We start from the raw sequence: 233792 nt of genomic DNA, 5'->3' as shown, positions 1-233792 counted from the left end.
GAGGCTTCAAGTCATTTTGTACCATTTATTAAAAGGTGGCATCGCTTCAGTCTCCGTGACATCCTGCAGCACTATATGTGTTCCTAGAGTGGTCATCTTCTTACTGTCATGTCTATGGTTTGATCTCAGGACCCTCCAAATGTGTAAGTGTCTGTGATGGAAAATCTAGCCTTTGCCACTTGGATTAAAACAAAACTGTTGCGAAGAGCAAATTTAGCCTTTTACAGAGTGTGCAGACTGACACTCTACCTCCCCTAAAAGATTAGTTCTGACATTATAATGATTTCTCTACCAGAATCGTAGGGATGAATCATCATTTATGCCTTGAAATCAATATGCTTCCTGTGTTCTGTGTCATTTCTGCACTGACATGCCTCATGTATGTTCTGACCCATTTGCATGCAGATGCTTAATTAAATCTACTCAAGTATTATTCTTGGTAACTTAGATGCACTCGGTTCAGTCCAGAGATTCAGACATTAGTTTCCACAACAGTGTCCACTGGCCCAAAAAAGCTGCCTGTGAAGATAGAAGCTTGGAGTTCTGTATCCAAAGAGACCACATACTGTATATATGCAGTATATGACAACATGTGGCCCATTTGTTTCATTTCCCATTTGGGCCCATTTTTTTTCCCATTTTCATTTCCCATTTGTGGCCCATTTGTTTCATTTCCCATTTGGCCCATTTGTTTCATTTCGCCCATTGGCCCTGCTTTTTTGCACTGTTTCTTTTTTATTTTCATTGTGTTAAGTGTACTGCTGCAAACAAAGTGAGTTTCCCCACTGAGGGAGAAAATAAAGGATTATCTTATCTTATCTTATCTTTACATAATACCTGCCTGCACAGAGAAAGGAAACGTCTTAGTCAAGTAATGCCACGCTGTGTCTGTGATTAACAGAAGATAAATAAAGATCAAGTATCTGCGAAACCAAAGAAAGCTTGAGGAATGTTTATCATTAACAGTGAGACGACATTTATGAGATTCTTTCAGCTTTATCCTGTGATGGTGGTGGATGTGGGAGGACCTGCTTCAGGAGCTTGCTTAAAAACAGACCACAGAAACCACAACAGGTTTGACCACAGACGGCTGACATTCAGGCAGGGAAGAGACTTTATCTTCTGCTGAGAGGATGATACTTGGCCTCGTGTTCCTCTTCCTCCTCGTTTCTCCAGGTCTGTGAGTTAACCTCAACATATTCACTTTTAGCAACTGTTAATGGAGTTTGATGGACAGGTGGAACAAAACGGTGTGTATTTAAAGTATTGGAGTTGCAACAAAAATCTATACTCGAGAATAATGACTGTTATTGATGAAGTGCTCTGATTTCCAGCTTTTACCAAAATAAGAAATTTAGTTAAAAATACAACTGTTTCCTGCCACTTGCTGTTTGTTTCTGGGAGATTTTTACTGAAAAACATATCTCTACAACAGATCCAAAGATAATCATAGAATAAACAAAGACATATTTGAATTTCTTTCAAGCTTGTATGCAGTAAGTAAACATAAGTAAAAGTAAACAACTTATTCAACAGGACATTTTGTTCTGTGATACTTGACTATTTTCTCAAAGTTGATGAATATTTAACTCCAAAGTTTAGATGCTTGAAAACCAGTTGTATAATTTGTTTTTAAGGTTAATGTGTGCACAGGAAAAAAAAAAAAAAAAAAGTTTAACAGTTTGTGGTAGCATTTCACTGGATGCCACGTTTCATACCTGTTATATAAAAAAGCACATCAAATATACTCATTTGGCTGATGAAAAGAGAACTTCACATGTGATATAAAGTGTCAGTTTGGAAAAGAGTTTATCTACTGGATGGGATTTAAGACCACTGGCTCGCTTCACTCATACAGTTACTTATTCATGAAAAAATATACTTCTTAAGGAAACTGACTCATCTCTCATTTTACTATTTATTCATTCATTTTTGCAAAAGCACCCTGCAAAAACTAATTTCTGAGAAAGAATCTTTTTTTCAAGAAAATTTTGCTAGTTTTAAGATTCTAGTCAAGAACAGTGTTTCATAGGTAAAAATATATATTTTTGCTTAAAATAAGAAAATTTCTGACATTTCATGTCCCGGTGGTGTCTTGGCATGGCCATAGGAGGATTCTTAAGATTGCAACCTGGAAAACACGCAAACGTAGGACCTCTGGATGAGGCCTTTATCCAATAAACACGCAGAAAATAAAAATGTGCGCAAAAGACAAAACCAGTAGATTATTTCATTCCATTCAAGTATTTGTTGAAATATTCTTCATTTCTAGACTTGTTTTTATCAAGAATCAAATAAAGATATAGTTGGTAGTTAAACAGGGCCAGCATCTTACCACATCCGACAGATCTGAAGCCATCACAACTCTCAAGCTATTACTTTTCTGTTCAATACTGCTATTTCGATATTTCTGCATCATTTATATATTATAAGAAGTATTAACAGTTTTGTGAATCTTGTGAACAATAATATAATCTATGTATCAACACAGAGCCCCCTACGGCAGGTTGTGTATTAGCAAGACCTCATGAATATTCACCAATCAGAAGAGTGTCCTCTCACAGCAAGAAGGTCCTGGGTTCAATTCTCGCCGGGGACGCTGTGGGCGCTGAAGTGCGTGTTAGTTCCCCCATGACTTCAGCGCCCACACCCTGGGTGGGGTAGGCGAAAGGGCCTTTCTGTGTGGAGTTTGCATGTTCTCCCCTTGGGTAGCAATGTGAGCTACCCTCACAAAAACATGCAACAGTCCTGGGCTATACTGCCCCCTCTGGCCAACCGGGGCCCCACCCTGCCTGTTGAAAAGAAGCGGCCCGTCACTCCTCAGGTTAAGGAGGAGACCTGAGCTCAGTGTAGGGCCCTCCCTGGGTTGGTAGAGGATGGCAATGCCCAGGACTGTCACTTAGGTATGAGCACTGGGTGATAAAATGGGAAAAAATCAGGGATAAAAAATATTAGATAAAAAAAAAAAAAGACAAGAAATCTAAACCTTAAAAGAGCCATAATCTCACCACACTATTTTTATGCTCCACTGCAATATTAGGACAAAATATTAATACATTCAGTTAATTCATCTATTTGTTCTGTATCCAAGACAAGTTTATCCTATTAAAATGTAATAAATAATGTTGAACATAATTTCTCCATGTACATGACCAGTATTTTAGATGAATAATTTCAGAAAAAAAAGCCACAATAGAGCAGATGATTTGTACATATCACTTTCCCACCAATCGAGAATCACAGTATGATGGAAAGATTGATGAAAAAAAACTCTCGATTTTAACTCCTTTTATTTATTCTATAATAGGAATGGACTGATTTCTTGAAGTAAAAGTTAATAATGGGAGGAAACCACAGTAAGCCGGAGAAAACCCAAAACTTTTACTAAAAGTGAACATAAACCTCTGCGATGCTCTTCATCTAATTGGTAAAGCACTTTTCATAAAATGAGTGCTACAGATACCAGCAGACAAAATAAACAAAAGGAATAAAATGTAGATACATAAAAAAAACAGAAGTAAAAGCATAAAAGCACAGAGACAATAGAAACATCAATAAAAGACCAGGGAAAGACTTCCTGAACAGAAAAGTTTTCAGCCCCTTTTTAATGCAATAACGATTGTAATAACTTAAATAAAGCACAATCAAACTAAGTTTTGCTCTCGCTCTATGTTTAAATACGCACACTTGTATGCTTGTGTGTGTGTTGTTGCAAGGCGGCGCGCCATGTCTGTGTGTAGACGGCGCCTTTTCGTTCGGTGCGCCATATGTGTGTTTTAAATACAGAAATGACACACAAAACTGAGGCTGCACTTTTCCACACGGCGCGCCGTATGGTCGCGAAAATACGATAAATGGTATTTTTCATTTTTAACCAATAGAAGTCAGCAGGTAAGAACCAACAACACCCTCTCAGAGATCAAATCAATTAGCACAGGTGCCCCGCAGGGTTGTGTCAGTGCTCCTGTCCTTTTTACACTTTACACAAAGGAATGCACAGACCCGGGAACCTTGTTTTTAGCCTGGTATGGGAACCTTACTGTCCGTCTGAAAACCAAACTGGCCCGTTTGGTGCGTACAGCCGTGAAAGTGATGGGGAAAAGGGACCGTCATTTCTTGCAGTTCAGCTATGATCAAACAGTTGTCAGGCAGGCCCAGAGGACGGTGGCCGAGCCTTCCCACATCCTTTACTCGGAATACAAGCTACTGCCCTCTGGGGGACGATACAGGGTTTCCAAGTGCAAATTGAATCGCTTTAATTAGTGCCAACCTCCATCAAACTCCTGAACAATCCTGCATGAGGCCAAAAGACTTGCGATCCTTTTATTAATTAATATATTTTTTTATACTGTGTTTTATTATGGTGATTTTTAGCATGTTTCAATTGGTGTAATGTGTGTAATTGTTGCTGAAATGGTGTGCCCGCTTATGTATTTTTTTGTCACTGTAGCTGTCAAGACATTTGTGGCTCAGCTGTCGAGTCCAAGACAAATTTCCCCAAGTGGGACAATAAAGTATATTGAATTCAATTCAAAAATGGTTTAAAACGGTGTAATTCCATGTCAAGAGACTTGCCATAACACTTGTGTGCACATTTTTGGTCATTTACTCCATCTCCAGAACCTTAGAATGTTATTTTCTAATATGCTTATGATGATAAATTGACTTTGGTGTGGACCCCAAAGGCACTTTATAGTGATATTAACCCAGGAATGTGGGGGCACCTGGGGTGGGGGGCAGTGGCCATGAGTGCGAGGGGTCCGATCAACGCTGCCCGCAGCTTTAATTCTTCTTGTCATTCAATGAGTAACGTGACAGTATTAACAAGAAGGGGAGCTATTGGAATTTATTCGCTAAAAAAGAAAAGATGCAGCTCAGGAGGGGAGAAGTTTGCCAGTTCTAGCTGTTTCTTTTGGGCTTTCCTCAACATTGACATTGAGGATTCTGCATTGTGTCTGTGAAGTCATCGTTCCTGGGTGCCCACCTCCTCGAAAATTGGTCACAAATACTAAACTGGGTCCATTTTCAGATCATTTCTCTAGCTCTGCACTAACACATGACAAAAATACTAAGATGACCAGGTCAGCTACTCTCGCCTGTTGTCTTTGCACCTCAGCACTTCAGAAATAGACCGTCCAGCCATTTTTTAATACAGCATCACATTACTTTGTCATCTAGTACTACTGTGAGGAATTGTGAAAGTGATTTCTGACCAGGATTTGTCCTTCAAATCACACATAAAATACATTTCTAGAACTACTTTCTTCTACCTCTGTAGTATTATCAAAACTAAAGGAAACTAATATTTTCGTAGTCCGGAAAATTTAGTCCAGTCATTCATAATGTTGATTAAGTAAAAGTTAACTGGCTCCAGTAAACTTAAAACTGTTATTCAAGTTAAATTTAACTACAGTCAGCTGGTCCCAGTAAGCTTTTAATGTTAATCAAGTTAAAGTTAGCTGGTTCCAGTAAACATCTAGTTAATTAAGTTAAAGTTAGCCGTCTTCTGTAAGTTTGAAATGTCGATCAAGTGAAATTTAAGTTGGCTTAAGTTAAAGAAATTTAATTAGATGTAGCAGTTTTCTCCAACGATTTCAATGTTGTATTCCATTGAGGCCTCTGAGTTGCTCTTGTGTTTGAAAGGCAAGGCAGGTTTATCTGTGTAGCACATTTCAGCAACAAGGCAATTCAAGGTGTTAATAAAATAAAAATATGAATAGTGAAGAAGGGGAAAAAAGGTGCTTTATAAACAAAGCTGAGGTTAAAACAAGAAAACTATCAGGAAGTTCTGCCATGATCACTTTTTACACGCCCTCTAAAGGTAAACCTAAAATGATTGTCTCAGAAAACCCCGCGCTGGCTTTTGTAGTTCATGTGTTAATGTTTAGCTGACCGTGAATGGTGTTTGTGTGCAGCGCTGCCACTCAAGTGCTACGTGTGCAGCTCCTCAGCCACCAATGAAGAGTGCAACCTGACCACGCAGGAGTGCCAGCAGCCGCTCGACACGTGCATGACCACCGTCGACACTCTGGGTAACAACTGCGACCGAACATCTGGTCAAACACACACACACCCCTGGTACCACTAAATGAAAGTGTGGCTCTTTGCAGTATTGGAGCTGGTTGTATGATTGAAAGACTGCTGTTTGTGTTTGTGCCGTTGCTCAGGGGTCATGAAGGCCATCGTGAAGCAGTGCGCCAGCATGGCCACATGCAGCGGAGCTGCCTCCAGCGCCTCCGTGGACCAGGAGGGAAACGGGAACTCAATCAACTGCTGTCACGGCTACAACCTGTGCAACTTCAGCGCAGCAGAATCCACTCACACACCCACGCTCCTCCTCTTCACTGTGTGTGTTTTACTGCCTCTGCTGCGTTGAGCTCAGTCACACTCACCTGCGCTGCTGTCTGTCTAAACCAGGGGTCTGCAACTCTGGTCCTAAAGAGATTACAGTAGAGCTTTATTTATCACTGAGCCAGCGAAATTTCTGCCAGTACAACCCATCAAGACAACAGAAAAAAAGCAAAACAGATGACAACACATGACATGGGTACACTGGTGCAATTAGCTGAGAAAGGATGACACTGGGATGGAGGAGGGAAAAAAAGGCATCTTCACACTGTGTATAAATACAGTGTGAAAGTGCAAAAAAAAAAGCACAGAAAAGCAACATACTCATAACAAATTTAACAACATCATAACGAAGACTTGCATGTGTGTGTGTGTGTGTGTGTGTGTGTGTGTGTGGTATGTTTGTGTACTATGCACCAGATCTACTCCTCAACCATTGTACTTGATGTTATCAGCCGGTATAGTTAGTGGGAGCCGAGCGTCTTGTTTTCATTCATCCAGGGAGACTGTGACTGGAGCGGCCTGCCAAGCCGCTCTGTCAAGGTCAGGTTGTAGAATCAACTATTGAATTTGCAATTTCCAGCAGCAAACGTCCCGTCGGGGCAAGAGGGCTCCCCTCTGCCCGGTCAGAGAAGAGCCGCACTCCTGCATGTTTTAGATATCTGTTTGCATCACCACACCTAATTCTAATTAAAGGCCGTCATCAGCTTCTCATCCAGTTCTGTACAAGTCTGTTAATGACACAGTCCTTTGTATCAGGGTGTGTTGATGCATGGAAACATGGAAAACATGCAGGACTGCGGCTCCCTAGGACCAGGGTTGCCTTCCCCTGGTCTAAACTCTACTGTTGTGTAATATAATTCTTCCTGTAAATACCTTTGGAGAGAGGTTGGAGACACAAATTGTTATATATTTCCCATGTTTATAAGATTGAAGCTATGTGTGATATAAAAACGAAACAACTCGTAGATACTTAAATATGCCTTTGATTGTTCTAGCATTTTGATTTCCACATTTTTTAAAAAGCTTTTTGTAGTTTAACAATGTTATCTCCTCCATAAATCATGTTGGAAAACAATCAGTATCTTTTTTTTTCAGATACATTAAGAATGATTATAAGATTTCTTTAATTAATAAAGAGAAGACTATTTTGTCTTTTTGCACCTTAGTATAAAGCTACTATGTCTTATTGGTGCTTCTTAATCATTTATGTCACAATAAAAAATGCCTCATACCAACCATCATTATTATCATGGCAGTGTAAACAGGAAATAACAACTCAATACCTCTTCATATTCTCAACATAAAACCTGAAAGGTTTCCAATAAAACTCTCATGGATAACAGACTCATTTCCATTTCATAATTATTTTATTTCATTGTTTTTTTTACTCCTATTTGACAAGGTGGCTGATTGAGCCCAGAAGACAAAATAAAAACCAGTGTTTACTAGTACGAGTTCTGTACAATTCACCAGTGATACACACCAGTATAGCTTACAATATACCAACATGAGCAGATTTACGCAACAACACTGAGATAAAATAGATTGTATTTTTTTGTGTGCGTGTCATTTTTTTTTTTTCTACAACAATTTAATCCATAAAACACCCAGATGTTTGATAATTTCCTTGCGTGTTAAACACAGAAAATAACATCAGGGTAGAATAGGATTAAAAGTTGAGGATGTGGGATTTGTTTTTTCCGGTGCTGTGCAAATATGCTCTTCTCCTTACCGGTATATCATGCTATACCAGTAAAGTCACCAATATATTTCATATAGCAGTCTGTCAAACTCCATGTGGGGTCAGTACGAACAAAGACACACGTGATCCGCTGCATTTTCAGTTCAGTGTTTTTGTGACTCCACGGCGAGTTTCAGTCATGCGGCTCCGCATTTCAGGTGTGTGTTTGTTTCCTTGGAGACTGTTGTTGGGAGGGACTTCGTTAAAGTGTAACACGCCTGACAGAACCAGGGACTCAGAATGTTACAGGTGCAACGTGTTTGCCATGAAATGCAGTTTTTATGTCACTGCTTTGTGACTGGACACTTATAGGTGCGACACCAGTCATCTATGAGGAACATATGAACCGTACTGGGACTGCTTGGGAGCAAAAGAGGAGAAAAAGAGGAGGTGGTTGCCCCACAGAAGCAGTTCGGATTAGTGCAATCAACTCTTTGCTTAGTTGATCGCACTTCTTTGATCTTCAGTCATAATCAGAAATATATCCGTCTGTATTCCGAGTTACAAACAGTTTTTTAGTAAAGAGGAAGAAGATTGTGACCGCGAAAAGAACACAACAAAACATGGAGCCAGCCGATAAATAAAGAGTAAACTAAACTGAGAAGTTTCCTGTAGTGTTTACTCCGACAGATTTAATTCTTCACATTTGGAGTCTTTAGAACCTGCTCAGAGAGCAGCTGAGGAAGACCGCAAGAAGAGACGACCACGAGAGGGAAATGCTGAGTGAAACAGAAGAAAGAGAAAAGCGTGCTCTTTCTCAATACTGCCCTGAAGATTTTATCTGCTTTTTCTGTTCCTCCCTTCGCCTCCTCCCCTGTAATTTCAGTTTATAAATAAAAGCTGGTGGGAACAAGTGACCAGATTCAGGAGGGAGAAGGTGGAAGGTATGAAGGGTGGAAGCTGCTTCTCCGGGCTGACTGAGTGGTCTTGTGGAAGTGTCTGCTCGAAGCATCACGCATGATCGAAGCAGAATAGAAAAAACATTTAGTCTGACCTGCCTGTATTATGTTTCACAACCACAGATCAAAACATATGCTGGATAAGCACACTGACACGGCTGCTGGCTCAATTCCACTGTGAAAATTCATAGATATGTTTCCGACCAATCACAGCTCAATCAGGTTCTGATTGACTCCAGTGAGAAATCCTCCGCCAGCAACTGCAGCCCAAACCGCTCCCAGGACAGTGTCGGATGCAGTCAAAAGTTTTTACTTGCATTAGACCTCCACAGACGTGAAAAATGTCATCTTGTTTGCATTTCTCCTCCCATTGTCATAGTCCAGTCCTAAGAGAGTGAAGCTGCCAAGTCTCTGATTCAGGAAGTGCTGTTGCTTTGTTGTTGTTGTATTTGTTGTAGAAAAGTCACAGTGGTTGAGAATTTAATCCCAGGTTAATGCAGGATTAAACATGAAATGATTTTTCCTGGGATGTGATCAGAAGAGAGGAGCCATTGTTCACTCCAGCAGGGTAATGCAGTATCCTTTGTCAACGACTGACGCCACTAAACCAGGAGTCTTTTAGTTCTGCTCTACCAACAGAGACCACAGAGGGGCCGCGTCTCCCGCTGGTCGGCTCAGCCGGCGTGGGGCTAGTGTGGGCGAGAGTGGGCCATCATCTTGAGCCGTGATTGGTCGATGACGTCCAGGAGGTTCTTGGCATCAACAGCAAGAGCGTGAGCTGCTGTCAGCATCTGCTTCTTGTAGTCCTGCTGGAGACTACAAACAGGAACATTTGTTAAGCAGCAGCAGTAGTAGGTACAGTAGATGGAATTAACACTGTAATACTATGTGCTGAACTGTGGCGCCTCCTTTAGGTGACAAAAGGAATTACAATGAAGAGCAACAAACAAAATAAGTGAGAATGAGAACAGAGGATAGATACATAAAACGATTCTTTGATCATATGGGTATGATGTTGGTATCTACCTGGTCATCACATATTGTTGGGCTAACTTCATCTTCCCGATTAGTTCTGCCAAGTCAGAGTTCAACAGCTTTTGCGCCATCTCAATCTGCAAGCAAAGCAGAACCCGACACATCAAGCAGGGAAATATATGAAATGTAGATTGTGTTAGTATGAACGCTGGCAGCAGAGTGTGTTCCTACCTCTCTGTGTGTGCTGGCTGGAAGCTGAGGTAGAGTCTCATCTACTGTGGCCAATAACGTCCTCAGCGCCAGACCCACATCCTGAAACACAAAGACACATATTTCTTTTCAGAACAGAAAAATACATTTTAATAACATAGTGAGATTGTGACCAGCATAGTGATGTCAGCAGTTTCTGATACTGACGACAGAAACAAACACAACGAAATATTAGCCAACTGGCTGCAAAAGTGTCACCGCTGACTATCAAATTCTGTTTGTATAAAGTCTAATATCAGATACTGAAATTACATAATTAGGCTGTTGATTTTGGGGAAGTACAAAGTAAGCACACAACTTGGAATGACAAAGTCTGAATATAAACTATTTTTCCTGTTTTCCTGAGTATTCTACAACAGAACCACAAAACAGTATCTGTAAAATCCCTGAAGGGAACTAAAATACGTCAAATAAATAAGAACATATGGTGAAACTTGGGCAATAAGGGTGCTGAGGTTAAAGATGGAAAAACAGATAATGATCAATCGTTGCAGGTTTGTTGTTCGTCTGCATTGTGTAAGCTGCACATTCAAAGACATATTCAACTTCTAATCTTAATGATAATTACATATTCACACCATTACTTCCTTATTCTTTTTAAACTGTGTGCTTTCATAAAATACAAAAAAAGATCAGGTCAGTATCAGTGAAGCACGGTTTCCTCTCAATGTCAAAAAATAAGAAATATTCTGTCAGTGAATTAGTTTTAACTTTAAGTGTAAATTTGCAGTAAAGGATGGGGAAGTCCTCCCTTTGGTGAATAAAAGGTCAAAAATAAATGAATAAATGTTTGGTTACCCTGGTTTTCCACCACACATGTACGTATGCTTGTGTGTTAGGAGTTGGTGCTCAGTACTGTCAACTTCAGAATCACATGATGACTATTTAAAAAAAAGAACCATAAAAACAACTTAATTTCACCAAGAGCCACAATCTTCCTTTGTTGTATTAAATTCCCCTGAAAAAGGGTGTTGTCTCTTGAGCAAGATTAATGGTTTCACAATGCTTACTCACGCTGACTAGCCCACCATGGTAACTGATGCTTAACACACAACGGTCCGGCTCAGGAGGCGTCTATAGTTGCTGCTCACAATTTCAGACTATTCTGCAGATCTTTATTTGTATGTTGAGATAAAACGCTACTTCAGTGACACTGATCGTCCTCTCAACACACTGTGAATTAACAGCCCATCTGAATTATGTAATCTGCCTTTACAGGTACATGGTAGACTGCATGGGAAGGTGGCGTGATGTTTTATGCTTGGATGAAATTCAAGCACGAGATGAGCGGCAGATGGAACACAGGCCTTTACTTGTAAACTGCAGTAGAAGAGAATGAACTTACAGACTGATTATGCCCATTGAAGGCATAAATAGTCTATCAAAACAAACAGCATGGGCTCAAAACCACTACACATGACATACTCTTGTATACATTTCTTACTAAGTATATGATAAATGTAAGAATATTCATTCAACATGATCAACTCTGAATGCAGTTTAGTATGTGTGGCCTCCACAATGTAGACTGATTTACAAACCTCAATGGATCAGAGATAACTTCCATTAATGCCTCTGAAAAATGTGAACTTCTTCATTTTGAATTTGAACTCAAAATGGAAATATCAGAAATCAATGTGTTCTCTTTTTTTCCCAGTTTGATTTTAGAAGCAAATATTGGCAAAAACAAGTTTAGTTTTTTTCTTTTTGTTTCTTGAATAGACTGTTACCTTGACCATTGGTACATATTCCTCGGGTGGAGCTGGCTGAATCTTGCTTGACATCTCTATCACAGCTTTAACCAATCCCGTCACATTCTCGTACACTTTGTCGTTCGAGCGGTCCAGGTTGGCTGTGGGGGGCGGGCTTATTTCTTGAGGCTGCAGCTAAACAATGAGAGAACGAGAACATGTATGTAAGACAGATTTGTGGGACGAGATGGAGGAAAAAGGACCACCTGACTCCCTACACATCCAATGATAAAAACTAAGAAAACTTCTATCTGCAACCTCAGGAAAATACTGTGAGACATAGTTCAATATTCTGGCCACTAGGTGGCAGTGTCCACTGTTTACAGGCGAGAACCAGACTTTGATCTTCATGTGGACTATTTACTTCTTCTGTTCCACTCTGACATCTGTCCTCAAGTCTAAAGTTACTTTAACATCCCCAGACACAGCTACTGCTTCTATAACAATTCAACTGTATACACATGATGGTCAGCCTTTATCACTTTAACTGTTAATCTGCTATTCCAAAACAAAACAATGTATTCCGTACTAGAGTTGTTTTCGTAATAATCCCTAAATTGCTGCAAAGGTCTTTACATACTAATCAAAAATAACGCAGTGCCTCATTGCAATGAGGAAAAACTTTGAAACCCCTTTAAACTGTGACCAAACTATGAAAGAACTAAATTTATTTAAAAACAAAAAAAGTGATCAACAGGAATTTCACTCAAGCCTTAGAACAGTGTCAGTAGTGCTCAATTATCTGAAATCCAACGAGATTAGGATGTTAGTTTGGAGAAAAAAGGCGATTAAAAACCCATCTACACACCAGGGACAACTGCAGGAATGGAATCAGCATGTTATGTCAACTATGTAATAAGTTGGACAAGGAAATCAAGGAGCTGATGGACCACGAGGTGACAAAACACACTGTAAACACACACGGACAGTGTGCTGCTTACCCGCCAGGGCTATGGGTCAACAGTAAGGCAGAAGAGGAGGAGGAGGAGGAGGAGGAGGAGGAGGGAAGAGAGAGACGAAGCAGCCAAAGACAAGAAGATAAAAGGGAGAACATGAATGCAGTCAGCATTAAAAACATGCAATGTGTATTTCTGCTGTTGCATTATTGAAAAGTGTGAACACTGCTGTTTCAGATGCTCACAGAAGAGCGAGTGTGGACTTTTTTTTTTTTTTAGGTAAAGACTAATGCACATTATTTATGTCCTTGTGTACCTTGACTCCATCATTGTACCCGTCTCCAGTATTTAGACTTGCCAAACTACCCACTTGGCTCTGGGCTCCAGGTCGAGGGGGCTTCTTTGGGGGGGCTGGGTGTTCTGCAGAAAACACCACGTAAAAGGTAAAAATGACTTCATGCTCAGTTTTAACTTCTCCAGTTCCCCAGCAGCTGTCTTCTATTATGTTGTAATTATTAATTACCACTTTAATATGTGAACGATATAATAATCTATCAACATCTGTGAGTAGCAGATAGGAAACACGATAAAATAACTTAATTTAGCATTTAGGAATAAAATTAGATAAAAATAAATAAATAAATACCAATAGAAAACATTTTCAGTATCAATCTATATGGATTTTCCCTGTGTCGAGCATAGCTTGGTAAATTGCCACTCTGAGCCCTGACATGTCAGTGCAGATATACAGTGGTTGGCTAGTTCACTACCAGGACAAATGGCAGCAAAGTTCACAATCAGATCTAACATATTGAAGCAAGAAACTATAACCGGTGCAGGCACATGGTGCCACACACACGCTGTAACTCGACCTGCTGCAGTAAAGACAGAAAGGCTGCAGATACACAATCTGTACCGTGAGAGCGAATAACAGAGCTATGTAATAGATATGTGGGACCTACATATTTTGGAAGATTAAGGATGAGAGAGGAGACTAAAACAATAGTGGTTATGTGGCTCAATTATACAGTTATGTAAATTGTGGAAGCATATCTATTACCTGATTTGCCAACAGGCTGGTATATGTGCTGGTTTCCTGTCTGCACAAACAAACAAACAAAAACATTGGGTTAGCAAGTGCACAGCCGGAGACATAATCAGAGACTGCAGAAAATGAGAACTTCAGAGGCAAAAACCACCAGAAGAATCCAGTTTAATTTTGTCATACAACACAAAGTCTGTATTTGTGCACAGGAGCTCCACATTTTTCTCCAGCTTTCCCTGCTGTGTGGTCTGTTACTTTTGTTAGCAAATCATTCCTGTGATGATTAGGGATGATAAGGAGGTGTCTCCTTTCTTAGAGCTCCAGCTTCTGAACTGGAAGACAATCACGCAGCACGTCTTTATGATTTGATAACTATGGGCATAAAATGCTGCCATAAACTCTCCATCTACTTTGTTGTATTATTTCTGCATATTTGTTGTTTTAGTACTGTGGAAAAAAAAACCAACAACAAAAAACCCCCCAAAACAGCACAGAGGGCTCTGAAAGTCTTGGTACCATCAGTGTTGTGGTCTGACAACCAGCGACACCCAAAAATACTCCACGCTGCAATTTACACATACATGCATGCACAAACGAGGGAGATTTTCCCACCACAAGCCACAACCATTCAATGGGAGGAGGAGGAGGAGGACATGCAGAGAGATGAATTACAGAGATGGAAATATCTGGCCCGTGGCAACTTCAGGCTGCTAAGACAACTTCTGCTGGCATCAGGGAAACAACAGAGATTGCATGAAGCTCAAGGTTCAACTCTGCATTCTCCAAGTTTACAGTAATATGACCACCAACAGAAAAAAACTATAAAAGGATTTACAAATGAATATTCTGTACGAGAAACTATCGAAACTATCAATAGAAGAGGGAAAAAAAGTTTTCAAATTGTGTACTTTGTATAACTGAACATTTTGCAAAATAGTACAAGCACAGCTACAGACAGACTACGCTAGTAATTCCTTTTAATGCCAGTATGCGTCTATTAATACTTAGGGACGCTGTGAGAATGCATTGACCCCGCATAGCTGACCCCACCCCCCACGAGGTCACTTCCTGTCCCTGCGTCGTGGTCCGCAACTCAAATCATAACAAACACATGCCACAGTGAGTTCAAGCATAACACTGGCTTTGGCTAAGATTTGCCTTTATCAGACATCTTCTCTGCTTAGTAACACAAAAAGTTCAGAGAAAAGAATGCAAACGGTCACAACTCTAAGAGTGAAGATGGGAAGACGGCAGCTAAGACAGAACAGCCACTGACAAGCAAACAGTTAAATAAAGTAACGTACCGGCGGCTGGAGTCCACTTTCCTCTCGGTCCAGACTTCCTCGAGAACTTCTTGTGTCTGGTTTCTAAACAAGCAGAAACAATGATAAGTGGTCATTCTGACAGCAATAGTAACATGAACTAAAGTCACATTCAAGGATGGTCATTTCAAAGTGCAACTACTTGGAGATCCAATAAGACAGCTTTACTTATCATTACAGTAATTATATCAATAATCACAATTATGTTAAATGACTGGGTTGGTTTTCTTCCGTTTTCTAGCACACGGTGAACCACATTGCTTTTCCTGTGACCTTACAAGGAGAGTAAGATTGTCATTAGTGTTCTATTCTTTGAGACAAAACTGTTTTTATGGCTTTCGTCTGTCGCTCTGCAGCAGTATAACACTGTGTGAATATTGACTTAATCAGGTCTGGATTTAAAGATTCAATAACATTTTTGGGATAAAATTAGGTGCCTTGATCAAAGAGACTGTCCCACTCTAAATTCATGTCAATTGACTAAATGATTAAAACACAGCACACAAAAACCATCAACATATCCATTCAAACATGATACATAAGCCACATCCCTTCGAAGTCTAGGATTTTAGGAGCTTCTGTGCCTTTCTCTGACTTCATATTTTTTTATGGGTTTGTATGTATAAATACATGCAAACAAAGCCAAAACAATATTGCACATAGTTAATTATACACATGCATCCAAACCGGACCACCTCACCAGCCGGCCCTTCACACACCCATCCTCGCATACCAGTTTTCCAAGACAGGATTTGAAGACCAGCATTGCCACTGATTTCATTCAAGTTGCTTGATGAATCGTTTGTATCCAAAAAAGTCTGATGTGCTGTGTCTCAGTTATCTTCTGATCTTACAGAATCTCTATCGAAAGTCTAGCGGCTTGTCTGTTCCATGAAGAAAAAAAAATAATTCAGATTCAACGATAGCTTCCTGCCTCCAGCACTTTTCTATCTAACACAGAGAGAAAAGGAGGAGGAGAGATGAAGCACACTGCCAACGATCTGTCAGTAAGTGAGCATGTCAACTGTTCTTTCCCAAACCCTTCTCCTTGTCTCCTCCCTCTCCCACCGATGTACCAGTGGTATTAAACTCAGCCTACACTGCACACTTTCACATGTTTGTGCTCTCTCTCTTTCACACACACACACACACACACACACACACACACACACACACACACACACACACACACACACACACACACACACACACACACACACACACACACACACACACACACACACACACACACACACACACACACACACACACACACACACACACACACACTTCAGTAATGCTGTGTGTTCTCGGTTAGTGGTTATGAGTCAAAGACAGACTGTTGACTGGGCTGTCAGTGTCTGAAAGCCTATCATTATGCCTGGAATTCACACAGGCCACACCTGCTTACAAACTCACTCACACACACGCACGGGAAAGTTTCTTGAGTAAAACTCCACTCAGCTACTTCCGTCGCTGTGCACAGAAAAAAAAAAAAAAAGGAGCAGCCTGAAACTCCTCCCTCCTACCAACCTCTGGCAGGGTGAGTCTCCATCAAAAATAACACACAATGGTCTCTTACAGTGTTCCATGTAACCACCTCCCAAAACAGAAGGGTTAGGATGCAAAGATGAAAATGACTCGTGTGCATATTGTGTTCAATCATTTTCTTGAAGCATTAGTGATGATAGTTAAACTCCATTAACAAACGACTGCATGACTGAGGCTCTAATTGAGTTTAAGACAGGAGAAATTTAAATCACATAAATGCAGGAAATAAAACATGCGAGTTCATAACACACAGCTTTGCAGCACAGACATTCAAAGTGCTGCTTCTTAAAGAATCCCTAGTAGAAATCTGTATAATTGTTTTGGGGAGCCAGGAAGTTGTATGATGCATGTCGTGCCCTTCTCTGTAATTGTCCTCTGCCGATGTGAGTTTTTTTGCAAGTGCATATTTGCATTTATAGTTGAGACGGAAATACTGTGTCCAACAAACATAAACATTTATAATATTACCAACAGAGGTAAGCACTTTTGTGAAGCCATGGTGGACAGTATAGGGTTGATGGTGAAGTTGGTGAAGGTGCACAGCAGAAATATAAAAAGAGACAAATATTTCTGTACATTAATTAGGAGCTAAATCATCAAATTTGAGATATATAACAAAAGAAATCAGATTTGACAAGGGGAATGAAAATTGTTTGATTCATTGATTACTTGAAGTTATGTTTGTCCCATGATTCATTCAGGTAACAACCTGAAGTCAAAACATGGAGAAGAATCGAAAAGAATCGCCAAGAAAGTGAAACTCTTTCCATCCTCTCTATAGTATAGCTTTAAATAACGTCCTTTGATAATTGTGGCTTATTGCAGGAGATCAACCAGCAGTCCCAATGACAGCAGCACCATGACGTCAGTGTAGAGGTTTCATACGTTTTGTTGTCACTAACAACAGTAATTAGGCATCAATGACAACAAATTTATTTTGTTTTTATTCGCCATGATATTTTAGGACTGTGATTTCCTGAAGTGTTGATAATCCTTTTTATCTGCAAATACTCACCTCAAATAGCTGTTTTACAAGAACTTTAAAAAAGGTTGCTCGACACTGCCGCTGGTTTCAACCTAAAACCTGCCTCAATGTTAGCGTTTCTACAAAAATATTAAATTTTGCTCTGGTTAAGTGAACACAAATGTGTAATCATAAATTAATGTCTTTGCCTCTGTACAATTTATATTTTTTGCCACAGAGTACTTTCTAGGGATTCTAACTGTTGTCAAATCACTATTTATATTGTTAAAGAGAAAATGCATATTCTAATGTATTATTGTAACATACAAATCTTATAAAGCATTTTTCTTGAGATTGGTTTTCTATTGTATTGTCATGATCTGATATTTGCTCATCCAAAGTTCTCCTACAGTATGTATTCATTATGTCTTCCCTACTGTGTTGATCTGTTTGTTTTGTCTATCCAGGGACTCCAGACGCAAATTAGCTGCAACTAACTCCGGTGCAATTGTAAAAATTGTGCACAGTTCCTGTCAAATAAATAAATAAATAAATAAATAAAAAGCAATCAATTTTAATTAAGGCTTCAGTTTTGGAAAAAAAAAATCTCTTTAAACATAACAAAATGTGAATATGTCTAGAATAAGATCTGAAAGGTTTTATAACACCGGTGATGATTCAGCAACATCATCAGTTAAGGCTGTGACCGCTAACTTGTTTCATTGCTTTTTATTCTCTTTGTGCTTCTTGTAGCACTTTATAAATCTGCATTTATTTTAACTACAGTTAATACAAATGCTCCACAGACTCTGTCAAAACTTTATCGAATTAGTTGTAGAAAAGACAAGCATGACATCATCCAATTTACGTGAAATAGTTCATTGCAAGATTCCAAATCCATTTTTTAGTTTAATAATGAGTAACGGCTTAAGTATGCTGCACTGAAAAGGTGATTTTCAGAAAGATGACATAACATATTTACAAAAATAAGACAGCATGCAAGAAGAAACTAAGAAACAGCGTAACTGAATAAAACAAATAGCACAACAGCAAGTAAGCATGACATCTTTGATCTAACATGCCATGCAAAAACGATGCTGTAGTAAAAACAACAACAATACAGGAGATCCGTTAAAAATGGTTCTTGTAAAGAAAAAAACGATCACAATTATACAGATACATTTTTTTTTTGTTCAATCTTTATGCTTGAGGATGAAACATCCTAAAATTGCAGAAATACAAAAAGCTTGTTGTATTTTGTGAACAAAACTTTGTTAATCTGCTCATACACCTGCAGAACAGAAATAAGCAGTAGTGTGTTAAACTACTGCACACCTACAGTTACATGTTGTTGTGCATGTGTCACTTGTGAGTCCTGCTTCCATGTGTGTGCCGTGTGTGTTACCAGCAGCCTTTCCTCCTCTTCCAGCCACCTCTGATCCTCCTCCATCTGCTGCTGTTGTATCATCAGCTGTTCCTCCATTAACAGGCACTGCTGGCCTACACACTGCTGCATGTCTACTGCCAAGTCCTATGCACGCAGAGGCGCAAACAAAAGTACAACAAGCGTAGCACAACGGTCATGCACACAAACATGGTGTAACACAAACACGTAGACAAGAAGAGAAACATGCGCACAGTCAACAGACAACAAAACAAAGACAGACAGAACTGAGATGGTGGAAGCACACACACTAAAAAAAATAAATTCAAATAATAATGGAAGGCAATGGGGTGCTGATTTGTACCACAATACATATATGAGTAATCTGGGACCCAAACCTTTTCTTTCAAGTAAATCTGTATGGAGATGAAAAAAGATTTTGTGTACAATAGTTCTCACTATTTTAAAACTTTTAAATGCAAATTTGACGTCTTTTAAAGTCATGAAACAAAGAAAAGCTTTCAGAGAGATTCATGATGTACTGGCACTGCCCATGACAGTAAATGATAAAAACCAGCCTTACATGTGTGTGTGCGTGCGTGTGTGAGAGAGAGAGAATGTCAAAGTGCTCTCTTACCTCCATAGCAGAGCCCCATAATGCCATGTCTTGCGGATGTGGCTGGGGAAGGTGCTGTGCGTGCGAGTGAGTGTGGACATGGTGGCGGGGGTGTGTGTGTGCATGGTGCGTCTCCAGCATAGCAGCTTGTGGAGGGTACAGGGCGCTGGGCACGGAGGGGAGGGTGTGAGGGCCAGGATACCCCGCCATCTGACACAGGAAGGAAGACAGAAAACAAGACACTTGGTTACTGTGGTATCAGTTCTCTTTTAAGCTTTGAATTACGTAAGAAAAACGGTTCTGCAGAAAATACAAGAGCTTGTATACAAACCTGGTAGTGTCCAGGATGTTGGGGACTAGGATAAAAACCTTCACTCGAGCGAGGGCTGGGGTAACCTGGTCTACTCGGCTACAGAGAGAAAGAAGAGAGTAGAAGGAAGAAAAGCACAGGTATGATGCTTGTTCATCTTTTTCCCAAATTAAATGTTAGAGGATGGTACATTCAGACACTCAACACACAAACCCCTGGGAGCTGTTTGTGTGGCCGGGTTAGCTGTCAATCAAAACAGGGAACACCCACTGGGCTGCAAGTCCACCAAGCAGTTAGTTGAACTGGCACAAAATACTGCTCCTATGCTTCAAACACAACCACCCATGGACTACTTGGTAAAAAAACAAAACAAATAATAATTAAAAAAATAAAACAACAACATTTTTTATATTTCTGGACTATTGATCACTGGTTAGATGCAATGCAGGTGTGTACAAAGAGTGTTGCGTGTTCACCAAAGACCTCTCTTTGAAGCACAAACTGTACTGGTTGTCCTGCTGCTGAGCAGGATGAGTGAGGCAATCAGTGTAACAAATGGGGAGTTCAGTGTTGTATATCATTTAAAATACAATACATCTCAGGCTTCTGCTGGATTATGTTGACCACAGAAAGAGTTTATCGACTGATTTCCCCCTTTCTAGTACTTTCAGCTAAAAACAGAAGTGCTTGGTGAACCCACTATGTTGGTTCTTCTGTTGGCTTGTTGAGATGAAGTCACTGGAAGTTGATGAAAAGTTTTGTCTCTTTGAATGACTGGAAACATTTCTCCCAATGAGGCAACGCAGACATAAATGCTGTAACAACAGTGTTGCAACTGCTACCTTCCACAGTGTCTCACAGTAGCTTTCTCTGGACCACACCTCCGACAGCAAGACAGACACAGAGACACGCAGGGAGGGAGGAGGAAAGGGAATAGAAAAAAGTAGAAAATAAATAAAAAAGGCAAGAAAAGGAAAAAAGGAGGAAGGAAGGAGAAAGAACAAAGAGAAGTAGACAAGACAAAACATTGAAGACGAGACATACACGAGCTTTGAGTGTGCAGACGCGAGACCGACAGACGGGAACAAACATCACGATTGTGAACAAGCTCACACATAAGAAGAGAGACGGATCGTCATATTTGGAAGATAGTATCTGCACCAGCAGACTGGCTTTCTTGTGGCAGTCAATCACTAGGGAGAAAGATTTCCCAGGGAATGCCCAGTTTAAAAATGGAGAGACAAACGTGGGGTCAGAGTGACTGGAGTTAATCAACGGTTTTTCAAGAGTCAAGGTAAATGTAAATGCTGTTGGGCCTGGTGTGAAAAAATAAAACCGTCTGAAAAGCCAAGGCCCTTAAGTACTGTATTTTAAAAATGAAGAATTTTCAAGGAGCACACTTTTAAAAACAAAGTAAAGAGAAATCTTTTTAAATTAATATATATTTGTGAAACATATACAAATCAAACATTCAGTTCAATTTAAAGACTGAAAGAATGATGTGTAGCGCAGTGTAGTTAAAGCTCTTTTTTCCATCATGTATCACTCAGGGCTAAAGCTCACCGACTCCTCCACACACATCCATCACCACAGAGGGCAACAGTGTGGGGCAAATATACGGTAACAGCTCTGAAACTGGAATGTTTCATGTACGATTACAACCGCTGTGAGGATTTAGGTCTGTCTGCCAGACTGGAGCTGAGCAGAACAGAAGGCCAAATGAAAGCAACTCACTTTTACGACTCACCATTATCAGATATGAAAAATAGTCTGGAGGGGGTCCGATATTTTGACGGCTCAAGTTGAGTTATGAGTAGTACGACAGGCTTACAACTAAAACCTAGTTCAAGGTAACGCTGTAATAAAGAAGGTGAAGACAGACCTTTCAGCAAGCTCTGTGTATTTATGATTACTGTCTTAAAGAAACACTAAACATACATTCTTATTAAGATTCAGAAATAAATGTCTACATGTAAATTAATTCAACAAATAATAAGGAACAGATGAATTACTGTATGTGTTATCAAAGAAAGCTCTGCCCTTAAACACTGCTGAGACATAGACCTAGAGAGTGGGAAAGGTTTGTATTGTAAATGTTTTATCTCTTCAGTCAAAATCATTCCCATTTTGTGTAAGAATGGCTTTGATGTCATTTTAAAATGCAAATTAAAATCTGTGTGATATCTAAAAGGTGACCAACAGAGACAACAATGTGTTTCTCTATTTCTGCGTGTATGAAGACTAAATCCTGTCATCTGCAAGGGACCCCCACTTCCCACTGTGAGCCTGCATTTGTGAGTTTGCAACAGAGTAATCAGCTCAGCTGTGCTGCTGTAAAGAAGATTGACTCCATGCCCATGGACGGGAACCCTCAGTGCAGCCAGCCCGCGAGGTGCTATCAGCAGAACTACCAGGTCTGTTGTCCAAATCAGTTCGGACAACAGACCTATCATGGACATAGAAACCATGTAGGAGGCTCAACACATGTGCGACATGAGTAGAACTTAGTAGAAGAATGGATTTAGGATTTAACACAGCCATCCTGAACAACTTGAAATAAAGTGTGAGAATCTAAGGAGCCCTCCCCTGATACAGGCAAAACAAAGTCGACACATTCGGTCATAAAAGAAAGAACATTTTATCTACATATCTGAGATAGTTAAAGCATGTCACCGATGTAGTTAAAACATGCTCAGCTGATCCATGCAGATTTTACTGGGTTGAAAATCGATTATATAGTGAACGAGCAAAAGCCATATATTCCAGTAAAACACAAAAGATTGGTTTGATGGTGCTTGACCTGGAATATTGAAGCTAAATGTCAAGAGATGGTGCAACATCGCCGCTTGTTTTTGGGACATGGAGGTTTTGCTAAAGACTGACTGGTCAAAGGTTAAAAAATTGAAAGACCCAGAGATCATTATTTTGTCTGTTACTCGTCCAATAATACAACTCTTTCTACAGTGGGAAATGGTTTGTGTTATTTCAAGACATAAAAAAGATGTTTGGAAGTTTTGAGCATTAAACTCTTGAAAACCAAACCCAAAAACACTTTTACATTTCAAATCTGGCAAAAGATAGCGTTCACAAGTAGAGTGTTGCATCATAAAAAAACAACTAAATACAAATCTGTCCAATCATACATTCACCCCTTTATCAGTTATACCAAGTGTACCTAATAAAGTGGCAGGTGAGGGTATACACAGGTTTGGTTTGGTTCTTAGAAAAGGCTCCAGTGCTATCCAGCAGCTCAGCACCTGCCTTCAACACACTGGACAAGAGTCTTTCAGAATAGGGGATGGAAAACAATGTGTGGATATTTACAGGCAGTGTGGATGTTGGGATGGATGGAAGTTGCTTGTTAGAGGACAGATTGCAGGCTGTGAGCACTGAATGGACTTTCTCTGTGGGTGGATGGACCAGTGGGGGCCTCCCACATGACTGCACAGCAGGGTGTCGGGTCTCTGGGTCAAAGTCAGGTTGAAGGGAGGCACTGGGATTAGTCTGGCTGTCAGGGTGAACGCAGGGGAACAGCAGAGTTTCAGGATAAGAAGTTGACTTGGACTGGATCATTTGGAGAGTGTGGGGACGAGCACTTGACGCGGTGCTGGGCAGAGAGTCAAAGTTCAAACTAGATCGGGCCTGGAGTGAAGAAAAGTACAGAGGATAGGAGTGGGAGCTGTCTGATTGGGATGAGCTACGCATGTAGCCATTAGCTGGTAGATTTGTGTTGTGGGGGCAGCTGCTGTTGGACAGACTGTTCGAGCATATGTGAGGTGAAGCCTGGAGCAACAACGAGGGATACGGTTTACACTCAGGATTTAATTTGGCCTTATACTGAGACAAAGAGCAACTGTAGCAAGTGAAACTTTGAACACAAGGTGATGGAGACTGAAGAGCAGAATATGAAAAGCTATGGGGACATTTCTGAGGTAATGAGCAGAGTGGAGGTGGACAAGAGGAGGGGCAGGGGGGTGGTGGAGGCTTTCCAATGCAGAAGGAAAGCTGTGAGGCAAAGAGCTGGTTTTGTTGGCAATGAGGAGGGGTAGAAACGCAATCCTGACTGAAGGTGGGCTGCGGTGAGGGATGGTGGCTGGGCTGCAAACAGAGAGACAAAAGCAGAGGAGGGACACGTAGGAAAGAAAAAAAAAGTATCACACAAGGCAAAGATGTGTAGTATTCAGGTGGAAAAGACGGCTGAACCAAGGTAAGAAATGTATACGCCTTCATTCCAAGCCCTGTTGTAAATACTTTTGAAGAATATATCTAAATTAGTTACTAGATTGCTGCTTTGTTTTAATTACTTTTGTTGTCTATTAAATGAAAAGGTTATAATTTTCAATACCTTATAATAGCAACTAAATTCAGTTTTTAAACATGGACGGCTGAATAACGGAAAGCTTTAAAAACCACATCTCTCAGCCACCTGAACTGCTGTTCATGAAAAATGGCTTTAGTTGTAACCAAATGAAGCAGTTAAGAGATGCTGACAACAGAGAAGTGGCGGCAGTAATATGGGGTGTGAACCAGAAGCTGGGGCAACAAGCTGGGAGGTGGAGGTGGGGTTTTCAGATGTACAAAGAATTATTAACAAGCGATGCCATATCTAAACTGAGTTGTATTTTTTTTTTGCAAAGCAGGACATCAACCTTGACTACAGTTTAAAAGTCTTTTTTTTTTTCTTAAACAAGTTATTCATCTGAAGGACAACCTCATTTCTTTCTCTTCTTGGAAAAGGTTGCAGACTTTTTACCCATGTGTAACCCAGCAAGATAGACAAAAATTAAGCACATAAACACACACATAAACCTCTCTTCTGAAATGAGACATGCATGATTAACGGCTTCATCATCTATTAAAGCAACAGCATTCAGACATCAATCACTTGATGAGGAGAGCAAGTGTGCACATGAGATTGAAAAGAAAATCAGGTGAGGTACATTAATCATAGTTCTTTCACAACAAATCATATCATCAAAACAATTCACATGAGCGAGGAGTGGTGGTGTGAAAGATGCTGAAAGTGGATGGAAGCAGCTGAAAACAACTTCTTTGTGGTTAAGGTTATTGAACAACTCAAGGGCATTCACTCTGCTTTTACTGAAAGATGAAAATATGTGCAACCATCTAAGAGCTCAGTAAGTCTTTTGTAGTTAAATATTTCTTTCCTCACAAGTCATTCCACCGTAAAAACGATATATCAATGTAACAAGAAAACTGCACCGTGTCGAACAAACAAGTGCTGGATGAGCAAAGTTGAAAATATGATATTCCTTGCCTGGTCAAAAAAAGTCACAGCCTGGCTTTAGCTGAACCACCAGGCAAGATGATCCCACTGGAAAATTACTGCAGGGATTAATATTTTTCGGCCGACAACAGTTTATTTAACCCAAACTGATGCGGTGAGTAGCCTCTCATTAAACAACAATGTCAAAAGACACATCCTGTGGCCATGGAAAATATGTTACTCTGTTTCAGAAGGGTCAAATTATTGGTCGACATCAAACAAACAGAACAATGATGGACACTGTTGAAACTACAGAACCTGAGTGAAGAGCTGTCTAACGCATTATTAAAACCTGGAGGAACTGTGGTGAACCGTCATATTTGAGGAAGATAAGTGGTTGGGGAAAAAAAATCTCAACTTCTCGTAATCAGATATCATCTAAACATTTGGTAAAATCTAATTTAAGAAAATCTGCTTTAAAACTCATGGCAATGTTCAATAGTGAAAGCAAAATAATTTTGTACACACAGAGTGGAAAGAGAGCTCAAAGTACTGGGACTAAATGCCAGTGAGGCCTTAAGATATCAAGTTATCATTGAGGGTAATCAAAACACAAAACGCTTCAGAGATTGAGCGCCGAACAAAGGAAAAAGGCCATGAAATTTGATATGATGGTCACTTCAGATTAAGGAGGGTGCATGAAGTGATGCACCCATTATGTCTAGTGCCTACTGTACAAAACTGTGAGAGCTCTGTTTTGATCCGGTCTTACTTCGATTGGTTCAACAATGCTATGTGTCCAGAAACTGAGGTCAGCTGACCTGAATGTACTCGCCTTTCCAACAAGATAGTTTTCTGTACAAGATTACAGAACCCAACTCTTGAGTACAGGGGATGACTTACACAGCAGCCAAAATCTCCAAACATCTATACAAGATCTTGGAGAATCACTAATCAAACTTAGAATGGAGACTTAGGATGGTTTGGCCAAGTACTGTATAATCAGACAGGTAGAAGAAGATTCAATATACTTTTTCAGCCATTTTTACTCCTTTATTGAGATCAGACAGAAAAAAAAATGACCTTGTATCTGAAAGGTCTGAATAAAGACAGAGAAAAAAAAGAAAAGGAATGCTATTAACATAGCAAACTATTTTACACCCATACACACAGCAAGAGGCTAACAAAAATAGTGGTGTAGTGGTGTCTTACTTTTGGTGGTGCTTCATCAGACCCTCCAGAGTCCCAGGAAACAGTGACCTGTCTTCTCATCTCCATCCTGTTCCTCTCTTTCTGCTGGAGCTTCTCTTCCTCTAATATCGTGCTGACATGAAAGGAAAGAAAAACAAAAACAATGTTATTATTCATAGACATAAGGCATTATACTCCTTTGACCATCACACCCAGTACTATATACTGATTTGTTGTTCATCTTCTGCCAGGTGCCATTATCAGGAAGAAAACACTTACATCCCTTACATTTTCTGTTCATTATTATAGAACCCCATAAAAACCCATTTATTCTTGAAGAAAAATTATAGGGTGCAGAACCCAGATCAAGTGGACTATATATGTAAGGAACTTTTTAGGACATTTAAAGGCAGCGTGACACATTTGTCACCGTGGGTCCTACATTGTTCTCTGTGTTGCGGTTTTATTACACAGCGCTGTGAGTTTATCCAAACTTCTGCATATGGAGCATTCTTCACACACTGTACAAACTGATTATGTACATTCAAATGGAGCGAATTATTGCTGCCTCTGACCACAAGTGTTCATTGCTGAACACTCAAATAATTCCTAATAGCATCCTGCAAGCTACCAAGAGTAATTGAACCACTCAACAGTTCAGATGCCTGAAAAACTGAATTGCTTCATCCATCTGACAGGAGTTTTGGGATCTCTTTTTTTGTAAAGCATCATCTACTTTAACTTCAACATTTTTGTTTTTGACAATACTGAATTTGGGGGAAAATGCCTGTTTCAGTTTTACAATTCACTGTACATTCACACAAACTATCAATATGATGTGTGTGCTGCAGTTTCATGGAAATTCATGCAGACCCAACACAGTAAATCTTTGACTTACATTGCTCAAAAACATTGCTGAATCACTGACTAAATAAGCAATGCCCCACAACCGTTACCCAGCATTTTCAGAAAGTATATAGCAAAGCATAACACACTGAACTTGATAAAATACTTATACTGACCCACTTCCATGGAAAATTGAGGCGAGAGGAAACCAAACCCTATATCTCAGACGAAGGAGGCAATTCGGAGGAGCTGCTCTTCCGTAGGACTGTAGGACCGTACTGTCAAACCATCCAGCATTTACAAATTCAGCGCTGACACACGCTCAGTCTACTCGCCTTCCCTCAACACGGGTGTAAGAGCTATTTCTAGTAACATCACTGCCCTCCTGTTCTGTTGTCTCCTGCTGAGTACCCTTGCACCTGTCCATGTCAGTCTCTGCTCTTTTCTTCTGTCACAACACACAGTCACTTTCTCTACAACAAGATTAGCATATGAGGCAACCCTCCACTATGATAAAGACACACTAAATGCTGTCTTACAAAATCGTGTTGTGTACAACTGCTTAATGATATAAGTTATTCAAATTAGGACTTACAATTTATTATCTTCTTACATTAGACAGTTTAAAACATTAAATCGTAAATAATTTTTCCACATTCAGTCCACTAATTCCCCCCCCCCCCCCCTCATACATGTATTTTGCACCTTTATGCTAAAAGTTTTTGTATATAAGAGCAGTTTTGATTTCATATCTTATTTCATCGGTTTTCTCACATTGTTCGTTAGTAGTTAAACTAAGAAAAATGTAAATACAAATGAACTATAAACAGTTTTCTTCCTTGGGATTTGTATTTCATGTCTGTTGATGAAAGTGTTCAGTTCATTAGAAATTCAGATAGGATTAGACTAAATCTTGCTTAACATGGTAAATGGTAAATTACATCACCCATGAACATGATGATACAATCAGACCTTGCAACACGCATGTTTCCTCCCCCACAGCATCTGGAACAACAAGCCCCCCCTTTGTTTATTTACTCAGGATGGGATGACTGAGCAGTTTCATGATTTTCTGAGACAGGTTCTCCAACTACAAAGTGGCAAAGTATCCACTCATTCACTACATCACCTAAGTATCCCCAAAAGCGTACCGGTAAGTGTAATGCAGGGATGAAAAAATTAACTTGAGTAGTGTCTGGTGCATTTGTCAAAGAGAGAAGATTTGTCAACTGTCCCAAATGCTGTGAGTGTAAATGGGTGAATGAGAAATCCATCGCAAGGCAGGTTTGTAGAACTGAGACAAGGTTATAAAGATGCTATAAAAGTGCACACCAAAAAAAAAGGTCCTGGTATAATCTAGTCAGTACCTTTAAAATAAATCATCATGAAATCATTAGAAAATCATAAATAAAAGGATCCCCTTTGCAGAAACAGAGACAGCATGGAGGGCTCTCAATTCTTACTCAACATATTCAAAAAAATCAGGTTGTCTGAAAACTCCGGTCCTGGCTCCGATGGAACTTCTTGAAAAGGATAATCACCAGGGATTTCATATCAAACAAATCTGTCTCTGAGTCTGTTAGTTATTGTTTTTATTGCTCTGTACCGTTTACCTGAAGGCAACAGTGTAAAGAGTGTCCAGGGTGAGAAGTGTCTTTTGTGATACATCTTACTTTTTGAAGACAACGGCCGCTGTGCAAGTCCTCCAGTGAGGGGAGAGGGCAGCCCATGATTTTTTGGGCTGTATTCACAACTCTTAGTAGTCTTCCTTTGAGCCACCGTGCTACTGGTATACCATACACGGATACAATACGTCAGTATGCTCTCTATGGAGCACTTGTAGAAAACACCAGCAGTTTTTCCTTGATATTGTACTTCCTGAGAACCCTCAGGAAGTACAGTCTTTGCTGGGCCTTTTTTGGGGCCTCCTAGATCTGATGATGTATCATTTATCAAGCTGTCTTAGTTCTACAGGTTTCTGTAAAAATACAAACATTATGGATTATAAACTTTAGCCAAATCTTCATCAAGGAAATCTGACACCTTGATGGTGTTGTATTTTATTACTTTTTTACCCGATTACCCATTTGCTATAGAACACAACATCTCTCTTTACATATGCACTCTAAAATGGTATCTACCATTACAAAAAAACTAACTTACACTCATATGTGAAACCTATCCTATCCTAACAGTTCAAAGTGACCCCTAGAAGATAAAACATAATGCACAAATGGACCAACAGAAAAGCACGGGGCTATCAAAGCTACATGTGGTGTAGATGCTGTGATATCTGTGTCATTACCTCCAAAGCATGGGACAGCTCAATTAAGACCACCGGAAATTGTGTCAACTTCAAAAAACCCAACATCATATGTGTGCTCTAAACACCATAGAGGATTACCTTCATTCCACCTGGTCCAATTGCCTGTCCATTCAGGCGTTCTGGAAAAGCACTGCACATACACATTCCTCAGCCATGTGTCACAACAAATGTCTACGAGGAGGTTCCTCATCTTTTGAACCACCAATGAAAAGAAGCCAATCAATTATGTCTGCTACATCAATCACTAAAAATCTAAATCCTAAACTCAGAAGACTGAAATATGCTCTCTCAGTCATGTATTGCCTTCCACAGTGAAATAAAAGATGTACATGTATGAAAGCATTTAAAGTTTCTGATATACGTAAAACATCCAGTTCCAAGAGCTGGTGGATGATTTTACAAACAGAAAAAAAAAGGTTGAGCATTTAGTGAAGCTGAGGACTCAGAATTAACTTATAGGTACTGGAGGATCCACTAAGATAAGATAAGATAAGAAATCCTTTAATAGAGGACTACATCTCAAACACTACTCTCTACACGTTGGACGTCAATTATTAGTCCCTATAAAAGAATAAAAAAAACAAAAAAATCTGTGAAAGAACGGCTTGTTGATGAGAACATACTTTACCTTCGAAAAAGGCCAATCCAACTGCACCACAGTGTATCCTCTTACGCAGTTTCAGAAGAAAAAGCAGCCATTAGAATGATACAACTAGAAGCACTCAGCACTTACCAAGGGTCAACATAAACAACTGTTAACAATTCAAACATCCTTTTCCCTGGAAGTTTAATAAAACTATGCTCTGTTGCAGCTGAACATCCGCTAGACTACATGGCTCAATTATCTGAGCATCAGATGCATCGGTGGACTAGCTCTGACCGTGCGAGCACACCGCTGCAATAGTTCTGATTCGCTTTTTCCTTTCTTTAATCCTCTCTGCCCCCATCCTCCCTCTGTTCTTTGTAAAGTTATAGCTCCTGGCAGTTGTCCACTGTGTAAACACCCTCACAAACCCACTCATGTAGGTCCTGCATCTAGAAAAAAAACTCTAGTAGTAGCTGAAAGCTGCATATTTGGCAGGAGAGACCTATAATTGATATTATGATACAAAAGCCAGCCAGACCAAACTTTATAACCTTATATGGCAAGAGTTTCTCCCATTAATAGCCAGCAACCATAATGAATATGGTCAATACTGACTCTGTATCTGAGATATTCAATGAGGGCTATTAAGGGATCTCTAATTTTTCCAATATGCCAATCTGTTAGAGTCAATCTGAATAAATGTTCTTCATTTTGTCAACTTAGCACTCATGCAAAGCAACTTTTCTACTCATTTTCAGCCTGCAAAAACATGTAACCATAAACACATGGTTTGTGTGAAATTAATAGGAAAAGCTCAAGGAAAAGAGACTATGAAAGAGAAAGTGAAATCAGGAAAATACTATGAAAAGCTGAAAGATGTCAAAAGAATAGGAAGGGAAAAAAGCACAAATAGTTAAGTCGAAAGGAAAAAAAGGCCATAAAAAGGAGTGGAATTAGAAACAGCAACAAAAGCTGATGACGAGGCTATCAGAGGTGTGAGTTAGGCTACTTTTCAGCAAACTCGTAAAACCACATGAGTTAAAAATGCCCTCTTATTTCCTGTTTCTGTACGAGTAAGAAAGAGTTAACAGGTAGAGTAAATTCAGGAAACAATGACAACATCTGGCTGTGCTGCTGCTTTGCTGGACATGTCAACATGAATTTGAGTGAAAAATGTTTTATACTGGAAAAATGTTCTTAAAAAACAAACTGCATATCATGTTATTTTCATTACATTAATGTAGTTTTAAGTGTGAGCAAAAAGGTAGGGAAATATTGCATTTCAACTACCGGTACTTATGAAGTTATTGAACACTGTTTTCCAGCCAAAAAACAAACAAACGAGAAAAAAAAAAGAAAAAAAAGACAGTCGGCTTGGCCATATTTCACATATTACAGTACAATAACCTCACTTTTCAGGTCAAAATAGAAATAAATAAATAAATAAATAAATAAATGGTCAATTTAAAAAATATATCTCTGAAATTGCCCTCTCTAAATGGCAAGAGACTGACTGATCATGTCAGTTAAAAGAAGTGCAAAGTGCAAGTGTAAAAACTTTTACTTCACATATTTCAGGCTGCACTCAAAAGTTTAGCAACTGCATTTAAAAAAAAAAAAGAGGGTATTAAAAAATGTCTCCAATCTGCATTTTTATGAATTGGAAATTGGTTGAATTTCATCCATACAGTTGTGTTTTATACAAATGATGCAGGTAAAGAGAATATAATTAGTCATTTTAGTAAATAAAAGAAGATAAGAAAAAAAGGAAACCTTATACATGGTAAGAAGCCCTAGCTTCTCTCTAGCTCAAGTGTCTTATCTGATGAGCTGACCTTACTTAAATAAGCCTGAAGTGAAAACATGTACGGTCTGCAAATACGTTTGAGCTGCTTTTCACTTCCTGCTCATGCTTTACACTAGCCATCTTTGCTTTTTGATTACTCTTCAGGGTTAACACTGACACATCATTTCTCACAAAAAGGAAGAAAAAAATGCAGGTCTGTTCATGTCTTGGTGATATTGACTTGTTGAGTAATGATGGTGAGGAAAACTTCCAGCCTGGCTGAACCCAGACTGAACCCAACATGTATCCTTTACTGTTTACCAAGAAGAAGAAAAACATGAATGAAATTTGTAAAAAAGTTGTATTGAACAAAAGAAAAAAAGTTGCTTCACTCTTCTGACACAACAATATCACCTTTAAACTAATACTGTATCTGTCCTAACAGGTGCCCCTGGCCCCTTACAGAAAACTTTTTTTGCATTTTCAGAGCTGCCGATACCATTTCAGATTCTAGCATATAATTACCATGTCTGGCACAAATCACAAAACATCTCAACCTTTTGCTCTAAAATCAGTCTTTTTCTCTGTGCTTGAGGCAGTTTTTTTAAAGGATATTTTCTTTAAGTTTTTCTTGAGTCACCGATCATAAGTGCTGCATTCAATACCCGATTAAAAGCTTTCACAATCTGAACTGCACCCTCTTTTAGTATCATTATTATTTGACTCATGAAAAGATTGGGCCCTTCCTATTTTGTGTTTTACATCATTCTGGGGATTACCAAGTAGGTCTTAGAATGACCAATTTTGATGTCTAGCTCTGCTTTATCTGATAACAACATGCCCGGGAAGTTGTGGTTCATAGATATGGTCTCCTTCCAGGTAAGCACTAAGGCAGTGATGTATCATTTACATCATTGAGAGTCAAAGCTTGATCTAGACTTGTTTAATCTTTCTCCGTCATCATCACAACTCTGTTACCATCCCAACCAGAATGTCATCAGCTCAAACAAGAAGTTGAGTTGAGACTATGGAGTCCTGCTCAGTGGATAAATACATCCCCGGAGCTCATTGCTAGGATTCCTTTAGTAATATAAATACTCTTTAACAACAATAGGAATGAAAGTAAATTGTTCAAACTCTGTATTGGTTACCCGCCTTCATGTGGGGATTCCACACGCTAAAAAAAGATGATAAAAGGTGGCTCTATAACAGGAGACACAGGAAGTGCAGTGTTGAGATTGATGCCATTTCATTGACTGTGAAATGTTAAAAGGAGAGTATGTGACTGCAGTGGTTGCAGAGAATCATGGACTTCAATGGCACATCAATAAGATAACCACACCCAGGCAAAGCACAGATTCCTGTGGAGAGCAAGCTTAAACTTAAAAAAAGAAAAAAAAAAAAACCTTTACACAATCAACTAGAGCCCAGGAGGATTTTAGAAAGGGGCGACCTCTGTAGTGCACAGAGAGAACTGCAATGGCTTATCACACCACGACAACTTATGTATGAGCATTCAAAGTACTATCATCCTGCAGGACAGTCAGATCTCAGAAAAAGCCAAAATAGAAATCCAACTTAGTTTCTTTACACTCCTTAACATGTCATATCAACACTGTTCGATGGCAGCCACAAACTCAAAAGAAGCTGGGTGGAATGCTTTCCATTGTGTTACATTACCCTTCCCTTTAATTACATGTCTGTTTAGGAACTGAAGATACTAATTGTTGCAGCCTTGCAAGATGAATCTGTGCTAAAACAAGAGTTTAGCTGAACAGTGTGTGCTCGTCAGATGTGGTGTCCATCACCAGTCTGACTGAAAACACAGAAGCATGATATTTTGGCTACATCACCCAGTCCCATTTCACACATTTGAAAGTCAGCCATGTGATGGGCACTGATACATCCCTCAGATCCTCACAGATGTACTTTTCACTAAAAACAGCTTGGATGGTGGCTCATCTTTGGCACATAGAAGATGAAGTCTGTTTTCCAATAGCAAGTTCAAACATGGGCTGACAATTGAACACATGTCCACTATCTAACCATTTGAGATTAGCTCGTTGCCTGAGCTCTTGGATGTGTTTCAGGTCAGAGTTGATATATGGCTGCCTCCTTGCACAACAAAGTTTCAGGTTAAATGTCTGGATGCTGCAGTGGACGGTGCTGAGTGAGAATGCTTTTCCAAGGTACTCATGTGCCTATGTGGTTATAATGATCATGGTTAAATAACAGTTTCTCATACTGTGCTGCATGAGAGCTCAAAGGCCACATTCCTCCAACATGAGCTTCTAGACTTGAGGTTTACAGATTCGCATTTCCGCAGAGTCCCTGAATAACCTTGGCTGAATGATTTAAGTTCTTTGCAGTTTTGCAATTTTTTATTTTCTTATTTCAAAACTGTTGAGTAATGCTCTGTTGGAGAATACTGACATTAATCTGTCCTATAAAAAGACTGAAGATCATTTCCTTTGTACTTGTGTCTCTTAAATAAAGATTCAAAATTACATGTTCAGTTTTTTTGAATTTTAGAAAAGGTTTTAAGGAAATTGGGTTTGAAAATACGTAGAAAGCTCTTTGTAGTACATAAATGGGGCTGTTTCTTTAGCTTCATTGTTGCATTTCTCTAAGTTAACTGTTTCGGTGTATTATAGCAGCTTTTTAGACTCATTAGTAAATGTGGCACCACAGCAACATTTCAAAGGTCAGGACAACCCTCACGTTTCAAGAGAGGACAGGAAGAACACCTATCAGGGAGGCAACCAAGAGACCAACTGCAACACTGAAGCAACGATAGGAATGCCTAACAGGTACTTTAATCCTAAAAAGGTTTATCATTTTTGAAAAAGCCAATACAGACCATTATCCAAGGACTAATAAATCAATGGTATGTCAGGACTGTATACCATTGTATGGCGGGGGTCGCATTATAGTTTGGGAGTGTTTCTCTTCACTGAACCATGGCTATTATCAAGATAGATGGCAAATGAATAGGTCAAAATACCGAAAAACTTTGGCACAAAAACCTTCAGTGCTCCAATGAAAAGTTGAAAATAAAGAGGAATTCACATTCCAACATGAAAATGAGTCAAAGAGCAGCATATGCACTAGTCAAAAAAAGAAACATTCAGAACATGGCTTCAGGAAAGTAAAATCAAAGTCTTGGAACGCCCCAGTCATAGCCCAGACCTCAATCACGAAGACGCCGTAATACAAGGCAAAAGATGCTTCCAGAGAGTATTAGTTGGGAGGGGTGTTTAGATTTATGTTATCTGTGGTCTGTGTATCTGTTAGCTGTGGTAGTAATTTTTCTACATTTAAAATGTTTTTTAAATATTTCCTTTTCCTCTGAATTTTTGTTTGTTGGAATATCAAAAATTGAATGAGTCTGATATTTATTTTAGCTGTTGTTTGTGTCTCAACATTATCAGTCATCTGGCTGTGTTCTCAACTCAAGACATTGTGATTATATTATGCAGAGAGCGCCACCTGCTGTTGGAGATATAAAAGCTTAAAAAGCTTGAACTCATCAACGAAAACCACCTGGGATTTACGCCCCCCAAATGAAATTTAAACATTGTTGAGCTCAGTTAAAGAGTAAATGGACCATAATCATGCACAGCTTTCTGAGTCTTGCTGACTAGTCAAAGCCACTCCTCACCCATGTTCACAGCATTCATACGTCATTTCTTAGTCTAAAAAGACTACTGCTTTTCCTGCTATCACACAAACATTCACACTCCAATGAACGCATTAGTGTCATTATAGAAAACAAACAATCAGGTGGGGAAGATAGCAAATGAACTATGAATCTTCCAAGTGGTAAAATACATCTACCTCTTGTGCCAAAACCAGTAAAGTCGTAACCATATTTTTTGATGATCAAGATTTATAAAAGGACACACAGAATGGAAACCAAAGTACTCAACAATCCAACTTCATTCAGTACCTCAGTTGTGTTTTGAGCTCATTAAAACGTGGCCTCTTGCTGGGGTCGTAAGACCAACACTTCGTCATCAGGCTGTAGAGAGTAGGAGGGCACTGAGGGGGCATAGCCAGTCGCTCGCCGTTCTCTATCCTGCCAATCACGTCGTTGTTCTTCACACCCTGGAAAGGCTTGATGCCATACATCAGAATCTCCCACATGCAGACGCCTGTGAACAGTATATATAAATATATATATTTTAATTACCCCCCGAAAGAGATGGTACACAGGTTGTGAAAACACAGGCAGTGTGTAGAACTGAATAGAAACCTGATGTAAATGCTTGCTGCTATTAAACAACAAATCGGGACCAAAAGAAAAAACGGGACAAAGTTGGAAAAAAAGAAAAAAAAAAAAAAAAAAAGAAGACAACCAGGGATCCTTAAACTTACCAAACATCCAGACATCACTGGCTGTAGTGAATCGTCTGAAGTTTATGGATTCTGGAGCCATCCATTTAATAGGTAATTTACCTTTAGATGCTGGGAAACAGAAATAAAGAGAGAAGAGTTTTACTTCACTGATCATTCCAGTTCATAATCCTCCTACATATAACAAAGGAGCTCATTCCCGTCTGATCAAACAAAGAAACTTCCAAGTGCCTGTAGTGTTGATTTTATACCGCATTACCTTTATAATACGAGCTATCTTCCATGTATCGTGACAAACCAAAGTCTCCCAGCTTTACACAGTCGACCGTAGATACCAAGACATTTCGCGCTGCGATGTCCCTGGGGGGGGTGGGGGCAAACAGAGTTACAGGACAAGTGAGACCTGCTGACATTTACACTACATGACATTTTCATGTACTGTAGGCAGAGCAGTTTTTACCCAAGTAAAAATACGCTTGTTTTCAACAGAACATCAGTGTTTCACTGATTGACTTTGTCCAGTAGGTGGCAACAGTGGATCGTGGATATTTACAATAATGTCATGGTCACTGAAAAATGGCTGACCTATTTTATTACAAACAACTATTTAGAGTGATAACTACTTGGTATGAATTATCTGTTAAAATTGATGCACTATTATGATGGTAGCATGTTGTACTGTTTCAACATGTGCTCATTTATACCTGTGTACAAAGCGTTTGCTCTCCAGGTACGCCAAAGCTGTGCTGAGCTGGTAAGAGTACAAGATGAGGGTTGCCAGGTCTAGACTGTATTTCCTAACCTGGAGAAATGATCGTAGCTGTGGAGAAGAAAGGGGGGAGAATGCAGGAAAAACATGTGAGAGGGGGTGTAAGAAACACTTTGACTGAATATAAAAATATGCAAAAATAAAGAGAAAAAAAAACAAGAAAATTAATGTGAAAGAGTTTAAAATGAAATATGGGAAGTTGGAAATTGAAAAAGAAATGTAAATAAATTAGTAAATCAAGAAACGAAAAAGTGTGATAACAGATAAAAAGGTACAAAGTTGTATAAAATAAGCAACAAAGCAAAAACTATTTGATGAAAGTTGCATTAAACCAAACTAAATTTAATTCTGAGAAAAAAACTATGTCTTTAAAAGATGATTTTTACTTCCTATGAAACTAAATACCACAGTTCAAAAATGTCAAAATACATCACAAGTAAGACAAAAACCTGGAAAAGAAATGTGTTTAATTCACTTGAAAACATCTAAAAAGTACACAGTTTAACATTTCCCCCTGCAAGATGTTTTCCTTTCATAATTTGTCCTTTAAATTAGACTTTTGAATAAATGTGGCTTAAAATGAAACTTTTCTACTTCAACATGTAGCCCGTACATGTATTTCAAAGATGCTTCAAATGATCTTTTAAAATGCATGCACAACTTTGTGTAAGTTAACATCATGTCCTACCTCCCCGAGTGTGCAGAGCTCCATGATGATCCACACCGGATTCTCAGTGATGACTCCCATCAATTTCACAATGTGAGGATGGTCAAACTGACGCATGGTCACTGAAGGGAGAAGCACAGAGTGTTTCACTATTTACAAATTACATATAGAGTTGTTCTTATTGAGATCATTTATCATTATCCCCATCTACTGTACACTTAGCTAATGTCAGATCAGAATCTTACATGCTTCCTGGAGAAATTTTTCCCTGACACTGTCTGATGTGGAGTTCTTGCACGTCTTGACTGCCACAGATAGAGCTGGGTTCTCCTGCAAGAAACAAATGCATCCAAACAAAATCCGCAGTTGCATTACAGAGACATCCACGGGCAATATATTCATGTGTATTATTACATTTATTTATCCGCCAAACTGTCTTTGATTGTGAAACAAATAAACCTTTGTGTTCTACAAGAGGCAGACACTACAGTACATACCGGGCTGATGTAGACTCCTTGATGGACGTCTCCAAATTGACCTTCACCAATGCAGCGTCCCAACTCAATACAATCCCGCTGAATCTCATAGTCCCGTGCTAGATATAACATGCATCGTCATGAAAACACGCACAGATATGGATGGACAAACATATGAGAACAAACAGAATACACTTTCAGATCAACTGCAAAAATATGGTGATTTCATACACAGAGGTTTTGAACTTTCCAAGCTTGTTAGAGCGCTTAACAGTTTCCCCTTGACTATTCAGCTTAATCTTTTCTAAATAACTTATTTCAGTTTGTATGACAGTTCATTGATGTCAACAAAAAGCAACTCAATAATGTCATATGTGAAATTTGATGTCTTTTCTGGTAATATACAGTACAGACCAAAAGTTTGGACACACTTTCTCATTCAAACAAATGGGGAAATGTGTCCAAACCTTTGGTCTGTACTGTATGTTTAATAGTCTTGACATCGACTCTGACAAGCTTGGTTTTATTGCGATTGGCATAGCTTTTCAACAGCATGCAAAAATAGCATCAGCAAACCACAGCTAGACATGCCATGTAACACGGACGAACAACAGCCAATCAAACTCAATATACAAGTGAACATGAATTACCCCTGAACCTTGAGTTAAATATAACATGGATAAAGTCAGGTGGATTGTATAATAAAGAACATTATTTTTTTAAGAATTAAATGCACCCAGGCTGATTTAAAACGTGATTCATTCAGTATTTTCTTGAAGAAAAGAAAGAAAAGTCTAACCATGGTCATTCAAAGGGTCTGTGAAACATAGGCTGTTGAAAGCTGGTGGTTTGCTCTGCCTAACAGGCGTTACAATGTTGACCTGACTTTGTCCATTGTAATAAAAATATGAATATAACATGAAGCTATAAATGTCAAGTCACAGGAATCAAATTTATAATAACCTCTGATGTCCAAATCCAGTACGAGTGCGACTTTTAGAGACAATAACGTCAGGCAGTTAAAGCCTGCAGCGAGGCTGTTCTAAATGTGGAAATGGGCTGCAACATACAGTCACAAAAATGTACACTTGGCCATAATTGTTGTGCTCTTATTTGTGCTCTGCCTCTGAATGTCGCCCATGTAGGTTAGGAAAATCTACTGGCATGGTTAAATAATGAAGTTGGACTACCATGCTTGTTAGTGGTTTAGGTTTTAAATTTTTTACATTATATAATTATATGCATCTATTTAAAACGTTCCCTCATGCTGCACTTCCTTCTCCTGGCCAGAGTTGTAAAAAGGAACATGTTCTGAGTCAACTTGCCTGGTTCAATTATATATAGAGGATGTTTTTCTTTTTTTAAACTGCTCCTATGTTGTTAGTTTGCAGGAAACAGTTTTTAAAAGATGCTCACACTATCATTGATCTTTTTTATTATAATTGATACAATATATATATATATATATATTTTTTTTTTTTTCCTTTTTCCTTAGACATATTAAATACAACTAAGATTAATGTTCAACTGGTATTCAGCTCTTTAACTATCGCCAGTTTATCAAAAACTGACAGAACACCAAACATCAACAGAGGGAGGTCAAATCAACAGGGTGCAGAAAATATTCTGACTTTTAATTTAAGGTTGCAAGCAAACATAAAAAGGATCACAACAACCACCAAATCAAAGTTTCATCACAATGGCATGTTCCAATTTTTACCTTGATCTAGTCCATAGTATTCTGGGAAAATGGGTTAGTGATAAGAGACAGAGATAACTAGCTGTGAGTACAGAGAGCCATTAATTGTTGCTGCTGTCTTCATTAATCATGTCAATGTCAGTGACATAAATGGGTTTGGGGAGCTGTGTGTGAAAAACACTCTTTGAAGGAATTTCCCTTCACTAAAAATGTTAAACGTTTGTTTATTTGGGGGGGGGGGGGGGGGTCCATTTTCTAACACCAAAAGCTAATTTAGAAAAGAACTCAATATCTGGATTTTTCATTTGAATACCTAAAATAAAGATGCAACATTTTCAACAGACTAATGTAGAGATGAACACTGATAAATGGTCTTTCTACCAGTTTTTTACATTTTAAACTGTGTGTCATTTATTGACTGTCACGGTGATGGCATTTAAATGAGTTATAACTGTAAGTGTGTATGACTGTGGTAACAGCTGCAATACATGAAAGGTCAAAAAGCAAAGCTGAGTATTTGCTGCATGGAGCATGTGCTGCACAACATTTTGTGGCAGTTTAGGTGTGAAAATTATTTTAAAATAGGTGAAACATGTTTTCAAAATTCAGCTCCTTTTCCCGTATTAGGCTTAAGTGATATAACGTATATTTTCTGCCTCTCAATGTTGTAAATTTAGCTGTGAGAATAATAAGAACATCCCTCATATACCCGTTGAAACTGAACAGGCACTACCGAGAGGCCACAGCAGTCACCCTTCATGTACAATCACTTAAAATAAAGTTACAATCACAGCATCACATTGAACACTGAGATAAGAGTGATAAACCCAATACAAAACCATCTGTAAATGTTGACTATAATTCGGAGAATCCGTCAACATTACCTGAAGAAGCAGATATTTCCACCTAATTGTGTCAATTCCTCAAAATAAATGCTGATGGCAGCCACAATACACAGGGCATGGTTCAATCTACTTCCTCTTCTAGATACAAAAACCGCATGTGGTTAAAGAAAATGTAGTTTCATTCTTCTCAAAATCATTCTTCTATACAGTAATGTAAAAAGAACTCAAATCAATGTCTGAATTAAATACTTTTCCTCCTCAGCTTCAAAATGATGAGCCTCAGGTCTTTTTCAGTTGTGTGTGGTTTCGTTTGTGACTAATATTTTTCAAAAGATGATGAGCTGGTATTGAGACAGAAATATTAAGACCAACTAGATCAAAGTCAAATAACTCTAAGCAAAATTTGCTACTTTGCAGACTGCTTGAGATGATAATAGCCACTCAAGACACATAATCTATAGTACCAGCAAGCACATCCCCTGCAAACCCTGACATCTTTCACTGACGAGTAGAGAAGCACACGCTGACACGCGAGTGACCTGCACCAATTGACTGCATGTGTATCTGCATGCTTACTTGAAGGCATGGTGTAAGTATCCTCCTCGTCTATGATCTCAGCGTAGTCGTCTGTTTCTGCAGAGCCAGAATGAAGTCACAAAGGGACAAAGAATCAAGAAACATTAAAACAGAGTTGAAACAAGATCACATTGAAAACTCAGGAAGAAGATGAACATCGTTGACACAAGTTGCATCATCTTTTTGTCTCATCAACAATTCAACCCATCACTACCACCTCCCACAAACACAAACATTGCATGCAATTAAAGAAATCAAAGAGACGAAAAGTTGCAAACTTTAACAAACCCCCTCACCATTTGAGACAAGTACCTTTTTGAAAGACCGCCACCATAACAGACTCAAAGTATAATTACAACAGGTGAAATGCTCATGTACTATTGAATAGATGCACACATGGCAAGGGGCAGAGCAATGCAATGGTGAGAGAGAAAGAGCAAAGGGGAGGGACAGGAAGCTTCTCTCTTTCCAGAGAAACAAGCTGAAGAAAAAAAAAAAAATCAGCCTGAGTCATGGGTCACAATCAAACACTTGCATGCATATACTGACAGACACTGACATTGATTTCCACACATGCGGTCTAATACAATTGCAGAGAAGGAGCAGGTCGCTAATTATACAAATAGAAAGAATGAGGTTTACCATCGCCACTAATGTGACCTGTAAAAGCCACATGCAGCATGTAAGAAAAATGTGTTACAGGGAAAAAAGAAAAGGGAGAAAAGTATTAGTCTTAGTATGATGAAAAAAGGAAAGGTTTACTATATCATTAATAGTGCACTATCGCATTTAAAGTATCTTCATTTCAAACTATGTAAAAGTGAGTCAGAGGTCAGTAGGCAGTCAGAGCAGAGACAGAGTGACAGTGACTAAAGCTCTCCACCAGGACATCTGGCCAGACAAGGACTCTTCACTGCACACACAGATGAGGCTTTATCAGGGAGACTGGGGATGCACGCATATCTATGAACCCTTTATCTAACGCTTAGCACTTACTGTCATTCATGACATTTAGAGCAGAGACTAGGGAAGCGAAGAGTCAGCAGACCAAGTGGCTAAGAGAAAACAAGACTTATACCTGATATGCAAACGGCTCGTGTTCGTACTCCATCCATCCGTTTTTCCATCCGCTTCTCATGATTTGAAACTCTGTTTGAGAGAGGGAGGGGAAAAATTACTTAAGGGACCCTGCTCCTATTAACTTTACTTTGAATTCAGAATAAACCATTATTCGTAAATATTAACACAGCAGGGGAAGCAAGCACAAGGATATCCTGTCATTGTTAAAAATGATCAAATTAAGAACTCACATGAGTGCGTTTATATATTGCAAAAGTATTCAATTCATGTTATTAACAATTCAAGGACTACTTCAACTGGAAGCAAAAGCTAAAAAGTGACATTTCCACTTAATCAGCTTCTTCTCAGAACAAAATTTGTGAAATCACAAAATAAAATCCAATAAGGACAAGTTTCTCTGATAAAGTGAAGTAAATCAGACTAGTTTTCTTATCCATTACCAGACCACCGACAGAAAACTGTAAGTGAAAAAAAACTAACAACATTGTACACAAAAATGAATTAAATCACTTTACTTACTTTGGTATAGATGGAAGAGCTCTGTCACCCTCTGCAGACACAGAATATGCAAAATGATAAAAAAAAAAAAGAAACAAAAAAACAAAAAAAAACATATACGCTAGCCCTAACTAAGCTACAGTATTTCCATTTCTTTGCAGCCATAGCTATTTTTAGAGAAAACTAGTCACACACAGGATGATCATCATTCAAAATGACAAGCACAAAGCCTGACTAGCAACAGTAAGACCTCACAGTTTGAAATTTGAGTCAGGATGCTATTTTTACTATAAAGTAAATTCCCTCCTCTTTTTAAAAGTCACTGTTACCAGTGAAATAAAGACAAAAATGATCACAATGTTGCTCGCGGTACTACACACAAATCTGTGACTATGTATCCTACTGCAAAACCCTTAAAAGTATTGCAACTTGGGTGATTAAAAAACAACAACACAAGAGTATAATATGATAACAGAGTACTTGTACAACCTACCTTTATTGACTCTGACAATGAAGGAGTGCGTGACTGACGAGACGAGTCGACAGTATCCGTCAATCAAGTCAGCCATGTTTTCTGCAGTAGTCAGCAATGCTGTAGTAACAGTAAGTGGCTACACACACACACATAACACAGAGGGATTAGTGTAAGAGTGGGACAGGGAGTTACTTCACAATGGCACAATGAAAGCTTTATCGGGAACTGCATCCCATACCACTGGCCACGCACACGGCCCTCTGAGCACACTCCCCAACACTGATACAGTTGCAGTGATGCACACATCCTCTTCAATCACAAGCAGCTAGCTCCAAACACTTTTTGTACAACACAAGACTTACTCCACTTTAAATAAGTAATATTTCATAATAAGCTACCCTCCAATGAAAAAGGCCAGTGAATGAGTATGTTCTTACCTCTGGAGCCCCTGCCACGTTCAGCTGCAGCATCCCTTTCCTGTCCTTCTCTTCCAAAGCAGAGTACTGGATAGACTGTACTTGATTAAAATTAGCCAAGTGTGTAGGCTGCAGAGACAAATACGGATACATATATTTAAGAGAGAGAGAGAGAGAGAGCGAAAAAAAAAAATGATATACCATTCTCAGTATAAAGTGTATTTTTCTTTAACTTAATCATAAAGTTGGAATGTTCATAACAAACAAACATTATATAAAGCAGGGTGTTTTCACGCTTTTTTTAACAAGTAAACTGAAGAAATATTTTAGTCTATTTTTACCTGTCATGTCAGATAATGCGTTAATAATGCAATTCTGCACCATTGATCATGTTAAGATCTTCAAACAAAACAGATTTCATGAAATGTATCCATGAGTTGTATCCATTAAACAGATGTGTTTGAGTCAATTCACTTGCAGCCTTCAATGTAGAACACTACACTTCATGTTTTTCAGCATTGCGTCACGAGTCTACGAGTAGCACTGTGATAGTTGGAAACATGGTACTGACAGACAAACGTTCTCAGCAACAAATCATGGCTACACTGAACATCTCTAAAAGTGGGCATACGAAGAACCGAACATTTCAATTAGTAAAAGTGAAAAGGACATGGTCCATGAATGTTCTCAGAAGACAAGGAGTAGTCTCCAAACCATCCCTCACAAGATGAAACTAACAACAAATATTAAGATGTCTCATAATTTCCCTGCAGCAAAGTCCTATTCAGTGATGAATCCAAATTCCAAAATCAAAAGCACAGCAAAGCAGCATTACAACTAAAAAAAAAGTATAAATAATGGATTTTTCTACAGGAAAATTCTTAATCTTAAATATGATTACAATACTTAAGGGAATTGTTTTTTTTCCCCCACACCTCTACCATAAAGAGATTTCATTTTCATACAAATACGCATTTCTGAATTGAACTGCTGTCATTTGTGTAGCTTCTTAAGGAGAGATTCAGTCTAAGTATTTGGATTTACTAGTATGTACCTGCTTCCTTTGAGTCCTTACTGCAGTACCTGCTTAATCCAGTTGTTCAGTTTCACAATTATGTCGTAATCCAGTAATCACTACAGGTAGTCTGACTTTTTGTGGCTCATTACATCTGTTTTATAAAACCACATGACCTGTTTGGCATTTCAAAACTCATTAAAACAAGTGTGCAGATGAAAAGATCTGCCTGGGAGACAGTCTGAACATTAGAAGTCAGAATGGTGGGTGGCTAACGGCCTCCCAATTAAAATATACAGGATACAAAGATACTGAAAGCCTTTTTAAGATCTTCAAAATACTAATTACCACCTTGTGAACAACTGCACACATACTCACCGTCAAGCCCTTATCTGTGAGGTAGCTGATTCCTTCCTCTGGTCCGATTGCCAACTCTACTGATATAACCCAACTAGACTAGAAAGGAGAAATAGGAGAAATAGGGAATTCAAATATACAGTATTTCACATCTCGACACAATTCCAACTGATCTGTTCTCAACTGCACTTACTGTCCCCCCAAAAAAATAGTCACCACCTGGATTTAACGCAGCAGATAGGTATGAGCCTCCCATGGGACAATTACTACATGAATGATTATGTTTCAGCTGGCAACAAATTATTTAAACATAACCGATAGAGTGAGTAGCTTCTAATTTCTTAAACAACAGCATTGGAAGACACATATTGGGGTACTGGAAACGATGTTAAATATATTTCAGAAGGGTTTGATTATTAATGCAGCATGCATCTAGCAAAGAAAACATTTAAGGAGATGGGTGAAACCACTAAAACTGGATTAAGAACTGCCCAGCGCATTTTTAAAATCAGAAAGGATGGTGGGAGCACCATCATCTTTGAGAACCAAATGTGGTTTGAAAGAATATCTTGAATAATCATAATCAGGGATAACTTGAATGTTCTGTGAAATCTAAATCGTAACAAAAAAAAACAAACAAAAACAACAACAGTAGAACTTTAAAACTATATTTTATAGTGAAAGCAAGAGCATTTCCACACAATGCGAGGGGAAGTCAAGGGATCGGGACTAAACAGTTGTGCAGCTTTAAGAAAACCACTTATCAGTGAGGTTAACTGTATTAATAATTTAAAATAAAATAAAAAAGGCCTTAATTTGCTAGGTAGTATAAAGATTGGACTCTGGAGCAATGGAAGAAGGTAATGTGGTCTGATGATCATCAATACAAGATATTGGCTAAATAGATAAATAAAAAATGGTGCAGTTCTGGGTGGAAATAAATATTGTGACACTGCAAGAACTTATCAGAATCCACAGCGAATGCATGCCGTAATCAAAGCTAAAGGAGGTTCAATTAAATATCAGTGTGTGACTTTTTTTTCGGGGGTGGGGTAAACAAACTATTTTCACAATACACTAAATATATAGGGTTTGCTCTATAAGAACAGCATCACATCAACACAGATCCAGAATTAGACCAAAATAAATAAAATTACAAATGTTAACTGGCAAAAACACATTTTGCCATCAATCTTGTGTACACTAAAAGCTTTCACTTCCGCTTTATTGATCTTTGAATGCAACATTATCGCTGATACTTGTCAGTGAGCCTACCCCTAAAGCACATTTGAAGCACTCCTTGTCGAAGCGGTAGATGGGAGTGAGTATCTCAAAGAACTTGTGGATGCTTTGTTCATCATTGAGGTTGGCAAACTGCTTAAAGGTCTGCTGGATCTGCTTACGAAGAGTCTTTGCCTGATAGAGAGTGGCAAAGAGGAGAAAGAAAACCCATTACAGAGAGAGATGAGCATTGCTGGAAGGACGTTGGCTCAGAGCCATGAAAAGAACAACGAATAACTGATGGAGCGTGCTGCGAGTTGACGACGGGAAGTTAAACTTAATTCAACATAATCAGATAATCAGACATTGAGCAAGAAATCCTTTCAGTCATCGCATCTGTCATCCTGGCAGTCAACTGAACGACCTGCCAGCTGTAATTCAGCCAGCACGTGAACTGAGGTCTATAAGGCTATATATAATTTCTGATTTTGAGAGCTCTGTTATCAATTAGTGAGTGACATTAAAATAACCAAGTGTGTTCTTGTGTGTTTTACTGCGGTTTAACCTCACCTTCAGGGAGTCCAACAGGCTTTTGGGGAAGAATCTTCTCAAACCAACATCTTTCCTAAAAATATCAACAAAACAACTTTTATGTTTGGACAGTTACAAATTTACCAAAACAAACATTGATAAAATATTAAAAGCAACAAATATGACAATGTGGACTGAACACTACAAGTCTTACTCTAGTAGCTCATAGTTGGACTTCTTATCCAGCGCATTGCCTGGCATCTCTCTAAAGAACCTCCTGTATGAATCGCAAAGAAAAGAAGATTTTTATATGAACAGGTAAAAGAAATGAAAAATATTTTATTCTGTATATGATTTATGCAACAACTTACAAGCTCAAAGCATGAACATAGTTGTGGAAGTTAAGTTGATGTGGCACAAATAAGCAGACACCAGTTGTTATTAGTCGTGTTTCAATCGATTATTGATTATATGCATGCGGTACATTTAAAAAGAATTGATAAATCCTAAAGAAAAAGGTTAGGGTGACTTAGATTAGGCCTATTTTAAAGAGCTGATTGACATCAAGGTCTTTGAAAAAGCCACTGTGAAAATAAATAACAAATACAATTTTTTTTTAAATCTGGTGTTGCAATCAATTTACTTAAAATAACTAATCACATGAAAGATCATTTCTTTCCTTTGGCAAGTGCTCACTTGTGTGAAAGAACAACCATAACAAAGTCAGTTTCTGGGTTCCTTGTAAATTACCTTCTTAAACCTCTCAATTGTTCTCCTGTAAAATTTGCTCTCCTGAAACAAATCTTCAAGGATGTTGTTTCAAAATTGCTTGAAAGTTGAATGGAAACACAAGTAATGCGTGTGTTTGGGCGTTTTCTCACCTTATTTCCAAACAGCCTAGTTTCAGTGCAACATCTTGATCCACCTGGTCTGCTATATGCTGCATATAGTCACTCTTCACCTAAAGAGAGACAAAGACACACAAACTAACATGATTGCAGAAGATACAGCTAAACTTTATTAATGTAAAATGTGCAGTCACACATGACATGGTAGCCTAAGTCACCAATCAAGCAGATCTACACAGCTATAATGTAAAACAAAGTATGCAATAATATCAAACAAATGCTGAGTAGGTACTAGTTTAAAAGCGCCATCTGTTGCCCCTTTTCCACCAAACCGGTTCCAGGGCTGGTTCTGGGCCAGTGCTGGTGCTGGTTCACAAGTCAAACGAACTTGCGAACCAGCTGAGAACTGGTTTGCTTTTTCATAGCTCGGGTGCTAAGGGGAGCCACGTCATTACGTCACCGCAAACGTCAGTTACGTCCCTGCATTTGCATTGGGGCGAAAGTTGAAGAAACAACAACGTATTTGCTCTAATATGGACTTGATCCGCGTAGCACGCATGGAACATATCGCTAAAAGACAGGTTGTCTCCTCCACAGACCACTGCTGCTTTGCTGCATCCATATTAATTCATTGCTTATTTGAAATTGCCGCTGGTCTTAATAACTCCGTCCCACTCCGCTTATGTAAGCGGTTCTTTTCTCTAGCCCAGCAAAGAGTTGCTGCTACCTTGGAACCACTTTTCTGGCCCAAAGCCAGTTCTTTGTCAGTGGGAACAGAAAACCTGGTTCCAAACGCAGCACTGGCCCCGAAACAGCCCTGGAACCGGTTTGGTGGAAAAGGGGTATGTGATGCAGCTCTGTGTCCTCACCTGGTGATAGAGGTAGTTGAGAGAAGGTTTGTCTTCAGAGAAATGGCTGAGATAACCTTTAGGAAGGTACCGTATCCGTAGCTCGTACCTGCAAATGACAGGGAGAATGGGAAAGTGGGAAATTTCCCTTTAATGCAGTGTTTTTCCCCGCTGTTCCTTGAGTACCCCTGCCCTGCATGTTTTAGTTGTTTCCCTGTTTCAACACACCGGATTCTAATTCACGGCCCTCATTGGCTTGTCATCAAGGTCTGCACAAGTCTGTTTATGACACGGCTGTGTCTATCAGGTTTGTGTTAAAGCATGGAAACATTTAACACATTCAGGGCAGGGGTACTCGAGGAGCAGGATTGGGAAACACTGTTCTAATGGGTCAGGTTAAATTTCATATGTATAACTATGAGCATTTGCCAAAACAGGCACATGAAACACAGACTTGAAGGAGGAAGATGTAGCCCTTTCTACTCATTATATTAACAGTGAAATGTTCTGCAGTAATTTGCAGCTATGTGAATTAAATGAAAGTCATAAAGGATTAAATAATAAAATATAATAATAATAATAATCCAGCGATTACTCCTTCCCCACTGCTGTGTGAAAGAAAGATCCATGGGGCTGTTATTTCATTATTATTATGTTTTTTTTTCACTGACTTATTTGTTCATGAGTGACATTCTGCTGTGAGAAATGGGTTAGGAGTAGTGAGCGCAAAGCAAATGTGATGCTACCAGCCTGAGGTTAGATAACGAAGGCTGAGGACCAAATTAATAAAACATTCTTTTCTATTATGAATGAACCAAACAGATAGAAAATAATGTGTTTCAGGAAAAGGCAGGCACATAGAAGAAGCGACGGAGTGAAGGATCAAAGTGAAATAACTGAGATGCATAAGAAAGAATGAGAGAAAAGATGCAAGGGAAGGAGAAAGGAGTGGGACAGAGTCAGTCCATCCCCTGGGCTGCTGCTGCTGCTGTTCTAACAATAGCTTGGCAGCAGCAGAAACTCCTGTGGGCTTGCAGCTCTGCCGCCCTCTCAGGCACAAAGGCTGCAACAACTGGTAGAGCTCTTCTGCTCCATCTTAGTCATTCCTGTTGAATTCATTTCAATTTTAATGACTTCTGGTCTGACATCAAACGCCGGACAAAAGATTGAATTTTAAGGAGAACTGTTAACAATATCAGCTGAAAATGGCCAACTGGAGGAAGAGTTTGAATGTAGGCGGAAAGTGGACCGAGCATTATTCAAATATTGAACAATAAGGCCGCATTCAGACTGCAGGCAAATATCCGATTTTTAGCCCATCCAGATTGAAACTGGATGACTCTTTTGAAGTCTGAACAGTCCCAAACCACATGATATCCGATTTTTGCAAACCAGATGGAAACCACCTCCAGGAGGTAGTTTCATATCCGATCCATATCTCATTTGGGCAGATGCGTGTCAGTGTGAACAGCTCCAAACACTCAGATCGGATATGACTGTCCCAGACGCTCCAAACCACCCGGCCATTTCCAGTTGTGGAGCTACTCATCCTTTCACAGAGAGCATGTACAATCTCTGATGTCACGTCAAAAACTATTATTTGTAGTTTAAGTGTTGCAAATTCACATTACAAGTCATGTTTTAATAGCAGAAAAAAAGACCGCATTTCCACGTAGGTGCGGGTCGCCGCGTACCCTACGCCGTAGGCTCTGCGTTGGTGTAACGCGGAACCATAAATCAGCCTTCAGTCGCGCTGTGAGCCTGAACCTGCAGCCCGTCAGCCCCTCTCCTCCTAGGAGGACAGGTTATGGAGCGGGGCTGCCAGTTATTAATTGCTGGTTCGTTTTGTTAACTCTGAGCTTTGTTGGTTGGTTTGTTAGTTTGCTGGTGGTTTTGTTCTGAACACCTTTCTCTGTTTCTCATTTTGCTGGGACGCCGGGTCCCTCCGCCGATCACACAACTTCTGCGGTATGCGTTCATTTTTATGTCTAAAAATGATGCGCAGTGCCGACCCAATCAGAAACGGTAGGCTACAGATATTTTGGGATTTTTTATATATATAAAAGAAATACATGACTTCACACAATACACGCGCTGGGTGACGCCTGCGCTCCGACGTCGTTGCTACGGCAACCCGTCAGATCAGTCAGTGATGTGGCCCAGTCTGAACAGAGCCATATCCGATATGGACACTTGCTAAAAACAGTGTGGACAGTCAGCCCTGAAAATCGGATATGAGAAGGAATCAGATATATATCAGATTTGCCTGCAGTCTGAACGCGGCCTAAGAATGGTTGAGAAGGTGCATGTTGTATTTCTCATACGCTGATGTGTGGCCCTGGAATAGACCTGCTCTAATCCCCATTGGACAGATGGATGGAGACTTAATGAGAGGGATCTAGCAGTAGTTTGTAAGGTACAAATTATTAAATTATTAATTTCTCTCTGGGAATAAATAAAGTAGTTAGAACTGAATTGAAATAATAAAAGACTGTAAGTTATTATTTTTTTTACATTTAATTTGCCATATCAACCCAAAAGCACCAGAGAAACAGTCAAACAAAAATAAGCCGTGATTTTAACAACTGTGACATTTCGACTGTCTCGGGTCAGTTGGAGCAAACTTCAACAATACGCTCTACAACTCCAAATAGAGGAATGGGCAGAGATGACAGGTGGGAGCAGAAAAAGAGCAAAAACTGAGAATCCTGAGAGTTTTACCTCCACTCCTCCTGGGGATGCTTTTTCTCATATTTCTCTCTAACATGAGACACACCCAAATCAGGGTGTAACCAGTGCAGAGCGTCAGATTTCAAATGGGTTAAGCGGAGGCCCAAAGAGGACACACAGCGCAATTTGTGGATTTCTGCTATCTTCTGGATAACACCCTGTTGAAACAAATGAAAATTAAAGTCAGTTAGGAAACAACTTAGGATTTTACAGCCAAGTAATGTTTGTGCTTCTTACCCTGACATCTGTGGCATCTCCGTGCCTGATATTACTCGCCCAGGTGCATGGTTCGCTGTTAGTCTCAAAGTAATGGAAGATCTTGAGAACCTTGTCCATGGAGCCTGGGGGCCGCTCTAGACCTCCGGCAGAGCCGCTTGTGCTAGGACCACCAGGCATTCCAGGTCGAGACTTGACCCCACAACCACCCGCTGCAGAGTGATTGAGACTAGGTTCCAGGTAGGAAGACGATGCCATGCCTGACTCAGATGGTCCTGCTGGGGCTAGCTGGCCGTCATATTCTAAAAATAAGGCAGACAATTATTATAAAACACAGTAATCTGTGAAGAATGTGTCCTGTTTCTGTAAGAGAAAAGATATGTTTTTGTGAGAAAAGCATTCCACAGCTAATGCAATAAATCAAAAATCTTCTCAATCTTTTTTGAAAAATAAATCTGAAAGCCACAGCCTTTCAATTATGATCAAAACACGCAACAATCATGAACATATACAATGGAATAAATCACAAAATAAAGAGAAAAAAAGTCCAGGTAAAGAAGAAACTATATACCTGCATAAGGTAGTAACTGTAAGATAATTTCAGTGAGACAAATTGGAATAGATAGACATTTATACTAGAACTGAAATCAATAAACGAGCAAAAGACGGAGGAACCTGTTAGAAAAGGCTTAATGGACTGTAAGTCCATTTGGTTAAAGATATATATCAGGGGTTGTGATACATGTAAATAAATTCTCAAACACCAGGAAATACGGCAGTAAAAGCTGACAGCCAGTGACTAAATCAGCCAAGTCAACAATTTTGTTAATCCTTAGGTTCAAAAGCCTGTAAGTGAGGGAGTCAGTCAGTCCTTCCAGCAGTGTTATATGTAAACCTAACCTGAACTGGTATTCATATCACGTTTGGTCTATTTGTCAACAATGATTCCATGTCTGTGTCCCAGCACTCGTGTTTCCCTTAGACATATATACCTCAATGAGTTGACATCAATTAAATATATCTGTTTATTCATGGTAACATGGGGCAAGGGATTTCAGTGAAGCTCAAAGTTGAGAAAAAGATTCCCAAACAAAAGAAGTCTGTCACTTGTGACAAAAATATTTTTTCATATTCTGCATCCTGGAAGCAAAAGTGTTTTTTTCTTTTATCTTTAATATTTCTTATTCTTGAGAACACAATAAAAATGCAGCAGCACATAAGAGACACAAACAAACCAGAAATAAGCAAGAACAAGAACATTTTAATGTCTTTACCTCTGTCTCATCCATTCACACTTTCATAGCTTTGCATTTAGCCCTGGTTTGTTATTCTAAGCTTGTGAATGCATATCTATATATCCTGTATGGATTTGTTCAATCATCATCATTACAGGAACTGGGATCCCTTTCCCTTGCTTCTAAATTTGACCCTGTGTGTGTGTGTGTGTGTGTGTGTGTGTGTGTGTGTGTGTGTGTGTGTGTGTGTGATGTCAAAAGCTTAAATCATCATCATTGGCAATAAACATCTTACAAAGATTGCAACTGAGATAACTATATTACATTACAGTTGCAGTGCAAGGTCATTGCAGTGAATACTTCAGTTCTCAGTATTGCAAGTTAGACGAGACACAGCCCGTGTCATGTTAAATTAATAAATAAATATGAATAGGCTTAACCATAAAACTGTAGTATCCCTCTTTGGTTCTCCTTAATGGACAGATTGCAGAATAAGTAGAATCAAGACTTTCAACTACTTGATCAGCTACTGTACCTCCTAAAGAAAGAAAATGGTCAGACCAGGTTTCATCCCTGGTCCAGGGTGATCTCTTACTGTTAAGTGAACATTAAATTCATTCACACGTTTGATAACACCTGCCATAAAATACGAGCCCATGAGCATCCTGAGTGGTCACTTGGGATTGGTTCTCAGTAACCTGCTCTCTGGGCAAAACATGAAACTAACAGTCAGCTGTGAGTTTAGCAACAAATAAGATATCCAATTAAGGTTTCTATAAAATCCCAAATACATTCTGTGATGTAAACTACATCATTATTCAGACATCAACACACTTCAGATTTGCCAGATTCTTCACTACGAATGTTGGGAAAAATAAATAAATAAACCAATACACTCCATTATGTAACAGACTGGATATAAGAATCGTAAAAAGAAAGTGAAACAGTTGATTTGTGATCTCATACAGCTCAGTGTCAGTGCATCTCTGCGACTAAAGACACACAACCTGCAGCTTTTATACTCTACAGCTTACATCTGAAATCAGTCTCTGGGGAAAAACCTAAGAACTTGCTCACAATCAAGAGCAACTTGAATGCATCCATACCCTTTGTGGACCTAGGAATTAGGGCTGCACGATTCTGGACAAAATGAGAATCACGATTTTTTTGCTTAGAATTGAGATCACGATTCTCTCACGATTTTTTTCCAATATAAAATTTATTGCACTTATTACTTTAACTTTGCAACAGCTGAACAAAAATATAATAACAATAAACATCTCTTGTCTTCTTTACACAAACCTTTGAATAATTTAAACAATAATAACAATTTTGAACAATATTTGTTCCTCCCTGAGTTGAACACCCTTTCAGAAAGGGGACTTGTAACAGATCCTGTAGTTCTGAGGCAACAAATTATTCCTCTGGCTGCTTTTTGCTGTAACAGCTGACATTGAACATAAAAACAATAAACATCTCTCTTGTCTTTAAATAATTTTAACAATAAAAATTTTAACAATATCTATGTGCAATATGTGTCAGGTGATGAGAAAGGTAGATGTTTCTCCAAATGTAATCCACAATCATTAACAAAATATAACAAACATGACAACATGATAGTTGACCATGACAGGACTACAACAACCTAGAACATAGGCCTAGTCCTTTTTTTATGCAGCCATCTTTAAATTTTTTTTTTTTTTTTTTTTTTTTTTTTTTTAAATCGTCGTCATTTGGAAATGAGATTGCGTTCAAGCATGAATCGAGATCGCGATTTTTTTTAACGATTAATCGTGCAGCCCTACTAGGAATTCACACAAACATCTTCTCTTCTCACTGTGACACTCTTGACTTCAGTTGTGCACTGTTACACTATGAATGAAGTTGTGGGAAACAGAAATATGCATGAGTCCCATCACACCTCTGCATGTGGCCTGAACAGCTGGATCTGGATACATCCACGGCTTATTTACAAATGTACTTCGTGTTATCCGCTTTTGAACAGTCAAGTATGTTAGAAAAAAGGTTTCCATTTGACATGAACATGTGCTTTATCATCACTGTGTCATAGTAGTAGCTGTGTGTGTTATTGTCAGACTATCTGTTTTGTATCAAGTGCCTGAAGTAAATGTTTTTGTTTTGTTTGTTCCCTTGCAATAGTATCTAAGCACAAAATGATTGACTACGGTAAAAAAAAAAAAAAAATCCTTGAAACAAAAGAAGTGGTCATATGCCATTTTTCCTGAGATATGAAACATTTGTGACAGGCTACAGTGAAAATACTACAAAGCACCCTTTCTAAAGATATCTGTAGCAGCCAGTTTTAGGGAGTGTAGAAAGCCACTAAACTGCACTCCAGTCCACTCTCATCTTCAACAGGGTGTTCCCCACTACCATAACACAGCAAAAGGACATTTCCTAATTAATACTTTCAATACAAAATCTACAAAATATGTTAAAATTACATTAACAAAATATTAATTAATGTTTGAAAAAAGTACACTACAAAATATCTAACAAATTAAACCTTCTTAATTAAACTAAGTACACACACACACACACACACACACACACACACACACACACACACACACACACACACACACACACACACACACACACACACACACACACACACACACACACACACACACACACACACACACACACACACACACACACACACACACACACACACACACACACACACACACACACACACACACACACACGCGCAGCCCACTCGCCACCACTCCCTCCGTGGCTCCAGAGTGACAGCCAGCCTGTTAAACCACAGCAGGCGACTGTTCAGCCCTGGCCACATCAGTGCACTGAGGATGGTTAACTGGTCCTTTTAACTTTATCATTGACTTTGTAAAGTCTCAGATGCTGATTCTTCCGTTTTCTTTTCATTTATTTCAGTCCTCACCTAGCAAATTACCTGCATTCTTCTCTTCTTCCATCTTCTTGGTTTTCATCTCCACCTCTTTTTTTCCCCTCTGAAACTGTTCTTGCCGCTTGTGTTATGCTTCCAGGCATAATAGTTACTGGCTTCTATCTCAATTTGATACTCCTGTCCTATTGAACCACTTCTCTTCCTTCCTGCCTCTCATCTTTCTCTGATCCTCCAATAATCCCCTCTGACCACCCCACACCCCTCTTCTCTTGCACTATTTATCCATCCTTTACCAAGGACACACATCATCTCTACACCAAATGACCAGTTATATACCTATAAACATCTATGAATAAGGGACCAGCTAAGTTTGGGAGTGTGGTTATATGAATGCTTGTACTTATTATGTATAGAGACATACATTACACAATCACACAGAGGGGGAAAGAAGATAACATAAATCCTTAAATCCTGTGTGAGTGGATGCTTTAAGTAAGGTTCCATGGTTACTCTTGTCCTTACCCTACATACAAATGTTGTTACAATTCAGAGTTCACCAAATTACACTGTCCTAAATTCATAACAAAACAAAAATACTGTTGTAAATAGTTACACAAGATACATTTCTAATTGTTGTGGTTAAGTGTCTTTCTTATTCCATTAAAACCAAACGCTGTGAGCCTGTCATGGACTGCTAAGCAATATTATGTTATAATGTATTTATTACATATACTTAGCAAGCAGTTATCCTGCAACGACAATCAGGAAACAATCTTTATCTTGATCAAGCACAATCAAAATAAAGTTAAGTCTGTAAATTGACAGCTGATCATGTAAAACTCCACTCCCTCTTTGGAAGCTATTGTATTCTCTAAATTGTAAAGTACTACAAGCTACATATTCTGAATTTAGATGGCTTGTTAGTACACTATATGCATTTCCATTACGCTTTTGTACAAAAGAAAATCGAATATCTGAAAGTTCAATAAAGGTAGCGCTGCAGGGGGTTAATGTTTCCACTGATCACTGTTTTTCAAATATAAGTAACGCTGTATCTCGTCCTGCGAGACTTCTCTTCAAAACAACGAAAAAGAAATTCTCAAAGACGAAGAAAATGGACTACAACATCATTAGTCTTTGATAAATTATTGCTATTACCACTACCGCTGTTGCAAAAATAGCCAGATGATGAAGGCAGCTGATGATCATTCAGATGATCACTCAGAGGCAAAGCCCTTATGTAATGTACGGTATAATGATTGAGTGGTGTTACAGGACAACTACATCGTTAACATATTAATGAGGCCAAAAACAGATGGAAATTAGATTTTGATTTCTTTAGATTGACTGGCTACGTCACATCCAGCACTGACAGAGACGCAAAAATTTTAAAAAGTGCTTCCATTAACTTTTACACATAAGTTGATCATCACCTGAAAAAAACAGCTCCTGGAAGAGTAAAAAGGTTATTTTTATATTCTGGAGTTTTTTCAAATTAGTGCCATTTCCATTACAGGATTTCTTTTTTCGATATTTGGTTTTGCGCAAATCTAGGGGTATTGGAAATACACCTTGTGATGGTGTTAGTATATGATGTTCTCCAAAATCAAAGGTAATCAAAAATACAATTTTATTTTTCGACTGTGTGATTTTTGTCATTATAAGGCAGCAAGTCTTTTACATCCATCTGAACATGGCACATAAAGGTATTTTGAATGATGGTAAAAATTAATTTCCCTTCTGGAATTAATAAAGTATTTTTGAATTGAATTTGAAAATAAGTGCATACTATTAAAAACACAGAATATTTGAGACTAATATTACTATAATTGTAATATGTGCAATTCATAAATATCAAACATTCACAGTGCTGCATGAGAGATTCTTTAGTACATACTTGGTAAGGGGTGCTGGGCATAGATGCAGGCCCCTTTGCTCCAGCAGAGAGGAATACAGCCGCTGTTCTCCATGTTTCATGTAGGGGGAGCAGTTCCAGGTTGGGCCACGGGGCCAAGACAAAACTGCTGGGCTCAAAAAAAAGCATAGAGCCAAAGAAAAGGACCACTTCCTAAACCAAACTGTTCAAACTATAAAATATATTTATCGACAAATCCAGATGAGCCAAGGAAGAGCAACTAGAGGGATGTCTAAAAATGCCTCCCAAAAGTTTGGAAATTGAGACTTGCTGCACTGGAAATTGGGTTTATTTTGGTGATTAGGTGTACATATTGCATTATTATTTATTTTTATTTTTTTTTTTAAATACAAAAACAATAGAAAAACAAAAAAGACATCAAAACCAGTATCCCATTGTAGTAGCTAACGCCAATAGAGAAAAGGATCCAATAAGAGAAACTGGGCAATGTCAAAATATGCTGTAAAATCTGAAGACACAAAGTGCAGGAGTGACCAGCCGTCGTTACGTCAGGGACCAGTTATCACGGTACAACTCCAAGTGATAGGGAGGATTAAAATGTGTTACTGAAATAATGGACTTCCTTCCACAGGAGCGCAAACAGCTGAATCTTTCCAAGGAAAAGCCCATTTGAAGGTGAATCCTTCATCTGTACGAATGGGATATCCCCAAATTGTAATGGGATATCCCAAATTGATATCCCCAAATTGCAACTCAGTCCTCAAGCTCGCTGAGACATTTTCCTTTCTTAAGTCACTTGTGCTTAAGGGTCCGAAAAGAGAATCCATCCATGTCATGTCATGACCCTTGACTCAGCAAAATACCTTTCCCATGACACAAGGTAATATGTAAAGATTCCCATCAGGAAATTCTTCTTCATAAGCTTGTTTACCTCAGGGATCAGTCTTGGAGGATGGAGATAATTAAGTTATGTGCTGAAGCAAGCTTAAACAGTGTAGCTGCTTTCCAATCAGATCCTCAAATTTTAGTCCTATAGTTGACAGGTATATCAAGTCACACTCTTACCTAAAACATCTCCACAAAGCATGAAATTCCAGTTATCAGCGTAGACTTAATAATTCAATTAATCAATCCTTTACATAGAACACAAAGACGGTCTCTTCCATCCAAGCAAAAATCCTAGGTAGTTCCACGTTGAACAAAATTCCCACGATACAGGGCACCAATTGATGCATGAGTAGGATCCATACGTCCGTGCATCTTCTATACCTGCATCCTCCTGTTCAAGCTTGTGGAGGGGCTGGAGTCTATCAAAGCTGTCAGAGAGGCAGGGTACACCCTGGACTAGTCAGGAGCCATATAATCACATCAAAGTCAAGATTCCCCCAAAAAAGACAAGTTTTGTTTTGTAAATCCACAATGCCGTCCAAAGGAGATGAAGGGGAAAAAAAAAGAAAATCCAAGAAAGTAGATAAGAAAAATGAGCATCGGTGGAAAAAAAAAAGGACTAAAAATGTAGGGCAGAGAGGGGCGCAGAGAACTGGAGCATAGAGAAGGAGAGGAAGATGAGAGTAGCCAATGCAGGAAGAAAAAAAGAGATCAAACACAACAAATGAAAGAGGAGGGGAAAAAGAGAGTAGGAGTCAAAAATGTGAAGAAAAGAAATATATGAAAAATGAAAGAAAATATTAATTGTAAAGACAAAGAAGAGGTAATAAAACAAGTTGGAAGCAGACAGAAAGCTCAGAAACCTGAAGGAAAAGATAAGCTTCACATCCTCCAAATTTTTCCAAACCTCAGAGCCTGCAGGAGGTAACCAGGTCAAAGCGGGTATCTGATCCAGGAGCGCAACATGACGTGACAGATACATTTATGAAGAGGCGGAGAACAAAAAAGGCAGCTCCAAAAAAGCCTTGATACAAAGCCAGAAGAGATAAGGGTCGGACTACGTTGAGAAAATGAGTTTACGGGAGTGGGTGAAATGCAGCAAATCCACTTCAAAGTCAATATGCTGCGTGTCAGTCAGTCTGGTTTTTTGAAGGGTTTCTTCCGTAGCATCGGAGAAGAGAAGCGAAATCACAACATCACTCCAGTCGCTCACACTCACTGCAGCAAAACACAAACAGCGTTCATCCGGCAAAATCCTTGAGTTAAGTGCCCCGAAAAGCCTCTAGAGGGTGAAAGTATGTGCATAAGCCTAATCGAAGGTGTAGACAAGTGTGTGTGCATGTTAGTAAGGAGGTAGATAGTTGTGTGTGTGAGAGAAACATAAATGTGAAATCGGGTGAGTGCATGTGTAGGTGTCAGCAAAAAGTGAGAGCAAGCCAAATGTTTCTCCTCTGCTGTGTCCACAATGTGAAAAGGCTGCTCTGATCACCTACGGGGAAGTGGTGTGTGTGTGTGTGTGTGTGTGTGTGTGTGTGTGTGTGTGTGTGTGTGTGTGTGTGTGTGTGTGTGTGTGTGTGTGTGTGTGTGGTAAGGAAAGAGACAAGATGAGGAAGAAGGAGAGATATTGTAATTGAGACGATGCAGTGGAAAGTCGACAAGCGGAGGCGCCACTATGCAACAGAAGACCACTCCTCATAAACACTTTCACAGACAGGCAGTCATATATTGTACACACTGGCAAGGTTTTTTCTAGGATCCATGTTTTATAAATGGTTTCTCATAAAACACACAAAATCCACCCCCTGACATCACACAAGACTCGATTCTGTCCAAATTTCTTTCCAACATCCTTCCCAACGGTCTGCATCTGCTGCTTTTAGCAGGTCTCTACTGCCCTCTTTCCTCAGTTCGTTTTTCTCTCCTCCTCCCCCAACACGTTTCACCTGCTCCTGCAGCACGCTACCCCTTCTCTGAAAGTACGGCACTCTGAAAACAAATCCCTTTTAAAGTGACAGAGCACAGTAAGATCTTAGCTATGATTCCACCGTTATAAACACTACGTTTGCACCACAACTTATCACCTTCGTCATGTTAAAAAAAGAGAAACGTTTTTAAAATGCAAATGTCCTGTTACTCTAGAACCAAAACTAAGTCATCTCTAAGAGGTTGGTATTGTAGGTCAGTGTTTGACATAGCTGTTTTGAGAAGTGTGATTCATCTTCAGACAAAACTACTTAAATTAGTGATTATCAAGCATGAAGTGTCCAAATGGACCAATGTTCCACAGAAAATGTTATTTAAAATGTTGTTTACCAAGTTAACTCTCTCAGAAGTGGAAGTAAAGACCTTGATGCAAAGTTACAATACTGTGTACCTACTTATTGCAGAGCTGGTCACAAGTCATCAGTCACAATCTAAAGCTAAGCCACAATACTATTCAGTGTTTCCCCTAGAATTTTTTTCAGGCCTGGTGGTACCCACCGAAAAAACCCTAAACAGACGAGGCGCGTGGGACGGCATATTGGACATGTGACATGCAGCAATATAACAAAGTTTTACATTAAAAATCATTCAAAAATCATTCAAAAGTCATCAAACTCTATACATCCCATAATGTATAATATTCCCGCGCTCTCAGCAGCGGTTCTCGCATCGTTACTAAGCAACGAAGCAGGTTGACTCCCGTTGCAGAACAGCGCTGCACAGAGGCGCTCCTAAACGTAAATGATCATTGATTTATGAATGAATGGATACGCCGCTTATTTTTGGCATATTACATTTTTTTTTAGGCCTGGCGGGGGGTCTCCTTGGCCTAGCGGCCCCGCCAGGCCTATACAATGGTAGGGGAAACACTGCTATTAGTTGGCTTGATTTATGAAATCATGATATCATGACACTTTACATGATCAGGTAATTCGAGCACTACTGCTGATTGGCTGAAGGTTGACATGTTGTTGTTTTTAATTGTGATCATATTCTGTTACACAATCCATTACTGGTAGGACTAGAAAGTAGCAGCAGCAAGTAGTGGCGATTCGGGTCACAGCTTTTCAAAGCCAGCTGCTGCTGTTTGTGGCTACAGCCAAAGCCTTAGTGTTTGTTATGTATTTGGCTTGCTTCTAATATTGTCAACTGAATGTGCTTTGATTTAACAAGTACAGAGCGAACTCTTTAAACTGATTTGTATTGCAGCATGTAGAGAAATCGGGAGTATATTTTCAGCATCATCTGGATCAGCTTCTTATTGTTAATTGACTAGCGTATTAGCAATAACTTTGACCGGGAATACAGTGAGAGTGCTTGAAAAGAGCAGTAGGTGGGACAATGCAAGTGATACTGTAATAGGTGGATACTTCCATGTTATCTTTTCTGTAGCTCCACCCATCAAACCATATGCAGTTACAGGGAGGAATTATTGTAATGCTGCTACATGTTTGAATTGAATGAAGTCAGATCTTTCTGATTTAATTCTTGTCAAGCCATATATATTAGGGCTGGGCGATTTTGGAAAAAAATAAAATCCCGATTTTTTTCTCTGAAAACCCGATTTTCGATTTCGATTTCGATTTTTTTGGTAAAACTACAAAAGACAATGGAAAAAATTGATTCAAATATTTTATCTTTATTTTTTAAAGAAAAATAGCAAACAAATTTCCCTATTGGGAATGAAGTGCAACTGAAAGATACTGTAAATCCCCCTTGAGTTTAGTAAAGTGACAACATTTACAATTTTCTTGACCAAACTAGACGAGCTCTGTCTGTAATGCAGCCAGCTGCAAAAAATCGATTTTCCGATTTCCTTTTTTTAACATCGATTTTGATTAAAAAATCCGATTTAGATTTAAAATCGATTAATCGCACAGCCCTAATATATATATATATATATATATATATATATATACACACACACACACACACACACATACACATACACATATATATACATATATACATACATACATACATACTCTGTGAACTTAATGTTCACAGAGATTCAGAGGCTTCATGTCATTCTCAGTGCTGCATTGGTGGCATCCTAGTCATACTCTGTTCATGTTGTGCTTCTGATTACAATATTTTTTTATTTATTGTATTTTTTCCTGTTAAATCTCTTTTTTTTAATTTTCTGTGCTGGTTTGGATGCTGTGGTGCTTACAGGTTATCTGCATGTAATTCAAGGACGATTTACCATCTGCTGTGATGAATAACCATGACAACGGGAAAGTTGTTTACATATGGAAGCATTTGACTAAGCTTTTTTAAAGCTCATGTAATTTGCAGATCCAGAGGGGTTAAAGAGGAGACACTTGGGAAGTTGAGCAGAGGAGAACAGAAAGAAAGGGCAAGTGAGTTTAAACCATTTCCTATTTGAATTATCAAAGAGAAGTTAAATAACTGTCACATCAAAATGAAACAACCTGGAGCAATGATGCAGACAAATTTGAGACTGTCTGGAATAATGTACTGTGCATTCCTATGTCTTTCACTGAGGTCACGTTTACACGTAGCCGGGTATTTACAAAAACGGATATTTCCCCCTCTACGTTTTGAAAAATATCCTCGTTTACACGAACCCGCATAAAAAACGCTGTTAAGGGTGCTATGAGCATCCAAACCTGCAGGGGGCAGTGTAACGAGAAGCGTAAAGTCATGCTAGCCAATCGGAATCCTGGAAAAAAACGTCAACAAATGACACGTGTGAAGCTTGAATAATAGAGTTCCGCGTTAAATCGACGGCGTAGGCTACGTACGGTGCGTGTCGCCGCGTACCCTACGCCGTAGGCTCTGCGTTGGTGTAACGCAGAACCATAAATCAGCCTTGACTGCCAGTTACTTCCAAGACGGAACGAGAGTCTTTCGTTTGGAGTGACAGAGAAGTGGAGTTACTTTGAAGTGTGACTTTAGAATATAAAACTATAAAAAAAATACAAGAAAATATTGACGGTGGCCAAACAAATTGTAAACACAGGTCGCACAAATGATGCTGGTGACGTTTCTGTTGCATAATGTGACGTTCTGAAGCCTAAATCTCTGTTTCCCTCCGTTTAGAAGCAAACGTGAAAACGACGTTTTTGAAAATCTCCACTTTGGCCGGAGTTTTCAGAAATGATCGTTTTTGGTGACTTTGAGCTTCGCTTTCGTGTAAACCAACGGCCAAAACGCATGAAAACGCCTCAGTTTTTGCTCCGTGTAAACGGGGCCTCACACATGTCAACAGAAGCATATTTTGGACTCCCATACCAGTCTACCCAGCTTTTATACAATAGAGACAGATGCACCAAAAAAGAGCAGAAAGACTCAAACAGGTAGGAACTGGAGTGTTTGTTGACAACAGAGGATGCAATTACGGACATGTTACAGTGAAGGACATCTTTGCACCCAGACACTGAACAGCTGGCTGTGAGATCCTATTGTTGTGATCTACTGACAGCTCACCTGTGTTGCCTGTTATACTGCGTGCAATATCCTCAACCAGGTTGTTGCCAGGCAACAAACAATAACTTAATTTATTTAAGTTAAGTTATTATTCAAGTCGATGTGTGTGGAAACAATACAAATCTGTAAAATGTTGTACTTACCAGTGTAGTAAGATATTCTGGAAATATCTGAAACAAACAAAAAGACAAGAAAAAAAATGTTTACTTTGATAATTGTAAAGCAAAATTCAATTACTTTGTTGACTATGATTTATCTTCTTCCATGAAAGAAATAAGATAAACTGTGTATAATTTTCTGTTTCTTTACAAGTACCGTTATTTTTTGGCATCACTCTGTAATCCAGTTTCCTGAGCCTCTATGCTTAGGAAAATAATAACAACAACAATAATAAATAATAATAATAATAATAATAATTATTATTATTATTATAATAATAATAATAATCAAATGAGAAAAAACAAGTTCAATGAAACATAAAATTAAAAAAAAATAAAAAATCACCAAACAGAGAAACTAAGAAGCTCATCAAAAAGGTTTTTGATCCATCAGAAAATTAAATTATACAACCAAAGTGGAAATGTATTTATTGGCATGAGATAATTTTCTAATGAGACTAAGCACTTACAGCTGTGTACGTGTCACTAAACACTGATTACTGAAGGCATGCAGCATCTCTAATGCACCAGGAGGTCATGATGTGCTGCATCCAAAACAGGTGGAGCAAGGCGAGAATCATGACAAAGCAGAATATATCTGCTCTGTCATCCTGCACGATAACTTTACATTGACTCTAAAATATACCTCATGACCTCGGTCAGTCTATACTTACCAGTCATATCCCCAATCCTTTTTCTAATGCTTAGTTACACTGTAGCAAAAATGACAACAAAATTTGCAAAACGATGAAATGTCCTACATGCTGAAACTATGCCGTGCTCTGTTACTAAGCAACAACCGGAAAGCAGGGCTGTGGTGCTAATAAGGATGCCAAGGCTTTGTTTCATAAATCATGTAGGATAAAAACTGTGTCCCAGTTCATTACATCTGCGAGTACTGTACAAACGCAGTGAATACCAAAGTTCAAAGGAAATGTTATGTAAGAAATTTAGACATCTGCAGTCATGTTCCAGGCTCATTTTATAATGCACTTGAAATAAAGAACTATAATTTATTTTTTCAAACTTATTAGTAAAAAAATGTTTTGCCCAGGTGTTCACAAGCAGAATACAAAGAAAAAAAAAGTGTAGAATCAGAATGAATTGTTTTCATGTACAATATGTACACTGCATAGACATTGCGTGAAAATCTATGTCAGTTCCTTTATGCAACGCAATACTTTACCCACTTTTTCAGGGAGCTTAGTGTGTTTTGCATACTCATAATTTTCTATAATCACATAATCCAATTTGTTTCTAGCAGTGTTGTATCCCAAACATTGGCTAAAAGTGGCAATTAACAAACAAGACATAAATCCTGACATTGTTCTCTTTCCTTAATTTTAATATTAACTAATGATAAATACAACATTGAGACACAGAAATTTTGAGGTTGGGTTAGTGGCACACGCAGGAAAAGAAAACAAAATTGATTAAATATTTTTTGAAATGTTACTCTTTGTTATTGATAAATAGTATTTTGAGGTACTATTGCTTACAAATCTGGTCCAGTAAATTCGATATGTATTCAAATGACTTTACATTACATAAAAGTGCAACTATAACATCACCATACATATGTTTCTTTCCAATAGACATGTTTTTCTAGTTTCAAACAAATATCTAGGCAGTTATACTATGCTAGTTTCACCAGAAATTGACTTAAACCTTTCAAGTCTATAATGATGTCACAAAACTAGAACCTTGAAGTGGTTGTGAAACATCAGTCACCACAATAGATATTTTCAGTTGCATGATTGCTTACAGAGCCTCTTTCCTCCTACTCTAGTTCATAGCCTCTCTCTCACTCCCACTTGAAGAGTTTATTTAAAAAAATAAATAAAATAAATGCGCGCACACACACACACACACACACAAAACTATTGCCTCAGGCTATAAACCACTACGGCTACGCCTGTTGACTTCAAGCTACAAGGAATTGCACAACTTCATCCTCATCAAGAAGACAACAATAACAGCTCCTCTCTACACTAATAAGCTTGTTAGAGTACTATCAAACCAATTCCAGGGCAATGCAATGTCAGGGCGTTTGCCAAGAAGTTATCATAATCTAAATAACAGCTTTAATGAGGTCACTTTCTCTGTAAGTAAAGTTGTACTACAAAAAAACCCAACTTATTGTAGAGGTGGAACTACTGCAGAGGTAGGAAGGTCAGACAGCGTGCAGTCTCATATATACCAGTACCCTTTTTCATATCTGCATTTTTCACGTTGGGGAAACACTATCCATTTACTGTATCAGGAACTTAATTTAAAGAAAATCCTGCAAGCAATCTGAAAAAAAGAATAGAGTGTACAGGAGCTAAAGCATAAGAGTTACTAGTTACTACTAGTTTATTTCAATTTGTAGCCCAGATTTTTAAAGCACTCTTTCATGTGAAATAATTAATGGTTATTAAAGTGATACTTCACAAATATTAGCACAAAATCTTGTTCATGTTCATGGTGTTCATTCTAGGATTTGCTTGTTCAAATAAAAAAGGTTTCATGCAAATACTTGCTTAAATATTCTATGAAATATTCATGTATGAGTCACATTTTTGAAGAGAAAATACATCAGGGTCTCAGAGATCCTATTTTATTTTTTCCTGCTCTGCAATTTTTTTCTCTGACTTGAGAGAATGATCACTTTCTGAGGGTGAAGAAGAAAAACATTTTTAACAAGCTTTTGGATGGTACAACAGCACTTCAGATAATATTGAGATAATAATGAATACATTCATCCAAACAAGCTTGCATTTGAAAACATCCAGAAGTAGGAAAACTTATTTTGGTTTAAGACACCTTACTTGCAAAACATGAATGTGTAGTGTAAATATATGCCTCTATATTAATCTGTCTTGTAATTTCATTTAGAAGTTTTTCTCAATAAATAAATCCAGTCATTAATGTATTAATCACAGCAAATGCAAGAGAAGATAGCTACAAATGATTTACTGTCAAGATTTTAGGGTGAAAGAAATAACAGCCATATATTTAAAAAAAAATGTGCTGTGTAAATGTGAAAAGGAGGTTTACTACTGTGTAGCATAGCTCTAAGTGTTTAGGACCTGAGAGTAGCAGCAAAAGCAAAACGTTTCCTCCTTGCATGATCTATAGATACGTTTCTGCTGAGATACTGCTGTAACTGTGATAAAACCTAACAAGCAAACCACACTATATATGTTTTCCAATCTCCATATCAGGCACAGAGTGCTGGCCACATGGAAAGACTTAGGCAAAACAGTGAGCTATGGATGCAAACAAGGACAAAGTGGTGATGGTGCATGGACAGGTTGGACTTTACAGGCAGTCTACTAATCGAAATATGACAACCATATATCCAGAGAAACAAGTCTAATGGTGTTCTCTGATCTTTTTTTTATGTTTATAATAAAGTATACTTTTAATTTATATTTTCTTATTCGATTATTTTCAAGTTAAAATGTTACATATATTTATGGATAGCCTCTGAAACTGAAGACTTGTATCTCTCAATGTCTTTTGTTTGTGATTGTTGTCTAAAGAATATGATACTAACCATCAGGTTTAATTATATATATTACTTCAGTGCAGAGAATATAGCTCAGGGCATGATGATATTTAATACTGTATATTAAAGTAATCCGATCTGTAGCAAGACATAAAACAACAACTTAACGGATATTTAAAGCCACTGTTTTATCTCCTTAATAGTTTAAGAGAGTGTGTGTGTTTATTTTCTGCTTATAAAAGACTATAAAAAAAATATTTTATTTCACAGGCCTGCAGATCATCTGTGCTCAGCTTCAAAATCAAAACAAGAAATATTTGTGGCTTTGACAAGTTTCAACATCATTACTTTATGAAAGTATCAATCATTATTTTACATTTAAATGTATTCAACAGTGCCTTATGAGCCATTTTCAGACATGAGACACATAATAGTAATGTATTCATTCAACCTTAAGAAGAAAAAGCATTGAAATTATTCAGACATTGGCCACATTAACTTTAATGTTGTGCATTTCATTTAGAAATTAGTGTCAAAGAGCAAGAAGGGAATGTAAATAAAGTTATGTAAATTAGGAAGTCTTCAGTTTTAACTTCATAGCACTAGAAAAATGTATATCAGTTTGCAAAATGTACAGTATGTATGTATAAAACATAGTAGCTGTGGATGAAAGAAGCAGAAAGGGCCATTTTTAGACACGCTCAAGCTCATTAATCAAAGTGTTATACTGGTGAGAGTTTTAATGCCACTACTACCAAAGTTATTACAGACTCAAAAAAAGTTTAGATGTTTTACTTGACCTATCAATGCCACTACTATTTAAACTCAGAGATAAAAAGTGTCTCATTGTTTTTCCATAAATTGTAAATATGCGGCACTATGTTAAATGGTGGAAGGAGTTGAAAGTCTTCATACATAATCATAAACAGAGCAGATGTTTCAGATGCAGTAACAACCTTTAAGCTGTTAATATCTGCTGTGATTGAATCGCCATCTACTTAATGGACAGCAGTGTATGCCTAAAAGGACCTAATTTGTGATGACAGTTGTACACCTACATTTTTGTCCTTTGAACAACAAAACGGACATTTAATACTGAGCGCTGTTGCTGTTAAACTGCATCTGTTAATTCTTTTCAACACAGGTATCAAGACGCAACTATCCAAATGGGTCGAACAGTAAAGAACGAAAAGATCACATTAGACCCACAACAAATACTTAACCCCTTTAGCAGGTCTTGCTGAAGAAGATTACCTATGCACACTAAAACACTGTGAAAGGTCCAGAGTTAAATGTGATCAATTGAAAACAGCTTTTATAAAGAATTAACAGGCAGTTTAAGTATAGCTGTTAAGCCATTCAGATCTGACCTTTCAAGCCTGATACTGAAATTAGTATAAAAAGCTGCATTTTCAAGACACACAAATAAATGCGTTTCTTTATATACTGGCAAACATAAAGTCAGGGTCAATAATTTACTGTAAAGACTGGAGGTTTAATCTCCTAGAAGCTTTTTAAATCATGTTTGTAGTTACTTCAAAAGCTCAGAAATAAAAGGTTGACAGTTTCGCCCCCAAAAAAACAAATTAATTTCTTGGAACTGTGTTTTAAATACAGCCATTGGAGTGAATGAGTTAATGTTTTGACTTTTATTGTCATTGAAGTTAGTGTCTGTGGAGTACTTGCAGGGATTATAATTAGTGGTAGACGTTGTTGTGGTAGTGACATCCCACCTTGAAGTCTGTAGATATTAAAAATGTTTCACCAGTAAAATATGAGTGAGCTTGTATTGACAAGACAACACACAATCATGCCATGCTTCCAAGAGGCAAGTCTGGCAACCAGGAGCTAAGGAACGTTCAGGGAAAGTAATGCAAAAACCCACCTTTGAACCAGTTAACTCATCTGTCAAAACTTTTGTTCACAGAAATCAACAAGTCTAATCATCAGAAAACGGAACTGGCTGTCACTGTGTCAGACAGTAATCCTTCTTTGTTTGTGGTCCTGCTTATCTGTAAGGTTTTCACATGCAACTGCTTGCAAAGCAGTGAGCAGCACAAATTCCTTTCCAGCCCTCAGCCTGCCAGATCTTCTCTACCTGCCTAATACACTCACCAACACATTCCCCAAACCATCAAAGTTACTAAACACCTCCATACCTCCATTGGTGCAGCCAAGAAAATCCCAGAAATGCATTTTAGCAGTCAGTACCCAGAGGGGGAAACCTCTGTAAAAATCACCAACGTCCGTATCTGTTCCCCTCCCTGTCTCTCCACTTCCTAGTTGTACTGTATGCTGTCACTTATAGGAGAGGAAAAACACGCCCACTGATTGTTGTGGACTGACGCACCTGGGGGCTGAGTTTCACCTAAAAACGCCTCCTTTTCCTACCTGACGTTCCCTGTTCTCACAGACTACTGCTTCCCCATCATCTTTCACCCACTTAAGAAAGGCAGCAGAGAAGATCAATCCAACATCCTCAATGCTGCCTGACATCAACATGTCTTCATTTTAATTGAGATAATAGGAGTGAAGCTGAGGAGAACAGACAGCAGGCGTAGAAAAAAAGGCCACTGAAAATTCTCCCACGCATCTCTTGCTAAATGTTTGTGTACAGCACACAAAAAGGACCATGAATGGCTTCATTTGTTGGATGTTCAAACAAACATGAGCTAGTATTTCAATGATATCTACACAGAAAGTAGCTTGTGTTCATCTGATTTATTCTAAATGCCAGAAAGTAAATTACTTTAATAAATCACTTTTTACAAGAAGCCTGGAATAAACTCTTTATCATTTATAATGTGTCATTAAATTTATGTCCTTAACATTCTTTGTTTAAATGTATAATACTATAATATGTTGACAACTAGTTGTGTCTCAGTAAAACCTATGGCCTTTTTGCCCCATTTATTGCATCTAAATACATATCCGATCATGCATTTTGGTGACTGAGAGTGGACGGGTGTAGGTAAAGATGTGATCTGGGTAAATAATCACATAAAGATGGTGGGGGAAAGGCAAACACAAGTCTTTTGAAGGGATGACAGGGCAGCTTTGAGATCCAAAAACTGAAAGATGCCAAAGGAGGGAAACTGCCAAAGCTGCTGGGTACCGAGGTGTATCTGACAAAAAAAAAAAAATTTTAAATCGGGAAACACTCGTTTCTATCATGCCTTACTGCTAAACTAATATCTCTGCTTTTAAATCAAAAACGCCATTATTTGAATATGAATATTTCAGCCGGCCTAAGACACAAATAGATGACGCTCATTATTGTGGTGGATGGTTGACAACACAGCAGCAAGCCGCCCAAAACAACACACACTCAGGTTAAGCAAAAGAAACTCACCCCCTTTTATCCCCCTCAAAAACAAAGCTCCCAAAAATAATCAGCTCCAATCTGGACAACTGGTTTCTCAACAAAAAACAGAGATGTTTCTTTCATCTTGCTCTTGATCTTGTTGACAGAAATCCTCCCTGTTGGTGTGGACCTTTTGCACCTAGAGAAGCAGGAGAGGTGGTTTCTGCCACTGCACCACAGTCTGTCTCTGAGGAATACAAATCACTGGCTGTTGTCAAAATAACCAGCAGAAACGCAGGTTGGGACACCGTTTTCCCCTACAACCATCCAAATCCCAATGCCAGCTCTTGGAAACACACCCACGCGTGTAGCTTAACCCCCATTGTCTGTGTGCTGTGTTGCCTTACCCCCCTTTAATGCTAAGCTAAGCGGCTACAGCCTGAATTATGGCTCTGCGTTAAAACGACGCAGAACCTACGCCGTAGGGTACGGCGTAGGGTACGTGGAACCATAAATCGCGGAACCATAAAAACGTACGGTGCGCGTCGCCGCGTTACCTACGCCGTAGGTTCTGCGTCGGTGTAACGCGGGACCATAAATGAGCCGGGCTTTCCCCCCTCAGTCCGCCCCGGAGAGGATCGATGCTCACCCGCCTCAGCCCTCCGCTCCGGCCGCGCCTTCCTCCCGAGACCATTCACCTTCCCCGGGCAGTAGGGGGGACTTTTACATGTACACCAGCTGATAACAGAGCCGGCTGGGCGCTGGGGTCCCTGTGCCTGTGTGTAGTTATCCAGAACAGCGCCGTGGCCGGTTGCAGGAGTCCACTGAGCTGCTCGCCCCGCCGCCGCCGCTGGAGCTGGAGCTGGGATTTTTTTTTTATTCCAACATGGCTGCAGCTGGCAGGACTCGAGCCTGAATTATGGTTCTGCGTTAAACCGACGCCGTAGCCTACGGCGTAGGGTACGCGGCGACGCGCACCGTAGGCTCTGTTATGGTGTAACGCGGAACCATAAATCAGCCTTCACTGACAGCCCTACGTGTCCACTAACACACGAAAGGGGGTCCCAAAATGATTTTATATGAAAGCTACCGGTTGCTGTAGTCATGTAAGGTGGTATAAGTTTTTGACATGATTAAAATTGACAGAATTAAACTGCCTCAGACTAGGGCTGGGTATTGATTCAAATGTCAAGAATCGATTCGATTCCGATTCTTGATATTCAGAATCGATTATCATGATTCGATTCGATCCGATTCGATATTGATTTGGCTTAGTGTTATTTAAAATGTTTTTTGAGCTGTTGCCTGAATTATATGACTGTAAAATAACTAGTGAAATAATAATTTCACAATAATTATTGTGAAATAACTAAGAAATAAATAACTCAAATAGGCCAATATCCATTTAAAGTGCAAAAAAGAAAGAAATTGCAACAGTTCATGCAGTAAACAAATCATTTTAGCTTATCTAATTTAATCGATCTTTAGACATAAGAATCGATTTTTAGGAATTAATATGAGAAACGATTTAGAATCGGAAAATCAATTTTTTTCAGCACAGGCCTACCTCAGACTATGTAGGAGGCTGTGTGATCATAGTGGTGGGTGTTAATATAGGACATTTCATGACAGCTCCCTTTTGACACACTGACTGACATAATGACTTTTTAAAAATTATTTAATTAAACAAAGATTTTCTTTTTATTGCATTTTCATAACTGTATTGGATAAAGGTAATATGCATTAGAAGTGAATTAGAAAATGATTGTGGCCCTGAGGTGCAAAACAACAACATTCCAGAAACTAATTAACGCCAAAGTAGAGAAAAGAAACACAATAGCGTTTTCAGCAAAAACATAAATAATTTAGTTTAGTTTTTCTTTTGTTTGCTCTCAGTGTCAAACAAGGTGGCCTGGTGGTTAGCACTGTTGCCTCAGAGGGAGAAGGTGGGGGGTCTTTCTGTGTGGGGTTTGTATCTTCTCTCTGTGTTTGTGTGGGTTTTCCCTGGCTTCATCAGTCCACACAAAAAAACCAACTATAAAACATACGTCAGGTCATTTGATGATTCTAAATTGCTCATAGGAGTGAGCGTAAGCATGTGTGGTTGTTCGTCTATATGTGGCCCTGCAATGGACTGGTGACCTGTCCACTGTGTACCATTGCCTTTCACCCAAAGAGAGCTGGGATATGCTCCAGCAGAGCCCCATGAGCCTGAATAGGAATGAGCAGGTATAGATGATGGATGGTTTGTTCTTTCTCAAATGGTGTTGTGTCTTTAGGATGTTGTCATTTTCTGCTTTGTTGTTCTGCTGTACATTGGAGCACCATGAAATTAAAGGACAATTAGCGTACTGTGAAAATGCAGTGCCAAGTGAGTGCTGAGGTCCCATGTTTAGATGAAATCTTAAGAGATTCCTGTCATAAATTATTCATTTCAATATTCTAATGCACACCACACAAAAGACGCTTTGAAATAAAGATGCAACCAAAACACACACTCATACATGCACACACAAACAAAATTGCTTTGAAGATCTATGTCATTATGGATGAGTATTGTGGCTTTCTGCCTCGCAGTCAAGCCTAAAACAATCCATCTACTAACGGGTCGACACAAGCGCTACCACCTACATGTCAGCTACATTCAGTCATGCAGATCATTTCCATACAAAAATAAATTTGTGCAGACACACACTCGATTCAGAAAATATTTTTGTACGCATGGCAGGGTGATGCAAATGAATGTGCGAGGGAGGGTTAGACTTTGGTGGATTAAAACTCATTATGTATGATTACATAATGTTGGGCCACCAGTGTAACCCTCATTTGCATGGCAGCCATATGGCTGCTGGGACAGGAGTACTATGTTTAGAGTAAAAATGTCTTATACATTACACTTTTTAATTAACATTTGATACATTGAGTCACATATCATTACAATTGGAAAGTTTGTGCCAGATATGAAAATAGAAACTCTGTTTATTGTAAAAGCTACTATAAAGCTACTCCCAGGTTTATGTGCAAAAGGATAGTATTGTCCTTTTCTCTCTCTCTCTCTCTCTCTCTCTCTCTCTCTCTCTCTCTCTCTCTCTCTCTCTCTCTCTCTCTCTCTTTCTGTTGCCCTTATATTTTCACATCAAACGTTTTTAAATCACTAAAACAGGACAGGAATTTGCAAACAACAGCAGATTTGAACAGTGTGGCCCAATGAATGGTATATAAGTGTGTCTTTGAGAGATGATTGGCAAAATGCAAAAATTAAAAAATTAAAAATCCAAACAAAGACAAGAAAAACAACCCTTAGTGTGCAGTTTGAGTAACATAAGCTTGAGCAAGATTATTATTTAAATGCATTTAAGAAAACAGTAACAAAACAATCTTTGTTACTTTTCCACATAATCTGCAGTTCAGCAGCTGGTGATGTTTTGAACAGAACAGATGGGAGTATTGCTCTATCTAGTGGTCATTTTGGAGAAGTACTATCTATCTATCTATCTATCTATCTATCTATCTATCTATCTATCTATCTATCTATCTATCTATCTATCTATCTATCTATCTATCTATCTATCTATCTATCTATCTATCTATCTATCTATCTATCTATCTATCTATCTATCTATCTATCTATCTATCTATCTATCTATCTATCTAAATGCTTTGGGAACCATGTCATCATTTTTAATCAGATGTCTTCTGTACTTCTTAAGGAGCACTGAACTAAAGTTAAGGGTGCTTTCTGACCTTAGTGTCAGATTCCTGATGGCAAATGAAAAACACTTGTCAGAGTGCTCCTGTTAAATCCTGGCACTCACGTTACCTGTAACACAAATTGACCACTCACCTTTTTTTCTTTTTCTTTTTTTTAATTCAAGTGTGTTATGTTAATAAAAGCTGAAAAGAGAGTCACACAGGGTTGATAGATGTAGATGAGACTTCCTGAAGTACACAACCACTCACACGGTCTCTGAGCTCCAGGTTGCTCTCACTGCATCACATCAGCACACGTTCAATCATCCTCCCAACCAGAGATGCATCCAACAATCGCAAATCTTTCTATCAATAAACTTTTGGCTTAATATCCAGCCAATGGTATTTCAAGAGACACATGGCACAAGAGCTTTAAACAGACAATGAGATCTGTGGAATTATCCGTAATCAGAGAGACAGGTGAATCCATGAATTAGCGGTCAACACAGAGTTAAAAGCAAGGTTTTCTCAGAAATGATGTACAGTGCTTTTAAACGTCTGTGGTATTGGTCAGTTTTGAAAGAAAGCTGTGATTCTAGTAATTATAGTAATGTATATTTGACGTGATTGGAAAAAATGTAATGATTAAATGAAAAGGAACAAACCTTACTTGAGTTATATACCTTTATTTTGCATATGAAAAAAACGCCTATTTCAAAGAAATTTGTGAACTACATTGGCTTGCCATAACACATTCCTGCAGTTAATAATGCATAGCTGTTAGAGCTGTACAATATCACACTCATTCCTACAGTTATGAACATGCACGTGTCACAGAAAGTAGTATAATAAAATGTACATCTTTCACAAAATCTCCTAATTTTACATAAAACAGGATAGGTTAAGATTCATTTTTCATCTTTCTTGTGTCCTCCTCTACTTTATTTAGCTAACAAAAGAAAAAGACAAAAGAATAAGGAAGCCTGTAGCTGAACCTATGTCGAAACATGATGGGAGGGAGGACATGAATGGATGAAAAAAGACACAGTGAAAATTAGAGGTAGAGGGGAACTATGAAAGAAAGTCTCATGACCTGGGGCTTTTCAGACCAGATCAAAGGGAATATAATCCATGAATTACTGGAAATTGGTTAGAGAAGGGAAAGTAAGGATAAAATGAGGCATAATTTGAATTAAGTGCAAGAAACAAACAGCTGTATGAGTTCTAACATGCAACTTCAGTATTCTTTGAGAGGCTCTGGTTGGCAACGGAAACGTTCTCCATGGAGACGTCGGTGTTTGTGCGGCCGCGCTTCTCCTCGGCGCCGTGCGACTGTGTTCGGCCGCGCTGCAGCTCGTTGGTGTGCGAGCGGCTCCGAGAGCCGTCAAAAGATGTGACGCTGGAGCCGGAGGCTGTCCGTGAGCGGAGTCTGGTCATACCGGCACTCGACACTGGGGGGACAAAGGGGATTTTTAAATTTTTAATTTTAAATTTTTACCACAATTCATCATCAAGCTTAATGGTCTTTTAAACCTGAATTATGGTTCCGCGTTAAATCGACGCAGAGCCTACGCCGTAGGGTACGCCGTAGGCTCTGCGTTGGTGTAACACGGAACCATAATCAGCTTTTATTCAGGATCACCCACAATGTTAGTGTTCTCATATATTGTATACAAATTTTCTTTTTGCGATTTTGTTGACTTGAGTTGTAGTAACCTTTTTGAGAATAAAGGCATTTTTAGTTTCAAACACTTCAGTGGGTTAGAGAATAATCCTTTTGTAAACATTAATTTGACGTTTAACAGTATTTTGTAACAAACGAGCAAATAGAGAGGGAACTGACAATTGATTTGAAATATAAAACTCCGAAATCATGATTCAAAAATGGAAGTTATAATTAAGTTGTATCGACTTACAGTATCCCAAACCCTGGATGAAGTATTTAAGGGCTTCGATCACCTTGGCTGGCTATGGAAGGAAAAATGAAATGCATTAAATACATTTCGAACCAGTCAAGAGCAGACTTTATCATCAGTATTTTTTGAGTTTCCCATCATACCTGATCTACCTGAGGAAGTCCTCCACAGTCTGCCATCTGTAAGAGAACAAAAGGACTGTAAGGGGCAATAACTGTTTGGGTTAAGTGCAATTTGATTTTATAAAATCACTGGTTAGTATTTAAAACATAATAGTCACAATGGTTTACATTTCCTAATACAATGATTTTACATGAAATATGTCTGTCATTCCACAACTCTTTGGACAGTCAAAAGTCACCTTGAGCAGTGTGGTCTTGTTGGGGTTGAGCTTAGAGTTGCAGTCAACCACAGCTTCCACAACTGGAGAATTATCTCCCACAACCAGGAGAGAGGAGCACCTGCAACACAAACCATCAGAGAGGTGAATTACGCAGAAGGGTTACATTGTTTGGATTTAACAAGCCCTTTCGCAAATGTGCAGGCCTATGAATTGCACAGCAGTAGTAGATTTACACACTTGAGGGTCCTGGCATTGATGTTGGCTCCAGGAACAGGTCTCTCCACCTCCAGAGCACCGCGGCTGTTGTAGGAGTGGAAGAACTGAATCACATTGTGCTGGTTCATTGTTGTTGTGATGTAGTGACGATATGTAGCCACAAGGTCATGGTTTGTCTGGATCTCATCCTGTGATTAAGGTAAAGCAGAGAGATTATATACTGCGCTAATTTACTTCATCCCCACTTTAGTTTTAATCTCCTCAAATCACTTGATCCTATTGAGAAGCAACATTTCCCCAGTCATGATAACGGAAGCCACTCCTTGTGGAGCTCCCCTGTTGACCTACCTTTCCAAACAAGTGTGTGATGACTTTATCTGGGAGTGTGTGGGTCCAATCAGTAATCTGTAAAACAAACAATTCCACGACATTAAGCTGTATTCAGGTAACATCCTGTAATGTACTAGCATAGGCTGATTATAAAATAACAGTGATGGACAATTAAAACACTGCCAAATTCATATGACCACAAAACCATGTGAATGATTCTTAATTTGAACATTGTTGTATCTATCTAAAGAGATAACTTCTTGAGCGGGATCGTTCTTTTTCCTTCAAGTCCATGAAAAAAGATGAGCAAAATTACCAAGTCCAAAGTCCACAAAAAGTAATTTGTAGTCTCCCAAAGCTAAAATTGCTTGTCAAACACATTAAAGTCTGGACTTTTCTTTCTTTTGTAAGATAAACTACTCTGTAAGACATCTGCGTTTTGCCATGAGCCTCTGCCCATCACTTATGGAAAAATTAGCTGAAAAGATTAAAAGGTAAGTATTTCGAACAGGGGCTGACAAAAGCAATATGTAAAATTAGTAAAATAATATATACCAAGTGAACCTTTACCCGTGGACTGTCGAAATGATATTAGCTTATCAATAAGCATCATGTGGGCTTTTTAAGTTTCATGGTCCTAAGTCAGTCCCAAATATTTGCATCAATAGAAATCCTCTTGTAGAGGAGTGGTGTATACACAAATATTGCTTTGTTTGTTACCTTGTTTGCAACTGCATCCATAATGCCATCAGCATTTGGGTTAATATTGATCAGGACCAATCCATCCACCAAATCAGGGTGATTCAGCTACATACACAAAGGATAGATAAGGAATTTGTTAGTTTTTTTTCCACATTTAAGACATTTTCTCTCGTTAGAATATTTTCTTTTCCCAGCAAGAAGTATAACAGTATCCATATCACACTGTTATACAGTATTTGCACTTTCTATTCACATCCACAAGTGAACTACCTATATGTAAGTAAGATGCCTCTTAGAAACCACTGAAATTTGTCATCAGTAGATTAGCGACCTTCTCTCCAAGAATGAAGTGAAGTCTAATTATATTTCTATAGCCGGATACACTGACAAGTGCCAACACCTAGTTAGCCTCTTTTTTTCACGTGCAAGTGCCAAGTAAGTGGATGCAGCTTCTTAACTTTTAATTGGATTTGGAAAAAAGATTTAAACTCACAGCAAATTTAGCCAAGATGTATGCCCCTGCTCCAACTCCCAGGCCGATCACGGTGCGCAGGCTGTAAAACACACAGTCAAACTCTTAGCTACTCAGACATTACTGTGAGATGTTTTCAGAAAAACTTGTGGAGTGACAGGTCCGCCTTACTTAAAGTGTTTGAGGACAGCAGGCAGCGCTTCAGAGAGCTGGTCCATGGAAGGATAGTTATACCTGAGGTGTCAGAAGACAAATGCATATGCAGCTGAAATGGGATCCATCAGTAAGTAGTTTTGTAGCTCTTGTTAAACTTGTTTACACTTAAAAAAATGACTTCTATAAGCATTATAAAGTGATATCATCTGTGGAAAAACAAACTGACAACAATTAGAATACTTCACTCACGAAGCAGGCAGATTCTTGGCTCCCTCATGTTGTCCCGGTGCTTCAACATGTAAGACGGGTAAATGTCTAATGATTTCCTGCACGTCCTCATGATTGAACAGAGTCTCAAAACAAGACTTGTCTGGTGAGAAAACACAGAAAAGACACCAGATTAGTATTCATTTTCAATGAATCTAGAAACTGCGTTATTCATTATGCAGAGGAGATTTGAATTAAACTATAAATTAAAAGCTCAGGTAAATGAATAGGAGCTTTGATTCAGCCATAGACTAATCTTAAGAACTAAAACACATGTTTTACACAATAAACCAATAAGCTGCCTCTCCTCAGGCAAACAAATATCTAAATGAGATTTATGTATCAAATCTGATTTTATCCAAAGAAATCAGATGCTTAGTTTAGTTTAAATTAATCTGATATTGTTGGTTTGGTATAACATGTATACTTGCAGGATGTAAACATTACAAATACTGCTTAGTTGGGATTAAGAGCTGGGACTTACGGTTTAGTCCAACATCATGGAAAGTCAGGATGGCAGGGCGATTTGCCCTCGCAGTCCCTGACATGATGCAGTGGACGTCCCCATAGTGAGTCTCCACATGCTCTTCCTGAAGCAAAAAAGACACCCCTTCTTTCAGACAACACATACCTGCATCACAGTTGCAGATATGCAACGCACAGAACAAAGTCTCTTATGTATGAGCTGCTATTCAGTAGAAGAACAACAAAATAATTAATGATTTGAAGCCAAAATACATGTTATTATGAACAGCTCATTCACTTGTGTTAAGTAAAATCTATCCTTTGAAAAAAAAATTAACTGGCAAAAATGATCCACTGTCACTAAAATGTCAGATATAACCATGGATCTAGTAACAGGTTAACTAAAATTTTCTGTCATACTTACAGTAACGTGGGTGTCAAAGACTGCGTCATAGTCGTCTTCCAGAACCATGGCTGCTGTTTGGGAGTTATAGATTTATAATAGATGTATTTCTGGCCTGCTTTTCAGTTAGACACAGCGTGGGAAAGCTGGTTGGTATGTATGTGACGGACTATATGTTTGAGCTGGTTTATATATCCTCAGACACTGATCTGTTTCTAAGCTTTTAACACCAGCCGGACTCAGGCGTGGCCAACTGGACTTTTCTTCTTTAATCTGACCTCGGGCTGCTCTGTTGGCCCAGAATTTTTTTTTCTTGGCAAGGAATTAACATAAACACTGCAAAATTAAAAATGCCATATGAAGTTAACGTTCATTTAACAGTTAAAAAAAAAACTAAATATTGGATGCATATCATTTCATCATTGACTTCCAAGTCTTCTTTCTTCTGCCTTGGACTTTTCTTTTTTCATTTCTGTTTTCTTAAAATTTGGCTATGATCACTACACCAGAAAACAATCAAAGATCTTGAAAAAATGCCTAGAGGAAATAAGATTTTTCAACAAAATTGTATATAGGCCATTTCTTATTTTTGTTGTGATCAGCAAAATCAGAACATGGTAAGATAGTGCCATGAGCAGGTCAGCTCTTTAATCCTATAGGACATCTGTTCTTCACAGAAAAGCAGGCTGCTCCATGTAGTTCATTAACTGTGAGGCTCATGTTAGTGTGAGATATTTGTGCCTTTGAATGTTTCTTTGAGCTTTGCGCTCACGTGTTGCTCACACAGAGCATACAGTTTAAAATGAACTCCAGTAGCTTATGACTCCACAAAAAAAAAGGTCAAAGTTACCTTGAAGATGCATTAGCCCATACTGCGAGGCATACTTTTCTTTTAATCTAAGCTCAATACATTTTATAGTAGTTTGAAAGTTATGTGGCGCATGAAAATCAGAATATAGCTTAAGTTTTTGAATATCTTTTGCAACTATTTTTATGAAGCCTAAAAGTGTACATTCATGAGACGCAAGAATTAAAAAAAAAAAAAAAAAAAAAGGTCTATATGTGCGATGGACTGGGAACCTTTTGCTGAAAGAGAGCTGGGATAGTATGGATATACTGTATAGTTATTGATAATGTCTATGTGTAGGTCTAGATAACAGATGGATGAATAGTTAATTATATAATAAAATAAATTAAATAAATGAATGCAGTAAATAATAGTATTTATTAAATAAATGATATGTATTATTGAGTTAAACTAAAAATGAATAAAGATTAATGATAAAGTATATGGAGAAGTCTTCTCTGTATGTTAATGATACGTTTTCTTCCTGGAAAGTTTCATTTACTCGGCTGAATGTTCCTCATGTCTTCCTCTGACATGGAAATGATTTTGACCATCATCTGCTGGTGTGGTATTCTGTTGATGTTTGAGTGTTTATCTAATATGACCCTACTGTATCATTTATATATTTTGTTTTTGTAGCCTCGGAGGGCATTTTTGAGATTTCCTTTGCCTACGTGTGGTGGGTCACAGCACCAGACATAAACATCATCATTTAAAATCAACTAAAAAATCTTTCCCTGCCAGAGTAATACTTGTTTTGATGATGGAGTAAAAAAAAGTGCTCACTCATATCTTTTAAATGACTTTTTGAGTAAATTGTCAAGTAAGATTTGACAAATATTTCAGTCATATACCCAGTCATATGGTATAACTCTAACTTTAATGATTTGGTAAGTAGAAATAAGCCCAACTGAATTCTGATCAAATCACTGCAAAATTGTTCAGCTATTACATATGTTTCAAGTAGATTTTGCTGAAAAAAAAGATTTTAGTTTCAATGATGACTCAAAACATGTCAACAGAGGAAGTAGAGCATAGCGGCTGGCCTAGAGGGCAGACAGTGGCAGCCGGCTGAGTGGAAACCCAACAGACTTAGTACTTTGATCAACTTAGTAGAGGCGTGATGCTACTGTCGCCTGGATCATGCACGCAGTGGTGGAAAAGAGCCGTGTGTGCAGCAGGTTTATCCACTTAGTGATAGCTGAAGAGCAGCCGGCAGCAGATGGGTCTTATTCAGCTTCACGTTATTCTGAGGCCGTTATAGCATCACGGGAACCCAGACTGAGCTCTGCCCTGCAAACCTATTTCGCAATCAAATCCTGTCCCATATTCCCGCCTCAAGTTCCAAACAAATTCATTTGATCATTTTCTCAAAACATTTTACTACAGCAACAACAGTCAAAGTGTTTTTTTCTTTAAAAAAAATGTTGTCTCATGAAATGTGTTTAATTTTAACATCTGTAGATATTATAATGTGGGAGCAATACAGCTTTAACAAACACTAGCAAAAAAAAAACAACTGTCACCTGAAAGTAAAGTTAATATGAAAATGTTTTTAAAGTATTCTTAATATTTATACTATTTATGTTCAAATATGTTCACCTTTATGGGTGATGATAGTAAAACCCATATGTTTAAGTGACTTTATTTTACAGTATGATGTTGTACTAAATAGTGGCTCGAAGCTGAAGCTTTATTTGGTAGCAATTATTGAAGACATGACAGTGACACATATCAAAGTTTAAAATCTAAATAATGAAGTGATTGTAAACAAATCAAGAGGTGAATAGATCTATTTAATAGCGTGCTATTATTATTATTATTATTATTGTTATTATTATTATTATTATTATTATTAATATTATTATCATTATTATTATCATTATTATTATTGGGTCCTGCTAATGCTGACTCGTAGCTTCACTTTGACATGGTTTGCAGAAGATGCCTAGTCAGGTACCAAACATCTTCCACAATGCACAAGACACTGATTTCCCAGTAGTCCACTAGATGGAGTTTTCTGACAACTTTCTCCATGTGGCTTGTCACGTGACTCCGTGAAGACTGTGTTTGTTGTATGTTGCTTGTTGCTTTGTTTTTTATTTTCCATAAGAAAAACCTGATAAATTATATAAAGTATAAAATATATACACGTATATATATTTATATATATATTTCCCATCAGGATATTTTGGGAAGTCATTTGGATTTGTACCTCTCTTGATAATCCCATGCGGGTGTGTCCGCTCCAAAACAGAAGTGATAAATAGTGAGATGGAAATTGATCTTGGGAAAGGAGAGAAGCATATGGTGAAGTGATTGTTGAGATGCCCGTCATGTTCTTACAGATTATTTTTTTTAATTGTATTTTTATGTTGTCACATTTATTTGCGTCAAAACACCAATGCCACATAGCCTACCTGGAATGTTAAGATATATTGGCAAATAAAATGTGTATTTTCAAGTTTATAACTGTTTTTATAATAAGTCCTGGGTGTGCAGGTGAAAGTCCTGCTGGCTGGCAGTGAGCTTTCAAAACACTAATTATAAACACAGCAGCTGCTGCTGCTTGCCACATGCTTGACTCTGTGTGTGTGTGTGTGTGTGTGTGTGTGTGTGTGTGTGTGTGTGTGTGTGTGTGTGTGTGTGTGTGTGTGTGTGTGTGTGTGTGTGTGTGTGTGTGTGTGTGTGTGTGTGTATTTGCTTTTGCTACATGTGTATGTGAGCCTGCTCGTGCTTCAGGTATTTCTTGCGTAGGACTGAAATCTGTTTACACAGTCACATTACGAGTATGTGTCTTCCTCACCAAAGATCATGTGACCTAAAGGATCAAATCTTGGGTGGTGGAAATGTTTTAAGGTCAGGGTGAGGGCTAAGATTTGCTTCATCCCATGATTTGGTCGAGACTAGTTAGAGTTTTCCAGGAAGAAAGTAAATGCATTGCCCTCTAAAAGTCATGGATACGTATCTGTTTGCCCCTGAGGAGGTGTGAAGGGGCCAATAACCTCTGTACCTCGTAATCTTTCAAAACAAACCATCTATATATTTATATTTCATGTGGTAAATCACCCCAACCACATTTTTTTTTCATCATTTTGTTGAATTATTTAAAGTAAAAGAGAAAAAAATAGTGTAAGACTCCAACGTAAACTGATATACACCAGAGAGTAATGTTTGCACACTTGATAATTTGTTTATCCATATAATCCAGTCAAATGTGAAAATATAGCTCATCAGAGGAAACCTCTGAAAGATGGATTCAGTCTGAAATCTGACGAGGTGTGGAACTCATTAACACTTGCTGTGTCTGATACAGCTTAGTTTAAAAGCTACAACTTACTGAGGAAACTATGCATCCTTTTCATATCTAGTTTCTTCCAAGTTGCTTCAGGAATTAGACAGTATTTCGCACAGCTGCACAAGTGGTGTTTGTTGACCAGAATTACAAACTTCTCCAGCACTATGTAATTTCATATCTTAAAATCGCTAATTGGTGTAAGAGGTGCTTGTCTGCACTCAGATCAGTCATTCCTCTTCGGAGAATGACTCTCAAACAAACATATCGAGCAGCAAGCAATAAGAAGGTCAATTTCTGAGAACTTTGCATATTCACATGGGTTATTTACTGCAAATTACAGATATAAATGCAGAGAGGTTATAGTCACATGAAATTGTGTTAAAAGACTACCTCAGCTCTAATTTTAATGGCTTTTTTTCATACAGTGAATGATTCTATTCATCTACCTTAAATACAAGCGTGAGTCCAGCAGCTCTTGAGCCAGATTAGAGCTACTATACAAAGGCAAAGGGAGGTTTAAATAGAGCTTCTCATTGCATAATACCAAGAATAGCCTACCGAGAAGGCTCCTGTACAACAACAACATTTACTCAAGAGTGTGAGGACTAATTAAGAAACACAACACTTACAAAACATTGAAATGAGCTTACTTTATCTGTGCACTGTCAGTCACTTTTTTTTGTCCTATACCTGTCATTGTAACTTTTTCAGCTGCTGCAGTGGCACTCTTTATGACAAAAAATAAAAAGGACATTCATCATGAACTAAATGTTTTGAATTTTAACATAAAGAGTCTCCACCAACAGTTACCATAATATATATTATTATTAATCCATGACGAAAAGAAACAGCAGGGTTTGGTTTGTGAAAACAAGGCTTGAAAGCTCGCCTGACATTCCCTTAACACTTAAAAAAAAAAGATCCAATGATTAAGTGTTTGCCTTTTTTTCAAAGTAAACTTGAAGAGAGGACATAGCCAGGGCTCATTAAAGTAATAATAGTAATAGAAAATAGTGATAAAAGACTGACAACTGAATAACCGGGTGTTAGCTTACATTTCTATAAATCATTGTATCAACCATGTTAATGTCAGCAGTTTGGGATATCACAACAAATATTTACAACGACGCTGATGTTCTTTTGGAGGACCAGACCAGAGATGAACAGCATGTAGTTTTTTTTTTTTTTTTTAACAAATCTACCGTAGCTCCAACCAACAGTCAAGAGTCATGGGTTCCTCCACACAACTGCTTTAGACTCTTGAAGCTAAAGTCAAACGTTTTACCTGCAGAGCAAGAGGATACTAAAAGAAGAAAGCAAAATATTGTGAAGTTTTTGCCTCCTTGGTTCATAATGAAATGATGAAACAGCATTTAACCTGAATGTGACAGGTGAACTTGTAGTCAGAAGTTAACAGTTGATAGGACTAATTTAAAAGCAAATGAAAACCTCTGTTTGCAACATATATTCTGGAAAATTCAACAGACTCTGGAGGGGATGGCGTACTATTTGACCATGCAACTGCACTGCATAACGCTTTCATGAAAGAGATGTTTGACGCAAACTTTACCTCAAACGTTGCACCATAAGTGTGCAAACTAACATCTAAACAAGCCTGATGCATTCTGTAAACGTGCTGTGGAGTAAAAAAGCTGAAATAGAACTTTTTGGCCGCAATGAGCAACGGTATGCATGGAGGAAAAAGTGCCTTATTTCATGAAAATAACATCTTTCAAGCATGAAAGGAGCTCAGCTGTACAGTCAACAGTGCAAGGTAACATCTAACTAGTTGAGAAATGATCAGATTAAAGTAAATATAATTTATAGCGCACTGAAAATATGATGCGATGATAGTGATCTTCAATACAACTCGAGATGTAATGGAAGCGTAACGCACCTGGAGAGGCCTTCATGAGGGATTTGCCACAGACCTCACAATATTTCATATTTTTTAGTAGAACCCATAAATGCATTGAATCTAAGACGTCATACACAACTGGAGGCATTTCGTAGGAACAAACAGGAAGAATCCCCCAAACAATGACTGAGGGAGTTTTACAGTTTTTCTTGATTGCCTAAGCATGATTTTCAAAACAGGGCCCGTGGTTTCAAAACACTACACACAATTAGCACAACAACACACCAAATTAGCAAAACACTACAGATCCTTTGCAAAATTAAACACGCTTGTAAAAACTATACACTTCTTTTTAAAAACCACACTTTGTTACCATATGAAACAAACACGTTTCACATTACTATACTCTGTTTGCACGAGTTACACTCTGCTGTGATAAACCTAAAACACTTTTAGCACTTCTACGCCCCTATGATTAGAGTAGGCTACTATCAACAAAGTACAAATATACAGTTTTTCTTGATCGTTTTGGCCCATTTTTCCATTCACAGTTTCCTTTTTCAAAACAGCTCACACAAAGCCCTTAACAGAAGCTGAAATAACCAAAACACTTTATGATGTTTGCAGAATGACACCACTTTCTCAAAACTTGTCACACATCCATCAAAACCAAACTTTTCCATCAAAACCTAGAATTTCTTCTCAATTGAACATGTGTGTTTTCTCATTTATTTACTGTAACGATGGATAACAAAATTGAAACCACAGCTATCAATATCAACTTTTGTTCAACACCCTCATGGTATTGACTATTTCACAACTGACAACATACTACAATTTGGGTTTTGTATTGAGCACTCTAACTTAGTTATATAACTTAGAAATATACTGTCACAGAGTATTTACAGTAAAATCAGAAAATGTGTATACAGTAAAATATTGTAGATCTGTTTTTGTATTGCTGAAGTTCCTGTCAACACCATTGATTTACATTTGTTCTACTGTGTACAACATGTCAAGATTCTGACAGAAAAATATTTATTGCAGTACTTGTCACATGCACATACTGTAAGCAATCAAAATGACAGGGTTCAATATGCAGTACAACAAAGGTCAATTCTCAAAGAAAGTACTGTAAATGAAACGCAATCAAATAAAACCCTGTAAATATGAAAAAAATAAAAATACAGGAAAATTACGCATTGTCGACACGGGCCTGACGATCAGGCCACATGCTTGGTGTCAACTTCAAGCTATTGACCTCTTTGATAGGTTGAGGACTACTTGCTTTGTTTTGCAAAGAGAGTTCACACAGGTGCTGATAATTTTTAGAATTGAGAGAGCAGTTCCAATTGGCTGCTACAAAGTGTCTGCAATGTGTTGCCATGGTTAATCAGTTATGTTTTGTGTCTCTTTGTGAGAAGTGTGTTAACTGTTTTGAAAAGTGTATTACAGTAAAAGTCAAAGAAAATTGTGTGAAAGCAATGAGAAATAGTTAACCGATTCGCCAGAGAGGACTCTTGCTGTGCAAAGAAGGTGTGAGCATTAGATAAAGTTGACCCATGATGTGCAAAATGTGTCAAAGCAATCGAGAAAAACTGTAGTCTTTCTCTGACTCTTGTGCTTGGAGACCAATGAGCTCACCTGCTGCTTTCTATAGTGTAGATACACCTGATTGGTGTGTCTACATTTAAGCAAACAAGTGTTTGCACACCTGATGACTGTGTTGAACCAACTGGTTGGACGGTGTGCTAATTTGACAGTCAGTGCTTTGGTATTGCAAAGAAGTGACTTTATGATAGATTTTTGTGTCTAATGTACGTTTAGTGTGTTTAGTGTTTTGAAAATCACTGTGTGTAGAGTTTTGCAACAAGTGTGAGGTTGACAATGTGCTTATAGTTGTGCAAATATGGGCTGATGTTTTGCTTCTTGAGTGTAAGGTTTTGCTAATAGTGTACTACTTTTAATTTTAGTGTGTAAGCAATCGAAAAAAACTGTAACTTATATGTTAATATCAATGGTTTTTGACACTGGTGATTTTCTGAAAATGTAATAAAAAATAGGCATCTCTCTAATTTTTCTGTTATGCAGCTGAGCAGTTGACCTCACATGCTGCACATACCACAACAATCAACAGTCACGAGAGAGATATAAAGGAGACAGTGGCAGTCCATGCTGTTGTTTACTTATGTTTTCCAACATTGAGGCAAAACTGTAAAATACTACAAATCACATCAATGTGCTGTATCAACATAATAACAATGGCCACAGTAGGCAGTACATTCAGTTCAGTTTCAAAGTTAACGAAAACCCCAAACTTTATCAATCCCTAATGGGGCATTAAATACATATTACATACATAAAACATATTGTTTAACATGTAAAGTATGCAGTTTGTGGTTACAAAAATGTCTCCTGCTTTGTGAAGTTGTCGATTATCAACATCATTTTAAATTTTAGAATTTTTTTTATCATATCACTACTGAAGGTGTTTAACAGCCATACTATCACTATGTGATTGGGGTTATCTACTCACTGCTCGAGGCTATATTTAAACATGTTATCTAGGATTGAAAAAGTGACTGGCCAAAGTAATGAATGTCAAAAGTGGCACAACAGCGGACCATCACACAGTAACCAAATACTTGTCACCATAGTCCATCAAAAACAGGTTGAGCTGTGACAAATCATTCACACCAAGAATTTCTTGAAGCAGAAGGCATGATCAGCAACATTTAGATATTAATGTGACTCACTGGAAAGACTTCCAGTTATTTGATATGGGTAGGGGTGTTTTCCAGTCCCCGTTACTAGGTGAACAGCCATGCTGGTATGTTAGCTTCCACTCAAAGCCATTGATAGCGAGGTGACACCCTATTATTTCAAAAGCCTCATGCCCGGTATGAATACTGCGTGACTCTCCATACACATAATCCATTAATTTATTAGACTAGCTAAACATTGACTTATATGTGGATGGTGACTTAACAGGTCCTTTAGTCCCTTATTAGACTGTTGTCTTAGTGAGAGAAAGTTAATGCCATTAACTGAGACTACGAGTACACTTGTCCAGTCTGTCTGGTGGCTCAAAGGACCGTATATTTTTAGATTCAGGGAAGGGAAGGGAGGGAGAGATAGGAAAACAAGAGCAGCTCCAGTCAATGTGTTACTGCAACAAATATTCATGAGACCAATTATTTTGCAAATTTGTTAAGTTATAGTTAAGAGGGACGTGAACTGAAAGCACCGCTCCTCATTTGTTCTAGGTTCTGTACTGTATGTAAGACCATGGAGCATGTAATCGTTGGCCTTTTCAAGGGTGAGGAGCAGAGAGGGGGAGAACAGCACCTTTTTTTACCGCAAGGCGAGGGGAGGCATAAAAGTGTAGAGTGGTTGAAGAGGCGGAAGGAGAAGAGGGGTAGGAGGAGGATGTGGAGTGGGAATGAGGCTTCTCTCTTTCTAAGAGCATTAACTCTAGAGTGTTCTGGTGGTGACAGGACTGTCAGGGTCAGATGGCCGCTCAGCCTGATTAGACCAGCTCACGGCAGATCCTCAGCCCAGCGCATTGCCCTGCTAGAGGACAGGAGCTACACATTGGCACATGCAGTTCATCGAAGTGATTACTAAACAGCCCGGGAAGAACACAGAGATGTGGATAGTTTAATGTTCGAGTAGGACAGATCCACAGGTTTCTGCAGAAAGATTCCCCTTTTCTGCTGTTGGACCAATACATCTTCCAGCAACTTGTTGCAAGAAAAACAACTAAAAGCAGGTGGATTTTTACTGCGGCAGAGAGCCAGAAGAAGTAAAAATCTATTCAAAGCCTGGAGGAGATACCAGAGAGCTAAGTGGTAAGGTCAAAACACTGAAAAGATACTGTTTGTTTTGTCAGTGTTGTCTTTTCCCCCTGATAACATCACAGTGCCAGAAGTGTGGTTCCCTTTGAGAACAAGTTCTGCAACTTTAACTTGATTTGAAAGATGAGGACTGTGGAGAATTACCGAGAATTTCAGTCAGCATTTAAAGTGTTGCCAGAGATTGTAATCAAGCTGGTCAAAGAACTTCTCTGGAATTGGCGGAGTGCAGGAAGACAAAGTGTGCGAGCTTACCACAAAAACGTGATGTGTCACAGAAAGAGCCACTGGTATAGATAGAGCTATAAATACAGCTGTAGGTATTTAGTGTCTATGGAGGTTTACTATAACAGGCAGTCAGCTGGTTGTGTATGAGCACCCAAACTCTTGTACGGCTCCTGCTCCTGCGGGACTTTGCTGTAATTGCCACTCAGTGCCTGTTGGATTTCCCTGTTCACCAGCCAAGAGGTAAGAGAGAACTTAGGCAGGCGGAAACAACTCAAAGTCAGGCGTTTAGCCTTGACTTCTTTTACAGAATAGCTCGAGTAACTGACTCCCTCATTAAAGCTCCCGTTGGATGTTTAACTGGTAGTCGGTAGAGTTTAATGTGCTGGGATTTATCCTATTTGAGGCTATTACTAAACTTGATGTTAAGCTCACTGTGTTTCATTCAGCCTTAAATTACAGGCATGGTACAAAATGTTTGACTCTATAAGAAGCCTCTAATATGATCCTGAAATCCATTTTCAACATCATGGTGTCCTGTGAGACCGTGACAAACTGTATTTTAAGATAAAAGTGAAAGGTGGCTTTACGCTCTTAACTGGAATGAGATTAAAGACTGTCGCGCTCTTTTTTTTTACGTGTTCTTAGGACCTTTGTGAGCTGCTCTTATTTGAAGTTGCTCTCCATTTAGACGTTTGACAACTGCATAATACGACTCTACCTAATGATGTGTTTCATGGTCTCATTTGTGACTGATCTGTCTGTGTTGCTTTAATTTAGTTTTTATCCTGAATTTTGTCATTTTTGTTTACGTGTGAAGATTCAAGTTAAATAGATGTTGTTGCTTTTTTAAAAAAAAGCATTTTGGACTACCAAAGTGTAAAATAAGGAAAGCCTATTCTGATTATTGGCAACACTGAGTTAAATCCTAATTATAGATTGTCAACAACCTGGTTCAGACTTTCAGTCTGTTGGAAGAGGGAAAGTGTATTGAAGGTTACCACAGATTAACTACAGGCTTTACCTGGTCATAAAGTCCCATGACTCCCTCGGCACATAAAGTCCTCAATCTCATTATGTGGCATTAGACATGAAAAATCTATACAATTAGTGGCAATCTGAGTGTTTATGAGACACTTTATTTAAAGATAAAAAGCATTAGCTATTCCTGCTATAATGCCTCATTGTGGTCCTTAAAAGCGCTGTGTACAGAGTGGGACATTAAACTAAAATAGGCTACATTGTAGTTTGTAGAGCCCATCCATCATGCACACTTTTATGAAATAAATGTCTCAGATTTATTAAATAATAGTCATTTTAAGAGGAAAAATGTCTTCCACCAATCCTCAGTTGTCAACATCTTGTTGTGTTATTCCAGTTGAGCTGCAGTAGATATTGAAGTTACATCGACTCAGTCCACAACACCACTACTGTTTCTGTTTATTTCTCAGTTTTCATTTGGACTAAATTTAATTGGTATTGAGTGGGTTTCTCAGATTGTTCCTGCTTACACACGTTTGTGTAAATAAATATCAATGATTTTGACTACTTACATTAGCTGAGAGCATGGTATATAGTAGCTTAAACCTTGTTCATTTAATGCAATATATAAATATGCAGGTTAATTATTCTGGTGAACAACCTTTCTTTTATGTCTCAAGCTTAATGTTTGTGGGTCACCGTGAATTTATTTAACAGTTTGATCACTTTTTGAAATTTTTGTGGTCAGTTATATGAAACTCTTATTTATTATCTTTTTTGATCATTTTCAAAGATGCAATCTTTTGTGTGTTTTGTAATGTGTTGCAGAACTGCTGGTTGATGGAGTTTGTGCGGCAGAGCGGTGACTACTGCCACGCTCAACACATTTAGAGCCGGTCTGGGAGGATGCTGCGCCTAGCCCTTCTCAGTCCATGAACCCTGAAAGACCACACAACCTTACCATCTAAACCTTCCAGCCCATGGGGTAACAAGTGGAGCCTCGAAATCAACCGCTAACAGGAAAGAAAAGGAAAGAGAAAGAGACTGAGAGAGACAAAGAAAGACAATCAAAGAGATAAAACCAGAGCTGACACATTTTAGCCTCTTGGACTATAGGGGCCAATCAGCAGGTGGGATAACAATCCAGAGAACACCTCAGAACTGCTAAAACACATTCAATCATTAGAAACTAACACGAAGTCCACACTCACCTGGAGCTCAAAATTAAACTGAAGACACAACAGCTATCTCCTACAGCTGGAGCTAAAGGTGAGGGGTGACTGGTCACCAGATCCGAACTAAATATAGTGATGCACCAACACTTAAACTGCACTTACTGTGTTGTTGCTTCTAACATGTGGCTTGATAGATGGTTCTCTAGTGCTTTTTAAAGGCTTCTGGATGTGAAGTATGTTTTTGTTTACCTTTTTCAAGTGGAATAAGAGAATTTTTACACCTTATGTTAAGATATACAGAATTATGTCTTTTGTGTATTGTTACAACCGAAATTTCCTTGAAAATGTTGCATAAAGTCTGTGATGCTGTGAGTGGTGACTTGTCCGGACTGTGTGTGCCTTCGATCTGGTGGCAGCTGGGATAGGCTCCAGCCAACTCTTGTGAACCTGAGTAGGTTACTAGCAGGTATAGACAATGACTTAATTGATCAATCAACGCTTCATAAAACACATATAAACTGAAATTAGCTAATTTTTCTATAAAAGTTTACGTAGAAGAAGGAAAAAGATAAGAAAATCCACGATCTATGACAATGCACATGAAAAGCATTGCAATGGCTTAAACCACTGGACCCAATGTCTCCCTTCGTACAGTACTCCTACCCTGACCTCCCGAAAACCATCATTATTGGTCAATACACTGTGACATGGTAGAAGATGGGCCTGATGTGCATTACATGTTGTTGGGAAGTGGGAACCTGTCACTTCAAAATTGTAGTCATACGAATGCACTGCAAAAACTCAAAATCTTACCAGGAATATTTGTCTTATTTCTAGTTAAAATGTCTAATTTTTTGTCAAAAAATCTCATTACACTTAAAACAAGAGTCATTACCAGAAAAATAACTTGTTATTTGACAATTTTCACCTGTTTCAAGTACATTTTCACTTGAAATAAGTAGAAAAATCTGCCAGTGGGACAAGATTTATCTTCTCATTACAAGCAAAAAAATCTTGTTCCACTGGCAGATTTTTCTACTTATTTTAAATGAAGATCTACTTGAAACAGGTGAAAATTGTTGTTTTTTCCAGTGATTTTTTTTTTAACCTTTATTTAACCAGGCAAGCAAATTAAGAACAAATTTCTTATTTACAAGTGCAGCCTAGCCCAGTGATGAGTCTTGTTTTAAGTGTAATGAGATTTTTTTGACTAAAAATGAGACATTTTAGCTAGAAATAATAATATTATATTATAATAATATTCTTGTTAAGATTTTGAGTTTTTGCAGTGTAAGCAGGATAATAGGTTCTTATATTCAGAAAGCTACACGTACTGCGATCTGTAGATTTGTTTATCAATGTTTACTTGATAAACATGACAAGCACTTCTCACCGTGCTTGTGGGGTTGCATCGGGAAGGGCATCCCGTGTAAAAACTTTGTCAAATCAATATGCGGACTGTAATGCTCTACTGTGGGCCCCCTTAGAAAAAAGAGGGTAGAAACCAAAATGTGAAACTACAACAACTTTGGGACATTTGTTGACTAGGTTGTGAGATCACTCAAATCACCCAAATTATTTTCATCTACACCTTGGGGAAGGTGTCTTTATTAGGATTGTGAAATGTAATGTTTTCTCAGTTTTATTGCAACCTGTTTTCAAGAAAAAATGCCCATGAGTAGGTTTTCTTGCTTTCACATTTCAATAATTGGGGTTTTACTATTTGATGGTTAGGCCATTTTTGATTATCCTATAAGCCGAGCGTAGGAGGTGTAAACTGTAAACAGACAAGAGTACATATACTGCTAATAATCACATCCTACCCTATACATGTTTAATCTGTGGAAACTAAGCAGATTAACAGGGAACTTTTTATGGTATAATAGTGAATTGCTATGGACACATTTGGAAATGGTTATTTAACACTGAACTAATAAAAAAAAAAGATGCTATAAATAAAGCAAAGATTATTAGTTTATCTACAGAACCTTTATCTCTGACAGTCGATTTTGACTAACAGATTTATGTCAACCTATAAAGGTCAAAGGGTTTCCTGTGGTGTCAAAGTGTACACTCGCCACCATGAACCGTCCAGCTCCAGTGGAACTGTGCCACAAGAATATGAGATTCCTCATAACACACAACCCTACAGACAGCACACTCAGTTCCTTCAAAGAGGTAAGAGTCTTCAGAGATCACTATGTCAAAGATCCTCGTGAAGTTAAGACATCAATGCTCATATGCACATACCGGTATTTGATACTCAGTGTATAGTTTCAGATGATCATCAGAATGGTTATTGATCAGTAGAAGATGATTAAAGTAAGATCTGTTGTTTAAATCATCTTTTGTCCCTATTGTACCTTCTAGGACTTAAACCAATATGGCGTCACAACTGTGGTGAGAGTTTGTGACATCACCTATGACAAAACTACACTCGAGAAAGATGGCATTACAGTACATGTAAGGACAGGATTCCTCTTTATTTACATAAAAACGCTGTTATAAAATATGTTATTGTTTGACTTTTTTGTTTTTATTTATTTATTCATTCTTAGGATTGGCCGTTTGACGATGGAGCGCCCCCACCCAGCAAGCTTGTTGAGGATTGGCTGAATCTTCTGAGGAAGAAGTTTCAGGAAGATCCAGGAAGTTGTGTGGCAGTTCACTGTGTGGCTGGACTGGGAAGGTAAGAGAAACTTCAGTACTGGTATTTACACTGTCATCTTAACGCCTGCACAATAAATAATGAGATGTTTAATTGCATATAGGGCCCCTGTGCTGGTTGCTTTGGCTCTAATAGAAAGCGGAATGAAGTATGAGGATGCCATTCAACTCATCAGACAGTAAGTTTTATACACAAATCTTGCATATTATAATAAATCATGTTAAAATAAAAAGCATTGTGGCATGAGCTTATATTAAAACGAAACTGGGATTTCTAAAAACCATGAAAAGAGGTATACATTAGTCTGTCAATGTATGACAATTAAACCCAAGCACCATGAATATAGTAAGAATTTACCAACAATGATAAGACAAGAGATTGTCAAATATATTGACTTATTTTATTCCCAAAATGCATGATGAAAAGTAGAAAAGTAAAAATTCACTAGCTTTTAGCAGCAGTTTTGGCTCATTAGCTGGTGGTGATCAGTTGCACATGTGCAATAGCAATGATGCAATCAATACCACAGTTAAAATACCATCAGAAGTATCTGTAAGTTCATTCTCCTGAGCTGACTTTATAATGCCATACGTGGAGCAGTGCACTTTATAGAGGAAACGGGGCATTTCCGACACAACCTTAGTTTTTAAGTTGACAGTATTTTATGTATTCCACCTTTTCATTAGATCCAACAGAAAAAAAAAGAGTTAAATGTTCTGCTGGAATGCCTTGCATCTTAGTACTCGTGAGTTTGTCTTTACATACATGAACATTACTAAAGACCATGTCCTTGGGATCAGGGCTCTTACTGTAGCTTCTCCCAGCAACACAATTCACCACCACATTTGAATAATGTCCTCGGGAGAAGCACGAGGGGAATCATAATTATAACCATCATGCAGAGGAAGAGATTAAAATGTGAAACTTACATGAAGGATGTCTGAAGGCATTTGAAGAATACTAACACTGATTTCCCACATACAATGTTTGTGTGTTTTTCAGGAAGCGGCGCGGAGCCATCAACAGTAAACAGCTAACTTACCTGGAGAAATATCGATCAAAGCAAAGACTCCGTTTCAAAGACTCTAATACACGCAAGAACAAGTGTTGCACTATGTGAAAATACTAAAGTTCACACAGATGACCTAAATCAGACATTTTCTACGCCCCAACAAGTGTCTTCTTGTTGTCACTAAACTGAAATGCAAGGACCTCTTTTTTTTAAATCAACTTAAACTTATCTTTCTTTACCTATGATAATAATTCCATTGGTATTGGGTTTATCACATAGGTTAGTGTGAACAGAGGTGGACAAAATAGGTAAAGATGAGAAAAAACTCATACTAAACTTTAGTCATAATGTAGTTGATTGTTGTTGCTGGTAGATAGTTTGAGAAAGGACACAAAGTTGGCTGAGGACAGTGTTGAGTTGTATCAGTCACATTCAGATGTGGGATCTGTGGATGTAATTTCTTATGGCTGCTGATTAGTCTTCAACACCTCTATCCGGATCTAACCTCATCATTTACCCTATTTAATGTATCAATGTAAGTATCTCCTTTTATGGCATGAAAACAGTTTTGACAGACTCAAGTTAAAGCAACTGCTAAGTTTAGATTTGAGACTATTTTGATTTGAAAAGTTTGAGTTTTGGGGCCGATTCTTATGAATATGCAGTCTGGGTCACACTTTCTGACACATTTTTGGGTGGAGTTTACGTCTTCCCTGAATGATGCATGTACACAACTGCTTCTTACTCTTCATTTATAAATGACAATTTCCTGCTGATGAGAGGACATGCACCTTTTGTATTTAAGTAGGCTGCTTACTCATCTCCTCTAGAAAAACATCCTGAACAACAAGTTGTGATGAAACATATAAGGGAAGCAGATTAAGTGAAGACAAACGAGACAGTTTGGCTATATCATGTGTATGCATGTGTTTGAGTGTGTCTGTGTGTATTGGTAGACTTTAGATACTGTTTAATATTGGCACTGGGCTTAACTGACACTTTTTTATGTAAAAAAAAAAAGCTGTTACAGTTTGTATGTCTGTACATTTCTGCATTGTCTAATAAAAGATTTTGTCTTCATTTCTGTAATGCAATAACGACACAAGCTCCTCAATAAGTTTTACACTGCCTTTTTCTGTTTCATACCCTTATTCATGCTTCAGCTAAATTTAGATTAAAATATACATGGGAGAGTGGCTCCAGCAGATTCTGGGAATAACAGATCTCGAAGAGCACAGTTCTTGGAACGACAAGGACACAGAAGCCTCAGGTCAAAAATGTAACCACAGAGCAGTGGCTGGACCTCAGTATTAGAGCACCCATCAAACATGATGCCTATGAATAATTTTGCATGTTGAAAATAAATAATATACAACTAATTTGCTGGTTGAGAAAGAAACATTGTGTAGATAGAAGAACTAAGGAATATTTCATAGATTCTGAAAAGCCATTAAAAAATATTTCCAAACTAAATTTTCAAATTTTTCTGTATTTAATGGTTTTGTAATTGAATTATAGCTTCTTCGAATCATTTTGAGCAGACAGTTATCAGCATTTCACTTTTGCTGACTGTCCTCTAGTCTGGTGCAATGAGTCTGCTTGATGGCAATAACAGCCAATTTCTGTAAGCCCTTTATTATAGGAAGAAAAAGTAATTCTGCACCATTTTAAGGCTTCTGTGTATTTTCATACCTCCAGTGGTTAAATTGCTAACTCCATTCAGTAACCATATTTAACTGAAATATATAGTTGCTCTGAATTTGCAAGTTGTAAATCATCATTTCTTTTAAAATTTAAAAATTGTGAATAAAAAGCTGTTAAACTTTGTTTGACTTTTTTTTTTCAATTAAAATAAAAAATACGTGTCGACCATCATGAAATTTCACATTCTCCCGGCTAGTAGTAGTACTGTTTATTTCGAATATGAATCATATTAAAAAAAGAAAGAAATAAGACAATCGTCTTAACATGAGACATAACATACAGTTAGTACATACACAGTGAGTACATATTCGAAAGGGAGTGAGAAGAAGTAAAACTTATAAACTCTCACCCCCTCTCCTTAAATATGACTAAAAGAAATTAAATTAAAAAATAAATAGTCGCTTTCGTCGGTTCAGCTGTAGCGCCGTCTTCCCGCCTATAGGTGTCGCTGTCTGTCGTCATCCAGTAAAGCTTATTCGTCTACTTCCGCTAAGTGGATGGTGTCGCAGATTCGACAGAAATGTGTGCCTTTGTAAAGTAAAATTACCCTTTAAACCTGGTTTATTGGCTATATTTAGTCATATGGTGGTGAACATACTTCGGAAATTAGTTTTCTTTTGATTTTTTTGTAGACGTGGGACAAAATGCATGGACAAAAAAAAGGTAAGGATTTTGCCCGGGTTTAATTCGAATATGTTGGTCAGGTCCTAAAGTTATCTTGGGCCCAACCAAACCAAAACAAACACAACTAACCAGCGTGCGCAGATTAAAAACACCCACAACTCACGCTGGCGTAGATATTAATATTTTAAGCGTGACTGTTCTCTATTTAAACTGTTGACTCCAATTCAGGATTTTTGCTTTACAAGTGTAAATACAGTACAGGTTGCAGTCACGTAGACTGACATGCCGCTTACTGGAGTCACTGTTCTGTAATATGATGAATAAAAAAATAAAAAGCGTCACGATGAAGGTTTTGGAACAGCAAACACTATCAAGTGAACGGATACAGACAGTTCGCTCAAAAAGGACGTATTCAAGGTCGGTTATTTGTATAATAATACAAATACTGACAATAAATATACATACTAGAATATAATGTGCATATTCACTGCAACGTGCAATTATGTAAATATCCATCTGTTATTTTATATACCAGTATTTTTTATTATTTATTTTTACCATTATTGTATATACCAGTACTGTTTATAGTGTGACATACTGATATTATTACTGTATTATTATTTCTATTGTTGCCTCTTGTTTTGCTCTATCCCCTTTGCTGCTGTACACTGCTAATTTCCCCGCTGTGGGACTAATAAAGGAATATCTTATCTTATCTTATCTTAATGCTCTCGTGTGTTGGACTCAACCACCGTTTGTGTCTCGGTCTCAGCAGCTGGTTCTGTGTTCATGTGTCGGATCTGCAACCTCTTCTCCCCGAGTCGCTCTCAGCTGCTGGACCATTGCTCCCAGCTGCACCCGCAGGAGGATCCTCCGGATAACATCATCATTGCACTGCAGCCCCTGGAAGCAGAGCCAGTGGAGCAGCTGCCAGGTGAGTAGGGAATATACCAGGCATCACCCGTGTTGGTGTGACATAAAGTGTTATCTTTAATCTACAACTAATGTCTACAGGACTGTCTCAGAAAATTTGAATATTGTGATTTTCTGTAATGCAATTATAAAAACAAAAATGTCATACATTCTGGATTCATTACAAATCAACTGAAATATTGCAAGCCTTTTATTATTTTAATATTGCTGATCATGGCTTACAGCTTAAGAAATCTCAAAAAATTAGAATATTCTGGGAATCTTAATCTTAAACTGTAAGCCATAATCAGCAATATTAAAATAATAAAAGGCTTGCAATATTTCAGTTGATTTGTAATGAATCCAGAATGTATGACTTTTTTTTTTAATTGCATTACAGAAAATAAAAAACTTTATCACAATATTCTAATTTTCTGAGACAGTCCTGTATACTGCACTGTAGTCTACAATTCATAATTTGTGTAGCAGTCAGTAAATTCAAAGATTTGGGGATGAATTATGGATATGCAGTTAGTATATTAAACTATTGATAGTATGGAGTTCAAGCTGCATCAAATTCAGTCTTATCTTACAAAGTTAGTTAAAACAGTGCTAACCTTTTTTTTTTTTAATCCAGACTGAAAACCTGGTTATTTAGACTGGCTTTTAATACACTGTATTGATGTGAAATATTCTTTATTTAATTTTAATGGTTTCATTATGTCGTTTTTAAATTGACTTGTTTTAATGTGGATTTTAATGGAAAGCACTTTGGTCACCCTGTGTGTTGTAAAGGGCTTTATAAATAAACTTTGATTGATTGATTGATTGAACTTCTTCTCAGCCATTAGCTCTTCTCTGTTAATTGCTCACAGAGGCTCCAGCAAAGCGGAAACGAGGACGACCAAAAGGTTCTACGAAGAAAAAGTGCACAGATTTGATACAAGGCCAGGATGACACTACCAATTCTCTAGGAGATGATTTTAAAAGAGAAGATGCAAGAAATCAGGAGGGAAACCAAACGGATAACTCAGTCCAAGGTACTTCTGCTGCGCCTATATGTAGCACAAACATTTCTTTTTTCCAGAATGTCTAACCCACATTTATTCTGTATGGTAAGAGATACAACTGCCTACACTACAGGCAGCAATACTTTTCTGGTTTACAGCCTGGTGACTTGCATCATTTTAATGACATTTACAAATCTGTATGAATGGTCCCATTTTCTTTCTTTTGCTGTGTTGCAGACAGGCGAGTAAAAGGTATTTTTACCTGAAAACAACTCTAGCATCACTAAATTTTCACTGAAATGTTATATTTGTATCATTGTTTCTTTGATATGCTACACTAAATTTCACTGTAGCAATTTTGACTGTTCGTTTTCCTCTGTTCAGGTGAAAGCAAGGATGGGAGCATAGGGCTTGAATGCAGAATCTGCCATCGCTCATTTAGCAACAAACGGCAAATCCTTAAACACATCTGCCTGAGAGAAGAGGATGAAGAAGAGGATGAACGGGAAAATGGTGAGGAGAGAAAGACAGGCATATGAAACTTAGAGGAAAATTAGACAACCTTTCAGGGTTAACTGAGTGGCTGTGTGGAAATTACACTCAGATTAGATATATCTGGATTAGCCAAACAAAGGATGATTATTCTGTATTTATTGCAGTTAGAATTTTGAATTATATCATTTAGCAGATCCAATCTTTTTTCAGGGAGCATCTGTAATGGAAAAGAAGGAGAGCGTTCTGATGGAGAAGATTCAAACCAGACAAGGAGAAACTCATCAAGACAAAGACTCCCGAAAGAAAAGAGTAAGTTTAAGATCTGTTTTTTTTTACCAAAGAGCACACCCACCGTTCTTTGTAAATATAATATTTTCTCTTGTGTAGGTGGGAGCAGTTTTAGACCCCCAGGAAACAACCGGAATTGCCTTTCCAATGGAAAAGGCCAAACAATGGGGCACAAAAAGCCTGTTGTCAATGTTGTCCTGACAGAAGATGAAACATTTCCAGGTCAATAAGAATTAGATATTGTGCAGGTTCATACCTTTTGCCTAAAAGCTTATGTATACATATAAAAATAAAGCATATGAAAAAAATCTATATCTGTAAAAAAAAATCTGTATCATTTCAATTCAACAGGGGTTTCTAAAATGGTTCCAGTTGAAGAAACTTCAGCTGAAACAGAGTCTTCAGGTGTCCCACCTCAACCCAAGGTAAACAAAGGAATGATGTGGGGCATTCAAGGCTCAGCTCGGCCAGATTTGATACACTTCTCCATACATTTAGTAATGCAAGCAGTTTAATTTTATAAGGTTTTGATTTCACCTTGACATTTATATCTCGACTATTATCATCTGTGGTGTCATTTATGTGACACATTTCCAGAAACTGTTCAATCGATCAATCAATAAATCAATCAAACTTTATTTATAAAGCACTTTTCATACATATATGTAGCACAAAGTGCTTTACATGTTTAAAAATGGTACAATTTAAAAAGTTAAAACAGGGCCTAACCCCAACCCCCCCACACACACACACACTTACACAAACTCAACTCCCCCACATACACACAATAGGCGCATCATATTCATTAAAATGTAGAGATTAAAAAATAAAAGAAAAAAGTTCCACTTTCTCAGGATAGTTGACATATTTAATTGCAAAATGCACATTTTATTTCAAAAGGGCACACAATTTGACAAATATGTTTTGATTTTGAATTTTGATTGTTCTTGTTGCTGATTTTAATCCTGATGGTATTTATTTGGTATTTATTTATCTTCTTTTTTTTAATTTTTACATTTTCTTTTCTTTTGGGTTTTTAGCACCATCCCAATGAAGTCAAAACCAGTGAAAATAACGATGCAACAGACCAGGAGCTAAGGTAGTTTTATGGAAAATGTCCTTCTTTCTGGATGCATTACATAACTCACACATAATGACTAACTGTCTGTAAGCTTGCTGAAGGAAGTTAAATGTCTAATTGCATAATTAAAAACTAAACCGCATGCTAAAGTTATGTTATTGAGTTCTTTTAATTTTCAGGTTTTTGCAGATTTGATTGTCTTATTTTTCTTCTTCCAGCTCTAATCTGTCCACCGCAACACCAGGAACCAGCAAAGGCTTCCAGGAATATTCTATCAAGCAAGATGCTACCAAGTACTAAATGAACACTTACAATCTTTTTGTTATTTATTGTTATGAAATTACATTTTACGTACCTGAGTTATTATAGTTAAACGTCATCATTGGACTTCAGCCCAATTTTTTTATTTATTTTTTATTAACTGAAATAAAAATACAAACTTCAAACTAACTGAAACGAAATAGAATTACAGGTGACACCAACTTTGTTTTCATTTTCCTCCTCAAAATAAACAATAAAGGTTGTTTGATCAATTTTAAGCAAACTAAACCAAAAAAATCAAACAAACTGAAAAACAAAATAAAAACTATTAAAACATCCAAAACTATTATAACTCTGGTCCTAATAGTGCCGGTTGAAGTTAATCTAGTTTAAGATCACCTTCCAATACCAGCAAAGCAGTAGTAATTAACCTGGCTAATTAATAAAGGCATCTGCTTGTATTCCAGTTTACCTCCGAGCCAGTTGAAGATCTTTGCTTGCGAGTTCTGTTATAAGATCTTTAAGTTCAGACACTCTCTGGTTGCCCACCTGAGGACCCACACCCAGGAAAAACCGTTTCAGTGTCCACACTGTGACTACGCATCAGCCATCAAAGGTAAATACTGGCTCAAGGGGACGAATCAGAAATGCTGTATTATGAGAGAATGTAAACATACATTTTTGGCAGGAAGCATGGGAACAGGAAGGGTAGTATTTCTTTTTTAACTAATTTTTTCCTTTAAAGCCAACTTAAATGTTCACTTGAGGAAGCACACAGGAGAGAAATTCAGCTGTCAGCACTGCTCCTTCAACTGCCTCAGCCCAGGACACCTCAAGGTCTGTTGTTTCTTCATTATTTGATTTGCAACCTCATTAATATTTAATGAATATTAACAAAAAAAAATTGCAGCATTTGGTGGTATTTATTTGTTTATTGATTGCATGTGATATATTTTTTGATAAGTCCTGCTTCTTTTTCTACCATTTTGTTTTGTTTCAACAAATTTGGAAACATTTTGGGTGTGAAGCTCAGGTGTTTTCCTGTTTACACGTGTTTTTGGTAATATAGGTCCACATTGAACGAGTCCATCTGAAGATGAAGCAACGCTGCAGTTTCTGTGATAAAAAGTACTCTGATGTGAAGAACTTGCTAAAGCACATGGAGAAGCGGCATGACCTGAAAGACTTGGCCGTCTCCCAGAAGTACCAGCAGCTGAGGTTAGATCCAGGGCAGAGGTTTTGGACTGAGAGGGGGACGGGACAGTTTAATGGGTTCATCTCACTATAATAATGTCTCACACCAACTTGTTGTTGGGTGGTGCTAGTGCTTATTTGATTCAGTGTTTGATCTTCCAAGAGTTACAGCATTGTCTGTTTTCTACGGGATAAAGAGACATCAGTGCACTCGTCTATTTTAACACTAGTTTAGTCATCTTAATGGACATCTCTTATTTTGAATATCCATCCAGGACTGCAGCTTCTTTCTTCCTTGGATCACATTATTATTATTATCACATTCCCCTATATCCCTTCATTTGGCTTTTAGTGCTGTCTAATAAAAGCTGTTTGCAGACTGTTTATTTAAAGTGCAGCCATTTATAACCTTTTCCTGGTTTAGTATCAGCAGCTGGCCTCTATAATCACCCCAGTTATAACTGCACTTGCGAGCACCATTTACTGTTTGTCTTAAAAGCATATGATTGATATCAAAACACCAGAGCTTTGGCTTCATATACTGCTCAGAAGGACTCTTTTTTTTGTCTTACTCTGCTTTTGCATGGCAGACTAGATGCTTCACTGTTCTTAAAGAAAATTACCAAAAAAACAAAAGCGTCAAACCTTAAGCAAGTTGTTGTTCATTCTAGACCTGTTTATTTTACTTTTGCTGTTTCAATACAAAGTAGTTGTCCAAGATAAACTACCATGACAGCAAAAAGAAAATCAGACATCTACTCTGAAAAATTGGCTTTAAAATTGATTTAAATATTATTGGGGAAAAAATGAAAACTTCAGTTGTATTTGCACTATTTTTTTCCTTCAGTATTTCAGTCCTGCAGTCACGCAGTCATGATTTTCTGTAAATCGCATGTAAGCGCTAATCCTTGGTTTCCGTGTCCATTAGTGTGCAAGACCTGTGTAATGTAAATTAAGTTATCTGCGCCAGTTCTCATGGGAACATCGGGTCCTTATGCTGCAGATCACGTGTAATCTAAAAAAAAAAAAAGAAGATTGCAGTAACATGGATTACACTTGTGCCTGGATTAAGCCCATATAAAGAAAAAAGACACGCTTGACAGAAAACACAAAGAGCAAAAGAAGAACATTGATATTTAGAGGAGACCTTTCAGAAGAATCACCTTGACTACATAGTACAAAGTAATATACTCTCATTACATGCATACAGCCTGTGCATAGGAGGTCTAAATGTAGTTGACACATAAAGCACGTGGAATTGACTCGACTCTATGTACCTTTACTGCATGCTGACTGGTTCACATATGAGGACACTGACACTATGTAGGAAGGTTAAGAATGGTTAATGGCTTCTTTTGCATGTTTAAAATTGTAGTAATTTGCCAAATTGTTAACCAATATTGACAAAAAGAAATATTGTAATCAGCCTTTAACCCATTTACTCGAGGGAAACAATATTTTTGTCAGAGGATGGAGGTGGATACAGGGTCTTTCTTTTTACTTTATTTAAATCATTTAACTGTAAGACTCTTGCCATTCTAATATATTTATCCACAATCCAGGTTAAAGACTCGTCAGGGCCTCAGAGAGCTTCTGTACCACTGTCCCACCTGCCACCGACGCTTCAAGAATGAGCTGGAGCGAGATCGCCACCTGTTGATCCACGGGCCCCAACGCCCCTTCGCCTGCCTACTCTGCGATCACGCTGCAACCAAGATGACTCTCCTCACTGCTCACGTCAGGAAGCACCTCTTCATATACATTTGCTGTGTGTGTGACGAGAAGCTGGTCAGCTCACAGAGACTGAGGAGTCACCTGGAAGAATCTCACCCTGAGCTGGACCAAGAGCAGGCTTTCACCAACTGCATCAACATCAGCTATTATCTGATTCCACCTGAAAATCACAAGATGGGAGAGGACGGTGGAGGACATGGTGCCGAAGGGGAGGAGAGGCAGGATAAAGAAGAAGAGCAGCTGAGGGAAGCAAGGTCGCATGAGAAGGAGGAAGAACAGACCGGTTCGCTGGAGAAAAATCTGAAAGTTGTGAGGGTGATAGAAAGGGAGGTGGAAAAAGAGGGAGGATTAAATGCGGGAGCTCAGGAAGCTTCCCAAGAGATATGCAAGGAGTCAACAGCTGTAGAGAAGTTAAACAATACAGCAGCAAGCACCTCTGCAGGTGAAAGGCCTGAAGATAACTTGCACGCCTCTTTATCAGCAGAGAGCCTTCACGTGCCAGTTACAGAGGACAGGACTCAAGAAAACGTAGGCGTAGAAATTAACACATCTGCAGCAAAACACACACATACATCTCCATCAGCAGGAAATACAAACATTGATTTGAAGAGAGACACACATTTGTCTTCAGGTCCTGAGGACAACAACGGTCAAACTCCAGCTCCAGACCAGGTACATTCACAGCTGGAATTGAACTATGTCGTTGATAAACTAGTGTTCTTCGGGGTAATCTGGTTTTACACTCATGTTTTCTCTCTCTTTTTTTTTTTTTTATAATGTAAAAACTAGGGCTGTCAAACGATTAATTTTTTTAATCGCGATTATTCGCATGTTGTCCATAGTTAACTCGTGATTAATTGCATATTAATTGCACATTTATTCACATATATTTACACATATTTTTGCTGTTCTAAATTACCTTAAGGTATTTTTTTAAATGTTTTTAGTACATTTAGCAAATGAGAAAGGGCAAATATGCTTGCTTTATGCCAATGTTTATTCAACTTTCCACAAAAAAAGCTTGCTGCGCTGCGCTCTCTGCATCGGTCGTGTTTGGATGCAAGTGAGACTCGACGTACTTCGATGGTAATTCATTTCAAATCGACAGTACATGCAAATAACTTTAGTCTTGTCCAGAGAACCATCTGGGCATGTTTTTGAAAGTGAACTAGCCGTTCAAAAGTCCCTTTTCATTCTCCATCTTTCAGTGCACCATACTTTTCCTCAAACTACGGGTGCCGTCGACGGCCAGAACTTATATAATGCGCTTTTTTTTTTTTAATCCTGCGCTTTAATCGCGCGTTAAAAAAATTGTCGGCGTTAAGAGGACGTTAAGTTAACGCGTTAACTTTGACAGCCCTAGTAAAAATGTATCACATCCATGACTGCCTATTATAATCTATTTGATAGTTTTTTAAGTTTACACATCGTGAATTATGTAATTAATACATGTTGCCTTGATTTAGATTTAAAGAAAAAAAAAAAGAATTTGTAAAAATTCTTCAAAAGATAGACCGGTCCTTGTGGTGGGTTTCAGGTACTCCATCAGAATGCCTTCCAGCAGGTGTTGTCATCTCTTCAGAAGACTCAACTTGATATGGAGACTTTCCTAAAACTCAGAAAGATTTACGGAGACCTGGAGTGTCAGTTCTGTGGTGAGATGAAGGCCCCTGCTGGTTACTCTGTTCTGTTTATATTTATTATTATTATCTGGTTTATTTTAAGAGCAGATATTATCACTTAAATTCTCTTCTCTCACAGGTAAACTGTTCTGGTACAAAGTCCATTTTAATGTCCATGTGCGCACACACACCAAGGAGCACTTGCATTACTGCTCAAAGTGCAGCTACTCTTCCATCACCAAAAGCTCTTTAAAGCGGCACCAGATCCAGAAGCACAGCGGCTTGCTGCTGCCCTGTTCCAGCCCCGGCTGTAAATACACCACACCTGACAAATACAAGCTTCAAGCTCACATGAGGACGCACCATGAACAGGTAACCAGCCAGACTGATCTTCCTCAGGTGAAAAAGCACCTTTGGTTTTCTTGTCGCTTCTGTAAGAGATCTGAATTTTACCGTTTCCCTTTCCTTTGTAATGTTAATCTTGACGTATTTTCCTTGTCACTGTTTTTAGGGGAGAAGTGTGACTTGTCCCGTCTGTCACTGCGGTTTCCCTGAACACAGACTGAAACGCCACATTAAATCATTCCACCCTGGTAAAGGACCCACAGATATATCCAGGGGAAAAGACAAAACACCCCCACTATCTGATAATTGTCTGTTCTTTAAACAGAGTTTCAGTTGGAATTAACATTTCCTTCTTTTTCACGCATGAACCAAACTGCGTGCTTCTTTTTTGTTGGTCTGTTATACCTTAATACAATTAGTTTTAGTTGTTTTCATATCTGATTCCACCTTGTGTGTGTGTGTTTTATTTTTGACAGATATGGTGCCTGTGCGAGGTAAAGGACTGATGGTGCAACGTGCAGAGAAGTGCCCTTACTGTGAATCCTACTTCCTGAAGAACAGTAGTGACTTCCAGCAGCACATCTGGGCCCACCAAGGTGCGACATCACTTTGTCTTTAACACAGACACAGACTTACAGATTTACAGCACAGCTCGGAAGCTTCACTAATGAATCTGCAGATTGTTTGTTCGTATCTGTCGTTATCTTGGTGAGCTGAGTTCCCATCTGTCTCTCCCTCATCCTGAGTGTTCTTCAGAGGGAGGCACCAGAATGAAAACACACATAAAAATGTCCAGGGAAACTGCTGCTCAGGATTCAAGGACAACTGCCCGGTTGCGGTCCTGATATGATGTGTTTATTATTATTTTTTTGTAATATGCACTCTCCAAAGTTTTCCCCACTGCAAAGTGATTCAGACTGTTTACTCACTTTGGGCTGCAGCAGATGTGTGCTTACACATTTGCTTTTAATTGTTATCCCCAAATGTCCTCCTCCCCATCTGTGCTGTACTCCCTCACCTTGATGAGCTGTTTACCTTGAAGTTGCAGCTGTCTTGAGGCTGAGATACTGCGGGCCAGAGTCAAATATCTAAAACAGGTGTTGTTGAATGCTCATGAGAATCAACAAGTTTGCAGCATCTCACGGTACTGCTTTCACATGTTAAAGTTCTGCAGACTGGACTGCTTATGGCTGTTGCCATACATCAACAAACAGTTGCCCCCTAATGTCACTTGAAAGATATAATTTGATTGCAGTCCCAAACAGACTTTCTATTTTTTTTTTATTCCTGTGAAGCATCAGTCTTTTTATTCTGCACAGTTCTGAAAGTAGTTTTAATCCAACAATGAATTGTCATTAAAAAGTGTCTGTTTCCTTTTCCAAACACGTTGATGAAACACAATGGTGGTTCATTTGTCTTTTCTAGGCTTCCAAATATTTTTTTTTTGACCTGAGCCCTTGCTTGTGTGTGCCGATTTCGCCAGGTTTGAAGCCATACGTCTGTAGTGTGTGCAACTACACGGGCCGCAGTCGCAGTAACCTGAAGACTCACATGAACCGACACAACTTGGAGAGACATCATCTTTGTGATCTGTGTGGTAAAAAGTTCAAGTCTAAACTTACGCTGAAAAGCCACAGACTGAGCCACACAGATGAAGGTAGGGAAAATGATGCCTGTGCCATGACTCCGGGCACGGTCACTGATTTAAAAAAAAGTAGAAATTTGACAGAGCATTGATAAACACAAGGACAATGATTCTGTGTCCATTCAGGGAAGCGGTTCCAGTGTTCGGAGTGTGACTTTACATCAGTCTTTAAACCTTCTTTGCTCAGACACATGGAGCAACATGCCAAATTTAAGGTCAGAATACACACATGTACACACACACACACACACACACACACACACACACACACACACACACACACACACACACACACACACACACACACACACACACACACACACACACACTGAATTAAATAAGTGATTCTCTCAAAGAAGATGTACTATAGTTATTAATTTGTGTTTGAAGGAATCAAGTTATTTCTTGGAAAAACAATAATGGAAATAAATGTTGCAACAGTGTAACGGCTTATAGAAACAATAATAGGCTGAATGGATGCAAACAAGGAAGGCTAAAGGTGACTCAAAATATTACTGCGTGACTTTTCTTGACCATACATTGTATGTAAAGACTAAACATCTGTCTGTGTTCGTACGAGAAATAGCTGACATCGTATTTGGCGGTATCACAGGGGTCAAATTTAAACACAGAAGATAAATCTGCTTTACACTGTAGATGGACACGACTCATAGCCCCATCTGCTATTCCGTTTAATCAATTAAACACTGCAAATAAATGATAATAGTTAGAATGCTAAACGAAAAGTGCATATTTTATCACAGGTATTTAATTTGCATTCTCTCCCCCCTCTCTGTTTGTAGCCGTTTCGTTGTGCTCACTGCCACTACTCATGTAACATTGCTGGTGCTCTGAAGCGACACTACAACATGAAGCACCCGGATCAGACCTACGAGAATGCCGGACCTGGACTGCCTAACTCAGACACTCTGAAACAGCAAGGTCTTAACGCCACATCTACGCTACTTTATAAACACAACTTTATATAAACACAATGTTGTTAAAAACAATATTAAGCAACTTTTTACTGCACCAGTAATTCTCTTTAATCCAGAGAGAGAGAGAGAGAGAGAAAGAGATATATCTGGATGTTTTGACATTTAACTATACATGGTTTGTATGATAACATTTCTGTTTAACCTAATCAAACATCACCTCGTGTGCCTTTTTCTTAAGGTGGTATGAAGTGTCCTGAGTGTGATTTTGTTTATGGAACGAAATGGGAGCTAAATCGTCACTTGAAGAGCAAACATAGTATGAAGGTGGTGGAAGCTACGTGGGAGGTAAATGGCATAAAAGACAGTTAACCATCAGGTAAACATTTGTCAAAGTCTGTACTTGTGATACAAGCTTTGTTCTGTGTGTGAAAATGCAGGTGGCTGAGGAAATGGAAACACACTTTGTGTCTGTGGATAACGAAGAGCACCTGACAGAAGCACCTCTAGCCGTCCTGGAGGAAAACGGTAAAAACAGCAACATGTGATTTCAAAAAGATGAAAATAACTGGCCTAAACTCTCCATACTGCAGAATCCTTTTCCAGATGTTGCCTGCATAGATTATTGGAAAAATACAGTATTGCATGGCAATACTATACTATTCTACTATACTACTCATTCCTGTTCATACCAAAATATGTAACACATTGCAGTTACTGTGTACCTTTTCTATTTAGTTAATATCCAGCAGATCACTGAATTCAGCTCAGAGGCCCAGGATGCAGTCACTTCCATGGTTGCCATGGCTCCAGGCACGGTTACTGTAGTGCAACAGGTAAACGGCATACCATAATTTTGTTTTTACAGAAGTGATGACATTTTGGTAAAATGTTGATGTTGAACTGTGGCTAAAGCTGCAGGTGGCTGAGGAGCAGGAAGTCGGCAGTTGCGGTGACCAGGTGATGGTGGTGAACACAGATGGAGAACTGGATGGCAACCAAGTGATGGTGGTGGAGGACGCGCACGGCCTGGAGGCTCTGACAGTCCTTACTCAGGGTGAAAACGCGCATCATTATATTGTCTATGTCCAGGAGCAAACTGTAGAGATTAACTAGTAATGTTACCATTTCCGCATCATATCGCAGTTAACAATAAAACCATGGTTTAGCAAACACTTACTTACCTTTTTCATTGCTTTTCTGTCAACTGGTAATTATGAAAAGTGCAATACATAGTTGTTTTTTTCCACATTTTGTATGGAGTATATTCAAATAAAGTCCCTGTACTACACTGCCTAATACAGTTGTGTGGCTTTCTTTTCTAAAAATTGAATACATTCTTTTTGTCATGAATTCTAACAGTTGGTAAAAGTGGAAAGTAAACTTCAAATTTTGATATGGTTTTGATATAGTAGAGGTCACAGTAAAGAGTGCAATCACATCTGCAGTTATTTGTTGGGGGAGCAGCATCAGATCCAGTGACTAAACAAATTGATAAAGAAGGCTGACTGTTCTGGAGCTGGTGAAACGTAGGATAGTTTATAAAATGAAGATCATTGAAAAAAACTGAGGATCTTCTTCACAACACAGTGAATCAGCAACAGAGTCTCCCCAGTCTGATGTTATAGCTGCTCACAGCTATGGCAATCTACAATGAATCTCTGAAGAGACTTAAATCATGAAAATTACTGCAATAATTCATTTTCCTTTTTTGGATTAATACAATATTTTTGAATTCAGTAACCAACAGTAATGTGGGCTTCTGGCATAAATGAAAGAGGAAGCTAAAAGCCCTAGGTTGCACCGATAGCATATATATCATACTGTACTACATTTTTATATTTGCCAAAAACCAAACTTTTTATCATGAAATTAGATAAAGATTAGTTTCTGTGTGTGTTTATATGAAAAGAGAAAAGTCTGTACCAGCAATTTGCAACAAATTGTCAAATTAATTCTTGATGAAAATACTTGTGTAACAAAAACAAGAGCAACATAGTGAAAGAGTAGACATACTGTATATGACAGACATATTTTACATGAGTATTCTGTAAAACCTGGTTGTGGTTCAACAGCTGCACCATGGCTGACAAAAAAGCACTGGACAAAGTCAAGGTATTAGCACCATTTATAATAAAAACATAGGTCCGTCCACTGTCTAACATATACAACAGCAAGAGCCTGCAATATACAAAGGACTCCCTCTGGGAGGCGCTATAGATCCTTGCAGGCCTGTGCTTCAAGTGTTAGGTTCAGTTTTTCTCAAAGAGCCATCAAACTCCAGAATTTTTTCCTTTTTTGATTGACTGTCCTGCACTTTATTCACATGTGACACCTTCAAAAAAAGTATGTATATCTTGATGGACGGTACAACTTATTTATCTTTTTATCTTCTCAGCGGTGCTACCACTGGGGAAGTGCATTTAATTGTGTTGTACTGCTTTGCAATGATAATAAAATGATTTTATTTTTCATTCTAATTTTAAATCTTAATTTTAATTATAGTTATTGAGATTTCCAGTTGTTCCGGCTCATGCCGGTAGGTGTCAGTGTCGCTCTTTGTGCTCTGTGGTTTTCTGCGTTACTCTGTATAGAAGAAGAACTGGTGGGAAATTTGACATTGCGGGAAGAGCTGCTGAAAACCTTATAACTAAATAATCGTTTTAATTTCTAATGTCTGCATGAGATGGACCGATACGTGTTGGTGATATCCTTTTCCCAAACTTCTGAGAACCAGGTGTACGATGATAAAGGTAGGTTTTTATTGAAACAGACCATACTGACCAGTTTGAGTCAACACGGTCTCACTGTTGTGTCTTTGTTTACAACGTAACGCTGCCCTTTTAAAGTTGTTTAAGCAACATTATTCGTTATTATTTTCATTATTCTTCAAATTTCTCTAAAAAAGGGCGGATTTATCTGCTTTATATATGTCGTTTAAACTGTTTGGATGAAACAAGTTTTGGTGTCACAGGATCAGACGTAAAAAACAAACAAAAAAATCTGAAAAGATAAAACAAATGCATCTCTAATCTCTGACATCTTAATCAGGACAAGGAATTTGGTGTTAACTCTGTAAAAAAACAAAAACATATCGCAGTTAAAAGGGAATGTGATTACTTCTTGTTCATAGTGTATAGCTGTCAGGAATACAGGATTTAAGCACCATGCATTTTTTTCCCTCCCCAGATAAACACTATCTTAATATCTTTTGCCATGCTAATGTAGGGGAAAAAAAGATGAATATACAGCATTTAAATGTCATTGGAGCAGTTGTTTGGTTGTGATGAGCCCTGACTGTGCAATGTCTTTACTTTCAGGTTTGGAGTTGGTAAAAAGTATATATAATAGACTTGTGGAAATCTCAGCTCAGGACTCTCAGAGAAGAATATCAGCATTTCCAGGTATGACACCTCTGCATGTTCTCTAATGTGCTATTTACACCATAACTTTGACTAACCCCTCTCCTGTCTGTTTTTTCCAGCTTGTTCTCTCAGTGGTAGCCCATTTCCTCAGAGGTGGTACTTTGCTGTTCAGGCGTGTAAAACAGCGGCACAGGTGAGAAATCTGGAGAATTTAAGACCATTTTTGCCTTAGATGCACTTTACTTTTAAAAATTTGATTTGATACAAGTCAAGTTTCTAGATAGAAAAATACTTTATAGTTCTGGAAATTTTGTTCAAGTTATGATTTAAGAAAAAAAAGACAAACATTTACCCAAGCGATGATTATAAGACACCGTTAATGTGCAGACATATTTTCTTTTGCATCATATAATTACTTTCACTTGTTTTCTAGTTCTGCAGCACTGATTGGGAAGAGTTGGGGACAAACCAGCTGACGACTGACAGTGAAGAGGAGAACGTGACTCCTGTGGAAGCATGTCTGACTTCACTGAGTAATCAGGAGGCAGCAGACCAAAAGGAAGATCAGCCTACAATGACAGAGTGAGTGCTGATAGTTTGATCCTGTAAAATTATCATCACCCCCACAATGTAATGATGAAATTAGCTGCTTTATTATCACTTTTTTTTTTACGGTTCAGCAAAGACGCAAATCTGGGGATCTATGTTTATGTATGAATTACGAAAAGACCACATTTTCACGAATATATTAAATGTTATGTGACATTTTCATCTTATCTGTTTTTTGGATGTGGGTCAACCAGGTTTTTAGAAGAAGCTGCAGAAGGACTTCATATGCTATCAGACAAGTTGCCACCTCCAGGTATGTTTTAGCGACTGACAGGCCAATTTCATGGCTTGCACATTCCTACAAAACCTTTATTTAGAAAGAAATGAGAACACTAATATCTCTATTCAAGACAGGCACGCATTTTATGTGTCTGTCTGTGCTTTTCCACAAATAATTTCTTTGATTTGTTAAGATGAACTCGATAGTCTGCTAAAAGGTTTTGGTTTGAGTCAACATGTGAAACACGCAACGCACAAATGGGGGCAATATATCATCAGTGAGGGTCTTAGCTGTTCCAAGGTTTTTTGTGATTGATGGCGCCCTATATGACCTTTTTCCTGTTTTCTTTGAAAGCACAATTTCCATCCATTCAAGTAACCAAAGAAGTAAAAAAAAAAGGGTTTTTAAGGACGATTAACCAAGTCTACTCTTCCACTTTCTTTCAGTCCTGTAACTCTGTACATGAGATACTATATAACTTCCACTCTAAAATTTCAGATATCATTGATTCCATTGCTCCCACTAAGTTGAAGGTTGTTGAATCTCTGTGGAGAAGTTCCCAACTTGTGAAAAAGCGAGTGTTGAGAAAAAAAAAAGAGAGACTTCACAGATATAATTTACAACTGGGGAATGCAAAGTGATCCTTTTTTTTCCTGAAATCTTCAAAAACATCAATAACAGTCATGCCTTGTTTGCTACTGTGGACTGGTTAACAAACCTTCCTGTGTCAGTAGCATCTGAACTCCACTCTGCTAAGGCTTCCAATGATTTTACCAACTTCTTTATTGAATAAGTCCAGAAGATTTGAAAAGCAGTCAGTGCAATATCAAGTCCAGGAACAGCACGGTGTCTAATCAGTCAGTCCAATCATTTGGACAAAATGACACAATTATAAAAACTATTATGGATCAATTTTGGACCCTGAAGACGGCAGCACTGTTGGAAAAGAATAATTTGGACAAGTTGCTAATGCAAAATTACAGACCCATCTCAAATCTTCCATTCATCAGTAAGGTGATTGAAAAATCTGTGTTTCAACAGTTAAATACCTTTTTGGTGTCGTCCAGTCTGGTTTTCATGCTCACAAAAGCACCTAGACTGTCCTTGTCAGGGTGTTCAACGAATACAGACTGGAAGAACCACAGTGTTTGTTCTTCTGGACCTCAGCGAAGCATTTGACACCGTTGACCATGGTATATTACTAGAGAGACTGGAGAATTGGCTCTGACTTTCTGGCATAGTATTTGACTGGTTTGAGTCTTACTTAAAGGACAGGGACTACTTTGTGTCAATAGGTAACTTATCATCAGAATTGACAAAAACTGCATGTGGGGTTCCCCAAGGTTCTATCCTAGGACCCTTCCTATTAAACATCTGCATGCTTCTGCTAGCTGAGATAATAATAAACTACAAGATAAGTTACCATAACTACACAGATGACACACAACTTTACATTACAATGTCACAAGTGACAATGAGCCAATACAAGCACTGAGTAGATGCATTGTTTTTGGACCTAAAGAAGAGCATTTATGAGTCAGCACACAGCTTCAGTTATTACAGCTACAGGTGTAGTCAGGGACTCGGAGCTCAACCTTTAGAGACACATTAAAACAATTACAAAGTAGGCCCTCTGTCACCTGGGGCCTGTACTACGAAGCAAGTTCAACATATCCAGGATATCTTTTCCTTATCCAGATTCACTAAGCGGGACAATTGCAATCACGCTAAGCGGTCACACGACGGCGGTTATCAACTCGGTATATCAACCCAGGTTTCTCCAATCTGGATATGAGCGCGTGCACATAAAAGGGGCAGTGTTTTCAGCGCATGACCAATCGCAAGCATGGAGAAGTCCGCTGTCAGAGCCGCTTATTTCAGTAGCGAAGAGCAAACAATAATTTTACGGAAATATGATGAGTATAGGCATATAATACAGGCAAAAAGCAACACAGTTGCAGCTGCAAAATGCAGGAAAGACAGCTGGCAAAAGATCGCTGACTGTATAAATGCGTAAATTCATAGGGATATAAACATATATTTGAATATTCTGGGAATCTTAATCTTAAACTGTAAACCATGATCAGCAATATTAAAATAATAAAAGGCTTGCAATATTTCAGTTGATTTGTAATGAATCCAGAATGTATGACATTTTTTTTGTTTTTGTGTTTGCATTACAGAAAATCACAATATTCTAATTTTCTGAGACAGTCTGTATATATTGGTTCTATAACTATTGTCGTTGACCGATAACTTGTGCTGATGCTGTACCAAAGAATTGGGTTTTTTTATTTATTTTATTTAATTTTTTATTTTTTCAGGAGGGGGGTATTTAGTATTTTAAAGTGACTTCTCAGAATGTTCGAGGGACGAAATTGAAAATCCCTTTTTTGCTATCCCCTTAAAAATGCATCTTCTTTTTCATTTCTTCTTGATTTATTTATTTAATTGGTATTAGTTTTGGATTGACTGTACATCGGATTTTGGGTGATGATTTGTTTTATTTATTCATTGATTGATTTATTTTTTTTATTTTCTCCTCCACCTCTTTTTTTCCTTTTTTTTTTGGATCGTTCATACACAGGTACTCATCAGGGAAAGCAAAGGGGTTTTGGTGGTCCCTGAATATGCGTTCTCGTCGGAGGGATCCTCTCACGATCCGCGCACCAAGCTCCACTGTTTCTCTTCGAAAGGGCATGTCATTTTCCAAGAGAGCTGATTGGTCAGTGGGCGGTGCTTTTACACCCGGCGATCTGTATCTCGAACATAACCTGCTCCGGAGCAGGTTAGCTGTTCAGCATAAGTTACCATGGCGATGTGCCCCGCTAAGAAGTGAACCACCGTCGTAGTCCTGAAAACCCAGGGTTAAACCTGAAGTTACCTCGCTAACCCCAAATCCCGCTTCGTAGTACAGGCCCCTGATGAACATCTCGTAGATCAAAACACTAATGTCTCAGCAGGGTCTTAAAAAAAACATCCATTCATATTCAGTCAACTTGATTAGTGCAACAGTGTCTTCACAGGTCTGCCTAAAAAGTCAATCAGACATCTACAGCTGATCCAGAATGCTTCCGCTCGAGTTCTAGAACTAAGAAAGTTCTGAGGTCTTTACACTGGCTTCCTGTACCTCAGAGAATAGACTTTAAAATACTTATGTTAGTTTATAAATCCATGAATGATTTAGGTCCAAAATACATCAGAGACTTGTTGTTGCCAAATCAACCATCTAAACCTCTCAGGTCTTCTGTTCGCGTCTCCTCTGTCTTCAGAATAAGAATGAAACATGGAGATGCAGCATTCAGATTTTATGCTCCACCGATCTGGAACAAATGTCCAGAAAACTGCAGGAATGCTAAAGCCGTCAGTTAAAACAAATTTGTTTACAGCTGCCTTTGACTGAAGTATTTCAACCATTCTGAATTTAAATCTAAACAATGTTAATTTCAGGTCTACACTGTAACTCTATTTTAAGTATAACTTGTCTTTATTATGCCACTGCAATGTACCTCATTTTTTCCTCTCCTTTTTCCCATTTTTTTTAAAATGTTTTCATTATGTAAAGCACCTTGAATTACCTTGTTGCTGAAATGTGCTATACAAATAAACGTGCCTTGCCTTGAATTGTTTAACAAATCACTAGGCTCACTAGTGATTTGTTCTAAAGCTCTTCAATTTCTGGTTTGAAAACTAGTATTTTTAAGTAGTTGTTAAACAAATGGTGTCAGAGTTGTGATTTAGCTTCTCACTTTTTAATTATTGTTGAAATCTTTTGTTAAAATTGTGGGAAGAAAAAGAGTTATGGGGAAAAGAACATTGTCATTCGCTCGTCTTGTTTCCCCATTTCAGGTAAAGTCTTGCTGGACGTTCTGTTGTTGGCGTCTGCTGAGCAGTCTCCCCCTATTAAAGACATGCTGCCTCTCCTGGGAGCCCTTAAACACATGTCCTGCTGGCATGCTGCGAAGATCAGTGTGGTCACTCAGCACACAACTGGGTGAGGAGCCAACAATTATACATGCATAATATTTCCTCAATGTTGCAGTAAAACAAGTGGAAAAAATGAATTACTTCACATCATATGCAGTAATCTTTTGCACTTCTATTTTGGATTTCCTCTTAGTCAGTTTGTAGCTTGTTATGATAGATCTTGTGTTTTTGTAAGAAAACCAGTATGAACTTTGTCAAAGTTGTTTCTGAAATTCTCTGCTTTGCCACTAGGGGGAGTTAAATGAATAAGAACAACACCAACTTTTATCGATGGACGAATTGCCTTGTGTTTAAAAAAAATACCAACTGAGTCTTTCATTAGATTAGTTTTCTTTTTTTTAACTTGTCTGTCAAATTAATATGAATCAGACCTCAATGAATAAAAGTTAAATGAGGCAATTGATTAAGCGCTGCTTTCTTCATTCAGGTGGCAGAAAGCTGCATCCTCGCTTAATGCTGGTTTGGTCAATCCTACTGAGTTGTTTAGCTGTATCGACCCCAGAGAAATGTGGAGGGGAGGCCTGGTTATCAGAGAGAAAAAGGTAAGGGTACTGAGATGTACAAATGAAAATGACAAAATCAGTTGGAGAGAGATGCTGGAATACTGGCTTCTTTCTAAGCAAAGCTTCAGACTGGTAGTTTCAAGAAAGTAGTCATACAGTTTGACATGGTGTGTTTTCAAATAAATGCTGCACGAGGAGCAGGTTTCTGAAGTTATTTCACCATTTCATATGCTTCACTGGAGTTTCAACTGGATAATGGGGTTAAAAACTATCTTTGAAACATTTACATTGACATACTTTTTTTTTTTTTGCTGGTTTTCCAACATGCAACAGTTAATGTTGTATTCAAATGAGCTTAAATCAGATTAAAAAAACTGGTTAGTTCATAATTGAAAAATATATACTGCTACTACTCTGTGAAAAGATAAATTATTGTTGGAAAAAAAATCTTCGCACTTTTCAGTACTTTAGAGACGAATAAAACAAAGCTATGTTTTTTTTTCTACGTGCGTAAAGACAGGGCATAGAGAAATAATGAGGATAGGACTCTTAGAAATGATCAAGTTCATTTTTTTCTTCTTTATTTTTTTGAAAGCTAGAAAGGGAGATGCATACAAGCATGAAACTTTACTATTACTTTCCCAGTAGTATTTGTTTTTGGTGTAAAGTAAGCATTGTACAGTATTTGTTAAAGGCACAAGAAAGCGGGTCATCATAGTACAGAACTCTGTGGGGAGCCAAAAGAAGAGCCAGCTCATTAAAAAGAACAGGAGGAGACTTTTCAAGACAGTTGTTCAGAGTGTGTGTGTGTGTGTGTATCAGCACTATCATGTTAGCAGTTTGTTAATTACAAGAAAACTAAATAAATAATAAATGGCTTTACAAGCAAAATAAATATCCTAGTCTTTCTGTGTGTAAATATGTACAGAACAGTTTAAGATGTAATGGGTATAATTTTTGAGAGCGAGAGACCCATTATTTTGTCATATCAGCTCTGTGTCACTTTGTGTGCAGGTTCTGGACAAAAAAATGCAGATTCACTGAAAACGAAAGAAAGAAAGAAAGAAAGAAAGAAAGAAAGAAAGAAAGAAAGAAAGAAAGAAAGAAAGAAAGAAAGAAAGAAAGAAAGAAAGAAAGAAAGAAAGAAAGAAAGAAAGAAAGAAAGAAAGAAAGAAAACGGTGTTTATTTTAACCGAGTACAAACAGCTCGCCAAAATCAGAGAGAGATGATGCTTAAAAAAAATAACAAAATAAGATTAAAAAAATAAATAAGAGTTCTGAGGCTGTTCAGACCTGAGCCGTCCTCTAGACAGGAACAGATATAGTCATCAGGTCTTAGCTGGTCAAGAAGCAGGGCTAATCACTTTGTAGACTTGATTATTGTCTTAGTTTTGTTATTGTCTCACTGGGGTTCTTTGAGAGGTTATGAGAAATGGCTCTGCATCTGAATCTGAATCTTTGTCACAGAATCACACTTAATCACATAATCTCACTGCGATTAAAGGACAACAGATGAAGAGATTAAAAAAATAAATAATAGTGTAAACATTCTTTAGTTGAAGGTATTCAATTTAAAATAAAAAAGGAAATAAATAATTCCTCAGGAATGTTGCATGCTTAACCAGTGTATAGATGTAGGTGTGTGACCAGAGTTCTGTATTTCAGATTTGTGCAGCATTTGGTGTATTGGCTGTGCTGGGGTTAAAACCGCTTTTTAGTCTGTCTGTCTTAGATTTGGTTGGCCCCATCCAGATGGCCACAGTTCAAAAAGGTGGAGACCAGTACCGGGTAAGGCTCTCTTTGGATGGCTGAGATCTCCTGAGGCTGTGTTGTTTTAAAAAAAACAACACAGTAACATTTAATTTTAGATACTCCCAATAGAGAGATTTGATCCAGTTACTTTTGTTTTGGTAGTGTTAATGACCCTATGGGGTGCGTTTCTTTCTGCTGCAGATCAACTGGCAAACTATAGCGACATGCTGTATCTCAGCACAGACTCTCAATGGTGTACTGATGAAACGACTCAGTGTCTGCCAAAATGTTTCTCTCAGAAATTACAAATTCTATCTTTTTCAGTACAGTTTAGGGAGCTGGAGTTTTAAGATCCTTTCCAAGCTGTCCACTTTCCTCAAGATGGTCTAAATATCTATTTTATCATTTTATTCCTCCTGAAATTGATAGAGCTTTTTGGTCTAGATCAGTGCTTCTCAATCCTGGTCCTCGGGGGACACCGTCCTGCATGTTTTAGATGTCTCCTTGCATCAACACACCTGATTCAAAATAACAGTCGTCACCAGCTTTTAATCAAGCTCTAGACAGCTCTGTTGATGACACAGCTCCTTGTATCACGGTGTGCTGAAGCAGGGTAGCATCTCAGACACGCAGGACAGCATTCCCCGAGGTCCAGGGTTGGGAAACACTGGTCTAAATGTCTTAAAGACCAGCTTGTTCTCTGCTCATCATGCAGCTTTTGTACTTTTTTTTTCCTCACATGTGGTCTCATCTCCTCCTGAGATGAGCTCTGCCATGGCTGAAAACGTATTTAATCATTACATTGCTCAGGTGGTGATCGGGGTTTAGCCATGTGTGGAGAGTATAGAGTAGGGGGCTCAGCATGCAGCTCTTGGGGGGAGATATTTGGTCTAGTAACAGTGAAGTTAATCCAAGAGTTTATTGATCAGTCTGCTTGGTATGATTGTACTGAAAGCAGGATTGAAGTCTATGAAGAACAGCTTAGTGTAGCTCCCCTAGGGTTGCACTGTTGTATGGAGAGCTGTGACTATGTCCTCTGTAGAACTGTAAGCTTTGTATGCAAACTGTTGGGAGTCAAATATGTGCATGATGCAGTGTGAGTCCAGATCAGCTTCTCAAAACTCCTTATGATTACTGGTCTAGGTGCTAGTCAGTAGGTCTGCTTACTTTCTCATCATGCCCTGGTCATATCCAGCTGCTTGTCCTGGCTTGACTTCCCATAGGGAGCACCGTTCCTTACGTGTCCGTACTGAGAGAATACAGCTGTTGGAGGCAGGTGCTAATAAAGTGGCTGCTTCTTATACAACCCTAATTTCAAAAAAGTGGGGACACTGTTTAAAATATGACTTAAACAGAATGCATTGATTTGCAAATAAACCCATATTTTAATCCCAGTAGAACAGAAGCAACATAGCAGATGTTGAAAGTATTAATATTAGAAAATATTAGCTCACTGTGAATTTAAGAATAAGAAAAAAAAACCTTTTATTTGTCCCGTAGTGGGGTAATTGCACTTTTTTGCAACAGCAAAAAACAAGAGCAGATGGGGTAAAATAAGAAACCAAAGATATTTAAGGTAGATATATTAAATAAACATGTATATCCAAATATTCAAATATGCTTAGACTATGTGGCCATGAGTCTGTACAGTATATAAACATCAATAAATATTCAATAAAGTGACTAATGTATATTGCACTTGATGATTCAGATTATAAATATGCACAGTGCTAACAGTGTTCATTGTAGAGCCAAACAGCAGCAGGCAGCATTTGATGGCAGTATTTGTTTCAATAAGCTGTAATGAGCATATTTAACATCACCCAGGCTTTTGCTGATCAGAAAATTTGAGTAAAGTTGTTATTTTCATAAAAAATGTCAAACTGTTTGTTTTTAATAGTAGAAAAGATGCACTGGAGGATGTATCTTTTTACTTGAGCTTCTGCGTTTTTTTATTTAAAAAAAATCACTGTATAAAATAATGCACCAGTTTTACAGTAATAGACTGTTGCCTGCTTAACACAAGTTTTTTTTCCCCATCATCCCTCCTCTGTTTTACTGAGTATGCAGAGGCATGCACGCAGCTTCTCCTTCACTAAAGTGACCTTTTCTGAGTTGTTGTTTTCAGAAGTGAATAAGCCCCAGCTGCCAGTTGGTTAAAGGTATACGGTACAGGAGAAGTGAAATGAAGGAGAATTCCCAAAAGAACAATTTCCTGAGATCAGACAGCATCACTTTATCACCATGTGTTAAAACTAAAATACACGCCCACATCAGACAGAGTTGGGAAGACAAAAAAGCATCACAGTCTTTCATTTGTGTACCTCGACTTCTGTTTTTTTTCTGAGATATTTTTTTTCTTTTCAAAGTCACTTTATTATTTGTTGTTAAGCCTCCAATTTTGAAGGCCGAAAAAAAAAAAAACTGGGATGATAACATTTTTACCAATATATCATTCAAATTCAAAATACCTTTAATAATTCCTGACTATACTTGAAAAGTGTTCTGAAATTGAGTACACTAAGTGATAATGAGTTTCAGTTATTTTGTCAGTCTTCCTGCAACTGTTTCAGAGTTTTCTACAGTATGGGCTTGTGTTTTTCATTTAAAAAATTCTTCACACGTCCTCCATTGGGCAGAGGTCAGAGCACCAGGCCATCCAGTTCAGTGCCCAAAACCTCCTTTTTTTTAAATCGCTCATGCCTTTGTTATATGTGTATAAGGTGGTTTTTCATTGTAATGTTGAAAAATCCATCGACATCCCTTCATTCTCTATATTATCCCAACCTGGGGTTATATGTAAACATGTATACATGGTGTTATGCAACCATGAGGGAAGTATGAAATAGTTATAATACACTTATATGTAAGCAAGTACTTCATGACCGTATGCTGTAATGTAATATCAGTAGCAATCTGCTGAGAAATTTTGTTTATAATCTATCATTTTCTTTCTTGTGTTTGCTTGCTTCAGCATGTATCAGAACTGCGCTTTGATGGGTTTTCACTGCGCTTTCCTGTGCATCAGATATCGGAGTCTAATTTCTTGCAAGGTCCATACACCAATACAGACCACACATTACACTCTGAGGTAAGTTCTGAGTTCATTACCATCTCTCAAAACCCACTTTTTCACTCACGGCTGCACTTACCGGTAACTTCAAAGTAAACCTAAAGGAAAACGTTTGTTCTAATCGGACTGAACCATCAGTTTTTTTCACTTTTTTGTTGAAGTAGTCGTAATATTCCTTGGTTTGTTATTTCTGATGGAGATTTGTTCCCTATGCCAGCAGCAGCTGCCCAACAGTAGCTAACAGTCTTCTGCCAGAGCGCTGCAGGGCCTGCACCTAATAGACGCGTCATCAGTGACGGCATCTTGTATTGAGAAATGTCACGCAGTTTAAAGTTTTGCAGCTTGGAGAAGCAAAAGCCTATAATGAAGTTATCTATCCATTAGATAGGGTTTGATTGACAGAATGAGCTGGATGAGTAGAGGTATTTTATGTTATTTTAAATTGAGTTGCCCTCAACTGGTTCCATCATATAATAATTTCTGGTCATTTGAAGGAGATGAGGTCATAAAGTGAACTTTTAGTTTGCAAAAAAAGGGCTGATCTGCAAAATATAAGGAATTGGCATTCAGTTATTCACAGGTTATGAAGTATTTTTTTTATTTTGTCAATAAGTATGTTGGACTACTAATTTATGACGAAGTCCCTCTAAAAAACGTTTGTGGTTTGGGGTGCATTATCTCGACAGGGGGGCGGGGGGGACTTCACTAATAAAACCAAGTTGAACTTAGTGATTTTCAACATCGTCATATTATATTGTTTAGCCAAAAATAGATGCATTACCTCTTCGCTATCCATCCTGCAAACGGCCACTGAAAACAGAAAAGTAGTTTTGAAAGTCCGTCCCGTCTTATTTCATTCACTATCAAAACAAATGCACGCGACGGGGACAGGAGTTTTCCGGCAGTACGCGCTGGTGCTCATGGGGAATGAAGTGTTCTTTCTGGTAAAGCACTACCGCTTTTGTCCAAAGGACCCGCCAAACTCAACAAAAGCTGAAAGTTACATTGTGCTGCTTTAAGTCAAAATACACACTTGTATTTTTTTAACAGATGAAAATGAAAAGTATCTGTTCAGTATTTGTTTTAGTATGTAGTTTTAGTAGGAGCTATCCTTATGTGAGCTTGGTAACTTGAGTATTTAGTTGAATTAGTGTTAGTCCAGATTCACCTTTATACCTGTATATACATATCACACTCAATCCCTCCACATCCTAATGGTGCCATCAGACATGTATCTTCATCTCTCACTGGAGTAGTTTGCAGCCAAGTGTGAAACCGTGAGAATGAGAATCAACACCTCCAAATCTGAGACCATGGGTGTTAGTCAAAAAAGGGTCGAACACCTCCTCTTGGTCAGGTGTGAGGCAATCCCTCAAGTGGAGGAGTGAGGAAAGAATGGAACATTGTCAGGTAGGTCTAAATAGTGTCTGCAGTTCTGCAAACTCTGGACCGATCTGTCGTTGTGATGAATTGATAGAAAACGCTACAGTGTCTGTCTCCTGGTCACTTTATGTCAGTCTAATGATCCAAATGAGTGATTTATATTTCTTGGCTGGTCCGGAAATGCATTTTTGTCCTCCTGGATCCGAGTGGATGCATGGATTGATGGATGGTTGTCTAGCAGTAGACTTGTTACTGTTGTTGAATCAAATGATCAGTTTATCAAGTTATTGGCTGATCCCTAAATGTAAATTTTGTAACATAAGTTACTTTTACACATTAGGTTAGGACAGTGTCTGGCAAATCATGTTCTGAGATTGTTGGGAACAGCCAGTTCAGAGTCTCTGTGTGAGTTGAGCAGTCACTACAGTCTGGAGTGGCGGATGTGGCCTGAGGCTATTTGGCACTGACTATTTTTGCTTTGATATCGGTACTAAATGTACCTGCAATATTGGCAAATGAGTTGAATGCAATAAAAAGGCAAGCAGAGCGGAGGATGAACCAGCAAACAGTCAGGAGTCACATCCATTTACAGTGATTACATGGGACAATTACCCGCTGCACTCACACATTGTCCATTGTACATTGCATGCATTTTAGACAAGGTAGCCTGTAGGTCTGCTCCATGTCTGTGGAAAATTGTGCCCTCACATACACCTCTTATGGGCAATCTTTAGGCTGCAGGGCATGTATTAAAATGGTTCTGTGTTTATTGTAGTTGTTATTTTGAGAACAGTTAGGGCTGTTTTTCCTGGAAAAAGGAATTATAATAGTTTTACTACTTCTTAAGTTTGTGTTTACCAACCTTTAATTTTACCACTACAACAGTCAACAGCTCAAAAACAAGTGGTTTCTGTTCCGTTAAGGCGTATTGATTTGAACCACTATTGTAATACAGTAGTTTTAATCTATATATGTGTGCTTTTCTTTGGAAAACATGAACTAAGGCTGTACGTGAGTTGGAAGTTGTCTTTTAACAATATTCAATCATGCAGAAATGCTACTTTGTGAATTACAGTTAATTTTTTCAGTTATTATATCGCATAATATACTGGTCTAACAGATTTTCTTATTTATAATAAACACAATTATAAAAGGTCACAGAAGCAGCTCTTAAGGATTTACAACCTGATATACACTGCATAGACACATGGGTGGCTGCTAAGAGTGTTAATCGGTTTGACAATAAAGACAGTTATTTAAAAATAGACATTAAGAACAAAAGGAATCGCGTGCGTGCGTGCGTGCGTGCGTGCGTGCGTGCGTGCGTGCGTGCGTGCGTGCGTGCGTGCGTGCGTGCCTGCGTGCGTGCGTGCGTGCGTAATCTCATCATACTCTTTTATAGAGAAGCAGATGGTGATGATTCTTTTGGCATATAAAAAGAAAAGCACAGAAAAACAAAACACAACAGCAAAACTATTACTCTCTGTAAGATGACTTGCACTCCAGCACACCCATACACAATACAATCTATTTTGAGGCAAAAATGATTCTGTCCTTACCGTCACGGGCAACTGACATAATGTTAATGAACTTCCACACACAGATATGGAGGTCATACTGAGGTGTGGAACACGGGGTGAAAGTAGAAATACACCTGTGAAAGTCGTTTCCTACATACAACTCACCCCATCTCAGATGACAAAACATATGTTGTCAGTAAACTTAAACCATATTAAAGGGAAGTGGAAAAAAAACTGGACAGGAAACGTAGTGATATTAGAGATGAACAAAATCGTGAAGTCACCAGCTTGTAAACCAGAAAATGTGCTGGAATGAGACTCCTGTCTGTAGCAGCTAAGCTTTTAAAACAAAATGTACATGTATAGTAAATACACAGGACATGTTTTAAACAGTTTGTGTAAACCTTGTGAATTTTCTGTGGTTTTTATGAAAGGTTACTCTGCGCAACACAAACTAACCATGAGCCGATGTCTATGCATGTGCATGCGCTTGTATGCTTCGATGAACATAGAATATATGTACATAAAAACCCAGAACAATCAGTCACATAGCTAGTAATTACAACTTGATTCTGTCATCCTCACATTTAATCATGCACAAGTGTTTTGATCAAAGGGACATGATGTTCAAATTTCATGCAAAGTGTTCTTTTAAGTGGTTGTAAGTAATGAGGACAGTAAAACGTTTGAAATCATAATGATCCCCGTGCATTAGCAAGAGTCTCCTGACATAGACGGAAAAGTAATGAATGTTCCTCACTTTCTCCACAAACTCAATTTTTTTATCATAAGCCCATCTTATCTGAATTTTTAATAGGTTGACACTAAATAAACTCTTTAAAAAATCATGGCATTTAATTAAATTATAATATTGGTAAATTATCTATTAAACTACATTGTGTGTTAGTTTTATTTCTGATTTATTTATGATCTATTTATTCTTTAGATAAAGAGGACATCTACAGAATGTAGATGTCTTCTTTGAATATGCAGAGAATATGCCTAACTTCAAACTAAATGACAGCAGTTTTCTCTGAATGTTTTGCCTTTTAAAGTATTTATTATATTATTTATTGGTTGAAAACTAACAAATGGATCATTTTAGCTTGCCAGCCAACATCAGTATTTAAGTATTGGAAAAGTTCACAATGCAGCCTGTGAAAGAAGAAGAAGAAGAAGGAAAAAAAAAACAATCTTCCAAATGATGAGTTTCTAAATGATTTTTTTTTTTTTTTATAATTCAGCCATCTGTATTTGATAATTGAAGCTATCACTGAAGCTTTTACATGTACATTGTAATCAATGGGTAATCTTGTCTTTGGTTCAGACATTTAGTGGAAAAGAAAAAAAACAACAAAAAAGCAGGTTAATTGTTTAAAAACCAATTGCTCGTTGTACTGCTTGAGGAACAAAAATATTTATCACGTCCTCATCTTTCCTCGCTTAGACTCTTGTGTGGGTCATTTTGCTGATACGTGCACTGATGGTCCAAATCCAGAGCAAGTGTTATATTGAATAACACCATTCCATCTCTCATCACGTATCTTGCTCAAGGAAGTCCATAAGCAGATGGATTTCCAAATCCTGCTGGTACATCACCAACTAATTAGATAAAAAAAAAAATGATTATCCTTTTTTTAAATGCAGTTCTGTGGGTTCATTTTTCCTATTCCTTTTATTGTCATCCATTCTATCTTTTTTTACTTCCCTAACTGTTCTGTTTTTTTTCCCAGGTATATCATTACTACTCATCAGTTTTAGACTTGGTTCAGGTGGTGAATCTGTCAGACCTCCCCAGCTTTCTGATGTCCAGCACCCAGTTTGAACTGTATCCTCATCTCGGTTTATGTCTATGGCACAAAAACTGATTTGTTTCTGTTTATCACTTACAACAGCTAAATCTGTGATTTGGTGAAAAATGTTCAGCTGTGGTGCTGATTGCTTGTTTCACTTATGCCATGTCTTTCACCACATAGAAAACGCATGATTAACATCTTAAATGGGTTAACATTTTAATTTTAACTGGGAGGGGTCTATTTTTGTGTGTTTTATATTGATACCATATTGTATAAAATCACGTGCAAAGTCCTTTGTTACAATAGTGCAATAAAACATGTACATTTTACCAAGTAATATAAACATTTCAGTTTTTAAATTCAGTTACTTTGGCAAACATTTTCTACCTCTAAGGACGATAACGCCCATTTATTAATATTGCATTGCTCCTTCACAACAAACAAACAGTGGCCTATCTGGGGAGTCGATGAGGTCTAAACTTCTCTTGGACCAGTTGAAGTCACTGCGTGGAAAGGTATTTGTCCTTGGCTTTGCCCTTACGCACACAAGTATCTCTTGGTTCCAATTAACTAAATGGATTAAATGCTTTCAAACATTTCAAGAGAATCTGTTACAGATTCTTGATGAGGTCAATCATGCATGTCATTTAAGGACCTGTGTGTTTCCAGGTTGGAGCTTTGTTCAGCCTTTCCTGCATAGTCACTCCCGTTGCCCAGCCTTCTGCCGGCCAACTCAGTTCACAGCGCTGGAAGGAATCCCTATCCAGAAATCCAAAGTGTTTACTTGGTAACAGTATGCATTTTCAAACTTTTGTCACTGTTGCTGTCGCTGGCAGCAACCGAGATGCGACATGTTGGTATAGCGAACTGTTTACAGCTACGCTGACGTGATGTGCAATTTTATTAGGAATGCAGACATAGTGGTATGAAATCAATGTGGGAAAGACAAACTATAAAGACAAACAAAAAGCAAAATGATGCAGATTAGTGGGTAATATTTAGATTTGGTCGGTGCAGCAAGAATTAAATACATTGCACGTTTCAATGCTCAAATAATAGGGGAGGTGAAATTACCTTTTCAACAAAATAGAATGAAAACCATTCTCAGAGCACTGTACAACCTTGTAAAACAACAAAATTGTTCGTCTAGTTTGGATTAACTCAATTTGCCATTTTTGTTCTCCCTGCATCATCCTGCAGTGCCTGATGTTGAGGTGAAAGGTGAGAGTGCTGTCTACCTCCTGTTGGTCCAGGGCTCAGACGATGATGAGTCTGGAGCCTGCAGGGTCCAGATGATTCACTCAACGAGTCAGATTAATGGAGCAGCTGCTATGGCAACCATCTCTAGCTTGCTAAGAGCAAAACCTCTGTCATCAGGTATATCATTTGCTAATGGCTGTATCTATTTCTGTATTTATTACTCTCACTGTAGAGAATTTGCCTCACTGTTGTTGTATAATATAGATGTTTTCAAAATCTAGTAGTGTTTTTCCCCCTTTAAACAAACTTTAATTTTTAAACATACATTTTGGCAAGCTTGAAGCATTAGAAGTGCATTGAATCAGCTGATAGCAGTTTGTTGTAGTCCCATGTGTTAATGTATCTTTTAGTGTAGCATACCTAGTAAAAAATGGCTTGTAATTTATTTAGATTAATTGAGAGAACTTTGTCATAGTGCCAGTAGAGAGTTTTGTATGTCAGCTGAATAAGTCCTTGGTATAATAAGTGACTTCCAGTTTCAGATGTTGCACCACAATGCACCTAACACAGCTTTGCCTCCCAGTGTGCCTTCCTCCTCAACTCTCCCATGTCCTAATTAATAGGGGTGTTTCATAATTTCAAAACCCCAGTTGCACTATGATTAAATTTAAAGATCATGTTGTCACTATTTGCAGCTTTGCGAATATCTTGTGGTAATTTGTTATCTTCCATGTCATGGAGAAAAGCCCCTTCGTTTCATAGCTCCTTTGGAATGGAAGTCCCTCTGGCTTCATTTACAGAGGTTGAGGGTTTCCAGTGCTCATCCTGCTTGCCTGTACTGCAAAAACTTAGTTTTCAATGCTGCTGGCAATTCTGACTCTATGGGGTTATATGACTGTCTTTAATCAAGGGGCTAGTTTTTGGGGATTTGAGAGCATCAGTCTGTGTTTTGATGTACAGATTCTGTACTGCTCTCTCAAAACACTTTGCTCAACTCAGAAAGTCCCTGCATGCGTGCGGAAACGTTATTTTCATCCACAGAACTGCTGCCCTGCTCTCAAATCCAGGGCTGCTCACACAAACCTCCCTCTTTGCAGTTTCAGCCCCTCCCCTTTGCTCTCAGGTGTTTTCCACTCACTTGCAAAACTTGTCCACACGGGTTTGACTCAACTCTCTTGGATTGTTGTGGAATAACAGTGTCAAAATTCCCCCAGCCAATAGAAAACCACATTTGATTCTGACTGATAAAATCGTCACATGTTTTTTCTAGTGTGCCGATGGTGCGCTTGTTTTATTCAGAGACTTCGCCCACAAAAGGCTTCAGTTATTTCATCCCAAAATTATTCATAATTTTGCATTCAACATTTTTTCTTTGACTTCATGAGTTGTTAAACTATTCATTCAATCAGTTTTTCTGGTAAAATAACAAATACTTTTTAATAAAATGAACATGGACCGATAGATTATTAAAGATTATTGGCTTCCTGTTGCACTGATGGAGGAGAAAATTACATCATCTCTGGGCGGGGCTCATTTTACTGTCTTGGATCGTATCGGTGAAGAACCTCAACTAGGTTTAAGATTTTAACAGTAGCATTGAGAACGTATTCAGCAATTCTGTTTAATTGTGTTGTAGTTTTGAGGAAGTTGAGGATGAACCTTAAAGTAGCATAAATTGGAAAAATGGAAAAAATGGAAACTGATTTTTCCTGATTTCTAAATCAACAGGGGTCTCATGTACAAAGAGTGCATGAATTTCATTGTGAATCCTTGCGTGGAAATCTTGCATACACACACAAAAAAAAAATTCAGTGTTCAAATGAATAGTGTGTGGACTTGGTCGTATGCACAGTTTTGAACATCACAACCAATGTGAAATTGAACGTAGATGCGGGAGCACGACACTCCTCCCTGTCTCCTCCCTCAAGTAGATCAATTTGAATATGATAATGAGGATATATTCCATGAAAAACCACACATCCAAACAAAGAATTTGCAAAAGCAACTGAAAAAATTAAGAAAACCTTGACCGTGAGCTGGAGACACTCCTGTCAGAAGTTGAGGACAGGAAAAATTATTTATTTGATGGCATTTCCTCCGATTTAAGCTGTAAAATGAAACAAAGAATTGCATTATTGGTATCGCTTTGTGCTGCATTCTCTGAAGAGTTGTGGATTTATTATGTTCCTATGGGTTTGTGAATGTTCAGTGTTCAATGTTATGTTCAGCGTTAGTGCATCATTACGCTCCTTTTTTTTCCTTGTTTGTATTTTTTTGCTTGAAAAACTTATACCAGTTATACTGTACATGTAAATTCTACCAGTTATACTGTAGATGTTTAAGACTTAAGTTAATATTTTTCTCACTTTATCTACATTAAATTCTAAGTGAACTGTCTCACGGTTCATATAAAAACAAACCCATAAATGGAGCGTACAATACCACTAATTGTATGTGTGATACTATAGTCTGTCTCATAACGGAGTTGTATTCATTCAACAGAGTCATTTTCAGACTCCGTGTGAATAATTTCAAGATGCATCATGAGCTGGTCAATGTTTGAAATTTCAAACAATACTAATTTACTTGTAATACCTTCAGGGTTTAACAAACACAAACTTCTATAATCCATATTTTACTACATTACAATGAAGTTTAGTTTAGTTGCTAAAAACACAAGCAGAAGATACCAATACAAACCTTTTCTTGAACCTGGGTCCTCCAAACCCAAACCCACCTTTGTAAGCTACCCCTCTCCTTGGTACCATTTGGTACCGCCACTGAGCTGTAGAGGGCTCAAGTTCTGCACTGTTGCTTTAAAGTCAAAGAAAAAACGTGGAATGCAAAATTATAAATGATTTCATTTGGGTGCAACGGGAAGCCAGTAATCTTTGATCAATGTTTGTTTAAATAAAATGTATTTATTTTACTAGAAAAATTTGACTTAATTAGTTGTTTAAGAACTCTTGAAGTCAAAAGAAAATGTTGAACGCAAAATTATAAATATGTTTTGGAAGAAATAACTGAAGCCTTCTATAGGAGGAATCTGTGAAATGATGGTACCCATGGCGCTCTAGAAAATAGATGTGATGATTTTATTGGTCAGGATCAAATGTTCTTTTCTATTGGCTGGAGGAATTTTGACACTGTTATTCCACAATAATCCAAGAGAATCCAAGTCAAACCCCTGAGGACAAGTTTTGCGAGCGAGCGGAAAAAAACCTGAGAGCAGAGGGGGGGGGGGGGGGGGGGGGGGGGGGGGCTGAGACTGCAGAGAGGGAGGTTTGTGTGAGTAGCTGTGGATTTGAGAGCAGGACAGCAGTTCTGAGGATGAAAATAACATTTCTTCTTGCAAGCAGGGACTTGGAGTTTGAGCAGAGTTTTGAGAGCAGTACAGGATCTGAAAGTGAAAATACAGACCGATGCTCTCAAATCTAAAAAGTATGCTCTTGAATAAAGACATTAATATACCCCCATATATTCCAGCCATTTAATTTTATTAAGCACAATTTTTCCTGTTTTTTGTTGTTTTTTTTGTCTTCCTCTGTTCCTCTTCTGTTTTTTTCTTTCCAGTCATCCTCTTTTCATTTACTGTTTTTTTTATTTATTTAATTTTAATTTCCATGTACTAAACAGTCATATTAGCACTGTTAGTAATGTCATTTTCATTGACATTAAAGTAAGAAAAAGATTTAAGAAATGCTGGATTGAAAGAGAGGTAGGAGGGTAGTGAGAAATGCAGTGAAAGCATAGATTGTTGATTGTGGTGTGGGCTTCTCTTGTTTATTTAGTTCCACAAACTAAAATAATTTTTCCTTTTTAAAATCCTTAGTTTCTCCTTGGCTTTTTATAATATTCAGAACCTGCTATGATGTTTGCTCCAAAAAGGACTTGTTGTCATTTAACATTTAATGCAACCTTCACAAGTCTTCTTTTACTTGAGATACTTTAAAAAGATGCCTTAACTTTCTCAATGACACTGCAGATTTTTTATTGAAATGAGTCTTAAAATATACATGAGGATTGTTGCACCTGAAACAAATTGTGAATCAAAGTGCCTATTTGCATCTTGTTCCGGACAGATGTTTCTGAGAAAAGTTTTTCTGTGAAGGATTCACAAATTGAATCCATCATATGTTGTACATGTGTTGTAATGGAGTGCTAATCTGGCTTTAGTTGTTTTGCTTGTTTTCTGAATCTTTTAACTTAAGATATTTTAAAATGAAATGTTGCATATGCTAAAGTTATAAAGTCATTACTTTGGGTCACACAAATATGATTTGTCCACTTTCATGTCCTGTTGATTGTTTTTTTAAGCTGTTGAGTTTGTCAAGATACTGTAGGTTCTTGATGGGACTTATTGAACAGGACCATCAAACAAATGTTCTTTCAAAATATTTCCAAAATCTGGTAACGTCTAAGCCACCCTTTTAGTCACCTTCTATAACTTACATCTAATCACATGTCCTTTTTTCATTCTCTGTTTATATCTCTTTGATCAGGAGTTGAATGCAAAATCCTCCGTCCTCTGCCATGTATCCAAGGAGACCACCTGCTGCAAAGAGAAAGAAAGGTGGCCCAGGTTCAGACACTGGTACTCAAAGAATATCTTAGTGAGTACAAGATTTGAATAGCTGTACACTGAACCCAGGAAAAAAACTATTTGACATTCACTTAATGACGTAATCTGTACTTTTTTTTTTTTTTTTTTTTTTTTTTTTTTTTTTAAAGTGGACCGTTTGCTACTCTATGATCCACTCCTGAATGCATGTCTGTTCTTAAATATGACTAAATGCTGTTTTGACTTGTCATATTGAATGTGAGAAATGAATGCTGTGTGAATTAGGGAGATTGTTTTTCACTGGCATTTTGGAAAGTGACCAGGGTTGTCAATCATGTATAAAGCCAACATGTTAATTTGCTGTCAAGTTATATAAAGTGGCTGTGAAGTTGAATTGTTAAATGGACTGCATTTATATTGTGCTTTTCTAGTCTTGTCATTTGCACAAGTCTTGACATGTACACAAATATCCATGCAGAACTTCTTGATCTAAACAGATATTTTTAACTTGTCCAGTGCTTTTTTGTTTTTTTATGTAACATGCAAACATACAGAACGATGAATGCATCATGGGAAATGTGGAGTTTCGTGTCACGTGTGGAGTAGCCAGGTCACGGATCGACAGATCGACCTTCTGATTGGCTGATTCATCCATAGCTACTTTTTTTTTACAGTAGCACACATAACTTCCCCTTGGAAGGCAAAGATACTGAAATAAGCTGAGCGGAACCATATCAAAGGAAGTTCAATGCAATTTTTGTTGCATTTGGGCAATAGCAGTGAGGGTATACTTTTGAAATAGTCATGACTAGAATGTAGAATCCTGACAGACAAAAAGCTTTACCTCACCTGACTTTATTCAGATTTAGTATTATATTGGGCCTGGGCTTGCCCAGGTTAGTTGGAAAAGTTTATAAGTACTTGGGAAAGTTTTTCTGGTTATTATTGTGTGTGAGAGAGTTGTGAACAATCACAGAGAGAGTTGTGAACAATCACAGGTCTCTTGCATTGCAATCACTCTATGTTTCTGCATGTGTTTGTCAACAACTTGATTTAAAATTCTCTTTCTATTTCACTGGATGTTTAACTCTCAACTGTTAAAGCTCAGAAGCCCAATTATGCCTCTGTTATTGTGTTTAACATGTCCAATAGTTTTCTGCGTGATGAACCTTTTTGATGAAGATACTTTTTGATCTGAACATTTTTCTTCTGGTAGAAGAGTTTCAGTTTAATTAAACTCTTTAAAATGTAAAGCTTAATGCTGTTTTATTGCAAAAATGTATAAAAGGCATTCACGTATCATTTGATCTGCCCACTAAAGCTTTTAATTTAAACCAATTTGGAATATGTAGCATCAAAACAAAAGCAAAATTCTTCCATCACTTTTAAGTTTGTCAGTGAGCTGTAAACAAAATCTAACACATTGCCAAAATGACTGCCTCTTTGTGTGTGTGCGGGCGCTACCAGGACTGAAAGAGGAAGCTTCAGCCTCAAATTCAACACTCACCAATGAGCTGAAGGCCGTTCTGAATCAGGCCAGGGAGCAGTATCTGAAGATGGTCAACTCCACTCTGCCCACTGCTGCCACCTGTCTGACAAAGGAGCAGGCTCCAAAACACACAGGTACTATGGACTACCGGTGGGGCAAGACTGAACAACATTCAGCATAGGTTGCTCTGATGTTCAGATTACACAACCTGCTGTCTTGTAATTGGGAATCGTAATGTCTTTTTGGCGTTTGTCCCATCACTGATCAACGACAGTAGATCATGCACCAATTCATCTAACAATAACTCCATCACTCTGTGACTCTCTTTGGTCTCCACACCGTGCGTTGTCCATAAACATTGTTATGGAAGAACCTCTTAATACCTCTGTATAAAATGTTTTTTCCACTAGGTGAATCCCTGGACTGAAACTGATTGCATTACCAAGTTAGCAAGAATAAGACTTGAGAGATGAGCCAGATTTCAGTAGATTTAATTAAGCAGTTGCATGCAAATGAGTCAGAAAATACATAAGCTGTCTCGATGCAGAAATGACACAGAACAAAGGATGCATAATGATTTTTAAAACACAAGTGATGATTCATCCTTACGATTCTGATAAACAGATCTTTGTAGAGTCAGAGCAAATCTTTAGGAACAAAGTATCAGTCTGCTTACTCTGTACCCAGGCCAAGACTAAATGCTCATCACTGTAGATTTGGTTTAATCAAACTGGCCAAGGCTAAATTACGGAAGAATATTAGGGGCAGGCAGGAGAAAAATAAAAATAATATTTTAGAGGAGGAAGATTTTTTTTTTCATTATGCACTATGAACATTTTTTCGAAACGTCGAGAAAAAAGTCGAAATGTCGAAATGTCGAGATAAATGTTGAAGTACAATTTCGACAAAAAAGTCGAAATGTGAGAAACAAGTCAAAATTTCATGAATATAGTTGAAGAACATGGTTCAGAATACAAGAATTGGCTTTACAAATAACAGATTGATTTGAAACACATATCACACATATGCAGTTGCATAACGTTAGTTAGTTAGTTAGTTAGTTAGTTAGTTAGTTAGTTAGTTAGTTAGTTACGGCTGCTGCCTGCATAGCTGTCAGTCGCTCTCCTAACTGGATTTGATGGACCAGAGGAGACATTTCGACTTTATTCACAAAATTGTATTTCAACTTTATTCTCGAAATTTCGACTTTATTCACGAAATTTCAACTTTATTTTTGAAATTGTATTTCAACATTAATCTCGACATTTCGACTTTTTTCTCGAAGTGCACAAAAAAAATCTTCCCCTCTCAAATATTTTTTCTCCTGCCCGGCCCTAATACTCTTCCGTACTAAATTTTCCATCACAATTATGTAAATAAAACATGTTTTTTTATTTTACAAGAAATCACTAGAGAAGAAATTAGCAAGGCCAGCTACAGCATTTTTGCCATGATCTCTTGTAAAAGCAAGTGAAATGGAAAAAGTCGCTTTTGCTGCTGTGTGTTTATTGAATGTTGTACGTCTCTCCCATCCTTTGTTGGTTTCCCATCCTCATGGTGACTTCAGACCACGCCCTCTCCTTGTGGCTATCTCAGATGTGGAATCACTGATGGATTAAATGTCCCTCAATGATGCAGTTTTAATCCCTATATGTATTCATATTAGAGGACCAATCTGTAGATTTGATTCATGCTTATGTGAGGAGCATTGGTTTTTAAGGAGAAAAAGCAATTGGTGTAAGTTCATGGTATGCCTGCTCTTTCAAAGATTTTATTTACAGTTCAGTTCTGCATTCTTTAAATTAAAGCTTGGCTGCCTGAAAACTGAGTATATTACAGTTTAAGTCAAATTCAACCTTTGAAGGTCAGGAAAAGCATGATATGGGACCTTATATTTTGCATGCTACATATCTGTGTGGCAGCAGAGAGGGCTGCTTCTGCTTCTGTTAAACTGGATTGGTACTTTTAGATTTGTGACGAAATAGGCAGCTTTTGCATTTGTTGACGGTGGTTTACGCAACATGAGTAGCTGACTTGTATGGACTGAGCTTCCTGTCCAATACTAGATAGTTGTCAATTATAGACGAGTAATTGTTTTAACTCCAGAATTCTCCTTTAAGACGGAGACTAAAAACATGTTTTCCCTCTCGTCGACTTTTTCCTCAGTCACAAAACACAACACACACACTTTGAACCTCTTTAAGTTTACCACATTAAATGCCATTGGGACATAACCATGGGACATGGTACATTTAATGACACAGATTATAAATATTCTACACAAAGTTTATCAAACAGTACCATTTGAATCTTGCTTATTCTTTATTAATCCCTGCTCCATGTGAGGAAAAATATATCTTTTTTACAAATTTTACCAACATGCCATAAATTATTGCACCGTAGCACATTATCATTCACAACATGTCCTCTGAAAGGATGACACTTGGCACAAACAGCTAATGATTTGCAAGTAAATTGTTAGCAATAAAACAAATGACAGCCCACAGCCACAGCAAAATGTGCACAATGAGGGCAGCACTTGTTCTAATAATATAGCTTTGGGGCTAATTGACCCACATGTCAAGCAGTTTTTAAGTCAGAAATGCTGTGACATTATTTGGAAATTATGTTTGGAGTGTCTGCACAACATTGTTCATCATTATGCTTATAATTATCTGGCATTGACTCAGCATGTGTGACAGCATTAACATAAACTGCAATGGACCGGCACCTTCATCCACAAAACTGCCTCTCGTTCAGTTGATCAAAACAGCCCCCAGCAGGTTTTTATGTTACTGTGTCTGTTATCAGTTTCCAATTTGGTATCATTTACATGCATTTAGCTGTCCCGCAAAGTAAGTGTTTGGATGGTGAACACATGCATAGACGAGCAGTCTGAAGTGCAGAGTGGCTTATTTCCCAGTCTGTAATCCTTGCTCAACCTCTCTTCTGAAGATGGCAATCTATCAGGTCTGTGTCTCAGTTGCTTGCAGGTGTGACCAGTTTTGTTTAAGATGACAAACCACTTCCTGAGTGTGTTTAGTCTCTTCATACACAAAATCATCCATCCTCAGGCAATAACTGCGCATGAAACACCCCTGTCACATGTAAATCTGTTCTGTTCAGACTTATCATATTTATGTCTTAATCGATGTTAACAAAGTCTCATCCGAACACGAGAAAACACGATTTTGTGATTTTTTTTTTTAGGTGCTTTGATTAATCTGCCCAGAGTGCTGTCTGCCATGGGTTCAGTGTGTTGATCTAGTGAAAGTGAAAGATCAGATATCTTTTCCAATCCATCATGCAAAGACCTGGTGCTTACATTATAGAGTGTTGTCCGTGTGTGCACGGTAGTTGGGTTTGTTTATGTTGCAACAGCTGTTGCTGCTTAAAAATGCGTTTGATCTGCAGGAGGAATTTCTCCCTTTCTAACATTTAATGCCAACTGTATAATGTCTTAGTCATTCTTTTGGGCAGAAGCAACTGTATTTCCTGTAATGACATGTGAATGCTCATCCATCAGGATATGAAAATGATGGATATCTCCCGCTGCTTTTCTCAAGTCATCTGCTTTTTGACTAAACACAAACACCACAGCAGCACCTGAAGTTGAGGTTTGATTTAGATTCAAGGCATGTTGCAGCCTAAAAACTGAAGTCCTATGCTCACACACAACTGTTGTCTTGAGATAAGAGTTTACTTATATCTTCAGTGTATTTTTTGCTTCTGTTGTTGAATTCAAATGTGATTCTTCTTCTGACTGCAGTTTTTGGGAATTTCCCTAATTAATGTTTTGACTGAGACAATACATATTTTTTTCCCCAACTTGCACATCTGACTCAACATATTGCATTTAAAATACTTCATGCTACCCTAAATGCCCTTAGTAAAAAACCTTGCCAAAGGGAATTGTAATTTAATTCTAAAGAAAACAATCTTGTCGAAGGGAATTGTAATTTAAAAGATACAACTTTGACATCCTTTTTGTTTCATTTCAGGTTTTCAGACCTTTACCCACCAAACATCTGAATGGCCTGAAAGAAGTGTCCTCCACAACATAGAAAATGTGCAGAGGAGACGACAGAAGAGAAGGTAAACAGGGTTGTTTTTCTTTGGCCAATTTCAATGTAATTGTATACCATGTTTCAGGTTTGTTTTGTCATTTGTTTACTATTCTTCTTTGTTTTTCCTTTGTGTGTCTCTGTGTGTATTAGAATTGGTATGTCAGGTCCAGGCTCTAGTGACAGCCTGCTGGGTCCCAAAGACAGCCAGAGGGGCTCCTCTGCTTTACTTGATGCTAAAGAACTTCTGAAACACTTCACATCTGATGGCTTGCCCTGCGGGGATTTGCAACCTCTGGCTGTCAACAGAGGGTAGGTTCAGTCATCAGTTTTCAGATAGCATCTTCCTGGCTTGATGAACTGTTTTCCAGAGAGAGTGACAGATGAAGCTTTTAAATCAGCCCCCTCTAAAGGCAGACAGATAATTTTTTTAGATTAACAAATGAGCACATATACTTTATCTCAGTAAATAGCACATCTGGGATGAATCTGAATGACAAAAATGTAACAACCTTGTAATTAGGAATTGATTATAATCACTAGCCATACACAGCATGCTTAGAAGCTAATAGAGCAAGACTTTTGAAAAAAACAGGGAATGACTCAATAAGTGCCTAAGCCAGTTCTGTCAGATGTAATTCTTTGTGTTTTTTATTTTGATCATGTTGTTTAATTAAGAAAATATGACATGAAGAAACAAGACACTATTCTTTATCATTGTCTCTCATCTCTGCTCTGTCTTCTTACATTCTTGTTCTGTCCAGTAATAATGTCTTTCAGTTGTCACCAAATCTGTCTCCTGGAAGAGTCAGCCGGATGCCCTTCAGCAAGGCTTCAGCCTCTCATTATCATGGCATAGAGTATGTTTCTAAAAAAATATATATGTAAACCTTTAAAGCAGCACAATGTAACTTTCAGCTTATGTTGAGTTTGGCGGCTCCTTTGGACAAAAGCTGTAGTGCTTTACCAGTAGTGTGGAAGGGTTCCTACCATCCACCTCCAAGTTACATAGTGCCAGTGAAGGCGATACAGACCCCTCAGACCATGACAGAGGTGTCATGAAACCTGTTGAAGGTTGATGTACCATCACAATGACTCTGGAAATATGATATTATGGTAGAAAAGTTACATAGTGCTGCTTTAATGTTCAATATTTTTTACCACAAGCAGCTATGAAATGCAGTCTGAACAAATTCATATTTATCCACCTTTTTTTTAAATACTTTTTCAACATTTCTTTATAATTTCTCCATATATTTGTTCACGCAGGTTCTGTCTGGATGACCAACGGTCACTAGAGCGGGACCAGGCTTTTGTACGGCTTCAGTCCCGTCTGATTCGCTATGAAACCCAGACCACTTGTTCCAAGGAGCCCTCTGCCCTCCCGTTTGCCCTCAGCCCTGCCCCTTCACCTGCTCTGGTGTCAGAACCAGGAAGTGTTCCTGATGGAGAGACTCTGCAGAACAATGACGTTGCACGGCTCAAACGTAGATCCAGGGAAACGGACATAGTTGGAGGTTTTCCTCGCAAGAGGTATCATCACACCTTTACCTCCATGTCAGCTGCATGAATGTGAATGAATGAAGAAAACACCCAGATGAGCCTGATCTTGGAAATGAAATATCTAAACTTTGGTGTTTGTGATTTTAACTGTGCGTTTTAATCTATTTTTTTCCAAATAATCCAGGTTGGTAAAGTCGGAGAGCAACGACTCCCTTTGTTCACAGAGCAGCGGCAGCAGCGGCACACATCCCACTATTAGGTCTTTACGGCAACAACCGAGCAGATCCCAGTCCACCTCGTCCTCCACAGGCTCCTCGTCAGCCACAAGACAGGCATCAGGTAGAATAAAACAAGTCACACTTTGAATGTAAACCTGGAGAAGAGACCAGTGACCTTGTAGTTTACTAGTTGTTTGGACCAGTTTCTTTATTATCTCCAATACAGTGGAACAAATCTGGTCATTACTGCGTAGATTTAATGAGTAAGCTGTAAGAAAACACAGCTCATTGAAATCCGCAGTCTAGTTGCTGGTTATGGAAAGCTCTACGAGGCATAGTTGGGGGAAAAAGCAAAAAAAAGAAAGAAGATTAAATCCTTTTCAGTAACATTGGTTCCTATTTACTCAAGAATAGACTTAACGGGGTGGATCTTAATACTCATGTGGATGTTTATTTATTTGGCTTTGAGTGATCACTAAATTGCAGACTTAATATTTGGTTAGGCTTTTAAGGAAGACATTCAAAAACAAACACAACATGAAATAAAAATGCAGGGGAAGTCAAAGGTATAACATATTGTGTGCTTTATAAATGGGTGTACAGTATACTTTAATACTTTTTAATATTAGTTCATAAATTTGTCAGTACGTTCACATGCACTTAAAGGAGCATGAGGCAGGATTTATGAAAAAAAATCGTATACGTTTTAAGTTTTCTAGTAATAATGTCAGATGAAGCGTTCCAAACCCAAAAGAATGAGCCCTCTAGTGTATCTCTCCGTTGCCTTGAACAGGCTGTGTGCTGCAAAATGTGCTGCAATTCGGGGTCCGAATTTCCCGCGCTGGGCTGCGGATGTGACGTCACATGACGCTGCATGCACGTTCTCCCCGTTCTCCCGTGCCGGCTTCACTGTTGGCTGCAGTACCCCCAACGGCCGTCGTGGTGAAGGGTGGCGCTAGAGAGTCTCATTTCTTTAAAGGAGCCTCATGCTCCTTTCAAGAAAGCCAAATTATTGCCATAGTCCGAATGATACCGAAGTTCTAAAAGCCATGTATACACCTTAGCCGGGCTGTAGTCGAACTGAACTGGAGTTCTTGAAATCGAGCTATTAGAGCCAGATAATGCAGTTCTAAATCAAAGTATTCTGGCATGTACAGTATACGCAAACCGTGGTTCACCGAGCTATTGACTGGCCTAGGACTCCCCTTTCTGGAAGTGACGAGACTGCGGAAGCGGGAATAACAGTCACAGAATCACAACAACACAGTGTCAGAAGAAGAGGAAGACTTCGTGTGCATTTTAAGTGCAACACGATCAGACTTAATATGTACGAAATGTACAGCGCTACTGCATCGTTGGCGTCCATATCTTCGTATGCTGTCCTCATCCTACGTCTCTTCAAATCTGCCACGTTTACTAAATGTTGTAACTAACCGGAAGAATGCAAACGCGAAAGGATGTGTAGCGCCACCTAGCGTTGCAGAGTCAAACACACCTTACTCAAAAATGTGATTCTCTTCCCGCGCATGTTTTCTCAGATTTCTCGGAAACTCCGGATAAATCCTTAGCTGGATTGTTGCCAATACCCTGATTTAGACGTGCATGTAACCATACTGCATGTTTCAACAAGGATCTAGAAGCTTTAACATTCAACATTTATCACATTCAGGTGTAACAAAGCTAAAAGGAGAGTCAAAGATGCCAGAAATGCAGCCTGCACACATTCACTTGCGGGAGATCTGTCTGAACTGTGTAGGTTGACTTTTAGAGCTTGTAACAAGTTAGAACCTGATTTAAGTGACTATTTCATCAGTTTTTGGATCTACATCTAAAACATCCACAACAGCGGTACTCTAGGACCAGGGTTGGGACACACTGTTCTACTGTTATTCTTTCACTTCTATGTTGAATGCAACACCTGTAGTAGTCCAGCTGTCTTGCCTCAATGCTAATGTCCTGACGTGACCTCCCAGGTTTGGTGGCTCTCTGTTCTGACAAACCTAAATCACAGCAGCAGAAGACACAGGAAGGAAACGCTGAGGACAAGCCTCCCAAAGAGTCACGATCACAGAAACACAACAGGGTGAGTGCTGTACACATCTTCGTCTTTTTGTTGCTGTTGTTAATATTTATGCAGATAGCACATTTATGCCTTAAAGATAAATACAACAACAAATCAAACTATAATAATTCTAACAGTGGTTTTCATCGCATCATGGCGAGTTTTATTGTTTGAGCACACTAAATTGTCTGCTGCTAGTGTGGTGATCTTTGAATTAAAATACTACTTTCTATAAGAATAAATTAGTAAATAAATAAGATGGAGAATAAAATGAAAAGCCAAAGAATATGAACAGCAACAACCACAACAACATTAGTAATGTGCTCAGTTTTTTGTCATGAAAAATTGATTGACACAGATTTAAAATGATGTTTCAGCTGCCATTAGCTGACCAGCTAAATCTTCACTATTTATGTCTAAACAGATTGGTCTACTGACCTATTGCAGTAACTTTATAAGAAACCATTGGTTCCCAGCATGCTATTTGTGTAGGCACTTCTCTGAATGAACACTTGAAAACAAATGTGATCCCGCCATTACATTTTTCATATTGACATTCCCCTCACCATCCACAGTGTCTCATCTTTTTGATGTTCAGACTTTGTTCAAAATTCTGGACCAGCAGTAGCCTTTTGATCTCATGTTGTTGCATTTACGATATGAGATGCCGTTCCACCCACCCAGACTTGGCTATGTAAAATAAAAAATAAAAAAAATGTATCAAGCCATTAATGAAAAAGCGGCACAAACATCCCAATAAACTCCACTTTGATGAATGAAACTGAGCACGTACAAGTCATATCCCTGTGTTAATATTGAACAGTAATAAATATAGTTCCTAGTTGCACTGAAACATTGTTTTTAGTTTGTTTAGTTTTCTGAAGACATACTCTTTTGGTCACCACCAACCCTATACACATAGTGGCAGATGGACACACACATACACACACACACACACACACACGCACACATACACACACAGTCTTTCCACTAAAGATGAGAGCTGTGCAAGAGCTCGAGCAGTGATAAATATTTTATATTTTGGATGTTCATTGTGAATGTGTGGGGTGCACTCTGAGGTTGTGGCAGATCCACTTTAACAGCTATTATATCACCTACTGCCTGCACCCGCAGCCAGTCAAGTTTTCTCCCTCATCTTTCACACACATGTAGGAACCCACATGCACACACACACACACACACACACACACACACACACACACACACACACACACACACACACACACACACACACACACACACACACACACACACACACACACACAGATCTGCATGCTTTCTTATTTCCCACATGCAGCGCACTATCTGCATTCTGGCCTTGATTTGTTGCGGTTTGAGATTACTGTGCAAGCACAGTTATCATTCAAACCCAAATATTCAGAAATAATGATAACACTTTATTCAAGACAGAGAATAAAATCATCCTCTTCTAGTCCTTCACAGTCTCAAAGGCACTAATGATTCCTGACAATTATTTATGACATTTTCTTAGAACTGTTGCCATGACGAGATTAAAGGCGGCTTTATTTATTTCAGGAATGTGTTTTCCCTGTTGACTCTACCGATGAAATACATGCAAGCTTGTGTTGTGAGTGTAAAGGCGTGCATTTACGTACAAGGACGTCCCCTAAAGTAAAGACTCTTTGACATTCATTCTCTTTTAAACAAGAAGCTGCGCTAAAATTAGTTTCTGTGAACCAGGTAAGCATTAGGTGGTTAGGGAATAAACAGAACTGCATTTTATGTTTTCACAGTGGATGTGTGCGTCTGTTTTTTTTTTTTTTGTGTCCTCAGATGCTGCAGGAGGTTGTAACTAAAACACTCAAACACCATGGGATCACTGTTGAGCATGAGTGCTTTGAGGCCTGCAGCAAAAGGCTGTTTGATATCTCCAAATTCTACCTTAAGGTTTGTCTTTTACTACCCTCTCACAGCCATTGCTTATCTTTTGACTTTTTATATATTCATTTTAAATTTGGTGTATGCTGTAACATGTCTGTATAAAATTGTATTACCGTAATTTATTTGGTGTAGATATGTAGATAACCCTGATATGTGAAGCTATTTGAGGGTGTTTTCACTTCTTCATCCATTTTCCATTGACTCTTGCAATTTTAAGTCAGATGTTAAAGCTGTTATTTTATGATGTAATTACAATATATAGGCAAAACTTAACTTACAAATGTATGGTCAGTATTTATATTGTTTACTTTATGTTTTTCTTACACAACTTATGTCCTAGTATGTGGCACATTTTTTTTCTTGAAAAATGATGAAAACATTGTATCCAATTAATTTTGAAAGACAGCTTTTTGATTTGATCTGCTGCTGGGAGGGCCAGATCTGCTGTGATTGGTTGCTTTACTGTCAGACAAACTGATGACACGTTTGGCAGTCAACAATCCAAATTGTCATGAGTCATAAGTGAACTGAGTTTGCTTGTTCTTGATTTTCTTTGCCAAAACAAGTTTCAAAAGTCTCAGACTTGTGATCTGCATACCCTTTGTTGAAAATGCGAGAGGGTACAGCAGCTCTTTTTACTCCCCCCAAAAAAACTTTGTTAGAAGCAACTAAAAATGGGGAAAAGCTGTAATTTTAAAGGAAATCAACTTCAACATTATCAAAGATGCCATAGAAAAGCTGCAAATATGCAGCAGTTTCTTTTCTTGCCAGCACTACTTCTGTATGGAGTATATTCAATGACAGAATATTATGTATTGTAAAACTTTATAAATTACCCCATAAGCTATTCACACTTTGTAGATAAAGCCACTGGACAAATATTATTTTTCTGAAATGCAGGGATGTTAAGTTACTATCAAAATAAAAGCTGGAGAAATTTGAGTTTTTTCTTTTAGCATAATTTATATGGAATGGTGTCTAATGTGTATTGTGTTGTAACATGACTATTGGTGGACATATAAAGACTGGAAGTCTCCATGACATCAGTTTTTAAAGAGAACATGCAGAAGCTTTGTTTAGCTTTGTGAGTTGCTTAATCCAACGGTAAAGCTTAAGCATTCTAGTAAAAGTGAACGTCTTAACAGAATTTCCGATGTTATCACACATCACCGCTATTTGTCATTGGCTTGAGTACTCTTTTGTTGTCAGTGCTGTTTTTAAGAGTTGGCCAGGACTACATGCAGCGGGAGTTGATATGGGTCCCACATGCACCTGTGCCAAGTGTAAATAAACTGAGCGGAAAAACAAATAAAAAATAAACCTATTCATAGGAAGGTTTTTTTTTCATTTTATTTTCGACTATGTGTAGTATGGTAGAGATACAAACAGAAAATACAGTCTTGAGTCTTGATATTTGCAGTATATCAATCAATCGGCTGGCGGATTATTGGCATTTTTTAATACTCAACATCAGTCACAGAAAAGCCAGGATTGATAGACCTAAAGGCCTGTTGATTTTTAGATTTGCGTTTGATGAATGATTTGGCTGGAACAAGTTCAGTTACGCCTCCGCAAATATTCAGGCTTTCATTTTTTTGTGTGAACTCAGGATTTGCAGACGTCCCGGGGTTTGCATGACGAGATGAAGAAGGCTGCCAACATCAACGTGAAGCAGGTAATTCCACCAAAGACCAGCTACTCTACTTGCTTTAGTTTTCATAAATCCCTTCTTGCTTTACTAATCATCTTTTCCACTGTAGGTCATTGACTGGGTGCTGGAGAAGACCTCAAAGAAAGGAAGATGATAATGAGCGGGTCTGCGTAGGTCTTTTGATATAATTGAAGAGGTTTTGCCTCAAAGAGCATCTCCAGTTATATTTTAACACATTCATGAGAGTGTTTGATGTTTTAAGCCTTTCTGATTGGTTTTAAATGGTTAGATTAAGCCCATTTTAATTAACTAAATCCTTTTTTTTTTCTTTTTTAATTTGTTTTCTTCTCTGGGAGATCATATGGCAACCTATGCTTGTTAAGCTGCGGTTTTGTGCTCATCCAACCTTACATATATCCATTGTTGTAGAGATTTGAAACACACAACTCGACATAGTACAAGCTGCTCCAGCTGCAGGTGCTGGAGGTCACAGAGGATTAGATTTTGTCATCAAGCTGCAGTCTTCTTTCTCTTTTTAGCAGTTTCATACATGATTTAAAATTTGGCTCTGTGTTTTTGTTTCTAAATTCATCCATGTTTAATTGCTTCATGTTTGTACATATTTTATCTTTGTGTTTTGTAGTTGTTTCCCCGTAAGATAATAAATGTATTGGATCGTATTTGTTGAACAGCTCAGTGTGTGCAAGGGCAGTGCGTCTGCATGAAAAAGATATGAATTCACGTGTGCAAGAAATATGCATTATATTATCACAGCTGACAGCTGACAACCCAGAACAACAAATTCATGCCAAATGCAAAGAACATTGATACGCTGTCACTCATACATGTCTTTGTGAAGATGGTTGTTCCAAGGTTGGTATTTGATACCAAAAAAATGAATAACCGAAATAGAAATAACTGAAGAACATTTGGTAAAAGGCAAATTTCAAAATAAACTAACAGTAAAGTTGCAGCACAAAGGAACTTTTGCAACTTGGAGTTCAGTAAGTCCCCCTGTAGATGCAGAGGTTGTCATTTTTACAAAACTATCCAAGGGTTTTTCTCTGGTTTGGTCACGGTATCGATTGCTCTCCTGTCATCACTTTTTTGAGTCATCATATTTTTTAGCTTCTGCTATGATGTTCATAGTGCAGTAAGCGATACACAGTTGTTGCGAGAGAAGACCATGGCCGAGGCGTAGTAGTGAAGTAGTGTAGGAGAGAAGAGTGAGATAACACTTCCTTCACATGAAACTGAACATTATTTTAATATGAAAAGGCCTGTTTGCTGCTTCAAAGTCTGTATAAATATATTATAACCTGCAGAAGAGTTCAGTTTTACTTCTGAAAATTGATTAAAATGCCTCCAGTAGCATTTATGTCAGATCCAGTGTATTTTACTGTTTTCCAGGATATATATATATTTAAATATATGTGTATGTGTGTTCTTTCTTCCTTTTTGTTCAAATTCTATTTAGTTGTATTTTTTGGGGTGTTCTGGTTTTGTTGCACATTGCTCCTCAGTGGACAACAGGCAGTCGTGCCATTTTATTTTACTAGTGGGACATGTTGAATAATAGTTTTAATTTTTTTTCTTTTACACTATCACAAGTAGAATTAATGTACTTGTGCTTGTCATTATTAATTTAAGAACTGATTCCATAATGTCTCAACGAAGGGGAACATCTTTAATAGTAAATAACTGTTAAAAGAGCCCTGTTTTTTTATATCCTTATGTGTTTATTCTAAAGTCCAGAATTTGCTGCATAGTTAGTTCCAGTTGTGAAACCTGTCAACAGTTTAAAGGTCAACCCTAAACAAAACTGCTGGCGAATGACTCTTTGTTAAATTTCTGCTGTTTCTTCCTGATCAGCTGATACCTGTGGATCAACATTAGCTGTGTCACCACAGGGATTCTGGGTTAAAGCAGCAAAGGGCGTGTAAATAGAGCCTGACCTGTTTAGCTGTTTAGTTTGTGGGAATGGCTCTGTGATGATAATACAAGCGTCTATCCGCACGTACTGCTTGTATTGCAGTATACCAACAAAACAAATAGAGCTGTTCACACTTTAACTCCTACATCTGCGTCAGACCAGATCCTTGAAAGAAAATGACCAGAAAAGGAAAACACTCTGCTGGTGAAGAGGAGGAGACACTTATCACCGGTCCTTGGCTGAAGGTGGTAAGAGAAAGAACCAGGATTATTAAAATGTATTTTAAAATGTATTTTTTTCCACCTTGTGCAAGCAAGATGTACTGTACACATTTAATTAAAATAAAGACACATTTTTGCAAGTTTAAAGAAGACAGAACAGACTACAGTTTAAGGATTTTTGCAGAACAACAAGCTACAAATCTACAGGATCTAATACCCAACTACTTTTGCCTTTTCAGTTTTTCATTCTTAATTTGGTTTTATGTCAGGTGGCTGAATGATTTACAGAAATGTTCTTTTGGCACCTTAAATGAGTGCACCAAAGATTAAGTGAGTTGCCCATCTGTTGCTGCAAGATGTAAAATGCATGTTATTAATGGCCCAGGGATGTACTTGTTCCAACAGCATGAAGATGAAAGCAAAGCGGAAGGATGCAAGAAACTTACTGGGGAAGATTTGGAGCTAGAGAGGGAGAAGGGAGGCCTTTTCCCTTCTAAGCTGTTTTAGTAGAGTGAATTATTAAAGTTTCCCTATATGTTAAGGTGTTTGATGTGTCCCTGATGGCTTTTCTTGAACTCAATCATAAAGGTGTGTCCCTTTTTAAAACAACAAAAAACAATATACTAGTGCATTTATCTTTAAATTCTATATTGCACACTTCAGTAGACTGTTATACAGGCCTGAACTGATGTAACTTTAGTGATGTCCACATATTAAATGCAGGCAAATCATGTTTATTAGAAAAGGTAAAGTTGAAAAAAAAAAAAAAAAAAAAGGTAAAGTTGAGATTTCGTGGCAAGGAATTCTGGAAATTTGTCAGGATGTTTCACGGCATAAAGGACCAAAGCTCTTGCAGAGCCTGCAGAGGCTCTGATGGCCTGGTGCGGCCTGTCAGATGGTAACAGAATTGAAGAGGCTCTTTTGCAATGATGAAGGCCTGTATGACGTGCTTCACATACACAGTATATATAAACGTGATGACTGACAACCATACTGACATATCCTTTCTCATTCACACTCACTGAATCCTTCAGTTGCTTAGGAGTTAGGGTATAAAATGGTTTTACATTTCACTTTGAAAATAGCCAGCTCTACTCTGGAAGAAACTCATTTGAATTCGGTCATCACCGCATTTAATGACATGCTTGGAGCTGGATGATTGTTTTTTTTCATGTCCACAGCATAAGCAGGAGTGGAGACACAGAACATAAATGGTGTGGTGATGCTACCTGTGAAGAATTGCTCTTGTTGATAAAGGAGATGTTGACAGTGTCTCAAGCATTCAGTCTGGCCCCGGTGCTTAGAAAAGCTTGACTGGGAAAGTCTTCCTCACACTGTCCGTAATCCCATACAGCATCTCTACGTCTGGGATGAAAGGGATTTTGTCACTTGCCTGGTGTTCAGAAGGTTTCCAGCACATGGCAGTTTCACTGTGCCACTAGACGGTGTTTGAGCACAAGTACAGTCGTTCTTGTTATACATAAAAATACCTCATGCCACATGTCTTTAGGTAATTTATTTCCTTACGATCACTTTCAATTATTTTGAAAATGTAGCAATTTTGGAACAAATAAGTCTGACTTGAAAAGTGTTATCAGCTGAAAATGCAACGTTAAAGGTATCCCAGTCTCTGCTCGGCTGTTGTGAATCCGAAACAGCCGAGTTCGTTTGGTATTATAAGCTCTTTGTACTGATGTGAGACTTGCAGGTCAACAATGACTCTCTTCCCTTTGCCCAGCGTTTTGTTGCAATATGTCAACGCATCCATCATATCGATGGGGAAGGACAGATCAGCAAGTAATCAGGGTAGCTGTGTAAAATAAGGTTTACATTTTATTAATTGGCTACAAGATGTAATGGTTCATTTTTAACCATAAAATAAACAGTTTTCATTTCCAATTACTTAAAACCTCAACAGTTAAGAGAGAGCTCATGAAAATAGTAATATGAGCTGAAATATATACAAAACCAACATCAATTTAGGATATTTTAGGAATAATATAAGTATACATTGATATACCTGTACACATGGTTGGGTGAATAGAAATATGTTAGGCTGTTATAGGGCATTATGGCAGACAAATGTCCCAAATGAAGGACTAGATGACTTTGGACTTAACAAATGACTGATACAGTTCAAAAGTCACTGTGACAGAATAACAATAGATTTTAAAGAGCAGGGATCAAGCATTGATTCAATCTGAAGGCAGGAGCATCACTGGACAGTGAGTGAATGCCAGAACTGAGAATGAGGTGGCTTTCACACCATCACAAGGCCCAGATATCTACAAATTAAAGACAACCAAAGAAGAACAGGTCTTTAATAAACTCACCAAAGATTCATATTTCATATAAATACTAGTGCAACTTCAAGTATCCTGTTAAATATTTTATAGTAATAACATCGCTATGCGGTGTACCCAGCCGGAAAGATCCAGTCCCCCACAACCTTGAACAGATTAGAGCTTTAAAACTTACAAACAGTAAATGGTGGTGGAATAGTGTTACAACATGATTAAGTGTATATAACAACTAAATTACACCAATGTGTCTTTTTCCACCTGATCTGACATTGTGCAGCACATACAAGCATCTCATTATGTATTTCACAGCGTCCCACCTCATCTTTTAAGGTTGTTTTTAATACCATTGGATCATTTGTTGTTAATCTGAAAATTCTGCACTTGATGTCTGGTTGTGTTCCAGCTTCCTTCAAACATGCTATGCTACAGCCCGTCATCAAAAGGAGCAATTTGGATTCCTCCAACCCTTCTAACTTCAGGCCTATTTCTAAACTACCTTTTCTATCTACCGTAAGCTCTTAGAAAAGGTAGTTTGTAATCAATTAAAGTCATACCTGGCTTTTCTGAGAAGTTCCAGTCTGGGTTTATGTTGTATCCCAGCACAGAAAGATCCTTGTTAAGAGTTTTAATCAAACTGCTTTAAACTGTTGATTCCTGCAGCTCTGCTGTCCTGGTGCTTTCTGTGGAGTAGTTGTGGACGTCTGTTCATCTGTCCATCCATTCATTTATAATGAATGTATTTATAATTTCAAGTGAGAGGTTGGGTAAATCCTGGACAAGTCACCTGTCTGATAGAGGGCACTACTTAGATACAGTTGTACTCCACCCAGCTGAAACAATGACCTGGTCAGAAAAAAAAAACAGTTTTGAGAAAAAGGCATTATATTGTGCAAGAGTTATTTTTTTTGCATAATTATGTATGGGAAGATTTCCAATGTGCAATCGATCACTCTAGCTGGCATACTATATCCCATAATGCAATCTGCTGCTGCAGTGGAAGTCTGTTGTCGCAATCACATGACTGATTTCTGGTTTTGCTGTGTAGGGTAATCGCTTTTGTGTTGGCATACTATGTATACATGACGACTGCCAGACCAGTATGCAGTACATACGGCAGTATGGAGTATGTGGTTTCTTAATTGGATAATGACTTCTCCTCCTTAGTTCCTATCCTTTCATTTCATAGATTATTATTCATAGCCTGTGGGACATTAGCTTTGAAGTCCCACCCCACAAGTAGTCAGGATTGGTTTCTTCATATCCATATTTATGTGGAACATACAGGTTGGCCTCAATTTTCTGAATCTGTAGGTTGTTCTCTGCAGATTCAGCACAGAAATATTCCCCAGTATTGTTGAAGACTGATTCTACTCATTCCATGTTTTATTTTAAGGAATGAAAAATGAACAAGTTTAAACAAGATAAAAACGGGATTTTCACTGAAAAAGGGGCTTTAACCTCAGATACATGCTGTATATAATGATGTATTCTTTATACCTGTGCTGGAACTGTAATGAGCTGAAATCTGAAGTAAATAGAATTCCCATGGGAAAAAGAGAAACTGCAAAACCCTGCATTTGTTCATTTTTATACAGCGGTAATTAGTGTGGAATAGACTACAAAGCCACTCTCGGAGCTGAAGTGTGTGGCACTCAATATGTGTGATCTTCATTTTGTGTCAGAATGGGCAGGAGGCAAATTTAGAGTGGGTGCATCAGTGTGTGACAATGCTCATTTTGATGGCAGGCACAGTAATGCAAAAAAAAAAATAAAATACAAGCCAGTAAATGTTTTATGAGACACGATGAAAGTGGAGACAGAGAAAGGGATGGGGTGAGTGGTAGGGTGGGGTAATTTATCTGTAACTACAGTCTTGATTGCTTTGTCCAGTCTGCAGAACAATAATCTGTGCCAGGAATCTTTTCAGACAAAACTGGACAGTACTGACCATTATAAGATTCTGCTTTTAAAAAAAACATTAAATAGATATTATTATTATTATTATCTGATCTGCATTTTGAATGAGCTTGAGATATGCAAGTATTTCAGTGCCAATGTGTAATTTTCCCTCATTCAGATGAAGAGCTTGTTGAGATCTAAAGCTCTCATGGCTCATCTGGCACCTTTCACATGTTGAGATCTAAAGGAACAAACCAGAATGGGAGTTGAATAATGTCACAGCAAGACAAGGAATAACAGTTGAAATATAATGCAAATGTCTTGCTGTAAGTTTGACACTGATAATTATTAAAGATTTATCTTTAAAAAACAAGCAGATTACAGTTAATCTTTTAAAGCTATGGTTTATTTTGAAGTAGGAAGTAAAATAACAGCATAACTCTTGGAGTAACTCCAGTGGAAGAAATGGAAATGGAAAAGTTAAATCCTAATAGCTGGCTTGTACAAAGGAGATACGTGATGTTGGAAAGCCAAACTGCTTCACTTATTGTTTAAGAAAAGGTGAGAGTGAATGTGAGTGTAAAGGTTAGAGTTTGTTGATAGAAGATCAATAAAAATGTCAAACCCTAAATATCGAGTCAGAGCATTATTTGTAAATGTAGAGCCACTGTTATATGGATGGATAAATGATCCAAAGTAAAAAATGTCCCACTCCTCACACACATGCAGCAGTCAAGATTAATCCCAGCAGACATTACATTATTTAAAAAAATAAAAATAAAAAATCAGTTTCATCATTTGTTAATTTTTGATTTTAAATCACCCAATTATTCAGGTGCTTCTTCTACAGTTAAATCCATAGCAAAGCATTTGACAATGTTATGCCACTGATTTTTTTATTTTGACACAGATATGTACTGTAGTTGAAATTAATAGTATTTAGATTTGGAAAATAGCATCCTCAGGTAATAAAAAAGTCTTAACTGCATTATCACTCAGAAAACTTGGTTTGAATGCAACTGTGATGCTTTGCTGGCCTAATCCGTCCAATCTGTACACTAACATTATTACATTCAGGTAATCCAGTTTATGCATTAAAAGTTGCTGTGAAGGCACACTGTCAGCGTAGCTTCTTATGGAGAAGAATATTATTTCAAATATCATATAGATGGTCTGATACACTGAAGGCAGAGTTACACTCAGAGGCTGAGATGTAAACATGATTTTAAGTAAGCCCACTGTCAATGATAATAGTGACATTCTCACATATTTTACTATAGTAAAGATTTATGTTCACTAGCCTGATGCATGCATGATTTCACTTTTCAAATTTGGTGTGTCAGATGTGACAAATATATTGGTACACCCTTCCATTAAAAAAAGAAAAACCCACAATGGTCACAGAAAACTGAAAAAACTGTAATGATAAATAATTTACTGAACATTTACTGTTAAAAATCTGAAATTGCTTTCGAATATTGGTTCACCAGAATCGTTAAAAAGAAAAAAAGTAATTAAACTGACCTGGACAGAGTAGCTTGTATCCCTAGAAAAGAAGGAAAATACTGTAATGTCTTGCAGTTGGTCAGTTAAAAAGATGTTGCATATTTAATCTAAAAGTTAATGGTCCACAGAACCCTTAACCTCCCTGGACATGACCACAAGAGGAAAATTGGTGACAAACAAAAGATATGGTTTACATGAATGGTAACCAAAGAGTTCATAACTTCCAAAAACATTCAAGCTGAACACCAAGGTCAAGGTACATCAGTGTCATATTACACCTTCCTTGACTGTTTGAACCGAAGTAGATGACCAAGCAGTGGCGATTTTGGGGGGTGGCCTGGGGTGGCCTGGGGTGGCCTGGGCCACCCCTGAAATCTCATTGGCCACCCTGTGGCCACCCCAGACCTGATTGGTAGTTCATGAAGTTCATCAACACAATAACCTAGTTTTTTTCTTCTCCTCCTTCACAAAACAAGAGGACACTCCTGTCAATCAATGATGACAGCTCAGGTGATTCGTTGATTTAGAGTGGAGTTACAGCTTAAGAAAAATCAAATATCCTATCTCAAAAAATTGGAATATTCTGGGAATCGTAATCTTAAACTGTAAGCCATAATCAGCAATATTAAAATGATAAAAGGCTTGCAATATTTCAGTTGATTTGTAATGAATCCAGAATGTATGACATTTTTGTTTTTTTAATTGCATTACAGAAAATAAAGAACTTTATCACAATATTCTAATTTTCTGAGACAGTCCTGTAGCCTACATTATACCTGATATTATCAGATTGATTTTGTTGAGGACTTTAATGTTCTACAATGAGAATGGCTCTGAAAATGTGTAACTACCATAATAGGTTGAAATGGAAGAGGAATAGAAAACTGTCAAATGTCAAAACAAAAGTCTGACAATTCAATGAATGCTAACATGAGTTCTAGAATTCAATTATTATACATATGTGTAGATGTTGATGCAAAGCAATGTGATATTTACACATTTTGATCACATGCCATTCATAAAGGTTCTCCCGGTATGGCCACCCCAGTCTGGCTCTGTGTCCCATCTTGGCCACTCCAGTAAAACTGTCCTGGATACGCCACTGTGACCAAGGAGGACTAATTCTAAAAAAGCCTGATGGAACTTTGTCAAAATTCTCATTGATAAGCCATAAAGCTTCTGGAAGAATGTCCTGTGGATAGATAAGGGGAAAAAATACTTTTTGGCCAGTCATCAGTCATCATCTATGTGCACAGAAAACAACAACAAAAAAGACAGCTACTGTGAAACATTGAGGAGGCTCGGTTATATTCTGGAGCTGCTTTGCTGCATCTGGTACAGGGTGTCTTGAATCCGTGGAGGTTACAATGAAATCTCAGTGAAACGCGCTGCACAGCTTCAGAAAGTCACAGGTCATGGGTCCTCTAAAAAGATAATGACCCAAACACACAGCTAAAAACAGCTAAGACTGACAAAGAACCAAACATTAGACTGTTCTGAAGTCACCTCCTATTAGCCCTGATTTAATATTATTGAAGAAATGTGGAAAGATCTGAAACATGCTGTCAACAGAGGAAACCATTCATATCTGAGCAGCTGGAACAGTTTGCTCATGAAGAGGGACCAAAATACCTGTGCAGACGTGTCAGTGAGGGTTACAGAAATTGCAGAATTGCAGCGATGGGCTAAAAATATCTGATATTTAGTACGCAATATCCAGCAAATTATTTACCTTTGTCAGTTCCAAGTTAATTAAGCAACCACTGTGGGGTTTACTGTATGTCTTTATTGGGTGGGCACCAACACATTTGTTCACATGTGTATATATTTTTAAAGACTACCATTATAAACTAGACACCATTTACAATAAAAGCAGAGAATTTAACTTTCCAACCGGCTTTAATTGTATGTCTGTAGTTTCTACAGCAACTGAGAAATGAAAGGTTTTATGGACAGTTTGACGATTTCCAGAAAACCCTACAGTTTGTAAAAGACTTTTTAAATTGAAGCCTTGGGTCTAAATGGGTTATTAAAACAGACAGTCTTATTCCTGTTTGATATAGTTCATGTTTGAAGGGACGAGCAAGATGAAAGGTAAGAGGACAAAAGAATGCAATTATACCTGTCTCACTCTCTTCCTTTTAATGGACTTGATTAATACTTAACTAGGATAAGTAGTCACCCCTGTTACAGTCAGCCTTTAATTTGATCAGTCACCATTCTGCTGATCAAGGTGGAAACTTATTCATTGTGATCAGTGCCAGAAAGTCAGCACAGATGTCTGCTGTAAAGTGCACAGGCCTGGAGGTAGTCACCCCTTCTGCATCTGTCCTTTTTACTGGGGGAACACCTGACCCAACTCCTTAATGCTTGCTAGCAGAAATGTCACTTCTAACACTTTTCAGATGCACAATCATTTCCCCGAACACTCAGGGGCAAAAAGGGACATTGTCCCACATCTTCATTATAACCAGTTTTCCAGAGACGTATACTTTGATAGGTTAGGCTATGAACAGTGACAGCGAGTACATAGTTTCATGCGTATAGGTTAAGTGTGGGCGGTTGTTTTCTAGTGTATCAGAGCGTGAAGTACAGCCCTTGTTATGTGGGAGAGACACAATGGTAAAACCAGCTGAAAAACATGCCTCTTTCTGTCCTCCTGTGCGTGTTTGCTGACAGCGTGTTCATGCTGCTGAGGAGGTTACTCATACTTCTGTCTATTAAAAGTTAATAACAGTGAGAAGATGACCTTTCTGCTACAGTGCTCACAGCAATGGCTTTTGTCTCAGAGATATATTGCTCACAGGCGACTTCCCTTAAAACACATATGAAGCTTCTTAACTTATCAGTCCTCAGCTGGTAATTGATTCTGAAAAAAAAAAACCTAAGAAATACAAGCTTGTAAATTGTAATGAACCTACCACTAACATACTTACATGGGTTGCATCTTCTAAAGTTCAAAATTACTTCTTTTGACTTGATTCTGCATAAAATCAGATTTTATGCATTTACTATGAAAACTACAAAACGCATGGCAAAGGGGTTAATGAAACGTTACTTTATTGGTTTTCTAAATACCAACATACTCTTTTTATGTGGCAGCACAGCTCTTTGTAAGAAGTCTTCCATCAAATGCAACATGCCAGTATTGTACCACCACGGTGCAGCACTGGGTGTTCATATACCCTAAGCATCTGTTGCTCACTTTTTAGTTGGCGGAAACACAGAAGAAATAGTTAAAACTAGCAAACAAAAATACATAAATCTGTAAAAAAAAAAAAAAAAAGATATCTTCTGTGCTTACAGTTGTAAAACATGGCTTTGAAAAAATGAAAAAGAAAAAAAATGTCACTCCAGGGTGAAGAAATGTAGTAGCAAATCCATCTACACACAGCATGCATACCCTAAAATCAAATTGTCTGTAGGGAATGACTTCAGACACCTTTTTGTCAATCTGGGAACCTTCAGCTCTGGGAAAAAAGACCAATGTTTTGAGGCTTGTGGTGTAACCATAGCAAGTGTATATTAAGATAACAGTTATCTGTACCAAAGCTTGTTGCTCATCCACCACTCACTGCTTCAATGCAGATAAATTCATTCATGCATTTATTCAAGACTGTATTTTTGCAAATGTGTTTACCTCTTTTCACCCCCTCACGGACTGTTTACCCACACGTAAGTGAAGCGTACAAAAATATGTTGGGTCGATGCCACTCTGACAACAGAGACTAAGACAGCTTTCAGGACCAACAATCTTGTCCCTTGTCCACACATTCTGCAAGCTTATACAAAAATATCCAAAGTTACAAAGCTTTCTGCTCTGTGAGCATTTTCCCTCGAGTTGACATTTTTTTTGGAGCATTTGTGTATAAGCCATTGTATCAAGATCACAAATGACATTGTTTTCTTAACGTTTTTTATTACATGATTATAGATATAATATTATAATTATTAAAAAAAAACTTGTTATATGGATATTAGCTTTGGTTACACACCAACTGATATGAACTGTTCACATCATCTTCAGGTGAGTTAGGGGTATAACTCTTTATTAATAAAAAAGAATACAAAACCAACATTTCTTTCTTTCCAAATAAGTTGAGCTCCAGATTGTTGCAACACTGCACAGTAGTGTAATTTAACATATATTTTCCAATTTTATTTCATCATTAATACCACTATGATTTACTGAAACTCTTCTAAAGATCTTTTTTTAATGACATAAATTAGAAACGGTGAAATGTGATTTGTCAGAAAGCCTGTTGCACCACTGTAAACTGTCAAACATGATCACCACACTGTAAAATAATTAAATATAAAATTAAAGGCGCAAGCAACGATGAACGGGCCCTCGCACCCTTGTGCACATGCAGGCGTGCTGCAGTGGAAGCTTGTATGACTTGCATGTAGATTCTTCAGGCCTGGACATTTAGCGGATGACACCACCCACGACTCTCTATATCAAACGATTCAAAAGTTATGGCAGAAAGTAGGAACTATCAAATATGCACCAATCAGATGAAGGGGGGGGCGCGCTTTTTGGCGTCTATCGTCTCCACAGTAACGCTTTTGACTGGGAAAAGTAATACGCGTCGTCGCAGGATGGAGACGCACATTTTGATGTATAACACACCTGGGTGCACGTTACGGTTCGTGCCGTATTAACAGCCGAAGACATGATATAAATTGAGTCAAAATTACACGATTAATTCAAAATGGCCGACTTCCTGTTCAGTTTCGGCCATGGCGCCAAGAGACTTTTCTTTAAGTTGCGACATGATACAGGTGTGTACCGATTTTCGTGCATGTACGTCAAACCGTATTGTGGGGCTTGAGGAACAAAGTTTTCTAGGGGGCGCTGTTGAGCCATTAGGCCACGCACATTAATGCAAACCATTAAATATCAAATTTATCGCCAGGCCTGGCTTGCGTGCAAAATTTGGTGACTTTTGGGGAACTATCAAATATGGACCAATCAGATGAAGGGGGGGCGCGCTTTTTGGCGTCTATCGTCGCCACGGTAACACTTTTGATAGAGAAAAGTAATGCGCGTCGTCGCAGGATGGAGACGCACATTTTGATGTATAACACACCTGGGTGCACGTTACGGTTCGGGCCGTATTAATTGCCGAAGGAATGGCATAAATTGCGCCAAAATTACACGATTAATTCAAAATGGCCGACTTCCTGTTCGGTTTCGGCCATGGCACCAAGAGACTTTTCTTTAAGTTGCGACATGATACAGGTGTGTACCGATTTTGGTGCATGTACGTCAAACCGTATTGTGGGGCTTGAGGCACTGTAAGTGCTCGGGCCCTAATAAGTAAAAGGAGTGTGTGTTGTCAAAGTATCCTTACAAAAGAAGGCGGTGATGGGGCAGCTTTGTTTACTTGCGCTGTGCCCCGTACACACACATGGTGTGGGAATCCAGTAGGAAGTAGTGAGTGCTGATGTTTATCACCGTTTCAAAGAACACTTAACCAAACCAACTCTTGATGATTAAATCAAAAAACAGCTTGAATATGTTTGGTCTCATGAGGACACCCTTGGAGAAATAACAAGTTTGACAGCATTCATGAGTGCTAATAAGCTTTCCTGAAACAAGTACCACAGTATACCTATCAACCCTACTAAGCAGTGCTCCTTATGAATACATCTGGCAAATGTATTAATATCCGGCATAGTTAGCTGGCCAACAGCCGGAATTTCAACCAGGCAAGATGAGTCAAGGATTTCTTTTGGGCTGTAGTCTAAAAGGGCTTCAGTGTACCAATTATACGCTCACCTCTTCCTATTAAAACAGTGTAGTCTGATATATTGTCTTATTAACCTGAGTCATTACTTTCTAACTTTCTTTAATCTATAAATTGCAGGGTAACGGGTTTTGTTGGTCTAAAGGGAAGATAATGAAGATGAAGGTGAACTGACCATGCTAATGACCACACGCCCTCACTTAACTCCTAAAAATAGACCTTTATGCACTGCAGGCGCTCTGTCCCAGTAATGGACGAAACAGACCAAAGAAACAGACCAAAAACTGCAAGAATTTAATATATCAGTATAACATGGTTTGAAAAATATGCTCTGCAAAATTGCAATCCGCAGTTCGACTCAGATTTGACTCCAACTTCGTCGAGTCTCTGCTCGTGCTTTGGCTCTTAAAATGAATCCAGCTCAGGCATTTCCCTTGGTCCTCTTTGTTGAGATGAGCCAAGATATCCAGCTGCTGCCTGTGACTGACTTTTACCAGACAGATGTAAGATTTATGATCATCTCCTAACTTTAATCCCAGTCAAAATAAATTCATCAAGCCTGTTCATTTTCTCAGTTTTCACTTACAGATTGTGCTTATTTGCACTTGTTTGGCTACTCTGTATAGAATCCTGCATTTGACCTTCACCTGATTGATTTGTCTTTTGTTATTTTTGTCTTGCTTATCTAAATATTACCATAAAGGCAACATGAATGCAAACAAAGATACCTGTCCTTCAATGCAACAATCATTGCCCCAAATACCATTAGCCATGACGTAGTTACTGTTTTTTGTGACTTAATGTCGACATCTGTAGTGTTGTGTCATGGTTAAAGTTGTTTGAATAGTAAATATCATGCAAAAAGATCCAGGAAAAGTGAGGAAAAACCTCTAATCTTTGGCACTAGTAAGTAGTCTCAGCACACAATATAGTTTAAAAACAGTGTATTATGTGTTGGGTATCCTTAACAAATAACATTCTGCAATAAAACAAGTATTTTTTAAATTAGTTTTCTCAAAACATTGCATTTTAAAAAAAGGAAGTTTTGCTTTTCAGGCATTGATATGAAAAAAAATGAATAAAACATAAGGTGAACTATTTCCTTGTGTGGGAATGTTTGAGAAAGACACGAGTCTTGCTTCTTCAAAAGGCGTCCTGTGGAGAAAACAATGCCAGAAGGAGCCACAAACGAAGTTAAGTGTTCTGTTGCTGGATAACAGGAACACCACACGTCTCAGTGGATGACAACATCTCAGCATTACAATCTGGAAATCAACATTACTGCTCCTGAGGGTTATTGTTTATACTCTGTCCTTCACAGCTTTACATAAGCACCAATTTAAAAGTAAATTTCAGCTTCCGTCTAGTTCTTCCTTCTGCTTGGGGGGAAAAAAGGGGGAGAAGAAAATCTAACTCAAATAAAAACCAAGTATTACTTTTTAACATTTCTTAAACCCAGAAAACAATCTTATTAGAGATTACATGTACCACCTTGAGAATAATGCAGGCAACTCACACCTGGAGATATTGACTTTTCTTCCCAACAAGTAAGTTTAAAATGCTGAATGCACATTCAAGCTGGCAAAAAAAGAGAAAACTAACTTGTTTTAAATTTTCATCTTCATTCTTCACTTTTACTTGTCTCACCTGCTCTGTTCTCCTCCTCCAACATTATAGAAACTTTGCTCTCAGCTCATACACAACTAGTAGTGACACAGTTGCATGGGACCAGGAACAACCAAGCCCTCCGGAGCCTGTGAGGACCTGTCACAGCCCAGGAATGCAACGAGTTCAAGCCAAGAGAAAAGCTATTCATTCAGAGCCCCTCCATGGCCCCTCCACCAACACACACCCACACTGAGAACGTATCTGCATGTGAGCGAGGCATCTACTGCATGCACATGAAGCAGCTTTGGGCAGCTCACACACACACAGTTTATGTTTGATTGATCATGGATCTGGCTTTTCTCCAGATCCACAAAGTGAAAAACGGACAGTTTTGGTTAACAGGGTCGGGTCTCTTACCAGCCCTCAGTGTGAATGTTTGTGTGCATGTGCGTAGGTGTTAATATACAAAAGATAAACATCCGTTCAAGTGGATCTTCAGGTCTTAAAATGTTGTTTGTCAGTGGGAAACCTGACCTGGAGAGAGATCCCAGTGTTTGACTTTCACATGATGCAACAGTTGTTATCTGGAGGCGATCAGTCTCCCACCGAGTGTCTGACAGGATGCAATAACAACCCAGGCAGAAGGGAAATGAGGATACCTACGAAGAGGTGGGAAAATCTGGCGGTAAGAAATGTCAGCGCGGTAAACAATGTCATGAGTTATCACCGTGTGAGGTTTGAACTCCTTAGCTTCATTAACATAAATGCATCCATCTATCCATCCATCCATCTGTTTGTGTGTGGAGGAGAGAGAAAGGATGCCAACTCATTACCTTTGAGGCGCGTAAACAATGTCAGAAGTTTCAGTCGTGTTAAGTGCTGCCTACAACTTAAATGCTCTGAATTCTTTCTGCTGAGCTGTTCATGGAAACTCCCACCCCAACTCCCCAAGCCAAGTTGAACTGCCACTAAAAGCCTGAAATTAACACATCTCTTCATTTTCTCAAAGGAAACTACTAGTTGTTTTTGCATCACCGTGGATAATGTGCATGTGTTGATAATGGGTCTGGCTCATTTTGATTATAGATGTGCAAGGAACTATTGTAGTTTTCTATAATTAATACTAAGTTAAAAATTAATTAAGAGGCAGTATCATGAACAAACAAAACGCAATTTACATTTTAATGTGACAGAAGAGGTGATTTGTTTTTGCTGTTGATGAGAAATGAATAAATCACAAGAGAAGACAATTAAAAAAAAACAACACTCATCACTCCACTGTTAAATACATGATTTATGTGCACTGTTTGAATTAAAAACTACATTTTATCATTCTGAGTGACAGTACAGTAGCTGCTGAAGGCATCAGAGTATTCTACATATCAACGCAGCCTTTACTTAGAGAGAACTTCTCCACTTTTATGTTATCAGTAACTGCTGGATTCTTGAGTGTTACAATGTCTTCACTATCTTTAAGCATCAACAAAAAACATCTGTTTCTTCTACAGCGTGGTCAGATTACAATACGAAAGTCATTGTTCACAGTGTGCGCGCGTGTATATGGCCTTCAGAAAAGTCTCAGTGATTTTATGATTTGAACATACAATTACTTCTAGCTGAGCACCTCTGAAGATGTACCCAAGCGAGTTATAGCCAAAACAGAAGTCTCGCTGCTTAACGCTCATGCAGTGATCCGATTCATTTCATGTACAATTCTAAAGTTTATTTTCTTTAGTCATCTGAAGGCACAAAGTAAAGACATGTTACCCCGACCATGTCACAGATCTGATCTGCTACAAGACATCAAAAAGAACAAGGATATCGGAGTTTCAGGTCAAACTGAAGACAGTGATGGCTACCTGGCTACCTGGCTACCTGGCTACCATGGCAACAGCTGATGGGATGTTTGGGTGGCAGCCTTTGATTGAGTCTCAGTATTCATTTCAGGGGCACAGTTTCACAGTTAGCCAGGCAAACCGGACCTAGAAAGAATCTTTCTGATCATCCGTCCACTCTGATATTCAATAAAAGAAGCAGTGAGCAGCATCATAATGTGTGAACTTAATGAATACCCTCAGATGAATATTTCAACATTTTGAAAATGTTTCCCTTGTGGGATTTCAGTGAGAAAATGAAGTTTGTTGTTGAAGAATCAGGGAAATAACTTGGCTAGATCTGTCCACAGGTTAAAATGTCCACCAAATCTCACTTTTCAAGCTAATTATCACACTCTCTCTGTCTCATTTCCTTATGTGCAAAACCCACAAATGTCAAGTTGTGATTTTCCAGGAGCTGCATGCCAAATTAAAGCTGCCAGATTTCTGAACTGAAAACCACTAACTCTTCCAATTTGGATTACAGGCTATCGTAAAACTATCCAACAGTATTATCCATGAAATAAACATTATATTCTCTATTATGCATCACTTTAGATGGAGAAATGTGGCTACATTAGAGTTAAATGCAGCAAATACTAAAATATACAAATATTTCAATTAAATTAACATGCCCATTAGTTTCCAGGATAAAGAAAGAAAGTTAAGTTTAAAGAAAGTGAAGCTACCATTTTTAGATTGATCACTATTCTCAGTCCCAATCAATCCTCTTTAGTAAAAACACATTCGTCTTGCCGTCTATTCATTGTTGCTTTGATCAACATTTATATGAATTTATTACCTCAATAAAAAAAAACAGCAATGGCAGTTATAGACAATTTGAGACAACCACAAACATATCCCTGGATGAAAAACTATGTCAAAATGACTACTTTTCATTTGTTTATAACTACTATGTTTTTTTCTCCTTTTTCAAGGAAATGTAAGGTCTCATTCAGTGGTTTGTCTTTGTCCTTTGCTGAAAAGTATGGATCATAATTTACTAAAAATGCTGCCATTTTTAGTAAATTATGATTCATACTTTTCAGCACAACGTGGGACTGACAATTCACCACTTTATAAACACATTAGTTTTGTTTTAGATCAAATATAGTGTGTGTGTATGTGTGTGTAGATACCAGTATATAAATTGTTGACTGCGTTCTTTGGATTACCCTCATCAACCAAATGTCCAGTGTTGGATATGTCACCTTAAATAATGAAATACCTTAACCACACTATGGCCACTGTGTCCAACCTGTTAAAGGAATACTATGACATATTAAATTTGAATGAGCCATCACGTTGTGGGAGAATGTGCCGCCCACTGTGGATGATGAATGCTGACGCTGCAAACGGAGCATCCCAGGGGACGCTAATAAAGACAAATACACAAAGTTTTTCCACAGTGTGTCAAGTGTCTGAGGAAGAAAAATGACGAGTGAAATTAAGAATGTCCCTTAGGAGCTAATGGCAAATAAATTATACAATTTGGTAAATGGAAGGCAATCTGCCATTACATTGTGATTGAATTAAAAGTCAATTCACCTCAGCCCTGCTACACATGGCCGGTCCTCCCCGTCCTGGACTTAACAGTAATGACCGATCCACTCCTGTCAGCGTGCCTGTATATTTCTGTGATCTTAAACAACAAGTCTGCGTAAAGTCCAACCCATGTTTTCATTTGTGGCTCTCCAGTCAACTTTTCAAACACTGCAGCCCTTACAGGGGTCATTTCCCCCTAAAACAATCTGTCAAAACCACGACCAGTCCCAGACACGGGAGTGCTATTGGATCTTCCACACAGAGACCCATACAAGCAAGATCTTCAAATAGAGGCTACATTCATTCAGCTTGGATTTCCAGATGAAGGAGTTTGAGGTGGTGTACTGCATGCGGGTTGCAGATAGATGAAGATGCCAGGTGGATTTCTGTTTTTAAAAAGGAGCTCAAATGTCCCTTTAGTACAATAGTCAGGCCACCAGACCTAGGCGGGAGATCTTTGCAGAGAGGAAGGAGTGGAGGATGAAGACGATTGGCTTCGGACATGAATGAAGGTCCAGTTGCTGAAAAGAGAAATGAAAAGACTAGAATTAAATAGTAGACTAAAACATAATAATCAAATAATCAAAAGGATTAGACTGCTGAAGAGATGAAAGATTTAGGAACACAAGAGCTTGTAATACACACAGCCATAGATAGATATTGGCACCCGTGACTAAATAGTGCAAGGTGCTAAAAGGCTGCAGAGCATTTGGCAATGATGACAACAGTAAAATGTTCCCTGTAGCAGTCCAAAAGCTTTTTGCACCGCTTTGCAATTGTCATTTTAGTGATGACATTTTTAGTTCTGTTTTATGTTTTCAAAAGGATTAAAGTCAGGAGTTAATTACTGACCAGTTCAAAGTAATAACATTTTCTCTTCAAAGAGTATTTTGTGCTTCTTGATGTGTAGTTTATTTCTGTAAGTCATAGAACATCACCTTAAAATTAATTTGTAATCTCCCGATTGCTTATTCCTTTGATAGATTTGGTGTTTTAGTTGCCAGAGGCAGTGAAGCAGCCTCACAGGATGGAGCCTCCACCCGGTAATGCTGCGGGTAAGGTGCTCGCTTACATAACGGCTTCATTCCCTGATACAGTAAAGTTATAATGACTTTTGTTTTATCTTGTCCGAGAACAAGTACCGTACTAATAATTTATATTCATGTGAAATCTATTTCAGCTTTTCATTATTGTGCCTTTCTTGGTCACCGATGAGGTCGGACCACCCCTCCAGATTGCTTCCCCTCAGCTCCAGCATCAGTGTCTGCTTGCAAACACCGAACCGGTGTTGTGGGGATTCAGCTGAGCGACAGCAGCCTTGTTGCAAAGAGTGGTGCATTTCGCCATGCTGGCTTGTCATTACACACACACACCTACACACACATACACGTACACAACGATTCAGCTTTTCTTTGGTTGCTCAGAGGTGTAAACGCAGCAACTCACCTTCGGTGTTTGGATCTAGCTCTGAATTGCACACAGAATACTATCAATCCTGCCTTGAGCAAAACTTTGATAGAAGGGATCGTGAAACTTCTAACCATCCCAAACTTTTTATGTGAGCTTCAATAGCTTCAGCACTGCCTTGCAAACATATTGCTTGAATAATAATAAGACTGTTATTATTCACTAATTGTCAGGAGAAAACTGAAAATTATCCACAGATAAATGCCTTTTGTCACAACTCAGTTGTGTCCGGGATAAATAATCTATTCAGCTATTTTTCTGAAGTTTATATTCATCGAAACATTTCATTTTTCAATAGCTGACGTTTCCATCCGAACATTGTGTTCATACAAACTTGGTTCCTTTGCATGTTTCCGAAGATATTTTAAAATCTTTACTGTTCAGGAATACCACATCTAACTACCACTGCACAAACCTATGAAAATATATTCAGAGCTAACTTTGCAGTCAACAGTTCCCCATGTGGCAAGGATTAGGCAGAGTTGGACTCTTAGATGGAGCCGAGCGCTGTGTAAACATAAACAGTAAATCACTGTGAACACAGCTCTGTTCATATCCTGAGTCAACAGTGGGGGATTTCACCAGTACTGACTCATTTCCTGCTTCTAAGGTCTATAGGGATATTCACATCATAAATGTACCCCCAAAACTACTGTTCTGTAGGCCAAACTTAAGACGGCCATGTCCAGCAAACATCATAAAAGTGAAACATGAGCAGCTCTACATATCAAGACAAGACCACAAATCTCAGGTTGCCATTATATATTTTTTTTTGTATGGTTCTCTGTATGGCTCAATGGGGACTAAATTAGAGACACATACTTCCGTCCAAGTTACTATAACTGGAAAACAGAAAAAAAAAAAATCTAGCTGATTTTCAAACGATTCAGGTAATGAGTCATTGGCTGCATCCATAAATACCTGGGGATTGTTTATAAAGCTCTGTCTTTAACTGTGCGAGAATTCAGAGATATTAAAGAAACTGAAAACCGTTCTGCTCGTGTAGCCAAGAGAGGGGTTTGAATCAAAGCTCAGAAGTCTTTGCTTATTTAGCTTCAGCATAAGTGGAGGCGCCAAACATGAATGTTTCTGTCTCTAAGATTAACACAAAGCTGGATGATGACTCTCATTACAGTTTGAGATGTTGACAAACAGTGAAATACACCAGCCTTTTTATTGCAGTGATCCTAGAGTGTACATTTTACTTCTCACAGTTTTCTGCACACTGAATACATGCTGGGTTGCATGATTTGCACCATAATTCTTTTTTTCCTGGTAAAATAGAGACTATATAGGACCAAAGACATATAAATATAAATATGCATATGTTTATTTTCATTGACTAGTGGCCAAAAAATAAGCCTTTGTACATAAAGGGTTTCAATTGCCTGGAGCCTGTTCACACCTTGATCAGGCTGCCTCCCTGCATGGATTGAGTTGAGTGGTGTGAACAGATTTACAGTCTTATGGTGCATACAGTGACTGACAGACCATTTCAAATACTTGAAATGCTTGTCCCCTGTAAGACCTGTAAAGTGCTTTGATGTATTTTCTGCTGTCTAACCTTCTTTCTTCTTGTCTCATACTCCTTTACTGCAGTTTGTGAGTGAGTTAACGTGAGCCGTGCATTAAAGTAAGCTTAAAATTGAATAGTCTTTTTTCCGTCACGACCATGAGCTTAAAAAAAAACAAAAACAACAAAAAACAAAATATAAACCCCAAAACACATTAACTAAAAGTGCTTTGCCAGATTTTCAATAGTTAATTATTTATAGAGGCATGTTTTTTTCCTCCAAAGGAAATCCTGGTTGCTGATATGTAAAAATTAACCTTATGATGAAAAAGTCCTTAGAGAGGATTTCATCAGACGAGACACTGATTGAGGTTTAGGTAGTTGAAGTCTTTTGTCCTTAAAGTTATGCTTTTTATTCACAGATTCACTGCAGTATCTGTCGTGTTAAAAAATTTAATTGCAATAGCTCATTTTTGTTGCAGTAATTTAGAGTTTTTACTTCAGACATAAGATGAGGTGAAGTAAGGTAAAGGGGAGAGCAACTTGCCAAAACTGTCAAGGTAAAATGATCATCTGTATTCAACTTATGTCTGAACAAAAGAACTAAAAACTTAATAAGACGACGTGATGAACATCTTGAGTCATTTGCGTTTTTGATCTACATTATTTGCTTTACTTTATAGCATAAATGTTATTGAACAGTGTCACCTTCATCATCAGAAGAAAAAGAGGCTCTAAGAAGGAAACGAGTGTGGTTATAATTAACATTTCTATGATCTTTCTTTAGAATCCGTGCTAAAAGAATCACAAGTAGCACTTAAATAATGTGCAATAAAGTTTGTGTCTAAACAGTCTTGAAAAATAAAATAAACAGCAAATAATACACCTATGCATTTTGCATTTTAGCAGTCGTATATAACTGAGCTCTATACTTGCAATGATAATACAAATATGTAAAAGATGATAAGCCTGTAGTCCTGATATAAGGTGGACAAGCAGAAACAGGTTCAGGGGGATGCAGATAAACTCTCATTCAGCTGAGAAAGTCTCACTTATTTTCTAATTAGAAAAAAGTATTTATGTTGTGAATTGAATACGTTTCACTACATAGCTATGACCCAGTTTGTGTGTCTGCATCTGAACCAAGGATCTGAATTTTAAAAGTTATTTTTGAACAAAAACTTTTGTTCTTTGAATCGGTATTTGCTAGATTTTCCCCCTCTGGAACAAATTCTCTCTTGTCCTAATTGCTATTAGTGGATCATAAGCGGCAATTAAAAACAGAACTCTAGTTACATTGTATATTAAAAAAATAATAATTCTTGAACACTTACAATCTCCCCCTGCTTCTCTCCAAAGTCGAGATAGAGCATCCGTATTCCGTCATCCGAGGACATCTTTAGTTTTTCAAAGGGGTAGGAGAGGAGTGCTTGGGGCTTGATAGAAGTATTAACTGCTCTCTCTTCACCATCCACCTCATCTCTGACTGTTGGGTCGGTCAACACAGAAAAGCCCTTCTCGTAATGGATCACCAGCCGGCACTCCTGACTGTGGTACAGGCAGCCTGGAAAACACATACATTATTTTATTTATTTACATTTCTTATTAACAAACCTTGTTCTAATACATGCTAAAGGCATGAATGATGTGACAATGGCAGAAACATAAGTATAATTATGAATGTCTAACCTCAACGAGAACACCAGCATAGCAAGACTGGAGGTTTGATGAAAATAAAGAAATTATTCAGTCAGGAGATGGAGAAAATTGTGCAGGGAAAGCCTTAGGCTTACTCAAATGATCAGTACATCATATAGATGAAGCAGATCAATCAGTGTCAGCAGACTGTGAATAAAGTCCAAAAAAGAAAAAAAACAACAACAAAGTAAAATGCAAAAAAGGCACATTTCCCCCACGTGACATGCATCATCTCTCCTGTTTTTCATGTATTCCATATATATGGTTTACTTAGAAAACAGAAAGGTTCAAACATTTCAGTGACACTGTTGTACAACCAAAGAGCTCACTGAAAGCAGAGAGTGCAATTTCTCTTTCTTACAACATTTCTTGTCAGTTTCTCTCTAGCTCCTCTCCTCTTTTCTCTGCAGGTGCCTGTCTGAAAAAAAAATTCTGATTTTTTTTTATCAGTGTTCCCAATTTAAACAAAACTTCTATCGGCTTTGTCTCACATCCACAGTGGTATTTCCCAACATTCAGTCCTATTTGTTGTAACGTTAACAGCAGGGAACCCTTACTATGCCTGGTAGACACTAACGCCAAATAATGAAACTTTGTTTGCAACGTAAACTCTTCTCTCTGTGACATCTAATCTTCCAGGCAGTGAGTTTGTTTGACAAAGAGACGACAAATGACAAGGGTTGTTATCTCTATATTAGTTAAAAACCCATATAATATATTGGTTTATATGTGTGCGTGTGTGTCTGTGTGCACATATCAATTGCAAAGAGTTGGATGTATTTGTTAAATAGAAGAAAAAATCAGATACTTATTAGTGTGGAGCCTCAATCACACAGCCACGTGTGTCCAACGCTGTAGTGCATTCACTTCACCTCACTGTGCTGTGTGAAATGCATGGAGGCTTGATGGGACAACACTGCGCTCCACCATTGTTCAACATCTGTCCTGCCTTGAGAGGTGAGACAAGTGCTGTGTGAAATGGCTAACTTTTTTTCTGTCACCATAAAATGTTTATTCTGCCCTTCTGTGCTGTGTGAATCACACTGACGCGTAGCTGCGTGACAGTAGGATGGCAGGAGATGATCTAGTCTAGTGGACAGTCGGGTTCAGGGGTGACTGGCTGGACTACCCACATTACTCATGAACTTTGGCCTCTAGCTACGCTGCAAACCCGGTCACCGGGCTCAGCAACCTGGAGGCTTCACCAACTGCTCAAGCCAACCCAAATTTTCCCTCCTACAGCTGCAGAAGTAATGTGAATGCCAGCAGTGATGGTGAAACTTAAAGCAGCACTACTGTGCGTATGCGTGTCCCCCAATGGAACAACCAGGCAGAAACTTTCATTTATGTAAGTGTTTAGTCAGTTTGGCTTTTCAGGCTGTAAGAAAGCTCTTCTTTCTGATGATGAGTGGGAGAGACACAGGGCAGGAAGGTGGAGCAGAGTGATAACGCAAAGAGACTGAGTGAAACAGGGAAAAACACAGATAATGATAGAGGAGGGGAGGGCCATCTCTGTTACCACAACAACATGGGAAAAATGCTGAAAGGTAATTATAGGTCAAAATATGTTTTGTTGTTGATTTCTTATAAAGAAGAGCTTCTCTTTGGAAAAAGTTCAAACAACTCTCCTTTTTTTCCATTTGACTTAAACATTTAACATGCTGAGACCTGTAAAGTGTGAGATATTGATCTTAGCTTATTTACAGTTTCTCTGTGCAGTGCATAAGTTACCCTGGGTTGATCTTGCTGGAACAATAATTTGTGTAAAAAAAGTGTCAGCTCACTTCAAACTTGAATACTTTATACCGACCAAATATGAAAACACCTTTTATAACGGTGCTCACACTTGCGGTTGATGCATTAATCAAATTAATTTGATTAGCAGCACTCAGCTCTACTTACACTCTTAAGTCATACGGTAGCATAAAGGGTGTACTTTGCTATACACACACGGATTCTGCATTTTGCCTTGGTCTTTTAATTAAATACACAATGACGGGCTAAGCAGGGAGACAAAACGGTAAGTATGCTCACTCTGAAATTACTTATTCACAATTACTGCCATTAGGCTGATTGCCACTTGGCAGCAGTTGTCGGCTGTAAAATTGTATGCTAATTAGCACCTGAATATAGGACTTCACGAAACTGCAGACAACCCTCACATAGCCAGAGCCCAAAGGTAAAACTGAGCTATAGGTTGTATGTTAACTTGTGTAAAGAGGGAGACATTTCTCGTCAAATTTGAGCAGCCCCCGGAGAAAAAAAAAATGCACTGAATGTACAGTATATTGAGTACGTGAGATGTGAATACTGAGTGTATATTCATGTTGCCCTAAAATAACTCAAGCCATCAAAGCCAAAATCACTTCTTTTTTTTTATGTCTTGCAGTATCTGTGGTTATCATCTTTTGGCTGATGTCATATTGGCATAATTTCTGCTGAGCCTCATTTAAGACCTTATGAAATTAGGAAATTGTTATTGATATTTAGTTCATACCGATGCAGGCGACTATGTGTCATCATAAAACATGAATTTTACATCCATCCATCATTGATAGATTATTTTTTGGATCGTCAATGAACACAGCTTTTAACAAACACTTTAACAATCCTTTACAAGATCGTAAGCATTTTATTCATCATTGTTTTCTCCCCATTGTAAAGAAATAAACATATATTGTCAATACCAGCAAGATTACCGGCTTGTTCACAGCCTTGTCTAATAGAGCAGGTGTTTTCTAGGACTAAGAGACTGGAGCAAACACAGACAATCTCATTCACACTATAATATCCTATTGATCCTGAGGATATTCAAATTCTGATTAAACATTAATTAATCCGTAGTCTTATTCTAAAGAGCAATGTAGTAGGATAAATGTACCTCTTGTGATATAAATGGAGTTGTAAACTGAGTAAAGAGTGCAGCTCTTTGCTTTGTTCAGGAGTGAATGTTAGACCTGAAACTGTACTCTTCTACAGGAGAACTTTGATGTAAGGGGGAAAGTAGGGTTTCCCACCAGAATACACTCCCAGAGAAAAGGGCTTTTCAGACTGCAACAAAGGCCCTTCTTTCTGCTTGATGATGAGTGGGAGAGACGGGGAAGGAAGGTGGATCAGAGAGTGATAATGTAGAGTGAAAGAATGAAACGGGGAAAGATGGGGAAAGTGAGGGAGGAGGGGAGTGCCACCTCTGTTACCAAAACAACATGGGAAAAATGCAGAAAGGTTACTATAGGTCAAAGATTTATTTCCCCTCTCCCCTGTGCTATTTGTCTTAGATGCACAAGTCATTAGGTGAGGAAATTATACTCTTAAAGTTTCAATCTGCCCAGTATTTCAAGTGTTGCAGTGGGTAATGGGTTTACTTTGCAGAGCTTGTTGTTATTAAGCCATTTATTTGTTCATTGACCAAATGCAGTTACAGCTACAGCTATCACTTCACACGTGACATCAGCATTAATGATGGGGGATTCATGACTTTAAATAGACAAAACACAAACTGATGATAAACTAATACTTTGTGTTTCACTTTGCTTTTAAAAACATAAAAAAAAATGCATTGCTTGTTTATTCAACAATAGAGACCCAAACCACGTTAAGAGACTGACAACGAGATTGAACTGCATTTTAAAGGTTTAAAGTTTTAAAGTTGCATTTCAACTTTCTGTTTAGGATTTCTAGGCCCACGACGTAAAGGCTTGGTGATTTATGGCTTTTATTTTACCTGGCTAGTGACTGAAAGTTAATCTGTCTTTAAACAAAAATCAACGTTATAAGCTGGCGATGAATCACGCATAACAATTTAGGATGTTACAAAAGATAAGAAGCTGGCAAGGTCAGTGTAATGACTCGTCAAGTAGAACCTGCTGGAAAATGAGTGAATGCACTTTGATTTGCAGCGGGCCACTTTTCAAGGAAATGTAAATTATTTTTTAACTTCTGTAACAGGAAACTGGGGAATCACTGCCAACAGCAACTCATCCATGAACCAGAAGATTGTGTAAAGTCACAGAGTTGGGTCAACGACTGCTAAGACGCAGGGTAAGTGAAAGCTGGCAACAGTCTGCTGATTTCATAGCTGAAAAGTCTGGACCTTCCAACGGCATCAAAGTGAGCACAAAACAGTTTGGCAGGAGAGTCACGAAATATGTTCCTGTGAATGAACTGCTGGATGCAAGTCTCAAATCACCAAGTCTAATACGAACCAGTGGATGGAGTGGTGGAAAGTGCAAAACACTGAAGCGATGGAAACGTAATGACTGGCGCTTCCCTGTTTGACAGTCAGATGTGACTTGGTGAATGGTGGGGGAATGATATACGCTTGAACATTTTGTGCAAACTGTGAGGTTTGGTGCCGGAGGGGTAATATTATGGGGATATTTTTCTTGGTTTGGTCGTGGCCTCTGATCTTAAGTGAAGGACGATCTTGAAGCTTCAGTGTACCAGGACATTTTGGAAAATACTATGGGTTCAACTTTGTGAGAACCGTTTGGAGAAAGCAAGGACAATAAAGGGTCTGATGAGTCTGGTGTGGGAGAACTTGACTGGCTTGCTCAGAGCCCTGACCTCAACCCCACCAAGCAACTTCAGAATGAGCTGCAGTAGATGTTATGAGACAGACGTTCTCATCCAACACGCTTGAACTGACAAAGGCTCTACAGAGAAACACCGTGTATAAACTAGCACAGAAACACTCCAAAATCTTGTGGAAACTTTCCAAGAAGCATGAAAACTGTTACAGCTGCAAAGGGGAAACCAGTTCCACATAAAAGCATATAGAATACAATACAACGTCCTAACGGTGTAATGGTCAGGTGTTTGACAATGTTTTTCAATAATGTATTTCCAAATAGTCTTTCTACTTAAAAAAAAGTTTTTAATAAAAGGTTAATGCCTGATAGAGCTCAAAGTTTTTTTGTGAAATCATATTGCTTTCCTCTGCTTGTAAACATGTCATAACTACAGTGGCTGTTGCTGAGAGGGTCAGTCATCTGTCAATCAGGTCAGTGGTTCAATTCCTGCTCTCTAAAGGCCACATGTTGTAGTGCCTTTGGGCAAGAGCCTCAAACACATACGGACACTCGAGTAACAAAAGAAGCTACATAGTCTTAATAAAACAAACAAACAAACACACACATTTTAGAATAGGTAAATGTTTTTATGAATCTGCACATGAATGAATGTGCCTTTTTGTATAAAAGAGCTTTTCAAAAAATGTCAACACAGCTAGAAAAGGGCTGTCTAAGTGCCATTCCTTCATCATTTATACCATCCGTTTGTCAACGTGTGCTGACCACAGCTGGCGTACTGGATAATATTTTTTCTTATTTAGAAAAAAAATATTTTATTTTACATTCTTGTATTCATGCTAAACAAATATTATCTTTTTAAACCTTAACCTACCTTGATTAAGACAAGAAAAAAAAAATCTTGATTATTTCATAATTTTGACAAGCTGTCTCAAGCAAATGTCTTACAAGCTACCTAGGAGCCACAAGCTGAGCAAGAAATGGACAGCAAATAAGTCACAGGCAGCTCTCTGCTGAGCTCAGGCCAGTGAGCAGCGCAGAACTGATGGGATCAAAATGATTTAAGACCATTAGTTAGACACTCAGAAAGATGTCTCCCAATAATATATAAATATTCATCGACTGCTGAATGTACAGTATACATACTTCCTACCATAATATGTCAATGTTGCATTGACAGCTTGCTTCCCTCGCCTTAAAATGGCCAAAGTAGACGGAGAAGTTTGTTAATCGGCTATATGCACACACCAAAACAAGAGGGGAAAATCTCCTGTGACCATGGCTCTGAGGGACATTTAAAGTTCAGCTGCTGCCATTGGTACAAGCCGAAGCATGCTGAGCTGCTTGTAACACCCAGTTTGCTTTTTATTTGGGGATTAAATAAGATTTACAGTCAGTCCAACATTTACATTTCACATTCAACTACCATGTCATCACAAAATCTGATTTTCACAACACATTTAAGAGTGTTTCAACCCAAACAGACTTCACACACCAAAATTAAGCCTTGTCAGTTGATTGATGCAGAAAATTTCTACCAGGATCAGTAGGTTCAGACAAGCTTTAAGATAAACGACGCAGAAACTAATCTGACAGCAACAACATAGTGCTGAGGTTATGTGTCACTTCCTGCTATTTCAAATATATCAGTGCAGAATCTTAGGTGATACTTAATTTGGCTCATGAGGAGAAGAGGAGAAAAGGAGGATGGGGGGGACAGCAACCGTTCCCAGGACACTTTGTACCTTGACAAAAAAAAAAAAAAAAAAAAAGGGGGAGGCCAAGTGGTGGATGGGTTGTAGTATTATGCTGGAATTCCCTAAACGGCCAATACTCAATGCCAAATAGTGCGCACACACGCACACCCAGACTCACACACACAAAAATATCATTTATTTCTATAAATAGCAAGTGCTTTGTCCACATCTTCCATATGGCTGTCAGATTATATCACAAACCCTCTTCTATCTCAGTGAATGTGGGAGTCTGCACTTGCATGTATACATACTGGTTTATGTAATGGTTATTGGCTTGTTTGACCTAAAGTAGTGCTTACATCTGCAGCCTCTTAAATCTGTTCTGTCGCATCATGCCAAAAACCACCTAAGGAGACATCACAAAATCCATTACAGTGACCTGTATACTATACCTGTACCTGTACAGTTCTCTCTCTGGTCCTTCCACACCTCCATCGCCACCTGATGTCCATGTGGTTTGAATGTGCATGTTTAATAGCATTTTCACCATTATTAAATGGGTCTGTGTTGCTAAAGTTGAATTTTAGATGCCGTGGCTAATAAACTCACTTGTCGTGACTTCCTTGATCATCTCAGCAGATGCATGGCATGCATTGACAATGTGTCTGGTCCAGAGGGATAGCTCCTTGGTGGTCTCAGCCCGGAAAAGGTGAGTCTCTATGCCAAGTCGTGTGCCAGTCCGAGTAGCAAAGAGCAGCTCTGTGCCGCAGCGAGGTGACCCTCGATCAGGGCCAGAGTGGACCAGACTACATCAAGGCACGGATATGTAATTTGGTATAGAGAAGAAGAATAAATATCTTCTTATTACAGATAATATTATTATTAAATCATTTTTTACTGATATAGAATATTTAATTATCTTAAAACAAAACATCTGGAACCTGGACAAGACAATTACTGTCTCCACACAATATTTATACTCTCTGTGAAGTATTTACTCATAGTCAACCTACCGTGTTGCTAAAAGTGGAAAAACATGTGCAGGGCTCTGCCAGGCCTCTCTGCCTCGTGGAAAACTGTCGTACAGCAACAGGTCCTTCTCTGTCATCACCACCAGCACCGGCTTCCAGCACTGCTTCTCACTCTCTGTCTGCAGCACAAACAGATAAACAATAAGAACAGCTGTTCCCATCCAACCACCTGCTTGCTAATATACAACTGAGCCATTTCATGGAAACAGACAAGGGGAGGGAAAAAAAAAAGGATCCTGGTTGTTAGTTCATATCAGGTCAGCTATCTTTTTAATTAAGTATTTCCCATTCAATGCTTGTTTACTTTAGTCTTAATCTTCCTGGTGTAAGAATGGTTTCTTGTGCTCAGATAAATACTGTCTCATAATAATTGCTACACTAATCAAAATCAAAAAAGATTATAATTTCAACAGAAGCTATTCAGCCAAATTGTTGCAGGTGTTTGTGTGTAAACGGCAGGCACTTGAATTCAATTCAATTTGATTCATTTTCTATTTATTATGACTAAGGGTAGATGAATAATTAAGCTAAAAAGTTAAATTGACAACAGATCAACGATCCCATTAATCTTGCCAGTTTGCTTTTTGTCATGCTGCGTGATGAATTTATTTGTGTATTGCTCACATTACTTCTCTTATTATTCATACAATTTCTAATGTGTCCATGTATTTAATATGTGAGACGCCGTGCTTTGTGCCCAACAGTATAAATATGTACCGTCACTTTGGTGCAGCCAGCAGGGAATATGCTAAAATAATAACCGGTATGCAAGCTCAGGTAAACAGGAGGTACACTTTTGATGCAGTTGCTTTGTTGTGCCTCTTCACCCACTCATTTATTTCTACAAACCTCTCACTTGCAGACACACACACACACACACAGATGCACACATACCATATTTCATGTGTATCTTATGTGACTGCGCTTCAGAACTATTCTCATTATGAGAGATTATCTGCAGCTGAGCCATGGAATCCTAAGCTGCTCTTTGAAGTTCTGCCTCAGCCAATCATACTCGGGGATTGAGAGGGCCAAAGGTCATCTCTTTAACATAATAAGAATATGTTGCTAAGTAACAGTAGTTTACTGGATTTAGAGGATCAAATACTGGAAAATTCACAGGACTAAATAAAACAGATATGGGTGTGTGCGTTTGCACAGGTGTTTGATTGTGTAGCAACGAGAGTGTGACGCTTGTTTGTGTGCATTTCATAGATATGGGTATGTATATTTGAAGATAAGACAAAATATGCATGCAGCCACAGGTACGTGCATGAGCACCTAAACACCTATTTTCTATGCATTTATCAAGTTTTTAAACATCTTCTAGACCTCATCTTACTTGGCACATGTTGCACATACGAAGAGGCAGTGCAAGGGACAAAATATGACAGATTTTCTATCAGGCAAATGGGTACACAAATATGCTTTATTGGACTGATACATTTATAGTAACGTTTTCATATGCAGCTATTTTAAAATACTTGAAAAATATCAAATGGTCAAATATCAAATGGTCAGTCTTCAACTGACCATTTCTCAACCAACGTAATACTTATCTGGAGGACATGCACTCCAAATTAATCCATCACAGTTCCCAAATATGAACAACTAAGTAAATGAACAAATAATAAAATATATATTTTTTATTTTGTTTTATAAGTTGCCCATATGTATATAATTCTAATTTTCATTTTATATTTCCACTTGTTTCTTTAAACTGATAACTCAACTCAATATATGCTGCTGAAACATTATAATTGCGCTTGCTGAATAAATAAAGTACTTATCTATACAAATAATGCAAAAAGAGAGAAAAAAAAAGTAGGTACAAGTAACATTTCAAATGAACTCCTTTTTCAATATTAGCAATGCAAATGAAAATGAGAAAACAGAGAAATTCAACCCACTCAAATCTGCACTCAGCTTACTCACTATGATATTAAAAAAATACTTTACTGGTAAATTTCATAAGTAGCACTTTGGGGACTTTGTATAATTAAATAAAAGTCCCAAAAGTGTAATTGAGTAAATACACAAGACCTATTTCTCCACTGCGTCAAGTACACTCACAATCCTACCTTGCCTGCCAGCCATCCCAGGTGTCGCATCTCTTTACTGGCAGCAATCCCCATCTTGGAAGTATTGTGGATGACCTCCACTAGTGCCCGCTGTGTCAGGTGACAGTTTTAAAGCCACATAACAACGGATAACATTCAAAGTATTTTTGAGGAACTTAATAATGGCCACTGACATGTCTAATTGTAGACTGATGACGACAGCTTCCTGTGTAATCAGTCACATTAAAGACAGACCTGAGCCAGTGTTGATGTGACCGAGTGCATGGCAGAGAACCAGGACAGGGCAGATGGTTGGTCTGGGCACCGGAGCACTAGGCTGTGTCTGGCATCAGGAGAGTGCAGCTCCAGTTGTCTGGAAGAGGAGATAAGAAAAGTTTTGGGAAAAGAAAAAGGCTTCCCCTTTCCATTCCAGTAACAAAATTCATGGACGGGAAATGAAGGAATCAAAATCTAAAATACATTTCCAACCTTAATGCGCAAACCCATGGGTTTAAACTAATAATTTGAATAATCAAGTGTTATTCAGTTAGGCTTCAGCTTCAACAGATGCTCCGTTTGTCCCATCTACCTCACAATGGACACTCAATCAGGACACTAAAATAAAGTGCCTTGAAATTTGAGTTAATTCAAGTCAACTGAAAACACGAAAAAGGGCATTGCTCATGCATTTTGTGTGGGCCAGCTGATACAATGTCTTCTTCCAGTAAATTTCCATAACTAATCTGCTCATATCATATGGGAATGTGCTTTGCCTCAAGGGAAAATGCATATGATTGGTCTGATTGTGTGCTCAGTGAATATGAATTTTAAAAAAAGGTTCATGCAGTTACAGACAAAGCATTAAGTCAATGCTTTATTGTGCAGCATAATGCAAAACAGACGTGGAAGGTAAGCTGCCTACTGCAGCGTTTGGAGGAAAAGAAAAAACACATTCAGAACTACAAAGAGATAACCTATCTTTTTCTTTCACACAAAAAGCATACATTATTTCTAAGTCAGATAATTATAGAACAAGACATGGTAAACATGTGCCTCCTGCTGAGATTTCTCCATGTTGAGGGAACTCAAGTAGTTTAAATGAGGATATTAAATAACTGAAAATGCACAAAACAGTGTAAACAACGTTCTAATAGAACAATACACCATTTAAGTGTTTATCTATCTGTGACCTCAATTCAGAAAAAGTAGGGACAGTATGAACGATGGAGAAAGGCAGCAATTTTTACATTACACGAACCAATACTTGCAGAGTAAAGTTTGAAAGTGACTTTGTGCATCCAACTCTACTTTGATAAAACCTGTGTAAAGAATGGAAATGCAATCATTTGCCCATGTGGTTGTTTTATCTGGTGATGAAGGATGGCTCTTGATGCAGAACAGAGGGATCGGAGGTGCCCAGTTTGCTCCCTTGCCCTTTATTCATGAAAAGGTGAGTGAACAGGAGAAGAGCTATTCTGATTTCTTGAGCCATTTAGTGATAATGTGCACTGTAGAGAAATAAATATGTCAGCTATTTCTGATCTTTCTTTAAGGAACATTGTTTTCAGTTCTACTCATTTTGATCTAACTAAACAAGAAGTGTGTCGGTAGAAATACATCATCCAGGTGCTCCTTGTTTTTAGAAAAAGGCAACAACTCCAAACCCTGGGTGGTTTAAAATTTGAAACACGCTGGCTTTGCAACTTTCTTTTTTTAGCTCTCTCGCTCTATCCCCTCTCTCTCTCTCACACTTCACACACCCACACATTTTCAGGTTCCCTGTGGATGTGATGAATTTACTTTTCTGTCACAACCTTGGAGGTAATAAAGACCATCTACAGTGGATCACCTCCAGTTGCTACTCTGGGTTAAATATAGAACTGGTTCGTGTGATTAAGGACAGGCTAGGGAAGAGCACTGGCGAAGGAAGGGGAAACTCCAGCTCCAGGGCCAGATGTGCATTTGGTAGCAGGAGCTCTTTAATGATGTTTATTTTGGAAACAATTTGACGGCTACGAGCTACACAAGACCCTGTTACTAGTTTTGTGGCTATGGTGTGGACTGACTTTAGACTGTTGCATGCATGACACGGACATGCAGGGCATTTTGTGAATCAGAGTGACAACAGCACATCCAGATGACTGATATGTGACAAATTAATACTGTAACAAAGTTTGTTTCTGTACATTAGTTGTACTTAGAGAGTAATAACTAAATACAGGAAGTACAAGAAAATGAGCCATGCCATGACTATACTAACACATTAACTGGCTAACTCTGTAGACAAAAGAGAACAGCCAAAATTAATGGAAACATTAACAGTACTGAGGACACCAATGATGAAATATTTCAGCTGTTATTTCGTCCCCTTCTTTCTGCAAACATGTTACGAGGTTTGCAACAATCTTATTTCTCATTGCAAAATTCCTCACATTCTCTGTTGGGGACAGGTTGGGACTGAAAACAGGCTAATCCAGTACCCCTAACCTTTTCCTCCTCAACCAGGCTTTTGTAATGCGTGCAGTATTTGGTTTTACATTCTGAAAAATGAATGAATGTTCCCAGAAAAAAATGTGATGGTAGCATTAATGCAGCATTTCTGCAGAGGTGTAAATGGCCTTTTCCATGGGCACTATAAAAAAGAAAAACCATCACAGACCTTGGCTTTTAGACCTGTTGCTGATAAAGTGCCGATGGGACCTTCTTGCTGTTGGTCACTGAGCACACAGTGGCAATTTCTTTCATATGAAAATACCAAAAATCCTGATTTGTCCGACCATAATACACATTTCTATTGTACGAGGGTCCTGTTCCGATGCCTCTGAGGCTTGAAACAGTGGAGCTGCGTTTGTACAAGCTTATCATAAAAAGGTATGTTGTGCTGTGATTGGAGATCATGGGGTCCAATCAAATAATGGCTCATGACCCCTCTCTTTACTTGAGGAAACTGGAGGTTGGTCCTCCAGTTTCCTTACCAGGTCCCTTGAAGTGCTGAAATTACTCCAGATTCCTTCAAATGTTTAATGATATTGCATAGTACAGAAAAATACAGCAGTCTTTCCTTGAGGAACCTTCAAGGATATTTTTTTTTTGAGACTGTCAACGATTTTTTGACACATTTGTTGACCAAGGGGTAATTATTAGCCTGTCTTTGCTCCTCAAAGACTCTCACGGATTGATTTTTTACACATCACCAGCTTGAAATAATTATTTTTCCTTTTACAATCTACCCAGCACTAAATTACCTCCGTACATTTCTTTGGAATGGGTTACAGGCGTGACATGTAAAAATGGAATTATACGAAGTGAAAATATTCTGATGAGGTAAAACCAACAAAACATATTTTGGGTTCATACTATGTGTAAATGAAACATAATAGATGTACTATATTTACATGTGCGATTTGTTAATTTGAGAGCACTCTTAGTTTTATAACTCACAATGCTATGGCACATGTATGAACAATACTACTTAAAAACCCCCTTTACCTACTGTATGTGTTACTGATATGTGATCTGTATCTGGATAGTGACATCTGGGGACAAAAACATTTTCAGCAAACTGCAAAATGCTTAAAAGTAAATATAAAGAATGTAGACAGACCCTCTCTTTAGTCAAGTTCTCTCTCTCACTACTTTAATATTGTTTTTATCGGGTCTTCATCACTGTATTTCCGCTGCCTTTCCTCAAATATACGACTCTTCTGTATCTCGTCTCTGGCTTAAACATGTGCTGAAATGAAGAGAAAAGCCTCAAAGGGATACAACCCTGCAATGAGGCTAGAAGAGACAGATAAGCCAGATTCTTGTGTCACTTAACATAAAGCCTCTTAAACCATTTTATCTCTGAAACCGAAATAAGAAAAACAGAGAATAAGTTTATTGGCCTGCCCTGCAATCTTTGACTTATTATCATAGAGCAAAAAGTCTGAGAAACCTCCAACTTTATAGTTAAAATGTGAACACCTTTTCATGGATTAAACGTAGCAGTGTCCTCCTATTTAAACATTAAACACTATGAATTTTTGGAATTTTCTCTGGCTGTGTGGATAAGGAAATTACTTAATAAAAGGATGCTAGTGAAGGTTAATATAGCCAAAGTCTTTATCTCTACTGGTGAATCTGCCCACAAACTTTATGAATCCACAAAACACAATGTTATCTGTATACAGCAAACCTTCCTGTGTCACTAAATGTAACTAGTTGAGAAGCTGACCTTGATTCCTGGGATAACTGGCAACAATAACACCAATGGTATGAGCAACTTAGTGAATGTTCAACTATATAGTGCTCTTGAAATGTTTAACACATCAACCAATATTTCACTGAACATTTCAAGGAACAGTATTTGGGCACTTCAAAGTGATTAGATGTTCAAGTAAAAACTCTATATGAAAGAGTCATTGATAGTGAGTTATTTCAGATATTTTCTAGTCCGTAAACTCCTACCCTGGAAAATGTGTGACTACCTCAGGGCCACAGACCCCAAAGTCAACCCAAAACCACAGTGAAAATCCCTCAGGAATGCCATTCAGGTGCCAAGAACGCAATCAGATAATACCACATTCGAAGAAGACTCTGTGGAATGAAACGGATGGATAATCCATACTGTAAAACAGAGGTAGAAACTTTATTGCTTTGTTTATCAGATCTACGTTGCTTTAAACATTATGATTTTCTTTCTGGAGGTTTCTTGTTCTTTGTCTCTGTTGTGGTTCTGTAGTTCCCCTGACCCCTGTTTTCTGCCTGTTTGGAGATCCCAAATATCAAATGTATAACAGAGGTTTATTTTTTCTTCACATGTTGGGTTGTAATGTAATGGATGACATTGTACATTGTGATTCAACTGCTGTTCGATTAAAAGTCAACACAGAGCAAGGTAATACCCCTGAGATGTGGAGTCATATTAAGGTGGTAGAGAACTGACTTTTCAACCTGGCAGCAGTTACTTTTGCCAGAGTCTGCAGGGTTCCTAAAAGTCTTTTTTTCTGCTTTACCAAATTGCTGGAGTACCATGAAAATTAAAGCCAATCTATGTAGGAATAAATACTCTGACCACATGGTGGCAGCATGTACAGAGAACATCCATGGCCTCTCTTTTCTGGTGTATGGAGCATTAGTCACCTGACTCATTGGTTTTTGAAGAGCGGTTTTGTAAGCCATGATGCCCAGTAAAGCCTGGATTATGGTTCTGCGTTAAACCAACGCAGAGCACACGCCGTTGCCGTGACGCCGTCGTGAATCCTTCAGACTTCTCCGTCACTCCATTTCACCGCGGTGCAATACCCCCTGAGAGTGCTAGGGGTGTGTGTTCTTTTCCTGAATGGTTTATCCGACTTTTTTCCGGTCACAGTGAATCAAAGAGATAAGGACAACTATTGTGCAAAAAAAAAAAAAAAAAATCCCACACACACGAATAAAAAGAGCGCTGAAAGTTCACAACTGCTTCACAAACCGGAACCGGAAATGCGCTGCTACCAAGCGAACCAATCACAGCCCTCTCGGTTTGCGTTGGGTGTGCGTCGCCTCGACGCGTATTGCGTTGATTTAACGCAGAACCATAATTCAGGCTTAAGCCAACAAAAACCCGCCCACCTACCAGTTCCTTCAGCCGATCCCCATTGAAATAGCTGCAGTGACCAGCCTACATTTACAGCTGAATATCCAGTTTCACATGTTGAGATTATGGCGAAATAAAACATTTCGGCTGCATTTAGCCAACGCTAGGTTAGCACAAACTGCTCATTGCTTTGGTAGCATGACAATTATTATTAAAAAGAAGTGATAATGGATAACCAATGGTTGACCCAACTGTCAGTCAGTCACATTAAAAATCAATGTATTGCTTTATATAAACCCCCATATTTATAAATAAAACTCTCGTAAGAGTTGTCATGAATGTGAATTCAAATGATTGAGACCAAAACAGTTAACGTAGCAAAGCTACATGCCCAAAAGTGGCCAGAAGTGGGGTTGCTATGTTATTAAATAAGCACTTTCTGGTCATTTAATCTGTAGTTCATTGATTGTTGAGCTTGCACATAAAAGGTTGCGCACAATGCAAATGGAATGAAAAACATGAAGGAATTTTATTTAATTAATTTATCAGTTCTTGGGATTTCTACAACTGTTTATATTGTGTATCTTTAACTTTGAACTTCAGACCATTTTCAAACAAACAAACTCAAATCATCTCAGAAGTCATAAACATGACTGTTTCCTGCATTAAAATGTGCAACGTGTTATAGAAAACCACTGGTGTTGCAAGAGCATAAAAACGTGCCAGTCCATTACTGAAAACAAAACCAGAGGTGAATGTGAAACTACAGAACCTATCCCTCTGTCTCAGGAAAACCTGTACAACAATGACTCCGAACTTATTCTCTTTGAAGAAAGCTTTTTATTTGAAGAATTTCTTGAAATTCGTTTGGAAGAGTTACCTGCTCGGACTGCACAGCAGATGCTCACATACACCAACGTGAATGTGCGACAGGAAAGACTGCGGCAACGCATGACACAGCAGCTCGATTTACAACATACACAGAGGGAGAGTGAACACACTGTCTAGTAAGGACCATTATACAAGCCTATACTCATCACAAACTCATGTTTGTGGTCATATCCTTCTTCAAATTGTTAAATATGTTATCTTCAAAAGGAACAGTGCGGGGGGGTTTAGTGACGTACAGAAGAACCAAAAGGAAGATTTAAACCAACTGAATACAGTTTGAAGGAAAAGTGTTTGTTCCATTGGCTGTTTACACACCACAATATTTTATAGACCAAGTGTTGAACGGTCTAAAAATATAGACTTTGGAAATGTAAGGTCACTGTTCAGTGCTGTCACTTCACTTCGATGTCTTCATCATCTGAAACTTTCATGTTTAGTAAGGTTCCAATCTATGCGGACGAAGGGACAATAATAGGGAAACACTCACAAGTGTGATGAGGCGAAAGAAAATTTAAACGAAGAGAGGGACTGAAAGGAAGACAGGCTTGCCTCTCTTTGGGAACAGAGAGGGATGATGAAAGAGAAAAAGGGGAGAGAGACAGCATAAGAGGCACAAAAACACAAACAAGTACAAAAGATAGAAAAACAGACTTGAGAGCAAGAAAGGGTTGAACATTGGAAGAGAAATAAGATAGAGACACTGAGGCGGAGACACCGACTGACAATTCTCTGACCACTGCTTCAAATGTTTGTCCTTAAGAAAATGAGTTTGATTAATCCATCATGGATGTCAGATGAAGGTTGCAAACTGAGGGGCAGATGTTGAGAAGCACTGAATGATTTTAACCCTGATTAATTGGGGAAAAAAGCAGTCATATATGACTCATTGTGTTACTAAAAAGGAAACCCAATCAAAGATAAGATCAGATTCATGTCAAACGTTTCTCACTCAGTTTTATTTGTCTAAGTGAAACATAACTCTAATGACAAAGTGCTTCCCCTTTAGTTGTGGCCTGATGACATTTTAGAGCCGACAATTTAAACAACCACAACATTCTCTTTTAAATGTGACATGCCACATTTCATTTCAATTCAAATTTGACTGATTTTTTTCAAAACTAATAAATTTCTCTCCATAATTTCAAATCTTCTCTATAGTAAGTCCATTTCCTAGAAAAGATACAAATCCTGGCCAAACTTTGTGAAATTTTAATCATATTTAGTCACAGGGCGAAGCAATATGAATAAATAACCTCTACAGATAATAAACTGAGAAAAATAAAAGATCATGGGATCTCTAGAGAGCTCTCTCAAGAATAAAGCATGTGCTTTGTAAACAGATTCATTTAAATGGCACCCCACACATGAACATCTGCATATAGATGATGGAATTCATAACTTACTCAGAGATACATTGTCATTTTGATTTTACGGGAAATTAGTGGAAATATTCATGAAAAAAAAAAAAAAAAAGCAAAACTGTATGCTATCCAGGTAAGGACTAGGGATGTAGTGGTATGGGATTTTATCGGACAGTGATCGTACAGTATACCGCGTTATTTCACAGTGACAGTATTTAATTTTTTTTAAAGATTTTTTGGGTACTAGGGGCCATGAAATGACCAACAAAACAGACAAGTATCAGAATCAAATTAATGTACATGCTTTATGTAAAGTATGGTAATACAACTTATATTTGTGTTGTACTTAAGTGTCAACTAAATGTAACTATTTTTATCCAGTCACTAAACTATATATATATATATATATATATATATATATATATATATATATATATATATATATATATATATATATATATAAAAAATACACATAAGATATACAGTATACAGCGGGGCAAAAAAAGTATTTAGTTAGCCACCAATTGTGCAAGTTGTCCCACATAAAAAGATGAGAGGCCTGTAATTTGAATGTTTGAGGTTGTGGAAAGGTGTCTTTAAACAGGTAATGAGTTAAAACAGTTGCCATTAATACAGGTATCGAGTGGAAGACAGATGAGCCTCTTAAAGAAGACCTTACAGGTCTGTGAGAGCCAGAAATCTTGCTTGTTTGTCACTGACCAAATATTTTTTTTCCCACCATAATTTACAAAGAGATTCGTTAAAAATCCTACAATGTGATTTCCTGGATTTTTTCCCCCTCAATGTGTCTTTCATAGTTGAAGTGTAACTGATGAAGATTACAGACCTCTCTCATCTTTTAAGTAGGAGAACTTGCACAATTAGTGATTGACTAAATACTTTTTTGCCCCACTGTATATACAGTATCTTATGTGAAGATGTATATACTGTAGTTATACTGCCTCTATAATGCATGTATCTATTATAGTCCATCTTTCTCTCTCTTTCTTTCTTTCATCTTTTTTTCTTTAGTCAAATTTAGGTTTCACTTTAGCATGACGTCACTGCCGTGTACCAAACAACCCGGGTAATATACAAGTGAACAAAACATTGCAGAGCGACGTAGTGATGTCTTGTAGATCTGCATCTTCTGCAGACAACAAGACTGCGCAGTTCCACGGTATATAAAAGTGACCTACAACAACAATGACCATGCTCTTTGAATGAAACATTCATTGAATGAGCTTGGAAATCTCAGGGTGTCACCACCCTGGCTTTACACCACTGCGGTATACCGAAATACGGTATACCGTTTCACCCCTAATAAGGACTATGATGAATCACATCTTGGACGGCTTGAATGTTACTGAGCTTTCCAGTTTGGTAGATTTCTGTTGGCAGTGTTGATATTAATTGTTGTAACAAAGAGATCCACTGACAGACTGTGATTAAGGCAAATGGGTGCATGTTCTGCTGAAAATTCATTCAGTACTTGTTCAGTTTCATCCTTGTTAAATAAATAAAGCGACAGTGAAAAAAAAGTTATATGCTGCCCACTACTAGAGGTATCTGCCTGACACCGAGATCCACCAAACATCATCATCAATTTCTTTTTCCACACATACAGCTGAAAGAAGAGGTACTAACTTTTACACAAGACTTGCAGATGGCTTTTTGGAGTATGTAGTATATTTTTAGACTCACATCTAAAACTGATGGGATTCTTGTCTGGGCTTTCAGGAAAGGTCATAAATCATTTGTGATTCTGATAACATTTGATTTCTTGTCATAGGAAGCCGAGATTATCCTGTTTCTTAAGCATGGCTTATTTTTTTTCCTCCACTATGGCACTTTTTTTTTGTTTTTAATCATTGTATCTGGAGATGTGAGGAGGGTAAGAAAAAATGTAATGCAGAAAAAAAAAAGAAAAGAGTAAAAGAACAAGGTGTACGTGTGTCTATGAAGCACATGTGAGCTTCCACCTACCTGTTCTCAGGATCTGGTGTGGTCATGGCTCGTGTTACATAACACATCTTCAGCGGTATGCATCTCCTGTCGCCGTTTAGTGACAGGGAGGGCTGGGTAGGAGGACTTGGGAGGTCAAAGGGTGTGGTGACGGGAGGGCTGCTGGGGCGTGGAGACTCGGGAGGCGGGGCCTCCCAGCTGATCTCCGACACAGGAGAGCCCTTTTTGACATATGGCGTGGCCTCACGCATGTACTTGACTGGAGAGGAAAGAAAAGTAGATTTTCAGTGTACATTTAGACAGGTTAAAGTCAGTTAAATAGCATATATTCTGGCTCAGTATTTGCATGAGCAATACGTAAAATCTTAAAATTTGCGGCACCAAGTTTTTTTTGTTTTTTTTTAAGCATTACTATATCATCTTGTGTCATTGAAAAGAATAAACTTGCCTAACTTGATGCATATGTTACACATATCTTACCAGATGAATTTAAATTATACAAACTCCAACTGCATGTCTGTCTTTTTTGTTTCTTTTTAAATTGGGGCCACTTACAGTAAATTGTTATGATAGATTATTTGACACTGAAACACTCATGACGTTTCTCAGAATTCAGAGGAAGGATGTGGGGCTACCACAGATGTTTAAACACCTAACAAAGAACTCACAAAGCCGAAACTGTTCAGTCACAATTCTACATCTGAGGCTATCAGCGAAGCAGAACCATGCTCCACAGCTATCTCTCTGTATCAATGATGCTTGGGTGGAAACACCTAAAAGGGCGAGGGTTCATGGAACACTGATAATTTCAAATTTACTTTGGTATGATGAAAAGTTGTGACCATGAGTTGGCCATGAATTTTCTATCTGAATCATCTGATGCTGATTAATGGACTGATTCAACTCATATTTCTGTATATGATGTCACAATCCCATCATCCCTTATTTCCCGTTATTGTTATTGTATTAATAAAAAGTATGCAAATTCAGGAGTTTCTGCTGCAGACAGAAGGCGGTTCAGTGAAAAGATTACAGGTTTTTTTCTTCTAATACAACGAGCTGGCACAGTTATTCCTCTCTAGTGCCAGTCTGAAAAGAAAGCAACAAATACCCAATAACATGCCAATAGCCCAAACACTTGGGTGTCTTTTCATCTTTCAATTAGTTTGTTATGATTTATATCATTTTTTTCTTCATGTTTTTATCTAGAAAATCCCACTGAGATCAAAATCTCTTTTATAAAAGGAAGACCTGGCCAGTGTAGCACCTTTACAGCATGTTAAAATGCAACATAGAAAAACAGACACACACAAATGATGAAATGGAAGAATCTATAGCTTGTTATGGAAACACATCGTCTCTGCGGCAGACAGATTCGTGGTGAACTGAAGTACCAAACACCAAAGCCCCTATAATGTTCACTGGTGGGACTTGAACAGCTGATGCTCCAAACCTGGGAAAGTTTGCAGGCAGCATAACAGAAAGCTTTACATGTAAAATTCACACTGGGAATCGCTGGAGGCTTGATAACTATTTTAAATTTGTCATGTCCCCATCTTTTGAGGGAAGTTGAAAAAAATAAAATAAATACATTTAAATTTTAAAAAAGGAGATAAGAAGGCACAGAAAAGAAGAGGCAGAAATAAAGTGGGTGTTCAGCATGCTCTCTGTGTCCTGAATGTTCTGGATGCCTAGTATGGCCTGGATGTTTAATTGGCATATCCCGAGCCATGAATAATTGGCATATGGCCGTTATCACATCAGTCTGTGAACCATTCTTGGTGAAAAAGAATAAAATAGAGCTCTGTGAGCTGGTATAACAAGCCTAATTGCCAACCTGGTAGAGGAGGGATGACAGGCTGACACATAACAGAGAGGAGGACACGGGGCCGATGGATGGGAACCCACAATGGACCTGCTGCACAATGTGATCCAGTTACACAAAAATCAACCACCACAGTCAGATTAGATTAAGGGACTTTAAGAAAAAAAAAAATCTACGCAAGTGAAGTCAATGGCCTGAAAAGATTGCATTTACTGCAGTAAAATGATGACAACCATGTCTGGTTTGGCTTGTAAAGACACATCCATTTATTAGACAATGTGGCACGCAGAAATGGGTAGGATTTTCAGAGTTTTCCGGCAGACTTCTACGCATGAACCCACACACATTTGTTGAAAACATGATGAAGCAAAAGAGGACCATGAGCAGACAAAGATTAAATCTCTGAGGATGAAATTTAGTTCTGATCATTCACAGTGTGAACATGTCAGCGTTGTGATTATATATTTAAGTTCTGGCCTGGTTTCAAGGATTATACTAGAATTGTCTACCATTCAATATCTTCTTGTTCATCACATGTGCTACATATTTTTAAATATATTTTTAAATAGAGCTGAATTATCATGCAGCTCTAAAATGGTGAAATTAAGGATTAGTTTATGTTTATTTATACATGTACTTTGTTAAAAAGGTACAATACTGTAGCTACAGCCTGGATGATATGCTGTTAGTGAGAACATACGTCCTCCAAAGTGAAAGTGCACAACGGAACATCAAGTTGAAAAACACCTCATAAAAACCACATGAACTGTCTTTGAACTGTTAGAACATGAACTGTTATTAGCATGAGCTGCGTGCGTTTTCTCTTTTTTCTGATGCTACTAAAAAGAAAAAAACTGTGAAGTTGACATGAACAAGCTGAAAAAGACCAAAAAGGCCAAATGATCTTACGTAGTTCCAGCTGCGCACACTCAGCAAACCCATCTCTATTGCAAATCCTCACCTAACTATTTTCTTTGAACTAAATTACATTTCAAATTAAAATGCAATTATACCGAGAAACAGCTAATTTATGGGAGATGATTTTGCAGTATGCTTCTCCACAAGACTTACAGTGTAACTGAACACAAATGGAAAATCTCATGCATGTTGAGGGGATGTTTCCAGCTAGCACAGACAGACTGGTAAAAGTAAATTCAACTCTAGTTTTGCTGTCCAGATATAGAAAAGAAAACAAGTGGGGCAGAAGGAGGCGTTGTGTTATGTGTACACAGCATGCGTTGTGTGCCCATGCACACGTGTGTACATCTGTGCATATTCCCTTGGATCCCGTTTCCATTTTGCACCAAACTCTGCACAACAACCTCAATGGAAAAAGAAATGAGGATACAGTTCAAGCTATTGAAATCATTATTTGAAAGCTAACAAGTTTTTTTTTATAGAAACCAAATGAAGAGACCCAAGTCGGTTTCTCACCTTCCCCATTTGTTAAGATTTTATTTCCCAGTTTTCTGGCTTAAGCATGATACCAACTCAGTGTGAGCACAACTAAATTACTTCTATTATGATTCCCAGTCTACATTTCATTTGAAAATGGCACCTTTTTCTGTTTGAATGCTTCAGTGCAGCCATTCAACTCCCCATCAAAACTCCTTTTTACTTGTTGATTACAGTGAAATGCCAGTCTCATTTTTTTTTACTATACTCACTTAAGCATTTAGCAAATAATGAAATTAATTTCATTGTGATGTTAGTGCTTGTTTTGTGTAGCCAAAAGTGACTGGATTCCAGTTGCATCTTTAGCACATATTCACAATGAATACACAAAAAAACTTGGACTTATTCACCGCAGTCCTCAGCAAACGGGCTTGCACTGTGCCATCAACAAATACATATATTTTCCTCTGTATAATAAAAAGGTGCAATTACTGGATCTGTCTCTTTGTGTTTCTTGTTTAATGGTGTTTTAATGTACCTAATGAGGTCTGAACTCAAGGGATTTTGAACCATATGCTCTTGATGTGATTCTGTCTTGAAGAAGAAAAAAAATGCAAGAGATCCCCCTCTTATTAAGCTTTTGGGAGAGAGGGCAGAGGGTGGAAAGAAAACTTAGCAGAGCAAAGATGTGGAAAAGAAGACATAGGCTCCAGTGACAGCAGAATGAAGCCCTTTACACCAGTATTAATATCCGGATGTTAGAGAAGCATAAGAAGACCTTTACAAATCCACCCTCAGGGCTTTTATTTTATTTTAAGATTCTGACCAACGTCTTAAAGATCACATTTACTGCCTTAACCATACAATATAACAAAGGCGAAGGCACCTTTAACAGCAGGAAAGGAACATAGACATCTTAAATATGCACTAACTGCATGACACTGAAGTTCAATCTTGGTGTCAGATAAAGATCAAAACCACAACTAACGACACACAACTTTCTAAAAGGCAGGGAGCAAAATTAATTGGGAACAAAGTTAATGGCTATTTTGACAGAATTTCCAAGATTAAATGTTCCCACTGCCAGCACTATTACTCCTTACTAAAAATGGAATAAAAATGTAGGAGTCTATTTAAATCAAAATTCAGTGCAATACATTTTTGTTTTCAGTAATGGTTTGACTGATAGATGTTTTGGTTATAAATGAGCAATCACAGATATAAAACGGGTGGATAAAAGTCATTTGTGAGGTTTAAAAACAATAGTTGCAAACCCATCCCCAAATTTAAATCGTATTATATCTGCTACTGTTTTTGTTTACATAAAAACAAAAAACAGTAGTAATTATCACAAAAGGACATCATGACCTTGTTTGACTTCACTATATCTGAATAAATATCACAATATTATTTTTGTCCATTGGTTTTATTCTTAAAGCCTTTACATATATAGCTACAGTACACCTCGAATAGAAAAGCATGAATGTTTTGCCATGCCTGGTGTAAATTATCTTCTAATTTTGTGTCTGTTTTTCTCCAATAACCAGAAGAGATGCACCAGTACGTGGGAGGAATTAGTTTGGTGGTTGAAAGCACCTATGACCAGCACTCATGCTGTGTTGTTTCTGCAGGTACCACTCAGTTATTTTTATTTATAACTCACTGGAATTTACTTCAAAGCTGATCTTCCATCACAGTGTCCAAGGTTGTAGTGCATTTTCTTGTAATTTCAGGTTCTTTTGCAAAGTGGTTCGCTTGACCATTGTTGTGGAAGAATTTATAAATTGGTTAAAGTTCATGGGCATTATCAGTTCTTGCACACTTCTTTTAAGACAGCATTTCATTCAGGTTGAGATACTTAGTTTTTCCACACACTGCTTTTGCACTTGGGTTTAGTTTTAGTTAAAGGAGCCATCTGTAAGAAATGGCAAAAACTGGTACTGCAGTCACTTTCAAAATATTGTTGAGCGGCGTGTACCCTCCCCCTCCTCCCCCCGACCAGAGGTTGCCAGGTAGGCTGCAGAATGCAGCAGGAACGTAGGCTGCCATGGCTGCGATAATTAGAGCCGAGCTGGCAACCCGGATGCCGAAACAATACTGACTTGGTGATTGGGAGATAGGTGGAGGGTGGAGCTTCAGAAACAATACTGACTTGGTGATTGGGAGATAGGTGGAGGGTGGAGCTTCAGGCCAAACCAAAAAATGACAACATAAACATCAGTTGAGGGCTGCAACTCCTCTTTTTAAACTGGAATATCCTGGCTTGAGTGCTGTTGTCAGTGACATAAGTATTTGAAATTAACATGATTTTTAAATGTCTGTTGACATATCGGGGTCATTTTATGATTCGTTTTATTATTGCTCTTACATACAGCTCCTTTAAATAATTACAAATAATGATGCTCATCTTAGCTTATATTTAGCTCATTTCAAGACTTGGGTCAAGATACATACAAAAAAAAAAAACCATGATTTAAAGGTTGTGACATAATTTTCAACATACACACAACCCATATTCTCCATTTCTCTTAACCACCTGAATTAAGCCTATCCCATCACAGATAGTAAAAACGTACTTAAGGCCAAAACAGATTATGTGTAATTATAAAGACGATGACCTATCATCATACCATCATTTTTCTCCTGTAATACATAGACAAAGACACGCACACACCTATTCTTGCTCCCTCGAGTCTATAACAATGCGTTTTAACCAAAAGGGGTAATGGAGGGCATATTTGTAAAAGATCCTCAGACAGCTATTAAAGTCCAGACAACAGAGGCCAGGAGTGTCACTGAAGAACAAGAGCTGCTGGACACAACATGTGAGGAAAGGGCTGGCACTACATCTTACTCCAGGATTGGACGAAAGCATAATTCAGGGAGGAGGGAAATAGGAGCATAGTTAGTTGGATGTGACCCTAGACTTAGTGATATCAAGCAATGGAAAACAAACTCTCATAATCCAAGCTTTGAAAGGCACAGCACCACTGCATTAAAGTAAAAGCCATGTATGCCATTCTCCCAACACCATCTAGCTTGTTCTGCTGAGGAAAGGCGACTACAAACACTGGTTGAAGAGAAGAACCTTGGAGTTTATTCCACTGAAAGCCCTGGTCAGGTGATACCACTGGAAGCACCAAGACAACTGAAAACATCAACTGAAAACTCTTCCAAACACTGAAGAAGGGCGTCACATTCGCAAGGCTGTTTAAAGAGGAAGACAATAAAAGGTGAATGTTAGTGGAAAAATGCAAAACCAAAGGTTTCTCAAGCCTCTCTGCAAGGTCTGAACCGTCACAGGGTCCAGCAGATCCATGAAAACTGCTATCAAGGCCAAAGAATCTGCTGAAAGTTGGCTGTGGCCAGAAAGAGGAATTCACTGTGAGGCATAACTCTACCTAGACACAATTCAGTGCTTCATTGCTTCAGTGCTAGATGGTGACAAAACATAAAAAACCCAAATAGATCAGTAATGATAAACATGAAGATGTTGAAAGATGAAGCAAAAATGATTGTGTAAAAGTGTTCTTTTTTTGTCATTGTAAAGTACACTTTGCTATACATTATAAAAACAGAGATTTCAAAGTGTCCAAGTTAATGCTATAGTTCCACACTTCATATAACACAAAAAGCTAAAGAAGCTAGAAGTTGGCTTCAAATCCAACCAACGTGATTAAGGTATTAATTCTGTTTGCTTATGAAGCCCTAAAAGAAAATATTAAAAAAATAAAAGAAAATGGGGCATCATTTTAATTATCATCTGCCTTTAAACCTGAGAGCTTGCCCTACTGCCATAAATTGCAACATTTGCTTCAAAACTTCCTAAAAACCTACTTTTGGACAGTGTGAACAGATGATGATTTCCACATGCTGTTTGATCAACACAGAATAGGCAGAAATAAATGATGGTGTAGTTGTGTGTGGCCCTGACTCACTTCCTGCCTGCTGTGGGCGTTCTTTATTTCAGATTTTTTCCACCCTTCATATCTACTGCTTCCATGTGTATGCTTACAAATTATATCAGTTTGTGTGGTAAATTACACTGAGTGGAATACTTGCTTCATTTACTGCCAGTTCCATTGGGTTTCAAGATTAACTAAGCACTTAAATGAAAATCCACCATAGCCCCTGGCAAAGGCCATTTAGTGTGGGGTTTTCATGTTGTCTCTGTGCTTCCATAGGTTTTTTTTTGTTGTTTTTCTCCAGGTACTCCAACTTCCTCCCACAGTCAATTATGCCAGGTTAACTGGTAATTCTGAATTGGGATAGGCTCCAGCAGATCCCAGGTATAAATAATGGATGGATGCCAAGCTAAGGCCTTATGAAATTTGGTCAACTCTTGAAAAAGAGGCATGGTATATCTCTTTTAAAATCCACCTTTAAATGCTAAACTAGCATGGCTCTCTGCTACATACAAGTTCAGTTTAACACAGGTGGCCAGGACAAACAAACAAACACAATGCACAGAAACACAATGATTAGATCTGAGGGGGAGATGGGAGCTGTGCCAGACAAAGCCAACAGGATAAACAAATGAGTCTTAGCTGCAGGTCTCTGCTTTTGTTTTGACTGTATAAACACTCATAGAAGACAGGAATGAGTGATTCAATCATCTTTACCACAACAATCACCAGTACAACGTCACAGCTGCTGCTACTACCGCTTTGAGTCAAACTACAAGCTGTGACAAAAGGAAGGAGATGATAGTTTCTTTAATGACAAACAGCCAGCTAGTAGACACAGCGACTACTCACCCTCTCACACACCCACGCCTGCACTGTAAAGCACACAAACTGTGACATCTGCCTACACCACGCTGCTGATGCCAAAACCCATTGACACACAAGAATATACACAAAAATGCACATGCTCACAGACACATGTACACTCACACATTCAGATTGATGACAGCAACACACACACACACACGCACGCACGCACGCACGCACGCACGCACGCACGCACGCACGCACGCACGCACGCACGCACGCACACACGCACACACGCAGCCTTCCAGATGTCAGGTGATGACAGGTTCCGCTTGTTAGGGGCTCAGCAGGAGCGCTTACAGGACACTGACTCATTTCCTGCCTGCTGGTGTGCTGTAGGTGTTCTTGATTGTATTCAGATTTTTATTCTTTACATCTACCCCTTACACTGAGTGGAAAACTCAGTTCATTTACTGCCAGTTGGTTCAAGAATAACTGAGCATTTAAGCTAAAATCCATCTTAGCTTCTGCAAACCACATGTCCAAGAAGAAAGAGATGCTTATCAAGAAAAACTGTTCAAATGAGCAGATAAAAAGGGTTTCACTTTACGTTAGATGTTAGGCTCAATTAATTAAAAGGCAGTAATGGCATAATTTGTTGAGTATATATTAAAAAAAGGAAAAAGAGATGTGAAAAAAAAACTAAAATATTTAGAGGGGCAGACTAATTGGTCCACTGTCCAAATTTCGTTTGGTGCTTTGATCTTCTAATAGTTTGTTTCATTTTTTTAAGTTAAAGTTTTATTTGCTTAGGATATTGTGGGATTTTTCAAATGCTTTATTTTAAGACAAAGCAGCTTTTAACATTAACCACATATTTTTAAATACATAAAGTTAAAATCAACAATGAGAAAAAAGACTATACTACCCTAAAAAAAATAAAAAATCTCACATAAAAGTCATAAGACACTTAAGCAGTGCTGGGTTACGGCTAAGATCTGTGTGTCATAGCTTACTGTGCAACTCCCATACTGTAAATGACAAGTTTTGTTACAGACTTGGATTATGGAGCAAAGTCCAAATGCAAAAATCTTAACACGAGTATGTGCGGGCATTATGGGAGTACGCCCTCACAAAGTCAATACAATGTAGAGTCTCTTTAGCTGCAATAGCCACACAGGCTTCTTAGTATATGCCTCTATAAACTTGGCACATCTAGATATGTGGATTTTCGTCTATTCCTCAAGTCAAAACTGCTCCAGACCCTTCAAGCTGGATGGGGTCTTCTTGTGTACAGCAATCTTTAAGACATAACATACATTCTTGGTCTCACTGAGGTTTGGACTTTGAAAGACCATTGCAGTTCTTGAAACACTCACGTGGTATGTTTAAGTTCATTCTCTTTTCAGTTGAGCAAAATGTATCCAAGTTGATTCATTTGGGTCATTTCAAAATTCAAATAGTTGAAATGATATTTCACTCAACAGTGAAGAAAAAAAAATCATCAAAAGTAAAATTCTGTTAAGACAGCAAACCGAGTGAGGCTTTCACATGAAAAGCAACTGAAAAATCCCCAAGGACAAAGGAAAAAAAAAAAAATGGTAAACATGACACGACATCCAACAATGTCTAAAGCAGCAGTGTTCTGGAGACAGAGAAGCTGGCAGTCATAGTCCCTTCCACATCTCCCTGTCTTTTATGCTTTTTGTAAATGAATAATGCAAATGGTACAAATGATATGTCTTCAGATGCATTCATACTGCTATTCTACAGTGATGAAAGCTTCAGTACAAAGATCCTAACCTGCCTTTTTCTTCCTCTCTGCACAGTTGGCCATTAAGTCGGTGTCACAGAAGACATTTTGACATGTCACAGTAAAAAAAGCACCGGAGCAAATAATACAGGACGGATGAATTACACATAGCCACTTCAATTTCAGGTCCTTCAATTGCTTATGCTCACAGTGACATGTCAAACTGTAACAAAGCTCAAACCACAGCCTTTATTATTATTATTATTATTATTATGGCTTCCTGTATGCCATCATTTAAAAGGTGACCTGATGAGACGGTGTGCTAAAGTGGACCTCATTAACAAACAATTTAGGGCAAAAACAAAGTTAAACTGCACTGTATGATAAAGCCAGCATGGCCAAATTTTCTGCAAACGAATTTCTATTTTTAATATTCAACACTCCTGTCATCAGTAACCTTCAGTATCTCAATGAGCTTGCTTTTTTTTTTTTTAAATATTCTGCACAGCCAGTTCTCAAACTGGACCAACAAACACGACTGGCTGTGAATGCTGGGAGGTCGGAGACACTGCAGCAGAACACTGATTGCTCCCCAGAGTACGTCCCCTTCAGACTGTCTGACCGCATGCTGAGAGAGTGAGACTCTTGCTCAGGGGGAACTTGAGCAAAACAGATGCTCCCTGTCATGGGGGACTTGAACCCGGGTGATTTAGCGATAACAGATATAAACCAGGGGGGGGTCAAACTTCTGCCCTCTCAGTCCGGCTCCAGTGCAGTCACTGCCTTGTTTACCCAAAACTACTCTTTGTATTCCAAATTAGTTTCCAAGGCAACTTGTCAGTGCTTTTAGGAAAATAAACAGATTACAAACATGAACATGCAAACTCTCATGCACAGACACAGAGAGGAAATGCACAGATATGCAGCAGCGCACACCATTCCCAAGAGACAGGTGTTCTCCCAAGAGATGTATCATACGTTTCCTCCAGATCTCTTTCCTTGTGCGATACACTCCACTAGAGTGGCTTCTATACACACCAAGAAAGAATATCAGGCAAATTTGGGCTTAACATGTCACGCTCTCATAAAACAGAAGTGTACATGCTTGGCTTGTGTCAGCACCTGCCCCCACAACCACCGAAAATACAGGTTATGCATTTTGTTCATGTTTTACTGCTTTCCAAAATGCGAATGATCCCTCTTAATTGCCTTTACGCAGAAGCGCTGTCTCTCTGTTATCTCTGAGTTAACCCTTGCAGGTCTTCTTTTGTATCAGCCTGTTAATCTCCCTTGGTAGTTCGCTCTCTGTTTCACACTATCCATCTCATTCCCTCTCAGCACTTTCCCCATTAAATTCACATTTCAGCTCCTCACACTCCCGTTCCTCCATTCCCCTCTCTCCCCCCTCCCTCTGTTCCTTTCCCCTCTCCCCTTCTTTCATATCTGGATAAGTTCTCAGCTGGGACCAGCTTCTCCCTCTGCAATGCAGCCAGTGTGCCCCCATGGGAAACCTCATCACCATGTTTGTGTGTTTCCCCTTTTTCCAGAATGGCATGCATGTGTGTGTGTGAGAGGAGCTGTGTTCTTCCCTTGAAAAGGGGGTAAAAACGACCCTTGCATGGAGTGGCTTCCAGTGAGTTTGTGTAGGTATGTGCAGGTGGATGATAATGAGGCAGATGATGTTTATATCTCACAGTGAATCTAGCCTGTCAGCGGCGTAATCTTCATTCAAAAAAGAAAAAAAAAAAGATCAACTGTAACTCCCAAAGCTGTCAGCACTCTTCAGGAACTGTTTGGATACTCCAAACTGCACGGTACTCTTGATGAAAGAGTCAGAGGCAAGGAGATGACACATTTTGATCTTATACATTTCTTTCATGGCATCCTTAGAAATATCAACTGTTCATTTCTGCAAAAGACAGCCTGTGACCTGTTTTCAAACTGTAGAAAAATCACATTTTGGAGTGACTGCAGGGTAGCTATAAACCAATTCAACTGCTGTAGGGCAGTTTAAAAACTATACTGGTCAATACATAAATAAATAACACTGAAGAAAACATTATAGCTTCATCTTTCTATCAGTGAAAACAGATAGGATTTCATTCAAATCCTTGCTGTTTTCCCCCTCAGGGAACTGCATATACCAGGGAAAGTAACTGGGGTGGTAGTGAAGGAAACCATCTGCCAGGTAAAACTGAAAACTTGCACTTCTTTGTATCTATATATCCACTAAATTCCTGCAAAAGATGAATAGCACATCCAAAAGGTCAGTGAGATATGAAGTCATGCATACATCGCCTATTAGGCTACTTATCCTTATGCACATGTTGACGAGCCTGTGCACAGGGACAAGCGCTAACCTGGGGTCCTACAGCATGACAATGTACATCCAAAGCTCTTGTGGCTGAATTTCACCGACACGAGATACAGTATAGACTAAATTATGGTTCCACGTTAAATCGATGCAGAGCCTACGGTGTAGCCTACGGCGTTGGTGTAACGCAGAACCATAAATCAGCCTTATCTGTGCAACCACAGGCACGCACACGTGGGCTCCCAAAAAACATGAACTCATCTCATGGGAGTTCATTCAAGAGGGATCCACGTGTGGGGAAGAAAAAACAACAACTTTTCCTGCAACAATCTCCGTGTGTAGTACAGTGGCGTCAATTCAGTGGAAGCTAAGGTATGGCAAGGTTACGAGTCACAGAACTTAACCAGAGTATCAATCAACACGTCCAGCAAATACTCATCACAGAAGTCTGCTATGTAGTTTATCTGTGTGGTCAAGAAAACTGGAACTTTTTCAAATGCAGTCTCGCTCACTGCAAAAACTCAAAATCTTACCAGGAATATTTGTCTTATTTCTAGTTCAAATGTCTCATTTTTAGTCATTTTTAGTCTCATTACACTTAAAACAAGAGACATCGCCAGAAAAATAACTTATTTGACCATTTTCACCTGTTTCAAGTAAATTTTCAATTGAAATAAGTAGAAAAATCTGCCAGTGGAACAAGATTTATCTTCTCATTACAAGCAAAACATTTTTTATTTTAAGTGAAAATCTACTTGAAACAGGTGAAAATTGTTGTTTTTTGAGTTTTTGGGTCTTGTCTTAAATTGTCTTAACTAAAAATTAGACATTTTAACTAGAAATAAGACAAATATTCTTGTTAAGATTTTGAGTTTTTGCAGTGTATAATAACTAGTGAAATCGATCATGTTGTTCTGATTTGCATTTGTAGTTATTCTATATGTATTAAGTAATAGAATAATCAATACAAATAGACAGAGTAATTCCATAAATGTATTTAAAAAACAAACATTTACATTTTCCCTTGAAGCCAAGGTGTGGCGGCTGCCATACCTTGCCATACCCAATTGACGCCCCTGGTGTAGTAGTGTGTAGTGTACCTTCCAGCGTCACCTCCCGGCCGGCTTGTTTCAGCGCCTGCACAGCCTCGTCGTGGGTCGCGTCGCGCAGGTTCACGCTGTTCACGGAGAGGATGGCGTCCCCGACATACAGAGCCTGGGTCTGGTCCGCTGCGAGCCCCTTAAATATCTTACTAATGAGGATGGGCATTTTGTTCTCCTTCCCCCCTTTAATGCTTATGCCGAGTCCTCCGACGTCCTGCTTGGTCACCTTAACGCAGCGCTTTCTGTTGGCGATGGCCTCGGGGACGCGCTCCGGCAGGTCGGTGAACGCGGTGCGCACAGCCTGAGCCTGCACAGGACCGTTGTTGGAGTTGGCGTTCCTGTTGTCCAGGTAAGACCCGTTGGTGACGCCGTTGGAGTGGACGTGGTCGTTATTATTCCCGGCGTCGTCCTCCTCCTCGCAGCTCAGCGTGAGCGCGTCCTCGCCCAAGTTCACCAAAACTTTGTGCCACCGCTCCCGCACCAAAACCTCCAAAAATCCACTTTTGCGCGCACCGGAGCCACCCGACACCCCCGCCGCTGCTACCACCGCCATTTTTGGAGCATTTCTGTACTAAAAAAAACGAAAACAAATCACATGTGATAAGTTCCCAACGCGCTCTCGCACTCCCGTCTCCTCGTATCGGAGCGCAGGCAGGACTTCGACCCCGGTGAAGTTTCTGCCGGGGTTTGTCAGCCAGCCAGATCTCCCCCCCTCTCAGCGCAAGCACTGCCTTCCACTCCGCCTGCCTAAAGATCCTATCTACTGGGTGGAGTTTTCCTCTCACCGCCGACAACCGATCCCATCTTCAGATTCTGCATGCAGAAAAATTGTTGTGGATTTTACAAGCGCGCCTGACGCACTGATTCAAGTCTGATTTATGGTTCCGCGTTAAATCTACGCCCAGCCTACGCCGTAGGGTACGCGGCGAGGCGCACCGTACGGTGCGCCTCGCCGCGTACCCTACGGCGTAGACTCTGCGTCGGTGTAACGCGGACCATAAATCAGCCTTTAGGGTTAATGCAAAAAAACTCTACCGTCAACATTTGGATAAATACGCCAGTTTAACACATGTGACATGGATCCAAGTTTTGATTGCAGGTTTAGGAATGTCATACGTATTATTTTTTTTACTATTTTGTGTCCCAAGTAAAAAGGCAAGATTGTTGTGTGTGTAATGCTTTTAACTCTAATTTTGTGTACGTTTGCTTGTGACAGATTTTTTTAAACATAGTTTTAAAGGTCCGGAAGTAAAAACATAACTGATCTTTCTGCAGCAATGAAGCCGTAACAACTCTTCCGATCAAGGAACATTTCAGTCATGCCAATGCTTCTTTTCCCACTCTTGCCAACCTGCCATCTGATTTAAATCTAATTGAAACTTTGGTTTAGTTCAGCAATGTGACTGCGACACCTACAGGCGACTTCCCCCAAAATTGTTTTAGTGTAAAAGCACGCTTGTATTCTGGGAATAATAGTAAAGTCACACACCCACTCAAGTAAGCAAAAAATAAAAATAAAAAGCCAGCTGCAGACCTACAACAGAAGACAACCCTGCAGTTGAGCCTGGCCGCCTCACTCGACCCGGAAACTCTGGCTCTCCGACACTGTAAGCCTTTTCAGTCTGTGTAATAATTGCTCCATTCAATGTTAATGTATGTATGCATTTATCAATTATTAAGGTTATATTGCTTTGTTTATTTTTGAAGACACTTGCTAGTTATCTGGAGCTGACACCTGTAAAACTCAGAATGACATTCAGAATGAACACCAGTGAAATGTGAAACTCTTAAAAAAAAGAGTTTGAATGCAATACAATTTTAAATATCTGAACAAATATTATTTGCTCTTAAAATCAACACTGAGGGGTTTGTCAGATATTAATTTGTATGATGAATTTTTACATTTTTTTTTTACTTTTCACCCATCTAAAATTGAGTCCCGGTTTGTTGTCCCACACAACATTAATTGATTTTTTTTTAAATTTTTAATCCATCCATTCATGAACAACCAAAACAAAAGGGACAAACCTTTTACTTCACATTTCAGTATACTGGAATGTAATCCACTACACAACAGCATTCATACACAGTTTCTATTGTCCTCTTGAAGTAATTTCCATACCACTCACACTTATCACGCTTGACAATGTACTCACCCTTTTTATAAAGAAGCCTTCATTTACCAATTTCAGGCATGCATGGGTGGAGATGATGTTTTCTAAAAATCTGCATTTTAGAACTCAACATGGCATGAACAGTGTTGATCTGCACGTACTACAGCAGAACAACATTTAAACACATTATTGAAACAAAAAACTTGTATGCATTTCCACTTGAATGACTTCAGTTTTTTTCTCCAAGAGGAAAGGCTGGTTCATTTAATATTTATGTGTCTTTTATAGTAAACGTGTTTTATTGTTTAAACATTTATCTTTGCTTCAGTGTGGTGTTTGTTTTCAGTTCTCCATACTTCTGCCTCAAGACATCAGTTTTGCAATGTGAGAGGGGCTAATGTATGTCCTTGTTCATGTTACAGCACATGTTGTCACTGAGTTGTTTAGCTAACTTAAAAAAATATGAATAATATATTAAACAAAAGACAGACAGTATTTAGTTTTATATCATATATCATAGTGAAAATACTGTCAAGAATGAATGCATTGTTTTATATCTTGACGCTTCACTGAGTTAGGCATAATTATTAAAATCCTGGGAATGTAGCAGGAATGCTGCACATACAGTATGTAGGACAAAAGCTTCACTCCATGCCCACCCTGTAAAGCAAATCAAATATTTATCATTGAGCTCCACTAAAGACAAGATTAACTTACTTATTCAAAGAAAGAAAAACAACGCCTGCAACAGAAATATTTTGGTTTAATGAGGTGTAGGGGTATAATTGATTTTTACTTTTATGTGGAAATGAGCTATCAGATGAAATGTGCATTCCTTGCTGGGTTAACGACCTTCAGAACAAACAAAGTGCAGTCTTATAGAAGAGGATGGTAATTAAAGGTTGCTAATTAATCTTTTTGAATCCTTTCTCAGCTCCCCATGTTGATCACACACTTTGTTTTCATTTCAACAGAGCATGGTTGCAAACAGGTAAGGAGATACCAAACACACATGGAGGTTGTTTTGTTGGTCCATGTGACGAGATTTTCTGGATGTTTTGTTTAACAAATTTTGACCTTGTGTCTTTTTTCCTATTTTCACACTGTCTTCAAATATTTTCTTTTTTTTTAATCATTCTTACAATTACTTCTCTTTTATTGTGTCATTTTCTTTGTTAGCTTTCTGATGATTTCTGAATCTGCTTCTATTATTGATTAACCCTGGTTCCCTAGTCTGTCTTTTCATCTGTGACTTTTAGCTTATGTTGGTATCGAGAACACGAAGGAAATTTTTTTAAAGTTTGCTACTGATGAAATGGGTTATATTTTTGTTTGTTATCTGTCAGAGAAAGGGAGAGAGACTGTTTTCCAGAATGCTACATCACCACTGTATTTGTCCTTCCAGGAAATAAAAATTCCTTAGGGGAGCTTTCTTTGGAAAAAATTGTTTTTTCAAAAAGTTATTTTTTCCTCACGGCCAAATATGCCCTTCGTCAAATAAAAGCCTTTACAAAGACATTTATTTACATATCTGGGCCCCTGCTGTTTACATCTGCATTTACTAGCTCACAATCCTCACTTTCTTCTTCTCTCACTCCCACTCTTTTTTTTCATTATAGATGTTTGCATATGAACTTATTTGACCAAGTGGTAATGAGAAGAATACCATGAAGCCTTAACAGTGTGGACTGTCTTTGTGCAAATCCTTTCATGTGGTAAAAATAATGTGGAACATCACCCCCCCTCCCAAAAAAATACAATAAAACAATTGCACCCCGCAAAGATGACATAGATAAAGCCAAGGGGTTCTAGAAATTGCTTTTGGTTGCACGGAAAATGATTCAAGGATTCAAGGATTCTTTATTGTCATAACAGCACACATTTACATATGAGATGGTATGAAATTTAGTATTACTCAAGGTCCTTAGTTTCAGCCCAATATAAGAGAAAAATGATATCAAATCACTTAAATTAGAAAAAGACAAATCTAGAAATATAGGTTATAAAGACAACAACAAAGCAATCAACAAAGAGCCCAGTTTAGTACACTAAAAACGTGCAAAAACGCAATTAAATGCGAAAGAGGTAGTTCAATTTGCCACTGGCCTATATTGCACAACCTTGACATTGCACCTGCGGTGGGGCGGGCGAGGGGGTGAAAGGGGGATAGGGGCGCTAGCGAGCACCATTGGCGTTCAGACTAACAGCTTCTGGAAAGAAGCTGTTTCTCAGCCTGGTTGTCTTACTCTGGATGCTCCGCAGCCTTCTGCCTGAGGGGAGGGGGTCAAAGAGGGGGTGTGCAGGGTGGTTAAAGTCCTTGATGATGCAGGGAGCCCTCTTTCTGCATCTGCTGGGGAAAATCTCTGTGGTGGTGGGCAGGCTGCCCCCCACAATCTTCCAAGCAGACTTCACCACCCCCTGCAGCGCCTTCTTCTCTGTATGCCGAGCAGCTGCTGTGCCACGCCGTGATGCTGGTACTGAGGACGCTTTCCACCACACATCGGTAGAAGCTCGTCAGTACAGAGCTCCCCAGTCCAGCACCGCAGCTTCCTCAGGAAGTAGATTCACTCCTGCGTCTTCTTGAGCAGGCTAGACGTGTTGCACCCCAAGTTGAAGTCCTCGGACAAATGCACTCCAAGGTACCTGAAACTGGAGACCACTTCCACAGCAAACACACAAGTGTGTAGTAAAATCTTAACATGCATATCTGAAGTATTATGAGTTAAATTGAGCATTTTTTTTGTAGCTTATAAATGCACTATTTGTCCATCCATCCATCTATCTTCGTCTTGTTCAGGGTTCCAGAGTAAAGATGGTTTTTGTCCCAAAGTTGAGTGTTTTATCCCAATAGTTTTGTCATTTTAATTAATTGAGTTTATTGTATAGGATTTTACAACCTCTAAATATTATTTAATCATGCGTAATGTGTTTTAGGACGTATAATGTGTTTTCAAATGTTTTATCTTTTGTTATGTGATGGTTTAACCTTCAATATAAATAGAACAGACTTGAAGCTCAGACCTCCCTCTTCTTCATCTCTTACAGGAGTATATTGATGTGTTTTCTGCCCAGAACAGAGGGGTAATCTGTCTAGCTTGTACTGGGATTTCCATGTCCCAGTTGAATATGCTGGTAACACCATCTCAGTTTTGACCTGCATTTAATGCGAGAAACAAACAAACCAGCATTTTTTTTAGAATACTTATTCCATTCACTGATTTATATTTATAAATCGAATGAAGAAAAAGAAAATGATATGAATCATATCTGCCTCTACAGCTAGAGAGACCTTTTGAAATAAAAGTTGGAGAGGTAAAGACCTCAAATAAATATTGCAAGTGACAGATCTTTTGGCCTGTCTCCTGCTGCTGCTCATGCGTTGAGATCACGGTGCCTTCTATCTGTCAATACACCCATCCCTCCCTTCTCATATCCCTACCATCTTCACATATTTACTCTCACTAGCAGATTGTTGTCTTGAAAGACACTTCAAGGTTCATATTTATTTTCCCTATGAGCTTATATATTGTTGATTATGTTCCCCGAGGGGCAAATAAAAAAAAATAATACCTTACATAAAATGGCATGAGGCCATTGGCAGTCACAAAATAAAAGAGAAAAATTTGCATTATTAAATCAAAATAGGTTTAGAGCTGCTTTATCTAAATTTGTTCAACTTTTTTTTATAAGAAATGCTTTGAAAAATGTCCAGCTAACCCCTATATTTTGTTTTATCAGTGCATGTGTCTCATTTGTCTGCAACATTGGTCCCTGATGAAAAGGATCCTAAAAAAAAAAAAAAAAGTGTAGACGGATGATGCTGCAGCAGAGTTGTACTGAGCACAGATGGGCACAGAGACAAAGTTATCCATGAGATACGTTATCTGTGGACAGCAGAGAAGAGACCACAGGACACAGCAGACAATCCCCTCCCAGCGACACACTGTTCACCGTGGTGCTGTCTGGAGGCAGTACAGACGTATCTGCTGCACCGCCACACTTTGAGGCAGTTTCCTGCCTCAGGGTCTGACATGCCTGAATTCACCCTGAGTACACAACCATTACAATAATTTTTGACTAATACATTATGTTATAACTTGTTTTAATTTGGAGAATAGAGTACTGCATCTATATTTTTACTACAGAATCTTGTATCATCAAAGATTCTTCACGTTTTAACTGGGTGAAAACTGAAGCAACTGCAGCTGCAGACATAAAACCTGTCGCATTTAAATTCCATATAGATGGGATATATGTATAGTCATTTATCTCAAAGGTCGAATCACTGAAAGCACATTTTTATTTTGAGGAACCAAGGACTTACATTTCAAATAAAATAGACCCTTTGAGGAAAAGCACATATGCCTGTTGTGGTTATAAGTAAGAAAGTTGAGTGACAGCAACTAATTAACAGTCTTATTTGTAAACGCTATGCTGCATTATGCTAAAATATAAATGAAACAAGAGACTGCATTTATGAGAGGCAGATCAAAGATACCAAACGCTGCTCATACCCTAACAACTGGGAAACAGTTAAGTTTACACACACAGACAGCAGAGAAGCAACTATTCTATAACATCAAATTCAGTCATATTTGTTTGATGATTATTTTCAAGCTATTTTTCCAATATCTTTTCCATTCTTTTTAAAACATTTTAATAGCATCACACCAATCTCTTGTTGTTTTACTGTTTACTACAACTACTGCAATGAGCTATCAGTGACGGTCTACAATTAAAAACATGTATTTTATATATGGCTTTGTGTAAAGATCAGCTCCTGTTGAGTCTTTCTGAATGTCTTCACTGAGCCTGTGGAGGACACAACTTCAGTAAGGCCCGTTTCATCAGGCACTGGGCAGGAAGGAGCGCTGCCAGTGTCCACTGTGCACAGAAATGCTCAGCAAAGAGGTCAAACTTGGCACCAAAAACACTGGATTCAGTGCTGGAAGTTGTGTAGAATTTGTGTTGAAGAGACATCTTGTGATAGCTGACAGCGCATCTTTAATAAATCTGGACAGGTGCAGCGCAACTGCGGCCTTGGCAGTGAGTTCAAAACCACTAAAGCCTGTTCGGTGTGTTTGGCTTATTTTTCTGATTGAGAGTCGCTGCCTTAAAAGCATACAAACTCATGAATCCTGTGGACACCCTGGAGGACAAATTTGCCCTAAAAAATAACTAAATGTTGGCATTGTTCAGGAACAAAGACATTTATGTTTGTGTCCTGTGCACAGAGCATAAGGATGGTGATGCAGTCCTTTTGGAAGAGTATGCAAAAGAGCTCATATGGGGGGAAAAGAAAAAAAGGATGTACAGGAAACTAAACATAAAAAAGTAAGCATGATAAGTGGCTGTCTGGGAATTGGGGACACAAGATAGTTTAATAGTAATTGCAAAGGGAGAGGATATTTGCACTGAAGGGTGGACAATGAATCATTAGGTTTGGGAATAATAAGAACACTGAGAGTTTGGCTTTTTGTAGATTATGAAAATATGCTGCTGTGCTTTGTTGCAAACTATGCCATTGTGAAATATAATTCTGCAGTGATGCGAATTCAACAAGAGATTCCTATAGAATTCTCTTACAAACATACAGAAGGTAAAGAAGTAAGGAATTTGTTGTAACAATGCTTCTTGGCAATAAGTCTTATACAGCTGGAAAGCTGTTTATTCCCCCTTTAAATGCTGCCACATTTGTAAGGAACATAGTTTTGTGGGTTGTGCCCATGAAAAATTAACCAAATCCTCTCTACCAATACCAAACAGCTTATTTTGCTGTTGACTCTTGTTTAGAGCTCCTGGTACCCCCAGTTGCTGCCCACCAGGTGCCAATCAGGAACTTAGGTACCATTGGCTGTCTTCTACAGATTTGCAGTCAAGGTTTGCAGGACGATATGGCTGACGGCTCTCTGCCCGGAAAATCAAGAACAGACTGAGCACAGCCAATCTCTGGTCTGAAAGGGCTGCCAGGAGGCCTGCCAAGACTGGCCTTCACTGTCAGGCCCGATTGTATTTGTGTCAGCAACACATGCACTGAAACCTGAACATGTGGAGGAATGTTACCTTCAGCAGTGAGTCCAGATTCCGCATACGGCAGTTGGGTCATAGGGTCAAAGTGTGGAAAACACTATGCTGAATACTGCACTGACAGAGTAACATCCTTAGGTGGAGGCAGTGTGATGGTGTAGGGTGGCAAATCCCTACCTGGAAAAACAAGGCTTGTCATCATTGGAGGCTATCTCAATCAGAATCAGAATCAGAATCAAAATCAGCTTTATTGGCCAGGTTCGAACATTGTCCAACAAGGAATTTGACTCCGGTTATTTCGCTCTTTGGTAGTAAAAAATAAACAATAAACAAATAAACAGTAAACAAATGTGGTCTTACTATGTACAGTATAAACATTTTAACATTTTAACATTTTAAGGTGCAGCAGTTTGAGGTAGTGATAAAAGAAGGACAGTTCTGAATAAAAATAAGAATAAGTATAAGTATAACCTATATACAATTTTAAAAGACAAATTATACAAAAAATACAAAAAATTATACAAAAGGAAGTACAAAAGTGAGAGGTACAGCAGAGTGAGGCAGACATGATTATTAAAGAGGGTGCTGGATGATTTTTATTGCACGTGTTTGGTTACTCTGAGACTTATTATTTGTGGGAGTTCATCAGAGCAACCGCTTGCAGGAAGAAACTGTCTTTGTGTCTGGAGGTTTTGGCGTACAGTGCTCTGTAGCGCCGTCCAGAGGGGAGGAGTTGGAACAGGCGGTGTCCCGGGTGTGAGGGGTCTGCAGAGATTCAACCTGCCTGTTTCCTGGTCCTGGACCGGTACAGGTCGTCGATAGGGAGGTTAGTCCCAACTATCCTCTCTGCAGTCCTGATGGTCCGTTGCAGTCTGTGCCTATCCAATGCAGAGAGATGTCAAGATTCTGCAACCAGTGGCGATCCCATATCTCCACAGTCTGAGACCGAACTCTATCCTCCAAGATGACAACGTTTGTCCCCACAGAGCTGGGTTTAACAGAGACAACCTCCTGAATGTGGGAGTGGAGAGGATGGAACGGCCTACCAGCAGGCCTGACCTCAACCCCATTTAACATTGTGGGATCAGCTTGTGTTGCTGTTCGTGCCAGAGTGACCAACCCAACCACGTTGGCTGACTTGCCACTGATGCTGGTTGAAGAACAATGCCATCCCACTGCAGTGTGAGCAGGCTGGTGTCCAGCATGAGGAGGAGGTGCCAGTCTGTTGTAGCTGTGTATCGTTGTTCCACACGATACTGATGTTCCTGTTTGTTAAATGGATACATTTTTAAATTGCCAATATTTGTTGTTTCTTCAAACTTCAATCACTCAATACACCAAACAAGTCAAAGTTGTTTGGCAGTGGCAGAGAAGATTTGGTAAATCTTTCAGTAGCAGTGTTTAATAATATTAAAATAAATTGATTAACATAGTCTCCTTATCTGGACTTACTAAACTCTACTCATTTAGACAGTCATTTAAATTTGAGGTAATAAGCAAGTTTAGGGTATTCTTCCTTAAATGTTGAATTTTTATTTTTATTTTTATTTTTAAAGCATTCTTACTGAAAGAAAATGGTGCCAGTGTCGCCACTAGAGGGGGACACACATTCATCCTTCAGACGCAGCTCTCGCACTACACTTAATGAAGACATTAATACTGGTCTGCCACATTTAAAAAAGTTGGCATTTGGTGTTGGTGTCTAGAGAACAGAGAAGCTGTACAGTAATGCAGACATACAGGGAATATTTGGCCTTTGTACCTCACAATTCTTACTGTAACCCATGTCAAATCTGAATTGTGAACTTTTAACAAAGTCCTGCCCACATGACCCTTACCAGTGCTGTATTTTAGCCAGAACCACCAAACCTAGTCACCAAGGTTGTGCTTCTATGTGTCTGATATCTGGGTTTGTTTCACAAATCAGATTTCATTTCAACAAATCTTCAGTTTCAAGTATGCAGTTTTGTTTATCTGTACTAACTACCGTAATAATAATGAAAAGAACTGTACTTTCTCTCGTAATTTTGACAGGAATGCCAAAATTATACATAAGCATTTCCCTGAGTAAATGTTGGTAATCTAGCCGACATACAGTACAGAGCAAAAGTTTGGACACACCTTCTCATTCATACAAATGGGGAAGTGTGTCCAAACCTTTGCTCTGTACTGTATAAGGGTGTGAAAAATCCCAGATCCACCAGCATAAAACTAACCTGTTCCCAGCAGAGACAAAGCTGGGACCAGATGTGTGGACCACAGTGTCAGCTCCCACTCATTCAGGTTCTGAACTTGGGTTTCCACTGAGAAGCTATTTCAGGGAAAACAAGCAGCCCCACGGGAGATATTAGGGTTCTCCTTTATGACCTTCCAGGATGAAGTCAGGGAGAGATGTCAACGGGTCACCACCCTCTGTCAGCAGGATTTGGGGGGTTTTGTAACTCCTCGGTCTAATGTCATGGAAATCCTGTAAAAAAAAAAGGAGAACTTTTTAAAGGGAATCTTGGGAAGAGGGTTTTTTCCACGGCAGATGTGCGAAACATACCGTACCATGCACACATTAGTTTCTAAGCAAAGTGATCTGGGCGTTTAAAACGTTCTAGAAAGGCAAATTAGTATTTGGTTTCTGTTGTCAGATATATGAGGAATTTATGAAATATCAAATGATGAAATTAAATTAGACCAAGCATACTGGATACTGAAGAAAGACATAAAAAAACACTACTGTTACCATTACACAGCACTTGACATACACACATCCAGGAAGATCATTTCTGTGAGGTCTAATGTTTCACCTTAATTCATTAGGTTTATTTTATTAGCCACCTGATGTAAAATGTTTTCAGCCACAAGAAATCTAAACAATCAGCGACCGGCTTCGTCACCCACGATGCACCACTGAGAGGCATCGCAGGTCCTTCCTCCCCGCTGCCATCAGACTATATAACCAGGCCTGCTCTCAGTAGCCAACAGACAATATGACAATAATATGTGCAATAACATAAGATGTGCAATATCTGCCAATCTACCTCACAACACTCCACCTGCTTTTCTGCACTGTTTAACTGTATATACTGTTCATATCCTGTTTATGCATATTTTATACGTATCTTTTGTATTTTTTATATATTTTTTATTTCTGACTTTTCAGTCTTTTTACCCCTCCCCTATATGTGTGCACTGCTGATAACAAATAAGTTTCCCCACTGAGGGAGAAAATAAAGGATATTCTATTCTATTCTATTTTATTCTATTCCAATAAATCTAAAATGTTATTATCAGGCAGTATGATATTGAGACAGAAATGACTTTTCTTCAACACACACATTTATTTCAAATATTCAAGTTTAAAATATTGTTCAGAATAATTGTGATATATAAGTGATACATAGCAAAGGTAAAGACAAAAAAAATTACATCACACATAAACATTATTCAATTTGATTTACTTTATTAACAGAGCATTTCAAACACAGTCAATTGTGCACTACTTTTAGGAAACGTAACAACACACATTTTGTATTTATTGAACATACACATTATGTGTTTAGCAATGAGGGTAAGATTTCAGACAGATGTTAGAAATTGCACAAATGCACCAAAGTAACCCCTCTTTTGGGGGTTGGGGAGCACGTCAAAGTACACAGTTCAGTCACTTCATAAATGTGTTTTGTAGTTGGAGACTACATGTCAGTTTGAGTACAGTGATTGCCTCGTTTACTAAGTTTCTTGCCTGGTTGCCCTTTTCATTTCATTTAAGTGAACAGAGGACAACGGGTCAAAGTTTTTCTCATAACTCGGGCTGAACAAAACGCTTTGCTTTCATGTTCTTTGTCATTTCATCATGGTGATCACATTCCTGCATGGACCCATCAAAGTAAATCTTTTAATACACTTTGACCTCTTTAAAAGAGGATTAAATTAACTTTCACAAGGTATAAACAACGTTTCAGTATTATTTGTTGTGAACAAACTGAAGGACACTTTTCCCAATTTCCAGAAGAGGGGCGGCTGCATATCACAAGCAGTAAGTGCTTTAACTGAACTTCGTTATATTTACAGTAAGGATAAATTGTCCACAGGATGTTACCCAGTTAAATCCCTCTCCAGGAGAGATACAGAGATATTTAATCCCCTGTGATTTCAAACTCACATGACACTGATTTCATGACTGCAAGCATTATAATGAGCAGATATTTAGCTGTGTATATGTTGTGAGTTATAATCCTCCAGACTGTACAGTATTTACTTCTGTATTGTAATAGTCCTTCTTGTTTTAATCTACAGTTCAGAGTTATAACAACTCATCTTTTAAAGAAATCCAAAAATTTGCAGACATCAGCCACAATCTGGACCTCACTGTTTTTGTACTACTAACTTTTTTATCATACTCTATACCCCGCCCTTATGGCACTATGTCCCGGATCTGATGGTTGCCAAGCAGCGTTGTCCCGAGGGCAGTGGCTGTGGCAGGCACAGGTCAGAATGCCCATGGCAGGCTTTCTGGTGGTTATGCCGTTGGGGCACTGGAACTCCACCACGACTGTTTTGGTCCTGTGGGGGGTACAGCAGTGGCCGTCTGTGCAGGAGCCACAGTAGCGAGGCTTGTATGTTTGGACACTGGTGCAGTTTTTATAGGAGAGGTGAACAGCTTCTTCACTCCTCACCATCCTCTGGCACCTACTCCCTTTCAACTGGAAGAAAAAGATGTAATTATACAATTAATCTGTGTATCTCTGCGGTATTCTGAATATAAATAATCTGACATTAAGAAACCTATGTACCTTTGGTGCAAGATGTTTCAGCTGTTCCTGATGGTTGTTGCAGGGTCTGATCATACACAGACGACTCTGCTTTACCATCTCACACTGACTGTTCTTGTTTGTGACTCTGGTGGACACCCCCATGCCACACGTCTGAGAGCATGCCCCCCACTCTGTGGTCTGCTCGATGCAGTTAAGGCTGGGGTTCCAACCGTCAAAGCTCACAGTTTCCTCTCGACGAAAGGCTGAAAACACATGAAGGATCAGACAGTTACAGTAGCTGGGCTGGCTGGGAGATGACCTCATATACGTTGACCTCTAAATATTCAAAGAAAGGCACCTTCAATCTTCTTGACATATAAATATACTCAGATTTTACAAAATGAGTTGATTTTAGAAAACAACATTGTTTGTTGTTTTTATTTAGTTTTTGCCATCTCTTCCTTCCTTTGTATGATTCCCTCTTTATTTTTCTCCCTGGGCTCCTGCTGCCTTAACAGGTCAGAGAAATGTACCTACAGGACTGTCTCAGAAAATTAGAATATTGTGATTTTCTGTAATGCAATTACAAAAACAAAAATGTTGTACATTCTGGATTAATTACAAATCAACTGAAATATTGCCAGCCTTTTATTATTTTAATATTGCTGATCATGGTTTACAGCTTAAGAAAACTCAAATATCCTATCTCAAAAAATTAGAATATTCTGGGAATCTGAAACTTAAACTGTAAACCATAATCAGCAATATTAAAATAATAAAAGGCTTGCAATATTTCAGTTGATTTGTAATGAATCCAGAATGTATGACATTTTTGTTTTTTTAATTGCATTACAGAAAATAAAGAACTTTATCACAAGATTCTAATTTTCTGAGACAGTCCTATAATCTTGTGCCCCGCACTGCAGTGACAGTAACGTCAAACAGGAAGTGACGTGTGTATTTGTAAACACAGTCCATCACAGTGCATCCACTCACCTGCCATTGCAAAGCCACCCAGTGTGCTGGCCTCAGCACGAGGGCGGCACACCCATTTCTCGCAGCACTCTCCGGGCACCTGGACCTTGCGTGGGACGGGGCAATCAGGACCAGGCAGCATCACGTCTAAGTTGCAGCGTGGCACACATAATATCTGGCCGTCGTTGCACGTACACTTGTACTTACAGCTGGGGAAGAAGGTCTGGCCACTTTGATAGACAGACTTGTCCAAAACGCACACATTACGCATGTTAACTGGAGGGAAGCCACAAAAAAAGGGAGAAGGCATTAAGATTTGAGTAGAAGCAAGAAATAGAAGTCTCAAATATGAATACGACAGCAGCCCACTCACCAGCGCAGATGCCCGTCCTCTTGTGGATGTTGGCTGAGTAGTCACACTCCAGGCCTTTCCGAGTGTCACAGGGATTCATCTCAGAGCAGACCTGTCCTTTCTGAGCGGCGCAAACCAGACAGCAGGCACAGTCGTCCAAGATCAAGGGAACTCCAGGATGGCACCTGGGGGGCTCTTGAGGGCATTGGCATCTCCGGGGGCACACCTGGGACCAAGCTGATGTAAAAACCTGTGCGGGAAAAAAAACGGCTTGTTTCACATGATGGAAGATTTAATAATCATACGTTTCAGGCTGTGAACAAGTGAGATTAAATATTTACACTGAATTACTAAATAAATCATGCTATAAATGCTGTTAGTTTACTTACAGTTACCTTCTTTATTAAGGTCATGTTTGCTGTGGTTAAATTGTGCGCAATTAAGTTTTTCACTTTATACATTTAAGCAAGAAATTAAGCTATAATTTAATTAGTGATTAACTTTTTGATTTAACTTGCAGAGAAAACACGCATGCACGCACGCACGCGCACGCACGCGCACGCACGCGCACGCACGCACGCACACACACACACACACACACACACACACTAGAGTACTGCAAGTGTTACCTGACATTACATTTTTTATGATTTTTTTTATGATTTTAATTTAATTAAAACAGAAAGTTTAGCAAGGACTGCAATGCTTACCTGTGCCGTGAAGAAGAAAAGAAATACACCTCTTTGTAAGAGATTTTCCATCTTTTTGTTAGTTCAGTAAAAAAACAAAACAAAACAAAAAATATATATAATATATCTATATATATAATATTTACATACAGTTTAAGACAAGTTAAATTGTCTATAGTTAAGAGGAGTTGATTTGAGTCCTGCAGTTCAGGGTCCCGTCTGTGGTGTAGCAGAAGGTTGTTCTCTCTTTGTCGTTCTGGCTGGACACTCAGGAGAGGAGGACCTTTATATAAAGCAGAGTTGCCTGCTGGCACCATGACAACAAAAAAGGAAGGAATGCTGGAGAAATCACACAGACCTGAATGAAGATGGGAGTCACATTTCATTGTGAGATCCTTTCAAAGAGGTTGCCACAAACATGACAGGCTTCTCTCTGTACATGTTTCCATGAAATGAAAGAAAAAAATCCTCTGATTATTAATACTGTACACTGTTGCCAATATGGTTGGGATATTTTTTTTGTACATCCTTTCATGAAAGGATTGCAAATGAAAAGAGGAGTGTTTCTGAAACAAGTATATTTCAACTTTATGGGCAGCCATGTGTATACATATACATTGTATTCAAGTCAAAATTAATCAAAGCAAATGATGTACTTGTTCAAACATATTAGTAAACAGTAAATCATTCACTTTAGACCTGTACCTCATTTTGAGGATTCCTTATTTTTTTTATTTTATGTATCCTGTTGAATCCCTCATTTTTAAACCCTCTGACCCTTCGTTATAAACCCTACCTGGGAGGCCACCGGGAGAAACCACTTTACTCCCTGTGGAATTGTTTGTACTTCCTTAAATAGCTGCAGTGTGGAAACTCTTGACCATCAGGAGCTCAAAACAGTGTCAACACATCTGGTCAGTGATGTCTGGGAGTGACTACAGGTTTTCTCTATTATACTCTTTTTGCATCAGTACTTATGTATTTATTAAGCTATGTTTAAAAAAAAAGTAGAGGGGGATACTCCATGAAAGCCAGTTTGAAAAGATTTTGGGGCTCAGATGACGAATAATTACAGACATTACTAATGTTTCCTTCAGACTGTCAAAATAAATGAATAAACAATAGCTTTATATGTCTCAGGCTGTGTTTTAAAATGATGATAACATTTCTATTCCTGCATTCATATTCAGGACCTGCAGTGTAGGAGCAGAATATGGTACTCATCTCAGTTTCCACAGCAGAGTCCAGTGTCTACAATGGAGGAAGGTAGAAGCTTCAGTTCTCAAGAGTAGATTATTGATGATCCAGGTCAGTAAAGGTGCCTCACTCTTTTGCCTAAAACGCAAAACTCTGATTCTGTGAAAGCCATAATATGTCGTAATTACAAAAAAGATATTTGTGTGCGTTTTAGGATTTGTATTCTTTGATACTTTTCTGCATAAACACCAAGACTCCGAGTGGCATACATATGACAGGTTGTGCAAACACTTCTACTGTAAGTAGAAATGTTGACAATCTGTTCTCAAAATGGATGGAAACAACATAATCTATGCTGGCCTCTTTCTCAGATTAGACTATTTGTTATTCTTGTTTTGTACAGTATGTTTACATGAGGTGTAATTTTGGTTAATGGAACAAAAAGTATTCTGAATATTTCTGCAGTACATTTTGGATCCAGTTAAACCAGCATTGCCATCATTTTTTATTTATTTTTTGCATCAATCTGTTATCCTTGTAGAAGAAAGCAGGCTAGATTTTGTAAAGTTCAAAGTAAACCTAACCAGCTAACATCAATTTTGTTAGGGCTGGCCAAGCTAGCACTACACCATACTGCGAGAAGGGGAAGCTAAACAGCAAAGGTGACAAATCAGGACTAGAATCCAAGGATTAAAGTCCATTTAACTGAGTTACGCAGAGCCCAGCTTCAAGGTTTTTGAAAAAAAAGTTAGTTTCTGACCTCAAAAATTGTAAACAAAAAAAATCAAAAACTGGCTCTGTTGTTAAATAAAAAGAGCAGAAACACATGACCAAACCAGGTAAGATTATTCAGAATTATTGTCACCTTACATTTCACAGACACCTTACACGTCGCTATAACAATGATTTAGGTTCAGTAGAGTGAAGTTTCTAACATATGTAACTCATGCTCCTCATCACACTCGTGTTCTGGATAGCATTTACATGTAGGCTCCAGCTCATGCTTCTTCCAACCATTCCTAATACTTCAAAAACTCAGTATGGTCTGGCTGTCCATTCACAATGTGCTGTCTTCTGTAGATGTGAGGTTCAGACACAGTCTCTGAAAACTGTAACCTGTGATTCCAGTGAACGATCCTTGATTCCTTGAAACCTTGATTCAGTGCTGTTCAAACACTTTTGCCAGTGGACGTTGAAGAATGTCAAACTTTACAAGTTGGTCGTATTTGCCTGGTATGTGTGGATTTAGGCTTCTGTACCTCAATATTTTCCTGCCTTTTTTCTGCTGTTGAGAGGGAGAAAAACTGTTTTTCAAGACATTGCATCATATATAATGTGGGTTGCTGATAAAGATGCTTTGACTATCCAATGTTTTATCTCCCATATCTACATTGTAGTGATTTTCTTGATTGGATTAGTAAGTAGGCAATTAAGATGGCAATGCTCAAGTAAATAGCCTATCAATCATTTCCAATTATCCTTCACTTCCATGAGAGCAGGATCCCATCTACAGTATCTCTAACAGCTTCCACTCTCTGAAACCAGTTGACTGACTGCAGGAAAACAACTCGTTCGTCACAGCATACCCCACTTCAACAGAGAACCAAGTGCGCCAATGTGTGATATGTTTCAGGAGTGAGGTGAGAAGTATGTGGATGTACATTCATGGTATCTGTGAAATATTTTTGCTGTACATGAAGGACGGAGAACCTGCGGAAGATTGAATATAGGAGGGGGCGCAGAGATGACATAAAAGAGGGAGCTGGGTTCTGAAAAAGGGTGGTGGGGGAACAGGTGAAAGAAAGCCAGAATGGACTTTTTATCTTCGGAGAGGACATTTCTCTCTGTCTGCCTGGTTTCCAGGTGTTCTCTGACTCAGCTGTAGCTGTTGGGGTTGTGCACTTTGTTTCATTTTCATTCAAAATTCTCTTCACCTCCTGAACACACATTGTCCTCATGTGGCAGGAAACATTACAGAATACCTTCAAAACAAGGTCTGACACAGTCTTACCTAAACAAAGAAAGATCACGCTGTCCAAACATTTTTCAGCTGGCCCTAGTAGCCGTGGATGTTGGCTTCTGGTGCGGTGCTTCACGACTCTTTCCATGTGGCCTCTGCTGACTTTACAATGACAATCCAGCATCATTCTGCAACAAAGACATATAGCTTTGCTTGTGGTCCTCAGTCTGAGTGGCACAGTGCGAGGAGGATTAGGTTTCTTTGTTCTGCTTCCTATGAAGGATCATTCTTTTCACATGTTTTACTGATTTGAGCTGTCTTGTTTTATGTTTGTTCTTGGTTAGTTTTTATGAGTTGAAGTTGGAGTCTGCATTCGTTTTTGGACTTTTACTTTGTAAAAAGAAAAACAAAACAACTTTTATAGTTTCTAAAGTTTTACAATATCATAAACACAGGCCTAAAAAGTCATTGTGGGTTGAAATGTAACAGCATTCACCACCTCAAAGTCTTATGGATCCAAAGATGAACCTCTGTAAAAAAGTTACATTTTTGCTATGAAAAACTATGAACAGATTCTCAGCCGGTGAATGATGTCATTATAGGCACAGACTGTTATTTGTAATAAATGAGTCTGGCTTGAAGCATTACATACACAACATGCTGTCTTCCAGTACGGTTTAGGTTTCCAGCATTGTGTGTGTGCTCACTGACGACACATCTGAGATCATTTGTCAAATATGTGGTGATAAATAAAACAAAGTTCCAGATTTTACTGGTCTGCACACCAGTCAGACATTCAAGATATGCCTAGTGCACCACATCCATCACTGTCTTCTGCCTTTGTCTTTCTATACTTCACTGTCAGTGATTTGAGTCTTCTGACAGAATCAGTCTCACGTCTCAATAGAGTTTGTTAGATCAGACTGGCAAGCAGGCTGGTGAAGGACACATTCGCTCTCATTCTCATACATGCTCAAGAAAACTTACATCTGCTGCAAGATCAAAATGCATTTAAAAAAAAGGGTTATTTTTGACAATCTGGGCACTGACCCACCATTTTTATGCAGACAGACAAAAATATATGCTAGAAAAACAAGCTATGACTTTAAATAAAAGTTGTAAAACGCCTTCCACATTTCAGATATGTAGCTATGCCAAAAAAATCACCACATCCTCTAAATCTTGAAAATCCTCTTGAAAAGTAAAAGAATTACAAAAGACTCAAATGACCTTGGTACATGCACTTGGATTTCCACAACCTTTTGAAGAAATCTTTTATTGCACCTGTAGATACCCTGATCATGTCTTCACTCCTACTGTAGATGTAACGCTGAATCGTAAGCCTTTACATGAAAACAGCTTTAGAAACATTGATTGATTATGTGAAAATGTGAGGAAAACTATGCTTAATGAAATGAGACTAAATGAAGTATTGTTCCAGTGCGCAAAATCCTGCAGGCTACCTAAGTAAATGTCATGGAACTGATCTGATTAACATACCGTACATCAATGTGACCATTTCTTCTGCTAAGTTCAGCTTACCCTGTAGGATATGTTGGTAAACTTTGAAACCATTATATCCTTGATGATGGCAGGTTTTTCAGGCCTTGAGGCAGCAAAGATAGCCAGAATAATGAAGCTCCCCCCAGTCTGCCAGTCCCAGTGGTGTCTTCAAGCATGTAGCTGTTACACGTGGATCTTCTTTGGATTTTGCTGTTGGGGTCATCTTATCTGGTGCCCTTATTCTAGGGACAGTATCAACAGTTCTAAATGGTCTATACGTAATTTGCCAAACTGTGGATTGATTGAGCCTAAACACCGTTAGATTACTTTGTATCCCTTTCCAGCCTTATCGTGACCAACTAGTCCTGATCATGTTTTCAGATCTACAATATATATCAAATTTTAGTTTGGCTTTTTATGAATTTCCTTTAACAGCGGAGCCCTTCTTAGTTCTCCACTTTGGATCTAACAGTGATGGATGGTGTGATCTGACACTGGGGTATGTTGAACTTGGAGTTTACTTTGAATCTCTTTGGAGGTTGTTCTGGTCTCTTTGGTTATTATTTGTATTATTCCTCGCTTCAATTTGTTGTCAATTTTCCTCTTTTGGTCATGTTCAGGGAGGTTGGCTACAGTTCTGTGGAACTAAACTTCTGAATTAAATTTCCAACTGAAGTCAGAGGGACATCGGGCTGCATGGAGATGGTCTTCTCGCTTATATCTTAAGCATTTCTTGTTTATAATTTTCTTTAAGATTTCCTACAGAAAACTCCATGTCCATGTTCAGTGTGGTGCACGCAACATTACCAAACAGAAGAGTGACAACTTTTCACCCTTTTTAAATAGTTTGACTGACTGCAAGACTAGAGACACCTGTGATGCTCAGGGCACACATTAGTTTAACATTTTGCTATGGTCAAAATATTTAAAAAATATATATATTCCACCTACCAACTAATGTGTCCAGACCAGTGTCATTAGTTGAGTTTTTCTTCTTTTCTCATAGTTTTTTTTGTCTTAAATGGAAGGGTATTAATACATTTGCCCACATATGTAAAATAATATGTTTCAAAAGATTTTAGCAACATTTCCTCAAAGTTTTTATTTCACATTCTATCTGTATGGATGAATTAATAAGTATTAAACAATACACACTGGAAACAGTAATCTGTATTCATGTATAATCCTATGTACACACATCAACAATCATTTTGTCTGTTTGTTTGAAATAAATGAAGGAATTTAAACACCAGGGACCAGTACGTTTGATCAGTAAAACTCCACTCAAACAGCTTGAATAACTGCATTTTTGCAATATTTAGAGATATTGTTCAAATGTTTTTGGTTTCAGGCCATTAAATATCGGTTTCTTCTCCTCTTTTTGAGGTATGCGACTCCACAGGATACTGTTACTAGATTACACATGGCATATACTACAAGGAATTTCAATCTTACTTGATTTGTGTGTTTTGCAAGTTTTAAAACATCAGCGTGGTCGTTACGACTCGGGAGTTAAAGCATTGCAGATGTTGCCTCGTCCCTTGAGATAGTTTGTATTTTACTGGGTTAGTATTTTGTGCTTTAGTGGGGTTCCAGTAGAACTAAAATGCCCTGATCAAAGTGACGCGTTGACCCTAGAGTTGGATAATTTGCTCAACATAATATAAAGTAGATACTGTAGGTATGTGTATGATAAATGTCCTTCTGCTAACATCTAGAAAAGTAGTTGTTTTTCTTTCACTCTAACTGTTTGAACCATTTCTCTATTCTTCTCTTCCCCATGCACACATGTCGGTATAAAATACAGCGACAAAATGCTCTGCAGCCACTTGTGTATTATGTTGAGTGGTCATTATTTCACTTTTTTTGCCAAATAGCAGTCAGTGGAAACAACAACTTGGGAGGCCACCGCAAATCTCTCACACAGGGTTTATTTGCTGTACGCCACTGTTCATGAGCTGAATCCCTGGGACAGAAGCAACTGTCTCTTCTGCTGGGTGGCAAAGGATGGACCTGTACGCAACATGGAGTTTTCCACTAATAAAACACGTAAAATGGGAAAACCTCAAGGTGCATTTCGACAGGACGTGAGAAGACTTTATGTTGAGCCAAAGAAGATGAAGAAGAGAGACCTCTGAGAAATAGGAGGGATTATCTGAGCAGCATGCAACACTGTAAGAGATTTTCCTGTGGCAGTAACAGAATGGGTAAACATTTGTTAATGTTTCTGAATGAAATCAGACTAGACCATTTTTGAGAGGTCAACAAACGTAAATACTCAGATGGCATCAATATTTTTCACATATAGTACAATATACACAAAAGTTCCTCAATTGTTAACAGGAGTCAAGTCATAGGATTACCTCAAATTTGTAATTAGTGGATTCAGTAATATTCCAGTGCATAAAAAGCTTGTAGAGTGGACCACTAGTAATAATCACTATAATGAAGTAAAAAAGGAGGTCATGGCCACCTAAGAGTTTTTCTTAGATTTTCAGATTATTATTTTGCTGTCCTGTTTTATTACAGTCCCGTCTTATCTCCTTGTGCTTTTTTGCTTTTGTTTAATTCTGCCTTATTTTTTTGAATATATAATTTTGTTTACATTTTTCCTCTCTGTCTACCATATCCATGAATCTGTATGAGTCTATTACATTTTGCATGTTTGCTCATGAGTTTATAATCAATAAGTCGCATTAGACTGTGTTTTTATCTCTGCAAAGATGCCTATATACTGGCTGTCCAAAGGTATTTTTTAATGCACTTTTTGGAAATTCAGCATTTTTTAAAACTGCACACCACAAATGAACTGAGCAAACCAAAATGCACCTGAGCTACTACAATTAGGAATAGGTGAAGGTCCTCCACCACCTGGAGCCAGTATAACACCTGAATCAGACCTGCAGCTCCTCTAATGCCAGAAAAAGGGGTATAATGAAAGTTCGAATAGCTCTCAAATTGGATAAAGTAATTCATCTGATCAATGACATTGAGATGCTACTTACAGTACCTTTTACTGCCCATGGAGATCATCATATTACTTCTCGGTCACCTGCTGCAGAGTTGGACAACATCTCTGCTCTACAGTATGACCAGTGACATAGAGCACATGTCACCAGGCACATGGACATACTTTATCAGTTTAGGATGAAAAATAATCTATATGATAATTACATGTTTTCAAAACATGACTTGAAAAGAAAGAAAATAAATAACATATGTTTAGTTATATGTTTTGGGTTTTTATGACTGATATTCACAATTAAATTTACAATAACCTGAACTTGAAAAGTGCTATATAAATAAAGTTTGATTTGATTTGATATGATATAGGTAATGAACATTCTAAATATCTACAAAAATATAAGATAAAAAAACCCCTGTTTTAGATATGTACAACCACATTGTTCCTTGTCTTGAGCTCCAGTTTTAACATTGAACCAGATACTGTGTACTTCATGGGATTGAAGAATTATTTACAATGTTAGTGCAAATTTCCAGGACTTTAACTGGTCCCATCAATCAACAGTATTAAAAGTAGAGATAAAACATGTGAAAAAATACAAAGTATATAGATTTTAAATATTATTATGCATTATGTATTTACTTTGAACATAAGAAAACACCTCAGCAATTTATTAAAATACAACATTGGCATTTCCTCATGAACTCCCCACCACCCACCCCAACCAACATAGTCACCAAGTTGGACTGAAAATAGATGGAAGAAAGTTAATGTAAAGATGTATTTCATGTTGAATGTCAAGTGTTTAATTAAGACGTGAAATCATTTCAGTGCATAAAAAAAAACACAGATTACAAATATAGTATAGTTCACAATTCCAGCTTGTGTCTTCTTGATATTATCCTGATCCTGTATCGGCGTCTACTTGCTGGAGTGAGGAATTTTTTCAACAGTCTCTATAAAGATGGCTTCTTTTCTGTTTTGAAGTTGTCACTTGAAGTGATGACATCTTCTAGGTTTGGGATCTCCAGTAGTAGAGCCCCCTCATCTGGAATAATGAGGTCCTTTTTGATGATCTCCTGAAGTTGATTATATTCTTTAACGTCCTCACATTTGTTATGATCTGAGATTGCATTGTCAGTGTTCTTGTTTTGTTGTTGTTTGGATAATGACTCTGTTTTGTTGATCTTTACTGGCTCAGAAATCCCATTTGGTGGTGAGACTAATGTTTCTTTCTATTTTGTTTTTTTAGTTTTTTTTTTAGTTTTCTGGAAATTACTTCCTCGGATTGAGTAACTTCTTCCAGGACTTCACATCGGTTGATATTCTCTGAGAGTTCTGATATCTTCTTCTCCTGATGTTTGCTCTTTTCTAGTTGTTTCTCAAAGACCTCTTTTACTTTGGAGACTGACTCTGTTTTGTTGATCTCCACCAGTTCAGAGATCACTTCTGGTTCTGACACTGACACGATTGCAGCGGACTCAACTGGAGTAATCAAGTCTTCTTTTGGATTACTCTCCTGCAGTCGAGGGCGTTCTTCCATAACCCCACAACTGAGGTTCGCTGTGAGTTCTGATGTCCTCTTCTTCTTTTTCTTTTTGTGCTTGATCTGTGTTGATTGTTCCTCAGAGCCCCCTTCTGGCAGTGAAGCTGGTGGTTGTTCAAGATATAATTCTCTGTACCTGACTTGAATGTACTCCTCTGCGTCAGGAAACCCATCAAGGACATCGAGTTGCAGGTTGGATTCTTGCCTTGGTGCAGAGATCTTTTCAGTTGCAAAATCCTCGGTTTGAGTGGAAAGTGTTGTCTTTGAAGCACTTATCTGTTTTTGAACTTGGTCTTTTGCAGAAGACTCAGGTGCACGTGTACTTCCATCAGGCTTTATTTTTTCACTCACCAAGGCAGACTTGAGCTTCAGACCGAGCTCTGCCACCTTCCACTCAAGACCTTCTGTCATCTCTTCCTGTGCTTTAAGTTTAGTGACCAATTCAAGATTAGCACTGGCCTTTTCTTTGAGCTGTTTTTTTAAGTTTTCCAGCTCAGTGAGGGCCGGCTTCTGGGTGTCTGCGTGTCTGGACTCAGCCTGTTGTTGAAGTGCTTTGGAAGCCTGCAAATGCTCAATTGTGTCTTTGCATTGGCGAATCTGGTTTTCAAAAGCTACTCTTTGCTGGCATTCATCCTCTAAAGTCAGTTCCACCTCTGACAGCTTTTCCCAGTACCGTTCACATTTATCTTCTGCAGCAATTCTCCTCTCTTTTTCTTGTGTAAGCAACACGTTCTTCTTCCACAGCTTGTTCCCCATGTCGTCTAATTGTCCAGTCATGTTGTTCATCTGCTTGTTTTTAGCTTGTTGTTTTGGGCCACTTGCAGATTCCTGGGTACTCAAATCCCTTTGGGTGTTCTCTAACGCGGGGGTTTCAGATGATTGCGAGGGCATGCACCCCCTCCTCACATCTCCTTCATGGTGATTCTTGTTAGGAACACGGGCCTGAAAGTGTTTCCTCTCCCTTTCAATGTCTTTTGAGGACAGCGTTGCATCAGTTTGGGATTGTGTATATTCATTCTGTATATTTCCAGAGTGTGTAGTCATAGTTGGACAACAGTCTTGGGCACTCTTTTCTAACTGTAAATCCTCTGAGTGAGGAGTTACAGAGGCTGCAGAGGCCAACAATTCCTTGTCATCCATCTGATTATTTTCTGAGCTGGAAGATGTGAGTTCTGATGTCCTCTTCTTCTTTTTCTTTTTGCGCTTGATCTGTGTTGATTGTTCCTCAGAGCCCCCTTCTGGCAGTGAAGCTTGTGGTTGTTCAAGATATAATTCTCTGTACCTGACTTGAATGTACTCCTCTGGGTCAGGAAACTCATCAAGGACATCGAGTTGCAGGTTGGATTCTTGCCTTGGTGCAGAGATCTTTTCAGTTGCAAAATCCTCGGTTTGAGTGGAAAGTGTTGTCCTTGAAGCATTTATCGTGATGTTTTCCGTTGGAGCTCTTTGATCAATGGATGGCTCCTCATCCTTTACTTCACTACCGCTACAATGATATGTCATTGTTATATCGTAGTCATCTCCCAGAAGTCCTGTTTCCAATGCGTCTTCTACCATGTCGCTCCACAGGAGTGGAGAAGATGGTTCAAAGTCACTCATTTCGCTTTTTGTTTTTTCAGGGCTTTTGAAAGCAACTCAAAACGTTGTTGTCTCAGGTGATATGATATACAGTGTTGATTCAAACAAGGCTGTTGAGTTGTGAAGAGGTTCTGATTGGTTACGGAATTTCTGATCTCCTGTGATGTCATAGTTCACTGTGATGCACATTATCTCTTATGTCAATATAGAACACTTGTCACATGACCAAGATAGAATTATGGGACATGAACAAAAGGCTAAAAACAAAAGTGACAAAATATTAAGGAAAACAAAATAAAACACTATTAAAACAAAACTCAGAAATCACAACTCAGATGATAAATATATATTAAAAAAAACATGCAGGACAAACAAGTCAGTCGTGTGTGTTCAATAGGGAAACTGTGTGTATGAAAGTGTATGAAATACACACTCATATATATATATATATATAGAGAGAGAGATATATATAAATATCAATAATTGCTAAATATATGTGTGTGTGTGTGTGTATATTTATGTGTGTATGTATATATATATATATATATATATATATATATATATATATATATATATATATATATATATATATATATATATATATACTGCTAATACTCTTCCAGGTATGCTATGCTACAATAATATACTTTGACTCCACTTTTAATGATGAATAAGAAAATGTTGAAGAAAGGAGACAAAATTACTCTTCGTTAAGTGAAGACATAGGGAGAAACAGATGTTTTAACATTGAGCGGTCTTATCTGTTATCTGGGTTGACACCTCAAGTAGGAAGCAATCAACAGAGATATAAAGCTGAAGGTGTGACATGTTTGGGTGTCTTTCCCCGCAGCTGGCTGCACCAATGGGGTTCAGGTACAAAGAACACCTCCCTTTTTAGTATAAATTGAACTGGATCGATGACCACCGTGTGCATTCCTCTCCTGCATATTTGGTTTGAGAGAAGTGTACCTCCGGCCGGAAAACATTGTGCATGATATAATAAAAGCTTGTATTAACTTTGATTCTATTTCACTGGTTTTCTTATGGTGCACCAGACAAACAAACACTAGGATCTTTCAACATAAATAGTAAATTGATAGTATACTTTCTTAATTTCTGGTCTAAAAGAAGTATATTGGAATCACACTTTTTATTCTTCTTCTTTTTTTTCTATTTTGTTTCTTTTTCAGGTTTTTTTTTTAAGTGATCCTAATGGTTTTTGAAAGTCTTAATGCTCCTGCCCCCTTTTTATCTTACTGATTTACCTTATGACCCACCGTGGACCATAAGGTCCCCGGTACCAACCTTTTAACCATTGCCATTGTTAATACAAGAAACCACGGGGAGGCAGCCTTCCAGCACTACACACTTCATGTTTATGGAACAGCCCACAAGAGAACATGAGGGCCACAGAGAATGTCTATGCTTTTTTCTTCTCTCTTTTTTCATAACTTACGTGCCAAAAATATATAGTAAAAAACATATACGTTGCATCGAATTGTGGCACATTTGTAAGTTTGGTTGCCCTTAACAAAACAGAAATCTTTACAGCTACTGTGTTGTTTGCTGGTAAATTTGAAACAGTCCTTTTGCTGCATCAGTGAGCTATGGGTTCCTACGAACAGCAGTCCCTCTTTGGACCACTATTGGTGCATGTCTGCATCCCAAGCATAGCCTAACAGGACCTGCTGTTTTAGCATCTCTCAAAATCCAGGTCTTACAATCACAACTTAGGCCAGATGGGTGTTGCTCAGATCCTGACAGTGGCCCGTTCTCTTAAAGGGGACCTATTATGAAAAACACGTTTTTTCTTGCTTTAACATACATAAAGTGGTCTCCCCTCAGCCTGCCAACTCAGAGAAGGATGAAAGCAACCAAATTCTGCAGTGTCTGTACAGCCGCCCGGATGAGCCATCCAGTGTGATGTGACTTCTACGAGCCGTTCAGCGAGCCGTTGCGAGCCGTTGCGAGCCGTTGCGAGCCGTTGCGAGCGTCCGACTATCGCTTCGCTCTGCGTGACATCGGACGCTCTCTGTCCATCTCCCTCCAGCCAGCTGCCACTTTATTGAGGTTTTTGTGGTGAAATGAGGAGGAATCATAGAGATAACTTCTCATTTCAACTAACTGGATCAGCCGTTCCCTATCCGTGACCGTTTCCTACAGCGCTTTCAACCGGCTTTCAACGCAAGCAACAGGAAGAAAATAGAATCCGGGCATCCGACAAATGTTCAGCTCAAAACGGCGCGGCGCTGCGGCCAGTTAGGACAGTCCAATAGAAAATAAAGCAATGGAATTGATTTTGTCGCTGACGCTTGCTCGCATCGCATAAAGCCCAAATTATGGTTCTGCGTTAAATCGAGGCAGAGCCTACGCCGTAGGGTACGCCTTAGCCAACGGTGCGCATCGCTGCGTACCGTTGGCTATGTTGGCCAATGAGCCTCCCCGCCCACTCAGAATCCCTCATAGAGAATGAGGTTAGAAACGGTAAAGATAAAGACATGGCCCAGAGGCTGAATTTCTAATTTATTTAGAAAAAACAATCAAAAGCTTGTTTTTAAGACATTCAAGGCCTGTTTAAAATAGACATTAAATGCCATAATAGGTCCCCTTTAAGACATCAACAAGGGGGTGTTGGCTTTATATACTTAATCCCCAAACAGGTCATTCACAGTCACTGGTTTTGAAGTGGTGGCTGTTTTTTGTCCACATCATAAAAACATGTGCTATAATTAATTACTTTTGATGTTTAAAAGGAGATTTGTATGCACTCCTTGGTACACACAGCTCCTGGTGATTGCTGGACAGCAGAAGAGACAGCCGTAACAATGACAAAAAGAAAGTTTTTGCAAGAAATGTTGCTTGTTGACATTCCCCTTAAAGTAGTAGTGTACACCTGCACAAAATAACCACTGACCGTGTCTGCTTGAGGCCAGCTTCTCAATTTACTTTTGACAGCTACTACTTTTCTTTGAGTATAAAATTTGACAATAAATGAAGGAAACTATAGGATTCATTGCTGAATGTATTTGCAGGCTTCAGTGTTACTACCGTGGTTTAAGTTCATAATGTCTCAAAGTCAATTTGTATTTCTAAATCTTTCAAGTGTACACCTCGTGACATTTTGCAGCAAAGGCCAAATGCATCTGTTCTAACATGGTTAACATATTGTTGGATGGAGATCTGAACACATGGCTGCCGCTTGGTGGAGCGCTAACATGGAAACAGGCAACACAAAAGAAAGAAAGCCAGAGAGAATAAAAGTCTAATTTATAGTCACATTTGCAAAGGTCTTATTTTTTTGTAGTGCACATAGAACTCCAGAAAACAGATGAGACCCCCGGATGTCTGAGTGGAAAAAATAAGGTACACCTTATAGGATTTGAAGAGGCCTGTTTTGTTTTTTTCTTCAATAATATTCATCCCTGATTTGTACATTTTCAGTATTAGACACATTTATTTGATTCAAACAAGGTATTTAGAGAATAATCATCAAGAAATGGCTACAAACAAAGCCTTTATTCTAAGACATATTTGAACTACAGTACATACTCAGCTGCAAATGTTTCAATGCTGGTATAAAACATTTATCCTCTAGCTAGTTTGAGTTTTCCCACTGCTGCTTTGGCTTTTACAAAGCTGATTTACATCTGCACTGCTTGGTGGCCACAGAATTGAGAGTAGTTTATAAAGGAACGTGACGCAAGTGAAGACATTTTACCAGGACAGCACAGTGAGCTCTGGCAGTGTTTCTCATTTACACAGTTAACAAGTTGACTTAATACTGACAAACACTTAACTCTATAATCATTTATGCTGCTTGAAAATACCACTAAGCATCACAATAACCCTCAGTTTTTTGTATTCTTCATTGTAGCAGAACAGATTAGACCACATTGGACTTTAAATTGTGTCAAGTTGTGCTGTAACACACTTTTCTTTTGTTGAGGTCCAAGGTAAAGTCCCTGGCAACCAGTGACCTCACACCTCTATACATTGTGAATTATATTTACGATTGCCCTTGTTGGTGTCATGAGCCATATTTAGCAGTGACATTTTGAATGTTTGGTTTCACCAAGGAGAGGGACAGAAACGCAGCCTTGAAGAATCATAGAGTGAAACTTAAGTGTTACAATTTACAGCACCTTTTTTATTTGGTGTTTACTCAGAGAGAATGCCCAAGAGGCAGAAAAGAAGTATAAAAGAAGAAAAAGACTTGAAACAAAAAACTTTTTTTTCCATTTAAGGATCTTGGTGCCATTTATTTTTCCTCAATGTAAAATAAATTAATACAGTAATATTTTCTTAATTAAAGCATATAAATAACACATATAGCTCACAGCTCACTCATGTGGCAGGATATTCTGCAACAGCAGCTGGAAGCTGCTTACATAATGTAATGGCTGTTCACTGTTATCGGACAAAATGTGGGGACATGAGTGTTTTTTGGTTGAGTCAAAGTGCTTCTGTTTGTATAGTCACACTGCAAAAAACACAAAGGTTGTCATTGGCTAGTATTGGCTGTATGTGTTTAGCATGAATGCACAGCCAAAATCCACACACACTCGCACGCACGCACGCACGCACGCGCGCGCGCACACACACACACACACACACACACACACACACACACACACACACACACACACACACACACACACACAGACAATATCAAACATATACTAGTAAATATACTATATAAACTGAAGGTTTTTGCAGCAAAATGTTTATTTTAATTTAATTCAGTAGCCTGTAGATGAAAGGACACACATTTATTTTATGGTTCATTTGTTTATCTTTTTAAAATAATGAATTTATTTATTTTCAAAACCTTTTCTTTGAGGCTGCACAACCGTAGTCGGGCCACGAGGGGGCAGCATTTCACGATATAAAAAAATATAATCTGCTTGAAAGGGGCAGAGAATCCTTTTGGCTCTTTGTCTCCATCGCATACAGACGCGCGCACATGAGATGATTTGTTGCACCTAACGTTTATTTCCAAAGACTTAGCCTTTTCTTACAATCACCGGTTCACTTTAAGACTTTTAGAATAACACAATTGTAGCAGTATTTCACTCCATTATCAGCCCAATTTTAACCCCTTAATGCCTGATGTATCATACCACCAACCAACAGAATAAAACACATATATAGCTTAATACAATTAAAATTAATTAAAAGAAAAACAAATAAAACATTCCCAATGTATTTCATATAGAGCTAAAACATATACTTATTAGAAAACAGTTTAACACAAATTGTGTATTATTTCCTATATCAGGCATCAAGGAGTTAAAAAAAAAACCTATTTCAGAAAGTGTCACAGTTCTGAAATGCAAAAGCAGATTCATTATCTTGGATTTTACACAAACTACAACTATATAAACAAACCATACAAGTAACCAGAAAACCTGTCACTTTATTGCTACTGATGAAACCGATCCAATGCATTTTTAAATATCTAAATCTACATGCTCTCAGTTGAATATTTACTCAAATATGATGCACATGTTAACCATCACAAAAGGGAGCAGAAGAATTTTCTTTTCATTTACCTTTTTTCTTGTTTTTTCCTGTTGCATGCATATCTGATCGTTAGATCACATACAAGAGGTAAAAAAAAGCCTCAAGGGAAGCATTTAATGGGACACCAGTGAAACATCCTTAAACGTCTCCTCGTGGCTCATTACTTAAGAATTAAGTCTCTTTTTACTGGTTGGTAACATCTTTAGAAGCTTAGCACCATACAGCCTCAAGGCTGATTCACCATAAGGTCACAAGTCACAAGGCAACACGTTTGTGGTTTTGGAAACTACTAAACAAAGAACACTGAGATGGTGTCACAGCTTTTATCAGTGAATTTTTGTGTAATCAGAAATAGCTGTCTCTGCACAGTAATCACATCTTTGCAAGATGATGCTTTAGAAAAAGCTAAAAAGCATCTCCAACCAGGCCTGCTGTTTGTAACTCATGATATCTGCTTGGCTGGCGGACAGCAGCTTGTAAGAGATTTAAGAAAATAAATAAATAAGCAAGATCCACTGTTTAGTCTAGAATTGAGTTTCCAGTAAATCA

At 38.4% G+C, this 233792-nt stretch overlaps 8 protein-coding genes across 23 annotated transcripts; 4 read left to right on the top strand and 4 right to left on the bottom strand.

Moving 5' to 3' along the window:
* The first annotated feature begins 1054 nt into the window (after nt 1–1054).
* On the top strand, nt 1055–7693 carry LOC133427336 (prostate stem cell antigen-like). The gene is made up of 3 exons (XM_061716460.1): nt 1055–1176; nt 5916–6032; nt 6168–7693. Exons 1-3 carry the CDS (start codon nt 1134–1136, stop codon nt 6374–6376), a joined length of 369 nt encoding a protein of 122 aa, XP_061572444.1. The 5' UTR covers nt 1055–1133; the 3' UTR covers nt 6377–7693.
* Nucleotides 7694–7696: 3 nt separating this feature from the next.
* Nucleotides 7697–71274, bottom strand: LOC133427240 (focal adhesion kinase 1-like). Of its 9 annotated transcripts, none has more exons than XM_061716457.1 (36): nt 70995–71274; nt 64135–64161; nt 51682–51962; nt 51436–51602; nt 48736–48823; nt 47900–47979; nt 47233–47295; nt 47058–47112; nt 46542–46682; nt 45288–45365; nt 43916–44023; nt 43497–43614; nt 43025–43055; nt 42504–42574; nt 42068–42085; nt 41426–41482; nt 40026–40046; nt 38327–38424; nt 38075–38159; nt 37851–37951; nt 37098–37213; nt 36653–36753; nt 36415–36504; nt 35987–36191; nt 26515–26626; nt 20097–20174; nt 19787–19975; nt 19548–19565; nt 19171–19296; nt 15233–15295; nt 13944–13983; nt 13200–13303; nt 11967–12122; nt 10198–10278; nt 10018–10103; nt 7697–9807 (listed from the first exon to the last, which is right to left on the bottom strand). In XM_061716457.1, the coding sequence occupies exons 3-36, from the start codon at nt 51916–51918 to the stop codon at nt 9681–9683; spliced, it is 3309 nt and encodes a 1102-aa protein (XP_061572441.1). In that variant the 5' UTR covers nt 51919–51962; nt 64135–64161; nt 70995–71274; the 3' UTR covers nt 7697–9680. The 9 variants fall into 9 exon arrangements, with proteins under 9 accessions (XP_061572441.1, XP_061572436.1, XP_061572435.1 ...); XM_061716452.1 differs by lacking the exon at nt 70995–71274 and adding an exon at nt 69802–69919; XM_061716451.1 differs by lacking the exons at nt 64135–64161; nt 70995–71274 and adding an exon at nt 57689–57881.
* Nucleotides 71275–75306: 4032 nt separating this feature from the next.
* On the bottom strand, nt 75307–80081 carry LOC133427224 (protein NDRG1-A-like). Its single transcript, XM_061716449.1, has 12 exons — nt 79928–80081; nt 79523–79628; nt 79021–79141; nt 78787–78849; nt 78637–78697; nt 78162–78248; nt 77460–77516; nt 77133–77299; nt 76914–77013; nt 76696–76731; nt 76553–76604; nt 75307–76087 (listed from the first exon to the last, which is right to left on the bottom strand). The coding sequence occupies exons 1-12, from the start codon at nt 79973–79975 to the stop codon at nt 75861–75863; spliced, it is 1125 nt and encodes a 374-aa protein (XP_061572433.1). The 5' UTR covers nt 79976–80081; the 3' UTR covers nt 75307–75860.
* Nucleotides 80082–89343: 9262 nt separating this feature from the next.
* LOC133427178 (protein tyrosine phosphatase type IVA 3-like) lies at nt 89344–96904 on the top strand. 4 transcript variants are annotated; one of them, XM_061716448.1, is made up of 7 exons: nt 89344–89760; nt 91798–92238; nt 94165–94322; nt 94515–94607; nt 94703–94833; nt 94916–94990; nt 95815–96904. In XM_061716448.1, exons 3-7 carry the CDS (start codon nt 94227–94229, stop codon nt 95930–95932), a joined length of 513 nt encoding a protein of 170 aa, XP_061572432.1. In that variant the 5' UTR covers nt 89344–89760; nt 91798–92238; nt 94165–94226; the 3' UTR covers nt 95933–96904. The 4 variants fall into 4 exon arrangements, with proteins under 4 accessions (XP_061572432.1, XP_061572430.1, XP_061572429.1 ...); XM_061716446.1 differs by having other exon boundaries at nt 89346–89760; nt 91798–92099; nt 94185–94322; XM_061716445.1 differs by having other exon boundaries at nt 89346–89760; nt 94185–94322.
* A 1124-nt stretch (nt 96905–98028) lies between these two features.
* On the top strand, nt 98029–110964 carry LOC133427132 (zinc finger protein ZFAT-like). 4 transcript variants are annotated; one of them, XM_061716442.1, is made up of 24 exons: nt 98029–98191; nt 98928–99086; nt 99940–100104; nt 100459–100587; nt 100780–100878; nt 100957–101079; nt 101209–101282; nt 101898–101956; nt 102157–102231; nt 102667–102815; nt 102945–103036; nt 103269–103417; nt 104956–105799; nt 106665–106782; nt 106889–107121; nt 107261–107342; nt 107571–107690; nt 108578–108751; nt 108866–108954; nt 109543–109681; nt 109916–110022; nt 110115–110202; nt 110413–110510; nt 110590–110964. In XM_061716442.1, the coding sequence occupies exons 1-24, from the start codon at nt 98173–98175 to the stop codon at nt 110788–110790; spliced, it is 3585 nt and encodes a 1194-aa protein (XP_061572426.1). In that variant the 5' UTR covers nt 98029–98172; the 3' UTR covers nt 110791–110964. The 4 variants fall into 4 exon arrangements, with proteins under 4 accessions (XP_061572426.1, XP_061572424.1, XP_061572427.1 ...); XM_061716440.1 differs by having other exon boundaries at nt 98925–99086; XM_061716443.1 differs by lacking the exon at nt 98029–98191 and adding an exon at nt 98262–98569.
* A 1321-nt stretch (nt 110965–112285) lies between these two features.
* On the top strand, nt 112286–147828 carry mtbp (MDM2 binding protein). 2 transcript variants are annotated; one of them, XM_061718288.1, is made up of 23 exons: nt 112286–112427; nt 112995–113078; nt 113159–113232; nt 113473–113621; nt 113843–113901; nt 117718–117862; nt 118283–118397; nt 123139–123201; nt 127820–127914; nt 128331–128397; nt 128552–128669; nt 129083–129259; nt 133585–133695; nt 135111–135266; nt 139134–139227; nt 139350–139508; nt 139961–140056; nt 140466–140729; nt 140884–141038; nt 142891–143000; nt 144795–144908; nt 146512–146577; nt 146663–147828. In XM_061718288.1, the coding sequence occupies exons 1-23, from the start codon at nt 112361–112363 to the stop codon at nt 146705–146707; spliced, it is 2583 nt and encodes an 860-aa protein (XP_061574272.1). In that variant the 5' UTR covers nt 112286–112360; the 3' UTR covers nt 146708–147828. The 2 variants fall into 2 exon arrangements, with proteins under 2 accessions (XP_061574272.1, XP_061574271.1); XM_061718287.1 differs by having other exon boundaries at nt 123085–123201.
* A 15224-nt stretch (nt 147829–163052) lies between these two features.
* sntb1 (syntrophin, basic 1) lies at nt 163053–202768 on the bottom strand. The gene is made up of 8 exons (XM_061716439.1): nt 202067–202768; nt 188989–189226; nt 179446–179563; nt 179212–179301; nt 177113–177249; nt 176709–176905; nt 169510–169739; nt 163053–165716 (listed from the first exon to the last, which is right to left on the bottom strand). The coding sequence occupies exons 1-8, from the start codon at nt 202620–202622 to the stop codon at nt 165624–165626; spliced, it is 1659 nt and encodes a 552-aa protein (XP_061572423.1). The 5' UTR covers nt 202623–202768; the 3' UTR covers nt 163053–165623.
* Nucleotides 202769–213686: 10918 nt separating this feature from the next.
* LOC133440942 (CCN family member 3-like) lies at nt 213687–217219 on the bottom strand. Its single transcript, XM_061718286.1, has 5 exons — nt 216993–217219; nt 216304–216532; nt 215952–216206; nt 214995–215218; nt 213687–214904 (listed from the first exon to the last, which is right to left on the bottom strand). The coding sequence occupies exons 1-5, from the start codon at nt 217041–217043 to the stop codon at nt 214596–214598; spliced, it is 1068 nt and encodes a 355-aa protein (XP_061574270.1). The 5' UTR covers nt 217044–217219; the 3' UTR covers nt 213687–214595.
* Nucleotides 217220–233792: the final 16573 nt, after the last annotated feature.

Source organism: Cololabis saira, chromosome 3, assembly GCF_033807715.1.
Source record: "Cololabis saira isolate AMF1-May2022 chromosome 3, fColSai1.1, whole genome shotgun sequence".
In the NCBI taxonomy this organism is placed as follows: Eukaryota; Metazoa; Chordata; class Actinopteri; order Beloniformes; family Belonidae; genus Cololabis; species Cololabis saira.
This window is presented reverse-complemented; position numbering and strand designations above follow the sequence as displayed.

Coding starts and splice junctions, on each gene's coding strand:
- LOC133427336 (XM_061716460.1), top strand. CDS start 1,134: ATGATACTTGGCCTCGTGTTCCTCTTCCTCCTCGTTTCTCCAG. Junction 1,177..5,915: donor CTTCCTCCTCGTTTCTCCAG/GTCTGTGAGTTA, acceptor GTTTGTGTGCAG/CGCTGCCACTCAAGTGCTAC. Junction 6,033..6,167: donor GACCACCGTCGACACTCTGG/GTAACAACTGCG, acceptor GCCGTTGCTCAG/GGGTCATGAAGGCCATCGTG.
- LOC133427240 (XM_061716451.1), bottom strand. CDS start 57,761: ATGGAGAACAGCGGCTGTATTCCTCTCTGCTGGAGCAAAGGGGCCTGC. Junction 45,366..46,541: donor GCTTCAAATGTGCTTTAGGG/GTAGGCTCACTG, acceptor TCTCCTTTCTAG/TCTAGTTGGGTTATATCAGT. Junction 38,425..40,025: donor ATACTATGGACTAGATCAAG/GTAAAAATTGGA, acceptor TGTTATATCTAG/CACGGGACTATGAGATTCAG.
- LOC133427224 (XM_061716449.1), bottom strand. CDS start 79,975: ATGGTTCTGGAAGACGACTATGACGCAGTCTTTGACACCCACGTTACT. Junction 77,517..78,161: donor TGGATGCAGTTGCAAACAAG/GTAACAAACAAA, acceptor TTTGTTTTACAG/ATTACTGATTGGACCCACAC. Junction 76,088..76,552: donor CATCCAGGGTTTGGGATACT/GTAAGTCGATAC, acceptor TTGTCCCCCCAG/TGTCGAGTGCCGGTATGACC.
- LOC133427178 (XM_061716448.1), top strand. CDS start 94,227: ATGAACCGTCCAGCTCCAGTGGAACTGTGCCACAAGAATATGAGATTC. Junction 94,323..94,514: donor CACTCAGTTCCTTCAAAGAG/GTAAGAGTCTTC, acceptor TGTACCTTCTAG/GACTTAAACCAATATGGCGT. Junction 94,991..95,814: donor GCCATTCAACTCATCAGACA/GTAAGTTTTATA, acceptor TGTGTTTTTCAG/GAAGCGGCGCGGAGCCATCA.
- LOC133427132 (XM_061716440.1), top strand. Junction 101,957..102,156: donor GCAACAGACCAGGAGCTAAG/GTAGTTTTATGG, acceptor TTCTTCTTCCAG/CTCTAATCTGTCCACCGCAA. Junction 102,232..102,666: donor ATCAAGCAAGATGCTACCAA/GTACTAAATGAA, acceptor CTTGTATTCCAG/TTTACCTCCGAGCCAGTTGA.
- mtbp (XM_061718287.1), top strand. CDS start 112,361: ATGGACCGATACGTGTTGGTGATATCCTTTTCCCAAACTTCTGAGAAC. Junction 129,260..133,584: donor AGCAAAACCTCTGTCATCAG/GTATATCATTTG, acceptor CTCTTTGATCAG/GAGTTGAATGCAAAATCCTC. Junction 140,730..140,883: donor GGAGGTTTTCCTCGCAAGAG/GTATCATCACAC, acceptor CAAATAATCCAG/GTTGGTAAAGTCGGAGAGCA.
- sntb1 (XM_061716439.1), bottom strand. CDS start 202,622: ATGGCGGTGGTAGCAGCGGCGGGGGTGTCGGGTGGCTCCGGTGCGCGC. Junction 177,250..179,211: donor TGGGATGGCTGGCAGGCAAG/GTAGGATTGTGA, acceptor TTTGTGCTGCAG/ACAGAGAGTGAGAAGCAGTG. Junction 169,740..176,708: donor GATCAAGGAAGTCACGACAA/GTGAGTTTATTA, acceptor TGTGTTTTCCAG/GCTGCCTGTACCACAGTCAG.
- LOC133440942 (XM_061718286.1), bottom strand. CDS start 217,043: ATGGAAAATCTCTTACAAAGAGGTGTATTTCTTTTCTTCTTCACGGCA. Junction 216,533..216,992: donor TTTTCTTCTTCACGGCACAG/GTAAGCATTGCA, acceptor TTTCCCGCACAG/GTTTTTACATCAGCTTGGTC. Junction 216,207..216,303: donor GAGGACGGGCATCTGCGCTG/GTGAGTGGGCTG, acceptor GCTTCCCTCCAG/TTAACATGCGTAATGTGTGC.